The sequence below is a fragment of the Rhinolophus sinicus genome, chromosome 16, assembly GCF_057876585.1.
Source record: "Rhinolophus sinicus isolate RSI-liver-muscle chromosome 16, RSI-T2T, whole genome shotgun sequence".
Taxonomy (NCBI): Eukaryota; Metazoa; Chordata; class Mammalia; order Chiroptera; family Rhinolophidae; genus Rhinolophus; species Rhinolophus sinicus.
The window spans coordinates 184,767,200-185,055,557 of NC_142516.1; the positions used below are offsets into that span (position 1 = coordinate 184,767,200).

Genomic DNA, 288,358 nt, shown 5'->3' on the forward strand with positions numbered 1-288,358 from the left:
TGAGGGATGACAGGGTTAGAGGTACCATTAGTTTAGAGGCCGTGAGATTAATAAGGAAAATAATACAGTGTTTCAGGGGCAAGAGCAGTGAAATGGAGGGAAGGTGATAGACAGGAACCTCGGGCGAGGGAGGGGTCAATGGGAGAGAGAAGGAGGAGCCTGGGACAGTGTTCAGATTTCTCCTTGGCTGGGTGGATTGTGGAGACATTTACTAAGAGAACGAGACTAGAGAGACAAGCCAGCTGGCAGGAAAGTTAACTTCTGTTTCAGTCAAGCTTAAGGTCCGTGGGACGTCTGAGTAGAAATTTCTGGTAAGAAATCGCCTTTCCAGAGCTGGAGAGCTGGGATAGGGATGGAAATGTATGAGTTAGCACACGGTTGGTAGTTGAAGTTGGGTGTGGATCTGGGCAGACCAGGCGGCATTAGAAACAGACCGAGGGCAGAGTGGGCACTCCAACATGGAAGAAGTGGCAAAGGAGCCGAGGAGGACACGGTTGGAGAACTTGGAGACTGAAGTGTCACAGGGGCCAATGGAAGGGATAGTTTCAAGGAGAAAATTCTGGTCCCCAATGGCAAATGTTGCCAGATGGGTTAAAAAGAGAATGGGGGTGGGTGAGTGGGTGAACCCAAACCCAACGGTTTAGATTTCTGACGCCACAGATGACCTTTGTCAGGGTCCTCTCTGGGAACAGGAGTCGTTGCCACAGAAGTTTTGCAGAGAGGAATGAGGGGCAGCTTAAGAAATGGATGTGAGATCAACAGGCATTTATCTCCCAAAGAGCTTGGCTGTGAGGTGAGGACCGGAGGCAGACTGCATCAAGCAAGCGTTTGTCATTTTTCAGTTTGTTTTTTAAATGTGTGATTTGTGTTTGGCATGATTAAGGGCCATGGGAAGATGCTAATAAAACTGAAGGGACCTGGAAATCCAGGAGAGGGAAGAAGCTGTGAAAGCCCATCTTGGATTGGAATTAGATGGAAACCGACTTAGATGCCAGAAAGACGATCAGGAAAGCTATCTGTAACGTAGTCAGAGGGCGGCAGAAGGTGACTTGCAGTGTATTGAGCATACACGGCGGGCCAGCCCCTTTCCCTAATCTGAATGAAGTCCTGGAGTTGGAAGGCAGACCGACTCCTTAGCGGGGTTTCTTTCCAGGAAACCGTTAATGATGAAAAATGAATAAAAGAAGCACTTTCTCAAGTTTAACCCTTTTTGCAGATGCCAACCGATCTGCAGGCTTTTTAACATCACGGAGAATAAACGATCCCTGTCGCAGCTGGTTCACGAGCGGCTCTGGGGTGGTTACTGCCCTGCTGGGTTGAAGCCGGTCACTGTCCAGTGTGAGGTCGTTTCAGCCTCGACGCCTAGAGGAGGGGAGGTGCCTGCAGCGCAGGCAGCGGGCTTTTGGAGGGATGCGGGCGCAGGCTGCCGGCACCGGGAGAGGTCGAAAGGGAGACGGGCGCTGGGAGACGTCTCTCCGGACTCCAGACCACCGCCGCTCCTATTCCCAGCGCGTCCGCCGGCCAAGCCCAACCTTTCTCCGCTGACCCGCCGCGCCCAGCGGTGGCGCGGCGCCCGACCCGGGCGAAGGCCGCTCCTGGCCGCCCGGTGCCCTTGACCACCCGGCGGCCGCTTTCGGTTCCGCGCCTTATAAGGCCTGACAGGAGGGTCACGTGCGTCCCAGGCCGCCCGCCGGGAGGAGGGGGCGGCAAGGGGAGGGGCGGGAAGAGGGAGGGAAAGGGGAGGGAGCCGGGGGCGGAGGAAGGAGCAAGGGGCGGGTTCTGCGGCCGTGGGAGGCGGCGGCGGCGGCAGCCGCGGGGAGCGGACCGCGCGGAGCTGGACGGAGGAGGAGGAGGAGGAGAAGGTGGAGGAAGGGCCCGGAGCGGGGGCGGGAGAGCGCAGCGCTGCGGAAGCCGGAGACCGCGGGAGGGCCGGTGGCCGGCCCCGCTCGGGAGCCGGGGCGGCAGCGACAGCGGCTAGAGGACCTCAGCGAGGGAAGCGCATCCAGCGGCCCCAGCGGGGTCCCGGGTCCGCGCGCTCGGGCGGCCGGCTGGCGCGGGCGGGCGCGATGGAGCCGCAGCACGTGCGCCCCGCGCCCGGCGCCCGCAGCCCGGCCTGGGAGGAACCGGTGGGTACAGCGCCCGCGCCCACCCCCTCCCACTTCTCCTCTGCTCCCCCCGCCCCGGCCGGGTTCCGTTCAGGAAATGGCCCGGGATGAGGTCCCCAGCTGCTTCCCAGCCGGGGCAGCGCTTCCTCCGCCGCCCCGGCTCCTCCTCGCGCGCCTCCCGGAGCGCCTTTGTCCCGCCAGCCGAGGTTCTTCCCCAGGGGCCGCTGATGACGGCCCTCGGAGGACCGTTTCCGCGCTTCATAGACTTCTCAACTTTTCACTTGATTTGAGAGCGTAGGAGGTAGGGCGGGGGAGAGGAGAAACCCAGGCTGCGGGGTCAGCGTGTGCGGCTGGGAGGAGACCGGGTGTTCCCTCCGGAGACCGCGCCCAAGCCGTCACCTGAGCGCGCAGGTTCCCGAGGACCGGCGCTCGGGGAGGCTGAGCGCCGCCGGCAGCCTGGAACCACGCCTCCGACTCCTGTTCGCCGCCAAAGCCCCGGGCTTTTCTAGGGTTCAAGGGTTTTGTCAGGGATGCACGGGAAGCTAATCTCGATTTCGCTGCACCAGTAACGCGCAGGTTGGGTAATTTTCGGGACCGAGAGTAGCATGTGCGTGTGTATTGTGTGTGTGATGGGGGAGGAGACGCGGAGCGGGTGGGGGGTGCTTTGGATGTGTTCCCTCAAACTCCTTCAACTTCCTTCCTTCTCCAAACTCGGACAGTCAGAACCACCTCACCACCCTCCAGGGACTCTATTCCGGAATCCCAGTCTCACTCAGAGCTCTGTAAGCCTGTGTGGGCTGTCTTTTCCCTGCCATCGAATTTTGGCTCTCCACGCCCTGCCTCGATGTGTGCTACTCTGTCTTGGTTGAAATTCTTGAACCTATCGGAGAAGCCTCATCCGAAATTTCCGGGCTCACCAGTGTTCTGTTCAGCGTGTTCAGATGCTCTTTGCCCAGGATCTCCGTGTGTCTGCTCAGGCTGGCCCCCTGCCTGCTGAGAGCTCGTAGGTCAGGTGCCAGGCGTGGTTCTCCTTTTTCTTTTCTAGTATGTACACTCTCAGCTCCTTTGCCCAGAGTACGTTTCTCTGCTCCGTCTCCCGACCTTTGAGAGCTGTCCTTACACTGATCCTTCTGTATCTGCAGCTGTCTTTCCTTTTTGTAAATTTGAACGTGTTGTAAGGTTGCCCATCTGCTCCTATTCTGTTGTGTTTGTCACGGGATTAAATTATTCTTGAAATTAAACATCAATTTGGTTTTGAATTTTAAATCAAAGATCATTGAGAACTAACTTCAGTGACCTGTTTTTGTTACTTTTTTACTTTTAAACTTTCCTATATGCAGTCCCTTTGGACCCGAAGACTTCAAACCAACCCCAATCACAATGGAAAATACTCAGTTATATGTATTTTACTTTAGGGTGCTAATCCCAGAACTACTTTGTGGCTAGAAATATAGAGAGAAACTTTCCTTTTTTTTTTGCTGTACATGTCAGAGACAAAAGTGAAAATGCTTATTTATCAGCTTTTAAACTATAGCTAATAGAAATGTATAAATTAGCTGTGAGACTTTATCCAGACTGCAGAACTCGCCTTAAAAGTTAGATTTATTTTCTTCACATACCGAAGGCCTTTTTATTTACTCAAAAGATATTTTATCCAGTACCTACTATGTCCCAGGACTGTCAGATGCAGCCATTAAGAGCAGATCCTCATATCCTCACGCAGCCTGCATTCTTGACTAAACAGAATGCCTTGCTTCCTGTATGTTAGTGGTTTACATTCAGATAGGCCAGAAGGCATCCTCAGAGATCTCAGGTATGTGGCATAAAATGATACTTGTGATAGTGATTTTATTTGAAACTCTGTGGCCATACATATATGACCACAAAGTCTACGAACTAATAAAGGTAATTCTCATTTAAGCTATTAAGAAAAGATAAGTTATCCAAATCACTGAAAAGTTACATGCACAAGGAAAATGGAAGGATATAATAGGGGGAAAAATGAGTACTTAAATGTTCATTTTAGACATTTGGAGCAAAAGAAGGAAATACCAGGTTAATCTAAATATGTTTTGAAGGTGTACAATATTCATTAAAATCAGGTATTCTTGAATTTTTCTTGGATCAGTGATCCCTTTAAGAATCTCATCAAAACTATGGACTCTCTTTCTCCAAAACATGTACCTATGAAACCAGCATCTAAAAATTTTAATAAAATTTCAAGGGAATCAACAGATTTCCTGAAGCTGGATCTGTGGACGCTGAAAGACCTTGAATTGAGAACATCTGCTTTGACTAGGACTCAGTTTTGCAGTTATTTAAAGTCTGCTGTTTGGATTCAAATATAGGTAACTTTAACACTTAACTATAAAAGTATACTTGTTTACATTTATGCAGAGGAATATCCAATATCGAATAGGCGAGCCTCACATACAACGTCACATACAACAGCATACATATAAGGATTCACTCCTTCTCTTTTGATCTAAAACAAGATGTTATGATTCAGACAGAAGAGTAAACATAACCTTGGAATTGATGCTGAGTAATAGTAAAAGGAACAGCACTTTTTGCTTGAAATGTACCCATGTGTGGGGCTGAGAGGCAGCTAGCTGCTGGACTCATGACATTCTTATAACTGAAGATGAAATGATCTTATTTAGTTAAATGGGGTATTTAAATAATTACTCTAGCTAGGGCATTGGGCCTGAAAGTAGGTGAGCACTCAGGTTTCTGTATTTTCTTTAACGTTAGCTTCAGAATGTAATCAGATCAGTGGAAATAGGGGCATTACCTAAATTTCTAATCAATGAAAAATATTTTGGCGGTGGGAATAGGTGAGTACGAAGATACTTAGCCAAACAACTCTTACCCATAGATAATAGCCTGGGGGCAAAATGGGTCGTTAGAATTCTAGCCAAAACTTAAAAAGTGTGGGAGTATTTGCCAAGTAGTTCTTAGTGGAGTAATACTAAGGTACATTATACTTACTAAAATTTGTTTTTGTGTTCCAATGATTTTTATCTAGTTGGCTCTGATGAGACTATTCAGAACCAATGGAAAATCAGGAGGGAAGCATTTCAAAGGAAAAAGGGCCAAGATATAACAGAGATTTTAAGTATATTTATGGATTAGGTCTAGATGATGAAAGGTTTTTGGCGTAGGTGCAGTTGATGTCACGATTAATCTCAACGTCTTTCTCATTTAAGTAACAACTAAGGCAATTTTAATAAAGTTTTGAATACTAAATTCTAAATATGCAACAGAGAGCTTATGATGGAAGCAGTTCTAAAGTTTGAATGAAAGCAGGCCTGTACTTGTTCAGACCTGCAGCGTTCTTTGCATGGTTCTTGTTGGTTAGGGATGTCAGTCCTAGATCATGAGTTTTTAAAGTGCCTTCTTGGGTTCTTCAGGATACAAATGTAGACTTCTACATGTTTATGATATAAGATTTAATATGAAACCTTTGAACATGTGGGATTTAAAAGTTGCAAATGGATATTAAACCTCTTTTGTTAGGAACAGTGATCAATAATAATAGAATTCAAAATACCTGTAGGTAACATGCTAATATTCATAAAGTTGGTATGAGGATGAGAATTGGCTGTGACATGTACATCTTCAGTCTATTTTTTCCAGTGGGGCAGGAAGCACTAGTCAGTAGAAATCTAATTTTGTGGTAGCTTCCCTTTTTATTTCATCCTGAATGCAGTGTCTACATGGCTGATGTCCAAATTTTTAATAGTGTGTTTGTGATATGTTATGTTCCAAAGATTTCAAAGTAACAATAATAAAACAAATATGTAGGACACATCTAAGAAAGTATTTGAAAATCTGAAAACATCAAGTAAGGAAAAAGTCAAGGAACTCTTGTAAATCAAAGAAATAATGTAATATACCACATATTTGAAATTTGTTTCAGTTGCCATTTTTGAGCTATATTAAAACGGTTGAAAATATTGAGCTCTTGACATTGCTGTTATATTTTTAAGGGGAGTGGACTGCATCGCAGGTATACAATATACAGATTGGATATTCATTCTGGAAACTTCTAATTTACACGTAAGACCTGCAAAGAAGCTAGTGGGTCAGGTACCATAGAGATTACTTGAAACATTCTCCTCAGTAGAGATGATTGAAGAAGAGGGATTTTCATGAGCTGCCTTTTGTAGGAAGTGACATTCCTTCATTTGCCTACACAGTATTTTCACTCTGAGCATTGTGTGTGCCAGGAACATTGTGGAGCAGGCTAAGACTCACTGTGCTTTCAAAGTCACAACGAAATATTAGAAGTTGTTACAGGAATCTTTGAAGAGCAGGGAGGGATAACTGTAAGGTTCAATTTTTATGAGGTAATGAAGACCTTTACGTTGAGTTATTAATTGCCCAGCTCTTCCACTTGAAACTATTTTAAAGTATCTTTAAGCAATCACTGTTTGAATCAGAGTGAGAAATATATTCAGTCCTCTTCTTAAGATCACAGAATGAATAGGCATGGGCATTAAACAATGCCTTTCAGCTTAATTACTCTGCCTGGATTCTGGAAAATGTTACTATGTAAAGACTTAAAAACCTGAAGTGTGAATAGAAACATGATAATTGAAAGACTAACTTTTGTTATATACCTAGTGTGGTAAAGTGAATAGAGCATTAGAATGGTAATCACATGATTTGACTTTGGTCTCAGCTGGTGATTTGGGGCCTCACTTTCTTTACATTAAAAGAGGTCTGAACTCGGTTTATTCTTTCAAAAGGCCCTTTACTACCATGTTTCCCCGAAAATAAGACCTAGAGAGACAGCCAGCTCTAATGCGTCTTTTGGAGCAAACATTAATATAAGACCCGGTCTTATATAAAACCGGGTCTTGATAATATAATACCAGGTCTTATATTAATGTTTGCTCCAAAAGACACATTAGAGCTGATTGTCTGGCTAGGTCTTATTTTCGGGGAAACACGGTAGGTGTTCTTGTGTACATTGCAGAACCATTGGACCAAACAGCTAGTTTAGGATCAAGGCCACTGTTTTGATTAGTTCTTTTTTTCTCTTAAAGAATTCCCCTCATAGCAATATGTTTTTTGTAGATATAGAATTTTAAAGAATTCCACTCATAGCAGTATGTTCTTTGTAGATATAGAGTTACATATTGCCGAGCTATAGGGCTCTTTTAAGTTTATTTTGCCCAACTCCTTCCCTTCCTGTAGAAGACAGCTGAGGCTGGAGAGATGGCGTCTGTCAATTGGTAATACATGGCAGCAAATATGCTCTTTGAAGATTCAAACTAACCAGTACATTTTACACTTTAGTGAATTGAATCTACAACGTGGATATAAAGTACTGGATTGCAGATCTTTTAGAACTGTTAGTTCTGACAATCATTAATGACAGTAAGATTGCAACTGAAAAACAACAACAACCCAACAGATTCTTAGTTTGGAGGACCCTTAAAAGGTCATGTCAACTGAGAAAATACGAATGGATCCTGAAAGGCACGAACACCCTACAGCGATTACTTTCCAGAAAGTGTAAAGGGACTCCACCGTCTGGCAGAGACCTTTTTTGCAGTACTTAAAAATTGAGCTAACATCAGTTTGGAGTTCTCTGGATGAAGAGGAATCTGTCATTTTTGTATCTTCTCCCTCAAGCCCTCCCACACCTGCACGCGTTCTTGGACGCTGTGCGTGCACGACCCGCCGCGAGGCTGCAGATACTCGTGTCCGCTTAACAAGCTCGCTGCAGACGACTTGTGAGCGGTGGCTGCTGCCTGTTGATCCCATTTCCTCCTGCTCTAGGCCGGGTTAGGGAGTGGCTCTCCCAGGACTTCCAGTGTTTTCGTGCTCGGGCACTGATATTCACAGGGCTCCAGTGCATTGTTTTCTTCCAGGCAGTCTCGGTTAGCGCTTCAGCTTAGACCTTTATTTTGCATTCTGTCGTCTTGGGCTGCGTGTCCTCTCTTGTTTCTGCGCTCTCTCCACGCCCTTCCCAGTTTCCTGTTAGCCAAAAGGAATCGCTCTTTCTGAACGAAAAGTTCCCAGAGCCGAGTGGAACCTCCCGGAAAATGCTCTTCTCTTCCGTGTGCGCCGGATGGGGGTGGGGGTGGGCCAGAAACTGAACGCCAAGGTTGGGAGCGCAGGAAGGACCCGGACCCCAGGCGGGGGCGGGAGAGGTATGGGTCGTCGGGGAAAGGCTGGGGGGGTCCTGAGACAGACCCGGGCAGCGCTCGTCTGTCTTGGGGGAAGAGGGCACTTTTATTGGGGGATCTGTGCGGAGAGGCCCAAGCCTCCCAGGAGCGATTCCGGGTCCGAGAGGTGGCGGGGTGCACCCCAGGGAGTCGGGAGGAAACCCTAGGCTCCCTGTCTACCCCAGGGGCCCTCTTGCCCTGCTGCCAGTGAGCCGAAGGCGGGAGCATGGCCACTGCCGGACCTGCGAGGGGTGGCCGCGGAGGTTTCTCGTCTCCCCCGTCCATCCTGTGGACCCCAGGCTTTAGGGGAAGTTGGAGGTTATCCCGTTCTCTGTCACCCCCATCTTCTCGATCCGCGCTGGTCGTATTCTGGGTCAGGACCCCTATACCATCCCGAGGTGGGTGCGCAGGGGTCCCAGGAGGGCCGGGCTCCACGTCCATTGTGACCACCGCGTCTGCCGCTCTGGCCCGAGCCGCGCGGAGGAGCCCGGGGGCGCCCGATCCCGGAGACCCTGCCTCGCGGGGGCCGTTGGAGGAGCGGAAGATGGCGGCGGCCGCTAGGCTCGGGGCTCCCGGCGCGGCTCGGGCTGAGCCCCCCCACTGACGGCCGCCGCCGCCCCCGCCGGGCGGTGCTGTGTCCCCGCAGGAGTCCGAGAGGATGGCTGGGGCCGGCGGCCAGCACCACCCACCGGGGGCCGCGGGAGGAGCGGCCGCCGCGGCCGGCGCCGCGGTCACTCCCGCCGCTGCGTCGGCGGGGACCGGAGAGGATTCGTCCGACAGCGAAGCGGAGCAAGAAGGACCCCAGAAACTGATCCGCAAAGTGTCCACGTCGGGGCAGATCCGGACCAAGGTGAGGCGGGCCTGAGTGGGGCGTGGAAGGCGGGAGGCGCGGCACCCGGAGCCGAGAGAGGTTGCCTGGGGCGCAGGGAGCGCGCCCGACGGTCCCGGGAGCGTGGAGAGCGGGGCGGGGCGGGGCCGGGCCGGGGGGCGGGGCCTGGGAGCGGGGCCGCGGGCAGGGATCCCCGACCGCGAGCGGGAGGCCGCCGGGGTCGGCTCCCGGGGAGCTCGGCCCGCAGAGCAGGACGAGAAGCGAACCAGCGGCTCGGCGGGAGCGTGGGAAAAAGCCGAGGCGCTGTTGCGAGTTCCCACTCAGGGCACTTAGAAGGCGTGGCTTGTTGTTTGTCCTCCCTGCGGGGCAGGGGTTGGGTAGAGTGTGTACGTTGCGCAGGGAGAGGAGGGCTGGGGGACCAGCGGCGCTGCATTGCCCCGCCGCTTTCCCTTCTCGCGGGCAGCAGCCTGGCTCTCCCCTGACCCACTAAGAGTGAGAGGTGGGTGGGCAGGTGACACCAGATAGTCCCTTTGCCTCCTGCTGCCGTTGGGAAGGCAGAAGCCACGCCAGCGCCAAACGATGCTGACGGTTATCCTCACCCAGCGGCGCAAAGGGCAGGCCGAGCTTCCCCTCGTTTCTCGCTAAGCGCCCAGTTCAGATCTTACACACCCAGGGTTATTTTTAACAATGAAAAGGAACGTCTTTGTACTTTATGGAGATTAGCATGCTGTTTTACCCTCATTTATGTAGCAGGTACTGCTGACCTGTTAAGGCTCAAAGTTTGAGTTTTCATTTGATGGTGAACAATACGTAGCAAATGCTTACCACTGAAAGATTAGTTATATGTTCTAATTTTCATCATAGTTTAAAAACCATCCCACGGAAAGTCGGTTATCACTGGGAACCTTTAATGAGGAGTTTGAAAAAGGGAACTAAAAATCATTAGATTTGTGTGCTCTCTTTAAAAATTAATTTGCAAAAATGAATTTATTCTATACCTGTTCTTTATGAGAATTTGTTTTTCTAAGTTTGTAGACCCCCTGTATAAAAACAGAACCTTAATTATATGCCTTTGGATTCATGTTTGTGTTAGCCTGCCTCCTTATTTTCTGACATAAAGGTGTAAGCACACAGAACTGTTAATAAGATTGCAGTTAGTAAGGATTCAAGGATTATTGCTTCAGTCATTGTTTTTCAGGGGCACATCTTGTAACTGCTTTTAATAGTGACATTTTTGAATTTTATAGACTTTGTGATAAATTAAGGATACGGGGTTTAATGTGTTTCTAGAAGATTAAGGCAAAACAAGATAGGGATGTTCCAGCAAGTGCCTTTAACAATTGAAATTTAAATTTTAAAGAAGTTCATAAAACTTAAGAATGGGCAAAAAGGTGTTAAAAAATGGTATATTTTGTATATTCATATGAAATGGTTAAAACCCCATGCATACTTATACCAGGATTAACTAGTAAATTTAGGTGATTTGAGAGAACATTTAGAGGTGGCTCTAATTTGAATTGAGTAAAGTCAAACAATAAGTTTGTCAGGAGTAATGCCAAAATTTGTAGAATTCATGAACGTGAGCTAATAGATAAGATTATACTCTTTAAATTTGGTATTATCTATGGTTGGGGCTAAGCATGTTTATTGAGACTCAGAGGAAATTAAAAAAGCACATTTAGTGTTAGTTTTCCATTTAAGTTTCTAATGAAAACATTGAGCACATTTTGCCATGGTTTTAGATTAGAGACCATTACATGACGTGTTCCCAAGATGAACTGAATTTCAGAAATTCTGCATTTTACATTAGCTTGTATAAGTGCATATAAGTTCATTAGCATTTTCATATGGGACCACCTGAGATCAGGGCCTAAAATGGCTGAGACCAATGAGCCTCAGCCTCCTTGCCTGCCCCATCCCCAGTCCAGACTGTTCACCTACAGTACAGGTTTCATTAATTAAATCACCTTGGGGCATATACTGATTCTTTGGGAAGAGGGTGAGGGTCAGTGATAGAATTCATAGAATGAGAACTGCTAAATTTAATATTGGTTCCCATTTTTCATTTGTGATTGGGATAAGAGTTAAGGGAAACCATCTTTAAAGAAAGACGTGTACCCACTTGATCCCCTCCATATGTATGTAAGATGAGAGAGCCTGGAGAAGAGGCCCCAGGACTAGCACAAGGCCTAGTGGTTTTCAAGACGGCAGTGGCAGTTCTTGCTCCTACATCCTGAAGATGTACCATGGGGCCACCAGGTCTGACAGGTTGTGGTTACTGGTGGCATCTTTGATCCTGGTTGCGTAGCAGCCTGGGATACACACATATACACTGGTGGCATCTTTGATCCTGGTTGCATAGCAGCCTGGGATACGCACATATACACATGCCTACATGTGATGTGGATATGTGCTCTTCATAAAGTATTTGTGCATAGATACACAGAGGGCATACAGCGGAGTATGTTACATATAGAGATAAAAAATATTTGTTACATGACTGTACATATTACATACATATAATGTTATATATATATGAATAGGATTGTTAAAACATAGTGCTTATTTTAGTTTCCTTTAAGACCCTTAGGATCACAAAGCTGTTTGGTATCCAGTTTAGCTTTGGCGTGACAGAAGGCCCTTTATTGAAGTAATTACCTTATTTCAAGTGTCCTTTATTGTAAATACTGGTTAGTGTTTTAAATAATTTGAATGTTAGTACAGAAAGTTAATTGTGGCATTTGAAAAGTATCCGGACTTTTCTTAATTGAAAAAGTGTTACATGCATGTAATAAGACATTCAAATGGTGTGAGAGGATATGGGAGAGTATCCAGTGAAAAGGAATCTCCCTCTCATCCCAGACCTTCTAGTCTCTGTTGACATTTTCTTGGTGTGCTTCCAGAAAATTTTTATGCTCATACATATATTTCTTCAAAAAATAGTACTGGGAGCATTCTGTACACATGTTGTGTCTTGTTTGTTTGGAAATGTAATGTGGAGATCATTTCCCTAATGGAACATATATATCTCTCTTATTGTTTTTAACGATGGCAGAGTATTCCATTATATTAGGTTGAACTAAGTGCAGTTGCTATGTCAGTATGTCAGAAACGGTCGAAAGTAGAATGGTAGTTGCCAGGGGCTGGGAGGTGGGGGAAATGGGGAGGTGTTGGTAAAAGAGTACAAACTTTGAGTTATAAGATAAATAAGTTCTGGGGATCTAAGGTACAGCATATTGACTATAGTTAATAATACTGCATTGTCTACTTGAAATTTACTAATAGATCTTAAGCGTTTTCACACACAATAAAAGGTAACTGTGAAATGATGTATATGTTAATTAACTTAATTGTGGTAATCATTTGACAACGTATATGTCTATCAAATTACCATGTTGTATACTTTAAGTATATATAATTTTCTTTATCAATTATATCTGAATAATTAACTGGAAAAAATGGTGGAAAAGGGAAGTTTCATATGGTTCAACCTAACGTGGTATGTCATCATTTAATTAACCAGTTCTCTATGGAAGGAAATATGGATTATTGTAGCACAACACTAATCATTGTTTTTTTTGCAGTGGATGTGATGACTTTTTAAGTAAAGAATAAGACTGGCATGCTTTTAAAATTAGCGTGGTTAATAAAATCCTCATGTGCGTTCTAATGCTGTCCTAGCATCCCCATATTATATACTCTTTTCATTTTCCGATTTTCCCTTGGTTTCTTTGTCCTTGGAGTCTTCTGTACTATTGTTATCTTTCTGTGTTTTTCAATTTATTCCTTTCTCTGTATCACCTTAGTGGAATTTCAGGTAGTCTCATCTGAAATCTCACCCAGGTCTTCTGTACTATTGTTATCTTTCTGTGTTTTTCAATTTATTCCTTTCTCTGTATCACCTTAGTGGAATTTCAGGTAGTCTCATCTGAAATCTCACCCAGGTGCTAAACACTGGATCATTTTATGGCTGCCTCTATTTCCCCGAAGGAAAAAGAAATCACTTATATACACAAGTGGAAATAGTGCTGCAGTGGGATGGCAAAGGGAGCTGTACCTTGTCATCTCTTTCTCTCTCTTTCCCCTTGGCTATTACTCCTGAAGCCTTAATCCTGTCTGAAGGAGGAGGTTGATTTTTACACTCAGATTTACTGTTGTGAAGGGTTTCATAGGTATTTCCTGAGAATGAGACATTCTGAAACAACACTAATACAAACTCATGGTTTTGAACATGAGTGTGAAGGAGGCTTTGCTGGTTTTCCGTTCACCCATGAATGCTGCAGCCTTTCATCTTGCAGGGAATGGCTGGAGGAACGTTGGTCTGGTTTATCGACTAGGAATGTTCACTGGTCATAAGCCAAAAACGGTTATAAACAAATGGGAACCATCTTGGTGACTTTTTCTGACTTTGAATCATCTCTGCCAAGGTCTTGAAGCTTCATGTATCAAAAATTCCCTTTAACTGAGTTTATTAATCGTCTCCCTTTTTTGACATGTATATGTTTTCCTACAGTTAATTTTGGATGTCCATGAATGACTCTCTAAGTTTAGGTAAAATGTACCTAAACAGTGGAAAGCTACTCAGAACTTTGTAACATTGTTTCTAGATTAAGACATCTCATTAAGCTCATTAAGAACAGTCACCACATTCTTCAATTAGTATCTTGGTTTTAATTTAACATGAAGGATGCGTTAAATAAACTCTTGTACCTTTATGATGATAAGTCAGTATATGGAAATATTGATTTGTAGTTTTCGCTGCTTTATGAGATGCAATTTGTGCAATTAAAGCGTTATCTTTTACCATAAACTGTAGGTACAGTAGATTAGGGAAGACTTGCCCCGCCTTTTTCAGATCGTAGGTGTCAGGCCATTACGGGGTCATGTTGGCTCACAGCCAGCATTTAAAACAGAAACTGCATAGATTAGAAAATATTATTTAAAACTTTTACCCCCAGTTCTGGATGGGAACACTGGATTGGGCAATGATCCAAATAGGACGACAAACGGAAACATGGCCAGAAGATTGTTAAGAGATGAGAACAAAGTAATATTGACAGGTTTTTTTTTGTCCAGAAACTCAATATGATGTGAGAGGCAAGTAGGAACTTTTTACGTTTTGATAGGTGATGAACAGGAAGATATCTTGAATAACAAGAATAATTGATATTCATCTAGGGCAGAAGTTAGCTAACTTTTTCTGTGCAGGGCCAGATAGTAAATATTTTCAACTTTGTGGGCCATAAAGTCTGTGTCAAAATCACTGATCTCTATTGTTAGAGTGTAAAAGCAGCTGTAGATAATACTTAAGTAAGTGTGGCGATATTCCAATAAAACTTAATTTAAGGACACTAAAATTTGAATTCATAAAATTTTCATGTGTTAAGAAATATTCTTTTTTTAAAAGCCATTTAAAGATGTAAAAACCTTCTTAGCTTGTGGCTGTACAAATTTAGGTGCCAGGAGGGAAGGGCCAGTAGGCTTGGCTTGTGGGCCTCAGGTTGTTGACCCCATTCTGGATGATGGAAAATGAGGTTTGCAAAGCTTGTGAAGTTAAGGTGCTGCTAAATACCATCAGGATTTAAGGGACCAAATAAAGCTAGAATTCAATCCATTTAAAAATTTCATCTTTGTAGAACATTTTATTTTTAGCTTGGTTTGCGTCTTTGCTTCCATTTTAATGTGAACTAAATATAGACTGGAAACTTTGAGTCTTGGTACAGTAATATATGGTATAACAGCTTTCTTTCCATTTTGATTACAAGTTAAACATGATATCCCATTATTAAAGATAGACATAATAAATAATTTACTAAACCTTTACATATAACTTCAGATGCATTATTTGGAAGTATCTAAATTTAGAAAGCTTTCACTTAGTTTAAGGTCACATGTTTGCTGTTGTGGTGGGAGTGATGAAAGGTTATATGAAACTACTATTGTAAACGACTCTGGGCTCCTTTCTGTTTCCAGGGTGCAGTGTTTCACTCATATTGGATTTGTTAGGCTTTACTTACTCAGGAAATGTGTTTATAAGCAAAGGTTTTAATTAAAGAGAGTTTGTTTTATGTCTAAAAATAGATCTTTAAAAAAGACCATGACATGTTACATTTTCTCTTGGCAAATTTGTTTGGTCTTGTTGGGTACCGAATATTTTTTTCTATTTGCTTACTTGAAAACACATTTGTATTTTTGATTTGGTTAAGTGACTTAACAATATCAATGACCATTATTGGTAAGAGCCTGAATTTAGGATTCTATGTACATTGTTTCTACTTTAGATTGTTGCCCGGTTTTTTCCAACAAACATATATGGTAATGATTTCCTTTTCCTGGGCTTTTTGTTATGAGGGTATTTAGAAAACTGTTAGGTTCTTGTTTTATATTAGGGAAATAAGATTAACTTTATCACATGTAGAGCTGGAATCTCTAAACTTCTTACTGTGCCACTTGATAACCAGGACATTTTCAAACCACCAGAATGTAATTTAGCAAAATAATTCTTTTTTTATGTAAGCTTGGAGCATTTAGGTTAGAAATTTAAAAATACTTTTGTACTTAGCATTTTATCGTTTACACAGCAGCTTCATAATACCTGACCTTATTTAACAATTGCATAAAATTGTCTGAATTTTACCAATGTTAAAACTGAGTTTGAGTATCTGCTGAGTAAACGGCAGGGCTGGAACCCAAAAGCAGAACTTCTAACTGCTGTACCACTAGTCCTTGGTACAGTGGGTACAGGGGATGGGCTCCAAATGCTTTCTTTCCGGAGTGCCATAAACTTCTTGGGTTTTGAAACTTTACATGTTACATGTGCAAGTTTGCATATATGCAGGCTCTGTCCTCAAGTCTCTGCCTCTCTCCCTCCACCCCCTCCTTTCCCTTGAATTCCCCTTCTCCTCTCCCTCCCCTTCTTCCGCCTTCCTGCCCTGCCCTTCATTAATTTGTTTAATCTGTGAGCCTGCCTCTCACCAGTGTTTTAGGTTTCAGAATGCCTTTTTGCATGCAAATCCCATGTTTTTTGTGTGTGACATGTTTACAAGTCTATGTTTGAAAAGTGAATTTTGGAATAAAAAATTTCATCTGAAATTTATATTAATTTTAATGACTGTTAGCAAAATCATGAAATTACTTTGAAAACATGTTTAGAAAGACAAATTTAGAAGAAACACGTATAGGTATCTTAACTCCTCAAGTAGGTTTTCAAAGACAACTGTTAGTTTCACTTCCATAAGGTAAGATGCTATTTTTAAAAGGGCATGGTACAGCATTAAAAAGAATGATGTAATTTCCACTTGGCCTATTAAGCAGAGTTGAAGAAAAACTAGGAGTAAAATTTGGTTTTAATTAGCGAAGGAATGAAAATGACATTTTTGGGGACCAGCTTTCTCCAGCTGACTATTTGGTTTAGATAAGAAAAGGTGCCAGGCTGTGTACCTGAGCAGGCAGACTGTTTTGAGTTGGGTTATTCGTACAGACTCATATAGTACTTTAACATTATGTTATAATGTGATGTGTACGAATATGTCATGTCTGTAGTGTGTGAGGCAAACAGCACCTCGAGTGGATCCGCTTCAGAACCAGAGCACGTTCAGCATCATGCCCTGTGCACCTGTGTGCGCCTTCTCATTCGTGCCCTTCGCTGCCCTTCTGTGCATTCAGAAGGCTGTTTGTGGTCTTCCAAGCGCTGTCATAGGTGGCACAGGTAGAGCTGTGAAGAAAAACAAAATAGACAGAAACTTCTGCTCTCATGGAGCCCACGTTTGAATGCAAGGAGAATTTGTAAATTCATAAATATGTAAAATGCATACTGTATTAGAAGGTGAGAAGTGCTAGAGAGAAAAATAAGCATAAACGGGAGTTGGCAGGAGGTGGGGAGGGCAAGGGCTTCCTGGGAAGGTGACCTCTGAGCAGTGATCTTGAGGGAATGAGCCAGGTGGACCTCTGGGGGACAAGCAGTTTAGGCAGAAGGAACAGCACCTGCAAAGACTGAAAGACAGAAACGGCCACAAGGAGAGGTCAGTGGGGCTGAAGTGGGGGTGGGAGTGGGGGAGCCGGTCGGAAGAAAGTTAACCATGTCAGAGTAAAGTGCTATAGGGAAGAGTCCTTAGCCTGGGGTTCATGCATTCTGTGGCATCGGAGGGGCTAAAGACGGCTCCCCAAAGTTTAGGTCTGTGTATGCACTTCAGAAGGCAAAACCACTGATTTGAAAAGGGGAACTGCAGGGCAGACAATAAAAGATAGATGAAAAATACGCCCACACAGACACTCCACAACCATCCATTGTCATCGTTTGGAGAAATGCTAAAACTGGGGGTTGGATTCTGTGGAATGAAATGAGAAGCAGCAGAGCACAGCAAGGTTCCTTGGAGTACGTAGGTAGTGTTGGGTTTGCTTCTCAGCTCTTTCGTGTACTGTTAGGTGACCTCGGCCATGCCACTTACATTACAGAAAATGCAGTGCCATCAATATCTGGGTCTCCCCTGTTCTGCCCAGCCCACCGTTAGACTTCATGTCTTCCTTGCAGATACGTAGGTAGGGCTGTGTAACTGGAATATGGATGTGAGTGATGTTTCCTGGCCTCTAAAGCCGTGTGGGGGGCTGGCCGTGCTCTGTCTCTTCCCTCCCCCACCACCTAGACATAGATTATTCAGTGGAAGGAGCTTAGGTCCCTGAACCACTTCATGGAGCAGAGCCTCTGTGCTCCTGCCCCAACCACCCTGGATTGTGACACCAGCTGGAAACAGACTCCTTTCCTGTAGTGAGCTCCTGAGCTTTGGGCATTGTTTGCCAACAGCAGTTAGCATACTGTGGCCAATACACTTCATGTCTCCGAACTTTGGATTTCTCATTTGCAAAATGGATACAGTGATTCCAACTTGGTACATAGTACTGAGGATTGCCACAGTATGCTTTTGTATCTCTGATTATTAGAATTATTTTGTAAAATTGATAAAAATCCTAATAACTCAATTATTCCCGATACACATGTCTTCTAAATAATTTAATCAGCAGGATATACAGACCACTATCCTTTGATGACTATTTAAAAGACTTGATAAAACTATATTTTTACAGAGCGTTATTTTAGAATTTTAAAAAAATGTCTGCCCCTGCGATGGGCCCTTCGGACATGAAAACCCACACTGCAGGAGCAGTGAAGGTGGGCTTACTCTACCTGATGGTCTTGGTTGGGGCCAGCCTTGTTTCTAGAGTACTGGATGTTACCAGGGGTCTTAGGAACAAAGACTTGATTCAGAACGAATGACCCCTTGAAGGTGGTAGTGGAAATAATTGGCCAAGGAGGCTTCTAGGTGCTTTCATGGCCAAGTGCTGATCTTGAAATGATCTCCCTTACACTTCCCTGTCTCCCCTTCCTTCTCAGTCCACACAGTCTGGCTTTTACCCCCAATCACTTCCTGAAAACTTCTTTTGCAAGGGTCACTAATGATCTAATTGCTAAAATCCAGGGGGCTCTTTTTAGTTTTCACTCAACTTGCCAATGTGGACACTGTTGACTGTTTTTTCTCACGTCTTCTGCTTTTGTTTTCAAGGTGTAAATTTCTCTTATTCTTAATTACCTTTTTACTGCCTCTTGGTCTTTATGCCTGATTCCTTTTGCTAATGGTTTTTGTTTCCTAGGATTCTTACTCTGTGTTTGCCGCTTCCTTAGTTGATCTGATCAATTAGATTAGGCTTCGACTACCAGCTGTACCAGCCTTTCCCTAACCTGTACTCTCCTGAGATCTGGACCTATTATTTCCTTTGCCTACCAGACACCTACTATTGTGGGTTCCATAGCCATCTCAACCTCAGCATTCTCAAACTGAGTAGGTATGTCACGAGTCTCCCCACCTCCAGGCCAGATTGTGCTCCATTACTTTTACGCGTGCGCACGAGTGTGTGTGTGTGTGTGTGTGTGTGTGTGTGTGTGTGTGTGTGTAATGGGATATTATTCAGCTTTTAAAAGGAAAGGAATTCTGATGTGCTATTAGGTTGATGCAAAAGTAATTGCAGTTTTTGCAATTATTTTTAACCTTTTAAACTGCAATTACTTTTGCACCAACCTAATACAATGTGGATGAACCTTGAAAACATTATGCTAAGTGAAATAAGTCAGACATAAAAAGAAAGATACTGTATGATTCCACCTAGAGTAGTCCTATTCAGAGAAGACAGGAAGTAGAATGGTGGTTGCCAGAGGCTTGGGGGAGGAGGGAGGCGGAGTTAGTGTTTAATGGGGATGGAGTTGCAGTTTTGAAGATAAAAAGGTTCTGGAGATGGGTGGTGATGGCTGTACAACAATGTAAATGTACTCAATGCCACTGAACTGCACCCCTAAACATGGTTAAGATGATGAATTTTATGTTATGTGTATTTTACGACAATTATAAAGCAAGCTTCAGAGGAACGACCGACTATACACTCAATATTATTACAAGAATTCTTTAGTGGGATAAAAGTGAAATATAAACTTAAGAAATGTGCAAGACTTCAAGAAAATTATGAAACTATTAAGAAAACAAACTTTGCTGACAGACAAAAATAATTTGAATAAATGCTGTAAGTTTTACCCAATTTGTCTGGGAATTTTACGCAATTACAGATATATTTACTACTGGAACTTTGCCTAACTTACTAAAATGATCTGAAAGGTCATAAAATAATGTCTAGTTACATATTGAAAAGGAAGAGTAAAGAAGAGGGCCTCAGTCAATTAGATGTGATTAAACGTAGTGCAAAGCTACAAAATTTTCATGTAGCTTTCTTTGAATTGGGAATAAACTGAAAAATCAGTGGAACAGAATACAAAGTCCAGAAACTTACCAATAAATACGTAATATATTTTACAATCAAAATAATGTTTCAAGTCAGTGGAGAAAAGATGGATTACTAATTCCTCTTGAGGCAACTGGCTCACCATTTACTTAAAAAAAAAAAATTGGAAGCCCAATCCCTACCTCACACTATGGACTACATATTTTCCAGATAAGTTAAAGATAGAATTTATAATAAATGAATCATAAAAGTACTAGAATAAATATAAGAAAGTAATTGCATAGTTTCAGGGTTGGAGGGAATTTTAAAATGTGGCAGGGAAGAAAACAGAACAAAAAAGCTTATTAAATCCTGACAAATTGAAGCTTACCTTGACCCAATTTACAGGGCAATTAACCAAATTACTTGAATGTGTAGCTAATAAGATTATTTCTCACTTCTTTCCTCCATGTTTATACTACAAATGTCCAATAATAAAGTATTGGTTAAATGCAATATTTATATAAAAAAAATCACTGTTCCCTCAGGTACAAGTGCCGGGCAGGCAGAAGGTGTTCAGTAGGTATTAAATGAGTAGATAAATGAAAAAATAAACTAATTTGCATCATGTTGACATGGAAGATACAATATATTGGGCAGAAAAAGGAGATTATAATACCATGTGTAGACTCTGAGCCCCATGGAAGGAGATAACAGAGATATTGTGGTTTTTCACTGTATTATGGAATTATGGGTGTTTATTCTTTTCCTCTCTTTATTTCTATTTTCAATTTTTTTTCAGTTTACATGTTTGCTTTTGTAACAATAAAAACCTTGAGTTTTTAAATTTGGATGTACCTCATTACAGAAAAATGCAAATAGAAATTTTGAATCCTCATACACTGAAGGAATTCAAAGACCAGTGAGCTTGTATGAATAAAATGTATCTGATAAGTAGGTGGCATGATCCTTCACACTTCTGAAGGTGGATTAATCATTTCTGTAGGTTTAGATAGATAGTATTATCTGCCTAGAAGAATGTATTAATTTCTCTGTTTGTATATGAAGGAATAATTGAGTAATTTAGCATTTCTGGAAAAGCAAAAACAAACCAAAAATATCCCTACAGGGATATTTTGATCCATACTTATGAACATTACTGTAAAGATGTTTTTGAGATATTAGAAACTGAACGTCTGCATAGCCTATTTTTTATTATAAGCAAAGGGTTAAATAGTGATAATAAAATCAGTAGCCCCTAAGAAGGGTTGTTAAAATTTGCCAGATTTGTAAATAGAATAATATGGCTTTTAAGAGGAACTTACCTTAAATTGACCTAGGTTTTTACTTTGTTTCTTTAATAAATTAAATATAAACTTAAAATTTTTGGTACTAAAAAGCCTTGGCTATTGGTAGCATTGCTAAAACTTATTTGAACAACAATACTTAATAAATTATAGTGTATTGGCAGAATACTACCGTGTTTCTCCCAAAATAAGACCTAGCCGGACCATCAGCTCTAATGTGTCTTTTGGAGCAAAAATTAATATAAGACCTGGTCTTATTTTAATATAACATAAGACCCGGTCTTATATAATGTAAGACTGCATATAATATAATATAATATAATATAATATAATATAATATAATATAATATAATATAATACTGGGTATAATATAATGTAATACAATACCGGGTTTTATGTAATATAAGACCGGGTCTTATATAATATAATATAGGACCGGGTCTTATATTAATTTTTGCTCCAAAAGACGCATTAGAGCTGATGGTCCGGCTAGGTCTTATTTTCAGGGAAACACGGTAATAGGAACTTGGTTGATAAAATGTATCCTGTCTTTTAGCCCGAGAGAGCATAAGCATGTCTGCTAGAAATGCTTTGTATGCAGAAAGCATTGAAATTTATTTTGACATTATAACACGAAATACATGGCCCACATCAGTGATGACATTCATCAAATGACAAATATTAGTGAAATGCCTCCTTTGCATCACTGTGAGGTCAGAAGTCAGGTCTTCAGGTGTCTGGCAACCTTTAGTGCAACCTGCTGACATGATTTTGTAACAGTACTTTCAGTATAGTTTTTCACGTAATAACACTACATGCGTGTACTTAACATTTTATATACTGCATCTTCATTATTGTGGATTCTGTGTGTGCTAATTTGCCAACTCCAAAAGCGATACTCCTGGTGCTTTGTGGTCATTGACAATCAGGCGTAGAGCAGCCTGGAAATTTGAGTTGCCTCATGCGCATGTCCCCAGATGAAGTTGAACCCGGTGACAACCTGCCTTCCCACACAGTAAACAAGTGTCTTTTTTGTGATCTATGTGAGACATTTTTCCCATTTTTGTGCTTTCTGTTGGTGATCTCAGTGTTTGAAAGGCACCGAGCTTAGTGCTGAAATGCTGTCTAGAGGCCTAAAGTCTAGAAGGCAGAGGTGTGCCTTATAGAAAAATACTTGTGCTTCTTTCAGCTGTGAGTTATAGCGCTACTGGCCGCAAGTTCAGGGTTAATGGATCAATAATAGGCATTAAACAAACACGCATAAAACAAGGTTATGCGCTGGGCAGTTGACGGGAAGGCTCACAGGAGGTTGAACACTGCATTTCCCCTGGGAGCTGTGGTTCAGTATTCACTAATTCAGTGTTCGCAGCGACTTTTTTTTTTTTTTTTGGAGTTTTGAGATATCTTTTTTGTTGTTCTATTCAGTTTTGTTTTATTTTATTTTTAACTTATTGAAGTATAATTGACATATTAATTTCAGGTGTACAGCATAATGATTTAATGCTTGTATGACAATGACCAAAATAAGTCTAGTTAGCATGTATCAGCATAAGTAGTTACAAATTATTTTCTTGTGATGAGGACTTTTAAGACTGACTCTCTTAGGGACTTTCAAAGATGCAATACAGTATTATTAATGGTAGTCACCATTCTGTACTTATTTCTTGTAAAACTGGAAGTTTGTACCTTTTGATCCACATTGCCTAACCCCCGTTCCCTGCCTCCAGCAATCACCAGTATGTTCTGTATGAGTTTTGTTTTGTCTTTTTGGTTGGTTGTTTTTAGATTCCTCATATAAATGATATCATGTGGCATTTGTTTTTTTCTCTCTGACTTATTTCGTTTAGCATCATGCCCTCAAGGTCCATCCATGTTGTTACAAATGGCAAAATTTCATCCTTTTTTATGACAGAATAACATTGCATTTATATATGTGTGTATACACACACACACACACACACACACAAACACACTTATATAAATGCAAAAATGCTAACTCACAAAGCTATATACAGCATAATTTATAAAGCTATGGATATAACCTAAGTGTGCGTCAATGGATGAATGAATAAAGAAATCCATTGATGCACACTTAGGTTATTTCTTAGCTATTGTAGCTTATATCTTAGCTATTGTAAATTATGCTGTATATATCTTTTTGAATTAGCGTTTTCATTTTCTTCAATAAATACCCAGAAGTGGAATTGCTGGATCACATGGTAGTTGTATTTTTAATTTTTGAGGAACCTCCATATTGTTTTCCATAGTGGGTGCACCAATTTATATTCCCACCAATAGTCCACAAAGGTTCCCTTTTCTTCACATCTTCACAAACAATTGTTTTTTCTTGTCTTTTTTCTAATAGCCTTTTTTACAGGTGTGAGGTGATATCTCATTGTGGTTTTGATTCGCATTTCCCTGATGATTAGTGATGTTGAGAACCTTTTCATGTACCCATTGGCCATTTGTATGTCTTTGGAAAAATGTCCATTTAGATCTTCCGCCCATTATTAAATCAGATTGTTATTTATTTTATTTTATTGCTATTGAGTTTTATGGATTCTTTATATATCTGATATATGATTTATAAATACTTTTCCTAATTCCATATGCCACCTTTTCATTTTGTTGATAATTTCCTCTGCTCTGCAGAACCTTTTTAATTTGATGTAGTCCCACTTGTTGATTTTTGCTTCTGTGGCCTTTGGTTTTGGTGTCAGATCCAAAAAATCATCGCAAAGGCTGATGTCAAGGAGCTTCCTGCCTATGTTTTCTTCCAGGAGTTTTATGGTTTCAGGTCTTGCATTTAAGTCTTTAATCCATTTTGAGATAATTTTGTGTATGGTGTAAGACAGTGGTCCAGTTTCATTCTTTTGCATGTGTCTGTTTTGTTTTCCCCACCCTATTTATTAACGAGACTGTCCTTTTCCCTTTGTATATTCATGGCTACTTTGTTGTAAATTAACTGACCATATATGCATGGGTTTATTTTTGGGCTTTCTATTCTGGTGCATTGATCTGTGTGTCTGTTTTCACACCAATTCAATATAGTTTTGATTACTATAGCTTTGTAATGTATTTTTAAATCAGGGAGCGTGATGCCTCTCCTTTGTTCTTCTTTTTCAAGATTGCTTTGGCTAGTCAGGGTCTGTTTTTGTTCCCATAACCACGTTAATTACTGCAAATAAGGAGACTCAACTGTCTAGTAAACTATTTTAAGGGAGAATATCATTATTATCTATGCTTTTCAAGGAAAAGTAAAATGTTCTATGGAATCCAGTTTAGGAAATGACTCTACAAGAAAACACTCGTTAAGAAACTTAGCTTGGTTGAGTTCCTTATTTTTGTTTGAGGAGAAAAAAGTTATCAGAGACGTTTAAGTCATTTGTATTACTCATCAAAGAAGAGCTGGAATGTGAGTTGAAACTCATCATTTCAGAACTCATCAAATCAGAACAGTATACCAAAAAAATCTGTCAGAATGGAAACTAGTTTATGTTTTAATTTTCAGCACACTCAGAAAAATAATTTTGAAGATACAACACAGATTTACTCATTTCATTAAGACGATCCATTTTTCTCTATACCAAACACACCTTTGACATAATCTTTTCATGTCATATAAAAGGGCTTTTATCCCAGAAAGATCATGAAAGCTTGAAATGACAAATAGATATCATCGTGTGTGCTAACACCAACACTTTACGTTAGTTTTTCATCTTTGGGTTTAATTAGTAATTATTGCTATTCGCTAGATATTGCCCCAATGATCTAGCAATCAATAATACATTTCTCCCTTCTGTATTTTTAATTTAAAAGGAACAACTTGAGACGAGAGATGTTCTTAGACACAGAAGGATGTGGTTTACTTTTGCTTTTATCAGTTATGTTTTATTTCCTTTTGACTATCATTATGACCCTTCTTGGATCATTGTTCACTGTTTATGTAATAGATTCCTAAGGTGGCCTTTAAAAACAGGGGTTTTATTTTACTTTGGGAGTTCATATTGCTTACTGACTAAATTTTTTTATAACACCAACTTTAGTTATGAGGTCTCTTTCCATGTTTTTATATTTGAACAGTTAATAGCAGGTATATTGAAATGTTAGGTAGCATAACTGTGTTTGCCTTTGAGGCAATAGAGTGTTGTGATTAAGAATATGGACCTTGTTTTTTGAGAACGGTCTGGTCTCAAATCCCAGTAGTCCTACTTACTGTCTGTAAGTGACTTTGAAGTGACTTTGGGAAAGTTACTCTCTCTAAGCCACTTTCATCTGTAAAACTGGGATAATAATAGTATTATACCGACCTCATAGAGTTGTTGTGAGGATGTAAATGAGATAAAACGGGTATTTAGAACAGCGGCTAGAACATGACTGGTATTTGATAGAGGCCAGTTATTATAGTAATGTTAAAGGAATATAGATGGTGGACCATAGCCAGATTGATATTTGAAATAAAAGTATTTAAAACACTTTACTCTGTGATGATCAAGAAAAAAAAAAAGTGTTTACCTTGTAAAAAGAAACATAGATTTGCCCATTGTCATCAGACAATGGTATCCCATTAGTTCTGTTTTAAACAGTTTCTAAATTTACTAGATTGTGAAATCTTATTAAGAAAGCCTAGACAGGGCGGTGTCTTTTGGAGTTCTGTTTATCTACATCAATAACTATATAGAATATAATGTTTTATATAATCAACAACTTATAGAATATAATGTTTTTAACCAATGAGTTTTTAAACAAAGGAAAAGTATCTTCAACCAATAAGACTCCCTCCCTCCCTCCCTCCCTCCCTCCCTCCCTCCCTCCCTCCCTCCCTCTTTCCCTTCCTCCCCCTGTCAGAGGCCACCCTCTCAGTGAGACCTGTTCAGGCCGTGCTCCCCCTGAGCTTGGCGTGCTGCAACTTCCTTTCCTTCTTACTTTTCCCAGTTACTGATCACCATCTACTGCCTATATAGTATATTTATTTTCTCTATTGTCCATCTTCTCACTAGAATAAAAACTCCATGGGAGCAGGGATATTTATCTGTTTTGTTCCAGCTCTATTTCTGGTGCCTAGAACACTGCCTGTCCCCTAGTAGTTGCCTAAAAAGTATTTGTTGAATGAATAAGGGAACAGTTCTAGTTTTGAGGAATTACTTGATATATTTTAGTTGTGGTGGTAATATTTATCCTTCTCTTTGATAATCTGTGTGGAAAGAGTAACTCGGTTTTAGACCAGAATCCTGCCCAATAGATACTCTCAATATTTTACAGCAGGGTATGCAGCATATTACTACCTTTTTTCCTTTGCGATTCATTAAGGGTTTATTCTGTGCTGGGGATGTAAAATTACTGTTTCCCCGAAAATAAGACCTAGTCGGATCATCAGCTTTAATGCGTCTTTTGGAGCAAAAATTAATATAAGATCTGGTATTATATTATGCTAGATAAGACCTAGCCTTATATTCTAGTAAAATAAGAATGGGTCTTATATTGATTTTTGCTCCAAAAGATGCATTAGAGCTGATAGTCTGGTTAGGTCTTATTTTCAGGGAAACACGGTAGTAGGATACAATCCCTTTCGAAGCAGTGAGACAGCGGTGTATGTATACAAATAAATACGGTAATGGATGCATACTCTAACAGAGGCACTCATAGAGGGCGCTCTTGGGCAGATACTTGTGGCTTCCAGAGGAGGCCATATTGAACTGAGTCTTGAAGACTAAGTGCCAAAAGTCAGGCACTCAGGAAGAAATGGCGTTCTATAAAGACTGAGCATCACAATGGCTTTTTCTCCTACTGTTCTGGTATGAGTGCTTTGTTTCCCTCCCCTTAAAATACTTTTTTCAGTGTCTACTGAATTCATGGAACATTTTTTCAGGGGTTCTCGTCTAAGAAATTACCAATTACCATGGTGGTTTTGTTAGACTGCCTACAACAGGAGAGGCAAATTAGAAAATTTACTAAGTTCCATTTATATTCTTACTATGATCTAATATGTGTTTTCGAATTGAAATTTTTTCTTTTCATTGTAATCATTATGGTTTTAAGGTACATACTAGAAAAGTATAGCAGTTGAAGGATGCTGATTTTTTGTGTGTTTTGTACATAGAGAAATATTACTGACATTATGTGTGCTTTTTAAGGAGTAATTTAGGCATTTTAAGTAATTCTTCAGAATATGATTTTTGCCATTTTAAACCCTGTTGCTCGTACAGATTTATGTCTTCTGTAAGGTCACATTTACCAAGTCTCTATCCCGAGTGTGATAAAAGTCCAGGAATCTCACTCCAAAACAAGTTGTGAAAGGCACTAGATTTCATCTTCCCTTCCTCCTTTGAACAAATTTAAAAAAAATAAGTACTTGTCAACTTTTTCTTCATCAGTGACATTAAAATAACTATTAAGATGCCAGTCCACATTATGGAGGGGCATATGGACTATATTGCATCTGTGTACGTCCTCAGATAATGTTGCAAAAGAGGTTACTGTCCAGTATGCAGGCGTCCACTCATCCCCTACCATGTTGAACGTAAGTGATATCTATGTGCCAGAATTACAAAGATGAATAAAACACATCTCCTGTATTTTAGCCGTTCACTGCCAGGTGTGGCTTTCTAGTGGTGAATAGTACCACTAAACTTCTAATTACAAGTGCATAATTTGATTTAACAGAACAACTTTTGGAAAAACAGAATTGAATATTTGAAAGTATAAGCCACTCTTGAAATGAGTGGTACCCTGCAGTGCTTTGTTTCACATGGAACATTAGAGCGCCAATGCGTGGTAATAGAGGGCGTTGAGCTTGTAAAGCATAGTAGGCCCTTCTGCTTCTTATACTTACTAGCTGCATGATAGTAGATGAGTTACTTAACATTTTTAAGTCTCAGTTTCCTAATTTAAAAATTGAGACAATTAGATTCACCTTCTTGGGCTGTTACGAGGATTGAATGAGATGAGATATGAAAAGATGAGCTTCAATCTTGCTTTCTGTTTTTTCCTTCTTTTTTCTGCTTGTATCATATTTCTGCAATTTGTTAAGTTCACGTTTAAATTTACTAGTGGTGTTTCAAAGTGTAATAATCCCTCCAGTTTGGCAATACATTTAGAATATTAATTTTCAGGCTGACAGATTCGTGGTGGTTATGTTGCTGCATTGTTTCTCACTGTTCTAAAGCAAAAGAACTTTATAACTAAAATATTTACTTAATCGTGAAAGTGTGTCTCTTGGGACGAAGGACATCAATGAATATGAGATTTAAGTGTAAAAGTGCAGTAAGTACTTGTCTCAACTTCCCCGATCACTATTTTTGCTTCATTGTTAATTTATAAATAAAATGCTGTTATTCTCTTCCCTTACTTTGCAAATCTTTCACAAGTCCCGTTGAAGTTTTAGCCCTTAGATTTGTCAGCTAGTCCCCATTACTCCTGCCCACTTGGTTTTACTACTTAAATGTTATTTATATGTGTCTGGGTTGCTGGAGCCACCAACTGAAATTTAAAGGGGGTGAAGGTGGAGACTCTTTGCCTCACGCATTGATGGAAATCCATCCGGTTATCATGGTTACCAGCTCCACACTCGCTGCTACCTGTTTCAGCAGTTTCCTCCTACTCTTTCCTATTTTCAGACTGCGATCTACAATTTACAAACTCACTGTCACCTCATTTCCACCAGCATTAGCTATTTCCATCCTTGATTTCTCTGCCTCTAAAGAACCTTCCTATTTTTATTTTTGAAAGCTCTAATTCACCAGAACAATTTTCAACAACGTATAATATAGTAAGCTTTAAATCTCATACAATAATAGCTTTTTCCTTTAAATATGATGCCCTTTCAATGTGATTTCACTTTCCATTTTGGGTCATTGCGTATAATCCTCTTACAACCTTTTTCTGGAAATTGCAAATGGTGTTTGTAAATATTGGGCATTATTTGTACAATTAGTTTTTATAAATAAATTTCTTAAAATGTAGTCTATGATTAAAACAAAAAAACAAAAGCAAAAAACAAACAAATAAAAAATACCCCAAGTCTCTAGCCTCCCAGGCACTAACTTAAAATAAAATTTAAAAATTACTTGAAAAATTGTTGTTCATGTTATTTATGGCCTGTGTAATAGACTGCTATGTTGGAGAGGAAACAGCTCAATTTTTTATTGTCCTACAGAATAAAAGAGTAATTGCTATAGACTGAATGCCTGTATCCCTCCAAAATTCATGTTGAAACCTAATCCCCGTCGGGATTGTATGAGGAGGTGAGACCTTTGGGAGGTGATTAGGTTGTGAGGGTGAAGCCCTTATGAAAGGGATTAGTGCCCTTGTAAGAGGGACACTGGAGCGTTCCCTTCCCCCACCTTGCGCTGTGAGAGGACACAGTGAAAAGATCCCATCTGTGAACCAGGAAGCTGGCCCTCACCATTGACCTTGGACTTCCCAGCCTCCGGAACAGTGAGAAGTAAATTTCTGTTGTTTATAAGCCACCCAGTCCATGGTATTTTGTTATAGGAACCCAAACACACTAAGACGATGATTACATATGAAAAAGAATTTAATGTATGGTCTATTTGGTTGTATAATCTGTGCTAACATAGTAATTTATTTTCTGTTTCTTGTCATGGGAACTTGCTACAGTACTGGCCTTTTGGACAATGACTAAAGAAAGAACAACCAACCTCCAACTTTATGTTGGAAGGGAAAAGCTAATATATCAGCAAAGTGTTTTGTAAGAAAATGTTATAGTTTTTTTTACTGCCCATTTTCTAGAAATCTTACTGCTATTCACATTTAGGTGAACCATGTTTTCTCCACAGCTGACTCCATTTTAACTTTGTTTCTATTTCCTGTGACCATAGAATTGTAACACATAATGTTGAGAGTTTATTTTATCGTAAGTAGTTTATGATTTTTTTCCAAGAATATGTAAGCCATGTAATACTGATAAAAATATGTGCTGTTCAGATGTGACAATACCATTCATCCAAGGGCCTGCTAATTAAAATAATTTGATATAGCTCCAGTTTCTGTAGCATGTAGAAAGAAGTTGTAGGTTATTAGAATGTTTTCAGTGTTTTAAAATGTGTGTATGTGTGTAGGTTTTTGTTTGGGTGGTTTGTAACTAAGACTTTTATCCTTTTAAAACAGAAGTCCCTGAAGTTTTTTCTTTATTAACTTGCATAGAAAATAGAGTTATGCACCACTTTCTTTTCTCCACCATGTTTATCTGCTCTCTTTTGGCAGTTCAACTCAGACATTGTTCCCAGTGCTTTAAATTGCTTATATTTATATAATAATCCCTCCACTTGACCATTTAATAAATTCTGTAACATAGCCCTTGAGAATCTGGATAATGTGTAGAAAGAGAAGATGCTTCGTTATTCTGTCCATATTATGAATTTAACACTTCTAAAAATAACAGACTACTTTTTTCCTGATGTCGTTTAGATCACCCTCTCATTAATACTTAAAAGGATGCTATTGCAAACTTCACAGTAGAAATACATCATTAGGGAAAGTCCATTGCTAGAGCCTTTGAAAGCTTTGTATTAATCTTCACTATTGATTATGACTGTGGCCCTCGGCTTATTGTTGCAATACTAAAAGAATAAAGCCATTTACTCAAGAAATAAAAAAGTGTTAATATATTCATATAAGGAATGACAAATACAAGTTTCTGAATATTGGTCATCTGACATGGAATTGAAATTAGCAAGTGACTTTTACTGTCCTTGGCCCTGTCTTTGGACTTGTATCTGTTTAAGGGAAATGTTAGGGTGACTTAGATCAGCTTATTGAGAAGCACCGTAGACTGGTTTGACTTTTGGGTGAAGTCATCAGCTGTTCTGGCTAAAGAAAACAGAAGGGACTGCTGACCAGCCAGATTTAAATGTTACCTACTTCTTTTTCAATCAAATTGAATTAGGAAAAAACTATCCAGCTAGAATGTGGGCTGCAGGGGTCGTTTGGGATTATTGCATCAGCTTCTAAGTGGTTTTCCTGATTCCAGGCTTGCTTCCCTCTGATCCTCTACAGCTAAAATAAACTATTTATTTCTTTAACAGAGAAATATTTTTGGAAAAATGAATAAAAGAGTAAAAGATAATAGCCTTTCATATTCCCATCATGCAGAGTTAAATAGCATGACCATCTTGTCATATTTGCTTCCTTTTTTTTTTTAATTTGCTTGAGCAAAAATCACTGCACTACTTTTGGAAAAATAAATACGCTACATGCAATCATAAAGAATCAAAATAAATGCGATGAAGTACTGGATCAGCAAAGTTACAACGCAGGAAATATAGCATTCTGGGTATTTTAGGGAGAAAGGGATTTAATTCAGGGAATTGGGTCCTTAAAAAAATCGCTGAGAGGTTGGGGCAGGAAAAACCCAAAGCCGCCACTGGACTGTAAATGTTAAGGTGCCATCAGGGCAGTTGCGGGGTCTCTCCTGCTACCACAGTTGTCTCACACCTACAGGACTTTCAGGAATGGCTCATGGGTATATTTTTAGTTCTCTTAGTTTCGAGAATGTCTGCCTGTTGTCCTTTACATGAATAACTTGGCTGAATATAATATTCTTGAATCCCATTTTCCTTCCCTCCAAATTTTGTTCCATTGTCTTCTGACTGTTTTATTTTGGAAAAATGTGAGAACAGCCTGATTTTCCTACATTATTTTTTTCTGTCTGGATGCCTGAATAATTCTTTCTTTATCCTTGAAGTTAATAAATGGCATAGTTTTCACTGAACCCAAATTGAAAAATTAAATTTCTGTCGAATACTGTCATGTAGATTGCGTTATCCTCATCTGTTGATGCCTTTTTTCTTTATGCTTCTTGACACCGTACATTCCGTACAATAACTAGTGTTTCTCAGACTAAATGTAAGGCTATCAGAGAAGGCGTTTAACTTTTCAGGTCCAGAGTTACTCTGTTCCTTACGAGATGCTAAGTTTCGTACCGTACAGGTGGACGAACCCTTGAATGAGTTTCTGTCCTATGGGGCACAAGTGGGCAAAGGGTGCCCTCTAGCTTCCCTCCCAGCTCGGCTGTTTCTTAATTAGTATTTTGTGAGTTCCAATAATATCAGCCTGTGACTCGGCAGTATTTTGGGGAAATCCTTTGGTTATTTTGTTTGATGTTATAAAAATGAATTAACTATTTCAGTTCTTGATGATCTTTTGTAAACTAATTTCTGAATCAACTCATCTTTCAGGAACTTTTCTCTAAGAGTTTTTAGATTCTGGGAAGGCTACTAAACTTGACTCTTGTAAATGTCAGGTCTGCAATATTATAACAGAATCCTTCATGACTCTTTCTTCTCCTGCTCTACATTTTTTCTCGAAGTCTGAAATCTCTAGATTTCTGAGCATTAGCCATTAAGTATACCCATTTTAAGTTATTTACATTTTCCTCAGAAAATTTTATTCACAAGTTATTTGTCTGAATTTTATACACTACAGCTTCATGTAAGGTTTTATTTGGAAAAAAGGTGGGGCTTTCTTGATTTTCAGAGTCTAGAAATGACTCTAGTTCATAGGGGAGGGCAGTAGGAATGGGAGAAATCGCCAAGAATTAGGCACAGCCTGTGAACCAGAGACCTTAACTCCGCGTTTTTATGCTTCTGCAGCCACGCAGTGGAAACAGAAGCTCAGATCACTCTTCATTCAAAATTTGCCATTTATATGTGCATATCTAAAAATGCTAGAGATAACTTTTTCTTGGAATAATGACTACAGTATTTGCCAAATGGATTTTCTAATTTCCTCGTCCTTTATTTATTAGTTGCCATCCTACTAAGGAAATGCTTTCTCTTCTCTCCTTTTATTTTTAAGTTTATTTTGGTGTATATCAGTATGGACTTATGACTTCCACTTTTACTCCGTGGGTTATATGCTGTTACTGTTATTTATTTCGATTCCTGACTTATCTTAGTTCACCCAGCAGGCGCCCTGTCGGGCTAGCCTCTGTTCCTCTGATGCGTCCGTCCCCATCATTCCTCAGCACTTCCTGCTTTACTTTCTGGCATAATGAGATAACCCAGGTTCATCATCTTGTTCTCGCCTTTCCCTCGCCTTGAAATGAGCTCCTTCTCCCATGAGCCCTACTTTCTGGGAATGGAGAAGAAACCAGGATCTGAGCAGTAGGTGTGCTCATAGCTACTGCAGTGGCACCATTCCCAGCCCCCCTCAGGGGCTAGGGCTAATGCACATTTACTTCTGTATTTGTTTTTGTATCTATTTATATTGAAAACCATGATTTCACACGGGTACCCTTGACTTCCCTCCAATACCACAAGATTTGTTTAAGTTTCCTCCCTTCTCAGGCAGTGAGAAACCTGGTTCCTATTATCCTCAGTATATTTACTTATCAGATCAACTCCCTTTGTAAGTAAGTCTAGATGCTGCTACCCCTTCTCCCCTGGGTTACTGTCCTCACCCCACCCAGGTTACAACACCTCCTGCTGGGCTCGGCCACATGGACCCTCTGGCTCTGCTTAGGCTCTGATGCTCCATACAGAGCTGTGTGGGGACAGGCCCTCTTTTCCCTGCCCTGTCACCTGCTTCCTTATCCATACCTGCCTGCCTTGCTCCGCCTCACCTACTCGGCTTTGGACTGAGTTATTCAAGAAAGAAAGGAAAACATTGTATTTTTATTGGTAGCAATAATAGCCCAAATTAAGCTAATTCGGGAAATATTTTTCTTGACCCTCTAACTGTATTTTTACTGACCTTCTCTATAGTCTTAGGATTTTCATAGTCCTTAATATTTTTTCTGGTGTGGTTTGCCTTATTATCTCAAATGATGTTCAGCCATCAATTTCTATTTTATTATAGGTTTTTATTTCCTCCAATGTTAATACATTTTCAAGACAGAGGCTCAATTTTTAAACTTTATAGTACAGTGTTTTTGTTTGAGCTCATGAATCACTGGATCTCACTGCTTGTCCTGCAGTAGAATTACTGTGTGTAAAATAATGCTGGCTTGTTCCGAGTGGTCCCATTAATATTTTCAGATCATCATTTTTCCCAGGTTCTAGAATGCTGCCTGTCGACTTTACTAAGAGGAGGCCCTCTATGTTGCTGTCTGTCACGGGAGCGGGTACCCCTGCTGTGGACCAAGGGCACGCAGTATCCCTCTTCTCTTATACTGACAATTTCTATTGTCCATTTCTATTTGTTTCCCCACTAGAGCCCCCAGACTTTGGTTTAAGTATCCCTGGGGACCAGCATAGGGCTTGTTGAAACTCTTTGGAAGTGAACTGAAGAGCATTAGGTTAGATCTTTGGGGTAAGGGAGAGCGACAGGGTTTATGCCAGCGACTCTGCCCACTCTTCATAATGTTGGTCTAGGATAAAAGCCTAGACATTTCTGCTTTCACTTAGAATAATACTAGGGATTTACTTGAGATTACGTAGTACTTCCGGACTCTGGTCCTACAGAAACACAACGGTTAAGATCGTGGGCATTTAAAAATATAATTCATTTAAATAAAGATCTTTAAAGATGGCAGTCTTAGGGAGTATACTGCCAGTTGTCAACATTTTAAAATGTTTGAGAAGCCAAAACAATTTTGCAATTTGCTTCAAAGAACTTAAAGCTTAAATGGGGGAGAGATCTCGAATGGGGGAGTGAAACCAGGGCGTAGTGGTGTAACATCAGGACGTACAGATACTCCTCATTCCCGGTGTAAATAGTAATATGCCATTGTCTTTCTATTTTATTCAGCTGTGAGATGTAAATGGAGAAACGTTAAAAAACCATAGAGGTATACAAACACAAGGTGGGTTACTTTACCATTGGGGCATGCAGGGAGCTCCAAGTGCGATGAAACAGCACCATCTCACCTGGTGCCACCTGTGGGAGGGGGTGGGAGTGGGTGACGGTGGGCGGACTCCACCCAGGTTGGGAGGTGTGTTAATCCAACCAACCAGAGGGAGCGATGGGGCCCAGCCTCTCCCCTATAGGTTTCTCTGGGTGTCGGTGGTTTCCCTAGACCATTAACCCACGCTCTTCTCTTTGATAACCCCATTTCCTTTCCTCACTTGATCCTTTGCCTCCTCTTGCTGTCAGATTTCTAAGGCACCTGAGTTAGGTCAGAGGGCTTTTGTCTGTCTTAAAAGCTTAAAAGACATTCTGAAAATGAAACAAATAAGAAAGAGAGGGAGAGAAAAAAAACCCACTGTATTTTCTTAAGAATTTCACCAAGTAAGAAAAGTGGAGTTGGTGTTACAGCCAATTTTAAAAAGTGTGAGAAACAGGAGAGGAGCAGCCTGGACATTCCAGGTAGAAGCAGTGACCACAGCCGAGGACCAAATATGAAAGCAGATTATGGTAAAGCCAATGTGGAAACTGGTAACCAAACTTTAATAACAGTGTTTGCGTGGTGACAGAAATCACCCATATTTATGTAAATATTTTATATAAAGGACAACACAGACATTTGTACGTATGTATACTTTATATGTTTATCAATGTTTGCACCATAAAGTGATTCAAGAAAATTTCTGAAATTGTTTATTCACAGGGATCTCTTAGGAGTTCTTTGCAGTTCATCTTATTGCTGTCCAAACAGAAATAGTACAATCTGTTCTTTTTTTTCCTTTGCTACCACATTCTAGGAAATGATCCCATCTGCTATTCAGTGTTGTATATAAGAGTGCTTGTGTGTTTTTAGTTTAGGTGTAAATATTTAAAACTACCAGGATTTTTTCAGGAAGTTATTCACAATAGCCTCATTCATCTAAGAGAGTTTTACTATTTAAGAAAAATGATACTAAGGTTAACTTTATGTAAACATGATAAGATGTAGTTACCTAAAAAAAAATGTATGATAATATATTTAAGCTTCAGCACAGTAGAACATTGCTTATATTCTTTTCATTCTGAACAAATATTAAATAACCTCTGTGGTTATATTTGATATAGCCAATATATTCTTAGAATAAAATTTTACAGTTAACAATATCCTGTGTAGGCTCCAGAGGAGTATGTAAGGATTAGATTTCTTTTCCCCCCAGACGGGTAGTTTAAACGTGCACGTTTCTGTTTCCTGCAATATACCTGTAATAATTTGGGTTGGCAGGGTTCTGGCAAAACAGCAAGGACTTTCTAGCGGCCCGAGGTTTGAGTGTAACGGGAGTGTAGCAAATTTGGAAATGAGACGTTAGTGGTCAAATTAATCCTGCTTTATTAACCCAGTGAAAATTCTCATAATGCTTGTCCTTTGTTAGTATAAAATAACCGTTAATCCCATAAATGGATATTGTGTACGCACCGTAGATTTCTGTTTACTATTTTTGCTCATGGTAGTTTATGTTGCTATTTTTAATCTGTACTTTTAAATATGTAGCAGTCATCCATTTTGAGCTACTGATCCATTTTATGAATTAAGCATAGGGTGTAGCATAAAAAATGCAAATTTAGGTTATCTTAATGTAAGATGATGTGGTGACATGATAAAAATGTTAGCTGAGACGTGCTGGATCACTGACTGAATAATAGCTGTGGGATCAACACTACAACAACATTTGGAACTTTTGAGAATATAATGACTATTTATAAATCATAAAATTACATTTCATATTTGTAAAATGTATGTGAACAAAATAGTTCCAAGGATTCCCCTCTTCCATTCCCGCCACCCCCACCCCCCAAATAATGGCCATCCTGCCTCCCCAGAGTACCCCGGATGGCCACGGCTCTGTGGAATATGCCTTGAGATGCACTGATACAAGGGGAAAACTACAGTGATTGTGATTTGGAGTTGTGGCAGTCAGTAGTTTGAAAGCTCTGACAGTTCTCAAAATAGAAGCAGTGAGGCTGCCACGATGCAGCAGACATACATCTTGAAATGTTAAAAGAAATGATCGAAAATGGAACTTTTTCAGCAGAACAATTCTTCTATGAGGATGCAATGGATGGTTTTGGAGAAAAATGTAAAGTAGAATCAACCTTTTCAAAGAAAACAAACTGGCAAGATTTAAGACTGAAATATAGTCCTGTGTTTTTAAATTGAAATAATGGATTTTAAAAAAATTATTTCAATTCTTGCAAAATTCAGGTATATTTACAGTTCATAGTCTGATTTTATGTCTTTCCTCTATGAATTGATGTAACACTTAAGTACCTTTTCAAAGATATTTATTACATACCAATGTGTATGTGTGATGTCTATATTTTTATCTCTCTTGTTAGACTCCAAGTTTCTTGTAAGAGCAGTAAGAACAGGAATCGTTCATGTACCTTTATATCAACCTCATTGCCTAAACCATTGCCTTAGATATAACCAGATATTCGATAAGTGTTTATTAATGAATGAATAAATGGACAAATCTCCCTTGCCATTTCTCTTATTTTGTAGTCTCCACAATATTTAAATATAAGATGGGCCTGAAAGCCACAATAACTTTATTATTACATAGTCAATCAAAAGATTGCTTTTTTTATGTTTTTATCCACTGAGGAAAAAGTTACTGTAACATATATTCTTCCAAGTATAATTTTTTCCCCCAAGCAAACGTTGGTTATAGTATGCTCCTTGATTTGATACAAATAGATGTTTAGAGAAATGAAAAAAAATAAATGATAAGAAAAGAGTTCACCTTTGGCTATGATGAAGTAACAACTATACTGGACAATAGTTTCCAGAGAACAGACAGCACGTGACAGTGATCCCTTAGAGAACAGGGGGAGGGATGTGTGGAATCAAAGGTGTGAGCACTATACTTGCACTAACTTACTGCCCAGAGAGAATTTCTAGACCACAGTGCTGGAGGGGAGACTCAAAGAATTTCCTGTGGTCTTGCTGATTTGAAGACACAGAGTTCAGAGTTTGAGAAAGGGTTAGAATTCGTGGGGGAAATATTGGAGAGGTGGGAGCTGCACAGAGAGAAAGCTGTAGAGATCTGCTGAGACCCCTTGAGTCTTTAACCAAGAACTAATGAGTACATGCAGAGGAGAAAATTATTTGAGGAATGAAACTACAAAGGAGGAGGCAAAACAACCCTCAGAGCTCATACGGAGCTGGGACTCACCATTTTCTCACTGCAGAGAGTGAAAAGACCTTATCACGCACAGGGCATCAGATAGAATCCTCAGAAGGTTAGTGCCTCAGTAGTGGGGACTAATTAGCCCTATACTAAAGGCTACTCTGGACAAACTGTAACAAAGATTAAGTAAGCCTCAAATTAATTTAATCATGTCCCACTACAAAGCCCAACAATATTTAAAGGAATACCACAAAGTCCAGACCCTAGCAATATAAAATTCATAATCTCCAGCATCTAATAAAAAATTATCAAGCATACAAAATTAGGAAAATTCTACCTATAAAGAGGAGAAAAAGTAGAATCAAAACTGAATTGCACATGAAAGAGATGATAGAATTGGCCAACAAGATCATTAAAACAACTACTATAAGTATGCTCCATTTGTTTAAGCAGGTAGAGGAAAACATGAGCATCACGATGAGAAGAGAAATGGAAAATACAAAAAAGGACTCAAACGGAACTTCTAGTGATGAAAAGTGTATGTGAGATGGAAAAAAATAATCTGAATGGGACCAACAACAGATGACATACTGTGAATTTGTGACAGTGAATTTAAAGACGTAGACTTAAATACCTAATGTAAATCAGAGTAAATGGTTAATGTTTTGCTCATTTTTTTCAATGAGCTGTGGGACAGTGTCACACTTCAAACATAATGTTACTGGAGTCCCAGGAGGAGAAGAGAGACGGAAAATATATTTGAAGGTAAAAAGCCCACAATTTTTCCTGATTTGATGAGAACTAAATGCACAGATCCAAGCTCAGTGAACCCCGAGCAGAAGAATCATGAAGAAATTGACACCAAAGCACATCAAAACCAACTTGCTAAGAACCAGTGACAAAGAGAAAATTCTAAAAGCAGCCAGAGGAAAAAGACATTATATATAGAACAAAGATAAGAATGACAGCAGACTTAAACAGAAACCGTCCCAGCCAGAAGACAATAGAGTGACATCTTCATATTGCCAAAAGAAAAAATTTGTCAACCCAACCTAGAATTATATGTCCAGCAAAAAATATCTTTCAAAAATGAATGTAAAAATGAAGACTTTCAGACAAACAAAAGATGAGAAGAGACCTACGACTAAGAGACCTACACTGAAAGAAATATTAAAGCTCTCTAGGCAAAAGATAAATAGTACCAGATGAAAATTTAGAAGTACAGAGAGGAATGAAGAGCATCAGAAATAATATGTAGGTATATACAAAAGTCTTTTTTTATATTTTTTTCAAAAACATAAAGGATAATGGACTTTTAAGAGCAAAACTAATAATATATTGTGGGGCTTATAACGTGAAATAAAATGTAAGCTAGCAGTAGCATAAAGGAGAGGAAGTTGGAGGGAATGGACGTTTACCATTGTAAGATCCTTTTACTATACATGTAAAACAGTAATATCTGAGTATACATGGTGGTAAATTAAAGATGTATGTGGTAAGCCATAGAAAAATCACTTTAAAAAATAGAAATTACTAAAAAAAAAAGACATATAACTAATAATGGAGATTAAATTGAATTGTAAAAAATGCTCATTTAATTCCAAAATAGGCAAGCAAAAAGGGGGAGAAAAGTAACAAAGAACAGATGAGGTTAATATAAAACAAATAGCAAGATGGTAGATTTAAACCTAATTATATTGATTATCACATTAAATGTAAATGTTCTAAATACTCCCTTTTGAATGAATTGCCAGACTGGATAAGTAAGTACAACCCAATTACATTCTGTATATGAGAAACCCACTTTAAACATAAAGGTACAAATTTGTTAAATATAATAGAAGGACAAAAGATATACCATGCAAATATTAATCAAAAGAAAGCTAGAGCTGTTGTATTAATATCAGACAAAGTAGACTTCGGAACAAGGACTATTATCAGGGATAAAGAGGGACATTACGTACGATAAAGTGATCAATTCAGCAAGAAGACCTGTAAATCCTAAATATGTATGCAGCTAATAACAGCTTTAAAATACATGAAATAAAAATGGATAGATCTCAATGAAGGAATGGCCACATTTACAGTTACGTTTGGAAATGATAACACTTCTTTTCCAGTAACTGATAGAACAAGTAGATAATTATTGCGGGTCTTAAGACTTGAATATCACTGTTAACCAACCTGATCTCATTGGTATATGCAGAGCACTGAATCCAACAGCAGTAGAATAACATTCTTGGCAAGTTTATTGCCCAAGATAGACCATATTCTGGGTAACAATTAAGTCACAATAAATGTAATGTCTTAGTTTTTGGCTGTTGTAACAAACCAAAAACATAGTGGCTTAAAACAACACAAACTTATTACCTTATAGTTCTGAAGATCTGAAGTTCAGAATGGGTCTCACTGGGTTAAAATTAAGGTGTTTTTAAGTCTGTGTTTCTTCTGGAGGCTCTAGGAGAGAATGTGTTTCCTTGTCTTTTCCAAATTCTAGAGGCCACCCAAAATAGCAATATCTGGCCGAGTAGTATTTGGCCCATCTCACCATCTCATTGGTTATCTCTCTTCCATCTCTCTCTTCCACTCAAAAGGACGTTTGTGACTACATCAGGCCTACCTGGGTAATCCAGGATAATCTTCCTACCTCAAGGTCTGCTGGTAAACAAACTCAATTCCATCTGGGACCTTCATTCTCCTTTGCCACAAAAGGTAACATATTCACAGGTTCTGGGGATTAGGATGGGACATCTTTGGAGGGGAGCTTTATTCTGCCTACTACTTTTAAAATGATTGAGATCATGTCAGGTATATTCTCTGACCACAAGGGAATTAAATTATAAAAAATAACGAAATCGAATTTTGAAAAATCTTCAAATATTTGGAAACTAAACAACACATGTCTCAATAACGCATAGGTCAAAGAAAAATCATAAGCCTAATTATAAGATAATTGGAATTGTAGGGGAAAATCCTGGGGAAGTAGATGAGAGAGAAAGGTGAAGCTATGACTACTGGAATGGGACGCTCTGATTTTTGTGGAGCAACAGTCCTGGCGCCTGGGGAGGGAAAGCTTTAGACTTCAGGAGGTTAAGGAAGGGGGAAGGGCAGTTAATTCTCTTTTCCCACCACAACCTGGAAAATAATCATATGATCCACCTGAATGAAGTAGCAGCTGCACCTGGCAATCTGCTTTGCTGCTGGCTGTTCATTCTCATTCACGTGCTGTGACATCAGAAAAACTCATGTGGAGCACACAGTCTAGAACTATTCAGCTGTGCTTGATGCCATCAGCAGCTTTAGAACTTGGACCCTCTCATACGTTTAGCAACACACAGTCTGGGCAACTTTATCTCAGTCTGACTGATACGAATTCATTTGCTTCTCCTGTGGCCCCAGGAGCCTTGGGTTGTATGGCAGTTGAAGCTGGAACTACCCATTGATGTTGTCCGCATGGCTTGAACAAACCAGTGTAATGGTGATCCAAATCAAGCTTAGCAACAAAGCTTGAATTATATATTAGTACTAACATATAGGAGTATAACCGAGTTTTGTGTATTACTCTTGTATGTTATAATATTGTTAAACATACTAGTTCTAGTAACTGTTTTATAGATTCCTTCACATTTTCTTTGTAGATAATTATGTTGTTTCTGAGTAAAGGTAGTTTTATATTTCAAACTGTATTCCTCTTATTTCTTTTTCTTACCTTATTGCATTGGCCAGGACCTCCACTATGATGCCAAGTTGAAATAATGAGAGGAAGCTCAAACGAGTAAAAAACATCATATGGCTGGTGAAGTAATTATACATGATGTGTGAATAAATTCTTACTTAGTACAAGGTTTAAGCCTTCATTATAAAAGAGAAGAGCTTGAAGATGTCATACTTATTATAGATGCTATGTTTTCATTAAATAATTCTTTAAAAAAATAAACTTTATAAAAATTGGATTTAATGCTTCATCAAAATTATCTTCAAGTTTTAGAACAAATGAAAATCTAATTTGAATCCATTTTTCAATCATTTTAAATAACTGACAATACTTTATACTTGATTCACCCTCACATGTGTTTTTAATACTTTCTTTTCTTTTTCATGAAAACACATTCAATATTTCACACTCTATTCCAGCACCTAGGGCTATTCTCACACATAGATGGCACTCAGTGTGTATTTGTTAAATGAATGAACATTAACTATTTAGTAGAATAATAAACTTTTTCTGAACCCAATAAATTAAACATATCTTTGTGTGCTTTAGAAAAGTTGTTTTAAATCATATGACTAACTTAAAGGAAATGGGAAAAAGGCTATCTCTGTAAATACAAAGGAAGTATTTTAAAAAACCAATTCAGAGCAGTCTTTAAATACTTTATAAACAGATACACTTTATTTAAAAGCATAGTATGGAAAAAGTTAAACATTTCAGAAGGAAGTTCCATGTACATTGCTGAGTTTAACATGTTCACTAAGCAAAACACCCAGAGTTAAGTGCTTAATATCCATTTGATAGAGTCGCATAGGAAAATCTGAGCCGTACAGATTCAATAAATTAAGATCAACCATTTCTCTTATATTTAGGGAAATCTTCAGGATTCAGGAAAGTTACATTCTTCAGTAATCTTGTCTATCTTCCCACATTTCCCCTTGTGGTTTATGCTGTTACAAAATACTATAAAATTTCAGATTACACACACACACACACACACACACACACACACACACACACGATTACTGATTGGTGTCAGCTTTCTGTGCTCCTTTCCCTAAGCAATGTGGTATCGTGGGAAGATAGTGAGCCTGGTTTGAATGCTGTCGCTTTACATTCGGGCAAGTCCCTCAAACTCGCAGAACTTCATTTTGCTCATTTGTAAAATGGGCTAATAATGCCTAGTCCATAGAGTGGCTAATAAGGTAAGGTACAGGAAAGCACCTAAAACACATACTAGGACGTCAGTAAATTTCTTCTGTCGTAAGTAAAAATTAATGTTTTAGGGTGAAAAAGCACTGGAGTTGAAATTTTGGCTCTTCAGTTATCAGTTGTTTGATCTTAGACAAGTGACTTCACTCCTCTGAACTGATCTAATAATTCCATTTCTGGGTATATGCCCAACTGAAAAGCAGGGTCTCAAAAAGATATTTGTACACATGTGTTCATAGCAGTAGTATTCACAATAGCCCAAAGGTGGAACCATTCCAAATGTCAGTCAACAGATGAATGGATAAACAAAACGTGATACACACACACACTCACACACACACACACACACACACACGAATATAATTTAGCCATAATACGGAAGGAAATGCTGACACATGTTACAGCATGGATAAACTTTGAGGACATTATGCTAATTGAAATAAGCCAGTCACAAAAAGACAAATAGTGTGTGATCCCAGTTGTATGAGGTATTTAAAGTAGTAAAATTCATAGAGACAGAAAGTAGAATGGTGGTTGATTGGGGTAGAAGAAAATGGGGAGTTGTTTAAATGGATATAGTTTGAATTTTGCAATATGAAAGACTTCTGGAGATTGATTGCACCACAATGTAAGTATAGGTAACATTACTGAACTGCACACTCCAAAAGGGTTAAGATGGTAGATTTTGTGTTCTGTGTATTTTACTACAGTTTTTTAAAAAAACTTACAGGAACTATATAAAGGTGATAAAATAGTGCTCAGAAAAAAAATGATCTGTTTCTAGATTTTAAGCAGATTTTTTGTTTTAAGATTTTATTGGTGAAGGGGAACAGGACTTTATTGGGGAACAGTGTGTATTTCCAGGACTTTATTGGGGAACAGTGTGTTTTTTCTCAGGACCCATCAGCTCCAAGTCAAGCTGTCCTTTCAATTTAGTTGCAGAGGGCGCAGCTCACCATCCCATGCGGGAATTGAACTGGAAACTTTGTTGTTGAGAGTTCGCGCTCTAACGACCTGAGCCATCCGGCCGCCCCTAGGCAGCTCAGCGGCAGCTCGTTGTCTTCAATCTAGTTGTCTTCAATCTAGTTGTGGAGGAAGCAGCTCCCTGGCCCATGTGGGAATCAAACCGGCAACCCTGTTGGTCAGAGGTCGAGCTCTAACCAAGTGAGCTATCCGGTCGTCCCTAGATTTTAAGCAGTTTTAAAAGTGAAGTTTGACTTAAAATTTGTTGTACAATATTTGTCTCTAATATACATTTTTCCAGTCATAAATTGAGTTGGGTTTGGGAGAAAGTACAACTTAGTGTGGGTCTATGAAAAGTGCCACAAAACTCACAGAGATTTGTCCTGGTATTCATGTAGTAATGCTTTGTTCAAATTGTCTTTGAAAAAAAAAAAAATTGTCTTTGCTTCATAGCAAAGACCTAGATCTATGTAAGGAACGGAGTGTTATCAGTGGGTAGAGTTCCGAGGCAAATATACAACAGTGTGCCATTTACAAATTTTATTTAAAAGTAAACATATTTGTATATAGATATTTACCTCATTGCTACCGCTCATTTGTTTCCTCCCAGGTTCTTAGTAGTTGTGTTAAAAGAGAGAACCCATAGAAAGGGAGCAGAAAATGAATGGGTAGTGCGAAGTGTGTCAGCTGGTTCCCTGACTAGAAAAGCCCTTGAAATAGGCAAAAACTTGGTAAAGTGGGGCAAGGAAGGGAGAGCTGGGAAGCAAAACATCACTGAAAGATAGGAAAGGGCCATGGGAGGCCATGTGGACTCTCCTACCATATTTTGTCTGCTTCGCAGTTTTGCTCTATTTCGACTGTGGACGGTATTGCTGTAGTATTGTCTTGCATGTAGCAGCTGCTCTGTAAGTGTTGACTACTTTTAATTAGTGTATAAAACCTGTAGGAGGAACAAATTAAATGTTGGAGCTAGGAACTGGCTTTGTAGCAGCGTCCACCAGCTTCTAACTTGAATTATTAGACACTGGTGATTAGTAATTTTTTATTTCCTCCAGTTTTTGTCTGTATTCTCTCAACTTCAGAGAGAAGCTAAAGAGGCCTATTCTTTCTATTTTTCTTAAAGTCAATTTAAAATATTACTATGTCTCTGAGCCTATCTATGTAGAAATATATATGTATGTATATATTTACACTTATACATCCCACTTCTATAAAGTAGTATTTTCTTTGATACCTGTGGATAGCCATTAACCTAATATTATCATAACTAACACAATTTAGTTAAGATTATGGCCTGATTTATTTCACTAATGGACACATAACCGCGTTGTTGGTATTCTGATTAAGAATGTTATATTGGATTTACCCAAATATCTGGAATTTGGAGAGCAGTGTACTTGTGTTGGTTTATTTAGAAATTGTATCATTTCTATGTTTGTAATTTTTTTAACGGTTAATTTTTTTTTAATTTTATGAATACTTCTGTTGACTTGTGCAAATTCAGTAGTTTTAGGTCATGACAAGTAGTTTTTGAAAGACTTCAGATTCAGTTAAGATCCCATTTGTGGGGTAAACTTTTCACACTCTAGGCTTGCCTATTCTATCCCACTGATGAATTTCAGCAACTTCTATTCAGTAGTGTAACGCGTTGCACATTCTGCTGTGCTTCCTGGGATTTGCAAAGATGAATAAAATTGCGGCTCTATTGGGAGAGCATGTTCCTGTCACCTGACTGAAGCCTGTTTCAAGGGGTTCTGTCCCTGAGGTGGGGTGGAGGGAACCACATGAGAAAGCAGAAAGTGCAAAGATTATTCAGGGCCTGATGATGACATCGCAGGAGAGGGTCCTGGACAGGATGGTTTCCGTGTCTGAAGATGATTCTGTGTTTCTATCACACTAGATTGATGGCTTGCTTGGGTTTAGAAGTCTGGTTTGGAAACCATTTTTCCCTCTGAACATTGAAGACATTGCTTTACTATCTTTTAGTTTCTAGAAATGAGAAATCCTGTACAATCTGGACCTTGGATGCTTTTTACACCTTTCCCTCCTTCTCTTTGGAAGCTTGTGGGATGTTCTCTTTTCTTCGGAATTTGAAACTTCACAGTGATTGATATTCACGTGGGTTTATTTTCAGCCATTGTGTGGGCTTTTTGTATGCCGTTTCAGTCTTCAGCTCTGGGTAATTGGCTTGAATTATCTCTTCCCTTCTGTTTTCTCTGTTCTTTCTTTTTGGAATCATTACCATGTGGATGTTGGACCATTTCCACTCATCATCTCATTTTCCTATTTCTCCCACCTCCCCCATTTTCCATCTTTTTGTCTGTCTTTCCCTGCTGCTTTCTGGGACATTATCTCAATTTTATTTTCCACACTCTTCTATTGCATTTTCATTTCTTTCGATAGATAAGTACGTAGGTAGGTAAGTAGATAGATAAATAGGTGATATGTAATGTAGGTAGATGGATGGGTGATAGATAGACACACACATGTGTCTGTATGTGTATATGGAGAGAGAGCAGCAACAAGGACCCTCTTAAAGCTGCCTGGACTCTGTGTGCAACGGGGGCCTTGTCACCTGTGGGCTTCACTATATAATCAGGCTGGCCATTTCATTGGGAGGCCCCAATATCACTATCTTTTCTCTTCATTTTGTCAGATCCCCAGTGAGACTCTGCCAAAGGACAGCTGTAGTCTGGTTGCAGCATCTGGGGTCCTAGGCGGGGTGGACTCTGGGGAGCGCTCAGTATTCAGCATGTAAAATTTTGTGATGCCCCTGTTTTTAATATTATCTCCCCGCCTTCAGTTATGCCTGGGTCTTCTGTTACAGATTTCCTCTGTGTGACCCTCTCTAGAAGAAATCTCCAGTCTTATTCCAGGGTGGGAGAGGGCTGTTGCTAGGCTATAGAAAGTTGAAGAAATTGAGAGTGGAGGTAGCAGGGGAAGGAAAGAAACGGGCGCTTGGTGATTCGAAAATACATTTTCAACACTTCCTTTTAGCTTCACCTTTATCCTGGCATCCAGAGGTTCCTGGTACTGCCAGTTCTTAAGCCATTTGGGAATTGTTCAAGTGCGTTGGTTTTCACCTTTTCCCCATTGCTGTTGTGTGGTTGTGCTAAGTCCATTCACACCCGTCCGTCTGCTTTACATCTTAAAGCTTTTGTAACTCTTGACTTCTCTCCCATTTTGTTTTTCCTTTCTGCCTTTTTACAAATCACTATATTGGGATTTTCAAGTATTGGGAATGAGTAGAGCTAAAAGCACGTGTTCTGTTAGGCATTTTTAATTGGGAATTTGAGAAATTAAAACTTTATACAGGTGGTAAATGAATTAATATCATAATTTAAACCTTAATACTTAAAGGCTTGATAGTGTATAGTGGCAGTTGGACCGTATTTCAAGAACCACTCGTTTTGATAACAACCCCGAAATAAATCAGAAGACTCTTAAGTATATGACTCCTCAAGTCTTCATTTTCTTTACATTTTGAGTGTAATGTTATTCTCTTTGTGGTCTGCATGATGCGGTGAATACTTCAGAAGTATCAATAATTTACCTTTAAATTTTTTAATAGCATGTATTTGTAAAGCAAATTATATTAAAAAGCCAATAATTAGGTATTTGTATGTGTGTGCTGGTGCTGTATGAGATAGATTCTTAAGCTGAAGTCAGTGCTTCGGAGCTACCGTTACTTGAGAAAAATCATTTTTAATAGGAAAGCCACATTCCAGGAGTATACGAAAGTGCACAAGGAGTTAGCAAAACGTTTTCTTGTTGGAAAAGTTACAAATTTGCAGGAAGCATGATTAAGTGCCAAATTTTATGGCATTTATGTTAGACTTAAGTGCTATAGAAAGTTGCAATAGAAAAGAATCAGGATGGACCAAGATAGCAAAAGGATGTTTCTCTCTGCTTGGCTATCCTTTTGTCACCAGTGCATGTTTAAAATCGAGCTCCTCAACCACACTGAGGCATAGGGCCACAGACGGTTGGTGAGGAACCGTGAGGGTACCCAGCATCCCACAGCCGACCCACTAAGCACTTGTCCTGCTTCTGCTTGAAGCTCGCAGTGCTTGGGCAGCCCATGAATGTCTCCTTTGGGTAGTGATAGTACCAATCTTTCCATTCCCCTCTCTCTCTGCTTTGCCGTCTCTAGCCCACATTATCAAGTCTTGTTGATGCTTCCTGTGCAGTGTGTCTCCAGTTTGTCCATTCAATTATGGTATCTCACCGTGTTTACTTAAGCACCCAATAGGTGCCAGGAAGTGTGCAAGTTGAGGCAGAATGAGGGCTCTCGGGTCCTGTACCCCGTCATGGACCTGTACCCCTCATGCATAGATATGGATATGGAAAATTTTGGGGTAACCATGCGGGTGTTAGGACCGTGCTTTGCATAGGCTTGTACTGTCAGGATGGAGGGTTAGTGCTGAACCCACCAGGGGAGGTGGCCTGAAACACAGGGCACTTGGACGTAGTTTCGTGTTGCCGGAGTGGAAGGGAGGGTGCTGAGGCTGCTTTCATTGCAGGTGAGGCAGCACTGTAAGCAAGAGTGAAGGCTGAAGAGATATTATATTCATTCATTCAACAAGTATTTCCTGAGTGCCAACCGTGTGCCAGGCAACTGCTTGACAATGGGATGCAGCAGTGAACGAAACATACAGTACCAGATAGAAATATAAATCACGTATAACCATATAAAAAGCGTAAGTACAATACAATAAGTAGATGGTGTAGGAAACTCGCAGGTGATAGCTGCGAGGGAAGACGAAGCAGGATGATGGAGTTGGGATTCTGGGCCTGTGGTTGAATGAATTTCATGCCGAATTCCACAGAAACCTAGGGGCTACAGAGGTGCTTCAGGGGGTCAGGGAGCATTAGTTCTGAATTTTATTTTTTCAGTCTGTTTTAAAACATTTCAAAACAGTAATGAGAAACAGCACAGGCAGACAAATACATTATGTATGCCGTTTTACGCATTACATCCCACCAAAACATAACTTGTGCCAACACAACAGCTCATGTTTGGGAAAAGGCCTGGATTTCAGAACAGTTTTGTTCCTATCAATTGACTTCATAATCCAGGCATACGTCATGTCATTGAGCTTCGCTTTATGGCTCTTCACAGATATTGCATTTTTACAATTTAAAATTGAAGGTTTGTGGCCACCCTGGGTCCAGCAAGTCTGTCGGCGCCGTTTTTCCAACAACATTTGTTCACTTTGTGTGTCTGTATTGGTAATTTTCACAATATTTCACACTTTTTCATTGTTATTATGTCTGTGATGGTCTGTGATCAGTGATCTTTGCTGTTACTCTTGTATTTGTTATGGGGCATCACAAGCCGTGTCTACATGAGATGGTAAACTTCATCCATACGTGTTCTGTGTTCTGATTGCTCCAATGACTGACTGGCCTTTTCCCCTGTCTCTCTCCCTCTTCTTGGGCTTCCCTACTCTCTGAGACACAGCGGTATTGAAATTAGGCCAGTTAATAACCCTACGGTGACCGCTGAGTGTTCAAGTGAAAGGAAGAATCTCACGTCTCTCACTTTAAATCAAAAGCTAGAAATGACTAAGCTCAGTGAGGAAGGCATGTGGAAAGCTGGGAAAGACTGAAAGCTAGGCCTCTTGTTGCAAACAGTTAGCCAAGTTGTGAATGTAAAGAGTCTGGAGGGAAATTAATTTTGCTATTCCCGTGAACACATGAATGATAGAATGGGAAACAGCCTTATTGCTGATCTGGAGAAAGTGCTAGTGATCTGGATAGAAGATCAAACCAGCCACCACATTCCCTCATGCCAAAGCCTAATCCAGAGCAAGGACCTAACTCTCTTCAATTGATGAAGGCAGAGAGAAGGAAGGTTCAGAAGAAAAATTCAAAGCTAGCAGAGATTGGTTCATGAGGTTTAAGGAAAGAAGCCATCTCCATAACATGAAAGTGCAAGGTGAGGCAAGTGCTGAGGTAGAAACTGCAGCAAGTTATCCGGAAGACCTAGCTAAGATAATTCATGAAGGTGGCTGCACCAAACAACAGATTTCAGATGTAGTTGAAACATCCTTCTGTTAGAAGAAGATGCCATCTAGAATTTTCATAGCTAGAAAGGTGAAGTCTATGCCTGGCTTCAAAGCTTCACAAAGGACAGGCTGACTCTCATGTTGGGGGCTAATGCAGCTGCTGATGTAAGTTGAAACCAGTGCTCATTTACCATTCTGAAAATCCTTGGGTCCTTAAGAATTATGCTAAGTCTATTCTGCTGTGCTCTATAAATGGAAGAACAAAGCCTGGATGACAGCACATCTGTTTATAACATGGTTTTTTGAACTTTTTAAAGACCACTGTTGAGACCTACTGTTTAGAAAAAATGATACATTTAATACATTACTGCTCATTGACAATACACCAGGTCGCCCAAGAGCCCTCATGGAGATGTCCAATATTAATGTTTTCATGCCTGCTAACACGACAGCCATTCTGCAGCCCATGGATCAAGGAGTAATTTTGATTTTCAAGCCTTATTATTTAAGAAATACATTCTGTAAGGCTATTGTTGCCATAGATAGTGACTCCTCTGATGAATGTGGGCAAAGTAAACCCTTCTGGAAAGGATTCACCATTCTAGATGTCATTAAGAACATTCATAAAGTCAGAATTTCAACATTAATTAAAAGAGTTTGGAAGAAGTTGATTCCAACCCTCATGGATGACTTTGAGGGGTTCATGGCTTCAGTGGAGGAAATAACTGAAAATGTGGTGGAAAGAGCAAGAAAACTAGAATTAGAAGTGGAGCCTGAAGATGTGACTGAATTGCTGTATCTCATGATAAAACTTAACGGATGAGGACTTGCTTCTTATGGATGAGCAAAGAAAGTGAATTTTTGAGGTGGAATCTACTCCCGATATGAAGATTGTTGAAATGACAACAAAGAATTTAGAATATTGCATAAACCTGAACAAGCAGGTGGCACAGTTTGAGAGGATTGACTCCAATTTTCAAAGAAGTTCTACTGTGGGTAAAATGGTATCAAACAGCATCACATGCTACAGAGAAATTATTCTTGAGAGGAAGAGTCGTGTGATGAGGCAAACTTCCTTGTCTTATTTTAAGAAATTACCACGGCCACCCCAACCTTCAGCAGCCACCACCCTGATCGGTCACAACCGTCGACATCCAAGCAAGACCCTCCACCAGCAAAAAGATGACGACCCGCTGAAGGCTCAGATGATGGTTGGTATCTTTGAGCAATAAACTATTTTTAAATTAAGATACGTACATTGGTTTCTTAGACACAGCACGACCGCACCCTTACAATATAGTGTCAACATAACTATGCCCTGGGAAGGCAAAAAGTTGGTCTGACTCACTCTACTGCCCCATTCACTTTATCGCAGTGTTCTGGCACTGAACCCACAATATGTCTGAGGTGTGCCTATACACAGTTTTACCAGCTTAAACCTAAAGTTGAATTTGCTTTAATAAAATGTCTCACATATTTTATGTATGAGAATTCACTACTAAAATTGTTTCAAAACCACCACCTAGAATTCAGTTTGCCTTACTCTTAGATTATCAGAGTTGCCTTCAGCACCTTCAGACTTTCTCCCTTTCTAATCTCTCTTGCACAGCATTGTCAGAATTAATTTTCTTAAAACATTGACAGTTTTGATTAAATGCTTGAGACTCAAACCCTATTGTGGGGAAAAGTAAACCTAGATATTAACTATAGCGCCACCACAAAATGTTCTGTGACCGCAAGCAAATCTTTGTTTTCTCATCTGTAAGTATCTCTCTGCTCTAAACTTTTGCTTCTGTGATTTTTCCCCTCGCTGTCAGCAGTCTTTATGCTCCATCTCTGGCTTAGCCACCCCGTTCTTTCCCTCCCACTAACTCCTACCCTTGCCCTCTGCTCTGGTCTGCTCATTCTCTTCACCCCTGTCCCCTCCACTCCACAATGCACACACCATTTGCTGATTCACTAATCTCTGCATATATTCATGTTATTTCCCCAGCCCATGCTGGTCTCTTCCTTTAGCTCATTGATTTAAATTCTGCACATTCTTTAAAAAGTGTCTCCTAGAACGAATGGGTAAAGAAAACTTCCTGGAAGAACGCGGGCAGTACCAAACGATGTAGTGTTACGGTAGTTTGAGAATTGGGAACAAGGCACTTGATTTGTCTAGAACTGTGCTGTCCAGTGTGGAAGCCACTGGCCATGTGTGGCTGTTTCCAATAAAATCAGTTAAAATTTTAGTTTTTCAGTCTCACTAGTACATCCCAAGTGCTCAGTAGCCACGTGGAGCTGATGCCGGCTCTGTCGGCCAGTGCGGATACAAAACTTTTCTGTCACTGCAGGAAGTTCTGTTGGACAACACAGGTCTAAAAGGTCCCAGGTGACTTGAGAGTTCTGTTTCAGGGACTTCTGGAGGAGAAATATATTTGCAGATGACCAGAGGAAGTGTTTGCTGAAGGAACAGGTGATGAGTTTAGATAGTTGATTCTAGAGGTTTCGTAGTGGCAGGAGGGAGAGACATAGAGAAAAAGGCAATGGATAAGTTAAAAAAAAAAGGTGTGTGTAAAAAAAGTTTCTGCATCTGTTCTGGACATTGGAGGAAGATTAAGTAGAAGAGGCAGATATATTGGATACCGGGAAAAACAAGCAAAGCAGGATGTTGGCTGGGGTTTTGTTGTTTCAGTTTTGGCCGACGCCCCAGAAGGTTGCAAACAAAACAATAGGTGGCAGTGATGTCCACATTGTTAAGAAAGGGTTGCACCCTTTAGCCCACTGCCTTGAAGCAAAGGGATGCCTCCATCTCACCTCAAGCCGAGTGCGGGGGTTGGAAGGAGACTGCTTGGCTCTCTTGACCTGATCTGTGTCCTCTGGAGGCTGTGGGGATATTGAACCTGGACTAGAAAAGTTCAGAGGTGAAATGTTGGAGCTCTACCTGCCCGCCGGGCTGCAGGGCAAGAAGAGGGAGCCAGCTGTGCTTTCACTAATAGCAAGGCCACGGGGTCTGTTTTCCGTCCACCAGAAGAGGGCCTGGTGATCTTTAACGAGTGTCCCCACCCAAGAGCCTTCTTCCTGCAGGGGACAGCATGTGTGACCTTAGCAGCAGAGGCTGGAGTTTCGCCCATCAGATGCAGAGGCTGGAGGGCGTGTGTGGATGCTACGTGATCACCTAGAGGGCAGGCTCTGCTTGAGCCCTGGGAGAAGCAGAAGGATCTTTCCAGAGGGAAAATCTCTTCAGAACCCACGAAGAGGCCCCATTTCAGCAGCCAGACACTTGGGGTTGTGAATTGAAAGACGGAGCTGACAGATTCAAGAGCAGACGCCCACTGGGCCTAGAACAGCCTGGGCTGGGGAAGGGGAGAAACCATGACTCTTAGTAAAGTTTGGAGTTTGGTCTAGACATTTGACCTCCTGAAATACAGTTGTTTTTGTAACCAAAGGACTTTTCATTTTTATGAATGGAAAAGCGTTGGAACAGATTCCAGCCGTGACAAGGAATGAATAGACTTCTGAATGGGTTAAAGGCACAATGGAGGAAGAATACAGTTTTTGCTGTTTGTACGCCGTGGAGCTTTATTTATTTGGGGCAATAGCTCTACTCATTTGGAGTTTGATGAGAGTACAGAATGTTTACAAAAGCTTTTAAGAGATTGTGTGGAGAATTAATGAGAAGTATTAATAAGAAGAATTAATAAGAAGTAAGTGAAAAGATAACCCCAATATGCCTGGTTGAAGATCAGCGACAGGAATTGAGCAGATGAGGCAAAGGAGATTTTTGCTTCTCTTTCTGGAAGTACTGTAGTCGGGCATAAAGAGGAGATTGTTGTATTTTATTTGGGGTTTATAGTTCTGGTCATTTTAGGCCTCGTAGTTTCGTGGGTTGTCATTTTGAAGTAAGAGTAAAGTAAATGGAGACTGCTGTTTAACTAGCTGAGTTTTCTTCTCTTTGTGGCGGTTTCAGGTGCGCTTTGATGCTACTAGGCTGATCGCAAGTAAATGTTTCTTTTAGTTCATCATTAGGATGGGGGTAGTACTGTGGTTCCTGGAAAATAAGACCTGGTCTTATATTTTGCTCCAAAAGATGCACCAGGGCTTATGTTCAGGGGATGTCATCCTTAAAAATCACGCTAGGGCTTATTTTCTGGTTAGGTCTTATTTTCGGGGAAACACGGTATGTTATTTCTATTTCATTTTTCTAGGATTAGTGGATTTATTACATATACCCTATGGTGGAGAGGGGACTCTTGTTTTACTTTATCAGTGAGGGTGCTATCAGCCGCAGGTAACAAGGGCTGTACACATGGTGACGTGAGGAGGGAGAGGCCGGCTCTGACTCAGTTCTCTCCGTGATTCTTGAGGCTTTGCCCTCCTCGCTATGTTAGCTGTGTCCCTAGCAAAGTGCCTGAGCCAGTGTCAGCTGTCCCATGCAGACAGCAGACAGAAAACGGTCTCTCTCTTCTGCTGTCCCAAAAGCACCCCCCACCCCCAGGAGACCTCCATCTCATCCCCTTTGCAGGAATTGGGTCACAGCCCACCTGGAACTAACTACTGATGGCAAGGGGAAAGGAATCCTCGTAGCAGTTTAGTAAACAAATGAGTTTGTACTGGCTGGAACCAGGACTCAAGTCAGCAGAGAAGGAGCGTGCATTGAAACCAAATCAGGCTCTGCTGGGAAGGAGGCAAAGGGAAGTGCATGTTGGGTAGATTCTTGCGGCTGTTCCTAGAATTATACCAGGGGAGCCAAAAACATGTACACACATGACTTGTATTCATCTTTTGTTATCGGTATATATTGAGTATTACAATTTTAATATAGTTCTTTCCTTTCTTAAAATGTGTACACATGTTTTTGGCACCCTCTGTGTATAGTGACTACAGACGAGATGGTGGGAACGTAGGATACATTGACTGATCTGCTGTGACAAAACCCAAAACATTGTGACTTAAAAAATATAAAAGTTTATGTCTCTTTCACCAGTAACATTTCAGAGGCATGTGGTCCAGAGCTGGGGGTGGTTCCAACCTAGCTTAAATGTTAGACTCGCCAAGTTGTAATAGTGAAGAACCCCCCATCTCCCCCCAAATCTAGAGACTTCAGGAACAAAGAAGTTTCCTTCTTACATCGCAGTCCAAGGAACGCTTCTGAGGGGACCGCGTGTCTGTTGCGTGAGGCCGTTCAGGGTCCTGGTTCCTTCCATAGTTATTTCTTTGCTCTCTCCCCAGGGGATTGTCCTTGACTGTATGGTCAAAGCTGTGTCACTATTTCTGGGTTCCAGGCAGCAAATGGTGAAAGAGAACAGGAGGAGGCATAAAGGCTTAGACCAAAGTGACGCCTGCTACGTGTGCACGCATTCTACTGGCAAAGTCTTGGCCACAGAGGGACACCCGACTGCAAAAAGCCTGGTGTCTTTTCTGCTCAGGCCACTATAACAAAATATTATAGACTGGGGGGCTTATAAACAACAAACAGTTCTCACAAACAGTTCTGGAGACTGGGAAGTCCAAGATGAAGGCGCCGGCAGATTCCATGTCTGGTGAGTTCCCACTTCCTGGTTCACAGATGGCCGTCCTCTCGCTGTGTCCTCACATGGAGAAGGGGCGAGGGAGCTCTCTGGGGTCCCTTTTCTAAGGGCACTAATCCCATTCATGAGGGCTCTGCCTTCATGACCACCACCTCCCACGCACTGGCGATTAGGCTCCAACATATGAATTTTGGGGGGATACAAATATTCAGTCTGTTATACCTGGAAATGTAGTGTCACCGGGCAGCTTCCAAGGATGCTCTCAAGTCATCACCATTGCGAACCAGCAGACGGGGGGAGTCCAAACCCAGGTCGGTGTCTCTAAGAGGGTGACACTGAAGTCATACCCATCACCTCTCCCCCCATCCCTTCAGCCTGGCTTCATCACATGGCCACATGCAAAGGAGGCCAAGAAATGGAGTTTGTAGCTGGAAGGCCACGTTTCTGGAGAAGAGAAGAATGGCTTATGGTAGGCGATTAGCTGCTTCTCTCACACAGATGTTTTTCTCTACTCTATATACAGTCTTTCCATCTGGAGAATATTTATTTATTAAACAAAGTCCTATTTCATGCCTAAGGCTAATAGTCACTCATCCTAACATTTCTGAGTTTGGTTACTTGCCATCCGTCCACCATAGGAAAAAGGGGTATTACAAGTAAAGCAGTTTAAATGAATAAAAAATGTTAATTACAGATTTGAAAAAAATTTCCTTAGGTGCTTTTTACAAAAATTATAAATAATCTTGGCCTTATAAAACAATTTGTATAGGTGTGTGTGTGTGTGTGTGTGTGTGTGTGTGTGTGTGTAGTTTTAAACTTTTATAACCAAAGGTTATACATTTGATAAAAGAAAAGAATGGGCATCTTTTTGGAAGTGAGTGGTAGATTTTCTTCTTAAAGCCCGTTTGGACTTTGATTCTGCTACTCTAAGGTGGCCACTTGCTTGCTCGTGTAGAAAACTATTCTAAACTTTCAAATTTACTGTTTTACGTGCTGCTTTCAGATTTTTTTCAGTCATACTTAGAAACTAGTTTAGTAGGATTTATAAGTAGATGACTAGAGTATGACTCCTTTTATATGTAGATAAACTAAATGAAATTAGCTGTTGTTAAAAATCCTTTCTAGAATTCCTAAGTATGATCTCCACGATGGTAGGCATTTTTATCTGTTTTGTTTACTGCTCTATCTCCACTGCTTAGAATAGTTTCTGACATGTAGTTAGATACTCAATAAATATGTGTTAAATGAGTGAAAAGATATGTACAATGCAATATATGTTACATGTGCCTCATCAAACCTTAGTTTAACCTCTGCACGTAAGGAATCTATTTCTTAGGCATTTGAGTGAAGCGGTCTTTATTCGCCTCACCTTCTAAGGGAGAAATGCATGAAAGCAGCATGAAAGTCTTCCATGACTCAGTAGAAACTCAGCAGACAAGTCTGTGTTATGTAGAGAATGACATAGGAGTATAATAAGGGTACCGCGTGTGGTGTGGCCTAACATGCATCCAAGATGTAGGGGTATGTGAATTGGTGAGAAGGCAAGGAAATGTCCCATTTCATCCCAACAACAACAAAAACATCCACTTTTTTCAACACAGTTTTTTCTCACATTTTTTTTTCTCACAGTTTTTCTGAGCTTAAGTAGGATGAGGAAGAAATAAAATAATTTGTATCCTACAATGACTTCTGGGAGTTAGGGAGGAAGAGTTAAACAACTTCCCAAAGCCGGATTGGGTAACTTGACCTGTTTTATCTTATTTTATTCTCAGGCTGTAATACGTTTTTCTGTATTCATATTACCACTGGCAATATTGAAAACCAGAGAGATAAGCCCTTTAGAGTAAACATCATCTTAGCACATTGCTCTCTCCTGCGAATCCATTACCGTTTACAAATAGAGCTCCGGGAGGACGGCACGCATGGAATTGCAGATGAGTGAACTCTGCTTGGTTGGGTGACACATTTGGCAAGGAGGGTATTTAAGCCCTGCATTTCAGGATGAGTCATTGAGGGGGAAATCCTGGGGAAGAGCGTTCTGGGCCCGTGAAAAGACACTGAAATACAGGTTGCAAGCTAGGAGGCTGTGGCTTTGCTCAGGCAAGCGCAGGTCGACCCGTTTGCCCCTGCAGCATAAGCTGCAGGGGGAGAGGAGGGTACAACAGCAGTAAAGATGTAGACAGTCCAGGGCCTTAAATGCAGAGCTTTTGTTTAATTATGTGGTTTGTGAACAACCAACAAAGAATTTGAACACGGAAATGACAGGGTGAGCTCTGCATCGTAAGGAAATCATTCTGGAAGGCGGGAGTGTGGAGAATTAGTTTGGTCTAAGGAAGAATATGTGTTCTTCATGTTTCTGTCCATATGGTTTTCTTTATGAGCAATAGGGAACTTCTGTTCGAGTGTGTTGTTCTGTTGAGGCCTGCCCCAGAAGCCAGCATCCCAGTGAGAAGACGGACAGCTGGGAGAAAAAGCCCTGAAGAGGCCAGCAGGTGGGCCCCCGCTGCTTGGTTTCTGTTTGGAGACCCCGAGTGTGGTGTCTCTCTGAGCTTGTGCCCCTTGATGGTCGGGGGCACCTTTGGGCACCTGCTGGGGAGCCAGCACAGAAGGGTCCTGTGGTCTGTCTGGGCTGTAGGCCTGGAGGACAAGAGGTCTTTCATTCGCCTCGTCTGGCATGGGCCGCTCTGTGTGTGTTTCATCCCTTTTGGTATCGCCAACCTTTTGGGTCAAGACTTGTTTGGATGTTCTGTTTTGCCTCCACCTTATTACGGGTTTGTAAGAGTTGTTTTCCACACTTGGGCCAAAAGTAAAGGAGAAGCAGTAACTTCCAGATATAGGGTTCATGTTGGTGGCCATCAGGAGCTGAGCCAGCTCTGGTCGCCAGCAGGAGACCCTTCCTCCTGTGCTGGTCCTCACAGCTTCACAGGAGGTGGTCTGCTAAGTCCGGGTGAGAAATACTGAGATTACTAGACTTGGGGCTCTGGCAGTAGAAGCAGAAAAGAAGACCAGATTTCGAAAACATTTTGATAGAAAACTAAAGAACGTAGGGGTCAGGGAGAATGGAAGTTTGGAAGTTTGGGGACTGTGTGCTTAGGAAAATACTGCTGCTGCTGCTGCTGCTGCTAACAGATGGGGTCACAGGAAGAGGAGCCGAGTTGCCGTGGGAGGAGCTGAGTTCATTTTGAATTCCGGATAGTGTAAGGAGCTCAACTCAGTGCTGGGGAGTCGTTTCCTGGAAGTTTCCGAATTAGCATCTGGTTTTCCTGAACCACATGAATATTTTTTCTATTATACTAAGACATATGTTACATGAAATAAAATATACTTGTTGAGTTTTGGGTGATGATAGCATCTCCCTGTGTAGATGTCAGATAAGCAGTTGTAAATGGAGCTGGAGTGAAAAACTGAGAAAAATGTAATTGTTTTTTAGGAGCTACATATATACTTAAAGGACATATTTGGAGCAATGTGAAGGATAAGGTCACCCAGAGATTTGGCATGCAGTGTATAATTGGAAATAGCTAAGGGGTAGTTTTCTTGAAGAAAGAGTGAAAGCTATGCAGTAAGGCTGAAGAAAAGGAAAAAAGGCAGCAAGACTATATGGGGGTTCCAAAAAAATGTGTACACGTGGACACTTGGGTCAGCGTTGCTCAAGCAGTAGTTCGCCGTAATCAGAAGTGTCTGGATGCTGATGGGAACCACTTGGAGCACCTCTTGTAATTGCAGAAGTCAAGCATGACTTGCATTTGTCTTTTGTTATTGGTATATATCGAGCGGTACAATTTTAATAGTTTTTTTCTTTCTTAAAATGCTTTTACATTTTTTTGGCACCCTCTGTATATATACATTTTTAAAGATGTTTGATAGATTGTGACCTGGGATCTAATTAAGCGGTGAAAAAAGTCTTTACTTTTTAAGATCAGACAAGCCAACGGGAAAGAATGGGTGGAGAGGGAACTAGCAGAGACGAAGACAGAAGGAATCGTTCAGTTCAGTTTCACAAAGGAGAGGACCACTGAGGTGATGGGCATGGTGCTTGGTACTAGGGGTGCAAAGACGAAGTCCGCATGGGCCTGCCTGTGGGACGATGACTGCCTAATACAGAGCAGGAGCAAGAACAGCGTCAGAACAGCTAATGTCTGCTGAGCGTGACGTGTCGGGAACTGCTGTCAGCGCTTTACATGCATTGACTCATTCTGTCCTGACAACACCCCTGCGAGTTACATATCATCATTGTTCTCCACATTTTAAAGGAGAGGAAACTCAGGCACGGAAAGGATTAGTAATTTGCCCACGGTCGCTGTGCGTCAGCCACGGTTTGCCCCAGGCCACAGGTCTGCGGCTCTGTGAGTTGTGTCAATAGGTTGTTACACTGCAAAGCAGAGAGAAAAGCACGGGCAGTGTACAGAAGGAGCATAAAGGAGGAGGCGTTCAGTTTTTCTGGCAGGGGAGAGAGTAGGGCAGGAAGACGTCTTGTCAGAGGAGGAATAGATGGATGACGGGGGCGGGTGGGGGATCCAAATAGAGGAGCCCACTGTTGTGACCAGGAGAGAACCCGCGTGCTGTGACATGTATATGGAGGTGTTGCTGTGTCACCAGTAATTTGCACAGCCTTCATCTCTGCCCGGTCCTAATCACAGGGACAGTCACATTTGATTTTATTCATTTCTGTGAACAAGCATGATGTTTATTAAAAAATCTGTTAGAACTGGGTTATCCTTCTAGGGTTACCTGTCCTGCCCATTGAAACCATCATTAGAGTGGAGTTTGTGATATTAAATGTAACATATATGTGCCTGTCTGTCTACTACCTACCTACATACATACCTTCAATTTGGCAGAAATCTAGCTGAGAATTTCCTGTGCTGTTGGGGCCCAGATAATCTCTTGAGAATTTGCGAGGCAGATTACTGAAGAAACAGTTTAAATTCCAGAAAATAAGCAGATACTTTGCATGGAACAGTTAACAGCCCTCTCTGAGGTTAATCTGTGGTAAATATATGGCTCTCGTTGTGTGTGGTCAGTCTGCCCTACGCTACTTCTGCCAGAGCTGCACCCCCCCCACCTCAGCCACCCCCCCACCTCAGCCACCCCACCCCCACCTCAGCCACCCCCCCACCTCAGCCACCCCACCCCCACCTCAGCCACCCCCCTACCCCAGCCACCCCCCCACCCCAGCCACCCCCCCACCTCAGCCACCCCACCCCCACCTCAGCCACCCCCCCACCCCAGCCACCCCACCTCAGCCAACCCCCCCACCCCAGCCACCCCCCCACCCCACACCCCCCCACCTCAGCCACCCCCCCACCTCAGCCACCCCCCCACCTCAGCCACCCCCCCACCTCAGCCACCCTCCCACCTCAGCCACCCCCCACCTCAGCCACCCCCCCACCTCAGCCACCCCCCCACCTCAGCCACCCCACCCCAGCCACCCCACCCCACCCCACCCCAGCATTGGCCACGTCCTGACGCCCAGCTCCTGCCTCAGCCACGAACTGCCTTCTGGGATTGGGGGCACTGGGAAAGCAGCACTTGTAGGAGGCTCGCATGGCGTGAGGTTGTCTGCTTTGCACTTTAGGTACTAGTTTAGAAAAATAAATGTTATGTTCAGTGGTTTATTTGAGGCCACATCAAAATGCCCCTGCATCAGAATACTGTGTCATTGTGGCTGTGTGGGAAAGTGCTTACATCAACATGTCGTGTGTGGACAAAGGGAATATTCTTGGGAGTGAGTAAGGGTGTTTAATAAAGGAAGAAGCTGGTTCAGAGTTGGAAAGATAGGCTTCTCCTTAACCTTTTACAGCAGAACTGCTATGTGCCACTCACAAGAATCGGCGAGGATGTATCTAACTCTGAGAAAAGGCCCATCTGGGTTCCTGGCTCTGAAAGAAAAACCTCAACGTTAGGCATGACATCACCACCACCCTGTGGTGATATGTTGTAGTTCATTGTATTTTAGAGGCGAAAGAAGCACATCTGATGTGCGGACAGCATGCTCATTTCGTACCTTCTCCTTTAAATAAAAGTATAATGGCATATATAATTTGTAAACTCCTAAAGAAGGAACACATTAAACATGGAGAGAAAGCTTAATTTTAGGAATTAACAAATAAAAAGTTCACAGAATAACTGGAGTCTCAGGAAGGTAATTATATCCATAGTTTTTCTGAAGAAAATTACAAACCAGTATCAGGGACTAAGTACATGAAGGAATCATTAGGTGACTTATTGATATAGATGTAGAGGGCATTTAGAGTACGTTGGATAATCTCCATGATTTTGATTTTGCTTTAGAATGCATTAATTTATATTTAAATATGTGTCCCAAACATGAGAGTTTACACTATTTCCAACAAAATGGTGAAGATACTTTGAGTATGTTCAGAGGTTTCAGAACATTAGGCTTAGGAAAGTCGTACCTTCTTCCTTATGTCCCTCAGTTTCCTGAGGAGCGGACCTGGTCACTTGCCAGGGTTTGTGCATGCTGCAGCATTCTGGCTTTTGTTTGACAGGTTGAATGTGTTCCTTTGTGGACGGGGGGGGGGGGGGGGGGACGGGGACCCTAGGAGTTGTGGTGGAAAGCCTTTTCTGGCACTGGGTTGAGCATGGCGGGATGGAAATCTGCATAACCACAGCCCTTCATGGAGGTCTACGCTTCACTCAGCTTAGCAAGCACTTGTACGCACAGTAGTGGAGGCTGTGTGCTGCCTGTGTAGGGCGGATGGCAACACACACATCCCAGAACACACTGTGTGTGTGTGTGTGTGTGTGTGTGTGATGTGTAAAAGGAAACAATTAGTTCTGGAAAAATGTGTTTAAACCAAAACGATAGTGGTTATATCGTATATGAAGAAGACCAAGTGAAATGATTTCACAAACTTCTAGAATACTAAATGCCCTGATTGTTGTGTGAATATTAAAGCATTGTGCTACAGGCATGCAATCTTCTTGCCTCCTAGTGTTAGGACTGTACCGCTAACACTTGGAGCTGTGGAATTCTTCAGAGGCACCTCGGGCTGGGGAAGCTCAGCTGCTCTGGTCCTGCTGGTGTCCCCTCCCATTATTCTGGTGCACAGCACTGCTTGACAGTTGCTCCAAGGGGCAGTTTCTAGAGAGGGACGTGATTCGTGATGTTGTGAATGACACAACGCTTGCATCACCTTATTGCATCATCATTAAAACTGGTTCCAGAAACACAGCCTATCTCCACTCTTCCGTAAGCTGGCATATCCCTCTCTCACTGCAGTATCTTATGGCTCCTGCCTGAAACTTCCTTGCCTTGTTCTCAGCGCGGCTCTTCTGCCAGCATTTGCTTTCCTGGTGGGTCAGGCCGGCGCAGTGCAGGCTTTGGGTGGTGGTTCAGGCTGGAGACACGGTAAAGGGGAAGGATAAGCAGCTTGGGCTACGGTTCTTCATCTGCCCCGCTCCCCACCTTTCCCAGTATGCGTAGGCTTCCGTGCACATCCCAGGTCTTCATTCCTCCATCCAGAAGTCTGATTCTAGTCTTCTGCAAATCAAGCCTTTCTTCTCTGAATGGGAGTTGAGAGTAGCCTGGTCTCTTGTGGGCAGCTAGCTCTCGAGGACGAAGGGAAGCGCTCAAGTGAGCACGCTCAGGTATTAGGCCCGAATTATTCCCCGACCTGCCCTGGAGCAGAGCCAGTGGGTGGAAAGAGGGTGGGAGTAGGCTGGTAATGGGGCTGCACACACAGCAAGAGACATTCTGAGTGTGTGGAGATGCAATACCTCCCTAAGGAGGTGTTTTAGGAAGATTTCTTACACCAAGTTTTTTAAATGCTCAAAGTCAGATAAGAGCCAATGATTAGACCGAATAGTATCAGAGGTAAATGAGGAAAGAACCAGAAGTACTGAATGAGATTTTTTTAAAGGGCTTATACAAATTACTTAATGTTGTTTATAAGAGTGCTTATTAAGCCTGGATGACAATTACAGCCACTAGATTTTAATACGCGTATGTTCCTATGCCTTACATGCCTGTAGCACAATGACCTATTGAATCAAAACCTTCCAGCCGTTAATGTCTGTAAGTTTTCCATGTGACCAGCCAGAGTTTAGAACAACTGGTGTATTTAATAGAGCTTCATGTAATACATGTACTCATTTCAATAAAGAACACGATTTGATTTTAAGAAAGTAAGAAATTCATGGTGAGACAAAAGTCAGAAGGGGAAAGAGGGATGCAAGGCACACAGCCCAAAGGTCCTGCAATCAAGAGGGACTGATGGGAGATTTTGGCGGCTGGGAGAAAAGCCAGGCTTGAAGCAGTGTAGCAGGTGGCTGAGAAAACAGGTTGACAGACTGAGTCAGAAGGAGACCAGATGGCCTACCTTCCAAAGCCATAGGATGAGGGGCAGTAACCATTCCGTTTAAGTTCTGGCATGTTCGTGGAGAAAAACAGTTATTATAACCACACAAAAATATATAGAAAGGTGAGGAAAAGGGGGGAAAAGCAATGTTATGACAGACACAAGAAAGTATAAACTTGTGATGAAGCTAGGATCAAATGTGGGTGTGTGGGGTTTGTGTTTGACCACTCTTCAAGTCAAATTATGTCAGCCCAACTGTTGGGTAAAGTACGGGAGGATGGAAAATCTGGTACAAATAATAGTTGATGTACCTATTTTAAAGGTATATATGTCTTGGGGCAGCTGGTTAACTCAGTTGGTTAGAACAAGGTTGTCGGTTCGATCCCCACATAGGCCAGTGTGAGCGGCGCCCTCCACAGCTAGATTGAAACAACTACTTGACTTGGAACTGATGGATCCTGGAAAAACACACTTTAAAAAAAAAAAGTTAAAAAAAAACCCTATATATGCCTATATGCCTCGTATACCACCTGAATACAGTATGAATGCTGTTGAGATAGATGGCCTTCATTAATAATAATGAAATGGTACTGGATAAAAGTAGAATGGCTTTCCATTTGCGGGGAAAAAAAGCAGAATAGTCAACAGCTAAGTGCTTGTATTTTCTGCAAAGACATTTGCAAAGGAGAAGAGATGGCCACAAAGTAAGCAGCTTTGTCCGTTTCTCAGAATGCTGTTGAGTTTCCTGCCCAGGCTCTTAAGATAGCATCCGGTTCAGGTTTCTCCCAAAGACATTTCAGCTGCTTTATTTGAATGGCAGCCTTCACGTCATTCATTTGTGTAGTGAATAGTTATGAAGAGCTGTTCTCTGAGAAGGGCTGGGGGTTGCCGTGGTGAAGAAAATGGGCGTGGCTCTGCTCTCAGCGAGCTCCCATTGGGAGGTAGGGGTGTCAGTCTGGGGCTAATTGAATTTTGAAGTGCCATTGGCGTCCAGGTGATGATATCCAGCCACCACTGTCGTCAGTTTCTAATTCTTATTGGTGAATAAAACTGATGTTCTAAGAAGTAAAATAATACTATATAGCAGTTGCAAACTCTGATCCATTATTACATTAAATACAATTTTATGAGTGATTTCTGTTCTTACATTTAATGTTGAAAGAACTTGACACATTTGGGGGCTGTATACTTTATGTGGTTATAGGTCTTTGCGTGATAATGTATCTAATATAAGCCTTGGGCCATTGTTCAGGAATGTTCTTTTTTAAAACCTTGTGTCAGTCCCACTTGCAACAACTTTTCCCGAAGTATGACTTACCAAAAGAGTCCCTTCCATGTGATACTTTGTATTTATATAGCGTTTGGGAGTTTATGAAAGATATTTACACATCATTTTGTTTCAGGCTAACAAGTCGGAGGAATACAGTGTGGGTGATATTTATCCTCCCCTTACAGGTGGCAAAATTCAGGTTTATAGATCTCAGTACTTATTTGAGGTCACAAATCTAGGAAATGGTGCAGCCAGGAGTGGAACCCACTCTGGGGCTCTTTATAGGACTCAGGTCTATTTCTTTTAGCTTTCTGCCAGCATACTGACTTGCTGCAAAGAAAGAAACATTAAAATAGCTTTCTCCATTAAATTCTTCAAATTCTCATCAGGCAAGAAAAAATTTTAATCCTTTAAAATTTTTTGTTTTCTGATTATGCAATAAATCGATTAACACATATCAATTATTTTCTTAGTATCAGCTACATGACCAATTGTAGAATTTAAAAAAAATACAGGAGACACAAATTTTTTAAAATTGCTGTACAATGATTAATGCTACAAATTATGCTGTGGGTGCACATAGGATGTGACGGTGGCCTGAGCCTTGCAGGGTGGTGGGATGGCGGGGGTTTGAAGGAGCAGCAGATAACATGATGAGGAGAAGGAAGAGCTCATGCAAAGCTTGGACATAGGGGGACATGGAGGATTTGGGGGTTAGTGAGTACTTCCCTTTCACACTACTGTTAGGAGAATTAGGAGGACGGCTGAAGATGAAGCTGTTGAAGAAGGTGGACTTGTGGGAGGAAGAGTCTGTGCCCCGCTAACAAGTCTGGAATACGTTGTGGGTGAAGGGAAAGCACTGAGCATATCAAGCCAGAATGTGGTGGCATCAGATCTGATTTCCAGGGATAATTCTGTCCATAGCAGGAAGAATGGACTAGTGGTGGGGAAAATGGACAGCAGGGAGAATATTCAGGGATCTGTTGAGTTCAGAGAATGAGAGGAGCTTGAACTAAAGCAATGTCAGGAGGGTTGGAAAGGGACGGAGTTTCTATAATAAATAATGCTTATTGGGATGAACATTGGTGATAACTTCTCATAGCACATTTTAAAAGAATTATGTATTCTTTCGTAGCCATTGTCTCATATATTATCATAGCACATAGTGACCTACGGGTATTATTTCCACGTTAGTCTGTAAAACTAAAGAGGCTTACCATTAAAGAATGTCACATCGACTCATGATGTTAGAGTTTTTGTACAGATACCCAGGAAGGCAGACACAGCGCTTCCTAGAGCTCATATGACAAAAATGGATTAGGAAATGCATCTGACAAAGGGTGGGAGGATGGAATAGACAGTAGTTAAAAAGATAGGAAAGAAGTGATTACATACAAAATATAGACCCATGTCTTTGACTGTGCAGGCTGCTGTAACAAAAATACCAGAAACTGAGTGGCTGAACAACACACATTTATTTCTCACAGTTTGGGGGCTGTGAAATCCGAGACAAGGCATTCTGGTGAGGATTTGCGTCCTGGTTCACAGGCAGCCAGCCATCTTCTAGCTGTGCTCTCACCTGGCGGAAGGGACGAGAGAACTCTCCGGGGTCTCTTATGGGAGTAGTAGTGCCAGTCACGAGGACTCCCCCCCATCCCCCATTACCTGGTCACCTCCTGAAGGCCCCACCTCCTCAAGTCATCAAATTGGGGATTAGGATTTCAGTTTTTGGGTGAGTACAAACATTCAGTCTGTAACAACCCACCTCTGCCATCACAACAAATTCCTTTCCCATTCCTTAGAGGAGAGAAATTAGGGGTCATGTTGGGACAAGAATAGGAGAAGCGAGAGATTCTTCTGGAATTTTTGAAGGCATCTCTAAAAGATGAGTCATCACTGACATTTCCACCTCATCATATCAAACTTTTCACCGCACTTATTTGATGGCCCAAAATAGCCAACATATGAAAATGTACATTTATTGGATAAATCAGGCAGTAACTGATTTTTCAGAGATTCTTAGCTTTACACAAATCCTCACTGAATGGGTATTTGCAAAGTTGCATTCATCTCAGGACAGTAAAGTAATATTCCATCTAAGTAACTTCAACTTGTGGCACAGAAGTGTTTCTGGAATTTTAGGTAAAATCCCAGAGCACCCGAGTGGGTGTTTAATTTAAAAGAGAAATTACTTTTGTTGCTCTAAGCAAGAGGCGTGAAATGAGCAATTCCACAGCTTTAAGACGTTGGACTTAAAACAGTCTCGGAAAGCCAACTAGATAAATGATCTTTCAAGTTAAAGCTTATTTTATTGAAATAACTTTTTCAAAGCCAAGTTAATTAAGCTTTTTGTTTTTCATATTTGGAAACTGGGGTATCAGATTTACAGTTAAAGTCTATATGGTTTTACTGATTTTTCATAAGAGTCAGGTAGTACTAAACTAGTATCTGCCAGATTATATGGCTCAATGGCAGTTAAATGTTTCCAAACCCTTCCTTGAGAAAGGAGAACGTTCATCAATCACCCTACAGATTGTGAACAAAATAAAGTTAAAATCTAATACTTAATTTTAGTAGATTTGTAATTATAACTCTCTGATCATAACTTTCTTACATCACTAACTTTGATTTGTTATTCTAGTTGAACATAAATACTGAGTATAATAAATACTATGATTTCAAAGAATGGTTCCTTGTTTCTTCACTTAGTATACTCATTATTTAGAGATTTTTGGAGTCACGTATGTTTTTCCATGAACCACACTTTGATTATGTGATTATATTTGCTAAAGCTGTTGCAAATTAATCATTTTTTGTTATGGTCCTCCTTTTGTAACAAGTATTTGTTTAACTAGCCATATATAAACAGAAATTTATTTTGAGGATTAACTTTCATGTGAATAACTGCCTCCTACTTAAATTTTTTACATCACATCTCTTCGAGGAAAGCTAGCTAGTCTCAGAATGATTTTTCTTTTTTCCCTTCAAGAATTTAAAATGAACTGTTTGTATATTGGAACATAGAGAAGTTTATAAATGCGCGAAGGCAGGGACTTTATCGTACCTGTCTGTGTATTCCCCACAGCCTCACACAGTGCAGATCGATCCAGGCTTATGCAAGATTTAAAGAATATGAAGTTACATAGAAAAAAACAGATAAATTATGTGCTTTAAAGTGACTAGGTAAGGACCATCTCTAAATTAGCCATATTCTTACAACTGAGGTAGACATTTTCCTGCCCCTCTGCCTGTCTCTCCCCACCATCCCCCAGGGAGTGCGCCTAGAGGCACACACACCTTAGTGCTTTGTATCTGCTGGGCTGATATGTGTGAAAAGAAGCAGGCCCAGACCTGCTGAATGCTAGAAACCATAAAATCATTTCCAGCCCCCATTTCCTGTTTTCTCATTCTTTCATTCTTTGAGAATACAGTTATACCCCATTTTACACTTGAAGTAAAAGTTGTTCATTCCCACATCTCTGGAGGCCCTGAGGTGTCAGCTAACGTGTTAGATGGCGATGTTACTAACATGTGGAGGATGCAGTCTTTGCTCTTACGAAGGTCTCAGCATGGTGGGACCACAGACAGGTAACCCGAAGCCATGGAGTGTCACAAGCGCTGGTACACAGATATGGACAGAGGTGGGAGTGGTCACTTCTTCCTAGGGGGTCACGGAGGCATTCACGGGCAGTCCAGTCGCACTGGGTCAGAGTGGAGATGAATGGGGAGCTTTTCAGACGGAGACGGAGGAGAGGACAGTGAGGGCAGAGAGAAGAGTGTGTGTGGGGGGGGAGGCGGGTGCTGCGGCTGGAGAGCGTGATGCAGGCAGGGGCCTCCATGGTACAGATGGAGTTTGGACGGCAAGCTGCAGGGAGTAGAGAACTAACGAAGGGCACAATATAATCAGGTTTTTATTTTAGAAAATGGCCCTAATAACCATGCAGAGAATGAGTAGGCTACGTAGGCTTTCTGAGAACAGTGCTTGTAGAACACAAATACACCAAACATTAAGTCGTCGTCCTCGTTGTCTAAAATAGAACTTTACAAAAATCACAGTACACTCACTTCTATAATTTGAATTTCCAGATGATTTGTTCTTTTTATAGATTATCTTTTCATAGTGTTCCGATACCTTGTGTTTGGCTTTGAGCACTGCAGGCTCTCCATCCTGGGTAACCTCAGCGCAGCTTTCCACCGGACTGGGCCTAATATCCCTTCCTGTCACTCGTTTACATCTAGCTGCTCAAGCCAAACGCTCAGACTTTTCCTTGGTTCAGTAAGTCCGGAAGAGTCTGCCTCCAAGATAATGTCTCAAGTTGCTCCACTGCTCTCCATTTCTGTGATGCTGGAACCTTAGTTCAAGGAGCTTTTCGTGCCTCTCCCTCAGACTACTGCCGCCTCCTCCTGGGTCCCCCACTTAGGTTCTCACCCATTTCCCCATCCTCACTCGGCTGCTTCAAGCATTTCACTAGCTTTTTGCACGTAAACAGTGAACGCCCCGTTGCGTCAGCAGCTCAGGGCTCTGGGCTCCCTCAGCCTCATCTCTGGACACGTTCCTCCTGTTCCATCCGTTATTTGCCCTTACAGTGGCCTCGGAACACTTACTCTCTTCTTCCAAGAAGCTCTTACAATTTGGTGCCTGGCAAATACTCCTTGAACTTAATAGCATAATGATATCATAATAATAACGCTTTCTGCCATTTATTGAATGTTTTCTGTAATCCAGACAGTGTGCTAAGTGCTCTCCAGGCATTATCTTATAATTAAATTGGATGCAACAAGCTTGTGAAGTTGATATTATTACTACCATATTTTAGAAGAGGAAACGAGAGCAGAGAGCTGAAATCACTTGCCCAGATTCATATTGGTGGTGTGTGGCAGAGCCTGGTTTGACATCTGTCTGTCTGAGTCCAGACTGAGCTCTTTGGTACCAAAGTTTCAAAAGTATTTTGTTATCATTAAATATTAATGATCTGACAATTCCTGGAAGACAACTTTGAGCGAGCTATATAAGGTCTGACAATTAAGTTCGCAAACATGTTGCAATGATGTTGCTAACGCTTTGTGATATCAGAGGGATTATTCATTATGAATTTGTACCAACTGGACAAACAGTTAACCAAGTTTACTAGTTGGAAGTGCTGAAAAGGCTGCGTGAAAAAGTTAGACACCCTGAACTTTTCGCCAACAATTCATGGCTCTTGCATCACGACAATGCACCAGCTCACACGGCACTGTCTGTGAGGGAGTTTTTAGCCAGTAAACAAATAACTGTATTGGAACACCCTCCCTACTCACCTGATCTGGGCCCCAAGATAAAGGCAGATAAAGGAAATATTGAAAGGAAGACATGTTGATGACATTCAGGACATCAAGGGTAATACAACGACAGCTCTGATGGCCATTCCACAAAAAGAGTTCCAAAATTGCTTTGAAGGGTGGACTAGGTGCTGGCGTCGATGCACAGCTTCCCAAGGGGAGAACTTCGAAGGTGACTGTAGTGATATTCAGTAATGGGGTATGTAGCACTTTTTCCAGGATGACTTCGCGAACTTAATTGTCTGATCTTCATAGAGAAAATCTTTTATTGTAGATGAGGGTAAAGGGGATCAAATATATGGAGATGCAAAGAGAACTGACTCTGGGTAGTGAACACACTATGTGATATATGGATAATGTATTACAGAATTATACACCTGAAATCTATGTAACTTTGCCAACAATTGTCAACCTAATAAACTTTAATTAAAAAAAAAGAAATTGAAAATAAGCATTAATATAATTAACGACATTATTGGTGACAACAAACTTGTTTCAGTATTTTGTGTCTTGTTGATAATAAAAGACAGTATAGTGTAAAAGTGGGGAATGAACTCTGGAGTCAAACAGACCTGGGTTTAATCTCAGCACCTGCTGTAAATTTATATAGACCTCCGTCTTGTATGTGCTTGATGAAGTTCTTGGCACTTACGCTCTGTCAGTGTGCAAAGCAGTGGGATGCATTTAGAATTCTGGTGTTTTGAGCGGTTTTTGTCCCGGAGGCTCACTACAGCATTAATGCTCTTCTGTGAATTCAGTGTAAACGTGACCCATATTGGACTCCAGCCCGAGGGGATCTGTTTGAGTCCATCCTGTGACGTGTCTTCATAGCCAGGCTGTAAGTTTAGTTTGCCGTAAGTTTAGTTTCCTTCTTTCTTCTTAACTTCGAATTAAAATGAAACACTGAATTTAACTTTATTAGGTAAAATAAACGCAGAGATCTTCCATTCTAATAGGTAACGGTAAACATAATAAACATATCAATAAACATAATACATATGTAAATTACATTATATGTTAGAAGATGTACTTTGTGTGGGGGGATAAATAAGATCAAGGTGGAGGAAAATAGGGAGAGCGTGTTTCTGTATTAAATTGGAGGTCGATGAGGTGTGTCTCGTTGAGAAGGTCAGAATTGAAGGAGGTTAAGGAGTTGAGTGGATACACTTCTGAGGGACGAGCAGTCAGGGGCACAGTGTGTTGTGTCCAGATGTCAGGGAGGAGCGTACATGCCCGTTTAAAAGCAAAGCAACACGATGGAGGGAGAGATGCTGGGTGACGTCAGAGGGGTTCCAGAAATTCTGTTGTTGACGATGCAATGAACTTGCATCGTGAAATGAGTGGCAGGGGGCCTGACCCAGAGAGCCCCTCCCTGCGTCTTCCAGCCACATGCCCTCCCCTTGTGAGCTCCATCCTGCATGTGTAACCCAAAGCTCTTTGAAGATTCCCCAAATTTCCCTGCCATTTTAAACCTTTCTACTTCTGCACACTCCTAAAATACCCTCTCCTTCCCTTGTCATTCTGGTAAGCTCCTTTGAAACCAGCCCCAGGCTGTCCTCAGAGGCAGAGTGGGTCTTCCTTCTCTGGACCTCCATCCTCAGTGCTTTGAATATATGTGTGTCACAGTAACACATGGCAGCCAATAACGGGCATTTAATGAGCACTTACTATGTGCTATGCAATAAGGCCGTTACATGCTTTTAATTTGTTCCTTACAGCAGCCCTATAAGCTATCGTCCTTTTATAGGTGAATCAATAAAGGCATAAGGAAGTTTAGTAATTTGCTTAAACTCATCCAGCGCCTAAGTGGTGGCACCAGGTCTCTGGCTCCAGAGCCCATACCTTTCTTTTTCATTAATTTCTTTTTTCAACTTTATTTTTCAATTACAGTTGACAGACAGTATTATATTGGTTTCAGGGGCACATATAGTGATTAGACATTTACATACCTTATGAAGTGATCACCCCAACAAATCTAGTACCCTTCTGACACAATGCATAAGTTATTATAATATTATTGCCTGTATTCATGGTGCTCACCAGGTGGGAAAGGGATTGGGGGATGGGTAAAAAAGGTGAAAGGGATTAAGAAGTATGAATTGCCAGCTCTAAAAATGGTCACGGGGATGGAAAGCCCATGCCTTTCTTAATCATTGCGTTATACTGTGCCTCTCCCCTTTCCAACATTTACTGAACACTTGCTGTGTACAAGTCAGTGTACGTGTCACACTGTATTACAAGCATTAGTTTGTGTGCTTGTGCCATCTGTACTATTTGTGATGACTCGGCAGTCAGGGAACCGTGTCATAGTTACCTTTGCTCTTTGGGACTTGATTGACCAGAAAGAAGAAAATATTGTCTCATGTAATTTGTTGGACATGGGAAACAATATTCAAAATGTTAATGATACTGTGTCATTAATTCTGAATTTTATTTGGTTTTGAATTTAATTTCATCATGTCGTGCTTCTGCTTCTCCCCAGACCAGTATTAAAGAGGGACAACTATTGAAGCAAACCAGTTCTTTCCAAAGGTGGAAAAAGCGCTACTTCAAACTTCGAGGCCGGACACTTTATTATGCAAAGGACTCAAAGGTAATTCGAGAAAAAACTAGTTGCAAGCAAGCACTTGAGGCTGTGGGTGGGTTTAAAATTATGGTTCTGTAAGCTGTTCTTGTCTTGGAGCTCACTATAGCCTTCTGTGCTTGCTGCTCTTCTGTGAATTGCATATAAATGTGATTCATCTGGACCACATCCCAAGGGGGGGTCAATTTAAGTCAGTTTCAGGGCATGTCCCCTAATACGATTGAATAGGAAGGTTCTAGTGTATTTTTTGCTTTCTTCCTTTCTTGTTTTATTCTGATTAAAATGAAATGTTAAATCTAACCTTATGAGATATAATAAACTCAAAATTTTGGATTTCCCCTCCTTTCTCAATACTTTTCATCTTATAAATCTTGCCCTGACCATGAGAGAGAGAGAATGTCTATAGTTGCTGAGAATCGATGCTCTGGTTTCAGACATAGTTCATATCCCAGTTCCAGTACATTCCAGGGGAGCATGTGATGTTGAGAGGTGGCGTAAATGAGGTAATAGACATAAAGTACTTACATGGTACCCGATACACAAAGTGATCACTCAGTTATGCTAGTAGTTACGAATAAAGGTCATAGTGTAACAAAATTAAGGCTTTCAATAATTTTTATGTAACAGTCGAATAAAATAATGATGTAGTTTTGGAGGAAAGAAATTAGAGTGATGAGTTTCCATTTAAACCTGATATTTTATAGTCCTCCAAAAATAGACATTAAGATTTCTTGCTACTGTGTCAGTTGAGTAATTGATAATTTCCCTATTAAAGAAAAGTATGTTCCTAATATAAATAGTAGAGTTACACCCCAGGAAGTAAAAACAAAGCAGCAAACAAACCTAATCTTTAGATTATGCAGCTGTAGGAGTAATAACTGAATGAAATAATCTTCTTTTAAAAGTCGTGTGTTCAGGGTTGTCCCTGATGGGCTGCCTCCTGACTTTTCACACTTGTCAGTAGGCAGCAGATAACCACTTGGTAGTCTTCAGCCTGGCCCCATGTTTCCATCCCTGTGTCTGCACTTTATTCCATTATTCACAAGAGAAATAACCTGTGGCCTTCCATAGCATTTCGTAGTCTGTCTTCTACTTCAAACAGTCTATCTTACGTTAAAATTACTGTGTCTGTTTCATCGCTTGTGCTGGATTATAAATTCTCTCGAGTCAGGGAACAAGTTGTACAGTCAGATTGGTCGGATTGAAGCATAACCCCCTGGAGATCTTGGGGGGGGTTGAAGCTGTCAGAGAAGGGGCCCCTTTTCCTACACTTTAGAGGAGCATTATACCTGCCTTGCTGGAAGACACTGAATGAGTGTGAACAACGCCGACATGACTCAGTGGGAAGGATGTATTTATTTACTAGAATTTTCGAATCTCTGAATTGTACATTTTTAAAGATCCCATTTCTATGGAGTTTTTACCACTGAAACTTTTTTGATTGAAACCACTTTTAAGAGTATAAAAGAAACATCGTTTTATATTCGCAGAGCACATTCACCATCTCACTTGAACACATTTATAAATGAGGAAAGGAAGGTTCAGAAGGTTCGGTGTGTCTCCAGAACCTGAGTCAGTCTTTTCAGTCCTCACTTAACGAATGTGGGAATGATGATGTTGGGTGCTGCTGCCTCTGCCTTCCTGACAAAGTCGATCTAAGGTTTAGAGATATTGCCCAGTGTGTGTGTGTGTGTGTGTGTGTGTGTCACACTTAGTTCCCCAGGAATTGTGCTTCCACAGAGCACAGAGCGTTCTGCATTGAAATAGTCTTCTGGGGTTCTTTAAAGTCCTTCTCAGTTTGGGGTTTATGTGTTGGTTGTACTTTATGGTTTTACTCACAAAGTATCACTAACTTCGATTTTTCTCCATTTTCTATTCCGAATTCCTGACATAGGCTTATAGTCATGACCTGATATTAAAAAAAAAAAAAAAGTTATTGAGGAGCATTGAGTTCGGTTTTCATTTACTCTGTTTGTGTTCTTTTTCATTAACAGTCTCTGATATTTGATGAAGTTGACCTCTCAGATGCCAGTGTAGCGGAAGCAAGCACAAAGAATGCTAACAACAGCTTCACGGTACGGTTATGTTCTAACTCCCCACCCGAAAGTTACAGAATGACTTTTCCGTATGTAGGATGCCCTCTTCAGTTACCAACTGTGTGTCAGGTGTGCTGGTTGGAGTTCTTACCACTCTATACCCTGGCACCCAACACCCTTCATGATTTGTTTGGGTCAATAAGCCAGTGTATGAAATGTTTTGTTTTGTTTTTTTACTATTTGTGTGTGTGTGTGTGTGTGTGTGTGTGTGTGTGTGTGTGTGTATATATATATATATATATATATATACACATTTTTCTTTTCCTTTTTTTAGGCCTATTAATTTTAATGATTTAAATTTTTCACCGCTTTTAAATTTAATACTTTAATGCCATTGTTCTTTGAATACTCAAAAAGTTTGGTCTTTACCTTCAATCTCATAAATAATATTTTCTTCTTCTCTTCTACTTTTACTGTAGTTGCTCTAGTTCAGGCTGTCATTTCTTTTTGCTTAGGTCATTCATTTGGTAGCTATTTAAGACGTGTCCTCTGTTCCAGTTAATTCTTTTCCAGTTGCAAATCCCATTGCTTAGAATACGTCACTGGCTTGTCATTGCCTGTCAAGTTGCATCTGCAGCCGCATCTTACAGTCTTATAAAATCATGCCTCAGCGTTCTTGTGTTACTGATAACTACTTGTCTTTATGCACCCTACCAGACCAGCGTTCTTGTCTGTGCCTATGCTTTCCCCATCCTCTCTGACTTAAATGATTCCGCCTCCATCTAGAGCTATTGAAACCCAACCAGTTCTTTCAGGCTTATCTCAGATTCCATTCTTCCTCTATCTAATTCTTTGATTCAGTAAAATGTGAATTTAGTGTCCTGTGGATTGAGCAGTGTGTCCCAGGTACTTGTGCTAAGCCTAAGAGATTCAGGGATGGATGGATGGATGGGTGGATGGATGGATGGATGGATGGATAGATGGGTGGATGGATGGATGGGTAGATGGATGAATGGGTGGATGGATGGATGGGTGGGTGAGTGAGTGAATGAATGAATGAATGAATGAATGAATAAATAAATGTTACTTCCCTTAAGGTATTCACAGTGCAGTTCAGTGAAGTTCATCTGCAGTTATTTGTGTAACTACATATTCCGTAGGTCCTCTAAGATGCATTGCTCTTGCTCTGTAGTTGCCCCCATCCACACGCCCAGTCCCTGCTCTTGGAAGCCACCACTGGTGACAACAGTGTGTTATGTCCATCTGCTAGGTATGCCAGGGCAGGGAAGAAAGACAGATAGACAAATAGAGAGCAGTGCCATGATAGAGGTAAACGCTGATGGGAGGGGGTTGGGGGAAGGATAGATGAGTTCAGATTTCATCTTATTGATTGATGGGTACGTGGGATAATTCATGGTGTAAATATTCCTCCCCCCACTCCCCAGGGAGAGTTTAGTTTGAGAAGAGGAAAGCCAAGAATAGAATCCTGGGAAAATTTTTAAATGTAAGGTTTGACCAATAAAGACAGAGAAAGCATTCTGAAGTTATAGAAGGAGCATCAGGAGGCAATGATGCTATAAAAAGCCACTGGAAGAGTTTCAAGACGGAAGTTGTTAAACATCAAATACTGTTGAGAGGTCAAGTAGAGGAAGAAATGGAAAGCGTTTGTTGAATTTGGTAACCCGGAGGTCGTTTGGTCACGTTGAAGTGGATCGTTTCAGCAGTGGGGTAGCATGCGTTAGGCAGCACTGAGAATGCAGAGTGGAAAGGCAAAGGCGGCCAGGGTAGACTACTTTTCCTACAACTTGGCTCCTTAAAGGAGAACAAGTACAGATAGAAGTATGTTCAGATTTGAAGAGAGAGTGTTGGTTCTTTTGTTGTTCTTTTGCTTTGTTTTTAAAGTGGGTTGTGAAAGTGTCTATAAGAAGAGAGGAAAGCATTGTTAGAATGAAAAGTTGAAGCTTGAGGAAAGAGAGAGAATGAGGATGGAGCCTGATTGCTGAGTCAGCTGAAAGGCAAAAGAACCAGAGCACAGGGTAAGAGATTAGCATCGGACAGTTGATGGGTGTAGGTGTGGGCAGGAAGTTCATGTAATGCAAACCCAAATACTACTGTTCTCAGTGAAATTGAAGACAAGGTCATCTGCTATGAGTAAGAGTTTAGGAGCATTTGGAGTAGCTTCTATAGAAAATGAGAAGTGAAACTGAATAGGGACCTGTAGGAGATTTACCAGGTAGTAAGGAGTGTCACAGTGTCTGCCGAAGATTGGAGATCAAGCTTAGCAGTGCTCTTCATTCTTAGGCCTAGAGCATTTTCTTTAAGATGGGGATAGAGGACAACAACTGAATGGATCCAGGGTTGATGGGGAAGGTTTAACAGAAAGATAAAGGGATAATTGGGTGTTCGGAGGATCAGTAACTCATCTATCTTCCCCCTGTGAGTTCTCAGGTTTTCGGAATGAAACACAAATGGTTAAGGGACAGCTTATTAATGGCTGAACAGGATCCAATAACCACTAAATACAGAACTTCTGATAAATTGGTGGAGGCCTAAGGTCAAAACATTGCTTATTCTTCTTTCCTCCCAAGTGAAGGGGGTCAGAGGTAGGGTGATTGACCAATCAGACTAAACCATTCGCCTTCCCTGGGGAGTAAATGTTAGTCATCCCCCCTTTATGGAGACTCATGGGGGAGGGAGAGATAAGGCTTTCCCCCAACAGGGATCTAGAGCTTAATCTAAAAGAGGGTTCCAACATTTAAGATTCGAAGGATGGAGTAATTTTAGATGAAGACAAAGTCTAGAGCCGGGGTGTCCAAACTGCGGCCCGCGGGCCAACGGCGGCCTGCAATCCATTGTTAATTGGCCAGTAGCAAATTCTAAAAATATATTTAGTTTACTTAAATAAACCAGGTGAGGTGTCGTGCGGGAGACCCTGCTCGCTGCGCCATTTGTCGTGCCGGGCGACCTGCGGGGTCTCTGCTCCCGCTCCCCATACAAGAACGCAGGATATGGTGAGGCCAAAAAGGAACACCCACGGAGCCATAGATGGGGGAGTCATACCACTATATTCTCTCTGGCGGCACTATACTCTCACTGGAGGCTGGATCCACACTGTCCGCAAACCGCCATCCACACTTGCCAGCCCAGCCGCCATCTTCTTGCTAGCCCCCATTCTTTTCCTCTTCTCCTTCTAGCGTAGCCACAGCAGTTATATTAGTGGCCAATGGCTCACTGGTTACAGCTGACGGCCAACCAGCCACAGCTGATGGCCATCCAATCACATTGATAGCCATTTACTACCTGAGCCAGCACCTGTCCATGTGAGGCTGAGAGCCTGGAAACTTCTTTCTGGGGCTCTGCCCCCACATGAGGCAATACATACTTCACCTCGAATGAGTGGCCTGGCTGTTTGTGTATTTTACCGCATATGGCTCTTGGTGAAAAATGTTGAAAAAGTTTGGACACCCCTGGTCTAGAGTATTGGAGCAGATAAAGGTAAAAGGAATGAGAAGCTTGGGTTTGGGAGAGTTTATTTAAATCCTTTGTACAGTTCTTTCTGCATGCCGTCGCTCCTGTTGAACCTTTCTTAGAGAACTTGCTATATCAGGGTTCAACTAATTACACATCTTCTTTAAGAAAAATTGTATATCAGAGCCTGTGTGGATTTCAAATTAACTAACAGCTAGCTAAAATAATGGGGAAAATTGAGTAACATATTTACGAGAAAAACAAAACAGGCTTTATCTACTAGATATGTCACTCACAGGTTAGTGATATTCTAATAGGGATTGAAATAAAGAATATTAATACTGAGTTACTCTTAAAAGCATGGAAAGGCATGTGGTGGGATACTTATATAAGTTAAGTACTTATTTTATTATAACCTCCTTGAGGAAAAAGACTGTGTCATATCTTTTTACGTCATATTACCTTATCCAGAAGTATTTGTTGATTTAATTAAAAAGATGGAAGTTTTTTTAGGCATGAGAAGACTTTTTGTTGAAATATTTTGTTGAAATTTACAAAAAAATGTATACAAGTGGACACTTTGGTCAACGTTGCTCAAGCAGTAGTTCTCCATAATCAGAAGTGTCTGGACGCTGATGGGAACCACTCTGAGCACCTCTTGTACTTGCAGAAGTCACACGTGACTTGTATTCATCTTTTGTTATCGTTATATATTGAGTATTACAATTTTAATAGTTTCTTTCCTTTCTTAAAATGTGTATACATTTTTTAGCACCCTCTGTATATATATGTATACATATATACATATACATATATATATATATATATATATATATATATATATATATATATATATATATATATATATATATGTTTTTTAATTCTCTTAAATCGGGCTAATTTTAACCAAGGTTTGAGTTTGTGGCTTTGCAAGTATCTTCTGCAATAGTTAACAACCGTGACAACAGTAAAACGTACTGACACTGAAAGATTTTCTGTGATGTTAGGTGACAGTGATGTGATGGGGAATGGAGAAGGACAATCCCAGATGCCTCATTGGCATTTTATAAACCTTCAGGTTAATGTTCATCATTAATTTATTTGTAGTTTAATTTCTACCACGGCATTCTCTGTAATTGTGAACTCTATAATACGTTCTTAGTTTTTTTCATTCATTTTTAAAATCATTTTCGTTTTTATTTTCTTGATATCTGTATGTTATTTTGAGTTTTACTTTCACTTTACATTTGTATCTTTAACGCACCTTTGTGCTATCTGTGAATGTTCTTCCTGTATCAGACCACAGAAAAGACTTGCTTTCCCCTTGTCATGCTGGTGCCTCTGGGAGGGGATCCCAGACCTCCTGATGTTCAATCCAGGGCTCTTTCCTACCACACAGTATTCTGTTGACTGATGTTACAAACTCCTAAAAGCTTGGGAATTTTTTTTTCCAAGTGTGTTTTTCCAGGACGCATCAGCTCCAAGTCAAGTAGTTGTTTCCATCTAATTGTGGAGGGCGCAGCTCACAGTAGCCCATGTGGGGATCGAACCGGCAACCTTGCTGTAAGAGCACCATGCTCTAACCAACTGAGCTAACCAGTCTCCCCAAACTTTGGGAATTTTGAAGGAGAATGTGGATGAACTTTTATCTTGAGAAAATACTTCATCCCACCTATCTTTCAGAGGTGTAGTGAATATGAAGATGTATTTCCACTTTTAACTCGTACCATGTTTCTCCAAAAAGAAGACTTAGCAAGACAATCAGCTCTCGTGCATCTTTTGGAGCAAAAATTAATAAAAGACCCGGTCCTAGATTATATTATATAAGACCAGGTCTTATAGTAAAATAAGACCGGGTGTTATGTTAGATTTTGCTCCAAAAGACACATTCAAGCTGGTTGTCCGGCTAGGTCTTATTTTCAGGGAAACACGGTATTAGTAAGTGTTATTGGGAAAAGCAGTCTCTGTAATGAGTGAGTTACAATCATTCCTAGTTAGGTAACAGTTGTTTGCTAAAGATGAGCTCTTTAATGATTTGAACGTCCTCACAATCATGTGGTATACATCAAGCTTTCAAAGCCTGCTGTTCAAATGACTGTTTTCTTGACATTTTAATGAAGGTTAAACAAATGAGTCATCATTTTAAAGAAATTTTTGTATTGACCTTGTTAAAACTTCTGATGGAAGTTTATAAAGAAAGTAGCGTTTTTTTTTCGAAGTAGAAAGAAACACAGGGGTAATTTATTTGGTTTATTTAACCACCCTTAGCATCTCTAGTGAGCTGGAAAGTGTGTGAGTGTGTAAGTCTAGTGTGTGTGACATCTCGTGGTTAATGGCACATCCATGCTGGCCTCACTCAGTTGTATGAAGCACAGATACATGTGCGAGCGCTTATTTTTAGAACTCAGTGAGCACTGGAGCGAAGAGTCGTTTTAGTTCAAGGGTCACTGGCCACAGCAGACGTGACTGAAGGTTGATTGGCATTAGGTTATGCTCTTTCTGATGAGGTTTTTAAAAAATATACATAAAAACAGACCAATCAACAAAGAGAACATACTCTTACATCATAAAAGATTCTGAAAGTGATGCAGTCATTGTGTAATAGATCTCTTAAGAGAGATATCACATCCTTGGAGCCTAAGAAAGTGTCAGTTTACTTTTATCAATTAGTATCTCAATGTTGAGTTACAAAGAAACTAACTAAAAAAAGTTATTCTTTTCATATCATTCATGAATGCACATCACACAACAGGTATTTAGATAATCACCTAAATAACTCATCACTGAGATAAATAAGTTGCCTACTTTATTTGGTAATGTTTACTGTAACTACTATGTGCTTTCTAAATGATTTATAGCTGATAAATCATCAATTCGTTATATCAGTCCTATAAGGTAGGAAATGTTATGCTCCCCATTTACAGGAACCGGAGACATCTAATAATCAACGTAAACAGCTAGATTCTGAGCCCACTTGTGCGGTCTGGTCTCAGCTGTGCCCGTGGCCATTCTGCTCTCCTGCCTCTTTCGTGGGGAGTTTTAAAGGAGTGTGGTTCTGATCGTTTTGCTCTAATTGGGTTTTATGTGTTCAGTTGTCTGTTCCACTCTAAGTCAGCCACCGTCTCATGTTGCATTACCACAGTCTATTGTGATACTGGCCGGTCATACTAAAAACGTTGAATATTATTACATTATATTTGGGGCACTACATTTGAAATAGAAAAGTTGGCTAAGGAACTCACAGAGGGTGGTAACCAGTGTTATAAAGAGGGCTGAGGATTGATTGGCGTTAAAACGCACTTTGTATTTTAAAGATTTGGGGGAAATGTGACCGTCTTTTTAATATTTGAAGGATTATCATGTTAAAGAGGCAGTAGATGGGTTTTGTGTTACTACAGCGTGCAGGACAGAGACCTGTGGTTAAATTCACAGGGGGACAGTTTCAGCTCCACGGAGAGGACTGCGTTATAAGTTAAGTCACCTGATAGAACGGCCCCTTGTGAGGTAACAGCTCTGCCCATTGTTGGAACTCTAGTCACCTCATTCCCTGTGAACCACAAGGGGCCTTCAAGAAGAGAGTTCTCAGCAGACTCAGGCTCAGAGAGCGGAAGTGTTTCTCAAGGTTGGATGGCTAGTAGCTCCGCACAGCTTGTACAGAATTTGGGGCTCTCAGCCCTTGGGGTTTGTTGGGAATAGGCAGGCAGGAGTGGGATTAGAGTTGGCTGAGCGCCCTGCTGGTCACTTTAAACCCAGTCTCATTATAGCCAGAGCTAAGTGACCGTCCTTCGCAGATGCTGTGGGAGAGATCTCTGCATGGTGTGTGGATGTGGGAGGGACTGAGGGGAGGTGGTGATACAGACTGCCATCTTCACCCCCGAATCCCGTGGCTAAGGCAGGGCCTTCACAGAGGGGAAGCACAACCGATATTTGTTAAATGAATGAAGGAGTGTGCCTTGTTGAATGAATAAATGAATGCTATTTGTAAACTAATTTTTCTTTGGGAGAAAAATGGCATTTCAAGTTTTAGGTTAGAGAACAGTTTTCTAAATTCCCCCAATGACGTTGAATTGTAATATGCCTGTAAATATTTGTATCCTTGGTGAAATCTTTATATCATGACCCAGACTGTTTTTATGCCAAAAGTAAGTCTTACAAGCCTGATTGCTGCCTGTCGTTAATTGTTGCAGTGGTCCCACATGATTGTTAGATGCCTGATATTGGCAAAACTCATGTTTTTTACATTTGAATTGGTTAAAATAGTTTATAGCATTTTACAATGATACCACATTAATGCAATTTGAGTGGCTGTTTTGCCTTTTAAAATTGATGTACAGTTTAGATGGCTTTATACTACGAACGCCAATTATTTATAAGTTTGAAATTTGTATTCCTTTTTTCTATAACTTAGACATCAGGCTTTTAGAAATGAAATATCATTGTTTCTGCGGATGTGTCATATTTATCTTTTCATTTAGTGATATCGCATCTTTTCCGAGAATATAATCCAGAGAAATACCTCTTAAAGCTATCATGAACTTCCTCAGACCAAAGTCCTAGGAGGTAAGGAACCAGTGGTCCTTTCATAGCCAGACTTAAGTCTTGGGGTGGATGTAAGATACGGGTAGGAGAGAACTGTGCCTTGCCTTGTCTCCGCCTTCACTAGTAGCCATCCAGAAAACTTTCAAATGGATTTTCCTAAGTAGTCGAGAACCAGTGAGCGTGCCCTTGAGTATTCCGGCAAGCCAGGAGTTCTGGGAACCTGGCTTTGTTTGCATAATCAGACCATCGGAGTGTCAGCACATAGATCAGTTTGGTCCAAGGGTGTGTCGTGGTGTGAATAGACACTGCCAGTAATTTGGGAGAGTGGGCTCACCATCTAAAGAACGGTGCCCTGGAGGTGCAGGAAGGTACCATGTAAGTTGCTGTGCTTGGCATGTCCACGTTCTCCTCAGCTGTCTGGGTCTTCTGAAGATCTGGGACTCAGGGACAACGTGGCCAGTACCCTTCAATCTGCTGCTTCTAGTACTTTTTCTCTCCCACAGGCTATGGCACAGCCCGCTCCTTACACCCTCTTCCACTTCTGGGCCTGCCCTGAGACATTCATTCATTCATTCATTCATTCATTCATTCATTCAGCAAATGTTTACTGAGAGCCTGTTGTATGTAGCAGACATTGTACCAGCTTCTGGATATGCAGTGGTGGATAACAAGAATTGGCCTCTAAGGACTGAGTTTGTAAAAAGTTTTAAAGCCTCCATGGATAGGCCCCTGTCTTTAAAGTATGTGGCCCTGAAATAGGATTCTTGGGATACGAAAAACAAGGACTTGCCTCCCCAGGGGACCGGAATCTGTGCCGTCACAGGGCCCACTGCAGATTAGAAGGGAGAGGATTACAAACTCTCTTAGGGGCTTGAGGTCCAGACCCTTCCACATTCCACAGACAGAATCCCCTGGGCCTGCTTCATCTGCTCTTCCCCACACACACGCCCCCTATGCCAGGATTTCTGGGGCCCAAAATATGGTGACTGTGTAGACCTGCTTATCCCTGAGTCCAGACGCCAGGGTTTTATGCAGCTGGTTCCCTGGGAGGATGTTCCTTAGGCACCCTGTGGGTGGCCAGTGGGAGACTGCCGTCCAGGTGTGCAGCCTGGCCTGCTTTAACCTTGTGTGATGGAGGACTGACCTTCATAGTGACCTTTCTGTGCTGTCATTGCCAGTGGAGGCCTCTGTGCTAGGGCTACTTACACATCTGCGTTTCACTCACATGCTGCTCCTCGTACTAGGCCTTTTGCAGCTCCGTCCAGATGGTCCTGAGCTGGTGCTCTGACTGGGACGGCGACCATACTTCTGTGGACTGAACTTCTAGATCCCATCTTCTCTCCTGAGAGATTCAGCATGAACACAGGCAACAATTGCTCAAGGGTTGAACTAGCACCCTGGTCCCACCAACCGATAGTGACGCAGAGGCTTCTAAGCTGCAGGGGCCACCACGGAAGGCTTGTCCCCTCTTGGCCAGCCTGACTGCTCCACCCATGAAGGGCTCTGGGATCGACCTGGCCTTCGCTGTGGTCTTTTCCTGGCCAAGGTGCTCAGTTCAAGGCCCTTTAGTCCCCCGCCCATTTAGGTGAGCTCTGACTTCCGAAACCCATTTGTGGTACAGAAGGAGGCCTCAGACCCTATGAAAGGTGACATCCTGTCCCCCGGAGATACCTGGAATAGGGGCCTATATGGGAAAATAAACTACTGGCAATAAAACTATTTTTTAAAAAACCCACCATACGTGTCTGACTGTCAGAAGAAGGCCTGACAGCCTGCAGCCATTTGATTGCAGCAGCAGAACCCTGAGGAGTGTCAGCACCGTGTGAGTTCTGTGCTGACTACAGGGTGGAGTCTTGCTTTCTAAGAAGTTTGATGTTCCAGATCTCAGGAAGCCCGACTCTTTGGTGCCCTGTGAAGAAATTGGGAAGTAGACAGCCATGGTGCTGAAACTCTCCAGAGAATCCCAGAGCTGTTTGCAAGCCTGACTATAAAGTGGCTAGGAAAGAGATTTTCAGTTTAGTAGTTTCTGCCTTAAACATTTTTGCGGTCTCTGGACCCAATTTAAACTTTGCCAAGACCAAATCTTAGTGCATGAAGGCAAAAGTAGGTTTGTAGTTAAGGGAGACAAATTACAATCTAGTGAGCAACAGACACGGGACGTCCAAAGCAATATCTTTTCATCGACAACAGATAGGTTGAGTGCTATCCAGTTGGAGGTTCTTCCTTCTTCCCTCCCTCCCTTCCCTCCCTCCATCCCTCCCTCTCTCCCTTTCTTTCCTCCTTCCCTCCCTCCCTCCCCACTTCCATCTCTCTCTTCCCTCCCTTCCTCCCCCTTTTCCCCCCTCCCTTGTTCATTGTCGTAGGATGAGACTCACTATTGGTAGCAAATCTGAAGGCTTTGGGGCAGTTCTGGTGCTCAAGTTGTGTTAGCTGATCAGGGCTTGTGAAGGACCAGCCAGCTCTCTTAGGATGCTTTCAGAAGCTGCTGGTAAGCTGTGCCTACTGTTGTGGAACTCAAGGCAGAAGATGGTCTTTCAATCTTGGAGAAAAACAGATTAGTAGCAAGAAACTGATAACAGCCAACATCACAGAGTAGGTGTGGCTACATGACAGATGGTGCCGTGAGATCAGAACTTCCTCAGGCCCCTTGCAGCAAGCCTGAGGGATGTCTTCCGTTGACCCAGACGCCAGGCATGGCCAGGTGGCATGGTGTGTCGGGATCAGCTGGTGGGATTCTTGTTTCTGCAAGTGGGTTGCTTTTATACTTCACTAATGCTTTGTAATATTAGCCCAACACTGTTTAGCATGCACATCTGACAGTGGAAAGCTCCCAGGGTTGTAACCAGAAATCACACTGGCCTGCCACTAGTGTTCGAGCAGGAGAGTGACAGTGTTCTGTGCGCTGTGTGTTTGTATGTATGTTTTATGGTATCTCGTGTATGAGAGCACTGGGTTGAGTGTTTGGTCTCCGTGGTCTGATTTGTCCACAAACTGTGGCCATTGTCTTTTTCAGAATTCCATCCATGAAGGACACTAACAATAATTCATTTTCCTAGTTGCTCAGCAGTATTATTAGAGCTACCCTGTTCGTTAGGCACATACTGTGACAAGAGCTGTCAGGATAAAGCAGCTACAGTGTCTCACTTTGGGGACCTGTGTAAGAAGGCAGAGATTTGCGTGCGTGCGTGCAGGGAAGCATTGTTCCTGTGCATGTCTTCAGGGTGTGTGTCTTTTCAAGCAGGACCGCCGGAAGTATGCCCACCAGCACGGACTCGCGTGACCACCTTCAAAATGACCTGAAAAACTTCTAGAAGAAGTTCACCCGAGCTTTAACACAATATGATCAAGATACACACTTTATAGGCTAGATTGTAACGAAAGTTCTTTCAAGTTTTTAGATTCATCCATGACCTCGCTGTCCACATCATCCAGAATCAGCAGGACTAGTGAAATGTACTGTGTGTGCAAAGACATATGGGTAAGGATATTTATTGCACAAAGATATGTATCGCAAAAGATTGGAAACAATCCAAATGTAAAAGTTAGAGATCTAGTTGGAATGAATTATGAACGACGTCACACACTGGAATGTTACGCGACCCTGAAAAAGAACAAATCAGCTCTACGTAAAACAACATGGAGTAAACCTCGAATTTTATTCAGTGGGAAAAGCCAGATGTGGAACAGTGTGCATGTATAAAATTTGACTCCGTGTGTGTGCAAACACACACATGTTTAAACCTCAAAAGACCCCATATTTGTCGTGTATGCACAGAGATACACAGATCTCTGGAGAGATGCACACAAGCTGACAAGTATTTATTTGACTCAGGAAGAGAACTCAGTAGCTGGGGACAGGCTTAGGAGGGAGACATACTTTTCATTCTAAACACATTTTGGATTTTTGTGTCACAAATATGTATTAACTACTGAAAAATTTTTAAATGCTGCCTAGGAGCTCTTTCTGGAAGCTTCCTATCAGGTGCGTTTGACAAGACTGGTGGATTTGGCAGGAAGCCCAATGTGGGCACTGCTGGAGACCGTGACAAGGGTACATACCAGACTGTCTGTAAGAGGAGGGAAGGAAGGGATGGGTGAGAGAGCTTGTGGGAAAGGCTGGGAGGCTCTGGCCAGAGGGAATGGAGAAGGGAGAGGAGGAAACTAACAGGAGTTGTTGAAATAGGGAGGATGGTGCATAACGATGCCTTTAATTAAGGGTAGAAATGAGAGTGAAAGCAGGTTTGTGGGGAGCGAAATGAAGACATTGTGAATTTGAAATGCTGGTGAGCTAGCCTGGTGATGTCTGGGGGCAATTGAGAGATGCCTTAAAAACTATTAAAATGGCTTGAAGTACTTTTTTAGTATCATTTTCATGGCTCTTTTAAAATTTCAGCATAGTTAAATATCTTCTCTGTTCCTTCAGTGTGATTATGGTGTAATGGAAAAATTAGGTTTCAGAAATGTTTTAGTTTTGTGGTGACCGGTGCAAAGAAGATAATTGTTTTGTTTTGAAATTTCCCATTACATATGTGCCCTGTACAAAGCAATTTACGGTTATAAACCAGAAGAGCTTGTGTCAGGGGAATGCAGCTAATGCATTGTTCCCATCCCTGGTACAGTCTGAAACTACTAAATGAAAGGCAAAACTTTTAATGTGTCCATTAACTAATGCTCACTGCCAATTTACAGTGGAAGTGTGTGTGGCAGCCTACATAAATAATTTCTGAAATCACCGTGGTCCTTGTTATTACAATTAATACTAAAAAACCTCCCAGTTTCCCATGTACAATGTAATATTTCAAATACAGTGCTATATATGATTGCATATATTGTCAACATTTTGTAATCCAAAGGTGCCTGGTTGCAGTAAATTAAATCATCATTACTGTAGTAAATTAAATTATTATTATTATTATTATTATTATTATTAATTTTACCAGTACCTTTGCATTTCCTTTCTTGCTTACCTTTAAAGAATGTACAAGTTTTTAGAGGATTGCGATATGACTGTACAGTAGCCCTGATTATTTTTAAGGAGAGAAAATGCAGCACATGCAGCATTTTCTGCCTGTTTTTCAAGGATGATGTCAGTTTGCAAACTATGTAGAATTATGCAGCTGATTTGTGTGGCCTGCCTTTCGGTTTTGAATTCTTTGACTTACCTTTGGTAGCTGTGAAATACGCTTGCTTTACATTGTCAGTCTAAGTGTTAATTGATTTTGGTCTGGTCTTAGGATGCTGACCAGTAATTTTTAGATTTTTTTTAAACAATTTTCATGAACCAAGTATTATTTTTAGTAATAAGATACAGTTATAGCTATTATTGCATGGCTTCATTCTTTTGAGAATTTTTCCAGGAAATGTTGTTTCGTTATTGCTAATCTGATGCTTTCTATATCTCTATTCTTTTATTTTCTGTGGACGTAATTGCTGGGATGACAGTTGTTCTTAGAGCGACCTCTGTCCAGTCCCAGCACAGGGCTAAGGTACACCTCAGGCAGGGTCCAGGACCCACAGGAAGGCAGCGGGATGCAGGCCCTGCTCATCTGGCATCACAGGGGAGAGAGGTGGTGATGTGAAGCTAGAAGAGCTGACTGTCGCCTCTGGTTCTCCTGCTTCCCAAGTTTGCAGTTTTAAACAAGTTCAATGTCCTGTCATGTCTCCTGCAGGCCAGCCATATGGAAGATAAACGAGATAATACATGTGACCATACTGACAGCAAAGCACTGTGAAAATGTAAGGTGTGCAGGAGTAAGCCTTCTGTTCATGAACACTGGAATCCCGCAGTGACCTGTTTTTAATGAATTGTTAGTTCCTTTGAAGAAAAGCTGTTTGCATCTGTGCATCCTAATTGAAATCGTGAATATAATAAGAAAATAGATCACAGGTGTATTTGACTTGCCAGTTCTTGACTACAGTATCAAAAGTCATAATTATGTCTTTTTGTTTCTTTTCTGGGCATGGTAGGCTGACTAATGAACCCCAGTGGTGGGCATGTCTTACCTAATGCCTGTGACCATGACTGTCACTTTATATGACAAAAGGGACTTTGTAGCGGTGATTATGTCAGGGGTCTGGAGATGAGATTAGCCTGGAATATCTGGGGTGGGCCCAGTGTGGTTGATCCCTGGGCCCTTGTCACAGGGAGGTGAGAGGAATTCCAGTCAGAGAGCATGACTGTGGAAGCAGAAAGCCGCAGTGAAGCGGGAAGGGGCTGTGAGCCAGGAAATGCAGGCGACTTCCAGAAGCTGAGAAAGCACGGAAATGGATTCTCCCCTGAAACCTCCAGAAGGAACGCTTGATGTTAAACTTCTGACCGTCACAACTGTGAGACAACTGTTTGTTATGGCAGCACAAGGAAACTAATGTAAGGAGAACTGACTGAACATGAATATCCGTAGTTTGAACTGTAAGAGTATTAAGAGACTTCAGGACTTTTAATACTGACTTGGATCCAAACTGCTAGTCTTCAAAGAAACAGTGGTTTGTTATCATGAGTATAAATGATGGAGCACCCCAACAAGTAGCACTGAAAGCCTCTCTGGGTAGATTTTCCAAGAGCTTTGTAGTGTTGTTTTTCTAGGGAGGGGAGGGCAGGGAACAGAGTCTGCAGGGGTGGTGGGGGCTGTTTACACTGTGTCTTCCTACCTTTGTTTCTCTGGTGAGCTGGGGGCTTCTGGGAAATGACAATTAGGATCATTACTTGGAAGCAAAGCTTTAAAACAAGATAGTAGCTCCAGGAAGGTGTTAAATAGACTGCTTCCTGTCACCTTTTTAAAATGTAAATTATATAATGTTGAATTCACTTGCTGATTTGAAAAGTGTTTGGATTGGATTCTGCCAACTTAACGTGTCTTTATTTTATTGTGTTGTTAAACTTATTAATATTTAGTATTGTTTATCAAATAGTAGTCAATAAAATTGTGATTTAGAGTATTTTATTTTATTTTTATTTTTTAAAGATTTTTATTAACATATAGCTAACATACAATATTATAGTAGTTTCAGGTATACATCATAGTTATTCAACAGTGTAGAGTATTTTCGATTTTTAAATTTAAATACAGGACAGATTTGCTTTTTAGAATGTGAGATCCTCTGGAAATACTGTGTACATAGTGAGCATTTATAGTTTGAGTTTTGAACTAAATAATGCATGCAGATGACCTAGAACTTCTCCTTAGGCAGGAAAATCAGAGCACTGGAGCGGACTTCCTCGAGTCCGTGACTAATGCCTCCTCTTTATTTTGAGGGCCTGTGGGGACGTTTGACACTTCCTAGTCTACAGTACAGGGGCGCCCGCTAAGGTCAGTAGGGATTATTCAGCTGAAATGACTCATCAGTTAGAAGGATGACCAGTCAGCCAAAACCAAAAGTGTGGAATGATTTTGAAAGATCCTCTTTGACTCGCGGCAAAGGGTTGTATGTGTGTTTGTGTATAAATCTAAACATGGCTCCAAACAGACCCCTGAGAAGATTATTAGATCATTTTGAAAGGGAATAGGGGAGACATTAGTTCAACTACCAAGCAAAAAGACTTGGGATTGTGCTCTGCCTGCAGAATGGAGTTTCCTCATACGTGTCACCTGTAGGGTGATAATGAGGTTTTGCTCGTGCGTAAATTACCTGTCGACCTCAGTCTTATCACTAGTCTATTATTACATCTTTATAAGTTATGTGGCATTGTGGGATTTGTGTTTCAGGTTTCATGGAAGTCCCCCTCTGTCTCCGTGAGCACTTCATGCAGGTCCCACAGTGTTCACAGCTGGAAAATGTATATTCATGGCATTGCTTCAGTATGATAAGGTCTCCTCCTAACCTAAGCCTCTGCTATGTTGTTGATTTAAATTATACTCCCTGTTGAAAATGCCTGTGGAACTTTCTTTGGTCTTGCTGCCAGAAATACATTTCCTGTGGCATTGCACTTTTTTTAGTCTTCTGTTAAAATTCAAGCACCTTTGGGAGAAAATATGCGTTAAACCTTTACCATCTGTTAATACCTCAGGGATAAAATGACTTTTTAGGTCAGTAGTTGTCATCTTAGGAAACAGATGGTGCTTGAGGCAACTGGGTGATAAAATAGGGAAATATCGACCCCAGAAGGTAAAGGAGTCAGAGAGTCTACATAGGACCTGCCAACTCAACCACTGGCGGGGGCCCAGGGGAATCTAAGTGTAGGATGTCGCCACCTGAAGGAAACAGCGTGAAGCTGCTTGTTCTGTGAGTGAACAAAGCACCTGTCTGATGTGATGGGTTTTAATTTTGTCATGCTGTGGTGGTTTTATAACACAGCACTCCAGGGTTCACACGGGATGGCCAAACAAATACATCAGAGACCATCATTTTGTGACTATGTTGCAGCACATGGGGTGCTGTAGGTAGTAGGCTAGTTCAGATTGGTCCCACGCAAAGGAGTACTATTAGGGCCCAGGGAGGACCCTGGCTGGACACCTGGGAGCAGAAGGGTGCTGGAAAGGAAGATAGGGAGCCGTGAAGATTAAGAGCCCTTTCTTACATCATTGAGACAAGATCCCGCCTTTACTGCTGGGAAAGTTGGGGGCTTCTACTACCCTCCATGGTTGATAAACAGGAGTGCATCAGAACCCCCTGGGTAGCCTTGCCAAACTGCAGATTGCATCTGAAATTAGCCACGCGTGCCCCCAAATGAGATTTTGATTCACCAAGTCTGGTTTGGAGCAGGGGTGGACGTTTTGAAAAAACTCTTGGCTGATTTCAGGTGCAGTCATATGAGGAGCTGCGCTCTTAGGTGTTGAAATCCCCAGTGTACTCTTTGAAATATGGGAGTATTTCTACTCTCAAACTAGTCACTTAAGATACATGACTACGTTGCAGTTTGGCACATTTAAGATGTCAAAGTGATTTATTTCATTCCATAAAGGAAGAAGGAACAAAAAGCAACATACGTAATTTATGAGTTGGACATAGGTTTTATGGGGAAGGATGGAAGAGGTATATTAAGACTGAGCAGTTGGCAACTGAAGACAGAGCAAGCCTAGAATTAAAGAGACATCAGTATACCTGATTCAACTTTAACAAAAGCCTAATTATGTCCCCTACATTATAATAAATAGGGACAATAAAAAAAATTATTATAGCACAACTAAGCTTTCCGTTTATCCTGCTGTCCTTGAAAGGCTTCTCACTGCATATGAATTTTTATTTCAGTCATGGCAGTTCAGGATTAATTACTAAAGATAACAATAAGCTTTCTTTAGTAATTAATCCTGAACTGCCATGACTGAAATAAAAATTCATACGCACTGAGCAGCCTTTCGAGGAAAGATTGCAATAGGGCACATGTGATCAGTTCTGAGGAACTTTAGATTAGAAATAAGAATTTCCTCACAGAAAAAGATGTTGGACGTTTAAAATTACCAGAGAAGATTGCAGGGTTTCCTTCATTGCAGAATCAAAAAGCTAAGTTACAATGAGAAGCCGCTTCTCTTGAATGGTTTAGGCATCATACCTACTAGAGATGGCGTGCTGAGCTCCCTGTGCTGTGGGAGTCTGATGCTCCTACGTAAGCCTTTTACCAACGTCTTACATTCCTGCTTTGGAGAAGGTTAGGTGCAGTGCCATTAAGGGGGAACAATGACTCCTGATTTGTTTGTTGATATTTTCCTAATATTGTTTAGGAAGTAGGTCATTATGATTGTTCCTATTTTGGTGGTTTGCTAGTCCCTGACTATTTTGTTGGAAAAATGTCTCCATTTCTGACTTAAGTTCATGTTATTTTTGTCTCTGGACCACACTTACACACAAAAAAGACATACACTGCAGAAGAAATCTGTAGACATATACTTCATTTCTGTCAGCGCTAGGAAGAATTGTGATATTACCACGACTGAGCTTTGGCTTTGTAACAACACTTAGCTGAATTCTTTACTTGGGTTGTCTCATAACCCACCCCACTGTGTGCAGAGCTGTGAATTACTGTTGGGATGCCTGCATGTGCGAGACTGAGGCTCGGAGAGCCCGGCGACCTGTCCACAGGTAAGGAAGGATGCTTTTGGCATTCAGGCTGGGGCAGACTGACCCCAGACTGGGGCTCTGAATCACTCAGCTGTTACAGTACTGGTTCCCAACTGTGAATTTACAGATTAGCAGTTCCCTGTAATTTACTGCTAGGCAGAAACCTCTCTCATCGTTCAAGTTCTAACAGTGTCATGGGGGACAATAAAATACCTGAAGAACACTGGTTAGCAAACTTGGCCACACTTTGGAGTCACCTGGGAGTTGAAAAAAAGCAACAGTAGCTGGTAGGTGGGTCCCACCTTCATGTGCTCTGAGTTCATTGGGAGAGCGTGTGGCCCAGACGCTGGGATTTTTGAAAATCTCCCAGATGATTGTAACGTGCAGCAGAGTTTGAGAACTCCTGCTTTGGAACAGTGCAAATTTTTAAATTGTAAATTTCCATCCTTCTGTTAGTAGAAAATAATAAGTTTTTACGATAGAAATACTACATATTTATTTTAGAAACTGCAGACACACCAATAAAAAAATTATAATAATTATCTGTAATTCCTTCACTAAACAATAACCCGCATAGGATTTGGCCGTCTTTTTCTCCTGTGCATATTTATGTACTTAAAGTCTTAACCATAGTGTTACTCCTCTGTAGCATTTTATGTTGTTCATGCCGGGTCATCTTCTCTGCCAGGTTCTCTCTCATGAGGGCACGTGCTTCACCAGACTGGGAAATTCTTGATTCTTATGCACTTATAATACTGTTGTTGATTAACCCTTATAGGCCAGTAACTCTCACAATGGGGCAACGTCTCTAATGAAGAGTTTGTATGTTATCTGAGGTAGCATTCACGAAAATAAGCTGATCAGATGTGTCGCCTTCGTATTCCGACTTGCAGGACACTTTTTCAGACAAGTGAACCTTGATTTGTTGCCTTGTGTTCTTCCTAGATTGTTAAGCTAAAGACCATATGGTTTGCAGCCCTGGGCTCTGGCCTGCAGCACACGCTCGGTTAGTGCTGGGGTGCATGGACAGACAGACAGACAGATGTGTCCTGGAGTCTCAGCTGGGAGTGGTGGTTAGAGCTTGAAAAAACTAATTACTGAAGTAAGTTCAGATGAGCCTGGAAAAATATTATTTGGAGATGTTGGAGTAGTGGGCAGAGACAATGAAAGGGGGCTGAGGTAAGGATGGACTAGGGGACGTTTCAGCTGCAGACTCTTCAAGAAATGTACAAAGCCGTCTAGTTCCAGGACCATTCTAGCCTTGTCCGCCAACAGGCTCAGTCTTCCCTGGGAATAGCCCCCTCTCCGCCTCCCCTCAGTCCTTCGGACTCTCCACCCTGCTAGTCAGAATAGAGGCTAGGTCGGATATGCTTTCAGGGTAAGAAACAGATCATTTTCACCTCTTGCTGCTCCCCAGATGTTTTCCTGGTAAAGATTTGGATGAGAAACCAGTGTGGTGTAATGGGGTTCCGTGAGGGTGCAACCAGAGCCTGTCAGTTAACGCCTGTCATTCCCTTTCCTCCAAAGGTTGGGGTTAGGGAAGAATTTAAATACAAGGTGGGGAGAGGGCTCTGCGTTGAAGGCCTGATGAGGGATTACCTTAGAGGGGAAAGGGTCAGTCTGGGAGACGCTACAGGTTTGCTGGGCCGCCTTGTTTTCCGTTCAGCACAGACAGCTCTGGGCTGCTCGCAGGGTATTTTTGGTGGTGCAGCCGCAAAGCCAGACATCTCTGCATTGCATGATTTATGAAGGATCTTATTTTTCATACCCACTTTTTAAAATGTAACTTTATAATCAGTACATTTCCTAAATCAAAATTATTTATAATTGCTTTTTTGGCTCTTAACTTCATTTTTTAAAAAATGTGTTACAATCTTTTCTTGCTCATGATTGTCCATTTTAAACAAATTTTTATTAAAAAGGAGAGATTATAAATGTGTACGTTTTATGTCATCTGTGTGTAAGATACATGCACGATTTATATTGCTGAAATCCTTTAGAACGGAGGCATTACGTAGTTCCAAAAGTGACAAGAAAAATGAGAAACTATTGTTCTATCCTTCTTCTCCCTTTTTATTGAATTCTTGGTGACTTTTAAAGAATAGAAAGGCATTAAACATAGTTAGAACCATCAGACATCTTGCTTTACTTAGAATTAAACAAAAAACAAAATTAAAGAATAAAATAGCAAACCTCATTTATTTATCTGAATAATATTTGTCTCACTATAACATCATAACAAAAGACAGGGAATCCTTACAGTTACGTCCTGCAGTATAGCTGAATGAATAAATGGATGGATGGATGGATGGATGGATGGATGGATGGATGGATGGAATGGTAGAGGTGATATTTCTTCAGGTAAATAGAAGATGTGTTCAGTCCAGTGAAACTTGGAGATTTCTAGAGTGCCGTGCCAGTCGTCACAGACCAGGAGTGTATTAGGATTTAATGGTATCTCTTTTTTGCATTTGACGAGCTGTCCCAGAAAAACATTTGGAAGAAATAAAGCATCCATTTGGCTCCTAAGTAATGAGAGAGGCACTGCCCTCTACATTAACTATTTATTCATGAAGAGAAGAGACCAACTGCTAATAAGCTTTATGCAAAGAGGGCAGGGGAAAACAGAAGGAAATGTAAAGGGCTGGCTCTGTTCAATTTCATGTGCCATTAACAAGCACCCACAGCTGAAGGGCTGGCACGTCCTCCCTGTGATTCTGGCCGGCTGTATTTAAGTAGCAGTGGCTGTCAGATGTATCAAAGGTCTCTTGGTTAAGGAAGGCTTGTGTAGCCTTAAACTAATGACAAATGAGAGGAGGCAGTGACTGGTGAGTAGCTAAGATTCAGCTGATCTCTATAGCTTTGAATAATGGACTTATTTTCTAAGAAAAGCAGTAGTGATTGAGGCTTACTAGTTTACTCCTTTTGGGAAGGGTTCCTTTTTTTTTTTTTTTAAGATGATTATTACTTTTTCATGACTTGTGAAATCTGCTCTATAATGCAATATGTAGGTTATCACTTGATCAAATGGTATTTCACCTGAGAAAATGTATTTGCTATATAAATAAGTATGTAATTTATGATTTGGAAATCGTCTCTGGGTGGGGACGTAACATTCTGCTCTTCTTCCACAAGTAAGTAAACAGTCCCTTCTTTGCAGTAAATGCTCAGGACTTAGCAACTTAAAAATTACAACCAGAATATCGTATTCGTACAAAAAATAGGGCTTCTTTCCGGTCATTCCAGAATCTTGCTTTGAATTACCTTTGGTGCTATAACAGCATGAAGTTTTCATACTTTTGCTTTAAGATTCTTAATGTAATTTTGCTTTCTTTATTGACGTGAAAAAAGATGAAAGTCACAATTATTTTTTTCCCTTAAAGCCAAGTAAATGAGTTTTATGCTAATTCTTTCTCCTTCTCTCACTAAAAAGTGGTACAGTGGAATTCTATGCAATGGGAAACAATCCTTCAAGTAAATGCTATTAAAATAGAAATGGAAATACATAAATACTTAATAACAATATTTTTGATACCATTGTAAACCAATTATAAAATCATTTAATAGTTCGTTTGATTTTCAATTTTTAAAAAAAATTCCATATTGATAGCTTTGTATTAATTCTAAGCTTACTATGAATTACTTTTGAAGTATATTTAAAATCAACTTTCAAGATACATTTTATGAAATAAGAATACATTGTGTATTGGGGTTTGTAGGCATACAGGGCTAAAAAGCCTGATAAGCAATGAGATAAAAAACAAGAAAAGATTCCTTAGAATTTTTCTTTCGTAGACCACATTGCATCATACTCGTTGTCAGATAAATAAACTCATTTACGTTACAGAGACTCTTATTTTCTTCATCAAGGAAACAAGGACTCAGAGACTAGAAATGGAAATACCATGTAAGATATTAGGTTTTGCAACCCTCTCTCTTGTTGGTTATTAACAATCATTAGATTAAATTATCCCTTTCAGATAATCACTCCATTCAGAAGACTAATGCTCTGTGCTGAGAACAGAAAGGAGATGGAAGACTGGATCAGCTCACTGAAGTCTGTGCAGACCAGAGAACCGTATGAGGCAAAGTACCATTTCTTCTGTCTTCTCGTGTTCTTAGAGAGTCAATACATGTTAACCAAAAGAGTTAAAGCTGTATTCTGCAAAAACAAGTATGTCTGGAGTCATTCAGCAACTTGTTTAAACCTAATGCCGCCTTTATTTTATTTTTTTATTTAAAGTGTTTTAGTTTTATAAATTACGGATTTGAAATTTTAGTCCTAACCGCCTGCATTCCAAATGTTAAGCGTCTCCCGTCTCGTCCTCTTGTTTGGCAAATCTGTGCTAACGTCTCGTTTCCAGGTGGCCCAGTTCAACGTGGAACATTTCTCAGGGACGCACAACTGGTACGCCTGCTCCCATGCCCGACCCACTTTCTGCAACGTGTGCCGAGAGAGTCTTTCTGGGGTCACATCCCATGGCCTGTCCTGCGAAGGTACTGTGGCGTCGCGTATGTCTGTTGAGCATCTAGTAAACATGCTGCTGTTGGTCCTTTGGAGAAGTGAGCGCAGGAAAGGGGTCGCAGGAAAGCATTTCCCCAGGTGGAAGCAGGACCCGGGAGCATCTCAGCAGGAACGTTGTGTTTACGTTTTATTGTAGTTTCCAGTGGAGCTCTGCACACCTAGGACTGTCTCTGGAAATACGTTGGATCAGGAAATGATCATCTAAAATCATTTGAAAGGAAGTGTAAATCAAAATGTAGCTTTTCACTCCTGAAGAACTAGTAGCTAGGAATAAAAGAGTTCTTTAGACTTTGTGTATTGTTCTCTTTTTCTAGTATTCTTTTTCCGTTCTGATGGAGAACAAAACTTTGTGCAAGGACAGTATATATACTCTTTGGCAGAATTTCTGATTGTTACTTACATTCCATTGTTTTCAATGTTTTCTTTTATTTCATTTACGTTTAATTTAAACTGATGCCATCCTTTTTAATTTCTTTAAACTTTTCTAAAAAATAAGGCCTATGCTGTAGTTTTCATTACATGATTTGTGGGTTATTTTTAAATTTAAGAGCAGTGACGAAATACATTAATAATTGGCAAGAGAAAACTCATGACTTCTTTAGATTTACTTAATTTCATGCCTCAGTGGTCATACTTTTTGGTGTACTACTTTTTGGACTATATGTAATACTATTACTAGCTTTTTTCTCTGATAAAGAATAATTCTTAAGTAATTTTGGATATGACTTTATTATGATTAAATAAAATATAAATAGAGCCAGTTTTCATTTCCTTTATATGATAAGATCTGAGATGTGTCCTTATTTCAGCTGCTTAATATGAAATAGCACAGTGGTAAGAACAGAGCTCTTCACTTAAACCCTCTGGGTTCCACTCCCACTTCCAGCATCACAAACTGTAACCAGCAGAAGTAGTTTAACTCTGTCAGACTTTCATTTCCTCATCTGTAAAATGGGCATAAAAGTCATTTACAGCTCACAGAACACTATGGAAATTAAATGAGAGAATGCATACAATAAAACCACATTTCTAGCCAAGTACATTGTCGAAATTTTAACTGCTCTCTAAGAAATTTATCAAGTAAATTGCATCATGGCCCTAATGCATTAAAATTCATGGAAATGAACATTTGGAGGAAGCAGTAAACATTTTTTAGATTTAAAGAATGATTCCAAACAAAGATATTATTGGCCTTTATGACTTGAATAATAATCTTAAAGGAGTCCTATGGCTCTGAGTAACTCCTGCCAGGTCTGTAATATTATGTGGTATTTTTTATCTTAACCACTGTTGAACATATAAAGATTCAATGTGATAAAGACTGAATGACTATTGCAATAAGAAACATCATAATTTTGTTACATGTCAGTATATTTTTTAAGTCCTGGAATTTTAAAATAACGGCTTTACAGGTCAGGGAAAGCTGCTTTATTTCAGAATAATTTGTTTGGAGAAATTTATTTGTTCCCTAACAGAATTAAGGGGTCTATTAATCATTTCTATTTCTGTTTCTTAGTGACTATAATTACAGTCTGGTTCGTTGTTATTAGTAGTAGTAGTAGTTACAGTAAGCAACTTTGCAGTTCTCAAGACTCGTTTCATAAAACACTTTATTATTACAAATTTGTGATTTTTATTTTTAATGAACTGTTTGATTTTTAATGGCAGATTTTTCAAAAGGCCATGAAATTATACCCTGTTGCCCTCTTTTACTTTCTTCTTTGAAAACAGTTATTCAAAACTGTTGAAAACAGTTATTGACCATTAATGTCAAGTACTTATTTGTACTTAAAAAGCAGCCTGAAGGTTGTGTTGCAGATAAACCTAAAACTAGGACCACACTTTTGAGAAACAGATAAAAAGGCCTGGAGACACTAAGTAACCAGTTTTAAAACAGTCACTTGTACTGGAGCCAAAGGGAGCAGTCTACTAAAACTGTTTTTCAAACTAAACATACTTGCTATAGTGTTCTTTCTTTACACTGTTGTTTATCAGCAATAAAATTCAATTGAAAATTGTTGTATTCGTTATGAAGTCTGTGCTCGAGTCACAAGTCATCTATCACAAAAATAGTCCAACTTCCATGAAAGAATTTGTCACTGTACACAAAAGAGCAGGCAATGGAAATGCTTCCAGTGTCTATAGACTAACATTTTTCAAGGAAGGACCAGATTGGTTCTTCCTTGAAATATGTTCATTCATGGTATCTGAAGCATTTTGAACATTAGGCTATAGAAATCTTAGTTATTCGACCTGACCCTTTTGTTTTCATGTTACATCAAATTGGGTTTGTTTAAAAAGAATGGTGTGTAACCCATCATTTCAAGTTTATTAATGACTTTGTGTTAGAAATTCCAAAATCATGTGAAAAGGAGCCATCTTACATTTAGAATTTAAGCAACAGTTACCTTATTATATTTCCAATGAAGTGATCTCTACTTTTAAATATTTACCTGAAAAGTCGGAAACTTGTGTAACATCAGTGTCCATTAACGTGGGTAATTTGTGTCCTTAGAAGGATAAAGTAAGCTTATTCATAAAGTTCTGATTTTCATTTAGCAAGGGTTAATTTTTCACATAATCTGTGGTTTACTTGTTTTTCATATATGTACTGCTGTTTCCTCTTATTTCTCTCTTTTTTTTGACTCGATATTTGTATATATTGTGAAACAATTCCCAGCATAAGTCTAATTAATGTGTGTCACCACACAGTTACAGAAATTTGTTTTGCTTGTGATGAGAACTTTTAAGATTCACTGTCTTCAGAACTTTCAAATATGCAGGACAGTTTATTAACTATAGTCACAATGCTATACGTTATATCCCTGTGACTTGCTTATTTTATAACTGCAGGTTTGTACCTTTTGACCCCCTTCACTCATATCGCCTCTTTGGGCAAGCACCAGTCTGTTCTCTATTAACTTGTTTGGGTGTTTTTCTCCCAATTATTTTATTCCACATATAAGTGAGATCAGACAGTATTTGTCTTTCTCTGTCTGACTTATTTCACTTAGCATATTGCCCTCAATGTCCATCCCTGTTGTCTCAAATGACAAGATGTCATTCTATTTTTATGACTGAATAATATTCCATTGTATATATGTGCCACATTCTCCTTATATTCATTCATCCGTTGATGAACACTTAGGTTGTTGCCATGTCTTGGCTGTTGTAAATAATGTTGCAATCAACATGAAGGTGCAGAAAGACATCTTTTCTAAGTAGTGTTTTCATTTTCTACAGATAAATACCCAGAAGTGGGATTGCTCTATCACATGGTAGTTCTATTTTTAATTTTTTGAGGAACCTCGACACTGCTTACATAGTGGCTGCACCAGTTTGCATTCCCACCAACAGTAAACAAGGGTTCTCTTTTCTCCACTTCCTCACTAACACTGGTAAATTTTTGGGTTTTTGCTAACACCCATTCAAACAAGTGTGAAATGGTATCTCATTGTGGTTTTAATTTGCATTTTCCTGATGTTTAGTGATGTTGCGAACCTTTTCATGTACCTGTTGGCCATCTGTATGTCTTATTTGGAAAACTGTCTCTTAAGATCCTCTGCCCATTTTTTAATTGGATTTTTTGGGTTTTTTTGCTATTGAGTTATATGAGTTTTTTATATTTTGGATGTTAACCTTTTATCAGATACATGATTTGCATTTATTGCTCCCAGTAGGTTTATTATTTCTCTCAGTAGGTTGAATTTTCATTTTGTTGATTGTTTCCTTTGCTGTGCACAAGCTTTATAATTTGATGTAGTCCCTCTTGAAGTTTACACCTATGCCTTTTTCTAGTAGTTTTATGGTTTCAGGTCTTACATTTAAGTCCTTAATCCAGTTTGAGTTAATTTTTGTATATGGTATAATATAGTAGTCCAATTTCATTGTTTTGCATGTGGATATTTTGTTTTCTCAATACAATTTATTGAAAAGACTGTCCTTTCCCCATTGTATGTATATTCTTGGTTCCTTTGTTGTAAATCAGTTGACCATATATGCTTGGGTGTATTTCTGGGCTCTCTGTTCTGTTACTCTACGTGTCTGTTTTAATGACAATGCCATACAGTTTTAATTACTGTAGCTTTGTACTATAGTTTGAAATCAGGGAGTGTGATGCCTCCAGCTTTGTTCTTTCTCAAGCTTGCTTTGGCTATTCAGGGTCTTTTGTGGTTCCATGTAAATGTTAGACTCGTTTGTTCTAATTCTGTGGAAGATGCTGTTGGAATTTTGATAGACATTGCGTTGAATCTCTAGATTGCTTTGGGTAGTATAAACATTTTAACAATATTATTTCTTCTACTCCATCAGCACAGAATATCTTTTCATTTATTTCTGTTTTCTTCAGTTTCTTTCATTGATGTCTTATAGTTTTCACTGCCTCTTTTTTTTTTTTTTTCCATAGGTTCCTTTATGATACTTTGGCTGGGGAGCATTAGTGACGCATGTAGTGGGACCATCACTTCATCATTTCATTCCTCTACATTATAACGTAGTCATCCCAACATAGTACTTTCAAAGGATTCTGCCATCTTTGTGACCCTTATCAGCCTGTTTCCCATGATGCATAGTTTCTTGACATACTTGCAGTTTAAAACTCCTTTGAATTTTCTTGTTCTTTATCTTAATGGTATTCTGAAGCTTTTTATTTTAAGTCTCAGAAGGGTACAACTTGTTGGATTTTTCACAAGTAAAACACGTTTATGTAATCAGTGCTCAGATTAAGAAATAGGCTGTTACAGTCTGTCTTAGTGAACTTTATTTCTCTCTCTCTTTCCCTCTCTCTGTCTCTTTCTGTCTCTGTGTGTATGTTGTCGCTTTGTCCTCAAGAACTAAATTCTTTTGTATTTATTTCCTTTCTCTTTTTCTTTCATGACTAAGTAGAATCTCTCTAAGTAGCAATCTATAGCTTTATAAAAGTGCTCCATAGATACATAGCCATATTTGCTTTATAGAATGCCATCACTATTGTTGAAAGTAATTTAAACTTTTTAAAATATTGTCTTCTCTCTATCGCCCCTTTTAAAATGTCATGCTGTGATTTCCTCTTATCACTGGTCCAGAAGTACACATTCATTTAGAAATGGTTTCCTTTTGTTTTGTTTTTTTAGTGTGTAAATTCAAGGCTCACAAAAGGTGTGCAGTGAGGGCAACAAATAACTGCAAGTGGACGACACTGGCCTCCGTTGGGAAGGACATCATAGAAGACGAGGATGGAGTAAGGCCTGTTCCATCTCTGAGCTCCTCCGAGCACCTCCGCTCTCTTATTTTCTGCCCAGTGGAAAATAATGGCAGCGAGTTAAGCAGGAGTATTTACTATTAGTCTTAAATGGAAGAAGTTGGCTAATTACGAGTTTTTATTTTCAATTAGATCCTCCATAGGTTCCTTCAGCTCTTGAATTTGGAGGGAAATATGAATACGGCTTAGGAGGGTCATGCTGAGCTGCTGTTGCAGACCCTCACCCCACAAGCTAAGATGTTCTTTTAGGCTTTGGTCTGATGTTTACTTTCAGCTTTTGGGGCCTCTTCTCATTAGTGTCCTCCGCCCCTCAAAACCTTGCCTGCATCGCAGCTTGCATGCAGATCTCTGATACACTTCTGATCACTGTGATAATGCCTTTCCGTGTCTTTCTCGTGTCAGGGAGACTACAGATCCTGAAGGGCAGGGATTTCATCTTATCTTTGTATCTCCGCAGTGCTTGGGGCATAGTAGCTGCTCAGTAAACGTAGGGTAAATGAGTGAATGCCATGAATGATACCTATTATTGATTCCATAGAGTAAGAAATAACTGTACCTTCCCTGGGGTCAGGGTGGTGTCCTCCACCGTCTTTAATCTGACCGTCCTTTGTTCCTACTGCACAGGTGGCTATGCCTCACCAGTGGCTGGAGGGCAACTTGCCCGTGAGCGCCAAATGTGCTGTCTGTGACAAAACGTGCGGCAGCGTCCTCCGTCTGCAAGATTGGAAATGCCTCTGGTGTAAAACGATGGTGAGAGCCCTTTACAATCAGCTTCCGTTCATATTGTTTTCATCTCAGAGCCTGGTGGCACCCACACCCGTGGTAATGTTCATCTTTTTCCAGGTGTCCTACTTGCCGTCTGGTCACTTTTCAGATACACTTTTTGTGCTATTTATCCTTGTTACCTATTTCCTTTGTCTAAAGACCTCCTTTCCCACAGCTTTATTGTTTTTCATTATGCTTTAGTCACATGCAGCAGTTTGCTATTTTCAGGCCTGTTTTCCTACCTGTTGCATAGAGAAGGCCACCAAATTCTGACTGACATGCAAAATATAATTTTGGTTCAATCCCTTGCGTGTTCTCTGACAGACAGAATGCCGAGTCCAGTAGTCGTGTGCTGTACTCGGCATTTGAGTAACTATTTTAAAACTGTCTGGCAAGTGCAAGACTGCATGTGGGCCACTCGGTATGCAGAGGGGCACTCAGCCCACTCCAACCAAACGTGGCGTGGGGGCTGAAGGATAACGGGGTGAGGGGGCAAAAGCTGTGCAGGCTTGTCTTAGCCCCCCGGGGTGCTGTCCAACTACGACAGTGATTACCTTGCATTGGGCTGATTTGTTTCTCTTGTTTTGAGTCTTGGATGTTAGTTCCCCCACCTCCAAAAAAGGTGGCAAAACTATTGCTTTTAGTTAGTATGGTGTAGATCAGCAAATGTAAGAGATGTGAGTGTGACGTGTTGATTTCATGAGATTGATTCCATAGGCCACAGAGGAAAATACGTCCTGTAATATTTTTGTCAGCCCTGATGGGTCATCTGTATTTCCTTTTCACTTTGAAATCTAACATGATTCTCGTCCTCATGCATTTGTTATTCTTCATCTGTTGCCACTTTTATTAACCAGAGGTGTTATTTTTTATTCCTCTTATCCTATTTAATGCAATACAGAGTCTCTCTCTTTGGAGTTTTGGTGCAAACCCAACCCCTAAAACCCTCTTTTGCCATTCCTTATTTTAAAGGAGTGCTCCCTAAACTAGATTTAAATTTTCATCCCACCTAAGCTTTCTTTTTTGGGGGACAACCAGCGATGTATGCACTTACTGCTATCTTTTTAGTCTACATTTACTGAAGTCTAATTCTCTACATTGAGAATTTCAGCTGTTCTTTTGTAGCTTTTTAAAGAGAAAGCAGATTGTGTGTGATGAAGTATTTTAGAAAGGTTTCATTTAAGTTGTCTTTACCTGCAATATCTAGGTTTCTACTTGTATTTAGTCAGTAGTTTTAAACGTTACTAACTTTAGCAGTTGGAGTAAATTATGATTTTTTACTTGCTCACTCTACTCACCCCCACCTTTAAAATTTTTCACAAATAGAAATATTATTACAAATTATAGAAGGGGGCATTCTGGAATATCTTTTCACTGTTTTCCTGGCAACCTTAAATGTCACTTTATTATGAAATCATTCCTGCCCCACCCAGTGTCAGTTAGACATGCGGTTTCTGAGCCCCTCTCGCCTTTTTATATCCCTCTTAGTTTCTTCTTCCTATCCACTGTCGTTTATCTATTTACATTTTATGTTGCCTTTAAAATATGAATTTCTAACAGCAGAATATTTAGTGTCGAAACACAGTCATCTAGTTAAAAACAAAACAAGACCAAGCTGCAGTTCCACAACCCTAATGTGTTAGCATCGAATTTGTCCAGCTATTGCCTGCTCTCTGGGCATAGTTTTACCTTTTTTGTAAAAATAGTGAAGATACAATTATATCTTCTACTTTTCTTATTTAACATTGTTATATTTTTCAGTTTTGCTCAATCATTCTCATGTTTTTTATTCCTATCTGAATGCTTGTTTTTCTACAATCTATTTTGGATTGTTAATTATTATAAATCATATTGAGAAACTCTCCAAAAGTAGGTCACCAGCAGGACAAGAATCACTATTAAATTTCAGTTATTTTCTCAAAACTTTGGATAAATGTTTAATTAATATGCCAGATTTCTAAAAGGACTAATGGAATAACGCCATATTAAATAAGTGTTTTAGGAAGTGTCTGCTTTTACTAGTTAAAACATTTAAAGGTTCTGGAGGTGAGGACATACGTAGGATCATTACAGAAAGAGCAGACACATAACAGATTTTATTTATTTTCATTAAATTCTATAAGAATTTTCTAAGGCAGATGTCATCAGTTTTGTTTTTTTTAGTGGATTATGATGTCGATGCAAACGCGTTAGCTTCTCTCCTTCCTCTCTCCTTCCCTCCTCTGCACTCCTTTCTCTTCTCTTCCTCTCTCAGGCATTCATTCACTGTCTGCTCCTTGCCTGAGACAGTCGTGCAAATAGGCTACACAGACCCCATCAGATACCCATCTCTAAAGTAGTCAGACCATTTCTACGAGCATACGTATCGTGCCATTAAAATAATGTATGAGTTACTGAACGTTTCGTGATGCAGTTGATTGTCAGTTACCCTTTCCTTAGATACAGTTTATGACGTAACTAAATGTTGATTTGTTTTTATGATTCTTAAAAGTTTATTTGTCTGTTATTAGGTACACACTGCCTGCAAGGATTTGTATCATCCTGTGTGTCCACTTGGCCAATGTAAAGTGTCTATCATACCTCCCATTGCACTAAACAGCACCGATTCTGACGGTAGGTAGCAGTACAGTCGTGTAAGTATGTATATTCCTGGTATAGTGAACGTTCACATGGACATTTATTTCCCTGGAATAAATAGAGCTGTAACTGGTTGTTCTTGTCGGTTTTTACCTAATGATTCCATTTAAATTGCTGAACTGTACATTTAATTTTTTAAAAAGCATTTTAAAATTAAAGTCTAACATAGTTTTTAACACATTGGTGGAATTTCTGTGTGTAAGACTTTTAGACTTTACATTTCAGCAAATAAAATAAGATCATTATTCTATACTGAAATGCAATCCAGAAAGGTTAATTTTTTTATAAGTGTTTTTTTTCCCCTCCATAATTGAAACTTCCTGTTAGCATAGCTCTTATTTAGAAATCTGTTTTCCTGTAGTTTCATTGCAGGACTTTATATCGCTATAAGTTTATCAATTTTTTCCAGAATCTTACAACTTAGTTGTAAGCACTGAGGGACCTGTTCACAGCACTGGTTTTGGAAGGAATATCTTCCTTCTAAGCAAACCATATTACGAAAGGCTTTTACCATATATTAATATTTCGCATTGATAACGTACCTTATGATTTTCAAACTTTTATATAAATTATGCCAATGTATCTCATAGATATAAGGATAGCCTCAAAAATGTGATTTTTTTTTTAAAACTGTGCTATTAAGAGCCCCCAGCCCCCAAGCCCTGATACATCAAGGTTTTGTTGTTTATTATAAATTTTAAAGTATTTGCTTGGGCTTCATCAAGGAGCAGTTAAAATATTTTATAATGCTGAATATGAACACATGAATTCTTTGACAAATGAGAATGTATTGACTGCAATTGGTTTTTCTTACAATTAAGTGTTAAGGCAGGTGGTCTATCTCTCGTTACCTGTGATGAATACTTTTACCATCTTTGGTATGAGTTTTCATTAGAAAGCATATTTTAAATGCTAAGTTCTATATTCTTAGTATGTAAATAATAAACCTATCTCCATTTGGGGAGCTAAATTGTAACTTATCGTTAAATATGAACAGAGGTCTTTATTTTTTATCAATCTCTCTCCTTTTCTCTGAATTTTTGTTAATAGTTTGAGAAAGCTGTACTTAACTGATTTTGTCCTGTGTTTTGTTTTGTTTTTACAGGTTTTTGTAGAGCAACATTTTCATTCTGTGTTAGTCCTCTATTGGTTTTTGTCAATTCTAAGAGTGGAGATAATCAAGGCGTAAAGTTCCTTCGTCGATTTAAACAGTTACTAAATCCGGCTCAGGTGTTTGATTTAATGAATGGAGGTCCCTATTTAGGGTAATTGATTATTGATAAATCTCATTTAAATGAAATGTAGCACTGAGCATGAAATATGTCTGTCTGTCTGGCTTTTAAGTTCATGAAAATTGTAGATTCATCTAGACAATTCTGTGTTGGTCTTCCCACTCCTCCCTTTGTTAAAGTTCTAATTATAAATTTTGACACAACCTTTTTGATATTGTATAACTTCTTTATGTGCTGAAAACTCCAAAATTTGTTGAGAAAATATTTTCGACTATCTCTTGCATCAAACAAGCACTCACAGCGTGCTTAGCTCTAAGAAAAATAAACTTGTGTGAATATAGAAATGCAAAATAACTTTAGAAAATGATTTGCATGGCAGGCTAGCCTTAATTTATGTACAATGCAAACAATCAATTATTTAACCAAAGCACAGATATTATCATGGGTCTCGGGCCAGTTCTTCAAGGATTTCATATAAATGGCAAAGAAATGCTTTTGTTGATTGTTTGTTTCAGCTTTCTGCACTGTCATATAACAAAAAATCAGAAAAAGAAATACATAGTATTTTCAGTGAGAAAATATATGCCTTGAGGCACTTTTAATACTTTTTTAGTGTATTTGTAGAATTTTTGTTGAAGGGGTGATACTGTGTCATTTGAACCAGAGCCCTACAATCTCTCTCTGACTTACTTATGCCAAGTCAGCTTTTCTCTAGGGCTCCACTGTCACCTGACAACATGAACACAAAAGTAGGAATGGGTATTTTTCATGTGGGTCCTGGCATTTCCTCATGTGGTCTTTCTCCTCACCTTTGTCTCTTACGTGACTGGTTAGCTTTGTCTCCCTTTGCAGTACATCTGTTTTATAATCCTTCACAGTTCCAATATCTTCTATCCTTGACATTCATTTTTCCCTACCCATTCTCTAAGATTCCAAGGAACTCCCTTTGCGAAACTTCGGGATTGTCTCTATAACATATTTTTTAGATTTGCCACACTACTGGAGGTATACAAAGGCACATTCAGGAGGTGGGATGTGTCAAAAGTGGAGATGAAGGAAGGCAGAGTAAAAAGATGGAGTGGCAGTAGAAGAGGAGGAGAAGCAGCTGCCGGGGTCTTAAAAGTGGTCCCTTGGCACGACTTGGTGGGTCTCTTTAGGAGCTGCCTCCACTGTCCCATCAGTGCCCGCGTTCCCCTCTCTGGTCTGTCATCTGCTCCAGGAAACAACATAGCCCTGTAATAAGAGGAGAAGAAAACCACTACTTTCACCATCTTGTATCATTTCCCGTTCATTCTCTTTCCTGGATCCTTCTGCTGCTTTTTTGTTGTCTCATTTCTCACTTCCCTTTCCTTCCAATTTTATCTCCATTCATACTTGCAGTCCACTTTCCCATTTATGATTAAGAGGTTTTCTTGAGTTAAAATTACACACAAATGAATCTTATAGGATAATTAACTTGTAAGCGTTCTTACATTTAACCTAGACATGAATACCGATAAATACAGAATAACAAAGGGGTGGGGGAAAGTGAATTTGATTGATGGATATTACACTAAAATACTTTTTACTTTCAGTTTAAGATTATTCCAGAAGTTTGACAATTTCCGGATTCTTGTTTGTGGAGGAGATGGAAGTGTAGGTTGGGTGTTGTCTGAAATTGACAAGCTCAACTTGAATAAACAGGCAAGTACTGATTCTTCTCGTTGCTAGCTAGCAGGACTGTCTGCTAACCTGCTGACCAGAAACGGGGGGAACTGTGGTAGCCCCTATTGCGCCACCTGTCTGAGGTCCGCCTGTTGTGCTGTCTTTCAGTGTCAGCTGGGCGTATTGCCGTTGGGGACAGGAAACGACCTTGCCCGGGTCCTGGGCTGGGGAGGCTCCTACGATGACGACACCCAACTCCCACAGATACTAGAGAAGCTGGAACGAGCCAGCACCAAAATGTTGGACAGGTAAACGTGAACTCTTCTCCTAAACCTGGTTTGAAAATGACACACTGAAATCAGGTTTTGACGATGTAAACGTCACTGAGTGGAAGCCACTTGTCCTCTCTCCCACCCCTGCGGCCTTGGACAGAGCCCCGCCCAGAACAGATACTCAATAAGTATCTTTTTTGAGTGAGTGAATGAAGTGGAACAAAAACTGAGAAACCTAGTCTAGTGAACCTGTTATTTTTAACAAGAAAAGGCTATGTCGATACTAACTGCCTTTCATTGCTGTTCGGGTCAGAAGAAAGCTTAAATAGTTAATTTGGGGAGGGCAGCTTTCGATGAGTATCATCTTGTGGTTTCACTAAAGCTAAAAGAGACCTATAAACGTCAGGTTTGTTAGAATATCTCTTCTTAATTATACATATTAAGAATGAATGGTACCAACAGAGAACTAAATACTGAAAAACCAATTTTTTTCCCAGGAACAGGGAAGTATTAAGAAAATAGCTTCCTATGAAGGAACTGTCACTGTGGTGATGCTGTCCTTGGTCACAGCTCTTCACTGCTTTCTCTCTAAGTGCCCCACGTATAAAAAAGAAATCCCATTGTGTGTACCCTGAGTATTATGGAGGGGGTATGTAGAATTTGGGTACAGGGAAAATAAGACACAGTAAGCTGTAACCTCCCCACCCCCATAAGAGAAGACAAATGTCAAAATATCATTACAAACTTGTGAGCATGAATCAAAACAACTTTGATAGGATTAGCCGTCTGTGAAACTCTTCCCGAAAATAACAGAATCTCATCAGGGAGCCACCAATCTAAAATGTAATTACTCTCAAATGAGCTATAACCTAATTAATTGTAACCTTGCCTGTCATAAGGTAATGTTGTGATGGCTTATTCTTTTGCTGACAGAATATTTAAAAAAGAATGCTGGGCTGTAGAGCATTTATCTACATTTATCCCAAACTCTTTTTTTCTTTAAATTTTAATTACAGTCGACATTTAATATTATATTAGTTTCAAATGTACAGCATAGTGGTTAGACATGTATATGACTTACAAGGTGAGAGGTATAACCCAGTAGTTTGGGTGCAAAGTGGATCCAACCTCCAATCTTTAAAAGGGCCTGGAGGTGGTTCCGCAGACAACTGCCCAATTCTGTGCTCCCCAAACCATGCAGGGTATTTTAAGTGGGTTTTTATTGCACATTTAAATACCACACTCTTGTTTCATCCTAGGAAATGCTGCTAGGCGTTTCCTCTACCCTGAGTGTGTGCTTTTGCATCATGTGTTATAAAAATTAACTTCTCCAGGTGGTGAGCAGAGAAACAGCACCACTGTGGTGAAATTCCTTAATACAGACCTGAAAAACACACAGGAAGAAAAAAACGGGGGGATACAAAAACTATCAGGTTTTCTCAACCTAAAAAAGACCATTATTAGAAACAGAAGAGTATGTTGTTTCTATGTTTTCTTTACTAATTTAAGAATACTGTTTGTAAAGGGCAGGTGAAAAAGTGATAATATTTTTGTCTGCCTGGCACTTGTAGTAGCTTTACTAGATAAAGTATCATCCCATTTAACCATCACTACACACTTAAAGATAGCCGCTATTATAATCTCCATTTTACAAATGACACGGCTCAGCGGTGGGGTTTATCTTCTCAGTGTCACATATCTAATTAGTGGTGGGGCTGGTGCTCTAAACGGAAATCCACACTCCAGTTCCCAGGGTCTTTCCTCAACATTGTATCGTCCTCTCTTCTCTTTAGTGCACGTGTGCATCGGATGGGTCCTTATCTGCTGGCTTGTAATTCTGTTTAGCTGGTGCCAACATGCCCCCTTTCCTGACTCCTACTGCCACTTTCTCCTGTTTCTGCAGCCCCAGTCACTTCCTAGCAAGGGAGGAGGTGCAGCATGGAAGGTGCTAAGAACTTAAGACATTCCCATTTCCTTAGCTGTCCTTTGACCACAGGAGTATTTCTAGCTACGAGGAACTTGCCTTTCGTGTTTCCTCTATTTGGGGTAGTTTTCTCTATTTGGGTATTGAATTATTTTGTGTTGCTTGTATTATATCTGTTTTCTGAGCTAAAATATAAGCTTCACTAGGGAAGTCTTATTCACTATTGCATTTCCAGGCCCTGAAATACTGTCTGTCACTTTGAGACGTTCAATATCTCTTGCTCAAATATATATTTGTTTATAGTGTATTCATGTCAAGAGTTGAATAGTAGCTATAAGTAACTATTCAGTTTATACATCCTAATCTATAACCTATGTCTTTTAGAGGTTTTTCTCGGTTTTTGGATTTCTGATGCAAAGAGTAATCTGAATGATACACTGGGCTCTGTTTAAATATTGATGATAATTTGGGGATTTTCCTGTAGGTTCCATCACTGACTTCAGCTGTGATATGCTTTTCTTAAAATTTGTGTGTTCCAGTACTGCTTTCATTATGCTTGTGTCTTTATAAAATCTTTACTTCACATCCTGTTCCTGACAATAATAATATCCCTACCCAATTGTTCTTCCCAGATTTTGAAATTATTGTTTTAGATAAAAGACTGGATTTACCTGGAGTTGATTGCGTTTCTCTAACACCAAATGATTCAATGTTTGGTTTGAAATTAACATTTATAGCTAATTTAGATAAATTTGCTTTAATTATGTATTATTTCTATTAATACTTTCCTCTCAATCCCATGCTTACTTTCTTCCTTAATTTAAGGAGGGATATTTAGCTGATTTTCATTTCATGTATGTCTAAACTGACTTGGCAAGACGGGTTGTGACATGGAGAACGATTTATTTTTTCATAGGTAGTATGCATTTATTTAATCTTCAACATTGTTTTAGAACTTTGGGCTGTGACCCATTAGTAACTTGTATCATCTAGTTAGTAAACTGCAGTGAGCATTAGTTCAAAAGTGAAACAGAAAAAATCAAAGAGAAGTCGGAATGCATTGCACGCGGTGAAGAAGGGGAAGTGTGGTTAGATGTGTGTGTTTCTTATTGTGGGTCATGGCCTTGAAACGTCTGGAAGTCGCTAGTCAGAGAATTGATTAGATACGGAAATCATAATTTAGGAACTCAGATTTTATGAGATTACCAAAATTCTGTCTCTTTTCCATTTTGGTTGTTTTAGATACAGTAAACCATAATTCATAAATATGTGTGCATATGTATGTTATGAGATGAGAATAAAATCAGTTTATTAATTTTTAAAGCAATTTTAGACCAAAGATTTTTCTCTCTTCAGGTGGAGTATAATGACCTATGAACTCAAATTGCCACCAAAGGCTTCTCTTCTTCCAGAACCTCCAGAAGCATCTGAAGGAGTTTATGTAAGACTTTAACCCTTTTACCTATTTACCATTGGAAAATGGGGGTGACTGTCTTGAACAAATAAGGAAACATATGATACAGTAGTATGTTTACTTAATTTCATGGTTTATTATTTGGGGTGTGGTCTCAAGGACTACTTCTGGTCCTCTTCCCGGGAGGAAAGAACTCTGATCTGGGTTAGAGCCCTGCCGTGACCAGCACTCTGAGAGTGTGAATTCAGCCCCATCACTCACCTTCATGGGCATCCATTACTTCTGTAGAGGGAGGCTACTGTGGCATGAGGATTAAATGAGGTAGTGAGTGTGTGAGTGTATGTAAAGCATCAGGCATGCAAATCCCCTTTCTCCCGCCTCTACTAGTTCCTGGATATTCCACCTGCCTGCTTCCTCTTAGCACCAGGGCTCCAGGGAAGGCCAGCTTCCTGTTACCTTTTACTCATCTTCTGCTTTGGCCAACGGCACCTGTTGGATTCTTAGAGGTTAGCCCAGCTCCCTTAAGCAACGTGCAAACACACCAGTACTCATGGCCAGGATGTTATATAACTTCTCTCTCCCTGTTTTGCCTGCTCTGTTGAGGGTGCATCAGGACAGGTCTCCAGGTTGAGCCTGTCAGTCAAGATAAAGCAGAGGAAGAGCACCAACGCACTTCATTCCATCCCTTCTACAGGCCATTAATAACGACAGTTTGTAGACGTTCTTAAAGATTCAGCATTCTGATTAAACCACAAAGCACTGGAGATTTAAAACAGAACCTCATTTTCAAAGGATTATTCTCTGACTCACTAAGACCATTTGATCTGTGATAGCTTACTTTTCCCTTGAGGAAAATTCATCTGCTTGTTTTACAGTTGAAATCTTTGTTTTGTCATTAAGAAAATTACTATCATGTCAAAACTAAGGAATGATAACTAGAAGTGTGGGGCTACCCCTTAAAGAAGCTCACTGTATTTTGAAAACCTTTTTCTGATACAAAGGTAGCAAAAACTTCTTCTGGGAAATTTAAAAATACAAAAATATATGAAAAAGAAAATAAAAACCATACTTACCGTCCTGCCACCCAGAAATAATTACTATTAAAGATTAATATATTAACTTTTATTTCCAGTAGCATTTTTATTTACATTATTATTTTATTCCACCGTAAACACAATACATGTTTTTATAGGAACCAGTCTGTTTTTCTTAATAATATTTTTGTAAATGTTATTAATTTTCTCTTCAAGGAAACAAAAGGGGGAATTCTTTTCCTCTACTTTGGAGAAGTTTGTTTTCTGGCATATAAAATAAAGGCGGACAATTTGCTTTTATCACTTATGGTCACTAAATGAGGTACAATTGTAGCTACATGGAAGAAACTTATTTTTTTTTAGTATAAAAGAGTTTTGAATGAAACCTCATTTATTTTGGTTTCTTATCAAAACATTTCATGACAGAGGGATAGAATACCATGAGATTACAGGTTAAATCAGTATTCTACGTCACTGACCAGCCACCGTGTGACGTTCACACCTTGAAAAACTGCAGTAAGAGTAACCTGAACATTCCTTCTTAGCCTCAACCTAATTTTCCAGTTTATATATATTTTTTAGATAAGACATTCATTTTGGATTCCCTTATGCAGATTGTGAAATCGTTTTTATTTTTCTAGTTTTCCTTAAAAAGACACAAAAGGTGGTTGATTATCTTACTGACTATTAGCATTCTCCTGGCATCTTAGAATTACAGAGCTTAAGGAATTGAGACAGTTGTATTGAATAATTCCTAACGGCCATAATTAAATAATTCTATTTGCTGTTGTACTTTTTAAACATTGTAAAATTAGTGGTTTCATGATTTCCTTCAGTTAACAATGATTCCGTTATCTAGTACTCAGTATTAGAAAGTTCATTGTTTACATTTAATGTGCAGTCCCCATGCCATCACGTTCTGTCCTCTAACCCTTGCGAATAAATATGGATTCCTCCTCTGACATCATGCTTGTTAGCTCGCTCCTGTTCCCACCATGGGTCTTGGCGTGGGTGTCACCTGCTCCAAGCAGCCACCCCTCATCTCCGGAGTCCTCGAGGTCAGTAGTCCCATAGCCCCTTCACCTTCCATCACCTTGGTGCTGCCGTACGACAGCAATCAGGCCATGTGTACTACTCACCGTTACATGGTCATCTGGCTTGATGACTGGCACAAAATAGGCAGTTAATAAAAAAATTCGTATTGTTAATTTTTGATCTCAATACCAAACCCTTTGGAGCAATGGGAGTCTTGGCATCAAAGCCCTCTGGCCTTGCCTGTTTCTTGGAAGCCAGATTCCTGCTGGTTTTCAACTGGATCTAAAGCCTTTGATGCAGGAGTCATATGTTTGGTCCCTTCGGTATCATACCCCAATCGTACAAGTCTAGTAAGTCGACAGATGCTTTTTATGAATGCCAGGGTAACCAAAGAGAAGGTGTGAGCTGCAGCTCAGTCGTCTCCCTGAAAGCAGAGGAGAATAGCCTGGTGTCTGCAAACAGAATTCTTCTTATTGGTTTATTTTCAAATTTACTCTGATAGAATAATCAAAGTAACCTTTGCTCAGTACTGTCTGTTTTCTAGCTGCCTGGTAATAGCATGCCAAGAAGTTGCAACTTTATTCTTGCTTTTATTCCTTGAACAATATTAAATGCCTATCAGTACCTGGGACTGGCAATGGAACACGTACCCTCTAGCTTCAGTCAGCTTAGAGCAGTGGTTCCCAAGCTGTGTGTCAGGGCACCTCCGGGCACCACAGTGAACCCAGAGGGCTACCAGGAGGTATTTTTAAACTTCAAAGAAAACGTGGTAATGTTTTCTGTTGGAGGCCGCGCAAACTTCCGGTTTGAACTAGTGCACAGTTTAAACATTAGGTTGCTCTACATTCCTTTTGATGACATCATATTTTTGTGAAGCTGGGTTTTCAGTAGTTGCTGTGGCAAAAAGCAACCACCACACAAAACCGTGTGTGGATTAGGAAATGAGTTACCACTGTCCCGTCTGATTCCAAGGTTTGAGACGAGTACAGTGCCCACAGGCTTACAGCTAGTAATTTAAGAACGAAATTAGATTTTTAAAATTTTGATGTATGTATATTATTTTTCAGATGGTTATTAAGTTGTTGGAACACAAATATTCATTACGTTGTTTGGCGTTAACTACTGTTAGGTATTTCTTTCGGCCTAGGAGCCCTGTGACAAAATTGTGAAGACGTTAAGAATGCGGTGAACTCAGAGTTTTGGAATCTGGTCTAGTGAGAAGGACAGACAAGGGAATGGTCAACGTTTAGGCTGTTTTCCGGGTATAATGGGTGCGCCAGAGAGGGTTCCTGGCCTGGCAAGTTCAGTGAAATCTTTACCGAGGAAGCCCGGACTCAGCTCGATTTTTAGCACAGAAAGAGGCGTGGGGACCAGCCAATTAATTGAAAGGGGCGTGACATAGAGAGCGACAGCAAGGACTGTGGTGGGGGTGGGGGTGGGGGGGGCACGGCAGGTCGTGCTGTCGTGCTAGGACGTGCCGTGCCAGGGGAGAGCAGCGACAGACGGGACAGAACACGAAAGGAGTGTTCGGATCACGGAGACGGGAATCCTGGCAGGTCTTGTGCGCTAGCGGAAGGGTTTGGACGTGATGCGGATGCAGGAGGGATCCACTCAGACATCGTGAAGCAGAGATGTAGCAGGATCGGATTTGTGTTTAGAAAAAAGCCAAAACACCACTGTGTTGTGAAGTGGAGAATGGTTTGAAAAGGAGCAGGAGAGATACAGGAAGCCCCAGAAGGAGGCTGTTATAATGATACACTTGAGAAATGATGGAATTTCTATTTACCAGTGCAGTTAAGCAAAGACCAAGACTTGCGGAGGAGGGGGCGGTGTGGTGGGAACGGCCCAGCGTCCTCAGACTGGTCCCTAGCGTGTCTGCTCTTCATCAGCTGTGGGTCTTGGGCAGATCACTCAACTCACCTGAGCCTCAGGTTCCTTGGCTGTGAAACAGGACAACTAATGGGATAAATGTATACAACCTGCTTCATCCCCGGGGCCTGGTACATTATTACACCTTACCTTCCTGACTCTGCTAAATGACTACGTAATAGGTTACTACGTGACATCAGTAATTTTATGCTTGGACATTGAGGTATTTCATTTTCCTGGTGAAGAGGTTGTATTCTATGCCTTTGGTTATTTTTAATGGGCAAAAACTTGGTGTGTTTTTTTTTAATGAATTCACATGGAATTAATGATAGGTTAAAATATTTTTTGTCAAGTTCCTTAGGCCTTATGACCATCTACTCTACTCTGTAGGAAAAGAAACGAATCTTTGTGAAAAATATTTCCTTTGATTGCCTTTTAAAAAGACGTATTTTCATTTTTCTGATCTTACCTGTATAGATTTAGTTTTAAATGTTTAGACCAGGAGATCAATAACGTGGATTTGTGAGGCGGTAGAATACTGCATGAAACTTGGAGGTTCTACCCCTCCCCTCCTTTCTTTCATGTAAACATTGTTTTCCATGTGTGGTCTATCTTTGAAGGAAGTGAGGTAGAAATTGAAAGGAGTCACATGCTGATTAGCCACCAGTGGAATTAAATGTCAATCGGGAATGAGGTCCCTTTGGGAAATTACTATCATGTCAAAACTAAGGAATCAGGAAGGCTTTATGGTTGGGGGGAGTGGTGATTTATCTTCATTTAAGTCTTAATAAACTGATGCTGGTTGGTAAAAAGCAATGAAAAGGATATCTGAGTCAGGCAGAAGACGTAAGACGCCAGCTTGAGTAGAACAGATGGTTTATACTGGAAGTTTTTGAGCTGTGTTAACATGGAATATATGAGGCAAACATTTGATAGAAGGCTCTGAATATGAAGCTGTTTAAATATTGTGCACATTTTCACATATTAGGTAGCTGTGTTCTTTCAACAGAATGTTAAAGTGTGAGTCAAATTGAAAGGGGGATATAGGACGCTAGTATTCAATTATTAATATTTCACTATTTGAGAGAAATATTTATTTATATGATTGCATGACAGTACATTCAGCATTTTAAAATCCTCGTACATACCAAAAAGGGTACGTATCACAAAGGTACAGCTTGGTAAGTTTCCACAGATTAAATGCGCTCATGTAATCAACACCCAGATCACAAGGCAGCATTACCAGCACCCCTGCTCAGGTCCCCTTTCATTCACCACCCCAACCTCCCCCACAAATAACCAGTACCCTGACTTCCAACAGCATAGATTGGTTTTGTCTATTTATGTACTTGATAAAATAGAATCATTTTGTACGTACTCTTTTGTTTCTGAATGTTTTCATTCAGCTTTCTGTGAGATTCATCGATAGCATGGCATTGTTGTAAATCATGCATTCTCATTGCCCCCCAGTTTTGCATTGCAAGAACATACGACAGTTTGTTGTCCATTCTACTGTTGAATGAATGCTGCCGTGAACATGCTAGGGCATGTCTTTTGGTGACCCCACGTCTGCATTCCTTTGGGACATATATGTGTAAATTGAATTGCTGGGTCCTACGGTATTAGGCACATGTTCACCTTTAATAGACACGGCCCACAGTTCTGTAGAGAGAGCATCAGTTTTCTCTACCACCAGCCATGAGTGCGAGTTCTATTGCCCTTGCCAATAGCTGACATTTTCTGGTGGTTGTTATGGTTCTCATTTTACCTATTCTGGCCAATATATAGTGGCTTTACTTTGCATTTGCCTGATGGGTGGTAAGGTGGCACCCCTTTTCATCTGTTTATGGACCATTTGGATATGTTTGTCTTTAAATTTGTAACCTTTGGCTCGTGTTTTATTAGGTTGTCTGGCTTTTTTATATACTCACTTGTAGGAATTATTTGTATATCCAGCTTTCTGACAATTAAAAAAACATTTGTAATGGTTTTTATGAATTTTTACAATATAAGCTAAGAATTCCAGAAACTAATAGCCTTTTTCAGAAAGGAAATCCTTACCTATTTTGTATAATGACTCTTTTATATATTCCATTGTAGCCATTGCCTGGTGTCACGTGTCATGAATGGTTTCATTTATGAAGCAGTAATAAATGAATTGTATTATTTCCAGCAACAATAACACACTGTCAATTTTTTGTTATTTTTTCAGATGACAATTTATGAAGACTCAGTTGCAGCTCATCTTACAAAAATCCTCAATTCTGATGAACATGCAGTAGTCATATCATCTGCCAAGTGAGTTATGGAGCTGAAGTCACAAAATAGTTGTATAGTGAAAATGAGAGGAAGCTAGTTCCTACTATTTGTATCACGTCTTTGTGAATTTTCCCCAAAAAATATTTGTGAAGTATCTTACTGAATTAGATAAACTAAATTTGCATTGATGTTTTAGAAATTATTTTAGCATCTTATTTGCAGTGGAGTATATATTTAGAAGGTAGTTTTTTAACTGCGTAATTTGAAACATTTTTGTCGAAAAGGTGCAATAAGTGTTTAGAGTTTAATTACTCAAAGTTCCTACTTAAAGATGTATTTTATGATTAATTATAATATGGAAAACACATTTCATTATAATTCATTATTTCCATAAACTCACTCTTTGGGAACTATTTACATTGGGAAAAGAAAATTATGAGATTTTTCAAAACGACGTTTCTCAGCATGTTAAAATTACATAATTATACTTGAATTCAAAGTTAACGGATTTTAGTTAAGTTGATTCTGTACATGGAGCCAAAGCTACTTGATATCAGCATCCTAGCAATGTAAAATGTAGGTTTAAGGCATCCTATCCCGATGTCACAAGAAATGGGAGGTCAGTTAGACGAAGGGATGAAATCAACTGAAATTTTCAACTGATAAGCAAAAGAAAAAGACTGCCTTAGGATGCTGGCTTAGCAAGGAAATATTACTGTTACAGAGAAAGAGGCAAACAAGAAAGGGAAGAAGAAAGGGAGTGGGGAAGTGGTAGAGGAAAAAATACTCAAACTTTAGTATATTATGTATTTAATTTGTAAAGAAGCCAAGGAAAACCAAGATAAATCAGTATACACAGATTTGCCTGAGACAAAAGTACAAACGTAAAGACAGCTGCTTTTGATGCTGTAACCTCCCAGGAAGAGGAAACAGGACTGAGCAACAGGAAAAGTGTTGAATGGCTTTAGTCAAGGGAAGCACATGGTTGCTGGGACTGGAGGGCGCAGACGCTCTTTGTTTGATGGGCGGTGCTGCTGGTAGTTTTGTTGTTGTTGTTTGGTTGGGTGTTGTTTAACGGACTGTATGGCTTTATGGCGAAATGTGTGCATCTCCGGTTTGTCCCGGCCCTGAGCAGCCCCTCTTGTCTTCCTCATCTGGGGTCAAGTTCGGGTTATGTTACTTCTACAAGGAAGACCTTTGCATTTACCACCCTTGCTCTGTGAATCAAATGCTTCTTCATAGGACATTTTAGAGGACATGGCTGGAAAAAGGGGCAAGTTGAAATGGAACCTTTTCTAAGGTATATCGAATTAAAATAGAATTATTCTTTAATGCAGTGAAGTAAAATTTTATCTGGTTACCTTTCGGAGTTTGGATGTTGGCAGAGCCTTAATATTGGCCGTCATGTGTTGGATATTTTTTGATTAATGCCTCCTACACATTTTATATATTTTTTTAATTTTTACTTTTTTAATTGAGATATAATTGATGTATAGCATTGTTTTGATTTTAGGTACACAACATAATAATTTGATAAATGTATACATTGCAAAATTATTATCACAATAAGTTTAATTGTGATAAACCATCACCTCACATAGTTACATATTTTTGTTGTGATGAGAACTTTTAAGATCTACTTACATATTTTTAATTAAACAGAATTAATGTGATGAAATTTGGATACAAACAGGATCATTATAGCAACAATAGCACAATGTCAATTGTGCTATCGTTGCTATAGCACACTTTTTCTCTCCCCATCTTTCTTAATCTTGATACCCATGAAGTATAACATTTTTAGCAGTGGGAATCTTTTTTCAAATGAAAGTTTATGTAGAATACCAATATTAAATAACTTCAAATTCTATTTTGTTGGCATTGATAAATTGGATATGATTAAGTTATGAGACATGCATGAAAAACAGAAAATAAGCTTACAGATGACAGTTATAGTTTTATATTCAATGCTATTTCCAATTATTTCTGTATTTTATTTTGGTTACATGGTTATAAGGAAACTGCCTTCAATTAAATAAAAATAGTAGAAGCTTTGGTCGAAGATTTCACAAAAACTCGTGAATTTAAAGTAAAAGTTAGCATATTTGTCTTTAATATCTCTAATGGTTATTTGAACTTTAAAAAATTGTATCATATATTTCTAAATGATATTTGAAGGAAGCATTTGTGGGATCTTTGAAGTATTTCTACAGAACAGCTCGAAAGCCACTGGATGGAGTAAGTCCCAGTGTTGCCTAAGCAGGAGAAAATCCCAGCTCCCACTGGAGACTCACCCATTCGCTAGCTTTGTGACCTCGTTTGTTATCAGGTTTAAGAATGGAAAGAATGCCTATCCTTCCTCCCTCATGAAGCTGATAGAACTAAGTCGAGTAATAAATAGACCTTATAAACTGCAGAGTGCTGGATTCGATCATTAAATCATCACCTCATGCTTTCCCCAATCACACTGCACATTTTTCTTTGACCTTGGCCTGGCTCCTTATCTATGCTGTGCTCTCAGCCTTAACTTTGGATTTCTCCCCAATTGGCTCATTTGCCTTTAAGCAGATTCTATTCCACCCTGGTCCCCTCTTGTCCCTCATCTGTACTCCTAGGCCTGCCTGGCTGCCCTGTCTTTACAACCCCAAATTAAAATTCTAAGGGATTTGTCATAAAGAGGTTCATGACAGAAAAGAGAGGACGTATGTAATAACTTTGTACCAGTAATACGATGAGTTTTAATTTTAATTTTTTATGGACATTTGAAAAGATACGTAAAAGTAGAAAGACTGGTATAATGATTTCCCACTGTACTGTCACTCAGCTTCACTATTTATCAACATTTTGCTGTATACGCCCCTTTTCTTTTGCTACAGTATCCTAAGCAAATCTCAGAAATTGTTTCATTCCACTTTCAGTATATATATATCTGATAATGTTTTTAAAAAATCTAATAAAATTAATAATAATTCTATATTAGTGCATTTCTCCATTTAGCGAAGGTTTTTTTTTGTTGTTGTTGTTGTTTTCCAAGCAGTTAATTTGTTAAAATCGAAATCCAAACACAGTACACATACTGCATTTGGGTGATATATCTGTAAGATTTGTAAAAGGTATAATAGTTCCCCCGGCTTAGAAAAAAAAAATTGGTACTAAAGTGCGACATATATGCAACAAAGTACCCAAATCATAAGGGTACAACTTAGTGATTAGAAAAGCTAACACACACACACACACACACACACACACACACACACTTCCTTGTAACCACCAACTAGATAAAATGAAGAACTCCTTTATTTTGTTAATGCCATTTGAATGATACAGTATTAAGGCAGGATGTTTTAACCCTCTTATGCATGTTTATATTTATTTCACAAAATAGTAATTCCCTGTAAGCTATTTTTAACTATTTTAAAAATGTTGGTAATGCTTATGGACAAGCTGCGTTCCATTAGTTTAGCTAACATGAGGGTTAACTAATGTGTGAGTTAATGTATGTTAAGCAACATACTGTCAACATTTCTTTGACTTTTGAATTTTGTCAGTTCAGTATGGTAACGTATATTATCTTCTGAGAATCAGAAGCGCTAATTGGCAATCATAGGTGTGAATAAAAATGAAAAGCAAAGTTATTGAATAAATGCCATATGTTCTGTAGACAAACCTTCAAAAAATGGGATCACTGGCAAGAAAAAATAACAAGATTGGAACCATTTTCCCAGAACCAGAGTATTTTAGATTTGGAATCTCCTGTAGAGAGACTCGTAATTCACCCCCTCACTGAGTAGATGGGGTAAAACATGTAGTAGTGAGACTCTTTCCTCAGAGCACATAGATAGCTAGGCTTTGCTTTTTATATTAGGCACCAGTACTTCTATATCACCTGTAATTTCTAATTGAAATGTTTTATATCAGATGAAAAATGAATTTTTCAGGTTCTCATAGGATGGCCCCTGCATGCCAATATGTGGTTATGTTTGGGCGTGTTTTAGTAGTGTTTGCATGTTTTAGTGTCATATGGCCCTATTTTAGGAAAATAAGTGGAAAACTGACAAAGGTACTGCTCCTAGTGTTAAGAAGTATAGATCAGATGTGTAGTGTAATTGAGACGATGGTAGAAATCACCAAGCATGGTAAGTGTGGAGTGCCGTCAGCTTCCGCGGTAGATTCAGGGCACATCATTGACTGTATTCAACTTCAAAGAAGGAGGACTCAATTAAAGAGATGTAATGTTGGAAACATTTCATCAAAATTATGTCTTAACATTAATTAGAGATGTCATTAGAGATTTAAAATATTTTTATTTCTCCAATTTGCAAGTTTCCAATTGGTATGACTTTGAAATCATGCTATTTTACATATGTTTTATTTCTATTTTTAAAATTCTCCATTCACTCTTTAGGTATAATAAAAAGTTAATTCCTCCAGAATATAAATATCCTAGGACTTTTGGAATATGGAATATGGAACATAACGGACCATAAGATAGACCATTTCTTCTGATTCTTCCCACAACTTCCATGGCAAGCATTCTCCTAAGAGAATCATACTCTCTCCTCCAGCCTCCGTCTGCCTCAGCAACAGGCACAACTGAGGATGCGCTACTGCTGCCCCTGTCATTCCTAGGTGGAGGGACCCACAGGCTCTGTCCCCAGCAGTTAGTATTATAAAACACCAGCAGAAGTACCTACAATAATGTTATAGCATATGCAATTGCACAAATCCAAGGGAAAATTCTATCAAGACAGTGTTGTATTAATGGCTAAAAGAGCCTATTTTGGGCTTACATAAAGAGGAGGAAATATCAAGGAATATGCCTAGAAGTGGGACATCTCAGAGAAACATATAATAAGGCCCAGAGAAGAAATTTCATCATAGCCTGCCTTAATATTTCAAGAACTTCCATAAAAGTATTACACATGAACAAAGACGACAAAACTTGGTGTGTAGCACATGAATGCATCTCTAATAAACAGTAAGCTAGATTCTCTGTAGAAATTGGATTTTAAAAAGCTTGAGGGTTAGGAAACAACTACATTTTGTCCAAGTGAAATCTAGAAATGGTTGGCAAAGAAACAACGAACAAAACAAAACTTGTTAGGAGCAATTTATTTCCTTGATAAATGTGAATTTGGGTGGGGGGTGGCTGGGTGGGAGAGACACGCCTTTATCTACTAAATGACTCGATTTCATAATACTTAATCATCTGGAAACTTAACCATTATGTCATATACCAGAAAAAATTGTGAGTGTAACAGAAAAAATAACTGCTGGACCTTGTGGGTTTTTTTTTTAAATTCTTCAATCTATGCCAATGATAAAGATAAATATTAGTATTTTTAAATAATCTGATTCTGTTTTCAGAATCACTGTCAGCTCTTGCTACACTAAGCTTATCACATAGTAGTAGTACCTTTCCATTGGTTGTTGTTTTTAATCCAACACCAGCTCCAAAGACTTTCGAAAGACAGATTTTGTTAATGTTTCAGGTGATTTTTTTCTTTTAGTCTATTTCTATTCCAAAGAAACCAAATGTAATTAAAAGAAACAGGTAAACCATGTATTGCTAACAGTAGCAAGACCTAAATTAAATTGATTTTACATGTTAGCTTAAGGGAAAAAAATGAATGGATTTACAGAAACTATGACTCAAGTCAAGTGACAGGTTGGTTTCTCGTGTAATATAAAACTTCTTTTCTCTTCAGGAACAATGTTATTATCAAGATACCCACAAGATGAATAGTAAAGCAGCAGTGACAGCATAAGTGACATATTTATCCTTGTTTGTTCAATACTTCAAATTCTGTTATTATGAAAATACATAATGTGTAGGAGATGATGCTTTTTAAAATGGGATCTAAAAATACTCTTACCTTTAAGATATACTTTAAATATTTGACAAAGGCTTGTTATCACCTTAAAATTACATGTATTTAAATTATGTGGAGCAAGGTTTATTCATGTATCCATTTGTCACTTAGAATGTCTTGAACTTAGCTAGGGCGTGTCCTACAGCAGACGGAAGTGGGTTTGTAATATGCACGATGGCAGTATTTTGACAGCTTGCGTAGTTGTGCTTATTTTTAATATGTTTATAAATCAAAGCAAATCAGCCTACTGAGTTTACCAAATTGCACAATTTCTTTTCCTGAAAGGACACTGTGTGCAACTGTAAAGGACTTCGTCTCCAAAGTAGAGAAGGCATATGAGAAAACGTTGGAAAATGCCGTTGTAGCCGACGCTGTGGCCAGTAAAGTAAGGACACGCCATCAGGGCATCCGAGTCTGTTACTTACAATGTTAACGTGGAACTTGTTTTACAGCTAAATTGATTAAGTGGTTTTCCTGCCAAAACATCCTAAATCAAGAGAAAAGCTACTTTGAGAATGTTTAAAAACATTCTGTTTCACAGTTTTCCTTTAAGATGTAGGAAAACTTCATTGCCGAAGACCATTCGACAAACCGAATTTTATAAATGCAGTCCCTGTTCCCTATTGATTGACATCTTGTGTAAGAAAAGCTCAATAATCTGGTCACGGGGGAGAATGCTGGGTGGCTGGGGTTCCTGTGGGGAGAGGAATGGCTTTCCATTTCCAGGCAAACTTGGACCAGTCATGTTCCCTCCCAGCACAGTTCCTCAGATTGCCCAGGTTTACAGTTTTCTCTCCCTCTCAGGGTTGTTTCTTCATTACCTTTATCTTTGTAGATTTCTCCCCCCTTGGTGAGCTTTCTGACAGTAACATAAGAGTAGTTTACTGAGCCTTGAAATTATGCTACTGTCTTCACTTTCCAGAGGTCATGACAGGGCATTCTTAGAAAAGGCTTGGCTCTCTTGGGCTTGCAAAGGAATTTTCCCCGGATTCATGCTGTAGATGGTGATTTAATTGAGTAAAAGGAAAGGAAAATAGAAATAAAACTACACTTGAAGTTTTCGGCCTCTTTCTCATGTTTGTCTACTCTGTGGAGAGCTTCAGAAAACAGAAACTCTCTCTAGTCCCACTTGTTTCTCTTCACTCTTTCTGCTGTAACGTTGTCTTGGCGTGTCATCAAAGACAAAGGCAGGAGAGAATTGGAAATAGTGTGAAGGTAAAAGTTATGGTAGGCAGTAGCATCATGAGCTTCAGTCCTAAATGTTTCTTCACCCTTGGTAATTCAAGAAAAGCAGAAAGAAACACGGAGGAGGCTTGTTTTTCTTTCTGCATCTCCCTTCTTTCTCTTCTTCCTCCTTGTGCATTTCCTTTTGGCTCTTTCTTTGAGCCAGTGATTCCTTAGGCATTGTTCACTTCTTTGCAAACCAAAGCATTGAAGGTAAGCTTTGCAAGACACAGCTTGACCTGCTCAAAATGGTGCCATAAGGTGATTACCTTAACAAAGTGTTGATGCAATATTTTGTATAATGTAGAGCAAATTTTGTATAACATATAAAATTTTTAATGTAATGTCCCACTTTATAGGAAAGTGTTTGTTTAAGGAAAAATAGCTATACAAAAATTGTAAAGATTTTCACCCATGAAATGGAGTCAGAATGGTTCCGGAAGCATAAATCAATAAATTTACATAAGAATCACGTTGTGTTTTTACAATGATAAATTATTTAGTCCATAGGCTGTCTAAAGTATAACATATATAGTAGCCAATTAGTGGTAAACACCAACATCACGTCTTTCCTTTAAAATCAGAAGCCGTTCATTTCAAATATCATTTTCCATCTCCACGAAATGGAGATGCATTACGGCTTTTTGTTTTCTTAGTGTTCAGTGCTAAACGAGAAGCTTGAACAACTGCTCCAGGCTTTGCACGCGGATTCCCAGGCGGCTCCGCTCCCCCCAGGCATCAGCCCTGTCCTCGTAGAAGAAGACACGGTGGAATCTTCCAGTGAAGAATCCTTGTGTGAAAGCAGGGAACAGCTCTTGGATGACACGACAAGAACGTCCTCCCAGAAAGCCTTCAAACCAAAGGAAATAATGTTGCGGGCAAACAGTTTAAAGAAAGCAGTGAGGCAAGTCATTGAAGAAGCTGGAAAAGGTACAAATGAACACACTTAGCTTTTGAAGAAGTTAGCAACATTCATATCACAAATGCAGTGAAATTTTCATACTGGTCAGACTGGACACACTTAAAATGTTTTCTCTAAGACAAGATAGAAGAAGATAAATCCATTAAAGTGAAATTTGTGTTTAATCCTATTTATTGTTTGAGGAGTAAGGATCAGCATATTAATGAAACATAAAATAAAATCTCAGAAATAAAGTACACTGGAAACATTGAAATAAACTTGAAAATTATTTAAATACAATTTTTAAAATTTAAAATCTTTTTTTCTTAATTGGAATCTGTTAAATTCTAAACAAAAATCAAACCTGTAATCTACTTGGAAAATATTTTCTTAACATTTATTTCCTAAATGTTTATGTTGCTTTTTTAAGAGTTTATAAAAGTTTTGCCTATATTTTACTTTTTATCTCAATATAATGTATATACTTCTCTTAGAGTTTTCATAGTAGACTAAAACTTAATTTTAATATAAACAATAAATCCAAAAACCCTTTACAGGTTGTAACTTGGATTTGTCTTTCATTCTCTAAAATACTTATATCTTATTTTTTCTTTTAATAAAAATACAATTTGGACAGATTTATTTAGTTTTATAATCTCTAGTACTTATAGACATTACACCCAAGTTCATTGCCTATTAGTGTTTATTTATGAATATGGAATTTCTTTTGGTTGATGTTTCCGTTTTTTTTCTAAGCATATATTAATATTTGTGGATTTTATTTTTACATGTTCAAATGTGTTTATCTTCTTACTACTTAAAGTTATGGACGACCAGACAGTTCACCCCTGTGAACCAGTCAATCAGTCATTTGATTATGATAGTACAGAAACAGATGAATCTAAAGAAGAATCCAAAGACGATGATACAAAAGAGTCATTAACTGGTAAGAAAACTACGATAAAATTATTTTGGAACTAAATAAATGTAATTTTGCTTTTAGTTTTCAAAAAGCTTATCAGTTTGAAATATACTATTTGTGTTTTTATTTTCAAGTAGAATTTAAAGCTTACATATTCGTGAATACTAAAACAATAAAGGTAACATTGTTTACACTGTTAAGTAGTCTCACGTCTCCTTGTTATTATGTAATCTAGAGATTATCATAGTAAGCTAAGGAGTATGGGACCCAATATGCCTAAGTATCTTAATTTTCCTGAAGAATGAAGGAGCAAACACCGAAATCAGCAGATTTTAACCTATTTTAGCCCGCAGATTCCTTTGAGAATTATATGAAAGCTGCAGGGTCCACATGCATAAAATTCGGCATTTAAATAATTCATCAGTTCCTTGAGTCCATTGATCAGCATAGGTGGCTGATAATCCTTATTGATAAATTAAGCCTTAAAATGATAGGCTATCTAGTTACAACCCTTTCTCTACTGAAATTATTTTTGCCAGTAAATTAAGAAGTAGTTGCCATGCAATATTATTCAGTATCAGCTTCAAACTGAAAAAAAAAAAAAAAAAAAAGTAGTTTTAGGTTTGAGTTGAGGATGGATTTATATTAATACTTTTAATATATCATATTGTGTAATGGAAAAATTAATTTACTAGAATAAAACAAAGCAGGAATTAAAATATTAATGAAGATGAGAGGATAATATGGAAATAATTACATAGTACCAATGAAAAGTCAACATATCAGAACTGTTTGCACTCATTAAATTTTTACTTTCATTACATGTAAACTAGGGCAGATTACTTAACTTCTCTGTGTTTTCCTCATTTGTAAAATGGGGATAAAAATGTAGCTTCTCCATAATATACCTATTTATTGCAAGGGTTAAGTAACTTAATATGTATACAGTGCCTAGAATAGTGACTGATACATCGTACTGTAAGAGTGTTTACTGTCAATATCATTAATATTATTCCTACTACTGTCACTGCTGCTGCTACTAATTACATTAACTTTGAAAGAATATTTCTTAATTGTATTTAAAACTCTTTGAGACTTGAAAATTAGACCTTCCAGGCCTCATATGTCTGGCATACAACCAATGCACGCATAATCTACTACCTTAGTCCTTTGGGCCTGTATAAGTACCTACTCCAACACACAACCCAATTCTATAACAGACCTTTTCGTCCTTGTATGTCCCTGTTGCAGCCTGTAATCCAATGCAAGCATACTTTATAACTCCTTGGACAGAGGCTCATTGGTCCAAACTTACTTTCTCTCCATCCTACTCTTATGCTCAGCTCTAATTGTTAGAAAGTTTTTCTTTATATTGAGCTTTATATTTTCTTCCTTAAATTTCTACCCATGATTACAATGATTATCGATAAAGTTTTATGTGTGATAATGTTAACAGTAATGATTAATGGTACTTGTGCAGTGCTTTACAGTTAGTTTAAAAGCAATTTCACACATTATTCCACTCTGTTGGAGTTGATGCCGAATGATAGCCTTAAATGGTACTGAAGACAGCTTTTATGGGACCATCTCCTCTTTCCACACCTTATACATTTTTTTCCAAGTTATTGCTCCTAAATTCTTCTATCAATCTTTGACTTGATTTCAAACTTTTTGTTTTCCTCGTTGCACCCATTTGGTCAATGTTTAACTTAAAATAGGCCATTTTGAACAACATTCTTCCGACATTTGTATAATAGCACAGTGACACCCATACACTACTCACTCTGGATATTTTTGATGTTGTAAAGACTACCCCACATTTCTGGCTTGAAGTATTAAATAGTGGTACTATGTAAACCTGGTTTCTTCCTCCTGTTTTTGTGCAAGTGATTTTTTTAACCTAATTACAGTAGTGTATGCTCATCCCTATGAATTTTTATCTTTTTGATTTGGATCTATCATTTCACCTTGTTACAGTCTTTTGAAACTTGATTCTATCATCTCGAGTTTACTTTATCTGGAGTTTGATAAGCAGGCCATGTATGTTTCATCCATTAAGAAATGTTGACTCAGGAAGGGTTGACAGTGGCGTCATTACAATATGCTGCAAGATGAGTCCCCCTACGACAACAGCTCCCTTTGGAGGATTGGTTTTTCAGTAGTCATTGCTAATGGTTTTTCACCCAGCTACCGTCCCACCTTACTATACTCTCATGAACTTGATACTTCATTGTAGTCTACAAAGGAAACAAAAACAGAGGTATAGAGCTATAGACGCTGATATTGAAGTAGACATAGGGTATGCAAGTCTTCAATGGTGCAGTATTGGGTCTTATTGCTTGGCTAGTAATCCAATTTAGTTGTAATCAATAGCAATAGAAGTGTTTCTCTATTAAGTAATCCTTACTTTTTGAAGCACACTCATTGTATTATCGCTATTTTGTGTAATCATATGCCTGAGATGTGTAAAATACAGCATGTTAATAAGATTAATGAGATATTTAAGAAGAACCATGAAACATTAATTTATTTACCTAAAATTGAACATCAATCTTAGTCAGTAGGACACTCTCTGCTTTTTATCACAGATGAATATCAAAAGGTTGTTTTTATTAGAAATTAGCTCCAGGGCTCCCATACATAAAAAAAAAAAGAGAGTGTCTGTTCTGCTGTTTTTCTTTAGTGCAATTGGATTGTTTTTGAACAGAGAGAAGAGAGTGTAAGATTAATATAGTTAGTTTGTAATTAGTCTTAGGGTAAGTAAAGGTAATTAAGTTTTAGAGTACTTTTAAATTGAGTTTGAGGATTACTGTTTTTTTAAACATTCGCCAATAGCTCCTAAATTAGTTAAACATACTATTTGCTCTTCATTAAAATGACCCAGATTAGGCAGAATTAAATCTCTCTTTTTGTTGTTAACTTTGAGAGTAACTCTCTCTTGGAACAATTTTTAAAACGTATTGCACTTTTACAAATATATGATAGAAGTGTTTGGGGCCAATAGTTCTGAATAAATAATTGAGAAGTACAAGAAAAGTATGTTGCTTTCATTTGAAAAAATACTGTTTTTACTCTCTATAGAAGAAAATGTTAATTCATGTTTCACATATTAACTCTGGGAATCACATTAATTAAATTTGATCATTCACCTAACATTTATGAGACAAGGATTGCACTAGTAATATGCATTATAACACGTTTCATTTAAAAAATTATCAGTTTCAGAATTTCTGTTTATCTTTAAATGTGGGGTGATTACATTCAAATTATGAGTATTATAGACCTGTAATTATGATAAGCGTCTCTTTTCTGCTGATCTCCATCTATTTGAAGTGAGAAATCAAGGTATCTACCTGTGGCAGAGACCCTCCATATAGTAAACCTCAAAAACAATGAAAACAAAATGGTAAAAGAATAGGTAAGCACAGTGTAATATTTGCAGTTCTACTGATTGATTTAAACATGTATTAAATTATTTTAGGTCTGGAATTTATAGGGGCTTGCTTATTTTTATAACGTTATCATTTCCTCCTTTTAATCTGCACCCTTTGCCAACAGTGAAAACTGCACCTCGGTCTCCAGATGGTCGGGCAAGTCGTTGCCAGACTGACTCTGGCCCTGGTCCAACTGTGGCCGCCAGCAAAGAGAACCTCCCTGTGCTCAATACCAGAATAATCTGCCCAGGTAGTACCTGTTCTGAAACATGGTATATTTTTAAGTATTTCTGTGAAAATATATAAGTATTCTTTTCCATGAGCTACAGAAACGTGTTCTTAAAGGTAAATGTCCCTTTAGGAGCATGTTCTTGGTACTCTAATCAATCAGAATCCAGATCCTAGACTTGTATGTGTATAAGAATTACCTAAGAAGTAGTAAAATGCATGTTTATGGGCCCTGCCCTGAGAAATTTTGATTGAGTAGTTGTAGAGTGGAGCCCAGGAATCTGCATTTATTAGGTACCCAAGGTAAATCTGATCCTATATTCCACTACCTTTTAAATATGTTCACAGCTTTCCCTTTAGTTTTAAGCCACAAGTCTCTCTGCAGTTATTTTTAGACTAGTAATATTGTTTCATTTTGGAACATCTGAGGAATCTATTCTAGACCTGATAAGATGAATTTACCTTGAGATTAGGTTAGTACTAGTGGAAACCAAAGGACTTGTGTAGCAGCGAAGGGAAATACAGACGTCTCAGAGGCCTCCTTAAGTACTAGCTGTTTGAGTTGGTGAAAACTCTCCAGATTCACCAAATTACACCCTCAAAATCAGGGTGTAACACAAGTTATTTTTAAAGGTGAGTCACAATTCAATAATAATAGTTCGAGACTTTAGTACTCCACTTTCAATAGTGGATTGAACAACTACACAGAGATCAGTGAGAAAATAGGAGACTTGAAATCACATAAAACAAGTAGACCTAACAGATGTTTATTGAACACTCCACCCAACAACAGCAGAATACACACTCTTCTCAAGTGCATTTGGAACATTCTCCAGGATATACCATATATTAGGCCATAAAATAATTCTCAGTACATTTAAAAGGATTGAAATCATACAAAGTATGTTCTCTGACCATAATAGGATGAAATTAGAAACAAATTACAGAGTGATATTGGAAAATGCACACATATATGGATCAAAGGAAAACAATCACAAGAGAAAGTAAAAATACTTTCATATGAATGAAAACAAAACTTTATTTGATGGAGTTAAAGCAGTATTTAGAGGGAAATTTATAGCTGTCAATGCCCATATTAAAGCATAACTTTCCACCTTAATAAACTGGAAAAAAAGAAGAGCAAACTAAATCCAAAGTAGCAGTAGGAAGTAAATAAATAAAAATTAGACTGGAAATAAACTGAGACTAGAAAACAACGCAATAAAACAATGAAACCAAAAGTTGGTCTGTAAACAGATTAACAATTGATAAACCTTTTGCTAAACTGACCAAGAAAATAGAAAAGAGTCAAACTGGAATGAAAGAGGAGAAGTCACTATGGACCTTACAAATAGAAAGGATTATAAGGGAAAACTATAAAATATTGCATATCAACAAAAGAGATAACCTAGATGAATGGACAAACTCCTGGAAACCGCAAACTTCTGGAAACAAAACTGATTCAAGAAGAAATAGAAAATCTGACTAGGCCTAAAACAAGTAGAGAGATTGAATTAGTAATCAAAAACTTTCTACAAAGAAAAGCCCAGATCCGTATTGCTTCAGTGATGAAGTATAAAGAATGATTAACACCAATCCTTCACAAACTCTTTCAAAAGCCTGAAGAGGAAAAAACACTTTCCAAGTCATTCTATGAGGCCAGTTACCCTGATACCAAAACCAGTCAAAAGACATCACAAGAAAACTACAGACCAATATCCGTTATGAGTAGCAACACAAACATCCTCAACAAAATACTACCTAATTGAATCCAACAATGCGTAAGAATTATACACCATGACCAAGTGATATAAGGTTGATTCAACATATGAAAATCAATTAATGTGATATACCATATTGAAAGACTACAGGACAAAAATCACATATTCATCTCAATGGATACAGATAAAAGCATTTTGATTCAACATCCTCTGATGGTAAAATGCACAACTTGGACTAGAAAAGAACTTCTTCAACCAGATAAAAGATGTCTGTGAAAAACCTACAACTAACATAATATGTAATGATAAAAGGATGAAAGCTTTCTCTCTAACATCAGGGACAAGAAAAGATGTACACCTTTTCACTCCTATTCAACATGGTACTGAAGGTTCTAGCTTGGGAAATTAGGAAACATAAGAATTAAAAGCATCTAAATTGGAAAGGAGGCAGTAAAACTGTATCTCTTCACAAATTGACTTTGCATATGGGAAATCCTAAGACATACATACACACACATACAACACACTATTAGAGATAATTAAATGAGTACAACAAGGTTACAGGATAAAAGATTAGTATACAGAAAGTAATTGTATTTCTTTATACTAGTAATGAACAATCTGAACATGAAATTAAGAAAGTATTCCATTTACAATAGCATCAAAATTTTAAAAATTAGGAATTTAACTAAGAAGATGGAAGACTTGAACTCTGAAAATGACAAACATTGCTGAAAGCAATTAAAGAACACGTAACTAAATGGGAACACACCTTCATGGATTAGAAGACTTAATATTATTAAGATGGCAATTCATCTCAAATTGTCTACAGATTCCATGCAATCCATATCAAAATCCCAACTGCCTATTTTGCAGAAATTGACAGGCTGGTCTTAAAATTAACATGGAAATACAAAGGGCCCCGAATAGTTAAAACAATCTTGACAAGGAAGAAGAAAGTTGAAGGACACTTCCTTATTTCAAAACTTACCACAAAGCTACAGTAATCACGACCACATGATACTGCCATAAGAATAGTCATATAGATCAGTGGAACAGAACTGAGAATCCAGAAATAAACTCCTACGTTTGTGGTCAATTGATTTTCAACAAATGTGCAAAGACAGTTATTCAATGGGGAAAGAATAGTCTTTTTGACTATTGGTACTGGGACAACTAAATATCCACATGCAAAGAATTAAGTTGGACCTTTCCCTCACACCATATATAAAAATTAACTCATCATGGATAAAAGAGTTAAACTAAGAGCTAAAACTATAAAACCATAGAAAGACAATATAGATGTAAATGTCCATAACCTTGGAGTAGGGATTGGTTTCTTAGATATGACACCAAAAGCACAGCAACACAAGAAAATATAAATTGGACTTTATCAAAATTAAAGATATTTGTGATTCAAAGGACACTACCAAGAAAGTGAGATGACGGTAGTCCACAAGATGAGAAAAGATATTTGCAAAGAACATATCTGATAAAGTACTAGTATCCAGAATATATGAAGAACTTTTAAAATTCAACAGTAGAAAGACAAATATAAATATTCCAATTTAAAAATGGGCAAAGGATCTGAGTAGACATTTTCCCAAAAAGATATACAAATGGCCAGTAAGCACATGAAAAGATGCTTACACCGTTAGTCCTCAGGGAAATGCAAATCAAAACCACAAGGATGATTATGATAAAAAAAAAAAAAAGATAAACATTGGCAAGGACATCAAGCAATTGAAACTTTCATACATTGCTGATTAGAATGTTAAATGGTGCAGCCATTTTGAAAAATAATTTGGCGGTTCCTCAAAGAGTTAAACATAGAGTTAACATACAACCCAGAAATTCCACTACTAGGTGTCTACCCATGAGAATTGAAATTATATGTCTGTACAAAAACTTGTACGCAGCTGTTTATACCAACATTATTCATAAGACTGAAAAATGGAAAGAACCCAAATATCCATCAATTAATAAATGGAGAAACAAAATATGGTATATGCATACAGTGGAATATTAGTTAGCCATTAAAAAAAAATAAAACACTTCTATACTACAATATGATTACCCTTGAAAACATTATGCCAGGTGAAAGAATCTTGACAGAAAAGCCACATATTATGTGATTCCATTCATTTAAAATGTCCAAAATGGTCAATCCATAGAGATAGAAAGTAGTTTAGTGGTTTTCAAGGTCTGGGGTCAGGAAAGAATAGAAAATTACTGCTAATAGGTCTGGGGTTTCTTTTGAGGGTAATTAAAAAAAAAGTTCTAGAATTAGATTGTAATGATCATTGCACAACTTCGTGTGGATACTACAGACAACTGATTTTTACACTTTAAAAGGGCGGATTTTATGGTATGTAAATAATATCTCAAAGAAAATGTTGAAAGATAAATCCTGTGCATGCTTGATGCTGGAATGGTCTCTATGTCTAGAGGTCATGTCTCTATCCAAACCTGGAACCTTGGGATAGCCTTTCTGGGCTAAAGCTGTAAATATGGCTAAACTTAAAACATTTTAGAAAATATTATACTTTTCTGTGGAACAACTGGAGTGTGGCTCATTTACCTCTCCAAACTGTTCTTTCCTCTCATTGGAACGATTGTTTTGTTCATTTATTTACTTATTTAGGCATAATGGAAATTGGCATAGTAAAGTGTGCCGTAGCATATTCAAACTGTGAAATTAAATGACAATAAAATTCATCTTGATTATTTGATAATCAACTAAACTTTAGTAGCTAAAATAATGAATACTAATCTAAGAAGAGCATATGTTGGGAAAGGAATATTTGCTTAAGTAAAAAAGGACCTTTTTCCTTCATTTCCTAGTGTTTCTCTTGCATGACGTGTTTTTCTTCACTATTTTTTCTCTTTTGTTTGTTTGTTCCCTTAGGTCCCTATTGCCTGCTCTCCAGACTGTAGTGCTTCTAGCCTTAATATTAGGTTGGGTGGATAAGATTCATTAGCTTTGAATACCGTAACTAGTTAGTAGAAAGCATGTTGAAATAAATTTGAAGTTTTGCATATTTAGAAGTAAGATAAATGCTTCATTTTTTAATGTTCAGTACTGTATTCTTCTTAAATTCATTAATACCTGCTTTTAATACTTCACTACTTATTACTGACACCAACACTGTGTTTTCACATTTGTATATCTGTTAACATTGTCAATTGAGTATTATTATCTATGCTTTGAGAGTATAGAAGTAACTCCATAACATTTTGGGTAATTCAGCCTTTATTGTAAATTACTTACAGACAACACTTTATTTGCTATAACAAAGGAAGTAATATTTATTTATTGAAGATATAGAATCATTGGGATGGTAAATAAGAAACTGTCACAAAGAGACTCCGATTTAGGTCCTCATCTGCTTCAAGTTTTTGTTGTTGTTGTTGTTTTGTTTTTTTAATGGAAACATACAGATCCTAAGAAGTATCAAAAACCATGTACTTACCAATATCATAGCTCTTAGTTTTGACTAATGAGAAGAGCGGGTACTGAAAATAATGCTTTGGGAGCAAGATATTTGAAATTATGCCTGAAAACAATGGACTGGCTTTTTCTTTGTTTTTGTTTTTTATTTCTTAACGTGTGATCCTGTGTGTATTTTTTTCTGGCTAGGTTTAAGAGCAGGACTAGCTGCATCAATTGCTGGGAGTTCTATTATCAACAAAATGTTACTAGCAAACATTGACCCTTGTGGTGCGACGCCATTTATTGACCCAGATCCAGATTCAGTGTAAGAAAATACTTTTGCAAATGTTTTGTTTGGGCTTTTCTTGTGTCTGTGTTATGCTACTGAGACATTTTAAATGTATTGCAATACATAAGCTTCCATATATAAAAAGGATCATCAGAGCACATTGATCCATTTGAACTACAGTGGTTTTCACGATCTGTACCTGAGGTGGGTCCTTCCAGCCTCCTGTCTCTGGTAACGACTCTGTGGTGGAGTCAGGCACCGCCTACTCGCTTGTCCCTGGAATATTTTATTTACTGACTCCTTCATATCCATATTCTTGCTGTTCCTGTCATTTCCTTTCTCACTCTTGCCAAATCTGTCATATTTCCACATCCAGCCTCTGAGTTTACTTATTTCAGGAAGCTTTTAACCCACATTGATCTCTTTCCGTCTTAAACTACTGAAAAACTTTTGGGCAGTTCAATATACACGTCCTTTTCCTTCCATATTTAATTTTGCCTTTATTGTATCTCATTTCTCCGCTGACATCCTCAACGACAGTGCCATGTTTTACACTTTGTACTTTCCAAAGCACCTAGAAGAATGGATGAGATTTAGTAGTTTTTTGCTCAGTAACTGTTTGTCCATTGATAAGAATAGAAGTGGAAATGACTTTCTAATGATAAAATAAAAGAGTATTGGCACCTGAGTACAGGGCCTTCCCATTTGTGCGTGTAGTGAGGGGCTCACGTAGGAGAGAGAACTAAGATTTTGTTACAATTAGTAGAAAAGTATTACCACGACTCTGTCTCCAGTTTGCCTTGCCCACCATCTCTTTATATGTTATCCAAATTTACATGCGTGTGCCAGGGTCATGCACATGGCCTGTGAATAGGAAGCAATTCCTGCTAAACTTTACTCTCTATCAGGAATGGAGTCTTAAATGGTCTTAAGTGCTATTTTGTGTATAAATTGTAATTTTGTGAACCTGAAATTGACTTTTATGTACTTTTCCTTATTATCATAGAGACGGATATTCAGAAAAATGTGTCATGAACAATTACTTTGGGATTGGATTAGATGCAAAAATTTCATTAGAATTTAATAATAAGAGAGAGGAACACCCTGAAAAATGCAGGTAACTTGGTAATGGTAATAACATTATTACATGAAGGCAATTTTACTTTAATTTCATTTATTACCTCTTTTGCTCTCTCTGCCTTTAAAGAGTAAATAAATGATAGTCATTGAAATTGCCTGCCAACATACATTTTCAGGAGCCGAACTAAAAACTTGATGTGGTATGGAGTCCTTGGAACCCGGGAGTTATTACAGAGATCATACAAGAATTTAGAACAGAGGGTTCAACTTGAGGTAAGTTCATCTCAAGTTCATTTGAAGTAAAAACAGTTCATGTTATCTTACATAGAAAAATGATTTTATTTGTGGAGTGAATTTGGCCTAAATTCTTCTTGATTAGTGTTTAAACACTGAGAAGGGGAAAAATGGAAGTAGTCACCAACTTCCTACTAAAGGTATATAGATAGACACTAGATACAAGTGACACACTTAATTATGATTGTCATTGGCTCCTGAAATTTGGATGCCAATGTGGAGTCATGGGACCCCGTGGAAAGATGGAGCCATGGGAGTACATTTTAGGGTGGCATTTTTCATGGATTTTCTCATTAAGTTTTCAAATTCTGACCCAATTCTATAATGCCTCAAGTTTCACGAATCCCTGAAAATAACTTTCATCATAAGTAGAATCTTTTCATATAAGTGTATTTTCATTCCAATTATTTCTAACAAGTTAGTAAAAGAGATTTTGACCATTTAAGTTTTTTAGTATTTTTTACTAATTTAAATAAGAAATTAAGGACAGCAAAAGTTATTTAATCTCCTCCAATAACAGGAAAAAGAAGGTTGGGGACATGGCTTTGAAAAGTCTACTGATTTCTGTGAATTATGCTGACAGGCATCTTTCCTATCTTGTATCTTTTTATAACCAGATATTTCTAATGAAGGGATATCCTATACACTGAAGAATGAACAAATCCTAAGTTTATGGCTCAATGAGTTAAACAGAGTATTATTATTAGGTATTATCTTCACACTGCGGGCTATAGAGGTGCCTGGCTCACTCGTTATCGTCTAAATGTTCTAGGAAAGATACCTTCCACTCTGGAGCACCACTACTAGGTCAGCTAGTTTGATTTATCGGTGCTTGTGAAATTAAGGTAGATGTTCCTGGTTGAAAAGGTACAAAATCTGGAAGGTACCCACTTAGTAAACGCTGTCCTTGACAACCCCATCCCAGGTCAGCTTGGGTTCTCGCCTATGTATTGTGCTGTAATCATTCATTCATTTTCTTACCCATGTCCCCTAGCCACTCTCCTTAAGGACAGGTAGGAAATTGTATTCCTCTTAGTTTTCCTCAGTGTCTTGAACAATCCCTGGCCCTGTCTTGAGGGAGAGACAGACAGGTAAATAATCATTTTACCATAATTTGGTAAATACTGTGATTAAGCCCCATAGGCAGCTAGCTTTAAAATGTAAGGAACTATTGCGAATCAGAATGTTTGAATTGCCTTTATTCCTTTAGCTCTTCAGAAATAGTATTTCTAGCCTTGTCTACTGGTGGTCCAAATTTTGAACAAGACTTATCTTACTTACACAGCTGCATTTTACTCTGCATTGAACAGCGTTTCCTAACTCTTGGGCTTTGGACCCCTTTGGCATGTTGGTGAAACCATGGACTTCCTCTCTGAGTATTGTTTTTAAATGCATTTACAAAAGAAACCAATACTATTGAAATAAATTAATGAAATTAAGAAATTTAGATGGAACTTCTGAAAGTGTTCATTTTTTTCATAGCATTCATTTATAAACCTTGAAGACTGCTCTGAATTTTAAAATTTTTCAATTTATTATTTAGTTTTTTAATTTTTAATTGTTTATTTAAACTAAAAAAAAAAATTCACCCATTTCTCCCATCACCCCCCACCCCACTTCTTGCAACAACCAATCTCTTTATTTATTCGAATGATGTGCCTCCAGTTTTGTTCGTCTTTCTCAAGATTGCTTTGGCTATTTGGGGTTTTTTGTGGTTATATGCAAATTTTAGGATTGTTTATTCTAGTTCTGTGAAAAATGCTGTTGCAATTTTGATAGGCATTGCATTGAATCTCTATATTGCTTTCGGTAGTATGGACATTTTAACAATATTAACTTATTTAATCCATTAGCGAGAACTATCTTTCCATTTATTGTGTCTTCTTCCATTCATTAATGTCTTTCAGTTTTAAATATACAGGTCTTTCACCTCCTTGGTTAAATTTATTTCTATGTATTTTACTCTTTTTGCTACTATTATAATTGGGATTATTTTCTTAATTTCTTTTTTGATAGTTCATTAGTAGTTTATTAGTTTAAATGATTTTTTGATGGAGTTTTCAGAGTTTTCTATGTATAATATCACGTCATCTTCAAATAGTGACAGTTTTCCTTCTTCCTCTTCAATATGGATGCCTTTTAATTCTTTTTCTTGCCTAATTGCTCTGGCTAAGACTTCTGACATTATGTTGAATAAAAATGGTGAGAGTGGAAGTCCTTGTCTTGTTCCTTATCTTAGAGGGAAAGCTTTTAGCTTTTTACCATGGAGTATAATGTTAGCTGTGGGCTTGTCATATATGGCCTTTATTATAAAATCTTTAAGATTCCACAGAATTGTTTCTTTAAATATTTATTTTATATTTATAAAGATAGATTTTTTCCCATTTTCTTTAAGTTAGTTATATGATTTAAACATTTTCTAAACTACACAAAAATACGTGTTCAGTTCTTTGGTTTCAGCGAAAGTTTATTATTCTACTAAATACTTAGTGTTCATTCCTTTAACAAATGCACACTAAGCACCAGCTGTGTTGCAGGAACAGTCCTAGGTGCTGGAATACAGTGTGGACCTTTGAATGTGTTTTCATGAAGAAGTAAAGAAAGGAATTGTAAAAGACGCCTGTGGGGGTAAATTGAGTATAACGTATTCTCAGTTATTTAAAATGTTTGAAAAATTGGTTCAAACAGAATTTTCAGTTGATCTAAAGATTGCAGATAATTTTGATTGGGCATTAAAATGCAATTTTTATAAAGTTATGTTAATTATTTCTAGTGAAAGAATTATTTGGTGAAAATATAGCATTTATTTTAAGTGTGACATCTGCAGGTTCTTCTCTTAAAAATAAGACTTAAACCTTCTATTCAGCAAGAATTTATTCATATGTCATGTATAATTACTTCACTACCCATATAATATTTTTTTCCTTATTAATTGATAATTTAATTTTCATCTAAGTGATTAATTAGAAGGCTTGGAGTATGAGACTTCCCAATGTACATGTGTAGTGTTTTTGGTTCTGACTACTTGAAAAACTCAGTTTTCAGTTTAACCAGTCACCAGTTAGTTACTAAGCACCACCAAAATACCACAAGTTGTCAGAGATACTAGATGAGATGGTGGGAACCCAGAGTCCACCCTCACAGACGCTGCTTTCAGAAGAATGCTTAAAATAAGGACAAAGATGACCATAATAAAAATGAGAATATCCTAAGTGACCTGGAAAAAAAAATTAAGTACTGCCTGATTTTGGTTGAAAGAAGAGGTAAAAACGTTTTTTTGGTTTAATTTGGTTTTCTGTAACAACTTCTGCTGCAATTATTTATACTTTAAAATTTTTAAATTAAAAAAATAAGGTAAGGGTAATGTGTAGGAATATATTTATAAGACAGCAAACATTACCAATACATTTTCCTCCATCATCCTTTGTCTTTGGTATTCTCGTGGCTTCCAAGCTAGTGGTTTTACTCTTTTTATCTAACCTGTAAGCTTTTTACCTTACAGTGTGATGGGCAGTATATTCCTCTGCCCAGTCTGCAAGGAATAGCAGTATTGAACATTCCCAGCTATGCCGGAGGCACTAACTTTTGGGGTGGAACTAAAGAGGATGATGTAAGTATTTCCTTGCTCTTTCCAGTTTCTAGAGGCTGCTCACATTCCTTGACTTGTGGCTCCTTCCATCTTCAAAAGCCAACAAAGGCAGCTTGAGTCTTGCGTTACATCATTTTGGTCGCCTCCTCTGCCTCCCTCTTCTACTTTTAATGACCTTTGTGATTACATTGGGCCCGCCCACATCATCCAGGATAACCTCCCCCGCACAAGGTCCCTAATTTGATCACATCTGCAAAGTCTCTTTTGACATTTAGGGTAACATTGTCATATAAGGTAACATTCACAGATGCCAGGGACTAGGACATGGACATTTTCGGGGTGGAGAAAGGGACATCATCCTACCTACCATAATACCTTTCTTTACTTTTAATTTTCTAAATTTATGTGATATTATTATTCTTGTTTTTAGAAATGTTAAGGCTTATTTAGCCATTGAGATTTAGGGCTATTTTTGATGGCTTTTTATAGTTTCCTATAATAAAAGGAAAAAAGCACTACCTAACAAATGTAATTGTTCTAAAACTAATATTGAAAAAGAGAGGGCACAATTATTAAAGTATATAGAACATAAAAATGAGAAGTGTTATCACGATGTTGTTTGAAGCGTCACATACATTGAATGATAGGCCCTTTGATTTGAGGCTTATGACATAATGGTTCCCACAGATCCATTTTCTCAGGGCTCTTAAATAAGCAGGCAGGGGATTAAAGTAAATTGGAAAGTATTTGTAGTTTTCATGATTTAAATATATTCCAATCCTATTGTCATATAAAACTAACATTAGCAGTCAATTTTTTGTCAGCCTTTCACTTCTCTTAAATATTTTAAGGGGAAGAAATCAGTGAGATTAAGATCAATAAAACTGACATTCCTTGAACACCAACTAGGTAGCCAGACAATGTTCTGAGAGCTACACGTTCATTATTTAATACCTACACTTTTTATCTAAATTTTACCAATAAAGAAACTGACACTAAGTGCGCACAGTTAGTAGGTAGCAGAGGCAGAGTCTAAAACTAGGCAGTCTGACACCAAAAATGATAAGAAATTATCAGTGTTTGAAAATGTCTCCTGATATTTTCAGTGAAAGTTTTCATTAGTATACTACTTTATACTCAATAATTTTTTCAGAGGCATAATTATTTATGAATAGTAAAAAGAGAGTAAAGGGGACAAAGTAATACAGGTGAAATTTAAATTTTTAGGTTAAATTAATTTTGTGAAAATGCAGTTAACATCAAAGTAAAGTAAGCCTACATGATTCTCATCCCCTGCGGTTTCTATTTCCATATTCTCCAACACCCTAAAAAGTTCTTGTATTAAGATACAAAGCACGTATACATACTGTTTGTAACCTTGGAAGATTTCCCTTAGAATATACCTAGTGAATTGGATCAAAACCTGCACGTTCATTAGCTTTAACCTTATGAAATCTATATCACCTTTTGGGTTTTTCAGGTTTCTTAAAATTACATGTGCTTTATTTTGTCAAGACCTCTGAGTTATGTATGAACAGATATTTAATATATTTTATATCAAGATGAATCCTTTGGAAATGTAATCGTTTACTAGTCCAAAGAGTGCTTTATAAGGGGCATGAGTATCATAGCCACGTGGGTCCTAAAACCTTTTTTTATTATGTTGTTTGAAGCTATCTTTAGTGTTTTGGTGTTTTTGGCCTTGGAGTGTCATGTCCTAGTACTGTTCACTTACTTTTCTGCTTACTATTTTTGTGTGTTTTTTAAAAATATGTCTATTGCAGAGTTTACCTTGCTTGATGTGCTGTGTCACCTAAACCTTAGTTTCATTAGCAGAAGTCACCTGTCGTTTTTCCTTTCAGATATTTGCTGCACCATCATTTGATGACAAGATCCTGGAGGTCGTTGCAATATTTGATAGTGTGCAAATGGCAGTGTCAAGGGTCATTAAACTGCAGCATCATCGAATAGCCCAGGTTTGTTTTTCTAAATGAACCTGACTTCACTACCTGAGCCACTGGGGCGTTATTTCAAATGACTCCTGTACCATATAATTCATCTATAAAATACTGACTTTCTTGTTATGTTAGTTATTGCTATGCCGTCGTAAGTGGAAAAGAATGGACTATGGTCAAACTTGAATGCAGATTGCCTGTCAGTTTCCCAGGAGGATTCTAACTCTTTAACTTGTTTTATTTCAGTGCCGTACAGTAAAAATCACTATACTTGGTGATGAGGGCGTCCCCGTGCAGGTGGATGGTGAAGCTTGGGTGCAGCCTCCAGGGATTATTAAAATCGTGCACAAAAACAGAGCTCAGATGCTAACAAGGGACAGGGTATGTGACCACAAAAATTCTTCTAGATTTTTATCAAGCCTTTAAAAAAAATCATAAATTGTTATGAAAAAAGATTTAATGAAATCTTAAGGAAAAAGATTTAAAAACCAAGGAAAATGATTTAAATTGTCTTTTAAATCTGACAGTTAAGCCATTGTGGTTTTAAATATGAACAAATATTTGTATAGGTGCTTTTTTTTTTTTAAATTAATGGATTAAATTTCTTTAGGTCCGCAGAAAAATTGAGCAGAAAATACAGAAAATTCCAATTCTATTCCCACATACCTCATCACCTCCTCAAAAAACACATAAATTCTCCTATTATTAACATCTGGTATTAGTACATTTGTTACAGTTGATGAGCCAATAATTGGCACATTGTTGTTAACTCAAATCTGTAGTTTACATTACTGATTGTGTTGTACATTCTATGGATTTTGACAAATGTATAATCACTTGTATCCACCGCTACAGGGTGATACAGAATAGTTTCACTGCCCTAAAAATTATTTACCCCACCTATCCACACCCCTCCCTCCCTTACCCCAGCCTCGGACAACCACCAATCTTTCCAATATCTCTATATTTTTGCCTTTTCCACAATATGCATTTTTAATTAAGGTCACATACATAACGAATAAGACTGCCCATGTCCACCCTATCTATTATACACATAATAGTAAAGATTGAAACTTTTTTTTTAACTTTTTAGTAATATATTCACCATCATCGATGATATTACTTTTTATTTATTGCAATACACTGGAGAGCTTTAAACTATGTTTCGTATTTATGATTTATTTAATGAGGTGTTATTTAGGAAAAAAGCAATAGTAGTTTCATAGTTATTCATATAATATCTAAATACACCATTATTTGGGCCTCAGAACTCTTAACAGCTCACTGTAATATTAATTTTAAATAGGCTTTCGAAAGCACTCTGAAATCGTGGGAAGATAAGCAGAAGTGTGATTCTGGCAAAGCCGTCCTTCGAACCCATCTGTACATCCAGCACGCTGTGGACCTGGCGACGGAGGAGGTGTCTCAGATGCAGCTGTGCTCCCAGGCTGCGGAGGAGCTGATCACCAGGTGCAGGGGGCCTGCTGGCTTGTGGGCTTGACAGCGCCGGGCTGGCCACCGTTTTACTGGTTTTCATGCATCGTTTCTGTTGTTTGGGGGTATCTAAAAGAGATGCATTTCCTCTCCTCCATTTTTCCCCTCCACACCTGCTCTCCCCTTCATCAGACCCCCTCCAACAAGGACAGACCCACACCTGTGTTCTCTACAGAACAGATCTGGGATTTCCTGAAACACGTGCAGATGTGCTCTGCCGCACCGTACGCTTTCTGTCCCTGTGTGTTTCCCCAGTTTATGCACAGGCTTCACACTACACTACTCACTTACATATTGCCTTATAATTATTCATTAAATGTTGATGGAATGTAGAAGGAAATATAAACATTAATTAACCCTGCTCCCGAGGAGAGTGGGGGCTGGGGGGTGGGAAGAGTCCAAGAATCAGTTTCTGACAAACACATCACAGAGATCGCGAGACGACACAGAAATTGATTGTAGTGGACAGAAAAGAAAGAGATAAACGCCAAGTTTTACGAGCGTAAAACAGATAAAAGTCAGTATGGCCAGGAGTACGCTTCAGAAGAGAGGCGGGACCACGGACAGGTTTCTTATCTCCTCTTTACCTCAGTCTTCTCTACCAGATGGGGATAATAAGCGCCTTCTTACCAGGTCGCCGTGACTGGTAAATGAGACCCACCGTGGACAGTCCTCGTTAGCACTTCATGTCTGGCATGTTTTGTGTTCTCTGAATGGTAGCTATTACATTCTTTCTGCACCTTCATCTGGTCACTAATCAAAATTACGAGAAGGAAAACAAAGCTCGGTGGTCCTAGGGCTTAGTCACTCCCTTTCCCCTCGCCCCCACTCACCACCTGCTCCCCCCATTCCTTATTCTCCTTTTTAAATATCTGTTACACACCTAGAATATACTGGACGTTAGAGATATGAAAGAAAAGATATACACTCCCTTCTACTAGAAAACAGCATTCAAAATTAGAATAAAGTATAGCTGCCAGGTACCGAGTAGCTTAGAGTAAACACAGGGAAAATGACTATTAGTCAGCTAAATCCGTGTAACTGCATTCCTGTCCATCTTAGCTTCTCCTTCACAGAGACAGTAGTTTTAGAGTAAATACATCTCTTTAGGTGCCACAGACAACTTCTATGGACTCCAGTGTACAGTGGGTTTCCTCCCCCACCACTTTATTGAAGTATAGTTGACATAAAATTTGTATGTATTTAAGTAAGTGATGATTTGGTATATGCATACACTGTAAAATGGTTACCACAATCAAGCTAATTCATACAGTATGGAAAACAGTATGGAGGTTCCTCAAAAAAAAGTAAAATAGAACTACAGCATTTTCTTGGAACCAAAATAGGCTCCCTTGAAACCAAAATACACTTCCTATATTATCATCCTATCAACCAACCGAATAACCTTATGGGAAAAAAGGAAGTGGAGCTTGGCCAGGCGTGGGTTTGGTCAGCCTAGTTTGGTTCCCCATCCGTTGTTTTAAATTTTGCAAAAGATGAAAATCAGGCTTACTCGTCAATTTTCAGAATTTATTCATTAAATATTTAACTAGTTTTGAACCTCTTCTGTGTGCCAGCCACTATTGTTGGCACTGCATCGCAGCCCCTCTTCTTAATTTACTGGCAGAGGAGTAGGAGGGCACAGTGTGGCTGAAGCACTGTCCCAGGTCACTCAGTGGGCACTGTGGTCCCACGGGATACCAGAGAGAGGCAGTGCGGGACAGCTGCCTGGAGGAAGTGGTCTGTCTGCTGAGTCTTGAGAGAAGAGTAAGAGAAGGAGAAGCTAAGCCTGGGAGCCAGCCTGTGCAAAGGCCCAGAGGCGGGTGAATGCCTGGTGCTGTCTGGAAATCTCAGGGCGTTTGGGCTGACTGACATGTTGGCATGGTAGATTTGAGGGTGTGGAAAATGTGGATGGAGAGTGGAGGAGGGGCCATATGTTTATCAGGGTGTGTTCGCAAGCAGTGGGGAGCATTGTCTGTAAGACAGCAAAGCTGGGGCAGGGTGAACATGTCAGGAGGGTCCCGATAGGGAACGGTGGATTGAGACAGGAGAGATGGAAGGAGAAGAGCGATTTAAGATGGGTTAGGAAGAGGAGCAGATTCTGAGCATGGCAGGTTCCATGTTGGACTAGAGTTTCAGTCACGTTAGAAATACCTAGGAGATTCAGTTGGCAGTTGGAAGTGTCGATCTGAAGTTGATTGACCTCTTTGTCTTTGAAAATTACAATAACGTTTACTCATCTCTCCTCTTCTGATAAATCACGTATTCTTTATCAGAAGACTAAATAACCTATTCTTTGTCTATTCTCAAGGTCATTGGTAAGAATGCTGAGGTGACAGTTGCAAGTTCCTTTGGGCCTTGGATATCAATTGTATGACCCCTAGGAATTAAACTCTGTCTTTTACTCTTGATTCAACTATGCAGGGCTTCTGTCTGTTCTACCCTTTCCAGATCAAAGATTATTCTTGTGAAGACATGAGAAGTGAAAAGAGTTTGAAGAGTCTTGCCTTCTTTCTCATCTGCAAACCTTACATCATTTTCTAGCATTGGTGGAACATCTCCTCATTCTCTTCTTTGGCCTTAGTGCCCTCCAGGATTGTTTTGTCTTTCTAGGAATATTCTTGAAAGTTTCGATTCCAGACGCCTGTGGCATAACAGGCATTGGCGTTGGATAGACGTAGATTCAAATCCTGGCTCTGTCTGTGTGTACATAGTAAATCTCTCTGAATGTTAGTGTCTTCATCCAGGAAGTGGAGAAAATTAATTACACTACCTTTTAAGTTGTGATTAGTAAATTAGTTAACTTATAGAAAGCACTTAGCATATAGGTGATAAATATGGCAGTGTTCTTCCCCTGATCTATTGTGTTTATTCCCAGTTGAAGTTTCAATGAATAGAAGATAACTTTCTACCCTCTGCATTTGGGACCCCTCTTATTTTCCGATGATACTGCAAAATGAAGTGTGACTATATTTTGCTTTTCCAAGTAGCACCTCAATATATTTATCTCTGATCCTGACTTTTTTATAGAAAGATTTTTGGTGTAGTATTCTTTGTTGCAATGGGGTTTGACTTTTGTAAATCTTTTCTGTGCCATTCATAATTTAGCATAATTTTTTTAAATTTCCCTTAATGACCTGTTTTTGTTTTACTTGTTTTACCACTTATACACTTCAGAAAAATCAGCAATGCTCAAAAAAGATTTTCGTTCATTTGTTTTGTTTTTGCTCCCAGGATTTGTGACGCAGCCACGATCCACTGTCTTTTGGAGCAAGAACTGGCCCACGCTGTGAACGCCTGCTCCCACGCGCTGAATAAAGCCAACCCTCGGTTCCCAGAGGTGAGGAGCTCATGGTAAATCCTCATTCACAGGTTTTTTAGTGTTACACATATGTCTTGATACTATAAAATGTGCCATGCCTTTTGAAAGTGCATTATATACGTAGTCCGTATGAATCTCTGCCAGAAGCTTATGGTAAATTTGTGACCAAATTTTTATTTTATTTTTCTCTTCCTGCCACTTTTCCATTCCTGTTCTTAAATTCTCTTCATTCTCTCCACCTCAGCTTGCAATCACTTGTCACCTTGCCACCATTCTTCTACTTCTCCCTTTAACTATTACCATTCCTCCTTCCCCTGCACCTTGGTATAGAACAAACCAATGTAGCATGTATTTTATGAAAGATGCTCATTCAGTTTTGAAGTTGTGCACTGAAATTATTTTTACTTCATTTTGTTTTACTAAATTGGTAAATTTAGTAAATTTTTGTGGAGAATTATAAAATTTTGTAACTTTTGTAAATTTTTAATGTAGAAGTTAACAGATTGGGTAGAATATAACTCTCTTAAATGTGATACATGGTAAAAGGCAATAGTGGAGAGAAAACAGACAGCATTATTTTATTCTTTTAATTATTTAATTGAAGCGACCTAAATTAATATACACATAAGTGTTAGTCGTCAAGGTTAACATCTAAAAAACAATCTGGTTGGAACTACCAACAGTCATGGATAGAACTAATTATGATCAGATAATGCCCCGTTTAGACGTTTAGAACATGGTTTTCTTCGACTTAACTTTTTTATGGGAATATGTGCATGTTGTTGCCAGCATATAAATAATTGTGTGTAGGAGATGTGGTCCTGAGTGTATTCGCTATAGTCAATACATTTTTTTGGGGGGGTTCTGTGATATAAGAATTAGAAGAGTAATTATGCTAATAAATACGAGTGTGAAATTGTACAGTTATAATAGAATTTTGGTAGATTTTAAAATATGGTTGTAATGTGGATTTAAATTGCAAGAATAAAATGTAAAGCATTTGCTGATGATTGAATCCCAATTTAACACAGAACCACTTGTCTTTTTGTTTTCCCTAGAGTCTTACTAGAGACACTGCCACTGAAATAGCCATCAATGTGAAGGCGCTGTATAATGAAACAGAATCTTTACTAGTTGGCAGGGTTCCTTTGGTAAGGAAAAGAGCTGAGTGATCACATAAGAATGGTGGTAAATGCTTGCGTCTTACCTCATTAGGGAGCATACATTCATCAGATTCTAATGCAAAAACGCAGCTCTTGCCTCCACCCTTAGAGCTTCCTTTTTACCTCATTTTCCTTCCAGAAAACACATGGCTAAACCCGTGAGTTAGGGTTCAGGCTAACCAGAGAAGGGATTTCCCCCTCCTATATGCCGACATGTTTTTATATAATCCTGCTCTCCCTGGTCAGTTTGAGAGACATGCGCTTTATACAGTGTAGTAGGCATTCCTCGGGTATGGTAAACTCAGTCTTGCAGAAAATTAGAGGAAATCATAAGTTTGTTTTCAACAGTAACATGAAAATATGATTGGTATGGCTTTCTGGATTTGCTTAAAAGACAACACTCTCTAGACTGAGTGTTTCAAGAACTAGCCATATCCCTAGATGAACTCAGATTGGTGCTGGACATCAAGTTTAGGCCAAGTCTGAATCTGACCACAGTCCACAGCCCTCAAGCCTCAGTGCAGACGACCACTGATGTCCTGTTTGGCTCGCCCGCAGGCCTTGCCTGGTCAGCCTTCCAGTTTCTAGCATGTTGGGTCTGCTCGCCACCTAGCGTCCGACTGTGAGCTGTGCGCACGTGCTGCTGGGACCGTGCAGGACGCCTAATGCGTTTAGCTAATTTTCTCTTCCTTGTAACAATTCTGATTAATTGATCGGTAATAGTCTTAAAATGTTTTTCTCGACTATAATTTTATCTCTTGCTTTGGAAAATATACACTTAAATAAAAGTGATAGTGAAAGTCATAGTAACTCGCCCAGTGGGGAAGTGGGAGGTGCGTCACGTAGCCTAGCAACTAAAAAGTGACTGTGGGTAGAATTTGTTTGATTGGGATGCAGAGGAGTAACACCCCCAGAGCATCCTTTACTCAGAACAGAGAAGCTCGAGGCTGCACGAAGTCCATTGCTCTCACCCACCTCCAGAGGGAAGTGAAATACAACTTCCTTAAGGCCAGAGGTGGCTGCTCCTGCTACCGGCTCGAAGGAGAACTTGAAGGAGCAGCACTGGTTGCATCTTTTGATAAAAACAGTGGGAACATCTTCTTGGCTATTCTTGGTACTTCCGTGATTAACCAGAATCATCGTGTTTTGCTCTTTAAAATTAGTCCAGGAAATCCAGGTAACTTGGGTCCCAATTTTTGGATGGAGGACATGTAGTTTTTGTGTTATTTGAAGTACATTTCAGGTAATTTCTGATTGACAAGATCTAAAAACATGACTTTTTCTGTATTTCAGTTCTCTACACCGAAAGTATTCATCGAGTATTCATATATTTGAATTCATACTATATGAAAGTATTCATATTATTTGGTTAATATTTATCAGTGATATAGGTTAATATAGAAGGAGCCCCCTCCTCCATTTTTAATTGTTCTGTCATTGTCAAGTATGGATGTTTGGTTTAAAATATACACAGGAGAATTTTATCAAAACCTTTGACAATACTGATATCACAATAGTTGATCGTGTTTGAGAGCAACTAAGGTTTACTCTTCATTTTGATTCTATAATTAATATGCAGTAACCATTTCATCAATTTTATAAAACGTATATTCTTAGATTAAAAAGAAAGTGGTAAATTATATATAATAGGGTGGAGAGTCTCTATATTTTTATTAACTACTAGAAATGGTAGATACCTTAAATAACAAGGTGAAAAAATAATATCCATAATAAATAACAGTTGCATTCTCTCTGAACTTTCTGTTTAAAATTCTATGGACCTATATGTAGTACTCTGCAATTTTAAAGTTATTTATAAAAGTATTTATTAGCTGGCGGAGCCCTTAGAAGTAATCTAGTCACAATCTACTGTTTGTTGAGGTGGAAACGACGACTCCTAAAATCAACTGACCTTCCCTTGGTTGCATAGTTGGTACCAAGGCCCGGACTAGAATTCAGTCACTTCCCTTCCAGTTCTGCACGTATCAGTGTTTATTTCACCTTTATTCATTTATCGAATTTTTCAGTGCTTTTTAGTAACTGCTTTGAATGTGTAGATAATAGGTGACCAGTTAAATTCTCTGTAAAGTTTCCAAACCCTCTTCCAGATTACAAACGATTTAGCTTTTTGCATTGCCCTGATTTTTCAACAGCTTTTCATCCCAAATTTTTCTGAGATCCTTAGGATTTTTTTCCCTTAAACTTACTACAAAAATTTTCTAGATTTTTGTGCCAAGTAATTCTTACTCTCTGATGGATTTTTGACCAATTTTTAAAAATATGGTTGTCCACACAGTATGTAAATCAGATGGATTTTTGTCACAAATAAGTAGAGTAATGAGATTACTCACTAGTGCAAATGTCACACTAGCTACTTATATCATCTGTGGGAAGTAAGGATAAATGTAACTGGATTTTTCTCATTATAAGATAATTTGTTCTTTGTTTATATTCCTTTATATTAACAACGACGACAATAGTAACAATAGCCTAGCCTAGCCTAGTGAGAGAGGAGGATGTTCGTTGTCAGCGTCATTTATTCTACATGAGGTTGGGCACTGAGCCTTGTTTTCTTTGATTTTTAATCGTCTGGTAAATAGCAGCTGGAATCTCCCCATGAAGAGCGGGTCTCCAGTGCCTTACATTCTGTGGAGGTGGAGCTACAGAAGTTAACAGAGATCCCCTGGCTGTATTACATCCTACACCCAAATGAGGACGAGGTACGTCAAATTCAGCCTGTTTCCTTAGAAAGGTAGACTTCATAATCATTGACCGTAAACTCATCTTTTGGAAGAGATGTTCAAGGACAAACACATTTTGAGCACTGCCTTTGTTTGTACTGTTCTTGAACAGGCGACGAAAAGCTTTTATGTGAACCAAGGTAACTTCCGGGACTCGGTACATTTTCAGTGGACGTAACTGTGTGAATGTTTTTGAAGACGTTGTCATTTCAGCAATATTTTGTGTTTGTAACCCGTTCCTGTGTCATCTCTTATATTAGAGGGTTTTTCCTTCTCTTCCTATCCTGAGAAAATTCTTTGCTTGTTCCACTCGAACAGGAGCCTCCTATGGATTGCACCAAGAGAAACAACAGAAGCACAGTATTTCGCATAGTGCCAAAATTTAAAAAGGACAAGATTCCCAAGCAGAAGACAAGTGCACAGCCTGGTAGGTGGTCCACACTGGGAGGGAAAGTATAACACTATGGGAAAATAGCTTATCAAAGTGATGCCACTGAGGTGATTAGAATGTTCTGGAACTAGACCATGGTGATCATCACATGATGTTGTAAATGTACGAAATGCCACTGAATTGTCCACTGTAAAATGGTTAAAATGGTGAGTTTTATGTAATGCTCATTTTACCATAATAAAAAAATTACATCGTACCTAAACCATGTCCACATATCAGTGGGAGTCTGTAGTTACAAAAAAGCACGCAAGGAAACGAGGCGACTGCTGGTTGGCTTCTACGTTTGGTAGATGTCAGTGTGTCTGCTTAGATGCTTCTTTATTTTGCTCAACAGCAGTTTAAGGCTTCAGCGTGTATCTTGTTTTTCTTTATCAAAGTTCAAAATCTAGATCATTTTGATAAATGGAACATAGAGACTTTCATATATTCCTTTAGTTTGCTAAATGTATTTTCCACCTAAAATTATATAGCCTCCCTCTCCTGTTTAAGGACATAAATTACACCATTTTAATCCCCCTTGGTCAGGACAACCTACTATGATATTTGCATTCTCAAGCAAAGATTAAACTCTTTCTTTGAAGTTGTGGTCCTGGTTCCCTTCCCACCTTTCCCTAGAGATTTAGTTTAATGCTAAAGCACCTTCAAGTTCTATGTATAGGATAGTAGGTGCTTTTCACAATGAAATCGGTTTGTAAATCTTTTGAGTTAGCGTTCTCATTTTAAAAAGTGATATCTAATCTGATTTTTGACCATGATAAAGCTGCTATTGAAGGGCATTTTAAAATCAACTGTGGCAAATAGTTAGGCTTTTATTAATCTGGTCAATGTTGAATAAAATGTATAAAAGAATGATTATACAAACTGAAAAACAGCCATCTGAGAGGGTTGTGTGGACAGTTTTTAGAGGACATTAAATCAATTTAACAATACATTTCTTTTTTATAATTATCAATAGTAACAGAATCCATACAGGCAGCACTCGAAGTCTGCAAGACCTGAAGCAGAAGTTTGTGTAAAATTGAGGACCCCATTGTCAGATTTTAAATTTTAATTCGCATTTCTAGCTAATTATTAGGTTGGTGCAAAAGCAATTGCGGTATTTGAAATTATTTTTAAGCCGCAGTTACTTTTGCACCAACCTGATAACTTGTAGCTCGTTTCATATAGTCTTAAGGAAATCGTCAGAACACCTTGTGTGACTGATCCTAACCGTGAGAAATACATTATTTATGCGTGTCGTGTAGGTTGGGTGGCTTTCAGGAGGAAATTGAGCTAAAGCTACGGGCTGAGGCTCTCTGCCGCGAATGTCTGTGTGTAGTCAGAGCCTCATGTTGGCTGGTGGTCTGTAACCTGCATGGGAGAAAATGGAATTGCAGTTTTGTTCAAACAACACCTTTGACCTTTCCTTTTGCTAGCACTGCTGCTGTACTCTGTTTTGCATCTTCTTTGGCCAACCTTTCCTTTGTGATGCATTGAGCATGTAGAAATTAAGGGGGTTTTGCTCTTAACTTTGGTAGTTCAGAAATGGGGCACAGAGGAAGTTGCTGTTTGGCTGGATCTGCTCAATTTGGGAGAGTACAGAGAAACCTTCATCCGTCATGACATCAGAGGGGCGGAACTTTTGCATCTGGAAAGGCGAGATCTTAAGGTATTTCCTTTGTGCTATCCTTCTGCTCTTGACATTTTTCTTGCAAAACCGAATCCTTTCTCCTGTGCCGCTTCTGTTATGTGCTTATAGCTTGGCTTATGTTATGCAAATATGCAGTAATCTAATATGCATTGCCCTGTGATCTGAATTCCTTCTATGCTTTTTACACAAGAGTGTCAGCAATATTTTCCTGTCAAAATCATTCTCCTACTATTATGGCTAAAGCTTAGCATGACTTTAGTAATTTTTCTCTACTAAAATTGGTATGGCTATTCCTATGTGCTAATGTTTTTAAATGGATCACGTTTCCATCAGCTCATTCTATTGGATCAGCATGAAAGGTGATCGTTGTTGCTGAAAATGACTTTAAAAAAACTAATATAAGGTTAACAACTAAAAATTAATTCAAAATACCAATAACAAAGCCTTTCTAATATATGGAACTAGATGAGAGACGTACAGTCCCATAATTTTGTTGCATTTGTAAAATGACCCTTCAGATGTCACAGGAACAACCAGACCAATACGTTCAAATTTCCTTTCCGTGACTTATTGTTAAAATTGTATTATTCCCAAAAAACATTTATTATTTTCTTCAGTAAATGAAATAAAGATTTTGCCTTGCTTTCACTAGACAGCTCAGAACCTACTTGTTATTTACAGTGGAGAAGGAAAATCATTAGTTTGTGGTCTGTAGCAATTCCCTTTAATTCTTTGGACAGAGACTCAACAGTAGAAATAGCCAAAGTAGGCTATTCGGTCTAGGATTAGGAGTAGGGTTTTTGTCATTGTATATTTTCTTACCACATGTTGCCATTTTAAAATTCCAAGATTGTTGAATAAACAAGTGAAAAGGCTTCAACATTTGTTGGAGTGATCCTTTCTCTGTAGACCAAGTTCTAAACTGCATAGAATTATGATACAGTAAGTTCCAAACAAATTCTGTTGAACTGTTGTGTGTCTGTCTACAACGAAGTTAGCAGAAATCTTTGAACAGTTACAGGGTAACGTATAGATCTTTATAATGCAGAGTCACACAGTCTCAACATGTCAAAAGTGAACACCACATTTTTAGCCAGAATAATAATAAAATAATAGATTAATTAACTACCTTAGTTGAGAGTCCCAAATCTGGAACACAGCAAAAGATACAGTATTGTATACTTCATAAAGTAAAGGTTGGCTTCAAAACTTGAAATGAATGCACACAAAACATAAATGTGAGAATCGTTATATCCAACATATTTGTGTAGCTTCTGATATCCTCAGCAGGCAGCAATATTTATTGAATAGCTACTGATTAATGTATTATGCCAGCTATGTAGGTGGCACCTGCTCTCTAGAAACTTGCATTTCATTTGCCATAAAATGGGCATACATTCAAGGACAAGACTCTCTCTGTGTGTGTGTGTGTGTGTGTGTGTGTGTGTGTGTGTGTGTAAATATGTATATGTTATGTAAATATGTGTATGTTATGTATATATTATGTATATGTTTGTACATATGTAAAAATACAAATACACACAGAATGAGTGAAGCAAAAACCGGGGGTGCCAAAAAAAAAAATGTATACACATGACTTGTATTCATCTCCCGTTGTCGGTATATACTGAGTATTACAATTTTAATACAGTTTTTCCCTTTCTTAAAATGTGTCTACATTTTTTTGGCACCCTCTGTATTTGCAGAATGAAAAAAACATAGCTCATGCATATACTATGTCAAAGTTAGAGTGATAGGACCTGGCTGGAAAAAAGAATAAGTAAAAAAGAGATGATTAAAAATTATTTTAGTAAACTTTCTCTAGCTTTTCATGGGGCTTTTGGTTTTGTTTTTTATTTTTTAATGCAAATTACATTTTTTCCCTTAAAGCTTTTCTTTTAGAAATTTGTATTGACGTGGTTCTTCTGAACTCTTGGTTCTAAAACAGAGCATGGTGGAATGGGAAAAGGAAAGTAATTTTACAGACAGAACCTTCTGTAGAACAAAACCATGAAACTGGAGGACGAGTGGTCTCTGTAGTGTGGTTGTCAGAGACAGCAGACCCTTCAGAATAAAGTCTCTAAATGTGGTGGATTACCTGCCCCTGGGTAATCTTATCCATATCCATTGCTTCAAATACTCTCTATGAATGTGTCATATCAGTGGTTCACACCTTGGTATTTCCAGCCTTGACCTTATTTGTGAACTTGAGGATTATGTGACGAACTCTCCTTGATACTTGGCTGTGACACAGATATGTCAGTCTGACCATGTCCAAAACCAAACTTTTGACCTCCTGTTTCCCTCCCATTCTGCCCCTTCTCCAGTGCTCTGTGTCTTAGTAAATCAGCCCTCTCTCCCTGCAGCTGCTGGAGCCAGAGCAACCCAAGGTCACACTTCGCACTTTCCTCTTCCTTATCCTTGTCCCCCTGACTCATGAAGCCCGTCCCCAAATCACGTGGCTTCTAATCTCCATCCATTTCTCTTTCTCCTTTCCACAAATTCTACTCCACTGTGATTTCTTGCCTATATAAGGTTAGGAACTCCCTAACTAGCCCTTCCGCTGCTATTCTCTCCAGCCTTTAATCCACATTGCAACCAGAGTGATCATTTCAGCATCAGGTATATCACTTTTCTGCTTAAGACCTTTCCATGGCTTCCCATTTATCAGAATACAGACTCACATCTCTGTGAGGCTAACAGATTCTGCCTGTTCATCAACCTGCTGTGGAATCACTGGCCCCATGCTGGGCTACACCCCATCTACCCGGGCCTTACTTCATTTGCTTAAAAATGCTAAACCGTTCCTCACCTTAGGAGTGTACCCCTTATGGTATGCTTCTCCCTCTACCCATGGCCTGCCTGAGTCTGCTCAGATCTTGGCTCAGGTGTTACCTCCTTTTCACCGAAACAACTAGAGATAGCAATGTGACAGTCAAAAAGTGGCAAAGGGAGAGTACATCTAGAATGTGCTTTAACAGACAGATAAACTGCATTATTTTCCCTCCTGGAAGACAGTAGGAAAACGTAAGGGACACCAAAGAAAATGGTAAAGACACAGTGGGTTTTGTTTGGTTGGTTTTTGTTTTTCTCCATTTGGAAAGTTGTGTATGTGTGGCTAGAAAGATAACTGAAAATCCAAAAAACATGCTTCTGCAAAATTAGGCCTATTCATCCAAAGGGAAAAAAAGCCAATAATAAGGAATATGAAAAAATAAAGAAACGTAATAAAAATCAGGGTATAACTTTTTTGCCTAACGCCTAGAAGATGTGAAAGTGTTGAACTCAAACTGAAGAAGTTAGTGTGAGTCCACAGGAAACATTCACCTCACTGCATCACAGGAGTCATTTTAAGTACAGCCTGCCTCTCCCAAAGAAGTTTTCATTCTTGAGAATACAATGTTCATATGGCCTATAAAGAACATGTTTAGTATTAAGTATATGTCTTAATCAATAACTGTTATCACAAAATATAAAGAATATTAAGTTTTCCCCTCCAATCAAAGGAGCTGAATATAACTATAAATGCATGTACATTTGAAATTTAGGTACCGTGTTTCCCCGAAAATAAGATCTAGCTGGATAATCAGCTCTAATGCATCTTTTGAGCAAAATATTAATATAAGACCTGGTCTTATTTTACTATAAGACCGGGTCCTTATAATATAATGTAATATAATATAATATAATATGATATGATGTAATATAATATACTATACTATATAATAAATAATTATATATAATATATAATAAAAGACACATTAGAGCTGATGGTCCAGCTAGGTCTTATTTTCGGGGAAGACACCAATAGCGGACACTGGTGTCCTGTCTTCCTCTAAGATTTGGCCTTGCTTTTAAGTTTGTTATTTTAGTACACACGCAGGAAATGTATACTGTGTTTCCCTGAAGATAAGACCGGGTTATATTAACTTTTGCTCCAAAAGATGCCTTAGAGCTTATGTTCAGAGGATGTCATCCTGAGAAATCATGCTAGAGCTTATTTTCTGGTTAGGTCTGATTTTCAGGGAAACACAATAGTTGCCTTAAGACTGTGGATGACCTAGGGTCATATGAGAAAATACTTTTCAGGGTCAGTTAAATGTTGTAAAAATGTCACCCTGAAATTATTCCAAGTATGAAAAGAGTACTGGTTATAGAAAGAGGATTTTCCAGAAGGATTCAGAATCATCACTAGCGCTGTTGCTATAGAACTCTAATTGCTCATAAAGTATATGGGAGAAACTGTGTGTGTGTGTGTGTATGTGTGTGTGTGCACATAACGTACTTAAAACAGTTTGGTCTACTTCATTTACAAGTTTAGAAATAGGGGTGGCCAGTTAGCTCAGTTGGTTAGAGTGTGGTGCTAATAACACCAAAGTTGCCGGTTCAATCCTCACATGGGCCACTGTGAGCTGCGCCCTCCTTAAAAATAAGTAAGTAAGTAAGTAAATAAATAAATAAATAAATAAATAAATAAATAGAAAAAGTTTAGAAGTAAATAATGCTCTTCATCTGCAAAATAGAGTGGATATTTGGAATTTTTATCTTCTCAGAAAAAAAACTTGTACTTTGTAATCCTTTTTCTAGGCTGCTTTGGAAGTCATCATTTTACTAATTTTCAAATATTTTAAAAACTCTGTTTTATAAAGTTAAGTTATTTGACTTCACATATTAGCAATTTGATTATGACCATGACACGTAAAGACGCTGTGGAGTTTGGAGGCCTTCACCCTTCCTTTTAGTTTTTCAGATAGTAAGTACTGTGTCCATCTTGGATGCATTTCATTCATTTCTGCAACAAGGATTCATTTGCCTGCTATGCAGTCATCATCCATTTCTGAAAGTTAACTATTGAATTCTTGGTTCTTTATAGGAAATAGTTCCTTAAGAAACAAGAAGGGAAAGTTCCTTAAGAAACAAGAGTTGTGAGGGAAAGGAACCAAAAGTGTTTGAGGAAAAGCATCAACCCACAGATTACTGTGTTTAAGGAATTTTCCACCCTTACACATTACAAAGTGTAAAGAATATTTAAATATTGCTCTCAAATCAAAGATTCTAAATGCAACTGCAAATGCATTTACGTTCCAAACTTAGGTACTAGGCACCTGGTATCTTCCTTTAGGATTAGGGGTCACTTTTAAGTTTGATATTTTATTAAGGAAATGTATAGTTGCCTTAAGACTAGTTGTGTCACACATCACTTTTCTCGGAGGTCACAAAAGGACTTGTGTTTTTTAAAAAAAGAAGATAAAGAAGAAACTAATTTTGACTCTTGAAGAAGAACTGCCATTGTGTACCATTTATGAGAATGTTACATTTAAGAGTTTGTGTAGGATGCGATTTTTTACTGGTTGGTAATTTTTCAATGTTGGGTTATTTTTGTTTTATAAACTTATTTTTCTAGCTTTCACTTCCTGAATCATTGAATATAAACTAAAATAAATGAACTGAATGCTCATTACAAGTTAAATATTTAATCCCCAATTTTCTCTTGTCAGTAAACTTCTTTCTCTTCCTTCTTTTTTCTTTTTCTTTCCTTTTCTTTTCTTTTTTTTTTTTTTTAGGACCTGGGGATACTGAAAGTGGGTCATATGAAGCGAATTCTCCAGGGAATTAAAGAGCTTGGAAGGAGCACTCCTCAATCTGAGGTGTAATCTTACTGGTGCTATTCCTCGGAAGGGAAGTAATTGCTACTTAATACAGAGTTCTTTGAAGCAGTTGGCTATTCTTGTAGTTTTCTGCTTAGAGAAATTAGCACCACTGAGGCACCTGTATGGCTTGATACGTTGCTGTGGGTGAAAATTTTGATTTGAGGTAGTAGAAAATATTTTTGTGCCAAAAAGGACATTCCACGAAGCCATTTTCTTATTTTGCAAACTTGATGTGTTGGAGTACGTTCACCTTAGTAAAATAGTAGGAAAAATCTGAGACAATTGCCTTGTCTAAAACGGGGAATTGCAAAATGTTTCCTTTCCTTAACCTGGTCGGATGGAATGTTCTCACCGTACGACCACCTAACTTGGCTAAGACTCCTTAGGTCTCAGTTTTGGAGGCCTTGACTTCTTCCTTAACACCCCTGAGCAGGGGACTAAAATATGAATTAAGTTGTGTTTTGAATATTAGATGGGTATCACCTCAGATTCCTAGCACTCAGTGGTCTAAGAATATGGCCCAATATTATGAATGAAGGCAAATCTTAGTGCACGCTATTCCTGCCTGAATTGTCTTTCTTTTCCTTGCATGTCACATCTAATACTGTAACACTTAGTTTTAATGTCAGTTTTCATGGAATTAATTTATTACTACCTTAAGTACCTTTTTATTAGCTAAAGGCACTTTTCTGTTCTTTGATGTGGACTTTTGCATAAACATTCTGTATCTAAGAATTTGTGAACATGTGTCTGTCCCATAATCAACAATGATATACATCTTCCGCAAGTCAGCTGATCATAAACAGTAGGTATGCACAGTAAGAAAATTCTCGGGGTATTTTCATAAAATTTCATGTTTTGTCATCTAATACTTATTATGCTTTCCAAACCAAAATTCCCACATTGTGTTCTTATTTTTCCATTTCAACTGAATAATTATTTAATACTCTGTTTGCATTTATAACATAGTAGACTGCTGACGTTCAGGCTTTTTTCCAAGGTCTCAATAGGGATCTGTGTACTGATGGGTCACCCAGACTCACCCTCTGGCTACTCTTGACACAAACTTCCCAACAAGAGAAATTTTAATTCTTTTCTTAAGGGCTTTACATGATTATTATTTCACTTCTTTTATCCTATCAGGTAGATATTATTTTTCTAAACCACTGTACTTTAGTGTAGCTAATTAGGAGTCAACATTACAATGATCCAATCTTTGAAAGCCAAAGGTATACATATTGAAAGCTCATAAAAATATCCTTAAATAAGCTTTCTTTAGATATTCTATACCACAATAATTAATTATAACATTTAAAAATCTTCTATATAAGAGAAGTAAACAGGGTACTGACCCAGTGGTGACAATTTTCATAAAATAGCCTTCAAAGTAGGTGCTCAATAGATATACATACATACACACACCATGTACATGTACACATATATCTGTATATACATATATGTACATTTATATGTATAGGCACACATATAATCGTAAAATATACTTGCTGTTTTCTAGACAATTCTTTGCTGAATGTTTAAAGAGACTTTTTGATGGGAAAGCATTTAAAATGAACTATTATCAGAGATACAATTTGATTACATCAAAGGAGTTTAAGTATTTGACACTTTATTCTTATTTATAACTTTAGTATTTAACTACTAGTAAAATCACAAAATTTGGATATCTTAAAAATAAGTGAACCCAGTGGGTTCCTGACCAAGTGTATCTGACTATATATTTTACCTAAGTTGTGAATAAATGGATATTTTCCAAAGGGAATTACATCAAGTATCTTAAGAAAGTAAAAAGCTACTCATTTAATAATTTTAATATTATCCACACCTATGAAATAAAAGGTCTTTTCCTGTCCCTTTTATAAGCCCCCGTCCTGCCAGGTGTCCTTTTCTTCTGGCACTTTCCTGTGAAATCAGAATATTAGATGCCCGGTTCTCAGAACTCTGCTAACAGCACAGATCTCTCTCTGTCCAGCTCTACCAAAAAAGGAAAAGTGGGGGAAGGAGGAAAGGAATTCTAGTAAAAGATGATTTAATATAAATATCTTTATTGATTTTCACTCCCCCAGCAAACCCCTTTGCCCATAGAAAAGATAAGTGATTACATTTTCAGAATTCAGAGTAAGATATAAATGATTGGTTTTGTTGTTGTTGTTGTTTAGTGTTGTTGTTGTTTAGTGTTCACTCTTAGATAACATCTCTCATATATACTTAAAACCTCAGTTGATGGAATTCTTAGCTAGAATTTTCCTGCAAACAGCTTTTGGATGAAGGAAATCCTTTAAAACGAGAATTTGATACATTTTTTGTTAAACAAGAACAGTTTTTCCTGTTTGCTTGTCTATGCATGGCTGCGCCCAGGTGACTTCACTCACACCTGTTTGCCAGGCTTGTGCTGTCAGAGTCCCCTGGGAGCCCTGTCAGTATCCCTGAGGAACCCGCTTCTTCTAACAGATGGGGTTCCAAAGACAGTAGGGAGGAGCAGCTGCATGGGGTCAGATCACAGCTCTGGGGAGGGCAGGGGGGCCTCTGCCTTGACCACACAAAGCTGGGGTGGGTCGCCCAGACCTGCGCCAGATTACCAGCTATAACTGCCACCTTTCCAACCCACTAGGCTCTTTCACATGCAGGTAATTTGGGAGGGATGGAGAGGAGTCCCACCCGACATCCACTTCCTTTCAGTCTCGAAGAACTTACTTTTCAAGAAGGAAAGAGCCAGGGTCAAGCAGGCCTAAGTAACATTTCGAAGAAAACTCAGTTTCTCTCTGGCCTCTTCCCACCTTTCTTTCAGAGTTTCTTTCCCACTTCCTGGCTTCCTGTTTTCCCACACGCCCAACACAGTGATGGTTGCTCAAATTCTCACTGCAATGTACTACCCTCTCTTCATCAACTGTCCCACTGCAAAATGAGTCCTTTCGTCTCTCCCCACGTATCACGCATCGTGGGTCATCTAGTGAAGTTTTAGGAAGAAAACAATTTAAAGAAACTGCTTTTACAGTTTGCGTTTTATAAAAGTAAACCTGCTAATCTAAATGAATTAATGGATTAGATAATTTGGGTGTCGTGATACATATTGCTGTGGCTAAAAAGAGGGGACCTGTGAATGTCTAGGCACGTGCTGTCCGATAGCATAGCCACTAGCCACATGTGGCTATTTAAATCTAAATTAACTAGAAATTTAGTTTATCAACTGTACTAACCACATTTCAAGTGCCCGGTAACCATAGTGGACAACACAAATACAGATGTGGAACATTTATTTCCATCATTGCAAAAATTCTGGATCACATTGGTTTAGAGCATCACTACTCAAAATGTGGTCCATGAACCAGGGGTCTCCTTATCACCTGGGAACTTTCAGAAATACGCAATCTCAGATTCATTCCAGACCTACTGAATCAAAACCTTTTAACAATTTTCGTCAGGTGATAAGCACTGGTCTAGATACATTTTATCCCTCCTAGATTTGAGGGACCTGAGGTCTTCAAAAAGTCCTCAGAATAGCTCACTCCCCAAGTCACTGTTTCCTATCGGTTCCCCAGATAATCCCAGAAATCAGCTGAAATGCTGATTCATACCGTAGCTGAGTTTTCTTCTCAGTCCTTCTTCCTAATTCTGGTTCTAGCTGAGCCCTGCCTTCACAGTGGTTATATTTTGGTAGCTAAAGCAGAGCACGGGGGATTGGCTAGCATAGCTGGCCTCTCTCCAGCCCCTCGCCCCTCAATCTACCATCACTCAGTTTGTTGCTCCCGCGTCATTCTCGTTTGTTTACAACAAGGAACATTTCAGAAGACTATGTACTGAGATAAGTAAAGACCAAATCAGTCTCCTACAATTTGTGCATTTTCACTTTCTCTTATCAGTAGATTATCTTGTTGACACAGTTCATGCTTGAGGACACATAGCAGCACACACACGTTAAAAATCATTAGGCATGAAAAAAAGAACCAAAATGATTGCAAATAAAGTGAGTATTTCATTAAAGCCCCTAAAGAAGGCATGTTTGTTAGACTAAATCTGTTTTTCTTACTGTGCTGACTTATCTTAATTTTCAGATAGCTAATAATTCCTTAAAATAGTGCCTGAAAAATACCATTTCATATTCTTGACCTTCAAAATACAAATTACTTGATTATAAGATCTTTTCTAATGAGTGACTGTCAGTTAGTAATCCTTCACTTAGTTTTTACATATTGAAATAATTCACCGAAACATTACTGCCTAGAGATCTTCAGCCGATTTTCATGAATACAGAGGGCCCTACTTTAGTCTTCATGCAGGTTGTTTTGAACAGGAATCGAGGAAGGAAATATTCATGCAAAGCTCTGACTTAGAAAATTATAGCAGAATCGTCCACACATCCTTCTAATGTAAACCATCTGTTATCTCGGTTGGGGCTGACAACATAGTGCACTTTCATGTTACACAGATATGAATTCTTTAAGGATATAACTTTTCATTAAGTTATAAAAACATTACATCTATTAACCTTGACATCTAAGACTTCTTGTACACTGTTTCCCCCTCCCCAGAAAACATCCTGTATTTTTCACATGCAAGTTGGATAAAACAGTGGGTTTAGAGATTGAGGATACAAGTGGCAGTTTTAAAATACCAAGTTCTTTAAATCAGCCGAAAAGAGTGTGAAGTGAAGATTCCTCAAATACTGTTAGTCAATGGAATAGCCTCCCTTACCTCTCACAGCCCCTCCCTCTTTCCTCATGCCCCTCCCTCTCATAACCCCTCCCTCTCTTCATATCCCTCCCTCTTCACGGTCCCTCCCTTTCCTCTCACGCCCCTCCCTCGCTTCTCACGGCCCCTCCCTCCCTCCTGTATGGCCGCATGCCCAGCACAGTGGGGGCCTGGGACTTGTTTGTGTCTGCTATGGCAGCTCCCAGTGACTTTTGTATAGCAATCTGTGTCAGATGTTGCCTTTGCAATAGATGCCTTCCTAAAGAAACAAAAACTGAAAGGGTCATGATTATTGGTTTTATAATAAGCAAAACATTAATTTTTAATCTTATTGTTTTCTCTTTATTATTTCCACCATGGTTTGTTTAGAGATAATTTCTGTTAGAATAAAAAGCTATAAAGGTTTATAGAGAACAGTGAGATAAAAGACAGCTGGACTGCACCTGTTTGTATACTTTGTTATTTTCAGGAATAGAAGTTTAACAGTAACTGAGACTGCATTAAACTCAGTAACAATGTTTTAAAAAAATTACTAATATAGGTGAACAGATTAATGTTCTTTATGTAACAGATATTCTATTTGCATATATTTATATCCTCTCAATTTTTTATGCACTTCCAAGTTTTTGTTGGAAAAATAGAAACGAAGCCACTATTTAAAAGTTCTAAAAACGTTACATAAAATATTTCATTTTAGCTACAAGTTATTCATTACATAGGAATTTATTCATAGTCTGGGTATTTCATAGGAACTGCATTTCAAGAGTAACTTAGCCAAACTTAAAGGAATATAGGGTTACTTTAAAAATGTATTAAAATAAGTTTTATACTCAATGATGCCATTGAAATAATGCAGTTAAGGTATGCAAGCTAAAAATGAAAAAGAATATATTTTGTGGTCCTTACTGTTTGATTGCACTATTTCCCACAGCTTAGCCATGTCTATTTCTGTATTCTAAGTATTAAGCTAATGTATAACTAAAGATTTCTTTCAGTTCTGGTAACTGGTAACTAGTGCTGTGAAAGGTTTTGGTATTGTAACATTCCCAGTTTTGTAAGTTATATATTGTATGTTGAAGATGACTAATAAATTGGAGTAATATATTTATCTAGAGCTGGGAATTACGATAATTATTTTCAAATCTTCAAGTAAGTTTTATCAAATCGTTCTCTTCCTGTTAAGTGAGATAAAAGTCTCACTTTTATGTTAAAATGTCTATTTATACAACAGATTTCTCCTTTTACTGGTTTTATTAATTTTCATATTAGAATTTTTCTTATCTTTTTATACCAAAATAATTATCATGCTGGTTATTCAAACTGCCAAGATGTATTTTAGTTTGCTGGACTTTGGCAGACAAAATATTTAATAACACACCAGCTTTGTATGTTTTGTGGCTTTGGGGGCAAGAATTTTACCTTTGAATCTCTTAAGTGAGTTAGTGCTATTATCAGCAAAGTCATTAATAGACAGTGTTACTTGTAACCATTAGTAGAAAGTTTTCACAAGTTGTATAAATCAGTGCATTTATTTATTATGTTGTGAAATTTAGTCTTTATGCAAAATGCATAGTCTAGCTTTTTTCTTGTTACTGCTGTCGCTTGGAATGTAATAGCTCTGTTAACGATTTACTTATGTACTTGAAGTACTCATTTCTGTCAAACAGATGCCCAGGTTTTTTTTTTTTCCTGTAAAACATAGTATTCTCTACCATCATAGGTAACAGAATAGTAATAGGGACTTTGTTAAAAAATAATTTTCATGTCTAAAATAAATATTGAAAAAGGCATAAAGCCAAAGTGAAATCACCACTATTAAGAATTTAATGTAACCAAAGGATTTATTGTGCTATATTTTGCGAATTCGTATATAATTTATGTTTGAGTCAGAACTTCTTTTCTGTGGTAAATTTTCAATTTTTATCATAAAAGAAATCTCAGTGATTATACTGCCAACATTCAAATGCACATTAAGAAATAAACCCCCCAAAATATCACATACCTCAAGCGGCTAGTTGTGGGTTCCAGGGTGTATATTTTTTTAACTTATTTGCTTTTGACTCTGGGCTACTTTACTGATAGTAACCATCATGGATAATGATTTGTTTGTTTCTGTCAATTAAGTCAATGGGATTATTTTCCTAATGGGATTTTAATTGAGTTTTGAGTTACCTTGTTTAAAAGTATTCTCTATTCAACTGTTTAAAAGACTGAAAATTCTAAAACATAATGGCACAACATACCACACAGAATAAAATCACATGAAGGAAAAAAAAAAAGCTGTTTTGACTTTAATGTGAGTCAGTGTTGTATACCAAAGAAATCACTTTAACATGTCCTAAATTCAGTTGTTTTATTGCTTTACAGTATAAGCAGTAGATGAATTGTGAACTATTTAAGAACTATAGTAGACAATTAAGAATTTACTATAATTTTAAAGACAGAGTTTTTTATTACTTTTACTGTTACACAAGCAATTATTAAAGTCAGGAAAAAAGAAAATATGTGAGAAACCTTATCTGGCTGTTAAAGGAAAAAAAAACTTGAGTTGGTCATGTTGGAAAGATTTGGAAATGAATAGTTTGAACGTAGATATGGTTTACTTTATACTACGGAAGCACAAAACATGTGTGAGATATGTGCTGGACACAATACCACAAAAGTGAAAGATGCCCCCACCCGGGTGAACTCTGAGACTGCATCTGTATCTTATCAACAACCAGCGAGTCCAGGGGGCCCATTCTGTGGAAATTTAGGAGTCAGTTGAGCAGTGGCTTGGATGACCTAGTTTGTGTTTCTTACATGAAGCCAATGTCTGTGCTTTGTCAACCTAACGATTTGCACAGGGAGAACTAGTCAGAAGGAGGGCTTCACTAGTTCCTGTAGAAGAACTCTGGTAAATACAGGTGAAACCATACCATCAGACTAACAAGATTTTCGTGAACTTGCCAAGCCTTGAATTTCTTGCAATGATAGATTTTCCTTTCATTGAAAACAAAAAGTTATTAAGATTTATAATATACGTAGCCGAATTCCGTGATTCTGGAGATGGGAATATGGTTTAGGTTGATCGGGTTCTGTGACTGGCACTGGCTCACTGTGTCCTTTCTACAAACTGTATGTTTTGTGCCTCAGTTTCCCCAATTAGAAATGGCACACAATATTATCAATTATAAGTACGTAGGGATTTTTCTTTTATAAAAGGAACTATATAAGTGTGAATCATACCTAAATTTACCGTTCCTTTCCCACTGCCATTTGAAATATAAAGCCTTCCAAGACTATAGCACGAAAATGAAAAGTCCAAATTAATATCCCTTGATACTCAGTTTAAAAATGAGCATGAAGTGGCACTAACACTTTCTGTACCTGAGGAGCTTGTGGGCATTTTCATCTGTGTCCTACCAGTTCATAGTATTCATTTTGGGATAGACTAAAATCATCTCACTTCTAAAATCTTCAGAAATTTAGTAGTATTTTTTTCCATACTGACCCCAAACAACCAATTTTATAGCAGTGATTTTTTTTTTTTTTAACTTAGGCTCTTCCTGTCTTTTGTTATATTAATTCCCCAAAGAGGAAATTGTCTCTTTAAAGTGGTTAAAAGAATGGGACACGGGATTTCCTTACCCTGTGACGTCACTTACTCTCTCTGCAGAGTGAGTGGGGAATGCTTTCCTTGCCATTTGTCCTCTAGCCTGCGTCGCTGGCTACCTTCGCTGGCTTTGGAGTGGTACTCCCTCATGCAAATGCCTTCAAAACTTCCTGTAAGGAAACTACACTAGAGATTATCTTAATTATTACTCTAATGGAAATTGGGGTGCAATTAAGGGAAATAAATGAGAAGAACCCGGTTAGAATCATGAACTGCAGATGAGAGCAAATAAATATTGATTTTATTTTTGCCTGACATTCACATTTATTCACTGTCTGATCCTTGACTTAAGGATTTTGCTAAATCTGGTGTGGATTTCAGCACAATATGATAACTTAGAGCGCTTGTGGCTTCTCCTCCCCTAAAAACATTGAAATTATAAGAGGGGGCAAGCCTCTTGACACAAGGGAGGAGACTGAATCAGAACTTCTTCGCGTGGTATTTTGACTTGTCTGAACACAACTTCATTTCTTAATGACAGATCTCTCATTGATATTCCAGAATGATTTGGTACAGTGACGGGAAGAAACCATTATTCTGGGAATTTGCTTCCCACATGACCTGATGCACAGATGACCTTAGTGTAATTAAAATTAATTATAATGCTATTTAGAGCCGGCCCTGTTTACAGATTTCAATTGTACAGTAGTTTTTCAATATGCATAATGTTGAGGATGACAAAATTGCAAACTTGAGCAGCTCTTATGTTTACCCTCCTCCTTTACTTGAAAAGCTTTCAGAAAGCGTTTTGACAGTTTTCATAGCAACATTATGTGATTACATTCTTCTGCCAAGAAACTCATAAACTAAAATATGGAACAAAACAAATGCTTCATTCTAATCTTGGTTTGGGATTGTGTAAACAAAAGCATTTTATATATCAAAGTTTTTTTTCAGTATTTATGCAGTTGCATATTTCATTTTTTTGGTCCACATCAAAAATTGAAGTGGCATTTTATGTTCTATTTCTAATCAGTTGCAGGAAAGTAGTAATTCCATTACCTTTATCAGTACAAGCCTTCGCCATTTTTCTTACCTGGGCTTTTGCCTTCATTTTTCAGCCAGCAGTTTACCTACGTTCTTTCTCTCCCACCTGTAATCCATCTCCCTCACCACTGACATAGTGGTCTTTCTAAAACACAAATTTACTTTGCATCCCTCTGCTTGAAAATTCTTAAATATACTCTCCTTTTTTTATAGCATAGCAACCTAACTCCTTAGCATGATGGATAAGCGTCTGTGTGACCTTGCTTTTTTGGCACCTTTTTTTAGCATCCTCACCCCACCATTTCCCACCTTTTTTTTAAAGCATCCTCACCTACCATTTCCTCTAACAACCTTCCGTAATTCCAGAATTTGGAACTACTCACAACTTGATGCCTTGGCATACTCACATGCCATCGGTCAACTCGTTCATGACCCAGTTCAAGACCCCCAGACTGAGTTGTGTTTCATCCATGCTCCACAGAACCTTGAAACTTTTTCTGTTAAAATAACATCACATTTCAACAATTTTATATATAATATGCCTGTTTGCCCCCACTGAATTTCTTTCTATCTTTGTAGTCTCACTGTCTAGCTAGCACATAATAATAGGGCTTTGAGAAGTGTTTCTGAATAAATGAAGGTAATGGAGAACCCAAACTTCTCTGTATTTTCGTACTTTCACAAATGAAAACTTAGACTTCCCGCGAGTCCACACGAGGGGTGTGTGTTTCATGAGCCTGCATGCACTCTGGGAAACCAACGGAAGATAAACAGCAGGAAAGAGCAGTTGCTTAGAATCATTTGTTGTTAGCTGTTCTCAGAAATATTTGCCACATCTGAATTCTTGTTTCTAAAAACGAGGCTTGCCAACTTTGCATATAACTGCCAAATTTTTATTTGTGATTCATAAATGTGCCCTAAAGATGGTCTTTCTCTTCTGCAGACATTCAGTGTCTACAATCTATATAAATACATATACTGATGACCTGCACAAAACAATGAGACTTCAGAAAGAAAAAACAATAATGAAGATGAAATTTTCTTTCAGATAATATTCAGCCAGAGATACTGACTGAATTTGGGTGGTTTTTAGGCCATTTACAGCTAACGACTGCTTCATTGTTTCGTGATGCACATGGGAGGAGGCTTGTTTGTGACTTTCTTCCCTTTTCGAACATGAAGAGTGAAAACTGTTACCCGTGTACTACAGATTCATGTTCATTTCAGACTAGACTGAAATCTCACTTCTAAAATCTTCAAAAATTTAGTAGTATTTTTTCTACACCCACCCCAAACAACCAATGGTCTGTTTTTCTTTTGTGATTTCATAGTCCAAAATGCATGTAATTAAATGCCATCTTCCTTCACTTAATAGACATTTTTCTACCATCTCTATACTTGGCACCTGAATAGATGCCAAGAGTACAAACAAAAAAGACTTAGCTCTTATCTGGTAGAGTTCATTTGTTTTCATAATTATTTTTCTACAGTCCATTTAAGAAATTGGGAGGACATTTTTTAAACCAAGTATTCCTCAGAGTATTTCAGAGAAGTGGTCTCCTTCCACGCTAAAACACTAACTAAATTCTGTGTCATGAAGAAGTAATCCTATTTTTATATTCACAGTTTTTGTATTTTTAGGTCAGCCACAAATAGTTTTTGCCCATCACTTGTCAAGTACATCTTTCATCAAATCTGTAGAACACCATTCATTTCCACAACATACGTGCTGTGTGTGATCCAAGAGACTAGGATTTGTACAACATGAGTTAAGTTTCAAGTTTATTTTAGGAAGGCATATATCCTTATTAATGACACATACACCAAATATATGAGGTATACATTGTGAACCCAGAGTAGAGGGGAAATGTAATGCTTCCTGGTATATAAGGCTCCATTTGAATTTATGGGTTGATATTTCCACCTCTTATTTTTATTGGGGAGTATGGAGAAATAATATTTAACAGGTAGCATACTTATAAGTATACTCCTGGTATTTGCATGCTGCAATGCACTGATACATAGATGAAACAAAAATATTTGAGACATAAAAAATGAACTTCTCTGAAGATTTACAAATGCTTCATTCTAATCTTGGTTTTGGCCACATAATAGGGTTCATTGGTGAGAAGGAAAAAACTGCCCTTTATTGTCAGTAAGTATGGAAAAAACCTTACTTGTAGGTAGATTTACATTTTGATAGGCATATTTTGATACTTTATGCTATTCCCCTTCTGCATGAAGTATCAACTATTTCTATGTCCTCTGGCAAAAGAAAATTCTTAGCTTAATACATCACTCTTTGTTCCACATTATACAAGGTCCACAAAAGAAGGCTCAGAAAGCTACACTTTACCCTTATATTCAGCATTTTGGTTTTTACCTTTTAATAAAGATACCTTTTAGTAACTATTTGCCTTCTGTTTATCATCATTGAAAACACAACAGTAGAGTTCCTTTTGTCCCTTACATTGCAAAAGATAGTTTTAATTTAGCCTTTGATTTATTATTTATAGTTAAGAATTTACTACATTTTGGTAGTCTGTTTTGAAACTTGTATCTGAAAGATGCAGATCATGTCTATTTATTACACAGTGGGCTCTGTTTGCTGCAGAAAAGGGTGAAACTTTTAACTGCTTAGCACACTTGCCAGTGAAATATACCTGACAGAGCAGAGGTTATAACTTTGGCTCTAATTACTTTTAATAATGGTAAGAAAACGTGAGTTTTGTTTGTTTACATGCTGTTTACAATGGCATAATTTTTTAAATATATACAACAATTGAGATATTTATTGCATACTATTTTAAAGATGTTTTATGTGTCTCCACCTTTGGAATATATTGTTACAGTTCCTTATACAGATCATTTGGGTGGCTTTGTTAACGTAGCTAGCAATTTTTATGACTACTAAGTGACCAGTTTTCTGTGCCTTTTATTGTGGGATGCATGACTATGTATTTATTGTACGGAAGTCACTGACATGTATATTTTTGTACTTTGCTGAGCGTAATGGTTGATCTCAATGTATGTGACGATGAGAGAAGCCTTTCCCAAAGGGCACTGCCTTCAGGTCGTCCTTCTCAAATAAAAAGGATGCATTTGGAGAATGTGTGAAGCCTACATTCTTTCTGGTGGGAAATAATAGTGTTTTAATTAAACTTTTTATTTTGAGATAATTGTAGATTCACATATAATTGTAAGAAATCATACAGAGAGAGAAAGATGCTCCAAGCCCAGCACAGGCAGCTACCAGCAACAGATCACTTTGTAGTTCCTGCCAGGCGGCCCCAAGCCAGACATGAGCAGCAGCTGGCCTTGGCCTTCTCTGGAGCCCCTCTCCAGAGGCCCCAGAACCAACACATCCAGTGACTGTCTCCAGACCACACCAGAGTACCACCCAATTAATGCCACAAACAACACACCCAAAGGTGGACTGGGCAGGCACAAAAGGAGCTCTGCTAAAGCAAATCCCACTTCATGGGGTGAGCATGTGCACTATAGATTGTCTGTGGTAGTCATGGCCAGTCTTTATAGCCAGTCAGCCTGAAGGTCCATCCCTCCCAGTGCATGCCAACAGCAATCAAGGCTCAACTACCGCAGGAGGGCACACAAGGGACACACCTGGAGCACCTGGCTCAGGTGACCAGAGAGACTGTGTTACTGGTCCCCACAGGACACCTACTACATAAGGCCACTCTAGGAAGACATAGCAGCTCTACCAAGTACATAGAAACAAACACGGGAAAGCAGACAAAATGAGGAGACAAATATACACCAAATGAAAAAACAGGACAAAATCTGCAGAAAATGAGCTAAACACAATGGAGTAGGCAATCCACCAGATGCACAGTTCAAAATACTGGTTATAAGGATGCTCAGTGATCTCAGGGGTAACTTCAGCAAACAGATAGGAAACCTAAGGAGATAGAAAACAAAAAAGAGCCAGTCAGAAATTAAGAATATAATAAATGAAGAATATATTAAAAAGAATCAGTAGCAGATTAGATGAAGCAGAGGGTTGAGTCAGCAATCTGGAAGACAAGGTCACAGTAAACACCCGATTGAAAAGTAAAAGAAAACAGAATTTTTTAAAAATGAGGGCAGATGAAGGGACTTCTGGGAAAACATCAAGCATAATGACATTTGCAGCATAGGGGTACCAAAAGGGGAAGAGAGAGAGAGAGCAGGGAATTGAAAACCCATTTAATGAAATAATAACAGAAAACTTACCTAACCTGGCAAAGGAAATAGACATACAAGTCCAGGAAGTGCAGAGTCCCAAAAAAGATGAATCAAAGAGGCCCACACCAAGACACATCCGAATTAAAATGCCAAAGGTTAAAAACAGAGAGTCTTAAAAACAGCAAGAGAAAAACAGTTACATAGAAGGGAGCTCCCATAAGACTGTCAGCTGATTTCTGAACAGAAACATTGCAGGCCAGAGGGATTGGCAGGAAATATTCAAAGTGATGTAAAGCAGAGACCTACAACCAAGATTACTCTATTCAGCAAAGCTACCATTTGGAATTCAAGGAAATAGAGAGCTTCCCAGACAAAGAGCTACAGGAGTTCCTCACCACCAAACCAGTATTACAAGAAATGTTCAAGGGACTTCTTTAAGAAGAAGAAGAAAAAATGTGTATTAAAACTACAAATAAAATATCTCAAAGAAAAGAAATTCTGACACAGGCAAACACTTAATAAAAGCAGTGGATCAACCAGCACTAAAGCTAGTAAAAAGGTTAAAAGGCAAAAGTAGGAAGATCATGTGGAATTACAACAGTAAATTAACACACAAAAGAAGTAAAAAACGACAAAACAAAGTTTAAGGGAGTGAGTAAAAATAGTAGTGATTTTAGAATGTGTTGGAATTTAAGCAACCATCAGTTTAAAATAGACTGCTATAAACAGGTTGGTATATATGAAGTACATGGTAACTACCAACCAAAAATCTACAAGAGATATACAAGAAATAAACAGAAAGGAATCCAAACAACAGTATAGAAAGTCATCAACATACAAGGGAAGAGAGCAAGAGAATCAGAAAAGAGAAGAACTACAAAAGCAATAAAACAATAAAATGGCATTAACTACATCTCTACCAATTAATTTAAGTGTAAATGGATAAATGCTCCAATCAAAAGACAAATGGTTAAAGAAAATGTGTAATATATATATATATATATATATATATATATATATATATATATAGTGAAATATCACTTGGCCATAAAAATGAATGAAATCTTAACATTTGAGACAAAATGGATGGCCCTAGAGAGTATTATGCTAAGTGAAATAAGTCAGAGAAAGACAAATACCATATGATTTCACTTATATGTGGAATCTAAAATACAAAAGGCCAACTCACAGATACAGAGGACATACATGGTTGTCAGATGGGAGGGGTTGGGAGGCTGAGTGAAAAGGGTGAAGGAGTTAAGAAGTACAAATTGGTAGTTACAAAATAGTCATGGGATGTAAAGTACAGTGCAGGGAATATAATCAATAATACGGTAATTGTATGATGCCAGGTGGGTATTAGGCATATTGAGGGAATCATTTTGTAAGTTATATACATGTCTAACCACTATGCTGTACACCTGAAACGAATGTAATATTGAATATCAGCTGTAATTGAAAATTAGAAAAAAATACATAAAGTGAAATACTGATTGCAACCTATTAACATGATTTTATAACCCACTAATGAAAGGGTCAGCAAACTTTTTCTATAAAGAGCCAGGTAGTAAATATTTTTGGCTTTGTGAGCCATGTGCTCTCTGTCAGATCTACGCAACACTCTGCCACTGCAGCGGGAAAGCAGCCATAAACAATATGTAAATTATAAGCATGACTGTGTTCCAATAAAATGTTACTTACAAAACCAGATGGCAGCCCAACCTCTGCACTAATGGGTCACAGCCCACAGTTCTACAGTTCTAAAAATGCAGCACTAGTTCAACCATGTCCCGTGCTCAGCTGACAACCCAAGAATCATCTGGAAAGCATGTTAAAAAATGTCCAGGACCTACCCCAGACCTATGGAATCTCTGGGGAAAGGCTCGAGAACACCACTTTGATCACCCTCCCTGGGTGATTCTTACCTGCAGTCTGGGTTAGGAATCACCGATCTCCAACCTCTCCAATCACCCCATCTCCTATTTTACAGAAGATAAACTAAAGCTCAGAGGCTAAGTTCTGGGCTCAAGGCAATAGTCAACAAATTTAAAGAACCCAGCTCATACAAACTAGGGACTCTGTCCACAGTGCCATAAGGTTGGAAATTAGTAACAAGAAATCTGAAATAGAACATAAAACTTACCTCTTATAATTTGTTCAGTACACACATCCCTGCAGAAGTCAGCAAAAGTAATAACTAATAAAAGGACAGAAGCCAATGCGCATTAAACTGACAATAGAACATTAAACATCTCAAATCTACTATAAAGTGTTGTTTAGCCCAAAGGCATAAATGTCTAAAAAGCTCATTACACCATGATGACAATTTCTCAACCAACAAGAAACGCAAATATGTAACATTCTAATTAGCTTAATTATGATTTGGTGAACTATGCAATTTCAACTAGAAGTCGAATTATGAAAGCATTTCAGCTGATTTGAAAGTGATTATAGCATGATGGCAATATGCTATATTTTATGCTTTATTTTATTTTTTTGCTCTGAAGTAATTTTTAAATTTAAAAGTAAAATTTGGTCTTTCTTTTTATTAAGATAGAAATTATCTAGACTTAATGTATGGGCTTCAATACATTGAAACAATTAAAATGAGTAAAAATAGGCACAAGAAAAAATGGAAGATTAATGACTTATTTCATTGTAAAGCTCTGTGAACTTAAATGATAATTTATATTCATTTTATGCCTACTCATATTTGTTCTGCAGTCTGATAACTTTAATTACAGAGTCTTTTAGGTATTAACTAAAGTCATTTCTTTCCCTTGTATTTTGAGTCTAAATAAAAGGAAAGCGTCCAAGCCTTGCTTTGAATGGCTGTTTCTTCCTCATCCTTGTCTGTTTCATTCCCCCTGCACCCCCTCCCCACACTCCCTAAATCACATCCCTATTGTCCTCCCTACCTCCACTGCCAACAGCACCTCTTCTCTACCTGTCAAGCTCCTGCTTATCCACAAGGTGTCAACTCAAGTGACCTCCCAATGGAACCTTCTAAAATTCAGCAAGGCAAGTTTAGACTTTCTGGTCTCTGTTCCCATTACACTTTGTTCCCATTATGGGCATACCTTGACTACAGCAATTTATATTAGCTCATAATTATTAATGCAGCTTTTTTCCCACTAAATTATCTGTTTCTTAAGGACAGAGCATATATCATTCATCTTGTCTCCATCACATTCCACAAAGCATGGCTCATATCTGGTCTTCCAAAAATACCTGCTGAATGAGTGAAGAGAATATGTCACTTGCAATATTGTGTTTAAAACTCTTACATCTGTGTTCATTGGTGACATTTCACTGCCTTCTCTTGTTTGGGAATTAAGGTTACAGTAGCTCATACATGAATTCAGGGAGTACTTCCTCTTTTATGATGTGAAATAATTTGTATAAGAATAGAGTTGTCTGTTCTTGAAATGTATGGTGGAATGATCTGTAAAACTGTCCAGTCATAGCTTTATTATTTCCTCCTAGTTTCTTTGGGTTTGTTCTCTTTTGTTTTCCTAACTCCTTGGATTGGATGCTTAGTATATTCTCTTTATTAATAAAAACATGTAAAATTATCAGTTTTCCTCCAACCCTACTTTACCTGCATCCCACAGGTTTTGTCTATTTTATTGTTTTTAGGGGCTGTGATGGATTCAAGATGGTCATCTGCTTGTCTAGGAAGCCAGGGGTCAAGGTTCAGTCCCCTAAGGGAGCTCTGTGGGCTGAGCTCTATCCCCAGTTAGAAAACCCAGGCAGAATCCCAGTCAGACCACCAGCCTCACATGATGGAAGCAGGAGACAGCTTGAGTTCAAGAGAGAAATCCTGGGGTGCGAGGACTGAAGAGCAAGTCCCCCAGACACTAGTTCTGCACTTGACACTGACTCCAGGGGATAAGCCCTCCAACGGGCCCTGCTCAAGACTGACCACACATGTGCGAGCCTGCTGTGGACAGGGTCATGCATCTCACAACTTTCCATATGTAGTCTCATTAACATGTAATTTCATATGATATTTAATAATTTATGATTTTTGTTTTTGGACTCACAAGATATTAATGTGTTAAAGGCAGCTTTCCACTCTAGACGTGATCTAGTCATAGCTGATGGGATGAGTGCTGCTGTAAGGTGTTTTAGCTTAAAGGGGGTGGGCGCTTCCTGTTAGACTCCACAGAGGGTGGGGTCCTGACATGGCTGTCTTCCTCCTAAGACCCTGGGAGCCCTGGAAAAAAAGCTCAGTTTAGCCATTTTGGCAAATGCCCTCAGATAAATCTGATCAGTGATAAACTTAACTGTCTTGGTTCTTGTCTACATTTAGATTTTATCCAGCATTTTCAGTTATTTACAAAGGGCAATCTGTTTCTTTTTGTTAACCAAATCTGAATCTGCATTGTCCCATATGGTAGCCACCAGCTGTGTGTGGCTATTAAACACTTGAAATGAGGCTGGTCTGAACTTAGGAATACAGGTCAGATTTTGCAACTTGGTATGAAAAAAGGAATGTGACGTGCTTCGATACTAATTTTTATACTGGTTAAAAATCGAAATGATAATATTTTGAATATATTGAGTTAAATAAAAATACATTATTGAGTTAATTTTGCATTTCTCTTTTTTTAATGTGGCTACCAGAAAATTTAAAATTATATACATGATTTAGGTTAGATTTCTTTTACACTCTGATGGTTTAAATAATCTAGTCTGCGATATTATTTAGGAAATGTATCTGGTTTTAATTATAGTATTAGATTAGTCTTGTATATTATGAATGCTCAATATATATCATTAGAATACTTATTAGTTTATATTTTATGAGCATAAATGGAAATTTTATTTTTTCAATTGGATAAGAATTTTTTAAAACTGTGTTCTAGTTATTTTTGAGAATTTTTATTCTAAAAGAGCATATAATAAACACTTGATTTGCTGTTGGTGTTATCTCTTGGAAGTGACAAGACTTTGGCTTATAGATTATCATGTTATTTTAGAGAATAAAATATGAAGGTAGAAAAATCTGGACAGTGTCAGGCATGTTCCCTAGATTTTAATAAAGTTGATACTTAAAAATTAAGGGAGGAGAAAAAGTTGTTCAGTAAACGATGCTGGAATAGTTAGATATGCATAAGGGAAAATAAAAATATAATAATCCCTCCATCACACTATACTCAAATATATTACTAATAAATAAAAGACATAAATGTGAAAAGCAAGACTCAAACTTCTTAAGAGAAAATATAAGAAAATGTTTTTATATCATCAACATAGGTAAGAATTACTTTAAATAGCCCATTTTAAGAAAAGATTCGTAAATTTGACTAAGTAAAAACATAATAAGGTGGTGTTCAATAATGAACAACATATAAAAGTTAAAAGACAAACCACAGACTGGAAAAAATATTTTCAAACATACAAACTACCATGGATTAGTATCCATGACATATGAGTATAGGTATGTATATATGATATATATGTACATATGTATATAACATGTATGCATATCTCCTACAAGTCACTTATTTTTTTTAAGTCAGGTTTGTTGAGGTACAATTTACAAACAGGAAAACTCATCCTTTTATAGTACAGTTCTGTGAATTGTGACAAGTGCATACACATGTGCAGTCACCACTACAATTAAGGTATATAATATTTATTTCATCTAAAAAAAAGTTCTGTAGAGCCTCTCCCTCCCGACCCCCCAACCTTCCCAGCTTTTGATAATCATTGATGTATTTTCTATCCCTCTATTTTTGCCTTTTCCAAAATGTCATTTAAATGGAATCATATGTCCAGAGCTTTGTGCGTCTGGCTTCTTTCACTTGGCATAAAGATACGTGTTGGAGCTCATTCATCTTATTGCTTGTATTAGTAGTTTTTCCTTTTTTATTGCTGAGTAGTAGTCCAGTATATGGATATACCAGGTGGTTTATTCCTTAGTGGAAGGACATTGTTCCCAGTTTTGAGCGATTATGAATACAACCACTATAAAAATTTGTGTACAGGTTTTTATTAACCCACATGGATAGAGGCCACTTTATTTGTTGATATACTTTCTTAGTGTGTTGTCAGTCTGGATTTCTGAGTGTCTCTTGAGCCTAGATTCCCTGATGTCGTATTCTGTCTGCTTTTTGGATCACCTCTTGTACTTGGCACTAGATCCTTGACACCTGCTGTATTCATGCATTACCTTTGGGATACGGAACTCTGAGCTCCAGACTGGATTTCCACCTAGCTCTGTTGCCGAAAACCTGTCCCAGTCTAGTAGTTGAGTGTAATAGATAGCCCCAGCTAAGAGTGATGAAAATTTACAGCTCTCAGCACTTGCTAAGCTTTCATACTTCCTTCCTAACCTGTGTCAGACTGATCAAATTAAACACTGTTGGTATCCAGGCCCTCAAAATAGAAACCCATTTATTAGGACACAGCTGTCTCTCTTTTCCTTTCTTCACTCCTCAGACCTAGAGATAAAGTACTTCTTGGCAATATAACCCTCTGTCTTAGAGATGGCAGGGGCATCGTGGGTCCTTTACGTGTGCACCCAGGAGACATGCATGCTCCCGAGCTACTTGCCTTGTGAAATGCCACTCTTTTGCCTTAGGGCTCCTGAAAACTCTGCATTTAAACAGCATGCCCTTGGGCTATCTGAAGATTTCTCTCTGGCTCTGTGCTACGTTGGCTGCTTCTCTCTAAGACCCCTCTGTTTATCTCCCTTTTTGAGACCAAGGCTTATGCCTGATTTAGCCTCTTCAGCAACTGGAACACACCCAACCTGAAGCCCATTGTCCTCAAGCCTACTGACTCTGATCCCAGACCTCCATTGCTATTTTGTCCCCATTCCACAGGCCAACTCTCAGGCAAGCATGTGAAAAGAGAGTTCAAGGTTATAGTGGAGCAGAGATGTGTTTGTTGCCTAATTGATGCCTATTGCCCAATTCTGAGACACCTTTGGGAATCAATAACCAGCAAGACACAGTCTCTGCCTGCCTTCAAGTGGCGCAGCAGTCAAATTGGTTGTATAGAAGCAAAGATAATGGGTGAAGCAGGAGCTAGGCAGAGTCGGCCTAGAGTAATTTATCCCAAGGAGGCTTCCTGCCAAATGTCTTTTCAGGAATTCTCAGGGGGAGTCAGATCATTGGGGATAAGAAGTGCGCCCCCTCCTCCAAGTGTACTACAGAGTTTTCTAGGGACCAGGTGACAGTAGAAATCCCAGCGTTATTGGCCTATGGCCCTCCCTGTAGGGTAATGGCCAATGACCACAAATGACGAGCAGAGATGAGGTGGCAGGCTCTGAGCACCAGCCTTCTGCTTGCATTCCATTTGTTGAAGTCCTAGACTTTTTCCCAGTAGATCCAAGAATCTGATGTGACAAGAACTACATATTCCTAAATGCACTTTATTAGTATGACGGATAGGAGTTGAATTGGCAGGATGAAGGAGAAGCTGATGAATTTGAGAGCTGTGGAATCTGAGAGCATTTAGCTGTAGTTGTAAGTCACCAATATGGCGGCCGTAATGCTGAGGAGGTGAAATGGGTGTCATGCAACCTTGTGAAAAGTTGCAAGGAAAGCAGTTACCAAGATGTTACTGAGACAAGTAACATGCCAGTGGGGTTGTCCCTGGGTACCACTGCTGACATACCATTTGAAGGTCACTTTGGCTTCCTTGAAGAAGCCTGTCAGTTATCCTTTGTGGCTTAGAATTCCTCAACATATTTTACTCCTACAAACACTGACAAAGAAAATTAAATTAAGTCCAAGAAGCACCTTTGTTAGAAAATGTAGTTTATGCACATTTGGTATTCTGGGGTGAGGGTGGATGACATTTAAATAAACAAGTATATGAGAAGAAAGAGAAATGACCAATTAGTTATCTTGGTTGTGGGAAGAATCACAGTGAAGATACAGCTTAAGGGTGTGGCTAGTTATTTCTGCCTGGCTAGCAGTCTGGGGTGGTATCCTGGGACAAGTCCATTTCGAAAAGACAGGTTAAAAAAAGGGTGTTCTGTCTAAAGAAGGGTATAAATAGGATATCATTATAATTTATCTTCCAAACAGATATTTTTGAGAAAGGAAGGAGGTCCTGAGTGTACCAGAATGGTACATGATCGTACCAGGTAAAAGCAGGATGTAAAGTCACCCTGAATATAAATACAGGCGGGTCCTTAGACCAGAGCAATCTTGTCGATGCTTTTGTGGAGGTAAAGGATGACCGATATGTGTGTCCCAGTGGCTTCTGGCTGGGTAGAAGCACTTGTTGTTGGAACAGCCGTGAAACTGGTTTTGTATTACTGAGAGGCAGGGAGCTTAGTAAGGAAATCCATTACGAAGGTGGCCCAGGGAGACTGAATGCTTGGCAGGGTCACAGAAAGCCCTGGCTTCTCCCAGCAGGTGTTTGTTCTTGCATATATCTTGTACATCATTACATTCCATTGCTTTCACCTTTTGACCTGCAGTAATCTGAAGTCATGAGTCAAAGAAACTCGAACCTTAAAGTGGGCCCACGTGAACAAATGAGCAGCGGGCAGGATTCTCGACAATCTTCTGTGACATGCAGGTGACTTGAGAGAGACCTCTCTGAGGGCCAGCAAAGGATTTGGTTGGTTGCTTCATATATTATTGCCATTTCAGGTTGAGGGACAAGAGGTCCAGTACAAGCTGGACGAAACATTGTGTGGTGTCACAAAATCCTGTCCCCTGTGGAAGTGGTGAATCAGATCATTGAAAACAATGAGAGGAAGCATTTGCCATGTCCTGGCAGAAAGGACTGGTCTACAGGTGCTGTATGGTATCTAAGAATCAAGTGTTATTTCTGCAGAAAGAGCTGTTTGTAAGATGGTGTTGTCCGGCCATGTTTTAATGAGGGGATGCTGTAGCAGAAAGCAGCATTACCTTACAGGTAGAGAATATGTAGACATAAATGAATGTGCCTAAGGAGATGCTGGTGTGGAGAGGCAGGTAATGATGCTCAAGAATTGCATAGGATAATGTGTGCTTCAGCAGACTTTAATTGAGGACCTTAGCTCCTCCTGGAACTTAGTTGAGAATTCTTAGAGTTCGATTAACAGTAAAGTCAGCAAGGTATGTTCATGATGATTTTTTTTAACATTATAAAAAATGCAGACTAATATTAAAGTTTGAAGGGCACGGGGTTTGACACTAAAGCCTAAGCAGCATCTTGTAAAATGTGGATTTCCCTGTCACATAAGAGAATGTCCTTTCCTTAAGCCATATACAAAAATGAGTGTGGTCTGTTATCAGACTTTATTTTCCTGAACACCTTATTTTCGCAGGAGTTTATGTGGCAATTTCAGAGTAGCTACTGACCCTCTGAAAAAGAGAAGGAAACATTACAGGTCATTAACCTGTTAAACAAGAGCTCTGTAGGAATCTTGTTACACCAATTATACCCTGCCTACAGGCATGATGTTTCAAGATAACAAGATCTTTGTAAGAATCTTATTACAGCAACTGATAAGAATAGCAACCTGTATAATCAAATGTGAAATAAAAACACACTTTAAAAAGGAAGACTTTTTAAATCTATTTACAGATAAGAGCAGAACATGACAAAGAGATTGGGACCTTATAAATTTGGGCTCTAAAAAGAATATTTAAAAAATAAATTACATAGGGGCCTGCCTGGTGGCTCAGGCGGTTAGAGCTCCGTGCTCCTAACTTTGAAGGCTGCTGGTTTGATTCCCACATGGGCCAGTGGGCTCTCAACCACAAGGTTGCCAGTTCAATTCCTCAACTCCTGCAAGAGATGGTGGGCTCTGCCCCCTGCAACTAAGATTGAACATGGCACCTTGAGCTGAGCTGCCTCCCGGATGGCTCAGTTGGTTGGAGCACATCCTCTCAACCACAAGGTTGCCAGTTCGATTCCTCGAGTCCTGCAAGAGATGGTGGGCTCTGCCCCCTGCAACTAAGATTGAACACGGCACCTTGAGCTGAGCTGCTGCTAAGCTCCCAGATGGCTCAGTTGGTTGTAGCGCGTCCTCTCAACCACAAGGTTGCTGGTTCGACTCCCACAAGGGATGGTGGGCTGTGCCCCCTGCAACTAGCAACGGCAACTGGACCTGGAGCTGAGCTGCGCCCTCCACAACTAAGACTGAAAGGACAATAACTAAACGGCCCCCTCCACAAGTAAGATTGAAAGGACAACAAGTTGACTTGGAAAAAAGTCCTGGAAGTACACACTGTTCCCCAGTAAAGTCCTGTAAAAAATAAAAAATAAATAAATAAATAAGTAAGTAAATTACATAGATGCTAAGAAAGTTGACACCCACTGTTTATAAAAATAACCTATTTCATTTTAAGACAATGAAAACTATTTCCCCCCTTATATTGGAACTCAAATCCACTGCTTTCCCTCTGAAATAACAGAAGTCTAAGACTTTCAGCTTCGGTTTATGACATCCCTGTGAGTCTTCCCTTCTCCAGGTGAAATACTCACAGGCTACATTTTACATACGACACATTTTCTAGTCCCCTCGCAGCTGGTCAAATGTCACGTGGTTACTGGATGTGTGGACTAGCTTTGCGTAGCACCACACCCTGTTCTGTTAAGCACCACACTAGCATTCATGTGTCCTACGGTTGTGTTTGCTATATTTTGGTAGCCACATCCTTCAGAGGAAGGAGACTGTGCTAACCATGAAGTGATGTGGACCAGGAACCCAGCCAATCAGAGCCGTAGGCTACTTTGGAATTTGTGCGAATTGGCTATGAGGAATCCTTGTCTGTCCTTCAGAAGGTTGGCTGATTTCACAAGTTCCTTTGTGGGGAAGGGGAGCAAATCCATTCAAGGATGACCCCAGGTAACGCAAAACAAATAGGGATCAAAACTAGTGTGGGGCTAGACTAGACATCACTAGCATAGTTTCGTGACTTAAAACCCCCAATAGAACAGGGATTTCCTAAAGCCTAGGAAGTATTCAAGTTCTGCTACTTTTCAGCCTAGATTTTACCACAATGTTTAATGCTTCCTGGGCCAAAGTAGGCATGCAGTTTTCATGCTTTGCATGCATAGTACCTACTTTTAAAGATCTAATCACAAAGATATTTCTGTTGAATTTCATGTGAATTATCTAATGAATGAGGATTCTCTTATCTGCGTGTTAAATGAACATTTCCTTTGAAAAGCAAAGCAGCCAAGCAACAAGGAATTATCCCAGGAACAACTAGCTCTTGGATCCGTTTTATCTTGTCATAGGTTATGACAATATTCAAAGGACTTCGCTTGCCCTTTAGATTCCTAATCCAAGGGAAGTTAATATCTTTTTTTTAAGTAGTAAACATGTGTGCTGTTGGCTCACACAAAGAAGAAGTCTATTTCACCTTTGGCAAAAGACATTTATGAAAAGTTGTGTATAAATGTTTTTGTGTGTTAATTATTTTTCCATTTACTTATACTAAATGCTTTTGAAATGTTTGATTACATTTGTGCTTCTTTGAATTAGAAATGTCTGTAACATAAGCTTTTTATAAATCTTTGTACTTCTTTTAAATAATTAACTCTATACCAACCATGTAAATTCAGGAGAGCAATGATATTTTAAAAGTGCTCTCTCATGAAGTAATTACATTTAGGCATGATTATCTGGTTTTGAATTTCAGACATTTATACATTACATTTTCTTAAAAGACAGTATGTCTATATTTTGCATATTGTAAATTCAGTCAGTAGTTAATTATGATGATTTAAATCAGAAGAATCGCTACATTTGAGTATGATATATAATAGCACTCAAGTGTATTTTGCTAATTCAAGAGGTCTTTAATTCGGAGTGCCACTTTTGAACTAATATCTGTACTAATAATCCCAGTTACGATTTTAGAAGTCATTGAGCATTTAATGAACACCTATATAAAGAAACATTACTAGGTATCATATTACAAGAACAGTTAAGATGTGTTTCTGTCTTTCAAGAGACTCATTACAAAAGAGGTAAGTAAATAAGTTATAAGCTATATAACAGACAGTAGTGTAATATACATGCCTTTAAAACAAAGGCATGAATGAGATACTTCATCTTTTAAATTTAAAAAGCATTTTACATGTTTAAATGGCTGATGAAATTATAATGTACACATTTTTCCATTTTCAGAATATTTTCCATTGGTTTGTTAAGTATTATTACAGTAAAGAATGCATGTAAACCAACTGCTGAGAAAGTAGTCAGCTCCATTATCTTTTCCTGCATTTTCCAATGTTCTACACAATAAATGTATATTAAATCACTATCATAAAAAAAAAAAAAAAAAAAAAAAAAAAAAGAAATCCCCCAAACTGAGCAATGTGGAAAAGAAGGACTTCACATCTCTTTCACAAGTGAACTGCCAGCTGGGCCCATCACTCAGGCAGGAAACAGGAATTCAGCAAGTGGGCCAAAGGGAGATCCGAGTTTTCAGACAGGAAGCGATCTGGAATCTGCTTCTGGCTGTCCGAGATTGCTAGTGTAAAGCTCCAAAGCTCCTGAGGAAAGATGATGCCTGCCTTTGTAGTCAGAAGGTCATTAGGAGGATTAAGCTGAGAGGCTAGCTTTGTGCAGTATGCTTAGTTCCACTGAAAGGTAGAACCAGACGGAACCAGCTAAGTTTAGTCTGAACTATGACATTTAGTGCCCCATGTGATCTAGAGAAAGTCATTCAGCCCTGCTGGGTCATAATTCTTTCATGGCATATAACCCAAATGTCTTGGCTCCATTAGACTACATAAACAAACGAACGTAAGGTTTCCATTAAATAGCAAAATGACATTGGAGGAGACACCACCAACTTGGTTGATAGAAATTAGCCCACTAAAATGTCCCCTGGGGACGTGTGATCTTAGGTACACTCAGACTCAGCCTGTGTCATCCGACCTGTCACACTACTCACTTGGCCCCTGAGTACACCACTGGCCTTCCCTTCTCCACGCCCCCCCTCTGTAGGAAATATGGCAGGGGACACTTGTGTCCCCTGCTAGACCATTTCAACTTCCATTAATTCCCCTTACCACAGCACATACTGGGCTTATAACATTGATGAAAATTTTGCCGAAGACTCCTAGTGTTAAAAAATGATTAAAGAAAAACAATTTAGGGAATACAAATAAACACTTATTTAACACTTCATGAAGAGGACAGTCTCCATTCGGAGAAATGGGAGAGAAGGCAGGAAGCTTTTAAAGGATAAAGAATAAAGAAAAAGGAAGAAAAAAATAGAAAATATCTGATTGGCTGGGGCTGCATCACCAACCTTGTTTGGCGTGAAAAGGAATAAGGAAATAAGTATAGAGCTCAGAGTTGGTTTTGTGTTTGGGGATTGGCTGAGTGGATATACTGAGTTTCTGGTCTAATGAAGCATCTACAGGAACATGAAAGTTATCTTTGTTTTGTTGATGTGTCACCCTGGGCAGGAGCAGCTCCATCTTGGGCCTAAAAATTTATTTCAACAGATCAAGGGACAGAAAAATAGAACACAGGATAAACTGTGAAGATCCCTTCCTTCCTTCCTTCCTTCCTTCCTTCCTTCCTTCCTTCCTTCCTTCCTTCCTCCCTTCCGCCCTCCTTTCCTTCTAGCAGAGGAGAGAGACAGACATTAAATAAGTAATCACTCACATAAAATCATTATTTTTATAAAAATCAAGTTGATAAATGCTTTGAAGAAAAAGTAGAGTCCTAGATAAGGCGAGGCTTACTTAGTTTGGGGAGTTCGGACAAGAGTTCTTGAGGAAATAGAGTAGAGCTGAATAGTGACGGATCCATGGGTATTCAGAAGCTAAGGCGGATGACCAGACAAAGAACATTCAATACTGAAGGAACAGCTTGTGGGAAGGCTCAAGCAGGGAGGGTCTGGGCCTATTTTGAGGAACTGAAAGGAGAACTGTCTGAGCACAGAGGAGAAAGCTAGGTATATCATGGGTAGAACCACAAGAAACCAATGAAGGGTATTTAGCAAGAGAGTGACATGGTCAGATGTAAATTGCCTGAGTAGAAATGCCAACCCTCTGGGGATGTACCAAAAAACATGGAGTTGTATACTTGAAATGGGTGAGTTGTATGGTATGTGATTGTATCTCAATGAAGCTGTTAACAAAAGAATCAAGAACTGGGGGCATCTGTAGAAATGGATCTCAAGCCTAAATTTCTTCTCACTTTGCTTTCGTTGTACTTCAAAAAATTGGCCACAATGACTGTCTTGCTAGGGTGACTTGGGAGGATTTATGGCTCTATTAATACAAGTCAGAATGGCAGAGTCGAGCCCATTTTCATCTAAGTTAGCAGTACCAAGCAGCTGTTTCAGTTAATCATTATGACTGCAGAAGGCTCTAAAAGAGGCCTCCGTTCTCTCAGCATTTTAAAGGAATGGTCTTAATTTGTTAAAATACTCTTTCTCTTTTTAGCATTTTTCCTTTTAAGAAGTAAGCCTATCGGGTTTCTTGAAACCTTATTTGCGTTAAAATTAAGGTATCAGCTGAACTTTAAGATATTGCCTCAGAGCTTTTAAACATTTATTTTCTGTTTTTTCAATCTTGATTAGGAACATATGAATCATTAGTTATTAAATACTACACAGGTTCAAAATAGCTACAGAGAAAGGGAGTATGAGGTTGAGCAGGTGGCAAAGCTTCCGTTTTCCCCCTCTGAGAAGGCCAAGATTTCTTAGGGAAGCATTCCTGGTATCTGTCTTAGTTGCATAGTTCCTCAGCTGGTGTGCGTGTAAGTGTGTGTGTTTAATTTCATTTGGCTTGTGTTGTTGACTCTTAGGTTTTTATAAAACTTTATTTCATTTGCCTTTCCAGCTTCTGTCTAACTGGGGTATGCATGCATGCAGAAGTGTAATTCAGACTTAATGACTTTGGGTGGAGGCTGCTTAAATTGCCTTGTTTTATGTATGAGGAAGCTGAGACTCAAGGATAATAAGGTACCTTGATTTGGTTGCCTCACCAGTTACTGAGAGGTCTTCCAGAGGGAACTCTCACGTATCCTGACTTCTGTTTCTTCGTTTTCCAGCCTTCAACCTCTACTTTTTTTCAGATCTCATACTTAGGAATGACTATCGTCTTTGAACATCATTTTATGTTGCTTTTTCTTAGAACTGACTTTAAGAATAGACAGAAGTGGTTTTCTGTGTGGTGTAAATGGAGGGGGGAAAATGGAAGATGACTTTCCTTTTGGGCCATTCGTTTTCCCAAGTAACAACAACAACAAAATCTATTTCTCCTATTGTAATTAAATAGCAGTAACTGAAGATGTGTCCAGATGTTTTTAACAAAAGGCAGCGAATAGCACCAGGGCTCGAATGGCTTTTTAGAAGAGGAATGTCAATTCAAGGTCATTGGAGGCCGAAGTCTTTCAGGACTGTCTCTCACATGGTACTGCAAGTCTCCTAATCTACTTGCTTCCTTTGTGGCCTCCACCAGATCCATTCTTTGCAGGGAAAATCTTTCTTTTTTAAAATAAACATTGGTGTCTCCCCCCTATTTAAAACTCTCCAGTGTTTTCCACTGCACTTAGAATAAATTCCCTTTGATTCCTTTCTTGGCTTACAAAGCCTACAGGATCTGGCTCGTGTTTGTTTACTTCCTCGTACTTTTTCATATTTTCCTCCTTAAACCTAATTCTGGGGCTTTGAATTAGTAGTTTGCTTTGCCTGGGAATGCTCTTTCCTCTGATATTTGCATGCCCGTTATGCAAATCACTACTTAGGTGTCTCCTCCTCAAAAGGGCTGCTCTTCAAGTGGCCAACCAATCACAATCACCATCACATCATTTATGGTATTTTCTTTGTATAGAGGTTAACACCAACAGATATTTTTTTCTTTCTTCTCCCTCACCCAATAAGCTCCCTAGAACCGGGACTTATTTGTCTCCATCACTGCTCAGACGACAGCCTGGAGTAATGCCTAACATATGTAGGAGCTCCACAAACATTTGTTGAAGAAATGGACATACGAATGCACCCTTTCTTCCCTGCTCCTCTCTTCCAAACAGGGCAGAAGGCTTAGAGAGGATACACTTAAAAATGCCTTTCGTCTGTCAGGTACTTCCACCCTTGAGGAGTACACGTCCTTGAGGAGACTGAAACTTGACTGGACTAGCCCTTCCGAGTCTAAGAGGAAATAATCACATAGTAGCTTTTCATCTAGGGCTTGCTTTCTCCGTGACCAGTGCTTTTACTTCCCGATTCCGATTCCTCCTAAGACGTAAGGGTGAGCACTAGGGCCCGGAGATTCCTGGATGCTAATTGTTGAGGTTCGGATAGGGCCGTTGGCCTGGTGCGCTGTGAGTGGTCCTCCCTAGAGATGCTGGGGAGAAGGGGCGGAGCCACCCAAAGGCTAAGCCTTACTTGGGCCGTCAGAGCTGGTGGGGCTGCCGCTTGGGAAAGGGCCCCGAGAATCAGAAGAAAGCTAAGCCAGCGTGCGGCGAAGGAGTCCAGCTGACCCTAGGCGGTAAGACTAAGGGGTCGAAGGGCTGGAAGCGGGGACTGAAACCGAACCTGCAGCGCAAGCCAAGGCTCGGGTGTTTTGCCAGAGGAAAGGGTTAAGCGGTTTCCACGGTAACGGGCCAGGAAGCGCGCAAGACGTTCGCCGCAGGTTCGTAGGTCAGCCTCGAGTTTAAAGCTCCCACGGCTGAGCGGATGCTGCCCCATGGGGAGGCCGCCTCCACGTCACGTGACGCGCGGGGCCGCTCCACTAGCTGCCAGGAAGCACGTGGGAAGGTTTTTCCTTTTCCTTCTTTCCTTTCTAAAAGCCCACCCACTTTTGCGCGGGCTTGGTCACGGAGTTCTTCTCGCGAGAGGCGTGTTACCCTCTCGCGAGAGTGAGTGGGAGGCGTGGGGGCTAGGTGGTGGTGCGGGCCGGCGCTGCGGCGGCGGAAGCGGGGTGGGCAGGGCGGGGGCGGGCCGCGGGGAGGGGAGGGGGGCGGGCTGGGGGCCGGGGCGGGAGGCGGCGGCCGCGGGCTCGGCAGCTCGCGCGACCGGCCGTTGCGAGCCGGTGACATGCCTGTGAACCGCCCCAGGTGAGCCAAGTGCGGGGCCGCCGGCGGCGTGCGGGGCCGCGATGGATGGAGCGGCCGTGCCGCGGCGTCCCAGCCCTCCGCCCGCCGGCGGTCCTTGCTCTGACTTCGGGGCTGCGCAGGGCTGCGCCTTCGCTGGGCGGTGGGAAGAGGGCGGGAGCAGCGGGGCGGAGGGAGGAAGCCCCCGGCGCTGGGGGTGCCCTCGGGTTCCAGACGGGGCTTCCTGGGGTCCGGCGGAGCCGCTTGGAATGACAAGTTCAGTTTCCGTCCCCAGGGTGGTCTTCAGAGCCGTGTCCCCTCGGGGCGGGGCGGTGCGTTCGCTTAGTGAGTGTTGGTGCTGCGCGCACGGGAGCGTTTGCAGGAGGAGGAGGACGCTGCACTGTCTCCGAACAGCATCCTTCCACTGTCAGAGCCCTGAGCTCCAACGAGGCGCAACCCGAATCTTGTGACAGAAACGGAAGGCGTCCAGCGGCAGCTCCTCCGAGTGTTGATACTTACATTTGCTGTCCGTTTTCCTCTAAGCGTATCAGTGGCTTAAATGCTGGCCATTGTATTCTGAGTGGATTGAGTGGACGTCTGTTATTCCGGCTGCCTTATAATATATACTTGGTTATATATGCGTATGACCAAAGTATAAAAAATGTTGGCAAAATGAGTGTGGCAGTAGAATCTAAAGCACCACCGGGGTATGACTTCCTAACAATTCTTTTCTGTTTACCGTCTCCTCTAAAGCTTGTTAAATTGTAGATGGTTTAGCTTAAGATGTTAAGGAAATTGCAGTATGAGAAATACGGCTGAGACATAGCTCGTGGCCTTAGTGCAAACCGGAGTTGAAAATTCCGGTTGTTTTTTCAGCTTTGTAATTCTTCAGCCCCTCACAAAGCGCGTAAAACACGTACGCTGTCCTTAGCGTGTGCCCACCGCGTTAGGGATGTTTAGTGATGGACACAGACTTTGATATGACTGGAACTACTCAAAGCATGTAGCGAACTCAGAAAATGGAGGGTACTCCATAATGCATAGATGGTTTTAATGTCTTATTATTTTAGAGTAAATGGCAGCACAGTTCCCAGCATGATTGGTGTGATTTAAAATAGTGCCATTTAATGAATCTTTTTAAACACACAGTCACGGTTTTCAAGGAGTACTCTGGTTATTCATACTTTTTATGTTCCTTCTGGCAGCCCTGACACAAGGGTTGTTGACAGTGAATTTTGCTGGTGTAGCTGTAACAGAACAGTTTATGAGAGATCACAGAATGTAGGGCAATCAGAACAAATGGGTTCCCAGGCAGCACTGATAACTAGTGATTAGTGTATGTACCCACATAACCGCATTAATGATAAGGACCTAGCAGTATCCTCGTAGGCCAGTGATATGTCCCACTCGATGAGGATATGGGACTAGCCACCGACCCTTAACCACAGTCAGAAATTCTCTAGCTTCTAAACTCGGGGGGTAAGTCTAGAAGCTGAAGAAGTCTTCCTTTGCCTTTAGAGACTGGAAGGACATATAAATATATATATCGTGTATATACACATAATGTATATTATGCGTGTACATATATACACAAACATACATTAGTTTTTTAATTCTAGGGACTTACTGTCTGGAAAAGGAAATCAAGCCCCATCAGATGATACATTATAGCTCATTTTCAGGGAAATTTTCAGCTACAAATAAGCAGTGGCATTCTGTCTATACTTGCAGAAAATGTGAAAAACTTAGAAAATGTTTTTTGAGACTGGGCAAAAGAAACTGATCTAGACTTGAAAAGTTCCCTCCCGTTCCATCTTGGCAAACTGATTTTCGGGGATAGAAAAACTGATTTTTTTTTTTGCTGGTCTTTATGACCCTTTGGCAAAGGTTTCAAGCTTTTAGGACGTATTTTTTATTTTTCTAGCCTTTGAAAAGTAATTGAAGTCACTTTGGGTAGGACAATTATTTAGGTAAGCTGAATTTGTTCTTTTCTTGTCAAGTGGCCTGCCTTTTAGTAATAAAATCAGCCACTTAGAGGGAACGAAGGGTGGGGACAAGTCAGGAAAAGATCTCAGCTTGGCTTGGGCTTGAGTTAAGGGTGTATAAACTGGTGAAGTGGGGAAAGGAAAGAAAAGTTCTTTATCAGCTCGAAACAGATCTAAATGTGTTCATCCTGCCACTCATCTTTATATATAAAAGTTCATTTTATTTTAAAATATGTGTTAGAAGTTAAGGCATTTGAAATACATAGAGACTGGGAAGGATAAAAGTTAACATTTTTGGATTAATCTGAGACTATTTCATGGGAAGAAATAAGATACATGATGTAGTGGCTGGAAACACAAAGGAGGTTACTTGGGGGAAATGAGTGAAGAGTTTGCGTTTTGGAGAGTGGCATGTCTGTTAGTGCTGAGCCTCTTTTTTCCTCATCCTGCAAAGAGAGTTCAAATACCTCAAAAAGTTATTGTGAAGTACACAGTAGCTGCTTGCACAGTGGTTATTTTGACCTCTTTTAATGGCTTGAGGATTGTTTGGCTGCAAGAAGTAAAAACCCATTTGAATTGCTTAAAAAAAGGCGTTTGTCGGCCAGGTGGAGGACTGTCTCTGGGGTCCAGCTCGCTGCCCGGGCACCAGAAGCTCTTCAGGCAGTTGCTCTTCCAGTTTCCTCTGGGAACCCGTCGTCTTACATCTCTGCTGCTCTGTGCTGTTACGGCCCAGATTTTTGTTCAGGTTGCCCCTGTCTTTAAAGCTCTTGGTTTCTGCTTCCCCATAACTGCGTTTGTCATGAAACTGGTGTGTCATGGTGCCAGTCAGACTCACGTTGACTTTGCAGGGCCGTCCCCAGCAGGTACCTCCATATCCTACTTCTGCATTTCTGGGCAGAGAACCAGATCCCTTAGGTCTCTACTTCTAGTCTAGTTGGCTGAGGCTGGGGGAAGATGGGGATGGGAAAATGGGTAGAGGGAAAACGAAGTGTAGCCCACAGTGTGTACTTCTCTAGACGGGGTCCCACAAGTTCGCTAAGAAAGGGGTTGTGGGCAGGGAGGCGATGAAGGTGCCCTGCTGTAGGTAACACCCTGCAGTTGGCGTTTCCCCCCAGCTGCCTTGAACTTGCTCTCAGCAGTCGTCTTTTTCAGGACAGATTCTAGATGTGAGTTAAGGCAAATTCCACAATCATTCCATACCTCATTTTCCTTACATGTAAAATGGGTGTGATACCAACTTCTGTAGTGAGAAATGTGAATGTTGTGTGACAGTATGTGTGCAGTGCCTGGCTGGCACAAGGGAGGCATGTGCATATTAGGACTGAGTGTGTCCTGTGTGGCAGCTACTGGCATACGGGCTCCCACAGCATTCAGAGATGAAAATGTCATTTCTGCCCTCAGGAGTTTCCATGTCTAGTGCTCACCACTCCATACTTAAAACTGTTTCTTGACTTTAGTGACACGAAATTCTTCCAGATCTCCACGTCGCCTGCTTTTCAGACTGCTGCGTATTTGTGGTCCTTTGCTTGCCTGCCCAGGATTCCTTTATCACGGCTGTTCCCTTCGATTCTCCCTTGATCCTCTGTTCTTTCCCTGTCTGTGGGATGAGCTCTCAAACTCTGTATAGACAGGTAATTTCTGGAGTAACATCTCTAGCTCTTGACCACCAACTAAATGTGTATTATTTAGGTGCCTTTTGGATCCTGTATTGACATAAAGCACTGTCTTCCAGTTAACGCTATAATTGGCAAAGGTTCCACTTTCCTTCTAGTTCCGTAAGTGTGAAACCTTCAAATTACTTTTCACACTCTTCTTTTTTAATGCCTTTTATGTCTTTTCAGTTCCTAGGTTCTGCACGGGCTTGTAGGATGGCTCTGAGGTGCGAAGCACTGGGCCGTTTGCAAAGCAGAGCCATGCATTTATGCCTGCTTGGAGTAGAGCTTGTTACTATTTGCAAGAGCTGCTGAAATGCCTTTTCGGCAGTATACTCATAAGTCATGGAGTCGCAGACGTGACTGAGAGAGAAATGTGTTCCTGAGTTAAAACTCGGAATGTATTTTTGGTTAAAAATTGGCTTGTCGATGGCGGTTATGTATAAGATTCAGAACATGTTTCAACTTCTAGGCAGCATATTCACATTGAAAGCCTCAAAATTAAAGGTTTGCTTCTTTTTATTTTTTTTAAAATTGTGTTTATTATTGGTGTGTAGGGAGTTCTGGAGTCAGCAATTCATACTTAGTATTTTGTCAATTAGGCCCATGTTGTTATTTGAAATATCAATTGCTGGCAAGGTTCAAACATACTTTAGGAGAAGAAGTCGATTCCTACCTGGAATGCACAGGAAGACAGTAACTTTTCTCCACTGAAGGCCTGAGAAACAGGTGGCAGAACAAGTATCCGGGATTAATTTGTCAGCAAGTCATTAGGTGGGTGGCCACAACAATTTTCTGTTTAAAGCTGTCACTCTTCCCAGCAATGTCCCTCCGAAATTCATATCCTTGATGAAGTTTTCCTTTACCTGACAGCTTGTTCAGCTCACTAAATATGCGACTGTGTGTTATGGGGTTAGAGCACGTGGGAATGAAGAAGGAGTGGCCCTTGAATGGACACTCCCTGAGAAGGGGCACTTTCCACTGTTGTGTCCCACTCATTGTTACGCGGACACTCGGTGAGCGTGGGAATTGGATGTTACTGACAGTCCAATGCAGGGCATCCACGCGTGTAAATGGAACTGTTACACAGGGACTCTAGTCTCCCGTGTTAAAATGGAGCAGTCGCGATTTGTGCTCCCCGCCACCCCCCTCCCCGATATTTGGCAATGTTTGGAGACTGTTTTGATGCTGCTGGCATCTAGTGAGTGGAGTGGGTAGAGGTCAAGGACGATGCTAAGTGTCTGACAAGCGCAGGACAGCCCCTTACGACAAAAACTTATCTGATCCTAAATGTCAATAATGCTGAGATTGAGAAACCATGTAGAGGTACAAACAAAACATACTGTGAATGCAGGGATGCTGTTGACTCGGGATTAAAAAGTACTAATCAATAGCCGTGGTGTGTTTAGATTCTGTCAGTTAAACAGCAGGTCTGTACCCAAGGAGGGAGCTAGCGCCTGAGTGCCTGGTGTATGCGGTTCTGTTTTTACCTGGGTTATTTCATTGCGTGCCGACAGCCATCCCGTGAAGGTGGGCCTTAGCTTCCTCATTTGCAAAAGGGGGTAGCATCACATCTACGCCACTGCTTGCTCATCAGGTATTATTTTATTTATGTTTTTAGTAGTTGCTCTGGGGTCTACAAGATGCCTTGAACTTATCAATATCTCTCTCATAGTGGAGGACTTTACAACAGTAGTTTTTCCTCTCCCGCCCACCATATCCTGTGTGTTACTTTGTCATACATTTTGCTTCTACCTATGTTGTAAACTCCATCATACAGTGTTATTTTTATTTGAATGGTTATTTTAAAAAGGCATTTAAAAAAGGAGAAAATATCTGTTCTATTACCTTCATATTTACCATTTTAGTCACTCTGTTCCTTCAGTTAGTTCCACATTTCCATCTCATGTTTTTCCTTTGCCTGAAGAATTTCTTTCAATAGTTATGTATTCTAGTTATGGTTGGCTGGTGATGATGTCTCACAGCATTTTTTAGTTTGAATAAATTTATTTTGCCTTAATTTTTGAAAGATATTTTCATTGGGTTGTGATTTTCATCAGGTTGACATTTCCCTCCTTTTCTGTACTTTGCCCTGTTGTCTTATTTTATGGCTTGCATAGTTTCTGATAAGAAATCTGCTGTCTTTCCTTGTTTTTCTGTATGTGATGTGTACTTTTTTTTCCCTCTGATTACTTTTAGGGTTTTCCTGTTGATCACTGGTCTTCAGCAGTTTAGTTCTGATGTGCCTCGGTGTGGTTTTCTTTATGTTTCTTCTTCTTAGGGTTTATTGATCTTCCTTGGATCATTCAGCTGAGGATTTTCATCAAAGTGGGGATATTCTGGGTCATTTTGTGTTTATATGTTGTCCCCCACTCCCACACTTTGGGTTCCAATACTTTTTGGACTGACTCACTGATGCTGCTTTTTTTGTTTTGTTTTGTTTTTTCCTGTTGTTTGTTTGTGTTTCAAATTTTTCTCTCTGTGCTTCATTTTGAATAGTGTCTATTGCTATGTCTTCAGGTTCACTGAACTTTTGTCCTGCGGTATCTAGTTGATGTTAATTGCATCCAGTATGTTCTTTTATTTAGTATATTTTATTTTCATCTCTAGAATTTTAATTGGGGTCTCTTACATCTTCCATTTCTCTTCTTACCATGTTTTCCTCTCCTCTTGAATGTGTGGAACACATTTGTAGTGTAGATCTTTAATGTTCAGGCCATCATCTCCGTCATTTCTGGGTGTATACTTAACTGTATTGACGTTTTTCTCTCCCGGTTACGAGTCATAGTTTTCTCCTTTGCATACCTGGTAGTCTTGATTGTGTGCCAGCCAGTACATTTTATGCTGTTGCTAGCATGACTGTGTTGCAGTCCTGAGTGTTGGATTTGGTTGGGGTGCAGTGTTAGGTTATGTGGAATCTGTTGGATTGTTCTGAGGCTTGCCTTTCATGTTGTTCGCGTGAATCCAGTGAACACGGTTTCCTTCTGAGGAGCCACCCATTGCCCGATGCATTGCAAGGTCCTTCCCCCTTTGGTGGTGGGAGTGCACCCCATCCCAAGCCCTGTCTGGCTGCAGCTATTTATGGGCCTTCTGCTCTTTGGTAGTTATTTCCACACAGATCAGTGTTCAGCCAAGGACTGTAGGGGAGCCCATCTGCACGTTTCTGAAGCGCTCCTTTGCTCCGAGCTCTACCACCAGTGCTCTGCCCTACAGAGTCCAGCCACCATGGCTTTCCCAGGCTCTGATCTCGGTCTCTGGGCCCGGTGACACTGCCAGGCTGCTTGGCTCTCCTCTCCCTGTGTAGTCACTTGGCAGGAGCTGGATCATAGCCTTGCGTTGCCTGCCATAGTCTAATGTTTGAAAACCAATTTTGGTGTATTTTTTTCTTGTTTTATTATAGTTTTAGTCAACATAATTTTTAGCATTTGGCCATTTGGGATTTGTTCAAAATGTTCATTTGGAGCATTTATTATAAATATGTTCCTTAGTACTATAAAATTAGAAATTATTGTAAAGTTTTAATTATGTTTTCTCAAATAATTCATTAAATGTAGAAGCATCCATTTAAACATTTAAAAACACTTTGTACTTTAAAAAGGATTACTTTTTATTTATCAATTCAGCAGATGTTTGAATGCCTACTGTGTTAGAATACAAGTACAGTAAAACTTTTGTCCTCAAGGAACTCACAATAGGAGGGACGCATGCAAACAGTGGCACCAAGAGAATAACGGGCATAGCACTGGGGGAGCAAGAGGAGGTGGCTCCTGTTTGGGCAAGGAGGGACCGAGGCCGCCACGCCTTCCTGAGGGAGGGAGGCCCTGGACAGACGCGTGAACATTCAGTAGCGGTTCCGCTGATGTAAGAAGGGTAGAGTTGAGAGACGTTTAGGAGAATGTGTCAGGGCTTGGTGATTAACTAGATCTGGGAGTCTGCAGAGACTGAGGGGAAGGCCAGTTTCTAGCTTGGCTTACTGGTCCAGTTGGTTTACTGGCTCTTACTGATGGAGAGTACAGGAGGAGATTGTATCGAAAGAAAGTTCTGTGCAGCCTTTGCACAAACTAATTTTGGAGTAACTGGGACATTTAGTCAGAAGTATCTGCTACTAGAAAATTGAACATAAGGAACAAACTCAGGTGCAAGAACTGAACTGAAGATACACTTTGGGGAGTTCTTGCGTAGCTAAAACCAGAGGTGGAGTTCAGATGTCCTTCGAAAACGAAATAGAAAGTACCAAAGAGGACAAGTTTGGAGATTAGAAAATATTAGGGTTTGAGTAACAAATTATGACAGAACTTAGGGAAGGAGATTAGTGTAAAGGCTAGAGAGATACACAGGTGTTTCTCGGTCAGAAATCACGTGGGGTACTTGATTTCTGGGTTCCAGGTAGAACCTGAACCTGAACCTGAATCTGGATTTTGGGGGGTAGGAGGAGATGTTGGAAGGAAGCTGGTCCTTATGTGCACTGACGTTTGAGAACCAGGGCAATGAGATGAGCGTCAGGGAAGGACAGTGTTGTTGACAGACTAGGAAGGCATTTCTGAGCCTCCTGGGCTTGGTTAGCTCGTGCTGCAAAAGGGCAAGAAGCAGGTGAGGCCGGCTCGGACGTTTCTTAGGCCAGAGGAAGGGAGCAAAGGCTGCAGAATGTTTTCTGTTATTATTATAAAAGAAGTAGTCACATCCAGAAAAATAAAATACACGTCATCACATCTACCCAGATGAAACCAATGTTTATACCTCTCTAGTATATATTCTCTTTTATATTGAACATACAAATACACACATGTAGTAATACAGATTTTATACAAAATGGGGATAGTATGAACATGCTAGAACCTGCCTTATTTCACTTAATCATACAATCCCTTATTACATGACATTTTATAACATTTTTAAAAAACCCAGTTGTCACATGTAACCAGTGTCATGAAGTTAGTCTGTATCCATCATAATATTTTCTAGGCATGTACAAACACACACGTATGTGTATGTGTTGTGTCTGTATGTAATGTGTTTTTTAATCACAAGTAGAGAGCATGCTATTTATACTGTAACTTGCTTTTTCCCTTAATATTTTGTGAACATGCTGTCATATCAGTATATATTGGTCTAACTTTCTAACAGCTGCGTAGTCGTCATATGAAAGTATTATAATTTATTTGAATTGATGGACTTCTAGATAATTTTTAGTGTTTTGTTTTAATGAATATTCTTTCACATATGTCTTCATGAATTTTGTGCAAGTGTTTACGTTGGATAAATTTTAAGACATGAAATTGCAGGATCAAAGGATAGGTGTAATTTATTCAAAGTATCCTATATCTCTGGTTTCTGCACTCTTTCTAATTGTTTCTTTAATTGCTGTCATTGGTTTTCTTTTGCATTCTGTGGTATTTCTTAAAACTTCCTTGCTGTTCCAGTGTTTTTAGCAGTATCTGTTCTGCTTTTTTGCTGCTTCTGAGGGATTTCACAGTGGTGTTTTTCATGTCCTATGTCTTTCCTGAGCTCTAGCAGCTCACTTTTCAGTTGTTTGCCTTGTCGTCTGTACTTTCTTGTCTCTGATCTCCTTTTAAAAAAATAATCTAGGTTCACTTTCACTTCTCTGACTGTAGAGAAACACACTTAGTTTTTTCCTGCTTAGGCTCTTGTTTATTCACCCAGAATGCAGCCCACAGCAAAAAAGCATTAAGTGAAAAGCTTATTATCCTAACAGAAAGGTATCCTAGGGGGCAAATACTGTATTTCCACTCTTCTTGTGAAATCTGTCTAAAACTACATTCTCTCTGATTATATAAGATGGTGAAGAAACCCTGCTCTGTTGCTCCTTCTTCCCCCATCTGTCTTTGCATTATTTCCAAAGTGATTTTTTTTCTTTGCTTTACTAGAAGTGTGAGTCATATTATCTCATGTTGGATTTACTTTTATGGACCATTGCATAGATATTCTCTGATAGATTTTTTTTCTTTGTGACCTCGTATTTTGCTTATGTTTTTAAGTTTAACTCAAAATGGAGTAGGGTTCAGTAAATGTGTTTTTCTTCAATGAGTAAAGCAAAGTGTAGATGTGGAATTAAATTTAGCTTCTTTTTTATTAATATACATTCTGAGGTACTATCCTGAAAATAAGTAACGTGAGATATGGGTGTCATGAGTATATTTGTCTGGATTTTTTCTTTCTTTCTTTAGTGTGTTCCTTCTTATATGGGTTTTATTTATTTTTAAAATTTTTTCTTTCATCGTTTCGTATTGGATTCTGTTTTGCTCTGAATAGAGTGTTCTGTCTAGGTCTGCTATTCAGGAATGTTGTTGGTTGAGGGAACGGGGTAGCTAGCGCTGTCCAGTCCAGGGTGGGGTGTCAGAGCACCACCCGGGAGTGTGCCAGCCTCCGTGGGACTCTTTCTTCTGCATCAGGGGGTGGTTTGTCACACCTTCAGGAGAGCAGCTCCTAGATAATTGGTCAGTTTCTTTCCTGGTGAAACCTCCATCCAGTGTGTTTGCTTTTAATCTCTGCTCATATGGAGTTGAGTCAGCAGAGGCCTTTTCCCAGCCCCACCCTTTCAGAAGTCGGAAAAAGTACAGATGCTTTGTGTGCCTTTCCTGTGTCCTTTGGCATGGTTTTTAAATGGCTGCCTGGCCATCATAGGGATGCACTCTAGATTATTCTGTCACTCTCCTGTTTCTGGCATCTTATTTCTCTCTATTCTGAAGCGCGGTAAACAGCTTTTCAAACCTTTGCCGCTGTGGAGGAGTGGGTAGGCGCCTCAGTGCTAGCCTTGGAACAGCTGGATTTGAGTCTGAGCTCTGCTGCTTGCTGTGTGGGCCTGGACACGTTGCCTGGTTTCCCCTGGCCTCGGTCTTTGTGCCTGTGAATTGGAGGGCGACTCTTCCAGTCCGAAGGAGTGAATGAGATGTTAAGGTAATCTCTTAGCAAGGCATTGGGTGCAGTCTAAGCTCTAGTTGGAACCCTAGGTGTTCCAGGCTCGTCGTTTCCTTTCATGATTCCCAGAAGTAGAATCCTAGTGTCAGAGCGGGAGCATTTTCAGGGTTTTGACAGGCACAACAAAACCGCCGTCCGGAAAGGCGGTGCCAGTTTACTCAGGAGCGGAGTTTGAGTTGTGCTTTTCTGGAACCCTTATGTTGACCTCATATTATGTCGAAGTTTGAGGCAAGTCCATTTGCCTCTGAGGGCTCTGGCAGTTCGGGAGTACTCTCGGGGGGAGGGGGGAAGGACAGAGAGTGAGTTGGCCTGGGACAAATAAAAGGATTATTTTCTTGCTTTGGCCACAGAAATCTTTATATTTACACCTTGTTTTGATAATTTTGGTCCCCTTGGCCATTTTGTTCCATAAGTAGATATTTTGATTTTTTTCTTTTACGTATGTTTTATAGTTTCCAAAGTGCCTCCTGTGTTATTTTCCATTTGATTCTTACAGTGACTTGCTGGGTAGATAGGGCAATGTATACACTGAAGAAACAGATGCAGACATGTTGCAGTTTACCTGGAGGAAACCATGCTAACGAGAGGTAGAACAGGAACAGAAGGGTAGTTTTCTGACTCCTGGTCGGTCACTCTTTATCTCGTGCAGTTGGGACCTCGGTTGCCCTTCTCACAGTCCTGCGTCAATTCCAGGCGTTAATCCAAGTGTGTTGTTAGCGAGACCACTAGGGTTTCTCGTGGTTCAGAATAGAATAATCATAATTCTTTGCCCAAAGATTAGAATCTAGAAATCTCTAAAGGGAAGTGCATGTGTGTGCATGCGTGCACACACACACACACACACACACACACACACACACACTCCAGTTTCATCTCTGTAATAATAAGAACATAAAATTAGAATGCCACTGAAATTTAGTTTTTTGGCAGTTCTGATAGGCACTAGGTTGAAGTTTCGTTTTCCATATAAATCTCTTTATAGTAAAATTTATATTAATAACCAATGTCTTAAAAACTGCAGCTAGGTAATTCTTGGTAAGACCAGCTTGATTGAAACGAATTAACCGTTTCTTACATCTTTATTGATTCACAGTTTTTAGTTATTTAGTGATTTAGAATTCAGTCCCACTCCCACCCTTTATACTAATAACATTTTCCTTGAAGGCTCTGAGCCCAAGAGTGCTGTATTGGCCATGTTCCCTTGTACGCATAGCTTCTAATGCAAGTGGATTTTGAATAATAAATGGACTGGGTACTGTGGTCAGATGTGGATATTGAGCGGTGAATGCCAACGTTTTGATTTGAGCTCAAAGGTGTTTTATTGAAGCGCTGATGAACAGTTAAGGCTTGTAGAGTTTCTCCCAAGGTGTGTGCGTGCATATGTTCGCGTGTGCTTTAAGTACTGTTCATCATTTAATTTAGATGTTTTTTTGAACTCTGATCATTGGTATGCTGTTAAGATTCCTATGTGAAGAATTTGTGTTTTCCTGGTATGTACAGATTTCCCATTCTTACTTGTATATTGTCAGACCTTTCTGCCCAAGAAATAGGAATGTCTAGAGCGTTCACAGTTGCTGTAGGGATAGAGTGACTTTTGGGGGGCAATAGGGCTGGGAATCTTTTTGTGATGGTCTCTATTTTAGATTTTAAAAGGTTTTTCAAATACTTCTTATTGAGGCTTTCAAAAATATTCTTATTTGTAATATCTAAAAGGGCAGTGAGATTGAATGATAAGGGTAAACTACTTTATAATAATTTTGAACCTAAAAATAGATTTTTGTAATAATTTGATATCTTATTAAAGTACCAATATTCACGTTTTTCAAATGTTCATGTTGGCTTGCTAAGTACATTTTTATGGCTCTGAAGTTTTGTTTATGTTTTTATTGTTTTTGTTTTTTAGATGACTGTATTTTAGAAGTATTTTAGGACAGAATGCTTGCCCGAGTCACTAAAATGAATAAACTGTTTTCTTTTTATATGTGTTCTTCAGGTGTTTTATAGGTTAACTCTTCACTGATTACATACAAGAGCAATATAGTTATGGCGACCTTCCGGACTTTCAGAAACAGTCACGTGAAGACTAGAGCATCTGTCAGAAAAGTAAGTTCACTGTAGTAAATTACTTTTAGTGATAGTTTTAATAAAAATGTTGATCATTTTTTTGTTAAACAGCTATGACTGTCTTGTTTTACATCTCATTATTGAAGTTGGTAACATTAAAATACTGCAAAGATTGGCATATATGAAAATAGTGATAGGAAATCGTGACAGTGAACCTTATTTCCCAAATATCACAATACCTCCCCATTTCTTCTCAGTAGATAGTTTTCTACCTTCTTTTTAGTGATATAAGTATCAAGTGTAAATTTAATTCTATTCCGAAGTATTACCATTCATTCATTCAGTCAGTCATTCATTCACCAAATACATGTTTGAATGCTTATTACATGGCCCCATGCTAGGTATTAATCAGTAGTGAGCAGACTTTTTCTTTCTGTAAGTTGTAGTGTGATTTGTAATTTTTTCACATTAGCAATTGCACCCATAGCTTTAAATTGATAATTATATTGATTGTTTTATATAAATGATTAGAACTAAGAAATATATATACAACGCGTGGCAGTGAGCTAGTAACCTTGTTCTTCTGACGTAGTACTGCACACCTGTTTAACTTGAATTTACCAATATATTCCTGAAATGAGGAATGAGGCCATACTGCTATTGTACTGTTTTTTGTTATTCAGCACATTATTCATATTAGGCACACAATCAACATTTGGTTTGAATTCACTTTTAGATAAAAGTATGTGAATCCAAATATTATATACTGTTTATATGTATGCGTGTTACGCATATACTTACACCACTTTTTATGCCTTTCCTTAGTATAGCTGAAGGACAAAAGCTTCCGTATTTGCTGATGTGGAAATTGAAAGGTGTACTTGAATTTTCTAGATTTCACTTTACTTTGCATTAAAGATAGAGATACATTGAATATTTACTGGGAACCAAATATTACAAAAATCAGAAAGAGGTATACTTTCTACTCTATCAATTTTTTCTAACATTTTATTATGAAAAATTTTAAGTATATTGAGAAGTTAAAAGCATAATACACCCACACGTAAATCTGCATATAAACATGCATATTCAGTAGGTAGTACTACTTTGTCTTATTTGCTCTGTGTGTGTGTGTTTACTTTGCAGAACCATTTGAAAGGTAAAGTCTGAATGTCTTTTCACCCCTGAACTGTTGAGCGTGCTTCTCCCAGGAATCATTGCATCCTCCCACATAACAGTGATACCGTTACCACATCTAAGAAAATTATGTTTAATTCCCTCATGTCAATTCCCAGCCATACTCAGATTTCCTTTATTACTCCTGAAATATCTTTTATAGTCTTTCCACCCACCCAACTCCCATTTTGGATTTACTAAGGCTCCTAGGCCTTAGGTTGCATTTGATGGTTGTGACTTGTTTACATTTCGTATGGTCTGAAAGAGTTTCTCCTTTTTCTATCTATTTATTTATTTAATTTATTTGATTTTTTTTTGAAGTGACATAACCTCAAGATTTTATTGTCTTCATAATGAAAGAAAAGCCAAAGCTTAGAACTGGACCATGAGGCCCTTTCTCTTCTTATATCCTCACAGTTCACAATGCTTGTGCCTCTGAATAGGAGAGTTCTCCTAGATGTGCAGCTGGGCTCAGTGCTTTCAGGCCTCAGCACCATCTCTTCGAGAGTTGGAGCCTCTTTCTGGAAAATTGGCTTAGTCTGCCCACCACAGCCCCTCTGCTTCCCGCCATGGTGCTGCTTTCCCTGGGCACACAGACAATTCCTGCCCTTCTTGTACTGTGTCACTGTGGGGTCTCATACTTGTACTGTGTCACTTTGTGGGGTTGGTGCTTGCCACACTTCTTACAGAAAGTCTGGTAGGTTTTCGGAATATTCATGTCTATGAGAATGCTATCGTCCTGATAAAGCCTCTTTTTTTTTTTTTTTTTTTAATTTATATTCAAGACTGACTAGGCCAGTTTTTTACAATGTTTCACATTCTGGATTTGTCTGGTTGTTTTCTCGCAGTGCTACTTAACTCTTCTCTCTTCTATATTTCATATAAACTAGAATTTCAGGTTTTCCTATGATCAGTGATGCAAAAATTGATCAGATGGGTAAGGTAGTAGCTTTGCCAGGCTGTCCATTTTCTATTTTTCAGTTAGCAAGTAATCTGTGGGATGATACTTGGTTGTGCACAAACACCTTGTTTTTTTCCAACAGCCTTTCATCTGATATTTTTGGCATTCTTGATGACACTTTCCTGAATTTGTTATTTCCGGAAGTTGCAAAATGATGATTTTTCCTAATTTTATCTTTCAGTGTTTTACATTTATTAGCTGACATTCTTCTTCAAGAAAAGCTTTCTCTCATCAACCTTAGATGAACTACAGTATCTCCTATAAAGGCAGGATAAATGCTCTTTAATTACCAATTTTCAGATTAATGATTTAGTGGAATAGTCACCTCCAGTGTTGGCAAGTGAGTTTTTCCCCCCACTCAGTCATTCATTCATTTGTCTTATTCTGGATTCGTCGATTTTAAAAACTTTGTGTTTTCCGATCCTTTATTTATTTATAGTCATTTATCCATTCACTCCTCATTTAAGTTACTCACAGTGTCCCACACTTGGCCCTGGGGGGCCCCTCCACGCGGGTGCCTGTGTCCTTTGGTCTCAGGCTCCTAGTTCTTTGATTACTTCCTTGATATCTAGTACAACAGATGGACCCCAGTGTCGCTTTCTACTTTCCATTCCTCAGGCCTAGAATTGGCTGTTTCTTCAAAGAACCCTCAATGGTATTTAGAAGCCAAGATCTGGGTACTAGGAATGCCCATTGCTACTTCAGTGTCATGAGTTTATGTTGATAGTTCAAGTTCAGATTTCACATTCCAGTTTGTTTTCTGAGTTCATGTTCGTATCTTAGCCTGAAAACCTCCACTCATTAATGAAAACAGAATCATTTAAAAATTTGAATATTTTCATGCCCACAGAAAAGTTGGGAAAAAAACAAGTACAATGAACACCATGTATACTCTTCACTTAGATTCACCCTGTTAGTTAACATTTTACCATAAGCATTCTATCTGTGTGTGTTTACACACACACACACACACACACACACACACACACATACCACACACACACATGCATACACACTTCCCTTTTGTTCGTACACATGGACCCAGGGAAAAGTAGATAGACTGAAAATCGACCTACGTAAGCAGAGGGCAGGGAAAGACCAAAGAAAGGCAGGGTGCTCCAGTCTGGCTGTTAACAGAGTTTATTAAGGGAAACTTACATACGAGGCTCATCTTGGGCTGTGGCAAGAGGAAGTGGATATCCTCTGTGCTGCTTGGCAGGACTAAAGGATTATGTAGAACAGAGCAGGGTGGATGGGGCACTGGACGTGTCCCAGATGACGGAAAAATGCCTTACGTGCTTGCCGGGGCAGGACAATGGCCTGTTTCAGGAACCAGCACAGCGCGGGGCATCGGGGAGTCCATCAGACAGTCTCAGTGGATTTATGGGAAGCAGTATCCCTTCAGGATTTACAGGAACCAGCCTCTGTTCTGGCCTAGATCTAATCTAGCTCGTGGGTCCAGCAGCGGGCAGGGAGCAGTCTCCTCCACACCTTGTGAAACCATAAGATAGTGGGCTGCAGACATTGTTTTACTTTTCTCCTGAATATGTTAGCATGCAGCTCTTAACATGAGCTTCCTTCCGCTCCTCAGAAAGTCATCAGTCCAATGACATCATGTAACATGCAGTCCATACACAGATTTCCCTACTTGTCTCAGATACCTGTTACTTTTCCCTTGTCTCTCATCTGGGATCCAGTCAGGGTTCACACACTGGCTTTTGGTCTCCCGAGTCTGGTCCATTTCAATGGTCTAGACTCCTCATGACAGCGGATCCTGGAAGTCTGGACTAGTTGTCTTGTAGAACATGCCCACACTCTGAGTTCATCGACTTTGCCCTGTGATAAGGTGTAGCAGGAACCCCTCAGAGGTGATGTTGTGGTCTCTCCACTCTGTCATGTCCGGAGGTGCCCGGCTGGATGAATTGGTTACGGTTGTAGTAATCCCCAATATAAAGACACATATAAATCCCTTTGTAATTAATATGGTTAGTAAGTAATCTGCGGGGTGATTCTGTGAGACAGTGTGGGTATCCTGTTCCCCTGTAGCTTTTAATCCAGTGGATTAGGATACAATGCTGATCCTTTCTTCAGTCAGTACTTATATTGGGAATTACAAATTGTATTTTCAAATTTCGTTACTGTGTCCATATTTGTTAGCCAGCATTCTTATATAAAGATGTGCTCTTTCCCACCCCACCCCATCCTACTGTCTCGCTCTTTTAATGGATTCTTTTGATGCCCAAATTGTCCCAAATTTGGCCAGTGGGAATGTCTTCAAGTTGGCTCTGTGTTCATTTGGAATGACCCAGTTAGTCTGAGCACTGCCTTGCATTCTGTCACAATGAGATGTTTCAGCCACACCTCATACTTTCTCTGCCTCAGACCTGGAACTGTCCATTTTCCCAAGAAGCTCTAGTTCAATTTATTAACATTAGCACACATTTATTGAGTTCATATAGTATGTGAGGTACTAAAATCTGCGGGGAAAAATTGAGTAAAATACAATTTTACAGTCTCTGGATTCAATAATTTGGTTTAATGGGTAAGAAAGACAAATATATATGAAACCAGTAATTACAGTGTGTTGTGATATAGGTTAAATGATCTCAATGTACAAGCGATACAGTAGACACTGAGAAACTTATTGTGACTGGGCGGGGCAGTCCTCACAGGTCTGGGGGGGGCAGGCTTTCTGCAGAGAAGATGGGGAGCAAGGACAGCTCGGACAGGAGGAGAGGGAGGCGGAAGCACACGAACGTTCCGTTTATGTCTGACTGTAATACTCCTGACTTTCTTTATGAACCTCTTCCCTTCCTCTGCTCCTTTGCATTTGTGACGCCCCTTCCCTGCCACGTCTGAAATGCCTTCCTTATTTTCATCATAGAGCTGCCCTGAGGTCCCCGAAAAGCTTTATTCGGGGTTAGTCTCTCCCCCACCCCCATCACCAGCTTTGCTATGAGAGGCATCGCCATTGTTAACAGTCCTTACTGTAGCTCCCACGTCGTCTCACTCCTCATCCAATGGTCGCTCTGTTCTGCCAGTGACCTGGGCGTCTGGTGTGCAGTCTGTCAGGTTTCCTCGGGCGGAAGTGGCGCGGCCTGAGGGCCTCAGGGCCGCCCAGTAGGTTGAATGCCTGGGCTGTGCAGGGTGTGTTGTGAGCAGGTGCAGCTCTCCCTAAGCATTTTGTTCTTTCCTCCTCTCAGCTGAATTGAGTCCCGTATGCATCAAAAGAGACATAATAATATGCCAAATGAATATTAATTGGAGAGTTAGTGACTCTCCATTTCAAATTAGACTAGCTCCAGGGTCTTTTACCTTGTCTTAGAATTAAATAAATTCAGACTAGCTTTTCTTTTCAGAGCTTCAGTGAAGATGTATTCCAGTCTGTGAAGTCCTTGCTGCAGAGTGAGAAGGAACTGTGCAGTGTGTCAGCAGAGGACTGTTTGAAGCAGGACGAACGTGCCAGTTTGACTGAGGTTTGACATATTAGCTTGCTATACATACCCTTTCCTAACTGCATGATCTATTTTTAAAATGCCTCAAATCTTTACATACTGTTAGGTTGGTGCGAAAGTAATTGCGGTTTAAAAGGTTAAAAATAATTGCAAAAACCGCAATTACTTTTGCATCAACCTAATAATATATGTATGAGAAGTAATTGTTTTAAATACCCGCTAACATAATTGTCGTGGTGCATTATAATGAGCACATTTGATTCAGTGGCCTTGTTGCCCACTCATCGGACATATAGCGCTGGATTAGATAATTCCTACTGTATTTGGTAATTGGTGCTTTAATAGTAAAATTTTTTACTGTGGAACATAAAATATTTATTTCTCATATTCATTTTTGGGGGGTTATTGTTAGTTTTCTTGATTGTTTAAATTCAGTGCTTTGATTCACAATGAAAAAGTAGTGATAAATTTATTTTGAAATTAAACTTAAAGATAAAATATACCACTTGCTCACCTGTTTCTCTGCTTTATCAGTGTTTCCAATCTTCGTTTAAATGTGTTACTAGAAAAAGGAATAACACTTTATTCTACAATATAACCATAGTCATAAGCACGTTTGTTTTACCAAATAAGAGAGATACTAGGATATTAGGTCATTGAATCTCAAAAATAAGGTATTAGGTTGTTAATTAAAAAAATATTTTTGAAATCGGTGCTCTTTTAAAAAACATTTTGATTGTTCTTATTTTGGGAAATGATTTTCTTTCCTTGAGAAACTATATTTGAGGTAGTTCCCTAGGAAGATGAGCACAGCTCAATTTCTGTGGCCCTTGCCTCTGACCTTCTTTGTTCTCCCTTTTTCCTGTATTTTTGTAAAGCTGAGACACTTAATCTCAGTTGTTGCCAAGTGTGGCAGGTCTCCTGTGTCCTTCTGCTCTTAAACACTTTTCCAGCCTGTGTCCCGTCAGCTGCTTACGTGGTGCCTTCCGAGCCCACATTCCTTGGTGAGGCCGTCCTCCTTCGATGGGACATAGAAGAGTCTTCTGGCATCTTCTAAAGCCCAAGTCAGCTTCTTTTTTCTCTTTTGCGTTCAGTAAAAGGAAACTTGAAAGAATAGAAGGAATTTCTGTCTCACTTTAGGGTGTGCGTATCTCAAAGTTTCTTTTCTCGGAAGGACATTTGTTCCTTGAGTGTCTCTTTGGTATGAGCGCCTGTGATGTGTGAGGCACTTCCCTCTACATTATCCGATTGCCCTTCCCAACGGTGGAGGAAGTTGTATTGCCTTAACTTATACAGATGAGGAGACAGGCTCCTGGAGGTTGACAACTTTCCTAGACACCTAGAAGTTAACTGTACCAATTCTGTGAAGTAGTAACTTATAAATGAATAAAGATCTTGGGGTCTTTGAAAATGCTGGCCTGATTCTGAATCATTAGAGATCAAGAATATAGTGTTGCTGAAATATTCATTATGCTGTTTTGCCTCAGTTGCTAGGATTGATTAACCATATTGCCATCATTTAAGTATTTCATATTATTATCACAGTACTTGCCTAGTAGACAGTATACTATTTTGTCTCATATGGAAAAAAAATTTCTTTCGATGATGTCAAAGACATAAAAGGTATACAATTGAAAATAACACTTTTTTTTCAGATTATAAAAGCAGTACATATTCCTTGTAGAAAAATAAGAAATACTGAAAGCATAAAAGAGAAACTATCATTAATCTTACGAATTAGGAAAAAACAAAACCATGTTAAAAAAAAGTAGCAAAAAATAACATAGAATTCCATCATCTGGAGTTACTTGCTGCTCGTACTTTGGTGTGTTGCCTTCTAGTGTTATTTGCCATGCATATGTTTATAAAAATTAGGTTGAAATTGTACGCATACTCTATGTCATTTTTCTGTAACTTGTCCTTTTTACTTAATAATGTGACATTTTCTCATAGCATTAGATATTCTTTAGAAATTGAATTTATATAAATTTCTGCAGAGAAATTTCTATATAAGGGTATTGAGAGAAGTAAGTGATGAAACCACGGGGAGTCAGTAAGGATGTGGCCTTGGGGGCCCACCCAGGGCAGGCCTCTCTGAGGAGGTGACATTTAAGTTGGGTCTTGAGGAATGACAAGGAGCTGGGCCAAGGAACAGAGATCCAGGTTGAGGGGTGCTGCTGCGAAGAACATACTGGGCATATTCTAGACACAGAAGGGGGGCCCGAAATATGTGTGTGTGAAAGTGAGGCGAGGTGGAAGGCAGCAGCCCCCAGGCTGTGGGGCGCAGTCAGGACTCCACTGGGAAGCAGGGAAGCCTTTGGGCAGGAAAGGGACGTGACAGTGACAGGGACAGGTGGCAGAGGCCTGTAGTGCAGACAGGACGTGGTGGCAGGGGGATGGACAGACATGCATGTACGTGGGATGTTTTGGGAGCAGCACTGGTTGGACTTGGTATGAAGTGGGCGTAGGAGGATTGAAAAACCACATTATGGAGCCAGATCTTTGGTGAAAAACCTTTGTAATCACCTTTCAAAAAACCAGTCATCCTGTCCAAGAGAGCACGTATTTATTGACTTTAATTGAGGTATAATTGACACAAAGCATGATATTGATTTCAGGTATACAACATATGATTTGATATTTGTGTGTGACAGTCCACGTCTTAATGCTGTATGTGCTGTTTCTTGTTGCTCGTCTCTGTCAGTAACCTAATTGAGGTAAAGCTGTACAACTGTAGTTAACGGAGCTCTATCCTTTTTTATTCAGGTCACATTTCTAGGTTTTAATGAAGAAACGGACGCTGCTCACATACAGGTACGGTGATCCATTGACCTGGAAAGGACTGTGAGGGATTATTTGGAATAGATTTTGAGACAATGAAAAAGCTGCCTTATTAGCCCCAAATTTACACTGAACTCCTCTGTTATCATTCCTGTGTAAAGTTGGAAGATGACATTTTGAGATCAACTTTTGAGTGTGCTTGGACGTTTTCACTTTCAGCGTTTTCGCTGAGTGTGCTTGTGTGGAAAGCAGTTTTAGGTGAGAAGACCACAGAAGTCGTTTATCTGAGGAGGCTGCACACCGCAGGCTAACTTTTTCTCTATCCTGTGTGTAATGTAGAACGTAAGACTTGTTTTTTAATTTGGATCGGTTTTATAATCTGACTTCACCAGTCAGATTCTTATATTTTCAAATGAGAGTAAAATTTAAAAGGTAAATTTTGTATAAAGTTCCGATCAACCCATGCAAAAATGTCAGCCTGTTTGATTTAGGCAGGTGTTACCAGGGGGACTGATGAAGTAGAGATAAGGATCAGATTCACAGTCGCATCGAGAGCGGCTGAAGCTGCTGCTGTAGCTGTGCCTGTGTTCTGTGTCTGACCTCGAGCGGCTGCTTAGAACTTGTGGCCGCCATGTTCCCCGTATGCCCGTAAAGGTCTCCTGATGGAAGAAGAAACAGCACTGTTCCGTTTGTTGTGTATGTCAGTGCATGTCAGGTGGTGATGAATGAAAGCTCTGCTGTGTGTCTTGGTGGTACCCTTGCCTGAAGGCAGTAGTTCAGGAGAAGGCACAAGAGGACATAGTCCTGAGAATGGAAGGCTGAAAGGAGAAGTGTTCCACAGTATTTCTCTCTCTTACTCTACTTCCTCTTTAAAAGCTACTAATAAAACCCGGTTTATAAAGGAAAGTACTCTGTGAGGGTTCAAGGACGTTAATAATTCTTTAACTGGGTAAACTGTTTACATAAAAAGGACAAATGAGAAAAAGCTATTTTCTTTCTTTTACCTCTTCATTAAATGATCAGTTGACGTCTAGTACAACACTTTGGAGAGTAAGAGCAGGAGACTTTTATTTTAAAAATATAAAGCTTAAGTAACCAAATAAGTGCATTCTGCAGTTAAGAATCGATGATGAAGGGGCGGACGGCTGGCTCAGCTGGTGAGACCATGAGCTCTGGGCAACAGGGTTGCCAGTTCAATTCCCACATGGGCCAATGAGCTACGCCCTCCAGAACCAGAATGAAGACAATGAGCTGCCACTGAGCTGCCAGGTGACCGGATGGCTCAGTTGGTTGTGGTTGGAGCACGTGCTCTCAACCACAAGGTTGCTGGTTCGACTCCCACAAGGGATGGTGGGCTGCTCCCTCTGCAGCTAAGATTGAACATGGCACCTTGAGCTGAGCTGCCACTGAGCTCCCAGGCAGCTGGATGGCTCAGTTGGTTGGAGCACGTCCTCTCAACCATAAGGTTGCCAGTTCTGCTCCCACAATGGATGGTGGGCTGCGCCCCCTGCAACTAATATAAAAAGGACGACAACTTGACTTGGAGATGATGGGTCCTGGGGAAAACACACTGGTCCCCAATAAAGTCCTGGAAATACACACTGGTCCCCAATGAAGTCCTGTTCTCCTTCCCCAATAAAATATTAAAAAACAAAACAAAAAAGTCCAGTATGAAAAATTTCACAGTTAAGCCTCAGGTCTGCAGGTTGACATTTGCAACTAAAAACTATTAAGTGCCTAATTGTCATGGATGTATGAGGTACCATGGGAAATTTTTTTGTAGCTTGATATTAGTATTTAAAAGGCTACAGACATAGCAGATGTTAAACTACTTTAGTACATTTTATTTTTGAGTTTTTAAAAAATTGATTGTGGTTGATAAATGCTTATGTTGACTATTATGAACTGGAAAATTTATTAACTAGTGGGCCTTATGATTTTGGGATTGGACCCACGTTATATGAACCTTAACAGAAATGTTATTCTACAGTGTTATTTATTGTGTTATTGTTTTAAATTAGGATTTAGCTGCAGTTTCTTTGGAACTCCCAGATCTTCTGAATTCCCTGCACTTCTGCAGTCTAAATGAAAATGAAATTATTTGTATGAAGGATATAAATAAATCATCAGATATAAACAATGGTTCTCTAAATGAGGTAACTTTTATATATCATTTCTAATGAGTTTTTCAGGGCAAATTTTCTAATGACATTTGATAGAGAGTATTAAACTTTTAAATGCCTGGATGAACCAACCAACCTTCCTTCCTTCCTTCCTTCCTTCCTTCCTTCCTTCCTTCCTTCCTTCCTTCCTTCCTTCCTTCCCTCCTTTCTTTTTCTTTCTCTCTTTTTCTTTCTCTCTCTCTCTCTCTCTCTCTCTCTCTCTCTCTCTCTCTCTCTCTTTCTTAATGCTATCTTAAGGAAATGATTCATAAGAAATCTTAACTCATGAAGCTTTGAAATCACTGAAGGATAGAGTAATTTTGGTTATAGCTTTCAATTAGATTTTCCATGTGTGAAGTTTCATAAATGGTATGCAAGTACAGACTAGTTTTTTTTTTTCTGGAAATTATTATTTCTAGATTTCTTGAACTTCTAGCTTTGTATAAGTAATAGGAATTTCCCCTTTATGGCCAATTCCAAATTTATGTAAATATTGTGCTTTGTGTTTTAGAGAACGTACTTTAACTCATTTTCTGGTTAAAAAAAAATTCAATGTAAAGTGGACATCTGCAGATGTGTTTTTTATTTTTATAACAAAAATTGTTACCATTTCAGACAGGTGATTAGTTTTATAACAGTCAGTTTTTAGTTCTTTAAGTATTGTTTTATTGATAATGCGTCAAAGAAAATGTTTTGCATATTATACCTCCTAAAAATTGAATTTTAGTAGGTTTAAAATTTGGATTATTTATTCCAAATATAAAATACTACTGTGTTCATTTATGAGATCTGTACATAAAAGTAGGACTGCTCGCCTCGTTTCCTTAATTACATTTTACTTTATATTTACTTTGTTTTATTTGCTAGAATATAAGAGGTAATAGCTATTTAGTTTCCAGTTTTTTTAATAAGTCATTTGTAATATTTACATTTTTAAAGATAGTATGTATAGTATGTATGGAAAAAATCTGATGACTTGTATTCTTAAACAAAGCTATATACCTTATTGTAAATTGTAATACTATGGAAATTTAGGTAAAAGGAGGGGGGACGGTTCTCTTATGCTAGGGGAAAAGGTGATACCATGCTGGAAGTTACAGGAAAATGAGATACAAAAATAGAATCTTGTTCCTGCCTTCAACCAGTTTACAATGTAGTTGGTGAGCTAAGTGAATGACTAAATAAGAAAAATCACAGGGCTGTCCAGTAACGTAGGAAAACATAATTGCGGAAGGAATGGATAGTAAGTTCTGTAACAGTTAAGGAGATAGAATAAGGAGAATTTCAATAACCTGGATAAGAAAAAGATGGGAGGAAAAGAGACTGGGGAAAGAGAAATGTTGTGCTGAAAGAACGAAGAAAAGAATTAATCATTACAAAATCAGGGAGCCTTTCCAGATGCATGCCTTTTCTTCTTTTTTTTTTTTTCTTTTTCTGAAATTGTGTTATTTCTAGGCTTTACTTCCAGATAATATGTTTTGTATGCATAATATACTTTGAAATTAAAATATTTTTTATCATTCTTCCTCTTTTCCAAGAGTCATTATTCTGGAATGCTTTGTGTCATGAGAGTGTCCCCTACATTACCAAGACTCAGAGTTGATTTTATCTTTAGTCTCCTGAGTAAATATGCTACTGGGATACGCTACACCCTGGATACATACCTGCGTCAGAAGCACCAACTGGAGGCCACTATTGAAGATGATGACGATACTAACCAGTCCGTGTCATCCATAGAGGATGACTTTGTCACAGCCTTTGAGCATTTAGAGGAAGAAGAGACTTCGAAGCCATACAATGACGGTTTGTCCTTTACCTGACTTTTTCTTGAAATAGGGAATTAAAGTTCAGTTTTAAAAGTTTTAGGGCCGACTTACTCAATTGAAATTTATTCATTTTAACTTTTTTCCCCATTGTCCAAGAAATTAATTTTCTTGTGATATTTACGTTCATTGCTATCTGGTTTTTGGTTTTACTGTTTCTGTTCTTATTTTGGTAGCACTGTTTACATCATTACCTCTAGTGTTTGGAACATGCCTAGGTTCAAATTTGAGAGGAATTAGCTGGCAGGAATTAGTGTTTCTAACACATGTGATAGCATACTAAGCCTTCCATAGACCACGTATTCCCAAATGTCACATAAAATGAAATTATTTTAGTCACAGGTATATCTGCTTTCAAGTGTGACTGGGGATGAATCTGTAAAACAACATAGTTTAGAAGACACTTACGTTACAAATAAATATTTCAGGCTTACAGTCTACTTATTCCCAATGATTTAAATGAATTTTTAAAAACCTCTGTCTAAGGATAACTTGGTTATGTTACTCTTTTCCTGTAGGAGTGAACATTTCTGCACTAAAGAGCCAGTGTGATGCTGCTTCACAGACGACTTCTGGTCACCATTTAGAAACCCATGATTTAAGGATTCTGGTTAGCTCTGGGCGGCAGAAGTCGTTGGCTAAACCTTCAACTTCCTTTAGAAATATTCTGGGACGTAAAGAACAACCTGTGAAAACATCAGTCACCACATCAGTTTCTGAGCCTTGGGTCCAAAGGAGTTTCTATAGGTCATCTAATGCTTCAGATAAAGGTGGTGATACACAGAAAATGGTTTTTTCTTCTTCTCCTGCCTACTCCTCTGAATCAGAGTGCTCAAGCCCCAGTCCTGTTATATTCTTAGATGAAGAAGGGTATCAGAAAAGTTTAAAAGCAAAACTTGAATTACCTAAAATTCCTGTGATGAAAGATGACATAGAGGATTCAGACTCAGAAGTGAGTGAATTTTTTGATAGTTTTGATCAGTTTGATGAACTAGAACAAACTTTAGAGACTTCTTGTCCATTTCTAGAAGATCCTGTCATAGGGAAGCCATTGCAAAAGAAAGGGCACAAACATGAAAAGCTTGGTTCTGTAACCACTACAATGAACCCTCAGAAATTCAAGTTTGATCGTCCAGCTCTCCCAGCTAATGTTAGAAAGCCGACCCCTCGGAAACCGGAATGCCCTTTCAGTAATCTGTGTGATGCCCCAGGGTCCCCTCGCCCGGTGAAGACATCCAGGGAGGACAGTGGCTTGTTTAGCCCCATTCGCTCCTCTGCTTTTAGTCCTCTTGGAAGCTGTTCACCTGCTGAATGTTGTTGCCAGACGCATCTTGGTGGAGATAGGATTCATGAAAATCCTGATTCTATTTATGATACCTACGAAGATTATGCGAATAGCATGTCATGTGAAGTTCTGGGCTCGGTTCTTCATACCCAACATACTAATGCAACATCAGATGCTAATAGTATTAAAAAGGGAGAAAGGAAATCCATGGCTCTGAAGAGGGGAAGCCTCGATCAGAAAAGTAAATCTAAAACTAAGTCCTTAATGATTAAAGATAGCATTCAGCAATTTGCAGTGGACCTTGTGGAAAGAAGTTTCGGCGGTGCATTTAAAGACTTGCAGAAAGGAGTCTCTTCATGTACCAACGCACTGTGCCATTTAGCCATCAAACTGACATCCTCTGTGTTTCAGATGGCGTTCAGTGAACTGAGAAGGCAGCGTGCGTTTTCACTGAAAGAGCGTGCCATTAGTGGGCTGGCCAGTTTTTTGGTGAGTGAAGCTTTATCAAATGCCTTCAGAGATTTACACTACGTAAGGAAGCAGATGTTTACAAACACAGTCGCTGGGTTTGCCGCAGACCTTGCTGAACAGCTCGTTTTCGAAGGCATCATGGAGGTGTGTCAGTTTTCATATCCTCCAACACCCGCATCTCCACAGGGCCGGTCATTTGCTTATGAAGACAGAGTCGTGAAGTCATATGCAAAAGATTTGTCTGAATCCGTAATACAGGAAGCATTCATTGAGCTCTCACATGCTGATGTGACCTTTACACCTTCAGCAGCAGTTAGTGTTTCTACAGATAACATAAAGTGTGTGAGTGCAGACAGTGCAGTGCCATCCACACAGACCTCCACATGTCCCCCTGCTGCTAATAATCAAGCAATTATGCTGACAAAGCCAATGCAGGAATATCAAAAAGCATACACAGTACAGCAGGCCTTGTTTTGTACTTCTGGAATCGTTACTTCTATTCCAGTGCCCTTGGCAGGAAGTGCTCTTCTCCCGTATCACTTTTCATCTAACACGCATCAGGGAAAGTCCCATCTGTCATCTGGTGAGAGTAATTCGAATGGCAGTGATTCTATTGAAGCATGTGTTTCCACAAAAAACAAAGAAGAGAAAACAGCTTGTCTCCGGAATATTTGTTTATCTTCAGAACACAATCCAGGTAACTACAATGATTTTAAAGCAACTAATGATGATACTGAAATGCAGAGCTCTTCAAAATTAATAAGTGATCCTGTGATTATTAGCAACTTTTCTGCAGCAATGGTGCATACAATAGTAAATGAGACTTTAGACTCCGTGACATCGTGCAAAGTGACAAAACCTGTTGATGAACACACAGATTGTTTAACTAAAACAGCCAAGGGAAAACCTTTCTACTGTGATCAAGTGACACTGCAGCAGGGTGAAACTAGCAAAGAGGATATGTTTGCTGATCGGTTATCGAAATCTGTTATTAAACATTCTATAGATAAAAGCAAATCAGTGATCCGAAATGCAGAGAAAAGTGTGGTACCCAAGGAAGGCTTGCCTGTTGAAGAAGAGTCGCAATTGACCTTGGAAAAGTTTCCCAAATCTCTTGATTCTCAAGCTCACTTAACTCTCTGTTCACTTCCAGTAGTAAAGGATTGTGTTGCAGAATGCAAGGGTTTTACAGCCCATGGATTTTCTGTAGAGACACCATCACGTTGTTCAACTACGGCAGGTCAGAAACTTGATTTGAAGGAAGTTGCTATGGACAAATCAGTGAAAAAGTGTAATTTGAATAATACTACAGCACCTGAGCACTTGTCGTTTGGGCAAGAAAGCCCTTTTCCCCATTCACATACTTTCTCATCGACAGTGCATACGTGTGTGGATGGTTTGCATGTGGAAGATAAACAGAAAATCAGGGATGGAAATGCAATACCTGATACTCCTCCATCAACGCCTCTAGTACCGTCCCAGGCTAGTTCCGAATGGGATTTCAAGAATTTAACCAAAAAGCTCAAGGGGGAGTTAGCAAAAGAATTCGCACCTGCTACACCACCTTCTACACCTCACAACTCATCTGTTGGTAGTTTGTCTGAAAATGAACAAAATGCTATTGAAAAAGAGGAGTTCATGTTGAAACTCATGCGATCTCTTTCAGAAGAAGTTGAAAGTGGTGAAGGTGAAGAGCATCCAGCAGTGGCTGTGAAGTCAGAGCTCTCAGGGAAGAGAGTTCAGTTCGCAGACGCGTTAGCTACGCACGTCATTTCTCTGGCAACTGAAATGGCAGCTCTCCATTTAGATAACAAAACAATCCAGAACCCCAAGGTTAAAAGCCCTTGCTTAAATATGCAGAGTCAAAGAAGTGCATCCCCCCCTTTTGTAAATCGTTCCGATGAAAATTTACAAACCTTATGCAATTTTGCAGGTGATATGGCAGCAGAAGTCCTTACGGAAGCTGAGAAAATAGCAAAAACTAGGAGTTGTCTGTTGTTCGGGCAAAAGAAGAACAGTTGTTACGTTGACGGTGACCCAGATTTTAGATCAGAAGAGAAGCTGGAGGTAGAGGCTGTCGCACACCCAAGAGAAGTTGATCCATTTATTGTTTCATCACCGTTACGCTCTTCTGTGTCAGGTCTGACATACAAATATCCCAGCTGTGAAAGTGTGACAGACGAGTATGCAGGTCACATTATCCAAATATTGAAACAGGAAGGTGGGGACAGGGACTTACTGGTGGATCAGTATGCCAATCGCCTTGCTTATCGATCTGTCAAAGCAGGGTTACAAGAAGCAGCTAAGTCGGCCAAAGTGACGTGCAATTCAGACTTGACCCTCGTGCGCAGCTCACAGGTGAAAGCCAACAGTGAACTCTTCATGCTCTTAAATAAAGAACCCCGCCTGGAAGCGGAGAAAAGAAGACAAAGTAAAAGGAATGGAGGTTACCTTTGTAAAAATCCAGCTTGGGAATGGACACGGGACGCAAACAGAAGTGATTGCTCTGAACTGTATAGTTTTTCGGCCTCTCTCGCTCACTGCATAACAAGGGATGCTCAGAAAGAGCTGGGCGTGCCTACAGGTGGCTTGCCAAGATCCTCAGCCTATTCTTGCCTTTGTGAAAAATCCAGATGTGACGAAGATACCACGTCGCACGTTGAGCCAGAATTTCCTCAGTCTCTTCAGCCTTCCTCCCAGAGTCACAGATTTTGCCACAGTACAGGCGGCTTAAACGGGTGTGGTCACGGGGAGAAGGTTGCTCCTGCTGTAGAACAGTATGCGAGAAGAGTGGTGGATGACACGTTAGGGCTGAGTTTGGGATGCGCGGTTTTCCACGCGTCTGAGACCGCAAAAGCGGCAGAGAGGATCACTTACACAGACAAGTTGTCACCTCTTATAAGTCAAGCTTGCAGATACTGTGACCATAAAGAACTCCATGACTGCCGTGGAAATTCACCTCCACCCTTTTCCCGACAGGATTCACTTGCTTGTAGTAAGCCAGTTTCTAATTCAAAATTTGGCAGCATCTATCAGAAATCTAGAATTTTTCATCTTGATGTCCCTCAAATTCATGTCGATCTTGATAAGACAGTGCTTGCTGAGATGATAGTTGCCGAAGCTATTGAAAACGCAGAGAGAGAGCTGAGCAATACCAGTCTGGCGGCCGACAGTGGCATCGGACAAGATGGTGTTAGCTTCGCTGAAAGCCTTACTACAGAAATAATGACCTCAGCGATGATGAATGTTGGACGTGCTGTTAGCAGGTACAGTTCAGGTTTCTTTGGGGTCTTACGATAAAATGAAGCGTTACACTCCATCATGTGTGTCTTAGGTCCTGCTCACAAAGGTAGGATTATTTTAACCTCCATTAACAAAAAAATTTCCCTATTACAGTTGTGTATTGTTTCATATCCCCACATAGCACTTTCACACACCTTGTTTCATTATCCCACAATAGCCCTATGAGGGAAGGTAGTAACCATTTCCGGAGCTAGAAGAAGAGGCCAGTCACCTTGCCCAAGTCCACGGAGCTCGGGAGTAGGGAACGCTCAACCAGAAACAGCTGGAGAATTTTAGGCAGCAAATACACAGTATCGCCTTGTTAATTTACTATTCGGAGATTACATTTTTATACAGCACTTTCTTTTTTCTGTTCACAAAGGTAAGTTGTATTTTTGTTTTTGTTTTAATAAAGAGCATAATTTAACCGTCGTGCGATTGGGAAGAAAACAAATTCTCCAAATACTTCACCACGGCCACCAGTTCTCTCAATAGGTCAACATCTAAGGGGACAGCTCTTTTTGGTGGTCCTACAGTGTCCTGTGCTTCAGCAGCTGTGTATTATGCTCAGAGATTCTAACACCTGAGTGAAAATTTTCACTTTTAACCTTCATTCTCCCTGGGAAGACATCGAGACTAACTTGTGTTATTAGTTTCTAAGATTACATTTGTTGGTCCCACTGGACAGAGAAAAGGCCCTGTGTGCAGGTGGAATTTAATTGGATCACATGATACCTCAGATTTTTTAGTAGCTTTTGTCAGAGCGTTGACAAAGGCTGCTGCTTTCCTGCACCGTCTTAGAATAGGGAGATGCAGTTTGGCCAGGATGCCTTGAAAATAGCATCCTCTTGAGTGACAGATGCTGTAGGTTTCTGGTGAACTTGCGGAGGTCTCTTTCACCATACTCAGGTAGCCTTCTTTCTCCCAGACCAGGTGTAGGCAAACTGTAACCCGTGGGCGAAAACTGGTACGCGGCTTGTTTTCATGTGGTCTGTGAGCTAAGGATGGTTTTTATATTTTTTAAGTGTTTGAAAAACATCAATAGAATACTGTTTTGTAACATGTGGAAGTTATATGAAACTCACATTTCAGTGTTCACAAAGTTTTATTGGAACACAACCATGCTCATTCATTTACGGCTTGTCTATGGCTGGTTTTATGTCCCGTGGCAGAGTTGAGTAGTTGGAACAGAGACCTTATAGCCAGCAATGCCTAAATGTTCACTCTCTGTCCATTTATAGACAAAAGTTGGACATTTGTCCTAGACCTACATTTTCTTTGTTCATGACTGCGTATCTGTTCCTAATAATAGACATAAGAGTTAATAAATATACAAATGAATAAGTGGCAACAGTAGGCAAGGCCTTTCCATAATTGAAGAACTTTCCTCAAACAAAAGTGGCCTCAGGCTGTTTTAACTGTTTCCCCGCCCCCTCTTCTATCCCAGCCTCAGGAGGAAAAGCGACTCATGGCCTCTGGTCATACGCTAGCTTAAGAGTCTAAGACACCCCCCCCGCCACCCCCCCCCTCCCCAGGGCCTGGCAAATGCCTTTACTATGATTCCTCAGTGTTGTCACTTTTCCTCCTTAGAGCTGGGTTGGGTGAGTAGATGGATCCCTGGAGTTCTTTCTGTAAGCCAGTGCTGTCTAATTCCAACTTTTTATCCAGGCTGGTAGAATATTTCTTTGTATTTCTTTTTCCTCTTTCTCTTTTTTCCTTAATAATTGTTGTAGTCAGCTCTGTAAGTGCTGACTATTAAAAGTTGACTGGGTGTATGTACCATGTACTGTTTCTCATTTTCTCTTCTAAAGTTAAAATGGTTTGTCTTTCAAGCTTTAAGAGGGATTCATTCAAATGGATTATTTTTAAAGGTATTATTTGGATTATTTCACTAGTATCCCTCTTCTTATAAATGTTTGATTCATGAAAATAACCACAAATATTTCACAAAGCTGTAATGTACAGAGGGGTGACACGTGAGTGTCAAATAGGTAACTATATGACAGTGCATTTTTAGAAGAACAAAATATCTAAACTATACTCAGAGTTATTTTTTTCAGAGCCAAAATAACCTAGCAGTTATTAAAAAAACAACAACTCATCTCTGGACCCTGTCTAATGGGTCATTCGCCAAAAACCATTAGATTGTGGCACATATTGGGGAAAATGTTAAAAAAAAAAAAAGGTAGCCCTGTATTATGGTTCAGAAGTGTAGTTTGATGTCCCCTGACTGCCCAATATGATTGGCTGGTATATCTTAAATACAAAATGTATTATCTCAAAGTGCTATTCTAGGGACGGGATAAAGAAGTAAGTAAAACAGGCAAAAATACGTGTTCTCTTGGACCTTATGCTTTATAGTAGAGTAAGACAGACAATAAGTAAAATGTGTAGTATGTCACACGGTAACAAGTGCTTTGGAGGAAAACTAAAGCAGGACTGGAATTAGTGCTGGTGGGTGACAGCAGGTGGGGGTGGTTTGCAGTTTTGAACAGGTAGCACAGAAAGCAAGTCTGACAAAGTAACGTTTGAGCAAAGAGCCAAAAGTGAAGACGAGAGAATAAGTCACATGAGAATCGGGGAGGAGGTTTCCAGGCAAAGGGGTGGGACTGCGTGTTGGGGAAACAGCAGAGGGTGGAGTGTGGGAGCCAGCAGAGGAGTGGGAGAGACGGTGGTGGCTGTCAGAGGGTGTGCTGGTAGAACGTTGCAAGGATGGGACCCTGACTCCGACTGGTGAGAAGCCACTAGGAGATTTCGATCAGAAGATTAACATTTTCCCTCTTCATGTTTAAAAATATCACTTTAAACTGCTATGTTGAGAATAAAATGAAGAGGGGGCAATTACAGTAATTGAACAGTGAATGGCCTTTCTTGTGAAGATGGAATAAAAATATAAATGTGAAGTGTTATGATGCACACTCAAAATCTTGCAGAGATTTGGCTGGTTTGACTATTAGTGGCTTCACTGACAGAACTAGAATTCCATGAACTACTTTTTTTGTTTTCAAAGCCAGAAAAAGTTTTTTTTTCCTTTTTCTCTTTCTTTCCTTCCTACCTTCCTGCCTTTTTTCTCTTTTCTTTTATCTCTTTCCCCTCCCCTCCCCTCCCCTCCCCTCCCCTCCCCTCCCCTCCCCTCCCCTTTTCTTTCATACAAATAACAGCACTGTCTTAAAAAGCAGATGATAAACTTAGGAACTTGCCTTCCCTCATCATGGTCCCAGTTGAAAATATCAACTGCTTTAAAGAGAATTTAGATCAATGATGTACTGGGGATGGATCCGTAGTAGATTAAGAAGGTAAGTGAGGGTGTCGGTGGGGACCTCAGTTAACGTGGACATTGATATGCTGTCCTGCAAGTGTCTCTGTTAGCAGATACCGCTGGTCTGACTCTGAATATTATGTCTTGTTTTTGTCATCTGTGTCATCAAGTGGATAGTCTTATGATTCAGAATCTGACGCTTTGGGGTTGAATTTATCTTTCTTGTTTCTTTTATTTTTAGTCCAAAAGAAATAGAAGACTTTCAGTCAACTGAGGCTTTGGGGAGCCTTCAGCTGAATCTCAGTGTTGCGGATGACAGCTCTGGTAGCTGGTCTAATTTAAGTTTCGAAGATGACCACCAAGATGAAAGCAGCAGTTTTCATCATCTAAGTGAAAGGTAACTGAAATTTTATGTGCAATTGCGTAGTTTAGGTCCCCACACCACAGACATGAGCTACCAGTTTATCTTGAGTATCATTTAAAATTCTGAATTTCAAAATCTATCATTATTTTCAAAATGTACTCTATTACTCATAGTATGTTTCTAATGGTTTTTGACATTTATTAAAATAGTATTAGCTGAGCTCCTTTTCTCTGGATGTGCCAAGAGTTGATTTGAAAAATGTTGCATACACTTGATTTTACCGGAACTTTAAGTTTTCCCTCAACTTTTCATGAATTTTTGAGGAATTTTTCTGTCTCACTTTAAAGAGGGTGCTTTTTTTCTCTTTTTCTTTAGAGGATAGGAAAAAGGACAGTTGTCTGTAAGAGGCATCAAAATGGCCCTGTAATTTTCTTGATATTAGTTAAAGTAGTGTTGTGTCTGGGAAGGATTGCCCACCCGTCCTGCTGCTCGGGAACAAAACGACCCAGGGCACTTCCATCTGAATGACTGGATATCCGTAAACTCCTTATGAAACCAGGGTTTTGTACAGCAGAAGGCACTGCCCTCACATAGAGCTTTTCTTAGTTAACTTTATTCATAATAACAGTCTTTGATACATTTTATTAATTGTGATACAATTGTTTCTTATATTCTTAACTCTAGAAAGGCATTTTCTAACTAATAAAATTCCATAAAATCTTTATCCACATTAGCGGATACTTGGAAATAATAAATACCATCCATAGATGAGTTTAGGGAGAGGAGAGGGTTCTCAGAAAGGACCCTGCGAGGCTTCAGTTGACAGAGCCTTGGAGTTGACTTCCCAGGACGGGGAGGTAAGAGACCAGTGGAGGAGGCGGAAGGGAAAGGAAGGAAGGGAAATGGCCTTTCGCCTGTTAGAACGTATCGTCTCAGAGTATTTGGTTTGATGTTGGGTTAACCAGGAAGTGTTAATATTTTTATAAAGTATCTATTTTTGTCATAATTTCTTAAAATGTGGCATAAACCCCCAATATTTTTAAAATCTAGATAAAAATGGCAGTCTTTAAAACTGGTAGTGGGGAGTGGGGAGTAATATCACAAATCATCAGGTGGCCCTTTTCCATAACTTTATCTAGAATAGAATAGTAACACTTAAGTTCTTCTCTCATCTTTGAGAAACACAGGCTTCTGGAATTTCAGTGAGGGTTGACGTTGCTTAGGCAATCCTGGTGCTAAAATGAGAGCGCTAGGGTCAGAGGCTGGAAGCATTGACAGGACTGTAGTCAGGTGAGCAACTCGAGGATGGTGCCTAGTTTGGTGAGAAGGGCGGCGTCTGCCAGGCTCTGTGCTTGGTTCTGTCCTATTTAGCGTTGTTTTATGAGTGATCTGGAATACTCATTTGTGAATGGCTCACAATGAAGACGAAACGATAAGCCCGTTAACAGAACCAAGGTTCAAAAAGACCAAATTGGGCTGAGGCTGAAATCATTATGTTTAACATGGGTAGATGCATTTAGGTTCAGAAAATTAATTATTTGAATTCAGGATGGGGAAAACTTGGCTTGATAGCATTTTGTCAGAAAAACTCCTGTGGTTTTAATCGACCACAGTCTTAATAAGAACTGTTATGCTCTGTGTTATTACAGTTCAGGCACAAAGGAAAAGTGAGTGGGGCTCATCCAGGGTAGGTATGCTTGTTGGACATAAAATTTTCAGGGCCTCACCTCCCGGAGGTTAGGATTCACTAGGACATTGGAGCATCCCTAGAATCTGCACGCTTAATAAATATCTCGCGTGATTTTAATGAAGGTGATTCAGAGAACACACTTAAGATACATGGCCCTACATGCTTCGTCTTTTGGTGGCATGTGCAGCAGGAACTGTTGTTTTCTGGTACAGAGATCAAGGTAGGAGATTAAAGACTAAAGCGGTTTGGACATACGTTACTTTCCCTCTAAGTAGGAAGTTCCCTAGAGGGCAACAGTTAAAAAAGAAAGAATAATCTCAAATTTTCGCAAGTGTTTAGGAGGAATGTATAATTATTTCATCAGAAAGAGAACTGGTCTGTGTATGTGAATCTCAAGTATTTCAGCAGTTTGTGGGTTTCTTAAAAGTTATGTAGTAGATTTAGGTAAGAGATGGGGCTGGACTTGCCGTATTTTTGAGATATGAGCGATTTTTCTGAGATGTGTCAGAATGGATAGTACGCTTCATATGGCTGAAAGCCACAGTAAAGGGTTTGAGTCCTTGACTGCCACTGGTTTGCGATATACCTGTCCTTGACATAGGAAGTAGGAAAAGACATCAGAGAAAAGGATGGAAGCGGGACCGTGCTCGAGAATGAAATAGAAAACCGTTAAGTGAAGACATGAAGTCATTTTATGTTGAGTTAACGTAGGATGACCGTACCTCCAAGTTTGCTCAGGCCAGGTCTCTTTTACTTCTGTTGTGGTGTCATTAATGGTGACTTCTTTAATTTGCACAAGTGCCCTGGTTGGTTGAACAAATTATATGGTCATCCGAGTTAGAAGTGGTGTTTTAGAAATAACTGACTTCAAATCTTATCCATTTCGAGAGGCAAAATGGGAGGGGGAATGCGGTTAGATAGGGGGGAGTTTTTGAATTTTTAGCCTTTACATTTTTTAGCTGTTTCTTTTCATGTTCACCTAATATTTAGGTGATAGATTTTTATTGTTAATTAAATGGAGGAATCATTAGGGTATGAGTAAGAATTTCATAATTGTTTCATTTAGATAATCAGTCTTTTAACAGAAGTAAATACAGTTTTGAGATCATTAACTTTCTTTTTGGTGGTAGCTCTATATTTCTGTATTTTCTCGGTTTTGCTTTGTGCGACAACAAACTATATGGGCAAAACTCTGGTTGTTTTAATAGTTTTATAATAGAGCTATATTTGTTTCAATATATGTGAAAAGATACTGCTCAGTTTTTTATTCTCTAATACATTATAGTTTGTGACATTTTGACAGTACTAGAGTAAACATGGATATGTAAATTATTTGTGATTGCTTGGAAACTATTTAGAACTTTTAAGTAACTGTCCTTTTTTTGTAACTTTGTCCACATTTACTGATGCCCATAAAATTATTTTGTTAATTTATTTTTTAGAACCAAAATTTTGGTTTGTGTAAATATTAATTTTTCTAGTTGCCTAGCCTAACGTGGGGAAATACAGCTGCTTATCACTGCAAACTAATATGCTTACTAATTATTTTAATGATTAGTATTTTTAAAAATTGCATGTTTAGGTTTTAATCTGAAAAATTGAGTTTAGTTTTATTTCTGAATACAGTTGCTTTTTGTTTTTTATTGCTTTGCCGCAGTTTTAGAATATAGTTGCTTTCTTCTTTTGATTGGATAGTATAAGAAGTTATCTGTGTGGCATTAGTAACTGGCCAACCAGACAAGTGTAATGCTTGAATAAGCCCTGGTTATTCAATATTCTGAAGAAAATGTATGTTATTTGCCACCTACTGAATTATATGTAACGTGTAAAATGAAGGTAATTGACATAGAGTATTTTAAAATCAGAAAACATTTTTTTCTCCAAGTAGTTACAGAAGGTCTATTTGGGACTATGTTTCGGAGCCCTATCCCCGCCCACCAAGTCCACTGCTGTTTGCAATATCTATTGAAAGACCAAGAGACAATGATACCTAGTGTTTTTTCTCTTGTTTCTTTTAACTTTATGGAAGCTGAAGAGTATTGGCTTTTTACAAATTATATCCTAAGACTTCCATTGTGAAACTTCTTACTTCATGCATTCATTTGCAGTCTTAAAAGTCATTCTGTTGCCTTACTGTGTAAAATAAATATAAATGTAGAGTAATTTTCACGATCTATTGAGGACAAGTCAGGAAACCCCCAAATCTCTGAGGTGTCAGGAACCTTTCTCAGTGGCAGTGATGGGCTCTCTCCACCCTGGACGGGGCTCGCTCCCGTCCCCTGTGGCAGCCTCTGGACGTGCAGTTACCACTGACAGCAGCTGATCTGCGGGACACCCAGGGCGTCTGTACTACTCATTTTCTAGCTCAGCTCTGTTCTTTTCTTCCTCTGGCAGTAATGGTAACAGCAGTAGCTGGAGCAGTCTTGGTTTAGAAGGAGATTTGTGTGAGGACAATTTCTCCTTTCCAACATCAGACAGGTTGGTCCAGTCCAGAAACTTACAAACTGATGAGTCTTTCACCACTAATGCATGATGTCATCCTCGTAGAAGATGTGGGTTACGATGCCAATATGTATCAAGCTGCTGTTCTCCTGTATTTTTGACACGATTCTGCTTGATCAATTTACATCTAAAAAAAATTCAACTGTATTAAGATATGATTGACATCTAATTGCAAAGTGCGTTGCTTTTATGCATGTATCGCTCCGCTTGCTATCTTTCATTCTACCAATTATTTTCATTAAAAAGAGCTTGCTTCCTACAGGATTTCTGTTTTTGTTTTGGGTTGTGTTTTTTTAATTTTGTTTTGTGTGTGTGTGTGTGTAGCTTTATTTCATACATAAGAAAAGTGTAAGAAAAATGTGTTTTTACTATGTTAAAAAATATAAATGGCATCAGAAGCATTAATAAATAATTATTTGTATCATTCTATGATATTCTACAACCAAATTAGTAGCATATTTTGGTTTTAAATTGTTTTAAATTAAGCTTTATTATGAAATTACTTGGCACTCTAAATATATATCATGGTCAGGTAGCACTTCTCGGTTCTTGGTAACTTACGTGGGCGTCATTTACAATTCAAATTTTAACATGAAATGGTGTGAGAAGCAAAGCTTCCTTTTTCAGTGTCATTTCTCCCCTTCTTTAAATGTCACACATCATATTGTAGCATTCATTCTTTACCTCATTTTAAGAACTGATTTTAATGCCATTATTAATCAAAGCTTTTTTTTTAACTGCTTTTGCTCGTTTGTCCGAAAAGTGATGGGCCAGATGACAAAGATGAAGACGAGCATGAGGATGACGGAGAAGGTGAGTGACCATTTGGTTTTCAAAGTGTTGGCGTGCTTTTTGTGTAAGCGCCCCTAGAAGAGTCTTTCATTTTTCTGTTTGTGCGTTTCATCAGTTAGACTCTGGGTTATTGCAAGTCAGCGTATGTATAGTACAAATCAGGGTATTCTTAAACTAATTCATCCAGCGTCAGGTTCTTTGCTGAGCAGTTTGCATTATTTGGTTGCTAAACTAATGAAGTACTCGTTGGTATAAAGACTGAGCTACATTAAAATAATTATTTAGTTATTTGAGAGGGAAATTCATGATAATCTCTGTATAATTATCGGTGTAAAAAGATAAAATCCTTACTCATAAAATATAATTTACTATGGCATATGTCACAGTTTTCTCCTGACAAACCAGTAATTTCTAGAATGTTAGACTTACATAAAACAATAAGTGAAAATAACATATTTTAAAATCAATTCATCCCTCACTGATTCTAGTCATGGATACACGTATGTGAAGACAACATTCAGTTCTTCTTTTATTGAACAGAGTTGTGAACATGTAAATACTAGATACCGTTGGTTGCAGAGTTCAGGACAATGATTTGTGATCCTTAATTCAATTATATTAGAATGTCTGAGTGAATGTAAAAACTAACTGTTCGTGTTGAAGATGAGTTTTCATTGTATTTAGATGCTTGTTGAATTCTTTCCCCCAAACCTTACTTTCCCTTAATCATAAAAATACCAATGATGTCTTCTGTAGAGTGACACGTAAAAATGTTCATACTGTTTGAGAGATTTGTTTTTGAATCAGGGATTTTTTTGTTGTTGTCATATCTTTAGAATTGGGCAAACTGAGAAAATTGCCAAAATGAATTTCTTGAAATATACTTTATAACACCTAAGTTTCCAGTCGGTTCTATCACCAGTTGTACTTTTCTTGTGTAGGAAAGTCATGTGCCAGTTTTTGAGCTAGAATTCTCAGATCTAGGATGATTATTCTATTTTAGTTCTAAAGTCTCTGCTAAGTAGACGTTCTCTTCATATAGGACTTCTAGAAGTAAGTTTTTCTCATCAGATGGAAAGTAGGGGTAGGGCGATAGTTTTTGAGTTATAGATAGGCTAGGTGACATTTGCTTTATCTTTGTTAACTAAAAAAGTGTTGATTTTGTCTAGAAAAGTTGTGTACTTTCCCCAAGTATTAACTGTGAGCAGAGTTGTTCCAAAGACTAAATACATGGTATAAATGGATATGGTAAGTATTTTCTTGAATGAATACTAACTTTACGGAGGAATGATTAAGAAAAAAGATTCAAGTTAAAGTCAATATGAAATTTATTTGAAAATGTTTACTTTTGGCACTAGCCAGGTTGTTCAGGATTTCTTTTGTGAGTAGGTAGAAATCAGGAGATGAATTATTGTAGATATATGTTATTACCCAGCTGTGAGAGTATAGTCACCTCTCATTATATAGACAATTGCAGCCAACTTTCAAACTTGTTAAATTAGAAAGTGGTAAATTAGGAGATAAAGTGATGTAGGTTTATAGAAAGATTCAAAATTATGGAAATCCTACGATGGCAACTCTAATGTTTTGTTGTTGTTGTTGTTTGTAGCTTCAGGCTATCAGTCTCTTCTCTCTTCACTAGTATTTGGTGACCTCTCTAAAGAGAGAGGGTGTGGGGACAGAGCCCCAGAAAGCAATTTCCAGGCTCTTGGCCTCACATAGAAAGGTGCTGGCTCAGGTAGCAAATGGCCATCAACTGTGATTGGGTGGCCATCAGCTGTGGCTAGTTGGCCGTCAGCTGTAACCAGTGAGCCATTGGCCATTAATATAACTGCTGTGGCTACGCTAGCAGAAAATGGGGGCCAGCAAGGATATGGTGGCTGAGCCTGCAAGGGGCAAAATGAGGGTTGAGAATTATGTGGCTGCTGTTTCCTGTTTCTCCAACAAAGCCGCCAGCGAGACTATAGTGGTATGACTCCCCTACCTATGGCTCCGTGGGTGTTCCTTTTTGGCCTCACCATGTCCTGCGTTCTTATGTGGGGAGCGGGAGCAGAGACCCCGCAGGTCTCCCTGCATTACAAATGGCGCAGCGAGCAGGGTCCCCCGCACGACAGAGGGCATCTCAGGCCAGGCAACCAGAGTCCTGGACTGAGAAAGGCTGCAGTACAGAGAAGTCTTGGGGTGGCAGCGTCCCACCCCATGACTTAGGATTTACAAAATGGCCCAGAGACCAGGTCTGGTATCATGGTGCAACAGACCCATTTTTGATTGAGAGTCAGTGAGGCGAGAGGAGGGGGAGAAACAGTACATTTATTTTAAGAGTATAATGTAAACAACTTTTTAAATGAATAATTAGGGGCTTACACATACCCTAAAAGTGATCAGTAGTGATCTAGAATGCTCTGCAAACTATAAAAATGCATCAGGGACCTTCACCAACTAATCTCTACTCTGCCGGTACAATCTGGCCTGGTTGGCATCGTGCCCCGCCGCTCACCCCGTGTGTGGGAGGGCGCCTGTCTCAGCGCTGCCTGGGGCTCAGCCATCATGAAGCGAGACTGTTAAGTCTTAGTTTTACAGTCCACCGGGATGCATCCTACTTTGTTAAAAACATACTTTTCACAAAAATAGAAATAAACTCGAGAGCATATCTTATTTATAATAGGAGTGTGCCGGAAAATTCACTGGTCTGGCCTTTGGGATGTAAGTGGTTGCATTGCCTTTCCCCCCGCTATTTTGCCTAAAGAATAAAGTGATTATGAGCACGGAGCGGGCTGCCTGTGTTCCTAACCCTCCCTGTAAGCTCTGGGTCTGTCTCTGCGCAGGCGCCTCACCTGTGAATTGGAGATGAGAATCGTTTCTACCTCGTAGGGTTGTTTTGGATTTTAGGAGTTCGTGTATCTAAAGAACTTAGAATAATACTTAACCCTAATATGTGCTATCCAAGTATTTACTGCTTCTGCTATTTCTCTTAGTTCAGAAAGCTTTCTTAAAGTCCATTGAATATATTTATTTGAGGTTTTTATTTGTGTTTCATTTGTATTTTGATTGTCATCTTGGCTTTATAGCTTTATTTTTTCCCCCTTTACTTGTGGATCATATTTTCACACAAATGATGGCATTTATGTAAAGTACTTGAATTCAGTGCCTCGAAATAGAGTTTTGCATTTGTGTTATCAGCAGATGGTCAAAGTTATTCCTTCGTCTTAGCATTATTTTGCCCTTTCAAAGAGGTGTTTAGTTGATGTTGTGTGGTTAGCAAAGGATGGATTTTCTCCCCGCATTCACTGGAATCTTAAGAAATGGGAAATACTTGCATAGCCTTGGAAAGCAGAGTATTGAGAGTTGAATCGATGAGTCTCCATATTGTCTCCATTTAAATACCAGGTTTGGAGCCAGGTGGAAATCCTCTGCTGGTAACGAACATTGACATGGAGCCTTGTGCTGTAGACCCCCAGCTAAGGATGGTTCTTCAGTGGCTCGTTGCCTCAGAGGCTGACGTTGCAGAACTTTCTTTTCATGACTCTGCGAAGAAGGAGTTTATACGGGTAAGTACCTGCCTTAGAGGAGGTTGTGACGATGCGGTTATTAACGTACATGAGGTTCTGTGTTACACGGTCGATCAGATGAGGTGCCCTTTGGTAGAGTGGGTACATGCTCGGGCAACGGAGTCTGCCAGCTGGGTTCAGATACCAGCTCCGCCACCTCGAGCAGCGTGACCTTGGCTCACCAGTTTCCTTATCTGCCCTGTGGACGTGAGTGTAGAATTTACATTATAGAGGTTTGTGAGGATTAAATGGAATCTAGTGCCCGGCACATCCTAAATTCTCAGTTCAGTGCTATTAATAAACATTTCATGCGTTCATACGAAAAGACTGAGTCATTCTTTGTGTTCAATCGATTCCTAATTGTGCCAGTACCCAGTATGTTTCTTTCTCTGTTAATCCAGTTTCATTCATAAGAGAAGCTGGCATAAGCAAAAGCTAGTAGAAGTTTGAACAGCTGATAAGGGACCGTGGATCAAATGAGTATTTAAGAACGTTCTAATAATAAAACATTCAGATTTAATGCGCTAATAGGTGTTTTTATTGAGAACTTAACTGGGTGCCAAGCACCTTGTTACTCAAGATTTTTCAGTTGACAGTCTTAAGGTTTTGTCCCAGAATTTTCCTTATCAGAACTTTGGTTTAATCTTATCATAAGTTATAGAGTAGTCCAATGAATAACCAATGTAAATTGATCAATAGCAACAAGAAAAAAGAACAGTCCAGTTACTCTTGATTCCTGGTTCAGAATTTACAAAGGTATTATTGAAAGAAGTATGTGAAAAAAATAAAATGTAGAAATAGATTTTTTGGGGGTATTTTGTTTTTACTTAGACTTTTGGGATTTTTCCAGTTTAGGTTTCTGTTTTTGGGCAAAGGTAGAAAATGAGACAGAAAGGGATGCTCGGGAAATGAACCGTCACGGAGAAAGAATGGGTAGGGAAAGTGTTAAAACTGACCTTAGGGAGGCAAACATTTTGAAGTGACTTTAGTCTTGGATAAACAGAGGGCTGAGGAAGGCCATAGGCAGCTAGTGTGACAGTGCTTGGCTAAGGGACCTTGTCCCCATGTAACCTCGGAAAACATCCTGGCTGTTCCTCAAAAGGTTAAGTAGCATTATCGCATAACCCGGCCATTCCACTCCTACGTATGTATCCAAGAGGAGTGGAAGCATATGTCCATGGCAACGTGAAAAAGGCCAAGCATATTTCTCTTACAAAAACTTAAAGTCGTTTTTATAGAACTAAATAGAAAAAATGAGTGAAGATACGTTCTGATTGGTGATGATAGTTTATTTAAACCTGTATTTATTTATCTTTTTTTTAATTGAAGTATAATTGATATACAACAAATATATTAGTTTCAGGTGTACAACATAATGATTCGATAATTGTATACCCTGTCCTGTGAAATAATGACCACAATATTTATTTACTTTTTTGGTTTTTTGGAAACAGTAACATTTCTTAACTTAGAAAGCCATGTTTCCGTTGAGGCTAGAGTATGTATTCAAAAAACAAAACAAAAAAACCACACTATATGTTATGGAAGGAAAATCCACATTGTTTTATTAAGCTTGAGGTTATCTTTATTATTTTATGTTTCTAATTGAGGGTGTGGCAGATGTATTTCCTTAGGTTAAGAATTTCCTGTAGAAATGTGACATCCACACAGAATATCCACTTGGTGAGGTTTATGGAGCTCTGTCTCCAGTAATCCCAAAGTGTCATTTTGTGGTGGAGATGTATTTATAAAGGGCAGGAAGGAGAAAGGTTCAATTTGTGTAAAGGGGTGGTGATTTAGGGAGAAGACTTTGTTATAACTGGGTAACAATATTTTACTACAAGCAGCAGGATTCTTAGTTTTAGCTGATGTTAAAAATAAAAATGAAAACTTTATAGTTATGGAAATGTTTTCGGTTAATGTTGAACATATCTTTCTTTTTAGCTTTCAAAACGATTACAAGAAAAAGGATGGAAAGTGGGAGGCCTCCTGCAGGCTGTGCTTAAATACTACGAAGTGATGGAGAAGAATTCCAGTGAGGAGAAATGCAAGTCACTGTTTGATTGGCTCTTGGAAAATGCATAGAACAAGCTCCAAACCAATGTATTATTTGTTTTAGGAAAGGAAGAAAGAGATATAGATGCATAGGATAAAGTTGGAACAGCGAATATTAACATTTTAAGTAAATTGGGAGGAAAGTAAATGCAGCTTTTTAAGCTCATTGTGTCATCACTCGGTGTATATAGTTCACACTTTTGTAATCTCTCAAATGTTATCTCCATGTATTCTTCTATACACATGTGTAGTGTGTGAAGACCCTAAGAACATATATGTGAAGGAAGGTCTAACCATGAGGTTTTCAGGGATATTGACCGATGGCGTTCTTTTTGCATCCAAACCGTGCTGCTAGAAACCACACTGAGGTTGCTGAGGGTCGGCTCCAGGGATAAAGAGTTAGAAGTTTGCTCCTTTGCAACAAATGGTATCCTGTTAATAACTAATCTGACATCAAAAAATAGCACTGAGGCTAATTTCTTTTTCTCTGATAGTTTTTGTCTCATTTTTAAAAGTCAATTTTATTTTCATAGCTCAGCTGTTGGTAGGTTTTTGAATCCCCCAAACTATTTAATGTCGTAGAAACATTAGTATTTTTAGGTATCTATTAATATCATAAATGATAGTTTCCCCAGCCGTCCATCAAATTGACAATATTTGCTAATGTTGCCAATTGTTCTGGCATGAAAGTGAGCTTGTGTGTGCGTGTGTGTGAAGGAGTACGTTAACCTTGCTAGTGGTTTGTGTCCTCTTTTATTTTAATGTTTTCTTGGTTAGAAATCCACTGTTAAAAAAGGTGCTTTAAAATAAAATGTCTGTAAAGATTGTGCAGTAAGAATTTTTATTTCTCTTTTTGACTATGTTAGGTCCCCAACTTACCCTATACATGAAAATCAAGGTGCAAAACATGTTGGAATTTTAAACATTAATGTTAACATGGAAATGCATTTAGAGAAGCCCAATAATGATTTCCACTCTTGGATTTTTGAAAAACCTCTCCACTTTAGCAAGGATAAGCTTTTTCTAGGAAAAACTAGGATCCTCCTCTGGATAAAATCTGCACTATTTTGTAAGGTCCTGTGACATGATTGTCTGGACTCAACATTTCCTACCGCTTTGTCTTTAGAAATTGCAGGGTGACTGGAAGAGAGGGCCGAGCCGTGTCCTGGTTTTGTATGTGAGGGTCTGCGTGTGTGAACTTTGGTTCTTCCATGAGCGATTTTGTACTTTAGAGTAAATCCCTTTTTGTCGGGGCCTTTGGTTTTGCTCCATTACATTTTCTTTTTTCCTGAGCACTGACTATTTTGGAAGCTGCACAAAGTATAGAAGACATAGCACCTGCCAGGGGGCAAGGAATAGTGGCACTTATATTAATTTGAATTAATAATTATGGTTGTGAAATGTATTTTATAATGAAAGTCATTTCCTTTTTATGAAACATGCCAAGAGCTGTTTAAATATTTTGAGGTTACATTGCAAGCTTTGGTTTTTCTCAATTTAAGATAAAAAAATAGAGCAAGCCTTAAAAATAAATTTTCCTGAAGTTTCTTCAAGTGTTTTTTAAGGTGGAGAAATGCAGGAAATGTATATAAGCAGAATTTTTTCTGTCTTTAGCTTCTCAGAGCTTGAGATGCGGCAGCACTGGACTGGGTTTGTAAACATTAGGAACTGTGTTGTTAATTATAACACGGATTAGTTGATTATTAAGTTTAGATTGAATTTTTACAAGTACGTAACTATCAAGTTGTGTTTAGTAACTTCCGTGTATGTCTGGGTTTGATTAACAGCAAACAACTGAGTACTGAATTTCTTTTAAACTGAAGTGACAATATATTACTTTTGTAAAACTTTGCGCTTGAAAATGTTTATTTCTCTTATGGTAATAATCATTTTGAGGTTAGATTTTCCTCGTGTCCTTTTTTCCTTCGCGTTTCTCTGGAGCTGTGCTGGATTCAGAGTTCCTGTAATCAGGCACCACGTGCCAACAGACTGGTCCTTGGGTGTCAGCACGCCTCGTCATAGTCACAGAGGAACTCACACTTGTATCGGTTCCGTGCAGGGGCGTAGAGGAAGATAGTACGTATTGGCAGGTGTGAAAAGAAGCGGGAGTTAAGTTTCCTCACCTAGAAAATATTTGCGTTTAGAGCAGTAGCTTTTAATCAAGTCCAGTCTAAACTTACTTTCTTTAAAGGCACTTCGTGATTTTTTTCCAAAGACACCCCAGGTCTGCTTGGTTGCTCAGTGTTCAGAACAGCTCTGTTTGTTGAGGACAGCTCTGTCTATTTTATTACAAATCTACTTGACATATTTATATTATAACATTGTAATGTCGCCGTTCTGTAGATTTTTGCCCTTATGAAATGTCATAGCTGATTCAGAACTGTTAAAGTTGTGATGTGCATTGAGTTGAATTTTCTATTTATCAATTTTAGAACCATTGAAGGATCTGTGGAAAGAAAGTGAATGAGGCCTCTGATAAGGGGTTTTCGAACATTGTTTTAGACTGAACTGTGGCCTTTCTTTCATAGTCTTGTTTTCCCAAGCCAAGTTGGAATTACGTCTATATTTCAGGTGTTACTAATGTTGATTTTGAAACTGTTTCCTCATTTATACAAAAGGAATGATTCATTTATAAATCACAGAAGAAAATTACAATGTCTATTGGATGGTTTGACAGTTTAATGGAATAAAACCTTTGAGAGTATTCACTTCGTGAATATATGTAGTGATATCTTTATGCTTTGAAAAATGTTCCACTTACCATTTTAGATAATTTTATGTGAATTAATTCAATTCATAATGCTTTCGTTTTGCTTAAATCAGGGTTTTATGTTGCTGGTAGGAGAATGTAGTCACTTACTAAATGCCCCGTGTGTGAAGTAAAGGATGGTTCGCCCATGTGACTCTGACATCAGTGCACATTCCCCAAATGCGGACTTTCGCCGTGACTTGTCATTGCAGGCCAGACCCCAGTGTCGTCTTAGTTAATTATTTAGCTAATAGTATTATTCCACAATTAATGTTATCAATTTTCCATCAGTATATTGCTTTAAATTTTACATTTTTCAAAGGAAACTTTCCACTGAATTTTTAAAAAGTCGTGCATCCATTCTCAGGGTGTAGAAAAAATACTTTCATTTGGAACCCTGTCCACCTGTCCCCGGCCCAATTGAATTAGCGCTTCATTGGGAATTGAAAAATTGTACTAAAGTGAAACACTTTTTCCCCCTCATTTTTAGCAAAGGGCCCCTCACACATTTCCTCCCTTGACTGCATTTCTGCTCTGAAGTTGCAGATACAGTATCAGTCACTCTTGTCACTTTATTTATTTATTTTTTTTTACCATCCATGTACATTCCTTTCACAAGGGTAGAACTGTAGTTCTGGAAGTGCATTGTTTTGTTTTTGTTGTAATATTTGAATACTATTTAATACCAGGTTTTAAAGCCCAGGTTGCTGGGTTTGCTACCTTTGGTAACTTGTGCAGTGCTAAAAGTAATTCACATTCTTGTTTAATAGGCCAGATACATAGCAAAAGCAGCTTTAAATAATTGTAGCTGTTTATTTGACTGTGCTGAATTACTGCATTAAGATCTTGTATAACAGTAACTTCTTTTTTTGCCTTTCAGTAATTTAATATGTTCATTTACCAAGGTATATGAACTCCAGGATGCACTAAATTTTTGTTTTAGCAGTGGTTCAAAATAAACATTTCAGAAATTACCTTTGTAATCATTTACAATTAATTGTTCTTTTATCTTTTATCAAATTGTTTAAGTCTGTGATCTTTCCTCTTCCAACTAAGAGTTCTCCAATAAACTTAAGAGATGCCTGGCTTTGGTTTTCATTTTATAAAACCTTGTTAACTACTCTGGACTGAACGAAAAGGTGTGAAAGTGGGACACGTTGAACCACGTCAGTGCTTCTGACATGGTTTTCGAAAACAAGAGAAGTTAGGAATATTTTTAATTGGACACTGGATTCTAACTGCTTACTCAGGTGCCTCTGACGTGAAAGGCTGTTTGCCCAATCCATTTTGGATTTTAGTGCCAAGGAGAAGATTGTGGTTGCTTTGATTATGAGTGTGTTAGGAAAGTCTACCGGCATGGACCGAGCACCCCTTCTGTAGAATAAAGCGATCGTACCGCTGTCACGCCAGGCACTTAACGTTAGGCGCTGGCTGTGTATTACTAAGGGGATTTGACTTTAGCTTAAGTAGTTTAAGCCCCAGAAATTAGGGAACGATTTTCTTGTTTTTCATGAATGCTTCAAAATACTAGGAAATAATGCAGCCAAACAATAACTTGGGTGTGAGAGCATCCCGGTCAGCAAGAAAACAACTAAAAACTGCTGAGGAAAAGTAAGCCAGATTCCTTCGACTGTAACTCCAAAATCTGAACATTTATGCACGTTGGAGTCGTTTGTCATCTGTGTGTCAGCTGGGACAGGGAGGAGGGCGAAGGACAGGCCGGAAGCATTACCATGGGTTTTTGAAAGTGTGAGAGCTGAGGAGAAGTCACATGTCCCGGATGAACACACCCTGGGTGCCGTTGCGGCATGTTTGCCGCCTTACGTGTACGAGAGGGACAGTGAGTGCGTGGAAGTTACTCCTTGGCGGGGCCGGTTGTCTTTTTTCCTCACTTAATCTTTGTGCTCTGCGGCAAGGAAGATCATAGTTGGAAAGAGATACAAAGAAATCTCTTCAAGAGCAATTGAAGCCCCAAATTTGACTTTTTAGCACCTCTTCTTTGAAACACACATCTAAATGGATTTCGTAGCTTCGATCACAGGAGTACAGCTGGACTCCATCGCCACGCATGTACTTTAGCCCAAGAAGAGAACTTTTACAGGTAATTACCAACACTTGAAAGTAAGGAGGTTTCACATTTAAATATGTATTTCAGATTCTCAGAAAAAATCAGAAGCTCTGGGACACTGATTGGACTCCTGTGCACAACACTTTGCTGGAAGCTGACTGGTGGTTGCCCCTGGGTTTAGACGTTTCCTTGTGCCTGTGGCGAGACTCGCTCCGATTGAGCCATTTCTGTGGCCCGCTGGGGCCCTACAGGAGTGTGAGTTTCAACCTCTGATTGAAAGAGATGAGATAATTATTACGCTTAGAAGATCTGAACGGTGTTCAAGCAATTCTTCCATTGTCTGGAGTTACTCAAAGAGGGGAGGAGGATTCTAGAAATTATGGACTTGGTGAGTTTATTGCTCCTGGGAAGAAAACATCATAATTATTAAAAACGTAGTTTTTTTAAGTATGTAGAGAAGGAGAGGCTGCATAGGTTTACCAGGAGCAGATTCTATCAGGTTTACATTTTCAGTAGACTTATCCTACAGAGACGTAGTATCTGTATCTCAAGGAGGCATTTTATATGTGCTTTATTATTGATACCCCTTTTATTTTTTCTATATTTTATCTTCTGAAAGGGTTATAAATGCACATGACATTAAATTCCAAAAGGCATAAGAACGTACAGTGAGAAAGTCTCTCACCCCTCTTCAGCCACGAAGCACCCCACATACAGACAGCCGTTGTTACGAGTTTCTGCTACATAGGAATTGCATTGTGTGGGACATTTCAAAGTGGGGGTTGGCTGCTGTAAGTTACTGTTGGATGTTAATTTGAAAATGTCACAAAACAGGAACTGGTCACTATAAATTCAGGTCAGTGGTTACTTCTAGGGCAGAAGGATCTACAGGAGGCCAATGTGCTGTCAGTATTCTCTTTCTTGGATGGTGGTTAAATGCATAGATGTGCGATTGTGTGTACACATTTCACACAATGCGTCCCTTTGCACAGGTGTGCACACACGTGCGCGCACACATACACACATGATATTTTAAAAAACAGCTGCAAAAGTGATCATCTCAAAAACAAGCAGAGAGAACAGGTGGGCCACCTGCAAAGCTACAACCTGATTTACAACAGTCCGCTGCACAGTGACAATAGAAGCCAATAAGACCATAGAGTATCTTTAGAGTTTAAAAAGTGAACATAAAATTCCGGTCCTTTCCCGCAGACCGAAAGAATTTACGTTTAACTTGGCTGAGAGGGAAAACTACTGGAATGGGTACTACTTTTATAAGGAGGAAATGGAGCTCTAAGGACATCGTGGAGAAGCAGTGTTTAAAATAATAAAGTAGAAAATGAAAGGAACAAGCCAAATGCAACACACGGTCATATAATTCCTGTTTACTGTTTACAGCAAACCCTTCACGTCATTGCATCTAGATGTCAACTTGTCATCATTCCTGTTTTCCATGTGAAAACACGGGCTCAGAGAGGCGAGGTTTCTTCCACAGCGGGCGTAGTGGTCACACCCAGGTCCATCAGGCCCCAGAGCCCAGGTTTGCTCATTACACTGCTGCGTCCCCATCTTTACAAACCAACATACAGAAATGACCATGAAAATCACCTGTAATAACACAGAGAGACAATAACTGTTTACATGTTAGTGTATTTCCTTTCAGTTCCCCCCCCCCCATGTATGAGATATTTTATACAATTGGGATTTCCCTTATTTCACAAATGTTTGTCAAAAGCATTTTTAAAAACTCCACACTCACCCTTGGGCTTTTCAAGTTTGGTAGTCAATAAGTCTCGCCACTCTTTTGGCTGGAAATAACTTGGCCAGAGCTCTTGGGTCTGACTGATATATAGTTGTAGTTTTTTTACATTCCTATTATGTGCTATTATTGCTTTGAGCCAAAGTTGGTACAGCTGACAATCTTTACAATGTATTTTAAGTATGTCTTTTGAGAAGGACAATGTGTAAAAGAAGTTCTGGTTGGCTCCCAGAAACCTGGCAAAAGCATGTGTTTTCTCTGCTTGACTATTCAATTTTTCTCTTTCCTTCTCTTCACTCTTATTTTGCCTGTGAGAGCTGACAGCACTAGAGGCTGCTTTATGCATGTTTTCGGTGACCCTGAGAACTTGGTGAGAAGGAAGAGTCACAGAAAGAAAAGTCCTTCCAAGCTCTAATTCCTTTTTTGCTAATTGTCCGATGGCTTTCTCTTTGCCTTCTTGTCGCTTCTAATCCAGTATATCTAAAATCGAGCTCACCTTGCCCCAGCAAGCACGCACCTCCTCCTGTGTGCTCTGCTATACCTGTTCTAGCTCATACCTGAGAGAGCACCAAGACTAATCAGTGACCTTTGACCTCTTCCTCTCCACCCTGACATCCTTCTAGAGGAAGAAGAGATGGCAGGTGCCCTTGGGAACTAACAGTCCTCCATTTGTGAACTGTTAACAGATGTTTAGGAAAGTTTGAAATGTGGTACAGTGTAACCCCACGCTCCATAGCCAGCATTTTGAATCAGATTATGTGTGGTTATAATCATGAGTTATTTATTTGATACAATATATTGAGCCTTGCAATACTGGACAGGAATCACCCAAGAGATGAGCCACATTTCATGATTTGCTAGTTTGAAGGTAAGGTAAAGAAAAGTACAATACATCAGCTTGTTGACTGACTTTCATTTTTTGCTAGCGTGGCAGATGACTGACCCTTCCATTGAAAACGAACGTGGATAAAATATTAAAATTTTTCCTAAATGTATTGATAGATAGCATGAAGGCAAGGGATATGTAGGCCAGTATAAAAGTCAAGTTGGGGTTGGGAAAGAAACCCAACTCTCCCACTCTGGGGATTGGAAGAAAACTTTTCTGTCCAACGCTTTGGCAGTGAATCAAGGGGAAAGAACTCTTCCCTGAGGGCTGATACCCTAACCTGTGTGAGTTTCAGTCTACATTCGTCCTGCCTGAGCGGTCTAAAAAACCTCAAGCGAAGAATTTAACATTTTTCTGTGACTGCTTTGAAGAACCTGTGAGAGGTAACCAAACCTTCTTGAAGAGCCCATGTTCATCCTAGGCTTCGATGATTCCCAAAGGTAAAGTTCCACGAAAAAGAGGAAACTTAGGTTTTGAAAAAGTTACAAAACCATGAAAATGAACCAGCAGAAATGACAGAGTGGAAACCAGCTCAAAGACTTCCTGTGTTGGTATTGCCAGACACTGAATATAAAGTAGCTGTGTTAGGTATTTTTGTAGGACAAAAAGGGAAGCTTAAATGTGAACAGAGAAACTCTAGTAGGATGGCTAAAATAAAAAAGATAACAAGTAACAAGTATTGAAAAACGAATGTGCAGAAATGAGAACTCTTATGTAATACATTGCTGGCAGGAATTTAAAATGATACAGTGACTTTGAAAACAGTTTGGTAGTACCTCAAAAAGTAAAACAGATTTACCATATGATCCAACAATTCCACTCCTAAGGATATACGCAAGAGAAATGAAAACATTTCCACAAAAACTTACACACAAATGTTTAGAGCATTATTCATAACAGTCCCAAAGTCCCAAAGAGGAAGCAACCCAAATATCAATCAAGTAATGAGTCGATAAAATATGGTTTATCCATACAATGAAATACCATTTAACCATTAAAAGGAATGAAGTAGTGATACATGCTACAACATAAGTGAACCCTGAGTACACATACAAGACTATTAAAAATATAAGGGAATAATTAATACAAAATTCAGGATAGTGAATTACCTGTGGTGATGGGGGAAGGGAATGCAATAGAGGGTTATAAAGTACCGATAATGTATTTATGAGTGGTAGGTCCCTGAATGTTCAATTTATTTTTCTTCAAATTACCCAATTCTTTAATATTTTAAATGTATGCTACACGGCACAATGAAAAAAATCTTTTAAAACAGATACGGTAGTCCTTCCTTATCTGTGGTTTCATTTTCCAAGGTTTCAGTTACCCATGGTCAATAGTGGTCTGAAAAATACTAAATGGAAAATGCCAGAAATAATTCATAAGTTTTAAATTGTGTACCGTTCTGAGCAGTATGACAAAATCTCTCCAGGCCCAGCTCCGTCCAACCTGGGGCGTGAATCATCCCTTTGTCTAGTGTCCCCACACTGTAAGTGCGCCCCAGCCTTCAGTCACTAGCTATCCAGGTTATCAGATCAACTGTCATGGTATTGCAGTGCTTGGTTCAAGTGACCCTCATTATACCTCATAATGGCCCAAAGTGCAAGAGTAGTGATGCTGGCAATTCGGATATGCCAGAGAGAAGCCATAAAAGGGCTTGTCAGTGAAAAGGGGAAAGTTTCTTGACTTAAGGCATCTTATCACCACGCATCATCCCAGGAAGAAAGGTGAGTACAGTATGATAAGGTATTTTTAGAGAGACCACACCCACATTCTTACAGTGTATTATACCTATTCTATTTTATTATTTATCTCTTACTGCATCTAATTTAAAAAGTTAAACTTTATCCTAGGTGTGTATGTGGAGGAAAAATAAACATAGTATATACAGGGTTTATTTAGTATTGTCCACAGTTCCAGGCAACCACTGGGGTTCTTGGGACGTATCCCCTACAGATAAGGAGGGAATACTGGACTCAACAAAGTTTGTTCTGAGAGGGTGTGGGGTGTATAATTAGCTGTTTTAAAAAAATGTTTGCAAAAACAACTTCGAAGAAAAGTGATGTTTAAGCACCACAACGAGATTAAGGAAAAAATCAGTCCGAAAACCCCTGTGTTTCCTGAATTGTTCCTGGAAAAAGTACACATCACCTGGCTATTCTGTTTGTCAAGCCACTGAACGTTGGGGTGGCTGAGGGTGCGGGAGGAGACTACTGCCCACCGAGGCAATCAAAGAGAAGCTGGAGCCACAGCCGCCTGAGCACAGGTCTGTCCGAATCTCCCGGTGCCTGCTCCTGACGAGGCTGGGTGAGCCCCTCTTCCCCTGATATTGTAACCGGAAGTGCCTGTTGCCCTTGCAAAGGGTCTGGATCTGAGGCAGAGGGTGGAGGGAGGTGGGGCAGAGGAGGGAAGCAGATGGAGGAGGAGGAGGCTTTAAGCCAGAGCTTAGGAGTAAATGCCAGGAGAGACGCGAGGACACCCTTTGTCCAGGGGACATGGGAGAAGCGCAAAGCTGTCGCATGGCCAGGGGGCCCTCAGCCAGGAGTGGCGAAATGCTGATCTCCTGGGAAGCTGCCTCGGGATTCAGCGTGAAGAAACAGGAACTTGAGCTCTGGGTGGGCCAAGGCGGTCATCTTGGCAGCGTGCTCTGGACAGTGGCCCCCATGCACCCCAGCCAGGCTGGGCCGGTCGGAGAGCGGCATGTCCCCGGCGCACTGCCCTTCCGCAGAGACTCCTGCAGCCTCTCTCTCCCAGGGGATTCACAACAGGGCAGTGCTGGGAACCGACCCGGGGCAGACAGCGTTTTATCACGACGAAAGGGGGTCTTGGGAAGGCACCTGGAAAGCGTGGGCTCGGGCCGCAACGCCGACCCGCTCTGCTCTGAAAGCTGCAGTGCCGCGCTGAGCCTCAAGGTGGTACAGCAGCACAGCCCACGGCTTAGGACAGGACGTTACACTGCGAGACGCGTCCTCGGGCACCGTCAGCCTGACTGCTCCAACCATTGGGCAGTCCGCTGCGGTCATTCCTTGTTTCAAACTATGCTTCTATCCCCAGTTAGAATCTGGATCGTTTTCTCAATTCTTTGGTCACTTCTGCTCAGGGTCACCCCTAGTTTCAGGTCAGCGCTGCTGCCCTGTGGTCAGGGGAACCTCCTGCACCCCACCTGGACAGCGCCAGGCACACAGCAGAGGAAAACCCAAGGGGCTCCTCCGACAATCACATCCTGCGCAGGGGAGCGGGCTGCAGACGGTCGCCAGCCACGTTCCTCGTGCGCTCCAGCCACCTCCTTCCTTCTCAGTTTACCCGTTCCCACCTGCCTCCGTCCACACACATCCTCAGTCACTCCTCACCAGCTCTTTTGGGTTTTTCTATTAGCATTGCATCATGTGCATGCCATCTCTAAGTAGTTTGTATTCCAAGTGTACTCTACATGTTATCCCTAATTCCGTCTCTGCCAAAAATGTCAACTTACTAATGTAGACTTCCCTGACCATGAGTGTGAAATAGCAACTGCCGTCCAGCACTCTTTGTCCCCTTGCATTGCTTTATTTTCCTTCTTAGCTCCCTTTCCACCTGAGGTAAGTTTATATTTAGTACCTCTTCATCCCCTAGAGTATAAGGTCCCTGAGAGCTGGGACATTGCAGTTTTGCTGTCTGTGTCCTCAGCCCTAGAACACTGTCTGACATGGAGTGAGCACTCGGCAAATGTTTGAATGAATGGATGGGTGGGTGGATGGATGGATGGATGGATAGATGGATGGATGGAGAGTTTTTCCCCTTCCCAGCAGACATTGGAAAAGCAGCATACATCCTGTGAGGTTGGAGTCTAGGGTTCTGGCTCTAGTTGATCCACTAGACACTTACGGACTTCGAGCAAGTCATTTGATCTCCGAGCGTGGCCTGTGTCCTAATCTGTAAAATGAGTGGGTTGGACTTCATAATCTGAAGTTCCTTCCTGCCCTCACAGTTTTCGGTTTTATGATTGTGCTTGCAAGAGGGTCCAAGGCCATAAGCCAGGTGACAGACGACAGGCATTCTTGGCAGGAAGCTATTGCAAGTAATAACCTAGCATCAAAAGAGGCATTTATATATGAGGATAAACACATAATTGCTTCATAATTTTTAAGTCTTTAAAAAAATAATTTCCCTGAGAAAATCTTGTATATATTGGTCTTTGCTTATATTTTCATTTTGACCTCTGCCTCCATGTATTAATGATTCTGATTTTTCTGACAAAGATTAAAAGAAATTATTGTTCTTCATTTGGGATTATCCTAGGTTATTTCTTCTCATCAGTAATTTATAATTATTTAAAAAGTTCAGAATATTGTATAGCAGACAGACCTACAGGTTCCTCATTTGGGAAAATTAGTATATTAGTAACATTATTTTGGGAAAGATGTTACGCTCCTAGTGTGCCAACATGGTGAATAGGTTTCAAAAATAAATAAATAGATAAAAAACCCTTACCTTTGAAAAAGAACTATCGTCATATGTCATCATTTTCCTCTTGCTAGTTGGTTGTGGTTGCTTTATAGGATTGGTACATGTGTGTTATGTACAAAACCTTAAAATATTTTTTGAATGAATGGTCCGTGGCATGTGACAGAAAAAGTCATATCCTGACATATAGGTAGAACTTGATGGATTTGGTTTTGTCTTTCTTACCCGAGGGAGAAAATCTAAATGAGCTTGAGGGTGAAAGGCAGTGACTCTCCTGTGTAGCCCGATGGATTCTCCAAATCCCCAATTATAAATGTTTACTCTTCTCTCCTGATAATAATAATTAAAATAACAATGCAGTAGGCAGAATGATGCCCTGCCCCCCACCCCCGCCCTGGTATGTCCTGGGCTTATCCCCAGAACCTGTGACTACCTTACAGGGCAAAAGGAACTTTGCAGATAAAGTTAAGGACCTTGAGATGGGGATTATCCAGGTGGGCCCAACTGAGTCTTCTTAAACTGGGAGAATCTTTCCCAGCCGGAGTCAGAATAAGATATGATGAGAGAGGAAGAGATGCAGCCTTGCTGATTTGGATGATGGAGGAAGGGCTCAGGAGCCAACTCGTACAAGCAACCCCTAGAAGCTGGAAACGGCAAGCAAGTGGATTCTTCCTTAGACCCTCCAAAAGAAATGCGGTCCTGACGTCGCTAGGATTTTAGCCCAGACTTCTGCTCTACAGAACTGTAAGTGGATAAGATTGGGGTTGTGTTAAGCCATTACATTTGTGGTGATTTGTTGCAGCAGCAGTAGGAAACTAAGACAGTACCTTCTTGTTTGAACGAATGTTTCGCACACCCAGAGTAGAAGAAAAGAGGCAGGCCAGGCCTCTAGAGCTGTGCCATCCAATATGATAACCACCAGCCTCATGTGGCTACTAAGCACTTGAATTGCGGCCAGTCCAAGTTGAGATGTGCTCTCAGTCTAGAATACACATAATTTCAAAGATGTAGTATGAAAAATAATCTTATTAATGATTTATTTGTATCGATTACATGTTGGAATGATACTATTTTGGATATACTGATTTAAATGAAATATATTATTAAAATCTATTCCACCAGTTTTTTTTCGAACTTAAAAACGTGACTATTAGAAAGTGTAAACTGCACACATGGCTTGTACTTGTGGCCCACATTATCCTTCTATTGGACAGCTCTGCTGTGGGGCATCAGTGAAGGATAACAGCTGGTCGTTTCAGGGGTCAATTGTTGTCCAGCCAAGTGATAACCTGTGACATTCAGATCCAGGTTTCCAAGAGGGAAAGTCAGGCTCGTGTGTGTGTGTGTGTGTGTGTGTGTGTGTGTGTGTGTGTCTTCGTGTGCTGGATTGTGAGAGAAGGTGCCATTTGGGTCATTCTGTCCCCAGCACCTAGCACCTAGCAGAGTGGCTGGTGCACGTTCAGCGATTGCTTGCAGAGCATGCATTCAAAGTTGCAGCCCCCAGAAGATGCTTTGACAAGCCACCACAAGATGGTCAATTTGTCTCGAACAATTGTCCCGAAGGACCTAGAAACTGTGGTCTAACAGAAAACAGGATGCAGCAACTGGGCCTTTTCCCTTCGGGCCAGTATTTGTCGCCCTCCCTTACCCCCCCTGGACAGGGTCAGGTAGCATTTCCAGGAACTAAAGATGTCAGAAATTAGAAACAAAAAGGCAGCCTCAGATGTCTGAGCCCAAATACCAAGAAGCATTCCATATAGTGATTTCTGTCTGGCCTATTTCTTATCTCTGTGCCAATTTCTCAGTAATGCAGAGAAAAATGCCTTGAGCTTAGAAATCAGGAGATAAACTCTTCATTTGAAATTTTGGTTCTCCTGTGATTTGCCCCGTCATCAATTTAGCTCCCGTATAGTTCCCATCCTGGTTTATGTTTATCGGTACTGAACACTGTGAGCATTAATTAATGACTCTAATTAGAAGTGTTGTTTTAAATATCAGGCAAAATTCATCTCAGAAACAAATTTTCCTGGCACAGGATTTTGGATTCTGATCTGTTGCTTCGTTATGACCCTGACATTGACATTTGCGAAAACTTTTGGAGTTCAACAGCTAATAGAGTCTCAAAATGCCACACTCAAAGTGTCCATCAAGCTTATAGGCACTGAAATGTGGCTGCTTCCCTCCCACCCATGTGTGATGTCATTTGCTTAACTCAAATGAACTTTGTGCCATTAAAAATGGGGAAATGCAATTGATTTCCATGCCATTTGAGTCTGTTTTGAGGTATTGTGGACGGAAATATCCTGGTTACTTGGTTGGGATGAGTCATGTACTAGAGCAGTCTGGGAATAAACTTTATCTTGTCCTTGTCTTTATTTTTGTTTTCTATATGGAAACTCATCATTTGAGGTTGGCAGCGTGGATTTGGGCTAAATGTCTTCAATGAATTTTTTTCCATGGTTCTCTACTTCAGACCAAAAATCTCCAGCTCTAGACTGTTTTCCAAAAGCAAATGTACTCACGGGCCCTCTGAAAGACGGCTAGCCTGTCAGATACTATAGGCAGCCCCCCTCTGAGGTTGGTTAGGCTCAGAGTTCATTGCATTTTAGTCAAAAGACGGAGAGTGTTGCAATTTATTGCCAGGAGCGAGAAAGCAAATTAGTCATGAAAACTCGTCAGTGGAGACTGCTGCTTGGTCCACAGGCCCAGCTCATTAGTCCGACCCCCATGCTGGGGCATGGCACGGGTGACCAGTGGGAAAGCACTGACGACCTGGTAATTGAAGACAGCGTGTGTTCATATTCACGGTTCTTGCTGGCAGTGCTGTCTTCAGAACACAGTGTGGTTGCTTTGGTTAAACACACACGCGCACACACACACACGGATATGTTTTTCCTGATGCTTCAAGAAAGTCTGTAAGCTAAGACAAATGATACAGCCTGGGAATAACTGATTAACCTGTCACTAGGAAAATGTCATATTCACAGGAAATGAATAACATGCCTGCCAAAAATCAGGCTACACAAATGAAGAGCTCAAGGCATTAACTTCCCACGGAGAAAATAATATAAACACAATCCAACGGTTCCATAATGGTCTGTAGCAACCTATTCTAATGATATGGGTAGGATTTATAATAGCCATATATGTTTATCCTCTTTGGCTAAACTATTTTAATAGCCCCAAGGCTCCTATTTAAACATTGAAGACCACTCATTAGTTAAAATTATGTTTCTTTTAATTGACAAGTACAGAGTAAATATCTTAGGGTTTTTGGAGAGTACCGTTAGACCATGTGCAACTCAGCACAGTTGGACCAAGCTTTGAAGTTGTGCCTGTTACATGGCCACCCCTGCTCCCTTCCTGGTAAATGAATAGCTTTTGTCCATGGAATGTTCTGTTCAGTTTGGGGCCTACTTGAAGCAACGTCTTTCATTCCCCTTTTATTTTCTTTACTTTGCAAGCTCGCAGAGCTGGAGGCCACAGGAGAGTTTGTTATCCTCACTGTTTGCAGCTTATTTTTGTGACTGTGATTGTACTTGGAGACTGTCAGAACCCAAGGAAATGTGGCCTTTGGTGGATGGCCATGGGATAATATGACAACACTGTCATAGTGGCCCAGCACTGGGGTGCTACGTGGGCCAGGCAGCTATCATGCAGTCGCGTCCATTCTCAGAGCCACTGGCACTCGAGTGTAGAGAGAGGCAGACATGTCATTGGCTATTTGTTTTTCTGCTTAAAGGAATATATCTGGGTTATAGCCTTTTAAAAGATAGTATGGGCACCTGCAATAGAATCATCTGGTAAGCTTAGGCTACCTGCAGGCTGACCGAGTCTCACCACAGACCTACTTAATTACGGCCTCAGGGAGGAGGGGAGATGGTAGAAGAAAGTAAAGGGGGTCAAATGTATGGTGATGGAAGGAGAACTGACTCTGGGTGGTGAACACACAATGCAATATACAGATGATGTATTATAGAATTGTACTCTTGAAACCTATGTGATTTTACTAACCATTGTCACCCCAATAAATTTTACTAACCATTGTCACCCCAATAATAAAAAAAGAGTTAATAATAAGAGAGAGAAAAACAATCACAGCCTCAGGTGATGGGGCACCTGGGAATGCCAACTTCTTCAAATAAACTATTACATTTATAATTGTTTACAGAAAAGTTGCAAAGATAGTACAGAGTCCCCATTCATGCCACACCCAGCTTTCTTGATTCATTTATTAGTACGTACATTAGTTACAATTAATGAACTAATACTGGCACATTGTTACTAACTGAAGTCCACACTGGATCCACACTGCGTCCTTTTCGAGTTTCGAGGAGGACTGGAGAGTCTTTTGTAGACTGCGTCTTGGTTGGGATTTGTCTGATGTTTCTCTCCTGTGAGACTGGGGTTGACGGGTCTTTGGCAGGAAGAACATAGAGGGAAAGCGCCCTTCTTGTCGGGTCCTGGAAGGGGTGGGAACTATCAATAGGACTCACTGTTGATGTTGACCTTGGTCACCTGGCCGACGACATGATGTTGACAGGTTTCTCCACTGCAGTTATTCTTTTCCTCCCACTTTTTCACACTGTACTCTTTGCAAAAAGTCGTCGTGGGTAGCCCACACTTCAGGGGTGGGGACTTACAGTCCATCTCCTTGGGGGGAGTAGCTACATAAATTATTTGGAATTCTTCTGCACAGGAGATTTGTCCATCTCTTAAATCACTTACTTATATCAGTATGGACCATGGATATTGGGCTGCAATCCAGTACTACTTTGTTAATCAAAGGACTCCAGCTTTGTCTATTGGGAACTCTTCCAATTGGCTCTGTATCCCTTTGCTATATCCCATCCTTGTGGTTTTTTTGGGTACACTTCCGGGACTTTCTGCCATTTAAAGATGTACCTTGAACCCACATTTGTGACAGTTTCCAACACTCTAAAATTTAAGATTTATCATTTTCGGCCATCAAACCCAGAAATCTCCAAATGTCCCGCTTATTTGTGGATGTGGGACAAAGTAGTTAAAGTTTTAAAAAAAAAATTTATAGGATAATTTATAGCTTCAAAATCTCTCTCAATTTATTCCACAACATTGATAGCCAAGGTGTGTACAGAGAGGCAGTTATTCACAGCCAGTCAAGAGACTGGGGCTCGTCTGAGAAGGTTCATCAACGAAACCTTTTCCTGGGCAGTGCAGGCCTTCCGGGCCACCAGCACGGCGCTTGGTGAGGGCAGCAGCTCTTCTGAGTTAGCCCGCTCCCCATCGGAGAGGACCTTCGCCATATCAGCTGCTTCCTTGGGACTTTCTGGTAACTTTCCTGAGAGGGAGGGTCAGCCCTGTGGACAGCAAACCTGGGGTCTGGAATGTCATTCAGAGACAAGGTGGGGGGAGGCTTGGGCCAAGGGCCTGTGCTGCGGAAATGGGAAGGAAATGACTCTGTGTTCCCACGGGGTACCGAGTGGGTGTGTGTCCACATGGACTTGCACGTGGGGACACAGTTCTTCCATCTTCCCTGGTAGCTGCCATCTCTCCTTTCAGGATTAGATTGAAGCCCTTTGCTGCAGGATGTGTGTTTCGACACGTTGAATCCATGGAGATACGACTTGTACCCATTTCAGATTCTTGTTGAACACTCTCCAGTGATGGTGACAGGGCAGCCACAGCGCACAGAACCGCCCCGCATGAAGGTAACCGGCTCTTGCTTTTCATGGCTCTTCCTTCGTCTCCCTATTGGCTCTGGCTCCTCTGCCTTTAGTGGAACATCTGTACGCGCACCTTTTCAGAATGTATCTGTAGTGTTTCTAATTAGTGATAATGACAAATTATGTACACTCCTTCACAACATGGCATTTTCAACTGCTGAATGTCTGGTCTTATGGCCAGGGAACCCTCGTTAGTTATTATTATGTATACCCCCTCTTTCCCATTATTCTTTCTACTCTGTACCTCGTGCCACTCCCCTTGCTTCCATCTTCCCTCCCTACAACACACGTCTCCTCCCTCAGTTCTGCAGGGGACATGTGAGAAGAATCTTCCCCTGGCAGCCGACATTGTCAGCAGCAGCTGTCTCCAGGTATGATTCTTGGCACACTCTACAGCATTCTGGAAGCACTTGTGTTTCTGTGTGTGTGTGTGTGTGTGTGTGTATGTGCTTTACTCGCTATTGATTATTTTTATTGGGGTTTGGGGCTGTTGTGTTTTGTCTCCCAGGGATTTTCCCATCTGCTGCTGGGTTTGAGTTTGGCAGATTCATCTGAAATAGGATTGCTATCCTTTTTTTTTTTTTCCCCATTTGAGGCAAGAGTGTAGATTGGCTGTACTTTTAATTCTCTTCCTGCCACCTGGGAGGAATTTGTCATTTCGTTCCTAAAGTAAGGAGGAAAAAGAACCACAAGTGAAATAATGTAACACAAGTGTGTGCCGACAACTCCTACGGCTCCACCAACTGCGGGACAGCGATCACCACAATTTGTGTGATTATCTATGTCTAAAAAAACTGTCTAGAAGACTCTGGGAGGAAGTCACCCTGTTGAGTTTCCACTCAAGGTCTATAATAAGGGTGATAGAAATAATGTTAACGATAGCAGTAAAGTAGCTTACATTGGTTGAATGCCGTCTCATTGATAAAAATCCTTTCTCATAGTTGAGTTTTCACAATAACCACCCTCATTTGACAGCCGAGGAAACTGATATGGAAGATTGTTTTTCTCCTCCAAACTCATAAAGCTCCTAAAGGTGTACAATATAATGTGACCGGAGAAGCTCTGTAAATAAACCCAGCGACTGAATTATAAGACGGCTGGTGTCAAATGGATGGAGATACAAATAAGGAAGGCAGATCTTTGTGTATCTTTGTGGATTTGAACCGAGCGCTAGGTGGTGCTAGGGGTCTTGCCTCTGGACGGTGACGCAGGGCTCCTGCCCAGGATCTGCCCCTTCGCCTGTCCCTTTTGGGCCCTCCCTTCTGGCCTCAGGCTGCTCTGCACATCCCCTGGCCAGTTCCTCTCCAGGCTTGCCCCCCACCGAGGAGGTACTTTCCTGTGGGTTCCCCAAGGATGCTTCTCTGGGCTTCTAGCCACTCAGCAATGACCTTGCTGTCCCCTCCTTCATTCCCTTCCTCCAGGAGGTCTCAGTTGGATTCTGTGCTAACCCCTCACCCATTTCTTCTTCCCAAACTCTCAGAGAGCATCTAGAATGCTACCCAACTATTAAGGCGGGTTCTAGTCTTCAGTGAGGCCTGGCTTTTTAAGCATGAAAACGCTGACACCTGGCTCTTGGGTCCTACCCTGCAATGGTTGTCAAGGCTCATGGGTGGCGTGGTCCATCACCAAATGGGTCCCCTGTTCCTCATGGTAAATCACAGGCACACCCAGAGGCAGGGGGTGGTGTAGGCATTTCTGTGGGGTGTCCTCTCAGGTTTTCTTTGGACAAGGGACACTGACCTCATACAGGCTCCCAGAAATCCCCCTTCCTCTTGGCCTTTAGCTCATGTTGACTTTCTACCTCTCTGCCTTGGGGTTCTGCTTCATCTTTCAGTGAGGACAGCTTCTCTGCTTGTTTACGTGTGGACCAGCTCTTTAACCCTGGGAGGAATTATTTATTATGTATGTGTGCCAAGACCTCCCCACCCTGAACTCACACAACACCCAAACCAGGGTGAGGGTGAACAGAAGCTCGTCTTCTGCCATTAACCATTCCCAGTAGCCTGGAGGAGTCCCAGGTCTATCTAGTTTTGGAGCCAGCATTATCTGGGTCCCCCTAAAACGGGACGCATGTGCCCATCACCTGTTTCTTTGAAAACATGCACTTTCTTTGGTGGCCAGTTCCTGCTTCCCATGACACCTCCATCTTGCGTGTTAGAGCAGAGCGCAGACGACTAACGTCCTACAGTACCCAGCGATGACGACTCATCCTTCCTGGGTTTTCATCAGCCCCAGGTTTCTTTAATGACTTGTGACTTTCCCTGTATTCCATTTTTTGCACACCTTCATTGACTAGCTATTCAAGTACTGTGGCAGACAGTGGGAAGGAGGTGGTGCAAATAATGGAAAGATTTTGTTCTTGCCCCCCCGAGACCCGTGCTGCAAGGGAGAGGTAGCTGGTGGATATCCATTTCCATAATCTACGTTTCCTTTGCATTTCTAGTCCATGTCGTGCTAAGAGAGCTCCCGAGGAGGCAGAGGTGAGCTTTTATGGGGATGATCAGGAGCGTTTTCTTCGGAGAGGTGAAGTTTGGTTGTGACCTTGAAGGACAGCTGTGACTGGCAGGAATGTACCATTGAAAGAGGTTCAGGCACCGCAGAGTCCAGGAGGGGGCGCGCGTCGGGGCTCCTCCTCAGGGACCTTGAGTAGACCCATATGACAACTCGTATGACTTGTGTGGCACTTGTGGAGAGATGTGGGGAAAAGGAATGGGAAGGGATAGAGGAGTGATGCTGTGGAGGAGGGCTTTCATTGTAGAGGGGTGTTTCCCCAGTTACTCCAGTGATAATATAAAAATTGCTTTATATATACATTAAAAATATACAGCATAAGTCTTTACAGGAGCAAAGCATCTATCACTGACCACTAGACTGTCCCTTCCACTTTTGAGCATTTTAGAAGATGTGGGGGAAATGTCATCAGTGTCCTCGTACTTGTGTAGGATTTTTTTTTTTCCTAAAATGAATAATTTTCTTTCTTTGTCTGTTTGATTTTGCAAATGCCTTTTCGTTTTGATTTGTGCTTGCAGTCTGTATGTTTTGGGGTTTCAGAATGCAGGCTTGGAGACCAGTCTGCCTGGGTTTAAACTTCAGCTCTGCCGCTTCCCAAGGCTGTGATGACGAGCAAATTATTTGCCTCGCCTGTTTCTTTGTTTCTTTATCTGTAGGATGGAGAAAATGATCGTATGTACCTCTCGGGATTATTGTGAAGATTAAATGAAGTTACACATACAAAAGCTCTAGCTTCCTGGCACAGAGTAAACAATAAGTTTTCACTATTGCTATTATGCTTTTAAAAATTAAACAGATTAACTGAAAGAGTAAGACCCACACACGGTGCAGCAACTGCCACAACCCCAACGCTGGACTAGTACCAGAGGGCGAATTTTACCTGAGACTCCCATGCATGCTTCCCTGCCTGAGGCAGCCCTGCTGTTTCTCTGCTATCCTTCCAGAATCAGTTTGAGTTTCTAGAGCACGCAAATGTGTGTGCCTCCCTCCCTCTGAGTCTGCAATATATGTGTGTGTCTATGCATGTCTACGTACATACATAAAGACATATGTATTGTTTGGACCTTATATTTTCACATTATAACATCTATTAGCAATCATTTTATATCTGTAATGTGGACCTATATAATTCTTTTAACTGCTAACATAGTATTTTATTTCCTATATATAAACCCAGTCCCTTATAAATGGAATATTAAGATTGCTTCCAGTCTTTGTGCTACAAGCAATGTTCCAACGATCATTTTAACATTTTCATTTTGATGGATATTATCAAATGGCAAATTATGAAGTGAATTCTTCCCTGTCTTTCCGTAAACTCTTTAGTGCAGTCTACATTTTTCACTCATGCTTTGTGACGTGGATGTACTTTGAGGGGTGTGATGTGAAGTGTATTCGCTTCAAGGTGCTATAGAAAAACCAGAGGTTACCCACCTGTGAGGTACAAGGAGGATTTTTTTTGTTTTTTGTTTTTTTAGTGAAGAAATTCTCTCTGATGGAATATTATTACCCTTAAAATATTTATTTTGACAAAGTTTTGTTATATCAATCACAGATTACACATTTTTATTTGTTATTACTGCATCTGCTGCTTTCTTAATATACTTTAAAACAAATCCATGAGTTAAAAAAAGACAAGGAAGAAACATCTGTGTGTGAATAGGTGGATATTTAAAATTTTCTGTTAATTAAAAAAAATTTTTCATATTTTTCCGAGTTTTGGAATGAGCATGTTGTTTCGTAATGGAAAATAGGAAATATGAAGACATACTTTCTAAAGTATCAAGTTAAAAGGGGGGGAAGACTGCTGGAGAAAGGTATATAGACAACTGTAAGAAAACGGCATAGTAGGGAAGACAGACACGTAAGAATGAAGAAAGCATAGCAGCTGGGTCTACAGCTGAAACCCTCAGAACACCAGTCAGCTCTGTGGACACACTTACTACCACTTTCAAAATAAATATTAATATTTGGGGATATTGAGTCACTGGAAAAATGAAAAAGGCTTGGCAAAGACATAATAGATTGGCTCGCGCAAGCTAGTGAGGAGGTATGTAGTACATATTAAAATCATCTTCATCAAGATCATTTTTGAAATGTTTTCATTCAAAGGGAAAATCAGCTACTACCTAGAAAAAGTCCTTGTATAGACAAACTCATTGCTTAACAGTGTTGGATAAATGAAGCCTTACTGTATTTAGTCTTCTTAAAAGTACACTGTTAACTTTTTGAAAAGCTATCTTCAGAAAGATCTGTTTGTTTATTACTTGGTTAACTATCTTTGATTATACTATTTCTTCCTTGTTCACGTTATTTAAGAAAATGTCACTATAAAATATTGATAGTGGCCATAGCAAGACACAGAAAAATGACCCACAGGTCTAATTCCATTCCAAAGAATTCAAGGGACTTTCCAAATTAATTTATTTAAATCCCACTTGGAATTTGAAGTTCAGAAGGGGCCTGATAGAAGCTAATGTTTTTATAATCTATAAAGTTAGGGTTTGCAAAGCAAATAACTTATGTTTAACTTTCGGGTAACTAACTTTGTAAGTATCATCAAGTTTTGTTCCAGGTATCTCTTCACAAACAAATGGTGTGTGGTATATGGCATTACTGGTCTACCTAATCTTTTTATTACTTCCAAGGACTTTACTTGAGACTAATTTATTAGTCTACTTGAAATAATAGGGGTTTTTTTTGCTGTTGTTGTTTTGTTTTTTTACAAAGAATCAGATTTTCTTCCTAACCCTCTGTCATTTCTTAAATGGGTCTGGTTTATTGAGGTTACTACCTTATTTCAATACCCCACTTTGTGAGTTTATTACATTGAATATTCTTGAAAATATGGGGCTTGTATTTCAGTCTTTTTTAATGTGGAGATTTTCAGATGGTTCCTACTTGGATCTATACAGAGTAAGTGGCCATTGTCTCCTTCTTTCCGAGCTGTCCTTGTCCCCACTGTTAGTGACAGTTCTGTTGGGCCTCCCCCACCCTGTTGTTTTCCATTTTCCTAATACCAGATACGTTAGCTACAAGGAAAGAAACTACTATTGTCTTTCATAGACATGTGATAATATATCTCTTACAAGCTTCAGGTGAAGGCCCCAGCAATGCCCCCAGGCTCTGGCCCTCATGAGTCAAATCTCCCTGGTGGGTATTGAAGGCATTCCGATTAGGGCAGTCCATTCCTGCCGGAGCTGGTGGGCCAGCCCCTCTGAGCCCCTGGCAGAGCCCTCTGTGCCACGTAACTGCATTCCTGACGTAGACAAAGCTGAGCGTCAAGAACCTTAGACTGCACATTGGGACTTCTGGCTTTCTTTCCAACTCTTCACCTTGGGATGTTACCTACCTTCCTGAGGTCTTCAATTCTGCCATCTTTGGTATTAGAGGGTGATACTTTCCAAAGGTCTTTTCTGGCTCAGAAATTCAATGATTCTAATGAAAGAAAAAGAAAATCACAGCTGAAGTTAGTAGGTATTTTGAAGCCTTGTTCTCACTTACCAAGATTTACAAGATTTCTCTTTTCCCTCCCCCATGTTTCAGAGTTCATCATTCCTTCCACTGTGTTCCCACAGTGCTTTGCCCTTACAGGCTCCTCATTGGACACTTTATCATGTGATATTATATTGATCTATTTATAGTATCTGTCTCCTCTATGAGACGATGACCCCTGGAGGGCAGGAACTATATCTCATTCATATCCAATGGGTAATTTTTAGTCTCATCTGCTATAATCTCTCACCACTGTTTGACCCTGCTGACCACTTCCTCCTTGAAACACACTCTTTCCTTGGCTTTGTAACACAGCTCTCTCTGTGTGGCTATTCCTTTTCAGTTTCTTGTGAAGATTTTTTCTTTTCTATTCAGCTATTATGTGTTGGAATTTCTTAAGGCTTTCTCCTAGACCCTCTCCTCTTTTCATTCCTTTTTCTTTAGATGCATCACCATCTAAGACAAGGGCTTCAGTGGCCACTTCATCAGTACTTCATGTACACCGACGATTTCTGAGTTCATGTCTCTGAGCTCCAGGCCAATATGCCCACTAGACATTCCCAGGGAAGCACAGATGTAGGTCCAAAACTAAACTCATGCTGTCCACCCTCTGGTTTTCTTCCACTTTTTTTGAATGCCATCATTTATATGAGCTAGAAAGGACTCATCCTTTTCACTGCCCTCTCCTTCATTCTTCCTCTGGATGGAGTTCATTACCAGTTCCTATCAGTGTTTCCACGAATTAGTTCTCATAAATGTCTTGTTCCCTCCATTTCCGCTGCCCCACCACAGTCCAAACCACCACCCCCTTTCATGGAGACTATTGCATTAGAAGCCTAACTTGGTTTTCCTCCATCCTCTCTGGCCCTCCTCTTCCAGTCCCTTTTCCATACAAGAGACAGAGTCATCTTTTTAAAAACGTAAATGCATCCCACTTAATCACCCTCAATGCATTTGCACTGTTCTTAGGAAAAAGACCCAGATCTTTTCCATGGCACAGGCTCTGAGTGGTCTTGCCCACTGTTGTGGCCTCATGTCCTTCGCCTTCCCCTCTCTCTTCACTTTAGCCTCGCTGACCTTGCAGTTCTGACAACTCGGCCTTCTCTATTCCACAATTGGGTCTTAAGATAGGCTGTTTCCTGTTGGGAATGTTCATCCCATCTGCAGCCCCTCTGTGATAGGCTGAGTAATGGCCCCCAAGCATACACAGATTCGAATCCCTGAAACCTGTGGATGTTGCCTTATATGGCGTCACGGATTTTTCAGACATGGTTAAGAGTTCTGACATGGGGAGATAATCCTGGATTATCCGAATGAACCCCAAATGTAATCACTAGAGTGAGGCAGAAGGAGATTTGACACACAAGGCAGGAGGCAGTGTGATGATGGAAGCAGAGAGCGGTTTAGAGATGCTATGATCTGGCTTTGAAGAAGGAGGAAGGTGGCATGGACAAGGAATGCAGCTCTAGAAACTGGAAAATGCAAAGGAACAGACTCTCCCCTAGAGCTTCCCAAGGGACTGTGGCCCTGCTACACCTTGATTTCTGCCCAGTGAAACCCATTTTGGACTTTTGGCCTCCAGAACTGTAAGATAATACGTTTCTGTTATGCTGAGGCACTAAGTTTATGGCAATTTCTTACAGCAGCAGTAGTAAACTAATACAATACATTCTTATCCAAATGTTTTGAACACCCCAGAGTAAAGAAGAGAGGCCAGGCCAGGGGTCTAGAGCTGTGCTGTCCAATGTGGTAGCCAGAGCTACAGGTGATTACTGAACACTTGAAAGGTGCAAGTGGGCTAGTGCAACTGAGGTGGGGCTGAGAGGTTTGGGTCACTTTCCTAGAATAATGCAAATCCATCGGGGGTGAGGGAGAGGAACGCATTTGAATTTGATGGGGTTACCACCTGCGGTTAACCCTCCATTGTCACAGCTGCAGTAATGGGCACATGACCCAGGCCTGGACAATTGTGATGTGCTGTCTCCAAGGCCATGGTAATTGTCTTCGTGGTCTAGTATCTGAGCCAGAGCAATCACAGGCCTCTGCAGGGACTTTATGTGTGAACACGGAGATGGCAAGCTCTCTTTTACCCCCATAGTCGCTGAGCTGGAATTATGCAAGATCGGAACTACCTGTGACCCCATGCTCCCCTAGCTCCCTCTGCCTGGGGGAAGTGCATGATAGCAGGGAGAAGAAGGTTGACATTCAGAGAGAAGCAGAGCTGAGATTGGCAGGGGCAGGCACAGAGAGAGAATGACCTGATTATATTTTTGGAGTCGCTGGTGTCCCTAAGGCCATTTTTATCCTGAGATCACAAAAACATGAGCTTGTAGGAGGCCGCCTTTGCCACCACCTGGAGTGAGCTTCCCAAGAATAAAGCCAACAGAGAGGAGGGCAGAGCTGAGCCTGAGAAAAATAGCTGGCGTCCTGAAGACAGCCTGTGAACTTCCGGGACCTGATGTGCCAGATGCTAACAGGACCTCTTACGTGTTCCAGTCATGGGAGCAAAGAAGTTCCCCTGTTTTCCCTAAGCATTTTGAGTTAGGGTTCTTTCACTTGACAATCGAGTTTTATTCATACAACTAGAAAAGCTACCGTACATTATTTGAAATAAGATTTAAAAAAAAATTATATTTGCACTGGGTGGAGAAAAAGAAATTATTCAGAGATTCTTGAAAGATGAGGCAATAGAAGCAATAACTCATTTTACTGCAGCCTTGTAAATGGCTGCAATGAATCCAGGCCCCAGTGAATCAACTGACTCTCTGCTAAGTTCCATCCTCCCCACCCTCCCCCTACCATGTGCCAGGGAGAGTGTGATGCCCAAGAAGGCACAGGGTCTGTGATCCAGTGTTTTTATTGCCCTTCATCTCGGTCCTGTTGGTGATGATTTGGAAAGTATTAAAATATAAGACACATTTTAGGTTTTTTTTTTTTGGGGGGGGGGTCTGTTTTGTTCCCTGTTGTATCTTGAGTGCCTAGAACAAAGCCTGGCTTATATTAAGTGATCATCAAATATTTATGAATGAATAAATGGCAGCAACATTTTACTTTGTACTTATTGTGTTAAGTGCTTTAAAAAATGCAAGGGAATTGAAGAAGTTAGGAATGGTTCCCTGACATGCAGAGGGTTTGGATTAGATTTCATTTTAATTTTCTTTCCTAACTTACAGTAAGCCCGTAGACTGGAAAATCACTGAATTTGTTCTCTTATAATTTGCAGAGGTGATTCGAAAGAGCCTCGGTGTTCTTCGAGATTGGCACGTTATCTGGTTCGGGTACTTTGTTGGATGTTCCATGTGGATCAAATGCTTAAGGATTACAGACTCCTTGGAAGCCCCAGACTTATCCTATGAGTTACAACCAACATTTTGTTTTTAAGCTTCCGAAATAGATAATGGAGAGAGTAGGATGATTTAATTCCACATCTGGGGTGCAGACATGCTGTGCAGCCTGTGTTATTCATGGAGCAAATGTAAGCCATTCAGGCAAGCCACGGAAACTGTGAATAAAGTGACTATAACGACTTTGTGATGGTGGTTTTCTGAATGCCACCAGTCAGTCCACAACGGGAGACCTGCCAGAGTCCGCTTCTCCGGAGCTCTGCTTGTGAACCGGGCTTGAATCACGGCCAGCGTGCTGTCACTTCCTGACCTGACTGCGTTGTTTATGGTAATCGCGTGGCTCCTGACCCTGGTTGGCTCCTGCCCGCATGCATGCCCCACGGGTCAAAGGCAGCCGTGTCCGCATCAGCTTGTACCCCGCCCCTCCGCCCCCCGCCCCCCATGAATACTGCCCATAAGGTCGGAGGTGGGAGGGGGGAGGTACAGCAAATACTTGCTCCGCCCTCGGTTTCATGCACAAAATCAACAGTCTATAAACCAGTCCACGTGGTCCGTCTCCCGTGTCCTCGCCGGGGAGCGTGCGCAGGCGCGGAACACCAGGCAGTCCATTCTGTTTACCCATCTAGTTAAGGAGCCATTATTAGCCAGAAAGGAACTATGACGTCAGTTTGGTCTTTGTGGATTTCCTGATTCAGTGTTTATGAAGTAGACACATATGGTCGAAGATATCTGGTCCAATTTGTATCATACAATAGTCATTTTTCATTTTCCATGCTCTGGCAATTTTAATGTGTTCTCTTCTGTGACACTGTGGAAATAAATACTATGGAGGAAGATGAAAGAGGTGGTGCCTTTTCAGTTTCTTTCCCTCTTCTAACAGAGTGGGGGTACAAAAAAAGGCCTCTGCGGAAGTCAGCTAGGAGATCCTTATTATTTGCAGATTTTGTCTTGTTCCAACAGAGCTGTGGCTTACGTGCCCTCTGTCATCAGTCGGGACCCGGTGTCTGGTCAGGTGTAGGTCTGGGTCTGAACACTGCAGCTTCCCGAGAGACCTGCGCGGGAGATCTGAGATCCTGGCAGCTCCCTTTCTCGGCTGTGAAGCGAAGATCTGAGGGCTGAGGCCCTGCCTGCGTTCAAGGAGTGGGATAGTATCTGCAGGCTCTTGGGCCTTTGAAGGCAGGTGCTGTCAGAAAGTGAGATAAAAGTTTCCGGAGATGAAACGATGGTCAGGAGGCCCTTTGAGGGTTGACAACATCAGTGCTACTGATTTTCCTCTCTCTCCCTCTCGCCAAGCCCTTGGCCTTCGGTTTGTTGGAACGTAAGGACTTGAGTGGAAGGGAAAGAGGGGACTGTGATAGCCTGTAACGTGTCCTCCCTGATTCCCCCACTAGGAAAATGGGAAAGAAGAAAGAAGAGGAAGAAGGAAGGTTGGAGGGGGAGGTAAGGGGAGGGCTTTGATGCTGATCTGTTCTTAAGAGTGCAGAAGGAGGAGAAAGATGCTACAACAGCCAGTGCACTGAGCTGCTCACTGTTTCCAGGATGTGTCATCTCTTTCAAGCGTCTGTGCACTTGTGGTTCTCTCGGCCTGAGCAGCCCTTACCTCCTTCCTCACCTGGGGAACGGATGAAGCTTTCCCTGGTATTAGGGGCTGGTGGCTAGCTAGACCTCTCTGGTCCTTGGTGAGTTCCCTGCCCCAGCACACTGTGTTATTCTCCACCATTTGTTGTGTGTCTGGCTCTCCCATAGACTGAACTCGTTTTAAGGACAGGAGCCGGGCTTTATCTGTAGTTACACCACCTCCTTGATTCTGAACCCCAAGTGCCTAGCATGGAAACTGCCCAATAATGAAGATTGACAGCACAAAGAATTGTGCCTCTCGACCCATGTCAAGTTCAGGGGAATGATATTGCCGATATTCCAGAATCTGAAAGTCCCTCTAGCACAGCCCTGTCACCAGGACAGAGTTGAAATATGACAGTTTTAAACCTTGAAGCTGGTTCATTTCATATACAGCCACATTCTATTAATCTACGTGTCTGTTTTCTATACTGCATCTGTGCTATGAATGTTTTATGAGGCTAGATAGAGTCTCATTTGTAGTAGACTCTGTTTGTGCTTCCCAACCTCCCACCCCCACCCGCACCCCCTGGAAATGCTCAGTAGGTGTTTCAGAAATGTTTTGTCATCTTATTTCCCTCAGCCTACATGGGCCTGAGTGGTTGTCAAGCCTGCTCCTCCTCCTGTTTAATGGATGGCTTTGGTCTCCTCCCAGCTCCCTTGGCTTGGTTAGTATTGATCAAATTGGAAATTTATCATATTGGAAGAGGGCATGTTAGTGCAATGTAAGTCAGTGAATCAGGAACACATATACGGATTAGCAAATGAGTGTCGAAAAGCCGATAAGTTAGCAAACAAGAGCATAGAAGGTTGATATTCTTCTAGTCATAGGAGTGAGATGAGCCAAGGAAACTTTTTTTACACTGAGTAAGTAGGCTACGTCTTGATAAAAACTGGACTTCAAATGTGCTGTTCCCATAGGCTTTCAATTGTGATAATTTAGTTCATCCTAATATTCTGATGTGTATCTTAATGACCTGTGTTCAGTTTTAGTCCTTCCAAGATTATAAAGCACATTGTCCTGTACATAGAGTGAAACAGTAAGAAATATGTTGAACTGAATTCAGCTGCACTGTAGTTTTATAATCCAGTCCTATCAAAAATTAGATAGTTTCTCTCAGTATTCTTTCACCCAAATTCATCATACAAATTGGGCGATTCATATAAATGAAATCAAATAATCAGATGGGAGAGAGGTGTACATTGTGGTTTGTCCCCATCTTCAGAATCTTCTCAGCCATTCCAGCTGTGTGATCTCAAGATGTGATTTCACCTTTCTGAGCCTCATCTTTCTCTTCTGTAAAACAAGGATAATCATATTAGTCTCACCCGAGTGTTGTGTATCTGAGTGTCTGAAAACACCAGTAAAACATCCAGCGCGTAGTAAACACTCCAAATATTTGGCCCCTGGCTGCCATTTTGCCTGTTGCATTCCTTTTTTCTCATCTGTTCAAGGATAACAAATTATCCTTTCCTTAGAGCTTTAGACTAGTTAAGGAGCTCTTCTCTAATTTCCAGGGAAGGAGATACCACTGGTTAATACTTCTGCCTTACTCCGCTCTCATCTCTCTTAATGCAAATGGTTATAGAAAAGAAAGGAACCTTTCAGTGGTTGGTTCTTCTGCCCTTCACATGAGACATGACTGTTGTGTGAGCTGAACAGCGAGCGTCCTAGTTACTGTAGCGCGTTGATTGTAGGCACCGCCTCCTACAGGTAATATGGCACCAGGGATAAAGCTCCCAAAGAGGCGGTTGGGTTACAACCAGCAAATCTGTTTCTGCAGGATTTTCCACCCAGAGGTCTGTCTGGCAAGGCAGTTGTCCAGGAGCCCCTGCTGCATAAACACAAGTGAGGACTGTCTAGAAAGTCCCACGATATCGTATCCTGGATCCGTTCCTCACATTTCATAGTATAAGTGTGGAAAGAAGTGACTGGGAATGGAAAGGAGAAACATCGAGGCATTGAGCCATTGAACTGAGGTGATTCTTATCAATATTTTTGGTGATTTTCTGTATTAAACACTTTTCTCCAATCAACAAGTATTACAAGTATAATCAGATGTTAAAACGTGAATTTTTAAAAGAGATCATTCAAGGAAGAAGTATGGAGGAATAGCCTGTGTCTCTAGATGGAAACAAGTTTGAGTATGATGGCTAACAGTGGTCTCCAAGTGACTAAGAAGGAAGCAGAGCTGAGTGGCATTATTATAGGGCTTAAAGAAATTCCTTGCTTGAAAAATATCCCAAATTAAACAAATTATTTTAGATTATACATACTTAATATAAAAACTTAATTAACTCAGTAAAGGAGAAAAGAAACTGACATATAAATCTTTAGATAACAACCCTTAGAAACGAAAAAGCATCTTTCTAAACACCTTTCTATGCATTTATATAATCTAAGTATATGTGTATAACTTTACATAAATGAGATTGCACAACTTGCATTTTCACTCAGTGATACTCTCCTCTGTAAAACAAGGATAATAATATCAGTTTCACCTGACAGATTTCTATTGTCAAAGGATAAATGTGTTTGTCATTACTGTGAAATATTATAATGCTAGTATTTCATTATGCTGTAATTTACTCAAAGGAGGCTTCTTAGGGTTGGCTATAATAAGCAATGCCATAATAAACTTCCATGGGTATACACCTTTCCACTTGGGTGCTAATCACTTTAGGTAAATTCCTAAGAAGTTGGTTTATTGGGTCATTTTACATTTTGATACATATCATAAATTTACATTTTGGTACATACTAAATAAGTTTATAGTTCTACCAGTGATACATGAGTGCCTGTTTTCTACACCCTAATGAGGAATATAAATTCATTGTTGTCTTTTGTATGTAATGCAAATATTTTTTCTCTAGGTTAGTATTTTTTTAACGCTTTTTTATGGTATGTCTTTAAAATAGAAGTTTCAAATTTTCTATAATTTAAATTTATCCTACTTTTTATTTCTGTTTCCCCCACTTTGGGTGATATAGTTACTTTTCTTCCTGCAGCTAGGTAGAAGTAGTCCACCAAATCATTTTATGGTACTTCATATAATTTTATTTTTTAAATCTTTGAGACATCTGGAATTTATTTTTCTATAAGGCAAGAGGCAGGACTCTTGCTGTATTTCTCATCTCACTCCAAATAGTTATCTAGTTTTCCAATATCTCTCTTAAATATGTCATATTTTCCCTGTTGGTTTAAAAAGTTATCTTTATTTTCTATACATGTTTGGACTTATAAAATTGTTCATCATTTCTATTCTATTATTCTGTTGATCCACCCCTGCACTGGTGACCTATTAATAAATATACTATTGTCATATGTTTTTAAACATCTGATGGAGCAAACTCCTTATTGCTAACCCAACTTCCAATTTCTGTTATTTTTTAGATTGCATATTTTTACATGGTTTTCTGCCAGCAGTCTTTTAGAAGTATTCTTGATTGACTATAATTTTGATTTAGATTGCACCACATTTATATATTAGTTTAGGAGAACTGATATCTCCATAATATTAATTATTTTTCTCCATCAATACCTCTCCTTTTTATGCATATTCTCTTTTTTTATGTCTTTTTGTAATGTCATATGTTTTACCATTTTTTTCCATACAAATCCCAGTCACTGCCAATGGAGTTTATTTCTAGTTATTTAGCAAACTGTGGTGTTTTTGTACTGTGTCAACATAGCTAATCAGGAATTATGTTTCCCAGAATTCTTTCCCTTGTTGACCCAGGTTAGCAGTGACCACAGGAGAAATTTGCATGAGATTTAAGCATCAGAAATGAACCAGTGGTTATTGTTCTCTGGAGGCCATGTTCGATCTGAGGTGGTGGGGGCCAGGTGCAGAGGTGCTAGTGGGCTCCACTTGTCCTCGCTTCTCCCAGCTTTACTCACTGCTGACCAACTGGCCCACAGTGACTCTGGATGCAGCCCCAGACTGAAACAAATGTACCACATTAATGTAAGATGTTTATAACGGGAAGCTGTGTGTGGGTGTTGTGTGAGGAGAGTATATGAGAATTCTGTATTATCTGTTCAATTTTTCTGTAAATCAAAAACTGTTCTAAAACAATGAAGTCTATTAATTCAAATCACTCGTTTCTGACCAAATGTTGCTTTTTAACCCCCTCCCCCCACAGGCGGGGCTGAACAGGCAACAGGCAGGATAAATGCCCTCGTTTTGCTCTGATCTGGGCCCCTTTCACCACCTTCCGTACAAGCCTCTAAGGGTGTATTTTTTTCTGTCATATTTTTGTCCTTACAATTAGAGTTTTCAAGCTCTTTTGTTCATATGCAGTAAAATATTTGGCACTAGAATTCACTTTCTTTTCTATAGAAAATGTTCAAAAAATACTATAGTGGGTGTATTTTGCAATATAAGGGGAAAGGTAAGAGGGCTAAAAACCAAGTAAGAATCTTTCTGACATTCTTTGATGTGAATCTCTGATCTACTTTCTAACACTCTTGATTTTAAGTGAGTCTGTGGCACAGCTCACAAGCATACGTGATACAAGGTTTTGAAAAGAAGCTCTGAACTGCTGGGGCTCTGGACCTTTTGAGCCTATTAAATGGGGTTGGTGACATTTAACCCTCTTCTCTCCTTTTGACTGCCTCTGCAGAGCTTGCTGAAATCAGAAAGGCTAGCTCATCTCGCTAGCTATCCATCAGGAGTAGTTTAGAGACAGAAGGTCAGAAAATGTTTTTGCCTTTAAAGACAAAAGAAAATTGGTCACGGGAGTTTTATTTTTTTGGCACCTAACAGCAGCTGCTGTGGCCAGTTGCAAAAGAGACCTCTGTGATTTTAATGGTAGGGAAGCGTGGCTCTCTAATCAGGAGATATTAAATACATCACAGTACACTTGAGCACATGGCCACTGATGCAGCTAATGAGGTCGAGGCACTAATACCCCGAATCCTCAAACTAGGCAGGGTGTCAGTTCTCCCATCTCAGCACTGTTGATGGTGGGGATCTGCAACCCTTTCCGTTGGACTCCCAAGTAAATATCACTTCATAAACCTTTAAAGATATGATTTGTCCAGTTCACTAGATTGAAATTTGCACTGCTGGTGGACGCAACTGATCATACCTTAGGGCCACTCTGGGCAGTGGCACCAAAGGGCACCAGCAGTCACTATAGTCTTCCCTGCCAGGCACTGGCAGTATAATTTGTGATTATTGTTATGTTCTGCCTTGACTGTCTCACAATTATAAAAATGTATTTTACACAGAGAAATTTACATTTTAGATCAATAAATTCAGGCTCTTGAGGAAAAGCACTTCTGTGATGGTTCGAGTTGCAAGCTCAGCTAGCTGCTTTCCCACGGAACACCATATTCATGCGAAAGAACGATTGAGAGACTTGCGTATTTCGCTGACATTTTTCTCAAAAGTGACAAACTTGCATCCAACACTTCAAAGGAAACAAGGACGGTATTGATGGCTAACGATAAAATAGGAGCTTTTAAATGGAAATTAGAATTTTGGAAAACTTGCATCTGCCCCCATGAGGCTCACAGCTTCACAATACTTATCGACTTTTCTAATGAGGTCATTAGTGATGTGAACAAATGTAACTTTTTTTGATATTGTATAATGGAAGTGTCAACTTTTCAAAGATCTGGTGTTTTCCAAAAGACCAATGCATAGTGTTACAAAATTTGAATTGTGAGAAAGACTAAGGGAGTTTAATGTGATGGTTTTAGGTTCCACACTGAGGCTAACTATTAAGAAACTATCACTTGTTGAAGTTTGGCATAGTATCAAAGAAGAATAGCCACAATGACCTAAAATGGCTATTAAAATACTTCCCCTTTTTCAGTTACTTGTCTGTGTAAGGCCAAATTTTCTTCACGTACTTCAACCAAAGGCACACATTGTAACAGATTGAATACACAAGTGGATTTGATAATCTAACTCTTCTCTCTTAAGCCAGACAGTAAAGAGATATGCAAAAATATGAAGCCATGTCACTTTCCCCACTGACTTTTTTGTTTGAGAAATACAGTTATTTTTCACAAGAACATATTATTTATGTTAATATGCAATGCGGTTGTTATTTTTAAATGAATTGATACATATTAAAGAATTCTTTAGGTTTCATTTCTAATGTGGCAATTATGATAGATATAAATAAAGCTTTTGGGGGACCCTCAATCTTTTCTAAGAATGTAAAGGGAGCCTAAGACTAACAAGTTAGAAAACCACAAGAAACAAGATCATCCACTCCACTAACTTTTAGGTTAATTATCTTGAATTGTGAGGAACCTCTTCTTCATGGAATCTCGTTGCTTTTTGAAATATTTTTCACAGTGCCTAAGACAGTGCTGGGCTTAGTAGATGTTTAACAAATATGAACAGCATCAATGTGGACTTCTTCACGAGCTTTACCGGCCGCACTGCTGTGGTGCTGGCCGTGAAGGAACAAGGGGCCCTCAGTATTCAGCTGCAGCTCACCAATTCAGCAGACACGCTCTTGTGTGTGACTGAAAGTGTAAAACATCTAACTACTTGCCTCATTGGCATTTATCATTTCAAATCATCTTTAGTTTGCTTATCGATTGATGCAATGACTGACACATTCACTTTGGCTTCTGCTTCTTTTCATCAAATCTAATGATCAAACGTCTAACTTGAGGGAGATGTTATTGCTTAATAGTCACTGCTGAACAGAAAAAGATGCAAAACTCCTTCTCTTCAAGGAATTTACAAATTAAGGTGATTCTTCTTTTGAAAAAGACTTGTGGGAATTTACTGGGACTGTGGTAGGGTGGGATCGGTGCAATGTCTTATAAGAGGGAGACCTCACCCTCCAAAATCTCCTTGTGTGGGCGGGGAGACGTAAGGATGATAAACGTGTGTTGAAGCATAAACATTTAGAGTCAGATACTCTCAGCGCACTCTTATTTGATTAATACTTATTACTGTGAGCTTCTGGAGGAGGGGGACAAGATTGGTAGTCATCTCATCAACTAAAAACTTCTCTGGGTTTAAAAACTTTTTTTTCAGAACAAAGACATAGAGTGGTAGGATTCAAGTAAATACAACTGCTACTGCTAATAGTAATAATGACAGTAATAAAAGTCAGCAAGTTTATTTTAAATTTAATTATACCCAAAGAAATTAACAATAAGTATAATTTGTGACTATCGTTATGTTTTCCCCTAACCGTGTGTCATGACTTTCAAAAAACGATTAGAATGTGGTTTACATATTAGATGAGTGAGAGCAGGCTTTGCAATGAAAACAATTGTCAGCAAGAAGGTCCTTATTTCTATCTATTTAATGGAAGGAAATTACAACAGAGAAATCTGCCATTTAACCTCTCTAGGTACCATCATCCCAGTTCTTTCACCAGCCAGCCAAATCTCTTAGTTAAATTTACTTGTCATAAACCCAATCATTTAAAATCCCGGACGCAGAGAAAGACCATCAAGGGACCTGCTTATTAATATTTTCCCCTTATAAGCCGGTCACACGATGTATGGTGCATTATTGAGCATGAACACCACAAAGGCATTGTGCTAAGTACTGGCAGGGACTAAAAAATGACACAGCATCTCTCCTTGTGGCACTTGGTTCAAATTAGCTTCCTGTAAACGTTTTTCACTTTCAAGTATTTGAGGATGTGTGGGGTATGTTCTTCTGATCAACATTCTATTTACCTACTTCAGACAAATTTGGGGGATTTGAATTAAAGTGCAACGGTTGACACCCATGAATTTTGTCTGAGCATTTCTGCATCTATGGCCTGGCCCTGGCCTACTTTGACCACGTGTAACATGATGCAGGGGGAGGTAGGTCCTCCATGGTTCAGATTTATTTGAGGATCCCACATCATGGCTGGATTCATTAGTATGCTCAGAACATACACTTTTCTGAGGCAACTTGAATAGGTGCAAACAGCTGGATGAAACCTGTGGCTTGTGACAAATCTGGCTTCTGTCTTGTGAGCAGAGGTCTCATTTTATGAGGCACCATGTAAGGGAGGCAGTGGGTTGGAATCCCGCTTCACTGACCTTAGCACAGGGTCCAGCATGGAGGAAGCACTCAGTGTCTGTTCGTTCCACCTCCAGGGTCACCAGATGAGCTGAGGCAATTATTCTCTACGCCTAAAGTGAGAATGCCCATTATACTTACCTTGCAATATTTTTGCAAAAATTCTAAGAAATGTTGCATAAAAAGTAAGCAGCATAGTGGCCGATAAATAGTAGGTCTGAAGAAATGGTAGTTGCTGTTATTACTGATGTTATTACTACGGAGGCTGGAAGGATATCTACTTTTGCTCAGCCATCCTCTCAGTACGACGCGTCATGACATGGATAATGGCAGTGCTTCTCTTAGGCGTTGACATTCTCTAAACAGATGAAAAACATCATATCAACAGTTGTTTGGATAATTGGGAACTGACCTCACTGGATGTTGGTTTTGCGGGCGCACCATAAAATCTCTTCATTTAACACACTGATAGCATCTTTTATTTTTCCTTCACACAATCAGAATTTCTCTCTGCCAGCAATTAATCGTGCTTTCATCAAAACCAGCGACTACCTAGAGGTATATTAATGCTCTACAGCACTTCATCCTTCTTGCCTTTCAGAGTTTCATGGAAAATATAGATGAGATCAGAGTCAGAGCTGTAGCATAGGAGATATCTGATTCAGGAGACAGCACAGGATAGTTTTTTTGCTGTCGCCAGGTAACTCTAAGCTGCAGACACTTGCCACGCATTGCAGAACGGCCTCTGGCCAATCATGCTCTTCCTCCTCAGATTTCTTCATTGTCCGATTGCCAGGGTCACTAAACGTAGATTTCAGATCATACTGCAGGGAAAGAGCAAGGACATTCTGCGGCAACCAGCTCTTGTGCTGCACAGAAGTTTTCCTGCTTTTAATTGGTTCAGATCTTTGGGAAAAGTGGCAGTGCTGTGATAGGCAAAAAAAGCAACAATAACAAGGGTGACAGAGGTGGGTGTTGTTGCATGAAACCTTTTCTTTGTTGGTTATTTGCAAGTTGTGTTCTAGTGCTATATTCTCATTTGTTAAAAGATGTTGGAAAATGACCCCGTTCTTAAGTTTCATAGAATTTGATGTTGTGGCACAATTCCCAGTTGTAGTCATTTCCCCCTTCATCCTTTCAGGACTAGAATCTTCCACATTCTAGTTGGACACACAGACCGCAATCCCTAGGCGCCTTGAAGCTAGGTATCTGATTGAGTTCCTGTCAATGGGATGTGAGCTGCCCGTTCAAAAGAAGCTGGTTGCTCAACATCCTCGTCCACTCTTCCTGTGGGGTGGACTGGAGGAGAGATGCTGCAAATGAGAACGTCGTGGGGAATAGCGGAGCCACAAGGTAGAAAGGTACACTTAAAAAAGGGAATTTGACTCCATGCAAATTAGACCTTAATTTAAAATAAAAATAAAAAGAAGAGGAGCCTGGGTTCCTGGAGGACCTCATGGAACAGAGTGAGTTTCCTGCCCTATCTTGCCTACAACCTCTGCATTCCTCCGTTGAAGGTAAATATGCTTTTATTCTGCTTGAGGCATTGTGTTTTGAGGCGACTGAGCTGCAGCCACTTGGGCTATGCCCTAATTACTAAAGGTGTTTTTAAGTTTCCACACACACTATTTTCCCACTGGATGAAGGGCTTGTGTGACACAGTGCATGTTAGAATGAAAAAGAAAAATGACTTCTCTAACACTTTTCTCCAAGGTGGTACATGAAGCTCAACTTCACATCACGGTTACATTCAGCTTATTATGTGACCTTGACATCTGTGCCAATTTTCATTCCTTTTTATTTCTCCTGTTGCTTGTTACATGAAATAAAAATCACTGTGCTATAGCTATTATAATGTAGTACAAAAGTAGTAAAGCTATTGTAAGCTCTATGTGAAGGGGCCATTATTGACTTCTTTTTCTAGATAAGTAGGACAACAGGGAAATGTGGGAAGAATACTTGCATAGAGAATTCAAGGTGCCACGGAAAATGGTACAGAGGACAATGTGAGCTGTGAAAATGTGGGTAAGGGGTGCTTTGCATTGAACATTATGGTTGATGGCAGCTAACCTTCCCCTTCTCTAGAGAGATGACCCCCTCTTGCATTTATCAGGTCCCTGAGCTGCATCCCACAAGCAGAAACCTGTGCATGATGCTGCTTAGCTGAAAGGAAATAGGGAAGCTGTGGGGGCCCCTATGAAACTCTCACCGACATATTTAGTCTGTGGCCTGTGTCTAGTCTCTCAAACTCCAGATGTACGGGTACCCTTTAGTCAAAACGGAAGGAGTTTTGCATCTGTCGCCTGGGGTAGAGCCGAGGGAAAGGGAGCAGGTGTGACAGGCCACAGACTTCTTTCATGTCCGAGTGCAGGTATGTTTTGTCTCACAGGTACCCTGGGCACTTCTGAGATGGTAAGTAGCGCACGAGTCATTAAAAAATGGAAACAGAAAGTGTTGCTCCGTCTGCTCCTGGGCTGTGCATCAAACAACTGCTTTTAGAGTGGCTTGAACAGCACAGTGCTTCCTTCTCTTCTCTCCAGGTAGCGTTTTACCCTCTCGTGTTATGGTTCTTTAAATTAATGTGTTGCTGGGAATTCTAGTAGCACAGGGGTTGTGGGGCTCGCCTGTGCTCTGTCACTGGTGTCTGAAATACCATCCATGTTTCCCCAGAAATATCAAAGAAAAGGATTTTTTAACATGGGAAATTTGATGAGTCTAGAAACAATCTGCATCCCTTAACTTTGGCAAGAGAGGCCCTTCAAGCTGCCTTATTTCCAGCCTCTCCATGTGACAGGATTACAGACAGTAGAGGCACTGGAACCATTAGACTGGATTGCAGTTTGGGGCCACGAAGCATGACCCATCATTCCTTCAGGTTCTTCATAAATAAGACTGACCCCCTCCTGTGACCTCCCCCACCATAATTTTATCTTTACACCCAGGACAGGTTTTGGGTCTAGTTGATGGGGTGCAGAGGGCAATCCTGAGACCCTGAGGTGGTTCTCCAAGAAGGAGATGGTTTTGGAAGGAAGAGGCCGTGCTGTCTGCTCACTCACTCCCAGCCTCAGTCCAGCATGCCAGGCCAGCTTCAGGGGGAGACCACAGTTCTGGGGCCCCAGCCCTTTCAGCCGCTGCTTTCTTTCCTAGGGTCGTTAACAAGCATGCTAATTAGTGGCAATTTCCCTGGTGGTTTTTGTGATGTGGGAATTTTTCCACTAAAAAAACGGCCTGGAACCGCAAATTCATTTAAAATAGTCAATCCTACTGGATATAGAAATAACTCCTTGTCTATGTTGATCCTAGCTAGTGACCAGTGACCAGGAGGTGAAATTTGGGAACAGAGGCCTGGGCTACTGACTCAGCAGAAACCACCGCCTGACATTTTTAGCCTCTTCTTTGGCTCTGGTCTGCTGTAGAGACTGTTCTTCCTACAGGTCAAACTGGACAAAATATCTCTACTGGATCACATTCTGAGTGTACCAACTGCCCCTCTGCTGATAAATTCGGCCTTGTTTCTTGTTACCCTTCTGATGCTCAGGCTTCATAGTTCACTTCTCTAAGGAATCCCCAGATTTGTATAATACTTAAAAAAAATACACAAGAAGAGGAGAAAAAGAGAGTGTCACAATAGGTCACAGTTCTCAACCAGGAGTGTCTTTACTCCTAGGTGATATTTGACAACGTCTGGAGACTTTTTTAGTTGGCTGTGACAACCAAATGGGGTGGTGTGTGTGCTGGCATCTAGTGGGTAGCACTCAGGGATGCTGCTAAATATCCACCGTGTCCAGGATGGAGCCCTCACAACAAAGAATTATCCAGCCCCAAATGTCAGTGATGCTGAGGTTGAGAAACGCTGGGATAGATGAAGATAAAGATGGCTTCTTCTCATGTGGTCTGTAGTTTAGGAAATGGCTTTCAACTTTTACTGAGCAGCTATTATGTACCTAAACGCTTTATGAGAAATTCTAGGAACCAAAAGTCATGTTCACTAGCATCAAGACATTTCCAATTTACTTGGAAATTGTACATACACAGTGAAAAGTTGTATTATTTAGTAGCAGTAGTTCATGTGCAAGGGAGATTGGTACTTATATTAGTTGCTAGAGCCGCCATAACAAAATACCACAGACTGGGTACCTTAAACATCAGAAATTTATATTCTCCCAGTTCTGGAGGCTGGAAGTCTGAGGTGAAGGTGTCAGGGCTGGTTTCTTTTGAGGCCTGTCTCTGTGCCATGCAGATGTCTGTCTTCTCTCTGTGTCGTCAAGTGGTCTTCCCTCTGTGTCTGTGTCCTAATCTCTTCTTTTTATCAGGGTACCCGTCATACTGGATTAAGGCCCACCCTAATGACCTGATTTTAATGTAATGACTGCTTGTAGACTCTGTGTCCAATACGGTCCCCTTCTGACGTTCTGGGGGTTAGGACTTCAACCATGAATTTGGGAGTGGACACAACTCTGCCCCTAACAGCACTTTTTTGTTATAACTTGATAACTAGAGGTAGGAAAAAGGAGGCATAGGAATGTACCCCAAGGCGTTATATAAAGACTGTTACACTAAAAAAAACATTTAAGTGCTAACTGAAAGAAAGAAAAATGGGCCACACATAAATTTTTTTCTTTTTTTCGAGTTTGAAGTAGGAAAAGTTGTTGAACCAAATGGTATGTTAGGAAATTCTCCGGGATGAAGGCCAGATTTCTTCCTACTCCAACGCATTCATTCAATGCATATTTACTGAGCTCCTGTTATGTACCTGCGTTGTGTTTGTCTACTGGATTTTAAAAAAAGATTATTGCCTTTTGGAAGCTTACAGGCACATTTGTGTGTGTGTGTGTGTGTGTGGGTGTGAGCACAGTGGAGAGGACGGTGGAGGGTGAGGCACGAGACCTGCACAGGAAGAGATAAAGGACAGCCCTTCAGTAAAGCCAGGTGCCGAGGACCCCTGTGGGCACGGTGACATCAGTCATGACCAGGATTGTGGCAATTTGGACATATGCTAGACTGGCGGGTCACAGCAGGTATCCATTATGATTGCTAAACTGGTTGATAAGTATTTTGAATGTTATCCCCAGGAAGTTGGGGAAGGTGGAAGAGGAGGTACCAACGTGAGCTCAATAAGGAATTTGTCTGGCTGGGGAATGGGGTGGGGGGGAAGGGCAGGGAATTATGAATAGAGAGAACAGCATGGAGTCATGAAAAGGACCAGTCTGAGGGCAGCATGAGGTCGAGGTCTGTATCTGTCTTGCTAACCACTAGGTCCTCAGAGCTAACATCTGAAGCATAGGTTTTCAATCGATGTTTGTTGAATAAATAAATGAATGAAAGGGCACAGCAAGTTTAGAGAATGGCAAGAAGTGTTTTGAGAGGAAGTTTGGGCCTTGGGCCAGGGCTGGCCAACTGTGGGAAAAGTCAGAGCACACAGCATTCCCTAATTCCAGCACCTCTGAAAGCTCTCCAGGGAGCGGTGAGAGGGGCAATAGGCCTTATGCTGCCCTCTTCACAAGTCACTCAAAAACAGGGTCGCTGTAGGGTCTAGATAGATGGCCCTGAGTTGTCTTCCTGGCAGTCACATATAAACTAACTATAAGGTCTTGGTCATTGTAAGTAGTTTCCTGAGTCTCAGTTTTCTCATCTGCAAAAACAGAATAACAATTGTTTCACTGATTGAGTATTAAACTAGTTAATGCATATGAAGCATAACAGGAATGGCACATAGTAAGTGCTCAACAAAACAATTATTTTTAGTTCAGAATATCCACCAATGGAATGGATCACTTTTAGGGTATTCTTCCAAATAATTCATCATTTGTCTACCTATGTTTGAAATTTCTTAGAGGGAAGAAACCTACCATTCTACAAGTAAGGGTAAATAACTGCAAATACAAATAGCAATGGCTTCTCACTTAATCCAGCTGAGGTACCTGAAGCTGTGAATACACTTGAGTAAAGGTGTAAACAGACCGGCAAGTGTGGGTGGCTGGTTACAGAATTTTGCTGGCTGACTGGAGGGAGATAGCAAAGGAAATAAAATGCCCCTGGATACCTACCTCCCCCACTGGGAAGGGAGAAATGGGAGGCTGAGGAGGAAGGGAAAGGGTTCAGGAAAGATGCAGGGGACCAGAGGCAAACGGCCGATTTCAGATCTCTGGGTCCTATAGGACATGGGTGTTTTGCTCATGCAGCTGCACGTGGAGCCACTGCTGCCTCAGGGGTGCGTGAAAGCTTCTTCCTCAGAGCTGGCGTGAGCCAGAGAGGTTTGCTTCCCAATGGTTCAGTGAGTGTTCAGCGGGAGGAGAGAGCCCAGGTTGGGAAATGACCTGAAGGTGTGGATGGGAGCAGGGCCTGGAGGACTGGCCGGGGTAGGGGGTAGGCGGGGAGTGGGGAGGGTTTGGATGGGGCTGGTGGGGTTGGTGGTGGGTGGGTGGGGGGTTGACTAGGAGAAGGGAGTTGGCAGAGTTTGTAAGGTTTGGGTCCTATCTGTTGGTCTTGGCTCAAGGAATCCAGAGTCATGAGTCTTGTGTGGATGCAACACTGTCCTCCCGATAAGGTTCCTGGTGGAAATGTGTGCTCAGGGAAATGGCAAATAGGAAATTGGAAAAACAAAAACACAAACTTATGATGCCTCGAGTACTAACTATGAATCTACCAAGCAGTTTACAGACGTGCCATTTAATCCTCTTTTAACAGCCCTGTGAGTGGTACATGGTTAAGCACGGTTATAACCCTCACTTTACAGACCAAAAGACGGATGTGGAGGGGATGTATTGAGCGGTTCTTGCCAGAAGTCATTGCAAGGCAGTGATGGAGCTGCTTTCTGATAAACTCATCTTCTCCTCAATTAATTGATTAGAATTCAACTGTTAGGTAAAAGAAAGCAGAGGAAGAAAGCGAGAGAGGAGGAGGTCTGCGCGTTCTGCTGAAAACGTGACAGGTCCGGGGCGTCGAGCCTGAGACAGGCAAGACTTGCTGGAAAATCCAAGGAAATGTGTATGTTAAAAAGAAACTTTAAAAAGCTGACGTCTAATATGCGTATAGAAAAGTGCACCCATCCCCATCATCCAGCTGGATGAATAATGGCAGAGTGGACACACCCGTGCAACCATCACCCAGGTCGAGAAACAGGGCATCATCGGAATCCCGTGTTCCCTGTACCCGACCTCCCCCACCCCAGCCCACCTCAGGTTCTCCTTCGCCCTCCCTCGTAAATGATTTAAAATGATTTTCCAGCCACCGACTGAGAGGGGAAGCACTTTGCTAGCAGGCCTGGCTGAGGGTTGTGACAGAGGGCTTGGCACCCTCGAGGAATAAATTGAAAATTAACTGAAGGTCACAGAGAAGCACCAACCAACAAAGCCCTGAGAGAACGTACACAGGGTTGGATACACATAGCCGTTTATTCTAGGCGGTGTTCTAGAGACACTTCAAGGAATTTTCTGGGGTAATTGACTATTCACGATTTTTGCTATAACGCTGATTTAGGGTTTCCCCTAAATCCTTGTCACCTGAAACTGCTCTGTGTTGTTCCCTGTGGGGATGCTCTGGTCACGGGGCAGCCAGCTGATCAGGCTCACAGCCTATGTCAAGCTGTACCGTCTCCCTACACAGGAGAGGGGAACCCAAGTGAGATGGTTGGGTTGGCTCTGAGCAGGCAGACCTAGCTCAGTTTACCCTTTCTGTCTCAGGGGTGACAGCGACCCAGGCCGAGAGAGAGACAGACAGAGAGAGAGAGAGAACGAATTGACTCCGCAGCCCTAGGGTGGTAGCCCCAGGTTCTGCTGTTGGTTTCAGCCACAGCTTCAGAGAACCCAGCGTGAGGTCTATAGGCCACGCCCCCTAGCTCAGGCACTAATGTGATCCAATCAGATCGGAAGCACCGCCTCTTGGGGCGGAGATAAAGGGGGTTTGTGTCCCTGCTAAAGAGAGCGTAAAAAGCGCAGAAAGCTAAGTTAAGGGGGAGACAAGTCAAGGGGAGGCAAGTGTGGGTTTCTGGGAATGTGGGTGGGTTGGCTTGGTTTGGCTGAGCTGGGGAAGGGGAGGGGGGGGAGGAGAGGTGGGATTGAGTTCATAGTAAGAAATGGCAGGAAATAAAGAAGGAAAAGGAGCTTTCACTGATTGTCGAAGGAGTTGAATACTGGGAAGATATTTTAACAGTATCTTGTAGGTTATTCACCGTTGTTAGATTCAGAGCAGAGCAGTAATGTGGGTGTCGCTGATGAAGATTGTATAGTCGGTGGTTACTGGGGGACGAGGCGGGCTGCAGGGAGAGAGAGGAACAGAAAGACAACAGCAGAGTCGAAGGCCTCTCGTGATGTAAGTCCAGTCTAGGGCACGGCAGGGGGCAGCGGATGGAGTCCAGAGACGCTGGAGGAAACTCCGCTGGACTCAGAGAACTGGAGTCCTAGAGCCAGGCTCCAGAGATGGGCAGGATTGGAGACCTCTGGCAGGAACAGCCCTGGGACACTCTTTTCCTTTTGGACCTCGATAAATAGTGAATTGAGTAAATCATAGTCTTCTGTTTAGAACCATTATCATCTTTTGTTCTTTCCGGGCTTTCGCTTATTTTATCTATTTGTTACTTATTTACTTCTTCCCCCCAGCTTTATTGAGCTATAATATTGTGTATATTTAAGGTATATAATGTGACGATTTGATGTGTGTATATTGTGCAGTGATTACCACAGTTAAGTTAGTTAGTACACTCATCACCTCTCGTAGTTACTTTTGTGTGTGTGTGTGTGGTGTGTGAAGATTTAAGATTCATGCTCTTAGCAACTCCAAAGTATGCATTACAGTGTTGCTAGCTATCGTCACTATGCTGTAGTTATAGCCCCTGAGCTTACTCATAATAGGACGTTTGTACTCCTGGACCAATATCTCCCCATTTCCCCCAGCCCCAGCCCCTGGTAACTACCAACCTGCCCTGTTTCTGTAAGTTTGGCTTTCTTAGATTTTTACATATATGTGAAAACATACAGTATTTGTCTTTTTCTGTCTGACTTATTTCACTTAGCATAATGCCTTCAAGGTGCCTCCATGTTGTCACCAATGGTAGGACTTCCTTCTTTTTTATGGCTGAGTAATATTCCATTGTGTACACCACATCTTCTTTATCCATTCCTCCATCAACAGACACTTAGGTTGTTTCCATGTCTTGGCTTTTGTGAATAATGCTGTAATGAATATAGGGGTGCAGGTATTCAGAATCCTGCTTTCATTTCCTTTGTAGATTTATCCGGGAGTGGGATTGCTTTACTCATTTCTTTTTATCTCCATTCTTTGATCTTGTTTCCTTCTCCATATACAACCACTTTAATGTTTGTATCTTTTTGTGTATGTGTCCTTATAAAATGTTTGTTGTTTTCTTCTCTGTAAGTAATTAAGAAAACTTTTTATTATGGGGAATTTTGAACATACCCCAGAAGAGATGGAAGAGTATATCAAACTTCCTGGACTCATTATTCAACTTCAACTACCATTAGCCCAAGGCCAATCCTACCCCATACACACCCCATCCACTTTCCTCCCTTCAGAAACTGGATCATTTCATCCATAGATATTTCCATGTGGATCTCTACAAGAGAACATAACCACAGCATCCTTATCAGTAGCTTACAAAGAACAATATTTCCTTAATGTGCTCAAATAGTACTCAATTTTTCAATTCTCTCATAAATGCCATTTCTTTTCGTAGTTTGTTTATATGAGTCAGGATTCTAATAAGGCCCATACATAAGTGGGTAGCTGATAGTTCTTTAAGTCTCTTAACCAATAAGTTTCTCACAGAATCTGTCTCTTATATTTTTCCCCCTTGCAGTTTATTTGTTGAGGAACCCAGGATGTTTGTCCCATAGAATTTACCACAGTGTGATTTTGCTGAGTGCATCTCCGTGGTGTGATTTAACAAGTTCCTCTGTCCTCTGTAGTTCCTTTGAGTTAGTAGCTGAATCTAAGGACTTGCTCAGATGCATGGTTAGTTTTCTTGACAAGACTGTTTCATGATTTGTCTTGTGTCCTTCTATCAGGGTGCACATAATATTTGCCTGTGTGTGTAATATTAGCCGCTCTTGATGACCAAAGCCTAGGATCCCATTAGTTTATTAGTGTCCAGGCACACCTTGGAGATACTGTGGATTCAGTTCCAGCCCACTGCAAAAAAGTGAGTATTGTAATAATGTGAGTCATAGTATTTTTGCTGGGGGAAGGTCTTGCCTTCAATTTGTAAAAAAATGCCACATCTGAGAAGTGTAGTAGAGTAAAGTACAATAAAACAAGGTATGCCTGTGTTAATTATCTATTGGTGTGTAACATGATTGCCACAAACTTAGTGGCGTGCAACAAAACACATCATTTTCACAGTCAGAAATTCAGGCACGAGTTAACTAGGCCTCAGCTTCAGGATCTCTCAGAAATCTACAGACAACGTGTCAGCCAGGGCTGGAGTGTCATCGGAGGCTTGACTGGGGAAAGAGTTGCTTCCAAGCTTACATGGCTGTTGGCAGGATTCAGGTCCCTTGTGTTGTTTGACTGAGTGTCTCAGTTCCTTTCTGGCTGTTGGTGGGAGGCCACGCTTAGTTCCTTGCCACCTGGGCCACCCCACAGAGCAGCTTACTTCATCAAAGCCAACAAGAGAGACAGTTAACAGAGAGAGTCTACTAGCAAGATGGAAGTGCAATGTTATGTAATGTAATCATGGAGAAGACATCCCATCACCTTTACCATATTCCATTGGTCAGAAGCAAGCCACAGGTCCCACACAGACTCAAAAGGAGGAGATTACATAGGGCATGAAAACCAGGCATAATTGGGGGTTATCTTAGTGTCTACCACAATTAGGTGTTGCAAAATGTGATATTCTAATTCTAGCTGGAACTCTCCTATAACATGAAACTTCCCCTGACATATTATTTATTTATCCATAATATAATTCATAGAGGAAAGTCAGAATAAATGCTTGATTCTTTCTATTTAACAGTTTTCAAAACAAATGAACTGATTCTCTTACATTCTCTATTGGTGGCCAAGGATGTGGGCATGAATTATAGATGATATGAATAGTATTGTGCCAAATATAGTTTTCTGCTTATTCCGTTGTCAGAAACTCAGTCCTGTTTTAAGCTCTAGTTGTACCACGGTATGTACACCTAGTTCTTAGCTTCTACTTACCGAAAGTATTGCAGGGTTATGTATCACCCCTTTCTCTATCTGTTCACCCAGTGGACACAAGATTACTTCCAAATCTCTGTCACAATGACCATTCTCATAGCAGTTCCCTTAAGACCTTTGTACCCAGAGTGGACCTGCTAGGTAGTAGTGTGTAACTAAGTAGTCAATTTTTTAAGTAGTTCCAAATTGCTTTCCAGAATGGCTTCACAAAGCTTCTCTCTCATGTAAATGATTTAACATACATAACTCAGCTCAATGAGGGAAGAGATACTTCAATATCCTCATGAATTTTATGCCATTCACTAAACTGAACTAAATTTCTTAAGAAAGTGCTCAAAAGCATTCCTATGAGAAGTATCCAAGTTATTCTACACCTCCAGATCCATAGCTGGGCTAGGTGATGGGAACTAAGAGACAGCATCATATACAAGCATTTTCCAACGTAGACCATTGTAATCTGGTATCTACTCAAATTCTATGGATGACAAGGGAAGGAATAGGGAAGAGATAGGGGGAATTACTTCACTTATTTAGGGAGGGGTGACAGTGAACCTTGTCTTATTCCCCAACTCAGCTTCTCTTTTTACAAACTTAGAAACTGAGACCTAGAGGTGAAGCCATTTCTCCAAGGGTCGTCTCGTGAGTCAAGACTGCTGACTCTCAGGTGTGGGCGGGGAGGGAGGTGGGGGAGATATAAGCAAAAGTAAAGAGAGATGATGAGCAGGCAGCTGAAGATGAAAGCCGGCAGCTAAAGATTGGGCCATGTTAATATTCTGCAGCCAACAAGGGAGACAAAAGTGTGAAGTGGGGAGCATCAGTCTATTGTCATCTCAGGGACATTGTGTACCTTTCTAAACACCTCACAAGCAGCTAATTTAGTCTTCACCACAACTCTCATGAAGTAAGGATTATCATTCCTCTTTTGTAGATGTGGGTAGAGAGGCTCAGATTTTTTAGGCAACCTCCCCAGAGTCTTACTGTTAAAAAGTGTCAGACTGTGATTCACTCCAGATCTCTTGATGCCAAAACCTTTGGTCTCAACGCATGCGCGCATGCACACAGGGTTCCAAGGTGCCTGTGGTTAATAGGGCCTAATGCTGAAGAGAGGTCAAGGAGAGTGAAGAGAGGAAGTGGTTTCAAAAATTGTGGTCTTAGGTGGAAAAAGTCCTTCACCAGTTTCCTTAGGCTGCTGCTGAGTAGGGCGGCTGGAGGTCATATCTGCTGATTCTGAGAGCCTCTAAGTCAAGTAGAAACACTGAAATCATTTGGGACCACAGCCAAGTGGAAATACATAGTTGGATCTTGAAGCCTTAAATTACATGCAGTTTCAAACAGAATTTTTCTGGCTTAATCACAAAGTTAAGGAAACCATAAGTGACCAATATGAAAATGGCTTTTGCTCAAGTCCATAAAAATAAAATAGACAATAAAATAGAGAATATTTAAATGGTATTGATGATAACTTAATCACAAAGTTCAGAAAACCATAAATGACCAGACTGAAAATGGCTTTTGCGCAAGTACAGACAATAAAATGGAGAATATTCAAATGGTATTGATAATAGAGCCGCTGGGAGGGAAGATGTAGCAATGCCATCAAAGCTGTCCCTGAGTGCCTGTGTCAGCAGAACATAAGAGGGTGGGAAGGAGCATTTAGTTTGTCTAACTCAAAAGCCCACTGAAAAATTAATGTGTTGGGTCAAAAGGGGAAATGAATGCTCAATGGTTGTCTATACCGGCGTTCTCTTTAGAAGAGGACATTTCAGTGTGGGCATCTTAAATAGCAGACAGTTTTTTTTTTCAAGCAGCATTTTAATGAGCAGAGCATAAATAAATCCACTGCTTCCAAAAAATACAGAGATTGTAGTTTAAGTGGCAGTGTGCCAGGCCAGTTGTCTTCTGGGTTTTCAAAAACCCAGCTTTTCATGGCCGTTGGACGACCAAGGCAGGGTTTGCAGGAGACACTCTTTATTGAAGCCAGGTGTGGGCTGTCTCCTCTTCTTGATGGGGAGGCTGTTTGGGTCCTGAGGAGAATTTCCTGTGGTGGTTGTGCAGTTGTGGCCCGAAGCCCCTGGTGCACCAGAGTCTTTCCCGCGGCTCCCACAATCTCTTGCTTTTTCTCCCTTTCTCCCACTTTCTTTCCCTCTTACTCCTTCACTCCTGCTATGGACTACATATTTGTGTTTCCTCCCAAATTCCTATGTTGCAGCCCTAATCCATGTGTTGGTGTTGGAGAAGGGGTCTTTGGGAGCAACTGGATTTGGATGAGGTCATGGGAGTGGAGCCCCCACGATGGCATTGGTGCCCAAAGGAATGAAGAGACTAAAGCTCTGTCTTGGCCATGTGAGGGTATAGTGAGAAGGTGGCCGTCTACAAGCCAGGAAGTGAGTCCTCATGAGAACCTGACTATGCTGGCACCCTAACCTTAAACTGCCAGTCTCCAGAACTGTTTATTTTAAGCCATCCAGTCTATGGTACTTTGTTACAACAGCCTGAGCAGACTAAGACACTTTCTTCCTTGCGCAGGTCCACTCAACACACTAGACCCAAAATGTTTAAAAAATTATTCAGAATTCCAAAATTTGGCTTACCATGTTGGAACAACAAGATGCCATTTATGGTCAACGTGGCTGCAGTAGAACTTCTTTGACCCAGGAATTCCTGGTTACCCTTAGCTGACAAGAAGCAGCATCTGTAAGCTTTTGCTGGACAATTTCTTCTGCAAGATAGGATGACAGTGCCTGCCTCACCACTGGCTTGCAAGGAGTAAATTAAATATGTGAAAGCCCCTAGCTCAGTGCCTGGCTCACAGAAACTGCTTGATAAATATTGGTTACTCTGAATATAAGAGCAGCATGGCTGGTTCCTTTCACCTTCCCCCACCCCCCAAACAAAGGAGGACATGTGTTTTTCTTAAAAAAGAAAAAAGTGAAAGCATCCTGAAAATGGGGCCGAGAAGTCAGAGAATGGAGAATGGAGCTTGAGGATCTGTCCTCTGAGCCTGCTGTTTTGAAGTTGTAGAAAGATGGGTATTGGGAAACTCTTGGAGTTTGAAAAAGCCTTGAGAGAAGCCAAGGGAAATTCCAGCTACCGGATGGTGGCATTTTATTATGGACTTTTATTATGGTCAGCACCTGGTGTCACCTGGGGAGACCCTGTGGGTGGACCAGCAGGATAAATGTTTGTATTCAGTCTGGCACTTCAATCAAAACTCATCGGGTTAATAAGGCCAGAGCTCCCCAGTGGCCACCATATTATCAAATCAAACATATGCTTCTTGCTTTACTTGACCTCTGGGGAGTATCTGATGTTGGTGACTACCCTCTTCCAAATTTTTTTTTTCAAGGGCAAAGTCACAAAATTGATCTTATCTGTCTTGGGGTCCTGTGTTGGATCACCTTCCTCTGTGTGTCCTTCAAGAGTTGGTGTTGCCAAGGATGTGATGCTTACCTTTCTCCCATCCTTTTAGGCAATTTGATCAGTATCTTGCCTTTTAATCGACACTGATATGTAGACGATGCCCAGCATAAAACTGCCAATCTTCCTCAGGAGGTCCTTCTAACTCAGCTGGCCTAATCTATCGGCATCAATTCTCCCTCTTGCATATCTTTGCATGCCTCTTCTCTCCAACCCCATCCCAGGGCTCCCTTAGGCTGGCCCCCACCATCTCTTGTCTGGAAGAGCAATGGTTCTTTACCTGATGCCCTGCCATCAGTTTTGTTCTCTTCACTCCTTTTATCAAGAAAATGCACTTTATAAACTCAAGCTTAAAAAAAAAAATCACCCTGATAAATTGTCTCTTAATACATGACTTTAATACATTGACATTTATCGTGATTATTGTCATATTTGGACTTATTGCTAACATCTTAAAAGGGCATATTTTTATTTCTCCCCAAGTCCCCCTTTCCTCTACATTGCTTTGGAAACTATTTATTTAATTTTTTGTAAGTCATCCATACACTTTTAGGATACATGGATATTCTAACAGCATCTAAAATTATGTAACATCTCTGTCTTCATCCTAGACAAGACAAAGAATTTGGCACGGTCTAATCCTCCTGTATGCTCCCTCTTCTACCTTCCTTAGTTTTGTCATCTAGAATTTTAAATACAAACGATGTTATTTTTCAAGAGTTAATAGTTAAATTAATAGCATAATTTGACAGTTTCTTTGCTCACCATTTACGTCTTTCCTGTGTCCCTTTTTCCTCTTATGGAACTATTTAATATTTATTTTATTGAGTATCTATCGATGGTAAAAGCTCTTAGACTTTGTATGTAGAAAACTGTCTATTTTACCTCCTTTTTTATTTAAACTTTTTTTCATTTAGGTGTAATTGACATATAAGATTATATTAGTTTCAGATGTACAACATAATGATTTGCTATTTGTGTATTTTGTGAAATGATCCCACAATAAATCTAGTTAGCATCCATCATCTTACATAATTACAATTTTTTTCCTTTTGTTGAGGACTTTTAGGATTTACTCTTTTAGCAACTTTCAAATATGTAATAGCGTGTTATTAACTATAGTCACCATCTTATTTATTTATTTTATAACTTGACTTATTTATTTTTTAACTGGAAGTTTGTACCTTTGAGCCCTTTCACCCACTTTGCCCAACCCTCCCCCCTACCTCTGGAAACAGCCAATTCATTCTCTGAGCTGCTTGGTTTTCCTTTTTCTTTTTTTCTTTCTTGTTTTTTTTTAGATTTCATATACAAGTGAGATCATATGGTATTTGTTTTTCTCTGACTTATTTCACTCAGTGTAATACCCTCAAAGTCCATCTATGGTAAGTTGTGAAAAATGGCAAGATTGCATTTCATTTTTATGGCTGAAAAACACAGTCATCCTTTCATCTCCACAGGTTTTGCATCTGAGGATTCAACCAACCACGGGTCAAAAACACTATTTTTGATCCAAGGTTAGGAATCCTCTGATATGGGGGACTGACTGTGTGCATTGTTTAACAACACTTTATATAGGGGACTTGAGCTTCTGTGAATTTTGGTATTGGGTGTGGGGAAGGGTCCTGGAACCAATCCCCCTTGGATTCTGAGGGATGACTTTGTTCCATCGTTTATGTACCACGTTTACTTTATCCATTCATCCATTCATTGACACTTAGATTATTTATTTCATCTCCGTCTGACTGGTAGTTTAACAAGGTAAAGAATTCATAATGGACAGTTACTTCCCCTTAGACTTTGAATATTACTTTTTTGTCTTCTGCTGTTGCTGATGATGAGAGACTGCCATTGGTCTTATTGTCATTCCTTTGTGATTTAGCTATCTTTTCTCTCTGGTAGATGTGAGACTTTTTCTTTACAGTTATGTTCTCCAATTTCAATACAATGTACCTAAGTATATATACATGCACATGTATACATATATATACATATACATGTATATATATATTATGTATTATATATATATATATATATATATATATATATATATGTATTATGTATTATATATATTTAATTTAATATCCTGTGCTCACTACAAATC

General features: G+C 39.8%; 2 protein-coding genes and 1 pseudogene across 11 annotated transcripts; 2 read left to right on the forward strand and 1 right to left on the reverse strand.

Annotated features, from left to right (window-relative positions):
• The first annotated feature begins 294 nt into the window (after positions 1–294).
• DGKH (diacylglycerol kinase eta) lies at positions 295–166,166 on the forward strand. 7 transcript variants are annotated; one of them, XM_074329334.2, is made up of 31 exons: positions 295–311; positions 8,934–9,137; positions 72,964–73,074; positions 75,060–75,140; positions 97,082–97,186; positions 97,466–97,598; positions 102,738–102,844; positions 103,490–103,615; positions 106,141–106,243; positions 107,373–107,532; positions 109,074–109,182; positions 109,312–109,451; positions 112,696–112,780; positions 118,904–118,989; positions 125,109–125,208; positions 126,704–126,977; positions 127,772–127,894; positions 131,429–131,554; positions 136,894–137,011; positions 137,982–138,092; positions 138,232–138,328; positions 141,852–141,959; positions 143,801–143,914; positions 144,140–144,274; positions 145,200–145,363; positions 148,622–148,727; positions 149,768–149,860; positions 152,473–152,592; positions 152,932–153,040; positions 154,582–154,712; positions 160,259–166,166. In XM_074329334.2, exons 2-31 carry the CDS (start codon positions 8,946–8,948, stop codon positions 160,346–160,348), a joined length of 3,657 nt encoding a protein of 1,218 aa, XP_074185435.2. In that variant the 5' UTR covers positions 295–311; positions 8,934–8,945; the 3' UTR covers positions 160,349–166,166. The 7 variants fall into 7 exon arrangements, with proteins under 7 accessions (XP_074185435.2, XP_074185433.2, XP_074185437.2 ...); XM_074329332.2 differs by lacking the exon at positions 295–311 and adding an exon at positions 1,890–2,126; XM_019749798.3 differs by lacking the exon at positions 295–311 and adding an exon at positions 2,148–2,406.
• A 23,991-nt stretch (positions 166,167–190,157) lies between these two features.
• AKAP11 (A-kinase anchoring protein 11) lies at positions 190,158–238,930 on the forward strand. 4 transcript variants are annotated; one of them, XM_019749790.3, is made up of 12 exons: positions 190,158–190,307; positions 203,418–203,527; positions 208,985–209,101; positions 211,847–211,894; positions 213,883–214,017; positions 215,562–215,826; positions 216,365–220,868; positions 224,385–224,540; positions 228,592–228,675; positions 229,463–229,512; positions 232,879–233,039; positions 234,984–238,930. In XM_019749790.3, the coding sequence occupies exons 2-12, from the start codon at positions 203,468–203,470 to the stop codon at positions 235,122–235,124; spliced, it is 5,721 nt and encodes a 1,906-aa protein (XP_019605349.3). In that variant the 5' UTR covers positions 190,158–190,307; positions 203,418–203,467; the 3' UTR covers positions 235,125–238,930. The 4 variants fall into 4 exon arrangements, with proteins under 4 accessions (XP_019605349.3, XP_074185432.2, XP_019605348.3 ...); XM_074329331.2 differs by lacking the exon at positions 190,158–190,307 and adding an exon at positions 190,334–190,451; XM_019749789.3 differs by lacking the exon at positions 190,158–190,307 and adding an exon at positions 190,736–190,875.
• LOC109457127 (large ribosomal subunit protein eL42-like) lies at positions 205,037–205,382 on the reverse strand (annotated as a pseudogene).
• Positions 238,931–288,358: the final 49,428 nt, after the last annotated feature.

Excerpts from the sequence above, each read along its gene's own strand:
- AKAP11 (XM_019749790.3), top strand. The coding sequence starts at position 203,468 with ATGGCGACCTTCCGGACTTTCAGAAACAGTCACGTGAAGACTAGAGCA. Across the intron at positions 214,018-215,561 it reads ACAATGGTTCTCTAAATGAG|AGTCATTATTCTGGAATGCT; the intron begins GTAACTTTTATA and ends CTCTTTTCCAAG. Across the intron at positions 233,040-234,983 it reads CGAAGAAGGAGTTTATACGG|CTTTCAAAACGATTACAAGA; the intron begins GTAAGTACCTGC and ends CTTTCTTTTTAG.
- DGKH (XM_074329332.2), top strand. The coding sequence starts at position 2,067 with ATGGAGCCGCAGCACGTGCGCCCCGCGCCCGGCGCCCGCAGCCCGGCC. Across the intron at positions 75,141-97,081 it reads ATGCTAACAACAGCTTCACG|ATAATCACTCCATTCAGAAG; the intron begins GTACGGTTATGT and ends TATCCCTTTCAG. Across the intron at positions 141,960-143,800 it reads GTGGAACTAAAGAGGATGAT|ATATTTGCTGCACCATCATT; the intron begins GTAAGTATTTCC and ends TTTTCCTTTCAG.